The sequence below is a fragment of the Nipponia nippon genome, unplaced genomic scaffold (assembly GCF_047370975.1).
Source record: "Nipponia nippon isolate SJK-2023a ecotype South Korea unplaced genomic scaffold, ASM4737097v1 scaffold_4, whole genome shotgun sequence".
Lineage (NCBI taxonomy): Eukaryota > Metazoa > Chordata > Aves > Pelecaniformes > Threskiornithidae > Nipponia > Nipponia nippon.
In genome coordinates, this window is record NW_028262358.1 from 7,267,702 (window position 1) to 7,544,716 (window position 277,015).

General features: G+C 41.4%; 2 protein-coding genes across 10 annotated transcripts; both read left to right on the top strand.

The window, feature by feature from the left end:
- Positions 1 to 25,295: 25,295 nt before the first annotated feature.
- SPTLC3 (serine palmitoyltransferase long chain base subunit 3) lies at positions 25,296 to 192,700 on the top strand. 8 transcript variants are annotated; one of them, XM_087775387.1, is made up of 19 exons: positions 25,296 to 25,543; positions 79,672 to 79,710; positions 82,074 to 82,217; positions 88,449 to 88,683; positions 93,667 to 93,782; positions 94,786 to 95,002; positions 95,812 to 96,069; positions 106,794 to 106,959; positions 136,918 to 137,109; positions 138,677 to 138,831; positions 139,763 to 139,911; positions 150,832 to 150,956; positions 152,689 to 152,782; positions 162,718 to 162,823; positions 170,328 to 170,547; positions 172,703 to 172,829; positions 187,325 to 187,460; positions 188,452 to 188,581; positions 190,977 to 192,700. In XM_087775387.1, exons 8-19 carry the CDS (start codon positions 106,846 to 106,848, stop codon positions 191,088 to 191,090), a joined length of 1,662 nt encoding a protein of 553 aa, XP_087631513.1. In that variant the 5' UTR covers positions 25,296 to 25,543; positions 79,672 to 79,710; positions 82,074 to 82,217; positions 88,449 to 88,683; positions 93,667 to 93,782; positions 94,786 to 95,002; positions 95,812 to 96,069; positions 106,794 to 106,845; the 3' UTR covers positions 191,091 to 192,700. The 8 variants fall into 8 exon arrangements, with proteins under 8 accessions (XP_087631513.1, XP_087631511.1, XP_087631510.1 ...); XM_087775385.1 differs by lacking the exon at positions 79,672 to 79,710 and adding an exon at positions 83,172 to 83,216; XM_087775384.1 differs by lacking the exon at positions 79,672 to 79,710.
- A 32,068-nt stretch (positions 192,701 to 224,768) lies between these two features.
- ISM1 (isthmin 1) lies at positions 224,769 to 265,363 on the top strand. Of its 2 annotated transcripts, XM_087776351.1 has the most exons (6): positions 224,769 to 224,950; positions 246,323 to 246,559; positions 254,835 to 255,102; positions 258,188 to 258,331; positions 261,098 to 261,187; positions 262,893 to 265,363. In XM_087776351.1, the coding sequence occupies exons 1-6, from the start codon at positions 224,822 to 224,824 to the stop codon at positions 263,408 to 263,410; spliced, it is 1,386 nt and encodes a 461-aa protein (XP_087632477.1). In that variant the 5' UTR covers positions 224,769 to 224,821; the 3' UTR covers positions 263,411 to 265,363. The 2 variants fall into 2 exon arrangements, with proteins under 2 accessions (XP_087632477.1, XP_087632478.1); XM_087776352.1 differs by lacking the exon at positions 246,323 to 246,559 and having other exon boundaries at positions 224,787 to 224,950.
- Positions 265,364 to 277,015: the final 11,652 nt, after the last annotated feature.

The window sequence follows — 277,015 nt, forward strand, 5'->3', positions numbered from 1 at the left end:
AGCTTTGGGAACGTGATGGCATTAAGAGAGATTTTCTCTCCTTGAAGAAACTGATAGATGTTGACCTTCTATTTTGCCCTGAAGTAAGGCAAACAACGATGAAAACGATGAGTTTTTGCAAAGGCAAAACCCACTTTGTTTTCAATTTATTGTAGCTTTTTTTACTCCATTAGGTTGTTTTGATATTAAGATTAAAGCGACTCTAATAAAATAAATTCCACAATTATTTCCCAGAGGTTATTTCTCTTGAGTGCTCTTTTTCAGAGGAGGAACCCATATGACTGGGAAACTTCGCACTAGATCTAGAGACCACCAGGTTATCTGTGTTGGGAAGGGCAATAAGGCCCCAGCACTGTCTCGTGGTGCCTTGATCCCCGTGGCTGCCCTTACAGCAAGGCCTGGCAGCGTTCCTACGCAGCCATGAGCTCCGGTCGGCTGAGTGTTGGGACAGTGAGGACAACTGACCAGCAGGAACTAGGAATCTCTCCCCTTTACTATTTCAAAGACTAAATGCTTGGGTATTGTTAGGAGATTTTTGCGCATTTTTACCAATGTGCCCTTTCTTGTGCAAAACAAAAGGATTTCTGTACAAAATCCGCTCTGGGGAAGAGAAAAAAAAAAAAAACAACTGGATCTTTGAGTAACACTGCTGAGTTTCCTGAGGTGTAACCCTTTCTCAAACAATTCTTTTCTAAAATACAGTCCCTGGGTTTATAGATTTGGTGAGGAGATAAAAGTACTGCAGATGGCTGCTTTACATGCTCTGCCCTTTCTACACCCAACATGAATGCTGTGCTTTTCCTGAAATTGTCTCCAATCCTGTTCAAATTCTATGGAGAACTCGTTTTAATAATAACTTGTCTAAAGAAACAAATTTCATTATCTAGGAACAAAAGGGACCCTGGCTTTTAAAATATACAACCTGCCTGTATGACACACAGATGTACTCTTTGAGCAGGAAGGGTATGAATCCTTTAGCTCCTGACTTGAAGGTGTTTGAGAAAGACCTTGGCCTTTAATGCTGTTCAAATACTGGTATTAAAAGCCCTCCCTTGATGGTCCCGGCTTAGCAAAATTCTTTGTTGCTGTTGTGGAGGGAGGTGTTGCTCATCACCTTGTCAGGTGTATCTGGGGAGTTATTAGCAGTTTTCATTAAACCAGAATTTAGGATAAGCAAGTTGCACTGGTCGAAGCATAAATATCAAACAGAGGTTGTTTGAGAGCTGATATCGTATTTTTTGGTTGGATAGCTGCAATAATTTCATTTCTGAAAGGACTGTGTTGTAACTTGATAGAAACTCAATGCACAAACCAGCATGGATGAATGGTGCTTTTTGACTGAATTAGTAAAGTCCTTCAACTGTCTGCAGATGAAACCCATAAAAGAAGCCTGTCTCGGTAAAGCCCTTAATTTCCATTGTTATGCAGAAGAACATCGGGGGACCAAAGGCATATATCTGTCTTGGCCTGCTCTCTACTATAAATAGAAAGGTTGTATCTGCAGCATGCTCTGTCCTTCAACAAATGTCAAGACTTTCTCTCCCTTTGGGGAAAGAAGGTAGCTGGCCTTGTGAATGAAGGTGACTTCTCCCAGGCTGTCACTCACCTAGTGCTGAGGCTCCCCGGCCTGTTTTTTCTTCTTCTTTTTATGGGATACTGAAAATACAAAATCCAAACTTTTCACTAAACTAGGTCGTGGTTTGATATGTGTGAATCTGGTTACACTGAGGACTTTTCCCTGTAAGTTTATCTGGATTTTTTTTCGAACACTCTTATATGGACATGTGTGTTTGGGTTTTGTTTTGTTTTGTTTTTTTCTCTCGAGTACCTAAATTTAGATGAGGATGATGATGTGCTTTCACCATTTCCCGTGTGAATGGGCTCCTAACAGCTTTACAGAGTTAATGATAGTGGATACGCTCAGAGCAGCACAGAAGGAGACCAATTGAAGAGGGAAGAAAAGCTGAGAGCTGCAGTTCTGCAAAATAGGTTCTCCCTTTACATTGGACCCAATTTTCTTCTTCGGGCAAAGCTTTTCACTTGCTACAGACACAAACCTCGACTAATTCTTGCTGCTGTGCTACCAATTTTATTGCAGCAGCAGTACTGATGGAATTGCTCAGCAGTAGGGCACACAGCTTCCCACCGGCCTCTCTGCCTCAGCCATAAAATACACTTTCCCCTTCCTCCTACCGAGCCTTGAGCCACTTTACAAGGGTCTAAAAGAAACTCGCGTGGTGCTGAGCTTTAATAGCACCAAGGCTGCTGTTCCTACCCAGTCTTTCCCTTGTGCAAGCAAAAGCTGTTTGTGACTGTGGAGGAAGGGCAACAAATTTTAGTCTGTCGTTCCTAGTTTTAGCCTTTATGTCAGAGTTTTAGGAATATCCATACCTTCCTGGCAAGAGTCTGCTGTCCATAGCCTGTTGTGTGATGCTCTCATGTCCACGCAGCTTCAGGTGGCTGAACCCACCCTGGTTTGGCGGTCTTGCTCCAGAGAATGTCTCGGCTTTAACTGTGGCTCATTAATAGGTTTGGGGGTTAAAATATTCCACCAAACTTATTCTACAGCTCCTTAGAAACTTAGAGTTGAGTGCTTTTTACTAAGCCTTATTGCAATGCCCCCTGTACATAGATCAAAGCTGCTTGGCCCCTGGTTAAGTCTTGCCAGAGAAGTGTTCGATCAATGAGAAAAGTGGTTGGTGTCAGGGATGCTGACAGGTAAAGGCATCACGCTGTCATCCAATTTTTGACTAAGGAAAGACCCTTGCTAGGAGAGCTCTCGGAAAGCACTTAGACCCTCATTGCCCACTGTCAAGAAGCCAGCTTCTGGATTAAGGAGGCGACAAAAAGCCAATTGAAAATCACTGCAGGGCTGGCCTGCGGCAGGGGAGTTGGATGGCGTTTGCTCAGTGCAGCGGCGCTGCGCCTTCAGCATGCAAGGGGGAAAAAGGCATTTGCTCTTGCCTTCACAGCAGTCTCTTTCTGAGTGTGGCAAAGCTCATTGTCTGTGGTAATTAATGTATCGTTAGCTTGTCATTATTCTGGTCATCTAAATGTCGGTGCTTCTACCCTCTCTGGGCTTTTCCATTTAGAGAAGTGTGGAGAATGTGAAAATGAAACTTAGAGATGGATTACAGTAAAAAATCTCAAGTCTGGGAGGAAGCTGGGCGTTTATTTGAGGTGTGTGTAGAAATGAGGGTTGGTTGTTCTCCCTAGGGAAATGTATGCTCAGATCTGCTTCAGAAGAGGCAAATAGGAATGCTTAACGTTGGTCGGCGCTCTCAGACATTTCTGGCCTCGCTAAAGATAACGTGGCTTCATGAGGCAGACGGTTGTTCGCAGGTCGTGTGGCAAAATGAGTAGGCAGAGGAGAGGAGGGGACTCCATCCAATCTGGCAGAGAAAGCAAAGCGACTCAACGCCAGGGCACACAGAGGAAGCCTGCGCGTTTTGCACAGCTGCAAAAGCTTGGGTGTTGGGATCATGGGAACACACAGCTTTGGCTCTATTTGTTTATAGAGGCAGCAGCAAGAAGCGTGTGAATTCTGCATGCTTCGGTGGCCAGCATAATAGAAATCCATGATAAAATATAAATTAACAGAGGGAAAGTGGTCCTTCTTGTTCTGTCTGAGGTGTTTGCTTCAATTTTATTATCTAAGATGATTGTGAAGGGTGGTCCTGTCACTTGAATGTCCCTCCCTAATACCAAGTGCAGGGAGAGACCCCAGTATCGCTGATCCTGATAAACTGAAACCTCTGATGTTGAGGCCAAAAAAATGTTTCTGAAAGAGGAGGATGGTTTTAATAATTCATGTATGTGTATATATATATATTTTTTTTTAAGGAAATAGTGATAATTGTTTTCACAGAACATGCAAAATTGCTCTGACAAATGGCATACAATATCTGCCTGGTTTTGCTTGTAATTAAGGAGCCCAGTGCTGTTAATTGGACAGATAAGCGGGAGGCCCTGATTTGACCGTGCACTTGTGAATCCCAGTGTGTGAGAAGTTCCCGTGAAGCCACAAAGAGGATGTTCCCTTGAGTACAGAGGGATATACTTAAGTGCTTTTCTGGAGAGAGGCCATCAGGAGGCAGATGTAAGGACTCACAGAAGCAAAGCTATTAGAGCAGTAAAGCTCCTTTAGCTAATGGTCTTACAGAATGGGATCCTAATTTCATGAATAAAGATAAGAATTGGGAGCAGGATGCTTGCGGCCAAAGGAACATGGCTCTGCGTGTTTCTCAGCAGAGACACAGGCCCAGGGTGATGGCATGGGTTTTCTGTAATTAAATTTTTTTTAGTTCGCTACATGTCTTAATCTTATGGGATAAAACGGTCTTGCTTGGCTTGCTGCTGGTGGGTTCTGCGGGAGAGGTGAGAATTAAGCCTGTCCCAGGTTATTTACTGGAACAACAGAAATTTGTATTCTGTTGTTCAAGCAGTTGTTGTCTTGTTATGAGGCTGAGGGAGGCTGTGAGCAGCATTCAAGAAACAGGCTCTAAAGAGGGCTGTCTAATTTTATTGGTCCCGTTTGAAAAATTACATTTCCTCATCTCCTCCAAAAAAGAGCTGTGATCTCCGTCTCCTCCTACTTGTCATTTGCAATACAGCCAGCTTTGTACAGCTTATAATCACAATACCAGAGCAATAATATTTCATCCAGACTTGCAAGGGGCCTTCAGCTCCCCAGAAAAGCAAGGAAACTGCAGTCAGAGTTTTTTCCACCTTCAGCAACACGCAAAGACACAGCTATGCAGGCTCTCTGGGGCTCGGGGATTTCAGCTCGTCTGCTGAAATAAAGGGACTTCCAAGGACTTTTTTTTTTTTTAACCCTGCAGGCTGGAAGAAATGGCATCCACAGCTAGTTATCCCGGGGGGGTGGAGAGGAAGAAAGCTGAAAAATAGAGACAGGCATATGTGTCACTAAATTCATGTACCTGCTCTGCTGTGGGATAGTCACATCAGTGTCGCTGCTGTCATCTGGCACCACCACGGGCGTTAAGTGAGAACGAGTCTGTCACACTTCATTTACCAGCCTTTGATGATGGATTTGGTGAAATCATTGCCTGGGATGACAGACTCTTCTCTCGTCCTGGGATGACAGACTCTTCTCTTGTATAAATGACACGGGAGCAGGTGATGGATCCCGGTGGCGTCAGTGTAGTGGTGCAAAGGGGGCAGCTGTAATCGCTGGGCGAGAAGCAGATCTGGGCAGGGATCCCGGCCATGGCCAGGGAGGGCTATGGAAAGTCTGCAAGCTTCTACGGCAGCCTGGTACAATGTCTGGGTATTCCCCCATGGGAGTAAACTCCAGTTACTAAAGGTCTGGTTTGAGATAAGTGCAGAGAAGCCCAGAGCCCCAGCAGTGCATCTCAGGGGGCTTCACGTTAACTTCCTAACTCATGGATGGACCTCACTGCTTCCAGGAAGGAAGCATGGGCTTTAAAATAGAGAGATACTAAACATCCAGAGAAGGTGTAAATAATGTCTGCTGTTGATATGCAGGAGAGAACCTGACAGATAGGATCCTGCAAAATCACAAAGCATGTACAGAGGGATGGGGAAGCTGTGGGCCATCTCTTCTGTTTCTTCAGTGAAGACTTCCTATGGGTAGACCGGTATGAGAAGTCCCATGCTTACCACAATGACAGCACTTCGTAATCTGAAGTCAAAAGTCAGCTAGCCTGTAGCCCTTGGAAACTCAGTGAGCGATTCAATGGGGTTGGGCTGAACAACTAGACTTTGATGCATTTGGATTCCCAGCTTCCCTGGAAATTGATGTCAAATGTACCCTTTGGCATCTGAAATACTTTTAAAATCTGGCCCTAAATGTATTTATCCTGCACGAAGTGTCTGACTTGCAATCAGAATGTGGAATTTATGACAAACTCTGCCCTGTGGCAAAGCATTAATGTTACTGACCCTGAAATTAACAGCGGATGCAACACCAGTTATACTGCAGAGAGAACTGGGAAAAAAGATATATTAAGAGATACTTTTTTTCTGAATAAGATAGCTAAGTATCCCAATCTTCATAGAAAGCCTTTCTGGACTATGTTGACAGTAGAATTGTATGGGCTCAAATAATCAATAATCTCTAATTGTTTCGAGAAGCAGCATTTGGTTAGCGCCCGTGCGTGGTGGGGCACAGCTATGTCTGTCTGCGCACCTGTTGTCCTGGTTGCTCATTATTTAATTTTCACCCACAGCACCATGAGTTTTGCCTGAGATTCAAGACAAGCTTTGCATCATGCCCCACACTGGGACAGGCAGAGAGGGGCTGGCTTAGCAATGCCCTGGGTGTTGTCTTGCAAAACCTTCTGGTGGGCAGCAGCTCCCTGTTTTGGGTGCCCTTTCACACCCTTCTTGCACCCCCTCTGGGGCGGTGCTGGCCTCTGGAGCAGCTCCCCATGAGAACTGTTCACGTCTCCAGCCTCTCTCCGTCAAGGAGTAGGACCCGCTTCTTCACCTTATTTTTGGTGCGGTGCCAGCAAAAGCAGTGCTATTAAAACTAATTAGATAAATATATATGTATTTCATAATCAGGCAGTTAATTATGGCTTAGGGAGCAGATGGCAGTCCCTGGCATTTACTCTACCTATTCATAGCTGTTTTAAAGTGAAGTATATATATTGCAGCTAATTATGACTCAATATAAAATATGTAGGTAATTGTGAACTTAGCCCTTGTCTCATCGCATGTTATTTGTCTGAAGAGTGCAAGTTGCTTGGGGAGACCTGTAGGTAGGGTCCCTGCGGTAACACCTCTCTCCTCCCCTCTCCACGCTTTAGATGGCAGTGCCTCTGACTTGTTACTAGTGCTGTTTCACAGGAGAGCTCAGGCTATCATTTACTTTTTTCTTTAAAAGATTATAAAATGTTTAACTCGGTCTTCTTAAAATCCAGATGGGTGGTACAGAAATAATAAGAGCCCTACCGCTGCTGGAAAAATGTTGAGATAGGAACTCTTCAAAACATCTAAGAAATATTTGGTTTCTTTCCAGTGTCATCTGTAAAATTATTTTACTGACACCTGTGAAATGTTCTATCATCTTTTCACACACACCCCCAAGCTGGAGTTTCTGTTGGGGAAAAAATATTTGCAGAAATATAGATGAGGAAAAGTTTGAAAACCAATATGGAAAATGAGGAGGCTGAGTTTTGGCTTCCAGCACCCAGTGCACCCTCCATAGGCTTTTTAGGGCCTTTTCCTCAGCAGGAGAGGGCCAGCCTGAGCCTGGAGCATTTGCGCTCACTTCAGTGTCAGACTAGGAGATCATCAGGTCTAATTTAATTTGAGAGCATGAAGGGTGCTGATTTCACAAAGGGAGAACAAGGGAGGTATGAATGAACTGTCAGAGGGATATCAGCCTTCATGCCTGATAAGCTATGGTGTTTTTTTTCTTCTTAACTTCTAAGGCATTTTGTTCCTGCTCAAATTACATTTTCAGAAGGGAAGAAGGAAGCCCAGCATTGCATCCTGAGGAATATCATGGTTTCTGGCCTTGGTCACAGAGCTTGAAAAGACTAGAATAAATCCATAGGTGCTTACCAGACCAAAACCTCGGCCACAGCATAAAGCTGCGTTTAAGGAAGGAAGAAGATAGATTGGAGGCCGCTGGTGTCTTCAGCTGGTGTGATAAGACCTAAAATGATGTGATCTAAATTTTTTGAGCTTTTTTTTAACCGAGTTCAAGGCTGAAAGTGTATATGTGAGTAAGTCTGCCTATAGATGTTGCAGGTGAAATCCCTTAAGCCTTGTAGATCATGACACTGAACAGCTAAAAGGATCTATTGCAGAAACGGTTCATGAAGTTCATACTGGTTTTTTGATGAAATTATTCAGTCTATACATTCCCAGATCAATGGTATTTCTGCGTCCTGTTGCTCACTATATGTATGAAATGCTTTATTTATCTAAAAAGCCTTAGAAATTTTATAACAGCTTACATAAAATTCTGAGAAAGAAAGGTGATGACTCTCTTCCATTCTTATATTGTGACTAAATAAGCAGAATATTTGGGAACATGTAGTCCTTATACATACAGTTGATTAGGTCCATGTGGATATATTCATATTCTGATGACAGGCTGTCATATAAATAAGAAGAAAAATGGTATTTTGTCCCATGTACAGTAAATGCTGAGATCTAAACAGTGAAACAACATGATTTAGAAGAGCAAGATGTGTTTGGCTTGTTTTTTGTGGTTGGTTCCCCCCCCAAAGAGCAGTAGTATTAAAATGCTTTATTTCAAAGCCTGAACTTAAAAATGCTATTTTTCATTTAGCTTCTCCTGATAGAAAAATAAAAATAATCAAAAGCAGTGTTTTCCCCATAGCTTGAAATTTTCTCGTGAACCCATTAGTTCTGATGGTAAAATTATGTTAAAGAAAATGTTCATTGTTTCCAGTAAAGAAGGTAAAAATAGAAGGATCCTGGGGTCACGCAAGAGCTCTTTGTAGTTCAGGAGCATCTAATGGTGAGTAAAATAAGAAACTGGTTCCTGAAGAAGTCCACTACGCATGGTGTCAATTAAATGATAAAAATAAATAAGTACAGGGAATTACCATTGTGATAACTGGGCGAAGACTGCAAGACTGAAAGCATGTTCCTTTGGCATTACTGTTGCCAGAGTTTTAGGAAGACAGATCTTTGCAGCCCCCAGCCTCCAGGTCCCCCTGCGTACAAGCATCCTCTATTAACTCAAGCCTCTCCCCGTTCCTAGAGCTTTCAGAGCTCTACCAGAAGGGTGCTGCTCTCTTTCATTTTGCCCAGCTTTGTCCCTTGTAACCTTCTCGGAAGCATAGAGAAAATCAATTGAATTATACTTGTTTTGGGGGGATTGGAGAATAATGGAAGCAGCTGTTATGGATGTGACACAAAGGCTGCATCCATTCAACCCCGAGGCACGATGAATGGAGGTGCGAATTGATTTTGACTACGCTACCTCGAGAGCCGGGACTTCAGCAGGAACCTTACAAAATAAGACAAATTGCATTTTGCATTGTATAGAATTACATCCTTTGTTCTTTAAACACGTCTTATGCTGAATAACATCTAGGGAAGTTATGTGTTTAGAGAACTCCTTGGGAATCCTGGTAGTTTCTGATGGTCTGGAAGGGCATCAGGGAAACGTAGCCTGATGCATGCCATCAAACTTGCCTGCTGGGTGGTTTAGCAACGAGTCCAATGAGGTCAGCCTTTTTAATTTGCTGACTGTGTTGTGTAATGTTTCTTTGTGATTTATCTTTATTTTTAATTATTTTTCTTAAATCATAATTTAATTTTCGTTTTATTAAACCAGAACACTTCTGCCATCACATACAAAACCAAAACTGGCATAAGCATTACTGTGTAACCACGCAATTATGCTGCGGGCTAGTAGGCACTTTACTTGTACAGGGATGCTCTAAATTCACCCGCAACGATCAGTTACTTCACATCTTTCTAACTTTGTGATTGACTGTTGTGTACATATTGAAAATACTAGACTAATTTGTCTGAAGTTTTTGGCTGGTTGCCATCAATCATTTTATACTCTACAGCCTTTCTCTTTTGTCTCAGAGTTTTATAAACATCGTAAGTACATAAATATGTATCGAATTGACTTTTATATTGAATGCGTATCCCACTTACAGTATTTGTTGTTCTCATTTTTTCAAACAGATTAAAAAACAGCTGGGTTAAAATATCCAGTATTCCCCAAACTATATGATACCAGAAAGTGGGGAGAAAAAACAAATCTAGAATAATGTTAATCAGCTCCTAGTATAGCACATCAGTTTATTGGCAAGTCTATGTGATTTTCTATTAAACTATTTAATGAAAGAATGATGAACAACAAAAACTTATTTTTAAAAGCAAAGACCTATGTTTCATCCATAAATTGATGTGGTGCAACTTTTAAGTCCTTTAAGTGACACTTACAGTGTAGCAGTGAGTGCTGAGAGTTGTTGTAACCGTGGGTGATTAGAGCTGGTGAAACAATTCACCCAGAATACGTGTATTCTGTATACATTAAAAAAAAATAAAATTCAAGGCAATAGAAATAGGAGCTAAGGCCCCAAATTCAAGTCCTGAGAGCACATGCAGGCTTCCAGCTCCTAGAAACACATCCCCTTGAGCCTTCTTTCTCTACAACTGAAATTTGGTCCTGCTAATCTAGCAGTGGACCTTGTAGTTTGTTCTTCATTCATAACTGGAAGTTAATTGCTATCACAGTACAAATAATAATAAAATTATTATACTGCAATGATCATGTCGTAAACTCCAGGAGAAGGAAGCACTTAGGAAGGAAGAGCTCTGTACGACCTCACTCTAATCAAAATTGCTGTTGAATTTAGTGCTTCTGTGGCATTGTTAATAATAATAAATGCAAAACGATGTATCCTGCTCCAGCAGGTAATTATACTTGACCGGGTTGGATTGATTTGCTTTGTGTTCAGTTGAGCTGAACTGACATACAAGTGACATCTCGTAAGTTTATGGCACCTGTCACTCATCCCGAATAAATGACCTCTTCAGAGATACAGAATTAATTTTCTGTTCAAAGTGAAATGCTTCTGATATGGAAGGAAACTACCGTATTCACATTAGCTTAGGAAATACAGAATTTGTTGCCTCGATTAGAAGGCTCAAGGAATGAATAAATAATATTTAATATATATTATATATTGAAAATTTGAATGGTTTCATGAATTTTGAAGAAAGCCTATCCTTATAATTGTGATTTGTGAGATACTTTTATTCTTCCTTATCTTTGATATGGAATTGCCCAGTACTTGAGAATGCTTCCCGAAAGGGCTCTCTGATTTGTATCAGCTCGCAAAAATTTAAAAACGCAGGCTTGTAGCTATGATGTGTCTAAACATCCCTTTTATCGCCATCAGCCTCCGGCTGGGAAGGTGGTGCTCCCTTTAGTGGCAATCTGCTCCACTCGTTTTCTACCCAAGTGCAGTCAGAGTTCGCTCTTAGTTTAAAGATGGCTATTGCAAGAGTCAATCATTTGCCAGTCATTTCAGGTAGCTTAATTGTATTCACCCAGGTAATTTCTCTGCTCCTCATTTAGTGAATACTTTTTAAAGTTATCCTGTAAGGTTCCAGGGTGTTAGCTGCTCTAGAGGATGTCAATCTATCCTTGCTCTGTATGCGGATGCTTTGTGCTGTAACCTTCCCCTAATAAGAAAACCAATATTTTAAGTCCCATCCTGTTACGGTGTTCATATTCACTCTGTTTAGATGTAAATTTTTTTTTAATCTTCTCTGGAACTAAAAGCAAAGGAAGAAACCTTAGCAATTCTGCAAATGGATTTAGATCTTGAAGGATGTGACTTACAGGACAACACATCTTGCCTCTTACATTTAATGCTGAAAAAATATATACACAATACCCTGTTTGGTATGGAGGTGACACAGGCAGCAAGGACGGACTGTCACAAAGCCTGGTCCCATCTTCTCAGTGTCATAAGTGGACAGGGAAGGAGATGGTCCCTTTGGACTTTCTGTAACAATGTGGTTTGCTGCTGCAACGTGGTTTGCTTTCTGCACGGAAGAAATCGATAGACAGCGAGGAAGGACAGTGGAAACTATTTGGGTGGCTGTAGTAGGCATTGATTCGTGCAGCTTGTTTCGTCACGGCAGCCTAAAGATAGAACTTAATTGTTTCTAACTGTTCACTCTTGGTGCCAGAGCTCTCCGGATGGTGGATCACAGTCCCGTTGCAAGGAGTGTAGCACTGAGATATTGCCCTCCCGTTTTCTGCCTTCCTCCTCCTCACGCCACTGTTATGGTCCATGTGGAGTGAGGAGACTCTATGGGCTGATTCTGGCACTGCAAGGACTGACATAATTTTTTTTTTCCCCATTATGAAAAAATTAAAGGAGGAGGGAAAAAAAAAGCGATGCTGGAATGCGTTATGTTTCCCTGGGGAGAGAAACCGGGTAGACCAAGGTGTAGGGCACAAAGCTCAGAAAAGCGTGAGCTACAGGCACACCTTCTGCTTTACGACATAGCTGTTCTGGGACGGTAGCGCTATTCTACCAAAATCCATCCTGTCCCGACCCGGCTGTATGAATTGAGGTACTTGGTACAAGCCTCCCTCTCCTATCTGTGACTCCAGAGAAGGTGTTAAAAGCTTCGCTAGCAAAGGGCAGTGCTGCCAGGTAGCTGTCCATCACTTGCTTATTCCTGTTCCCCAACCAGAATGAGTTTTCTCCAGACACCAGCAGAGACTGTCAGTAATTTAAATAGGTTTTGCTGGTGAACCACGCTCCCATCGAAGCATTGTTGCTCAGACCCTGTCCCTTAGCCTGCCGCGTGTCCCTTGGGAAGCTTGGGGTGGACTTTGCGTTTGCTGTAGTGTACCTCTCCTGAAGCGGTGTGGGCAGAGGGATGCGACCCTGAATGTGGTTTGAATTACGAGATGGGTTCCCTCCTCTGCCACTGTTTGCAAAGGGGAGATGACAATACTTCTCCCTTTCTTCAAATGCTTTCAGCATTTTTGAGCATGATTTTGAAAATCCTGATGGTAGACTTCATGAAAATATAACTTTTTGTGTGTAGTTGAAAATGCAGTGTTAATGCATCATTAAGAACCATGTAATATATTGACTACTCCATAAGTCTCCAAGCTTATGTCTTCTTCCAGATAGTTCTTGATGCTATAAGCTATATAATTAATAACCTATTGTCATATACTGTGTCAGCCATCTATTTTAAGATTAGTTGAAATTTTCTCAAGGGAGCAATTCAAATAATACTACAAAAAAATCACCCCTCAGCCTTCCCAGTCTTTTAAATTGATATTTAATACAAAATAACCTTGGCTACATGATTTAACCCTTTTGGGGAAGGAGGCCTGAAAAAACATTTCAGATAAAACACCTTTGGGTGAGTCCCATATCACCCAAAAGTGTCGTCATATCTGTACACCCTCACTAATCTGAGCAGTGCAGAGAAGAAAAGGCCCTGGGACAATTCTTTCTATCAGCGTTAGGCTTCTGAATCACGAGCGTGAACTAGATAATAATTGGGAGGAAACTAATTTAGTAGCAATTTCTGTGAAGCCAGTAGTCCCTGCCTCAATGCCCATTTAACTTAACACAGTAGGGAGCCTGAAAATATAGACAGTAAAATTCTCCTTTCATAATGGATGAATTAATTTAGCCAGCCTAGTTAATTCAAATGCAAATTATGTGTTGAAAGTGTCCATTATTTATTGCTTCATCTAAGACTGTTTCTCTGTTTCTCTCCTTAATTTCTGAAGTGCAGCAGAGAAGTGCTGAGCTACCAAACGCTCTCTTAGCACCAGCCAATTTTAGTACACTTTCAAATGATGTTTGATTTTTATTCTCCGGTTTAAACCTAATTTGGGGATTGCTTATTTGCTTTGACTTGTTCGTGGTTTCCAGCTGTGGAGCGTTTCCTCTGCCAAGCAGTTTGTTTCCAAGCAAGTGGTTGGGTACCAGCAGGAAGAACACCTCATCCCAGCTGGATGACCACTGCCCCTTGCACACTGTATTTTCCTTCAGGTCAGGTTGGAAAGCAACTGTGTGGTCCTTCTCTGCGTGTGTTTGCACACGTACTCGCATATACGTGTACACACACGTGTACTCGCATGCGTAGGAGTCCTCTTGGATGTTTTCCTCTGGGCAATAGTATGTGGTGTTCTTCCCCCCCACCAATTAATTTCATAATGTGGGAACCTTTTGTGGCTGTATTTTGAGGAAGGATGACCACCACCTGAGACTTCCTAGCTTCACAGGAGGATGATATCCTTTCCTGGAGGTACAGCAACTCACTTGGAGGTCCAGCAGTCCTGCGGTGCCGGGGCCAGTGCCTCTCGTTCCCCCAGGCACTGTCTGTACAAGACCATCCAGAGTAATAAAGTTCTTATTTGAGAAAAGTGTAAGAAAATGAAGGAAAGGACAGAACAAAAGAAAAGAATGGGATATACAAAGGAAGTTGTCTTGTTGTGGTATTTCTAGGGCTTTTTTTATTTCTGTTGTGTATCCCTCTCTACTTCCTTGGGAATATTGCACCATAATAACTGAATAGAGGGCAGCTCTTTTTTACCAGTGTCCTCTCCAGAACAGAGGTTTCCATTTGTGTCTTAGGAAGGTGGCATCGTTTGAACCATCAGCTGGTTGCTCAGGGGAAATCCATTGCGGACCTCTAACAAAAAATGCTGGAGGACTCCCACTAAAAAGAGATGGCAGCCAAGTAGGAATCAGGCTGCAGTTTCGTGAGGGAAGATGATGATTAAAGTGTTTTGTATTTAACAGCAAGGAAAGTCAATGTCCATTCATACTACAATCGTCATTTTCTTTTCCACGTATAAAGGGAAAAATGCTATGTTATTTTCACCTGGCCAGACAGGTGAAGCAGAATGGCCAGACACCCTTGCAAGGAATGCCAAATTATTTCACATGAAGAACATTTTTTGCTAGACATGGCTCTCCATTTACCATTTTCCTTCAACATTCTCCAAAATCTATGCTTAAAATGAATGAGGGAAGTGCTGTGATCCCTTCCCTCGCACGGGTAATAAATGATTCTTCATTTAATATCCTGAATAAAACTTCCAATCTCACTGGCTTTCCCAGCTGGAGATGCCAAAAACTTAGGGGCCCACCTGGAGCTATGCTCTGTGAGCCCTCTACAAAACAATCTGGAGAAGAGCACCTGAAATACCATTTATTTTTCCCCACTTAGGTTCCTTTAAGTGGGTACAGCCTTCCCTTTTAAACAGCATCTTTATCCCTTGTGCACATCATCCAGATTAGACGATGAGGGTCAAGCTGTGCATGTTACATTGCTGGGCTCCATGTCTTCTCCAGCCCTTGTCTTGGATATGTTTCCCCAGCACTGATGTTGTTCAGCTGCTATTTCTATTCTGCTTGCAAGCATTAGGAAAGCGTTCAATCTTAAACACACGGCTGGGAGATCAGGATATGAAAGGAAGGAAGGCTGAGAACATTTTTGTGCTCGTCAGGTACTGTGACATTTCCAAATGCCTTGGATATTGTGGGCTCTTTGAATTTAATTGCAAAAACACCCTTGATGGTAATAGGAATTTGTTATATTCCCTAGTGTTCATTTTCCAGCCATTTCTTAAACTGGTTGATAATTGTATTCCTACAATGCACATAAAGAAAAATGATTCCAAATGTTCACAGTCTTTTTTCTCTATTCTGAACTTTCTTGTTTATAAAATATTAAAAAAATACTTTATTTTTCTTAGGAAGGTTTTCATCTAGGTTTAAGTTTTCTTATTTAGGATTTATACTGTAACAGCAGCCTTGCAGAAACACTACAGGTCCTTAAAAATTTAATAACTATAACCTATATCAATTTAGCTCAGCACATTTTTCACAAAAATATATCATCTGTTGCTTGCAGCTTTAGCTCAGCTGGTGAGGCACAATGCAGAGAGAAGCATACAGAAAGGAAGGCTGCTGTCGTTCTGCCATCTGAAGGCTCGTCTGTGCACAGGGATGCTTAGCCAGAGGTATCCCTGAACCATTTCCTATGCAGACATCTCTTAGTTCAGGACAAGGCAAAGAAGCAATGGCTCTATGTTTCAATTTGATCCAGGTTCAAAGGCACTCCTATTCCAAAATATGTATCTTAACTTAGGTGGAATAGCTGCTGCAATTTAAATTTATATGCTACCTCAAACCGAATTAATTTTCAAGTGTAGACAAGTTTTAAGCACTTGGAGGCTGACTTTTAATTAGTATGGCTGACAGCACCACCACAGAACTGGTTTATCTTAATGACAGAAGCTAAACTTCATTAAGTTTTCCAAGCAGCATAAGAAAATGCAAATAAGACAGAGTCCCTTAAAGGGCTTGTGACTATCCCTGTCATTTTTATTACTGATGCAATTTTCAGTCATAATCCTATCGGCTTCCCCTTGTTATTGCGTGTGTCAGCTGCGTTCCCAACTTGGAACCGTACCCAAATATTTGAGTGGTACGGCAGTGCCTTTCTGCAAGGATGGCAGAAGGTGACACTACTGTTGGGAACGATGTACAGCCACAGCCTCGAGCAATCCTGTAGGTTTTTGCACCATGTCTATGCAAAATGGTACAGGCAGAGGAGAGTCTCGCTTTCTGAGACGCGGACCGTGCTGTGCAGCCATACATCAAGAAGCAGAGTAGCTGCAGCTGGCATGGCCCCATCCCTCAAAACCCATGTATTTCTCAAAGATAAGTATGTTACCTTGGAGGATTTGTGTTATGTTAACACGTCATCTTCCTTCAGCTAGGAAAATGAGTAAAATAAGCTTGTCTCTGCCTACTAATGGCAATGAGGTCTCAGACGTCTTTCTTTTCTGTGTTAATCGGCAACCAGGAGCCGGTTTATTCAGCAGCCTGAAAACCAGAGTGGCTGCAGTGACCCAAGGAAGTACAAGGTTGCGGAGCACTCGCAGCTGCAGCAAAAGCAGGGCAGCACCCCAGCCTAGAGATTAAAAGCTGCTGGCCACTTTCTGCAGCTTGGAGACAGAGCTTTTCGCTTTAATTCCTTATCTTGATCTGGACGGTGACTTATTTCTCTTCTGCTCATAGGCAACAGTTGTTGGGTAAAAAAAGCCATCAAGAAATATAGTGCCAAATATTTTTTGATTTAGTTAGAAGCAGCAGATTCTTACTGACATTTCCCCACCTCCCCTGTATTCCGTTTCACTCTCAGGACTGCCATAAAAGCCAGCATCAAACTTCTGGAGCTGGCCCAGCTCCAGGGAATAGCAGGGCCAGAAGAAAAATCTGTTTTGGGGGTGAGAAGGAGAGAGATGTAGAGGAAATAAAGTCAGTTTGCTATTAAAAAAAGGGGGGGGGGGGAAGGTAGAAGGGGATAATGTGCTTATGTTTAACAATGATTTTATTACATATGTGATGTACGGTGACAGTATGTTAAAATTCCTAGTCAACAGGGGACAATACAGAACAATTTGTGGCAAAAGGAAACAGATGCAATTCTGTCTGCAGCTTCACACATCTGCTCTGCAAGTCAGCGCTCCTCCTGTAATTCTCTAGGAGGGATCCAATAAAAATGATATAAAATTATATTGTGTTAGTGGCACTAGTTATTAGAGTGAGGAGCCAGAAAGCTTACCCAGAGGCTGAACTTTTCCTGTCTTTTAGTGCAGAGTAAATGACGAGGCTGTTGCTGCTAACAGTGCTGCTACAGTGGGGAAAAAGGTAGAAATCATTTTGGAGCGCTTAGCATGCTGGAGTGGGTGGCTCAAAGTCAGAGTGGGAAAGCTCATAAAAGATCAATAGGCAAAGATGCATCGAGAAGGATGGAAATTAAATGTTGAGATGGTATTTAAAATAAAATTTAAAAAAGAAAGGAAAATCCTATAGTTATAGAAGTCTGTGGGATGTATCTGCCCCTGCCCCATTGTTTGATGCTGTCAATTATAACTTGCCATATAGACTTTTATTCTGATTTTAAATGGCTATAGCTTGGAAAGTGAAGCAGAGTGAAATGAGGTAAAATAAATAATACCAGCTTTCATTCTGGATCGGAACATCTACAAAAGGACTGAAATGCAGTCCAACTGATCTCCCTTAAAATCAAAACTTTGGCTCTTTCGGATTAAATCCCCCGAGTGTCCCTTTGCAGGCAGGCTCTATGCGGCACTGTCGGGTATCCTTGCAGTCGCAGGGCACTGCATTGCTCCTGGAAAAGCCATAGACGATACAGGGAAGCGAGAGGTTTCCCTGTATAACAGGAATTCTGGGCCCGACTGGCTGTTTCTGTTTCATCATGAGCCGTAACCCCAGATTATTTCCACAAAACGCTATCTACAGATGGCAGTCCAGCCCAAAGAGGGAGAAAAAGGATTTATTTCCTGGTAGAAACGCAGCACGGCAATTTGCAGGAGGGGTACAGATATATACTTCATTTCTACAAAATTTTATTCTTGCGATTGCCTGACTTTCAAAGCCCCTGATTCAAGACTGTGTTTATAAAGCCATTTCTTCAGAGCGTAGCTGCTCTGCACTTTCCAGGGTGCCCTGGGTCAGATGGCTGAAACCGAGAGCTCGCAACATCCTCGCCCTCTTTTAAAGCCTTCGCCTTCACGTTGCAGGCTCTGAGGCAAGGGAATCCATTTAAACCAAGGCCAGCTCCCCTGAGTGCCGAGCAGTGACCCGGTGCTTCTCCTCAGCACACAGTCGCCCCTCGTGGGGGCCATGTCCTCAGCCCGGGAGGAGGTTTTTGCCAGCTCTCTGAGGTGTTTTGCCGCCTGCCATCAACTCCAGGGTGACAGAGATGAGAGGGGGGTGGAAACAGGGACAGCAGAGGGAGGGAAAGGGGGAGCTGCCATGCCGGGGAGTTGAGAAGACCTTGCTGTGAAGGGCTGCTGGGCTGGCAGAAAATGGCCGCCACCTTCTCCCCTCATGTCACCTCACGTTGCCTCGCCCTCTCCAGAGCCATCACCACTTGTTTTGAGTCATATCCTCACATGCTAAGGCTGCAGGTTTTGCTATTTTTGTGTCTTATGGCTTTTCCGAGTGTTTAATAACTAAGAAATCCCAGGTGATGGCACCTGCTTTTATTGAGGTGTTTGGTGTGGCAGGCTTGGGAGTGACCAGTGTTATTCCCGCTCTCCTGCATTCTCTGGGTGTTTACATAATAATAAAAAATAAAACAATAAAAAATTCTTGGGCAGCCTAAGCACAGGCCTTAACTGTGTCTTTGAATATGTTATTTTTATTAGCAGGTCCTTTATCTGCTGAAAAGGAAGTTCAAACCGCTGACTGCACAACCCCTCTCACCTCAGTAAGGACATGCAGTAAGAACAACACGTTTTCCTTTCTAGTCACGTATCCTTCATGAAACGTAAATAAATACCAGACTATGAAGCATGTGCTTTTGCAGAATACAATGTTATTTAGAAATTGAAAGACTTGCAGGTAAAACAATGGGCAGATTTGTTTTTTCTCTAGCAACAAAACACTGCACTTAATCCCATCAGGGTTGTTAAAGCAGCGTGAATACATATTAGAGACAGTCAAACCAGTATACCTTATGTTTAAGATAGTTTAGTTTACTGGGTTATGATAAACAGATTCAGATGCTAGAAATCCTAAAATATTAGAATTTATTTTACTGTGGAAGATTATTGCATTTGAAAATAAATCCATACTAAAACATGACAAATGTTAAATCCAGACTTTTAAACTTAAATCCAGACTTTTAAACTTAAATCCAGAACCAGAGTTCAAAAAATCTTCAGATGGGAATGTCCAAATACTATCTTTCAGGACTTTAACCTGAAGTGAAGTAACTTAATGTTTTTCAAATAAAAATTAATTTCTGTCTGCAGAACCACACTGAAACCTTTTATCCTGGCTTACGTTACTGAATTGTTGCAGTAACCTGTGGGAAGTGTAGTTCCTCTCTGCAAGCTGAGATGTTTTGCCAGACAGTTGCATGTTAGTACTATAACGATACTAATATTTTGACTCTGTCTCACAAACCAAATATTGCAATACCAGTTTACTTAACCTGAGGCAAAATATTTTGATCTCGCTTCCTAAATGAAATCCAAACACTTTTGAAAGAGCACAGCTTTTCATTCAAAGAATCTCTTTTCCAGTGTATTTCAGTGGAACACTCCTGAGCCACTTCAACTTCCAGCCACAATTTCAAAAAGCACAATCTTTTACAGCCTCACTTGCTAGATAAGACCAAATCTTTCTGCATGTTTTCTGAATAAACAAACCATTAGTTAGAGCTGGTTAAAGCAAACCTTTCAACGCTGATCTTTTACTGGCCAGTTAGAAAATATTTGAGGAAATTTTTTGCCAGGTAAATACATTATTGATTATTTTAGAATAAAATGAGCCAAGAGGATAACTAGGTAAATAAAATGGGTCAATATTTAAGAACAGTTTTATGAGTTCTGTAGAACTGCACAGGAAAAAGCCAATGGCAACGAGATTGTGGTGGCAAATATGCTTAACAAATGTAGTGTTTCTGACGCTGTTGTGACCCATTCCCTTATCTTCTCAGCATATTGTACAATAAGGTAAGATAAACTGCTGGCATGGCCCCTGGAAACCAGCTCGCTTGACAGGCTACCTGAAGAAACACAGAACTTCCATGAGAATGAAAGAGTAAGGGGCCAAATACCTTACTGCTTAAGGTTTTGAGCCTTAAAACAGCAAAAAATTGGGCCATTAGAATCCTAAATTTCTAAAGTTTGCACTCCAGCTCAACATTTCAGACAACTCGTGTTTAGCAACACTGTGACCTGAGACTGAGGTTTGGCCTGCTCTGACAAAGGGTCTACTTGCTAATTGTTGAGGGTGATCCAACTGGAGCATTTGGATGCCCTCAGCACACCAGGGTACACAGCCTATTCAGAAACCTGGAATAGATTTCTGGAAGGCTACAGATACAGATAAACATAACAGGCATAATTTTCAGCTAGCATAAACTTCTGTAACCCTATTTAAGTGAGAATAACTGAGTCCACAGATTTATATGAGGTGATGATTATTTATTTTCACTTTGTGTTAAAAATTAAGCTGAAAAATTGGGTTAATAATTCTGAACAGGTCTTTTTTCCCCTTCAGCTCCCATTCATTCATTTCTGGCTGAGCAAATGTTTTCCTTGATTAAAGGACTGCAGACAGCATCAAAACAAAATGCACTTTTTGCATATTTGCTTTACCTATGATGCTGAAATCACTCTTGTGTCAGTTTTCTGGTATTTTTCATGGTTCAAAGACCTCCCTCGAAAATACTTGAAGGGGGCATCTTGTAGAAATCCTGTTAGCGGAAAGCAATGTAATGAACAAGCCTGTTTTGGAAACCATGAAGAGCTATCATCCATAAGAATAATCCTGAATAAACTGTCTGATAGCCTGAAGCCCAGAGTGTTCTTTGTGGACTTGTGGGTAATTGCCATAGTGAAGAACATGCATATATTAAATTAAAGGTATGATTTTTAAATTTTTTTCTTTTTACTCAGTTAAATGCATTAAATCTCTTACTTTCTTCACTTACTGTCAGCATAAGGCTTCAGGCATCCTTGTAATGTAATAACCAACGGAGTTATACACATAGCCATTGTTATGTGGCAGGTGACAACACAGCTTTGCATTAATATTATTATTAATAACACTAATATATTCACTTGTAGAGATGGTGCATCTTACAAAAGGGTTATTATTTTTGAATTGTATAGTCTGGCTGTTTCCTACACTTCATTGAGTAATGCCACATTTGGAAACAACTGGCCATGGGTGTGTCACTTGTAAAAACAAACATCTTATGACTGTATTAAGTTCAACCCTTGTTTTCCTCTGCTTGGGTTCTGAACCATGGCTGCTACCACAAGACCGATTAATAACTGTGGGATTAACAGCAAATATATTGTGCACGTGTGCTGCAGATGATATGGCTGATCTTTAGGAGATGACGAAATAAACTCATTTATGCTTCAAGAGTAGCAAAATGGCTTCATAGACCAGCAAAACTTTCCATCCTATTTCATGGAATCATGCTGTAATCAGTAAGCACGTTAAATTATATTATCTGTAATATCAGGTCATATTGCAGGAGCCTGGTGGCTTATGTGAACCACAGATCACTGCCCCAGCAAAACGGCTTTGCAAAGAGAGACCATAAAAGTCACCCAAACTGAGAGAAGCAATGGAGAAGGCTATGCTTTAAATATAGAGTAGCTCGTATCACAAGCCAGCTGGCTGAGAATAAATAGTTTACAATTTTAAATCAGTGGTTATTTCTAGGTGATATTTCTCCCTGTATCATGCAGTCGCTATAAGACAGAGAGCATTAATTCCCAGAATATTTATACACTAATGTTTTACACGAAGTATACTAAGGACAGGAAGGAGGGTTTTCAAAAGCAGCAGACTGACTTGAGCTGAGACAACTCATGATCACAAGCCTTTTTAAGAACATTTGAAAAACCACAGCCAAAGGGTTCTGGTTTGTTTTACTCTAAGCACAGGCAGGAGCGTGGACCTGCTGGGGTGTGTAGGAGGTGTCTCCTGAGCACATAATGGGAGTAGATCTCGGAGGTGGCCATGATGGCTGTCTGGTTCTGGTGCCAGGGTGTCCTACCCTGCCGAGGGATGCAGCTTCTGGTCACCTTGTGTGACCTGGGAGCAGCCCCAAGCCTGCCCCCCCTGCCCCATCTCTGGATTTGGTTCCCAGTCAGTACACTTATGGTTATTAGTGTCCACCAGGATGGGCGCTGATATAGGAAACCAGAGAGACAGCCGCGTATTTTGAGCAGCACGCTGGAGAATGAGACACAAGTGGTAAGCCTGGCAGTTCTGGGGGCGTGTGGTTTAGAGACAGGACATTTAGTTCCTACAAATGATTTTCCAAATGTTTCTTATAAATCTCCTATCTAAAATTGCAAGATCTGTCAAAGTTCCCTGGGATTTATAGCAGCCTAATAACCATAATAAATGACTGTATTAGCACAGAGAGGACATGCATGGGGTGATTAATAGATTTTTCTCAAAGTCATAGATAAAAATGAACAGCAGAGGAAAAGAAAACCTTCATATTAACTCTGTGGGAGCTCCTGTATTAATTGGCACATAATCAGGTACAGCTGCTAATAATCATGCAGCTTTTTAAACCAACACACACAGCACTGCCAATACAGCCTTAAGAGCTAGAGATTAGAGAATATGCAAATATTCTTTGAAAATCAGGTTGCTGGATGAAAGCCACATTTTCTTACAACCTTACAGATCGCTGGTCCTGGGTTCTGCTTATGTCAAGATGTGACAATGTGGGATTCCCTCATGTCATAAACCATCTCTTCCCCTACTTGCAGGTCACTGAATAGTATCTGTCAGAAGATACTTCTTTCTGTGTCCCGTATCTTGATAATGCCAGTCTTCAGAGCGCCCAGGCTTCTTGATGGGACATTCTGCAGATTCTTTGTGGGATCTCCTTTTACTGGATATTGTTGTCTTCTGGAGAAACTACGTATCTCAGCTTGCCAGAGCCACCACCGGGTCACACAACACCAGGCAAGTTCAAATAAGAAAGTAAACTTAAGAAAGTAAATTGATTGTATAGCAACAAAGGATTGGGCTCTTGATTACAACCTTGGAAGCAGTTACAGACACAGCAAAAAAAAAAAACCCAAACATTTAAGAAACCTACGGTGACTCTAACAACAACCTCTTGTTCTAGCTGTCACTTAGCGTTTTTCCTCTCGGCTATCAAAGTCAAGGGGCCAATTCAGCAGAATTCCCCCACCATAGGGCTGGCTTTCTGAGTAGGCTATCATCCTGGGGTTTTTGTTAACTGTAATACTCAAGGGTTTTCTTGTGGCTATTGAATACAAACAAAGCTTCAAAGCCCTCTCTCAAGGACCTCTCCGTTTCTTTACTCACTTAGGGTCTCTTGCCCTCCTGCAGTCTTGGCGCAGCTGTTACATGTTCACATAAGCATTAATGAGGTATCTTTAACATGAAGCATGACAGCTCTGAATTGTGGATAGGGTCGCTGGAGTGCTGAGCTTTTCCTGTTCTCTTTAGAAGGTCAGCTGAATTGCATTTAGTAGTGTTTATGTAATGTGTTGTTAATCCCATAAGTCTGCTTGGGCAACATTTATGTCCTTTGGCTTCATGGCACTTTTACAGTGACCACGCAAGCCATTTTGCTACATGCTAATTATTTTAGGGTTTGTTCTACCAGGCAAAGATATCCCAGGGTTTGTATTATGTTGCTTTAAGAATGGCTTTTGGGACACATGAAATGCCATTTCTTGCAATCAGTCAAAGCTGTGACAGTTTTCATGTGTGTCTTTACAAAGCTAATCAGCAGCTGCATTTGTTCCTTCTCTCCAAAAAGCCATTCTCTGGCTTGGCCTAGACGTTCCTCTTATGAATATTCATAAATGTGATATGAATTAAGTGTGAGAGAGGTGCTCTCTTCTCTTATTTGAGGTGCTTCCTTCTGTTTGTGTCTGCAGCACGCTGACTTTATGATCTCCCCCCCCCCCCCCCCCCCCCAAAAAAAAGGGAAAGGATAAATGAGTAAATACAGACACTAGTGTAGAAGCTAGTGCTGGGTGTTGCCTGGCGACTAATAGCTGTCAGAGCCAAATTAGCTAAGCTGCTCTGGAGACACAAGTGATTAGCAAATAGAGACCTCAGAAACAGGAAAAAGCATGAAAGGGAGATTAACTGAGTTCAGAAGAGGAAGCAAAGGTGAAACAGTTAGTGAGGTGTGGGCTAAAGTCCTTGAGGTAATCTTAATCGGTGTTATTTGTTGCTGCCTTTTTTGTCATGATGATGACAGAGTTTCATTCCTTTCTTTTTTTAAATGCCCTTGTTTTCTTCTTGGGCTGACCCTATGGTTTGCTTTTTCTGATAGAAGTGTGAAGGGTTTGGATGCAGGTTTTGTAATTTTGTTCCAAATGTGTTATTTTCTTGAGTAGAGCTTGTCCTATTTTGTGCACTTCAAAGGCACAAGCACAATAAAGAGTGCAGAGTGAAATCAAAAGTGGTATGAGGTAGGTCTTGCAGAACGTCATGCTAATGTTGCCTATCAGCTATGGTGGTTGTTTTGTGGTTTGTTACAAGCTCATTCAGAGCAAACAGGTACTGGACAAATCCCTACTCCTTGAAAAATATGCCTGGAAATCTCTTCTGCTTTTACCAGAAGTGATGTGTACACTTGATTCTGTTTTTCAATGTGCTGAATATGCAATTTCCTCTTTAAAATATGCAGCAGTTTCTTATCTGTCTGTATAGTGATTCTGCAGATATATATTTTTTTTTAATTTTCAAAGAAGAAAACAGGAAAGTGGCTTTTTATTGGAAGGAAAAATAAATATGAGGAAAAGAATACAAAGCTGGGAAAACTTGGGTAGAATGGCAATAGGATGTAAGAGAGTTATTGAAAACTCCGAAGAAAGGAGCGTGTGTGGGAAACTGTCCTAAATTTGTGATTACGCTTTAAACTACGCCCCAACAGTTCCTTGTATTTTGTAAAACGTCTTTGCCTAGGTTGTATTTTAAGCTTATAGAATTTATGCTTATTTTTCAGTTTTGAAAAGTGCTGTGCTAAAGAAATACGAACTACCAAAAATAGGGCACAAATCAACTCTGTGTTACTGCCAGTGATCTCATTTACAGTAAAGCGAAGCACTGGGCTGTTTTAGATATATCCCTTGTGTATCTCCCTCTTTATTTAGTGTGTAGTCAGCATCAAAGACAACCTTTCACCATATGTGAAGAACGTGAAGTGATCGATACAAAGCCAGGCTACCTGCCAAGGAGGGGGGGGTTGGGGGTTTTGGTTTGTTTTTTTTTTTAAAGATCAGAAACATAATAGTATTGTTCCTTCATGGTTTTATTTTTAAAAACTTTATTCTGTGTTGTTTGGGGGGAAAAAATATCCCTAAATATTGCTTCTTTTTGCTATTTTAGAATTAGCAAGGACTTAAAGCCCGACTGCTTTGGGAGGTTTTGGATACTTCTGAAGACATACAGTAGGAGCTGTCATGCCTTTTCTGAAGGTAAGAATAGTTACAGTGCTTTCTTTGGGGTAGAGGGAGAAGCAGTGAGCTTTAGCTGACACTAAGAGGTTTCCCTGAGTCTGTGGTTTCTGTGCAACCAAATTTTTTTGTACAGAAAAGGGCTGTAATCGCTCATAAGATCAGATTTAGTGTCGTCCTGAAGAAAAGAGGCCTTTTTACCTCCTTGAACTGCAAGAGGAGTTTTGAAAGTATCTTAATATTACTGTGATGAAATATACTGCAATTGAAATAGAACCATTTCAGCTAAGAATGAAAGGGTTTTTTCCCAATACCTTAATATACTTTTACTTGCTAAAGGTATTGGCCATATTTAAGATATAGACAATGCTATGAAGAGATGAGGAGCTTGGTGCATTTAAGACCTTCATAATTCATATCTCTCAGGAGTACACTCAGAAATACAAAGCCTACTGAGGGCAGTTAATTTCAGTCCTGTCATAGGATCTTGGAATAGCAATATTGAACATTAAAGCAATAGATATGAAATAAACCCCAAACTTCATTGGAAGCAACTGAAACAGACACTTTTGTTCAGCGTGTTTTTCCTATCAGATATTATAACAACTCCCCTGTTGAAACGTGTGTGTCTGTGGGTCGGACCCTCGGGTAACTCTGACAGAGATCCTTGGTATTTCTGGTATCCTCAGGTTCTGGGACTCCAGTAAGTTGGAAGCATAGCTGTTGTGTCTATTCATCAGCAGCTTGGCTGTTTCAGACTTCCCCTATGCTTGCAAGGGAAGATTTGAAATATAAGACTAGAGATTTTCTCTGACTGATACTGCAGGGTGGTTATTATTTTCCTTTAATTTTAAGTCTCATTACCCTCTTCCTGCTATGGCTTTCCATCCAAAAGGAGCCTTGAAATGAGTTCGTGTTCTAGATGCACTTCTCTGTAAACTATGAAAAAGGAACCTTTCCGTTTGCTCTGTCCTCATCTTGCTACCCAGAAACTGTATTTGTGATTGATTAAGTTTTAAATCTTCATAAGAGAGATATAAATGATACCATTCTTATGCCTGTCCATGAAAACCTTGGTATAAATTCACCTGGTAGGGCAGGGGGTGGGGGGAGAAGAAAGTCTTGTCTCCATTGCTGCAGGTGCTGGGTGTGAGACGAAGCAGACAAGGTTAGCTGTTGCTTGCCATCCTGGAGCCTTTTCCTTGCGTATGTCCTTCTACTAAGTCAAGCTTAGTCACGCAGAGATGCATGAGTGAACGGGGAACTTGGGAGGGGCCCTCAGGTGTCACAGGGAAACTTTAAGCTGGACTCTGGGCTCACCTCGGATGAGAAGCAGAATGAAATGTCTAACGCTGGATGACCTTATTCTGGGAATGAGGTTGTGAAGTGAGAAGAATGCTGCATGCCACGTATTGAAAGGAAAGCTCTTTGCATCTGCAGCTTCAGCCTGGGAATGATGAAATGATGGTGATAAATGTACAGCTCATGGGGAGGCACAAATACAAAGCCTGCAAGCTGAAATTATAGACTGCTGGTCAGCTACCTATGGCATATAAAATAAGCATTTATGGTTTTATAAGAGTTTCTGAAAGATGTGCTGAACTGAGAGATGTTCTCAATGGTAGGAAAATGGCAAAGCAACTTTATTCTCTTTGCTTCTGCTTTCTTCTTTTTGTCTTGGTTCCATTTAATCTAACACTTTCCTTTTGTTAATCACTCGGACAGCACCGTTTTCCTAGCACCTACCAACCTGTAAGTCTCTCTCTCTCTCTCTCTGTCTCTTTCCACCTGCTTCCTTAAAGATTAGTTTCATGTTATGATCCACCAAAGTAACCCATCTAACACCTAGCTGCAGAGATTGCAGTAGCAGTTTCACATCGCCGACAAAATCCCATCAAAGCCGGAAATTGTTTTCTTTATGTGAGTGGCAAGGCAATTACCAAGCTGAGTGACATGGATAGAGGAGTGCATTTACACTAGAAGCTATTGCTACGGCAGAAACTTCTGGCAGGAACGCAGTGACTGACTGACATTCTTTGGCTTATTATTATGGGCCTTGTGTAAATGAAGTAGAAGCAATGACTGTTACTGCGTTTCTAATCAACAAAGTGTTATGCCAGTAATTAGGTTTCAACTGACTCGCATCTCCTTCCTAGGCATTAATTGGAGGAAGATATGCAGATTGCTGGTTAATAATAGAACAGTTATAGTTCTATAATCACTTTCTTCATGTTCATCAATTTGTTTGATTGCTTGTATGGCAAACATTTGATCCTGCATGTGTCTATTTAGCCATCAGACTGTTTTATAAACCTCATTGTTTATCAAGTTAGTGATATCTTAAAGTGCTGCAACTTGCAGAGCCTAATAGCAGCAAATGTAGAACTTTATTTTGCAAAACAGGCAGAGCGAGGCCTTTCAAAGAAAGCTCCAGATTGTCCAAACCACATATGGATGTCAGAGATGGGAACAGTGTGAGCTGTATGCTGAACCTATTTTAAACTCCCACTCATGATTTCCAAATGCAGCACTCTGACAGAGAGCAGGCATCAAGAATTTTGGGAACTATAGCGCTCGTGTAAATAAAGGCTCCAGAAATCTGGCTTAGCAGAAGTGTTAATAATTATTATATTACCTGTTTATGGTGGCACAACTAAAACTGGAACCTAATGGATAGGTGCAATTAGATTGTGGCTAACTGCAGAACATATGTATAATATTTACTGCCCAAAGAGGCCAAGAAGTTTGCAAAGGTATTTTCATTGTTTTGTAAATGGTGATATAGAGCTCTGGGAGGGGAGGAAATACCCATGTATTACATAGTGGCAGATGCATGCTTCATCCAATGACCCCCATGGGCTAATGCGAATGAATTTTCCCATAGCTTTCAGTAGCTGTTGCTTACATGAGATCAGCTCTGCACTAGTGCAGGTTTCAGTCTGTTCCACACCCATTCATTTGCAGCTGTCTGGAATATACCATCTGCCCATATATTAACAAATTGTCAAGTCTGTTATTGAACTAAGAACCAAACATTCATCCTCTGTGCCTGGGCTTTAGTCGGTGTATCAGCCCTCCACAGATGCAGTCCTGTCCTCAGGATTTCTCTAAAGTTCTGTTCCCTCTTTTCTAGTAGACCAAAGATAAAGTATTTGGGCAGAGAGAGAGAGTGAGTCAACCAATCTTTTTATAAAATAAACTGTGTTATTAGGCTTAGCTAAGCTACTTTCTTACACCTCCTGGGGGAAGAGAAAACTGCTTGGGAACAATCATAGCATAAGGGTGTGAACAAAGAATTCAGCAGCAATCCAGATGCATGTTTTATTTATACTAAAGTGAAATACTGCTTCTTATAACAGCTGATTTCAGGTTTATACCTGAGGCCTGTAGACAATTCTTTATTCCTATGATTGCATAGGATTGCCGAGTGCTGCCCTCCAGCCTCTTTATCTAGCAGGAAAAAAAGGAACTTACTTAATTCTGTTTTTCCTCATGTTACGTCTTTATACAAATGACTCTCCATAAAGTTGCAGCTTGTTTTTAATCAGTTCCTTGCAATATTGCTTTGAAAAAAACATCAAGTAGCTCTGGAGAGAAAGCTGGCCTTGAAGTAAAAAGCCTTGATGCTGTGTTGGTGTCTGCTTTTGCCTACTCCCTATTTCTTTGACTTTTCAGCAAGTAGATTAATTTTATATTAGAATTGCAGCTGGAATTCGCACCATTGGGGAAAGTCTGGATATACCACATTAGGCGATGGCTTGGGAGTGGCTTCAGAGAGGAGTCTCTTCCTTGAAGGCCCGCTGCTTGCCAGTGGCTCACAGTCAAACTTGCAGCCAACGTAAGCGCTTGCCGACACCTCTTCTTCCTTTTGGAGGTACTCCGTGTAGATGGGATGCAAAATTAAAATCTGACAACCTGACATAAGGGAGAATTCCTTGTGCAAGTTGTGCATTTATAAGCCAGCAGTAACACCTTTCAAAAGCTGAAGTCCATTCCCATGTCCTTTTGCATCCACAGTCTTGGGTACCTGCTTCTGCATACGCACGTAGCACCTCCATGTGCTCAGCTAGACATCAGAGGCTGTGGGTGGTTACAGAGGTACGTGTGTTTTGTGCATGTATTGCTCTCTGTAAACACTTGTTGAATGTGATGCAAGAAAGCAGATGTATAGAAAACGTTTGAACTACAAACAACATCTTAGGCTCCCAAAGAGGAATGTATATGCAGGAAATGCTGTCAACTATCCGTCAAATACTTGATATAGACTTGAGAGAGGTGATTTGATTTTTTTTTTTCAATCTTATTTTATTTTTTCTTGAATTAAGGAATAGAACCTCCAAACTACCTTTGAAAAGGCTTCCCAGTATAGCATGCTGCTTACTGAAACTTGGTTTGAAATTACTTCTTGCTCTCTCTGAAAAACCGATTTCTCGGTATACTTACAGGACATGTAGGTTTGCATTTGTAACTCTTTCTGAAATTACATCTGTGTTACATTAATAAAAATACTTTTGGTAAAATAGAAAAACTAACATACTAAAGGATTTATGTACTTTTATAGTGTTTAATAGTGGAAGAATGTGTTTCTGAATGAGTTGATAGCAGGAATGTGCGTCTTGGACTCCGGAAAGGAAGGTGACAGCCAAGGAGCTAACGTTGCTTTACTGCCCTTAACACTGCAAGTCTTTCCAAAGTCTGCTTTGAATCTTCTCTGCTGTAATTCAAGACTCTTCTTTCTTCTCTGATCCACCAATCTGGACTCCTCCTTTTGGCAGGTGTCCTTTAAATACTTGAAGAGTACTGCCAGGTTCTCCCTTGATTTTTTTTTTTTTTCTTCTTCTTCTTGAGGTTCATCACATCCAGTTCTGTAGCTCATGTTTTCTAGGTCTCTGATTATTTTCCTAACTCTTCTTGGCACACTCTTCATTTGAGCTATATACATTTCCAAATAAACAAACCCAGAACTGTGATATTTGAAATTGAAGCTGCCAAGACACCTTAAGAGACTGGTTGCAAAAATCTTTAAATGAAGATTCTATACAGAGATTTAAATCATTGCGTAGGTAAAACTGGTGCGTTTGTCTAACAGCTTTCAGTCAAAAGGATCTACATTTTTTCCAGAGCAGTCCTACTCAAAAGTTCTCCAAATGAGTCAAATAGCATATTTGCAATTAAGCACAAAACTAGGTACATTTCATGTCGATTTAGATGATACTGAATGATGCTTATAAGGCTTGTTTCACCACCATCATCGTTCCTGTAAGACCACGGTGTCCGAATGTGTTGTGATCTCTAAAGTAATACACTCCAAGGTAGGGAAGTACTATTATACCCTTGGAGGTGAAGCTTCAGCTTCTCGTTTAACTTTAAAGATGCCAAAGTCAGTTCCCGGTATTGTCAGGGGGGAGACCACTACCTTAGGAAGACAGTTCAGCCTGCTCTCTCTTGCATATAAAATGAGCCTTGAAGAATTATAGACCTAGCTGAAGTATGCCTGTTATCTTAAAGAAAAATGAAGATAAATGAGGGCCCCAGACTCTCAATACCTCATTTATACAGAAAAGCTGCAGCCCAAGTCACTGGACTATCTTTCTCACGCTAAATCAAAGCGAACTGTGATTTAAGCAATAATCTTTGTACATAGCGATGCTCCATAAAATGACTATAAAAATGAAAGGAATCCAGTCTAATGCTGAAAGACAAGAAAATGAGTGGTGTGGTAGTTCTGCTGGGTATTGCAGAGCCTGTTAACCTCAGTGGAGACTTGTGTTTTAGGAGAGAAGTTAACACTCTCTGGCCAGGACTGGGAATTTTCACTATAATTAAAGGCACTGTACTGAAAGGACTGGGGATTTAAGGCTCTTATTCTCTGCATGCAGAATTGCAGAAAATTTAAAGATAGACAAATAAATAAAGGTTGACTGGTAACAGCTGGCTGTAACTTTTTGAGCCAACAGGCCTGAGCATCTTCTCTCTGTTTCTTCTTCATCCTTGCCTGTAGCTGATAACATAAAATCTATTTGTTGTGGAGCCAACCCAGCCTACCATATGCTTAAAATGTCTTTTCCCACTTATCTCTCTGGCGCAAGCACAAGCTGCTTGCGCCATGTTCTGGTAGAGGTAGGAAACACCCTCAGGAAATGTATGTGCAAAGACAGAACACACTGTTGATTAAAATGCCAGCATTGACTTCAAAATGTTGGCCTAGATATTTCTGGTATATCCAGACTATGCCAAAGCACCTTCACGTCCCTCCAGATGTAACATGCTCTGTTAATATTAACTATGTGATTTCTTAAAAACTAATTAAAAGTTGTCCTTCCCTTTCTCTCATCTCCAGGCTTTCTACTTTCTTCTTGCTTATCTGTATTGCTTCCCTCTGTCCCCTGAGACAGTTGTTTGGTATCATGTAACTTCCTTGAAGTTCAAAAGGAAGAAGATGGGTAATTCAAATATTAAGATTTCTGCTGAGACCAGATAATATTTTAGCTAGAACAGCAATATGAAGATGTTATCTTCATTGAGACCTATTTTAATAGTAGATTTTTTTTAAAGAAAATAAGCTTTCTTCTTCTGCTGTGAACAATACCTCAGAACTAAGGGAAAAAAACAACCCATGTTTTCCCCAGATCTTCGCCCTCCTTTGCCCTTTGGTGTGCTGAGCTGGTGACACAAATAGATGTGTGATTATGTGTCAGTTATTCCTTTTTCTGAAAGGACATCTTGTTTTAGCAGATAATTGTGGTCTTCTGTTGTGTACCGTTAGGTATGTGCATATTGTCCTGTCACACTCCTCAGGTATCCTGGGTATGGTTTTCACGGATGATGTATTTTGGTCCAAACTTTCACTTTCATTGAAACTGTAATTCTGATTTATACTGGCTGCTGAGCATCCCAGAAGTAAAATTTTCTGACTTTTGGTCATCTAAGTAATTTTGAGGGTTTAGCGGCCTATAGGACTGGTGCAGTGTCTCTGCACAGGTACAAACAGATTCACAGGAAGTGATTTTGTAGGCAAGAGGGCATTACAAAGGTACTATATCATAGGTTGGATATAATACTTTCTTACTCTCTGCTGGAGTATCTGTTGAATGTTTCATGTCTGTTTGATGTTTCGTATCTTCAGATCTCTGGACAAAAAACTGAAATCTCTAGCCATTTCCCTAGAAAGTAACTTCACTTTTCATATATTCTGAGGAGTTTCCTTAGGCTGCAGTTCAGCAGGAACCTGCTTTTCAACCTCAAGACAGCTACAGATGCCAGGGATGGTGGAGAAGTGAAATATTTCTTGAAAGCAAAGGAGAGAAGTTTATTTGCTGGTCAGACTTCTGTCCTCTGGTCATTCCCTGTATCTCCTCAACAAGAAACCACAAAACTGAATAATTTTCCTGATACCAAGGGAAAATGCGGTGTCAAAGAGCATTAATTTGTGTTTTTCTATTGTTACTTAAGTATAAAAATACAGATTGGGATGGAAGGTGCTCAGAAGAGAAGATTCCCTGTCCATAGCTCCAAGTAATCAGTCTTAGGTACTGACAGACTATGTGAATTTTGTTGAAATGATTGAACTGTATCTGTTCTGAATCAAAGAAGTTTAATCCCTTTTGCAAAAGGATGCTCCCCAGCCTACTCAGTGTCTTCAGGACCTCTGAGGATGAGGCATCTTTCTTTTTGAGGTCACATAAGTTAATCAAGGAAACTTGCTATAGCAACTTGTTTTTGTGAAGGTTTTCGTTCCTGTTGTAACAAAATGTACTGAAACAGTTTCCTCTTTAGTCTATTTTTCCCGTACATCCTTAAATAACTCTGTCATTCGCATTGGAGCTTTGCAAATTCGGTAACTTTTTGAACTTTTGCTATTCTGCATTGAGAGAGGACAAAGGTTTCATTCAGCAGAAGCTTAGTGTTACCACCACAGAAAGACATATTAACTTCTAGCTGGCAATTAGTCTTTTTTTATAATAAAAAATATTTTTTTCTTGTATATGAGATATGTCAATGCTTTGATAACCCCCATGTTCTGGATAATTCAGGTTTGGATTCTAGTGGGTGTATGAGAAGGAAGTGTGTATATGTCTAGAGTCTACAGTCCAAGAGGACGGTTTCCATTGACATCAGTAGGCATTACAATCATTAATTTTGCTTTCCGTTGAAGCTTTCGTCCCAGAAGGCTGTATGACCTTCTGTGCACTGTTAAACAGCTGCATTTCAGTGCTGTGTGGCAGGTCTCCTTTCCTTGAGATGGACTAGTTGTGCCCTCAGTTTCAATGGAGTGATGTGTCTGTCTGTTATGGGTGTTGCATACCATTGTAATACAGCAACGCCCGCAAGGCATCCTAAACTTTGTCAATATAAAGGGAAAAGAGGAAGGAGAAATTGGGCACCTCTAGATGGAACTAAATTGCAAAAGGATAGATGCGTGCTCTTTTACAGTGTTTCTATGTTACTCTTAACATTCTCTGTGTCTAAAGTACCTTCCTGTACTTTAAAATAATAAAAAAAAAAAAAAAATAGTAGTTTACCTGGATTATTTTTCCAGGTAACAGACTTATAAATCTCATTACAATTACTTCACTGTCTTTTCTGTCCCATTTGATTTCCCCATGACTTCCAGACCATATTTTTAGCTTGTACTTGATCTCACATTGTTGTCTCTAGGTGAATTAACTGATTAAATTCTGGCATTCAGAATAAATATTTGTTTTAGGCTTAACTTTTTTTTAACTTTTCCCTTTCTGCCTGTTTCTCCAAACAAGTGTAGCCTGTGTTCTACTAGCCAAAGAAGGTAATTCCAAAAGAAAAAATGAGAATGGAAAATAAATTATACCTCCATTAAAAAAAAAAATATTTTCTGAAGTTCTAGGTATCGTTTTGTATGCGTATATGCAGTGTGTTTGAATGGTAGGAAAACCCAGGATCTGTATATTAACTGCCACCCATTGCTTACACCAGCAAAGCTGCTTTGCGGTGAGTGTGCTGGTCCTTCGCTGTCTGGAGGTAAAAAAGAGATGAAGACTGCCTTGTTTCCCTCTAGAATGAATCCTGTGCTGCTCACCACTTCTAAGTCCTCGTCATTCCCACAAGCCTTGGTGGTGGGACCGTGTTCAAGAACAGGCTCAGCTGGCTTCATGGGGTGCACATCAACTCTAAATCCGATGCATTGAAATGTCTTATGCAGAATTTGACATAAAGGAGGGCAGGTTTTGCCCTTTATGACTGTAATACTAGATGTAGTTTATAAACCCAGCTTTTTATGTGGTGTGAACTATAACATAACTAATGAAAAAAAACACTGAATGCAGCTGAAATGTATGGAAGATCTTATCACATTAAGTAAATGGTAGTGAAGTGCAAAAATGTTATGTAGCACCTTGTTTGCCAGTACAGGATATCTGAAGGACAAGCAAGGAATGTCCCTTTTTCTTTCCTTCTCTGCTCCCTCATTCATACTAGGGGTTGTAGAGTCTCAATTAACTCTTCATAAACTTGTTAACTGTGCCTAGATAAAAGGAAGTGGCTAGGCAGTCATCAGTCAGGTGGGGAGGGAATGACCTCTGTTCCTCTTTGGAACAGAGATTCTTGATGATGTGCTGTCAACTTCCAAGTCTCTTTTTGGTGTGGTGGTTTGTTTTTTGGTGTGGTTTTGGTTTGGGGTTTTTTTGTTGGTTTGTTTGTTTGTTGTTTTTTTGTTTTTTTTTCCCTGCAGGGCTTTATGCATTTTCATGTTGGTGGCTTTTTTCTCTGAAGTCCTTGAGCTTCTAACTCTCCTATCTCAACAATTTTACCTTTGCCTACAATTTTACTTTTCTTATTTTGGATGGCTCTACTCTATTTGTTTTTCACAGCTCATTCTCACAACTTAGCAATTTTCTCAGAAGTTTGAGTCAAGGTTACACAGCTGTGCTGTATCAGCTGGCCTTGGATCACAGACAGCTGAACCCTTGAGATTATGACCAGCAAAATGAAGACAAGAAGTTAATTCAGCTGTCTTAGTTCTAATAAAAAACAAATTGCTTGGGAGGAAGCAGTAGATTGCTTCTTTCCTAGTCATGTAGCACCAAAGTTCTAGTCTGAATAAGTCTAGGTCACTTGAGCAAGGATCTTTTAATTAGGTTAATTAGTCCTGAGAAGCAAAAATAGGTCTGAGGTAATAGCTGTCTGATCCTTATTCTAGCCCTTCTGTTGGTGATGCTTGAAAAGGGGTTCTAGCCCAGCCTTGCTCAGAGCTGCTAAGGGGGGGTGCCTCTAGTGGCACACAGAAGTGATGATCATGGAGTTGGGAAGATCCCGTTGATTTTGTCCCAGTGTCATGGTTGTTTTCTCTGGGCACAACATCTCTTTAAAGAACTGAAAAGGGAAAATCTATTCTTTTTGCCACTGAAGCTGTTTGGTAAGTCTGGGCTAAGATACAGAGGGACCTGCAGCAATATGTAGACAGAGCCACATCCTCAGATTAATTTACAGAATGTAGCTAATTATAATGACAGCTTTTTTGCTTGCTTTTTTCCTGTAGCTTCTGTTTGCAGAATTCTATGGCTAATATAACTGTCAATTTTCTTTTACTTCAATAAAAGGTCACCCCCCGACAACAGCCCTGTGCCTTCTAACAGCTAGTGCCTTTATTAATATTTAAAATGTACACAGTGATATTTCCAAAAGGTCAGACTTTTAAAAGACAGAAAATGTCATCCCTAATTCTTCTACCTCCCAGCCTTTTTCTTTGCCTTCTCTTCCCCATCCACCATTTAAAATGTTCCACTTTAGATACAGTATTTAGCATGGCTTGTGTTAAATCAGGTAAACATCAAGTGTTTCCCTGTTGCACTACTAGAGAGGCAAAGGATAAATTTGTCACCGATTCACAGTCCCACAACCTGTGTACGTAGTTTCCAATTCTGACTGCACCATAGATTCCCTTGAGTTAAATGAGTCATTTCTTCTCCAGCTTCCTGATTCAAGAATGCATTTAAGCCAGTGAAGTGCCTAACTTTAGGCAGGCAGGGTCAAGAGGATATTGAGGCTTCAGCTGTAAATAAGAGCTTAAAATTTTTCCTCCCTAAGGCTTCTGTTCTTTACATCTAACAGCCAGTCTACAAAATGGAGAAGGTAATACTTCCTTCCTCCTACCCTCAGCCCTCTCTAGATGGCAAACTCTGTATAAAGGGACAGTTTCTCCAACTATATTTATCTAAAGCAGCAGCCTTCTCTGCCTGAAAGAGAAATGAGAAGGGAAAGCATGTATATTCTTCCTTTGTCTACTGGTCAGGTCAGAAAATGGTCACTTTTGCCATAGGAAATATTATCATTAGGGCCACAGAAGGTCATTTGATCCATCCTCTGCCCAAAGACAGGATTAAACAAGTGTCTTATTCCTGACAGAAGCTTCTTCATCATGTTCTTAAAAACCTCTGGGCAGGATCACGTAGCCTTCCCTGGCACAAGCTGAAGTTACAAACTGAATGTTGTGTGATGGTTGTTCACTCTATCCTGTAGATGTTACTTTCCTTTTTTTTATTTCTTTTTTTTTTATTTGCTCAAAGGGCAAAGATTGCTTATATGATATATAAGCAACACCTAGGCTCAGAGGAGCCCAGATGAATGAGTTACTGGATTATTTCTGAAGTGTCTTCACAGAAATCTGAGATACAACTGGACAATCCTGATTAGATGGTGGTCCCTATTTTTTATCAAGGTTCTGTTGTCACACAGCCTTTCATCTTCTAGACTGTGACTGGTTATAACATCCATCTGAAAGCATTCAAAACAAACTTCATTTTCAGAACAAGATGAAACATTGAGGAGCTCTTGTTTGCCATTAGGTTAACCCCTCTGCTCTTTTCCACATGTTCTGGTAGCATGTGAAGATGCTTTGAGAGCTGGTCCTTGACCAGGTCCTTCACATTAATCATTGTATCTCTCTCGCTCATTCTATCACAAATCCACTTTCTTGTCATGAGGGTTTTGTATAGTTGGTTATTTTGTGATAATTAACACTGTCCTGGACCAGACAATCCAAAAATAGAAGTGAAGGACTGCTATAAAGCCATTAGTTTCCAATAATAAATTACCCAGTGAAGATCTGTCAATGCACACACTGGGGAAAAATGTCCGATGGACAGAGTTCAAGCACAGGGAGGAGTAGCTGCTGCTGTCATTAACGCCCACGACTGATTGACAGCAGATTGTTATTCAAGTCCTTCCTTCTTTCAAAGAATATGGTTATTTATTCATGACAATATGAGAAAAGTAATTTCTGTGCTGAGAAGGATTAATGGCTAGTATCCATCAGTCTAATTTTCTATAAGGTAATTTCAAATCCAGCTGAGAGTCAGAAAGAAGATTTTATAGATCTGCAATTTGTTTTTTTGTTTGTTTGTTTTAAAGGATTAAGGTGATCCAAAAAAAAGTGTATTGGTCATGATAGTGCACTTTAGGTAGAAACATGATTTCCTGCTCTGGTTTATAACTAAATTGTAGTCGAAATTGTAAAAATCTACAGGCAGCGTGACCAGGTTAAACATCTTGCATTCCAACTAGTTTGATAGTCACAAAGTTAGTTGTCTCTCCGCCCCAGTAAGATGAAGGTGGAATTGGCTGGAACTGTGGGGTGCTGACAGCACTGATTTCCTTACAGGGGCAAAGGCTGTTGGTGTTTCCTTAAAAAAAAAAAAAAAAGGGGGGGGGGGGGGGGAATGTAAAGGACAGGTCACCCACCTTGTGTGTAACATCAGATCAGTCTATTTGTTGATCATGAAGTAGGAGGCCCGGTTCAATAGCCTCTTCAGCTGAAAGAGAGTCAGACTTGCATTTCTCAGTTCCCAAGGGAAAGCCCCATTTCAGCTTACAACTAGGTGATCAGTGTCACCTGGAGATGTGGAGATGGAAGGAGTAGGAGTAAACACAGCATTTCTCTCAAAACCTGAGCGCAGCATAGTAAGTGTTGCTTAAAAGAGGAAAATGTCTGTCTGGAGCAGTTAAGTGCAACAAGGGTCTGTGGGACCCAGTCCAACACACACATCTGCTTCAGGCTACATGGAAGTGTACCAGGGCTGGGGTGCAGGGAGCACAGTGCCATTGAATTTTAAACATTCATTTCTTTTTTGATTATTAGATGGCTTAGGCAGCCACCTGCAACCTTTTCCTCCTCCAGTGTGCTGACTTATTAATCCATTTAATTAACCATTAGGTGCTAAACTCTCCCTGCGCTTTGTACAGGGTTATTAGACACCTAGCTTGAATTGTGTTTTCTTGGGTGTCCCTCATGAATCTGAGCCAAAGCACTCATGCAGTAGTTCTTATGTTTCACTTAAGGATAGGTGTGGTGAAGTGTACTTTGGAAGCAATATAGAAAATATATGTTCATGATCTAGCATATCAGGAAGTGACATTAAGTGATAAGAAGCGCTGGAGCTTTGACAACTTCTTGTGTTGTTCAATAATGTATTAACGGGATAATATGTAGGAAGAAATGCTTCATCCAAATGGGTTTTGGCCTTACAGTGCTCAGGATTCAGTATTAGGGAACTGTTCTCCTTAGTACTCCTTATTGATTTTATAAATACCAGTGTAAGAATTTCAGTCCTGAAAAATCTTCAAAGAAAGGAACCAGTGATGAATAGTGAGTAATGAGCACAGCTGGAACAGGACTGTTTGAAATCAGGAGCACAGTGATGTTTGATTGTGATTTTACTGAATGTAGTCTACTATTTGTGAGCTTTCCAATTTTAACTCCCTTGGGTTTTATAGCTCTACTGATTTATCTTTAACTACTTTGCTAGTAGTACAGTTGAAAATGTATCTGTAGTGATGCTGGTATAATATGTTCCTAATGAAAGCATAAATACCTGAGTGAATGTAGCTGGCATGTTCCAGGACGCAGGAGTTTCTGTACAGCCCAGCGAAAGGTATCAGTGACTAGAACAAAGCAAATCCATGATCAGGGATTTTTTTTTATCAGAACTTCTTGAAGTGACTAATCTGGTGACAGTAGTGCTTCTGACAAATGTAATTGTTATCCCACTGGCCTCTTTATTTTAGGGAAGGAAGCAAGGAAAAAAAATTATGGAAATGGTCTAAATAGTTTGTGCTTTATTTTTTGTTCTAAAACTAATGCTTGGGTTTCTTTTAGCTGAACTAGCTTTTTTGAAGATTTTCTTTAACAAAGGGAGGAGTTTAGAATTGTAATGAAGTGCTCCATCTAGAACTAATATTTAATTAAATCTAATTTTTCAAATGTTAGTTTTGCTTATCACTGTAAGGTTTTTCCTTTGTGTTGGGTAAACCAGATTTCTTCTCCCCTCCCAAAGCACAGTAAACTAAAGTATTAATTGCTTTTTTTGGACAAATCAAGTAATTCCTCATTACAAAACTCTACCCAGCTGCTGTTTGAGACCCCAAACATTTTGTCAGGTAAGCTTATCACATCAATACTGCAGAACCATTCAAAATTAATAATTAGCTGTGATTAACTGTGTAATCACTGTAGCCCGGATGTGACAAACATATTCATGACACTTCACAGCCTGATCCCAAGTTACAACATGGCTCTCCTTTGTCTCAGCTAAATATTTTTTGTACCAAAGTAGATGGCCTTTGAGTTTAGCCTAATTGTCTGTCTTTTCTGAGTTGTTCTTCCTGGCAATGAACATTTACACCATCATTTGCACTAAAGGCTTGCCTAAGCAGAAGTTAATGACAGCTCTGGTGTAGGTTCTCTCTCTGCACATGCAGGCTGTATCTTCTGTCTCTTTTCTTAGTCTTCAGGAGGTCTTTCATTCATAATGTGTGGGACAGAAGACTAAAACAATGAGTAGCATCAGAAAACAGGCAGCTGCTTCCTTTTCAATTCATGGAAGAGAAATATCTATATAGACATCATTTTCTTACTTGTGTTTTTTTTTTTCCCAATGCTGCTTCTAAAGAAACACGTGGATAACCACAACAGAAATGCACCATCTTTCAATTAAATCTGCTGAGTGATAACCCATCTTGAATGATGTGGGGGTTTTTTGTGGAAATGAAGTTTACTGAAAGCTAAGGCCATCTGTCTGAACCGAATATCTGAGGCCACTCTACCTACAGACAGATATGGTCCTCCCCTTACTATAGACCTCAGTACTGTATTTACTAGCTTGCTTGCAAAGCAAATTTATCTTGCAACTACAGTCGTTGCTACATAATCAAAATTAACATAAGCAAATATAATTACTGCAGGACTCTAACAAAGGAAGGGCATGCTCTTTCCCGTTTTCCACTTTTTAATTACTACTATTTTATTAAAGATAAACAGAACTCCTGTCAGCAAAAGCTTTTTTTTTTTTTTGTGAGTAGTAAGAGAGGGAACTAAGATAAGCAGACCTCAATCAATAGAACTGAAAGGTTACTGAAAGCACACATGCTCCTGTTTTTGCAAGCTAAGTCAAAACTTATTTTAGCCAATCCATCTCACTTGGTGTCTCCTTTCTTTAGAGATTAATTTACTACTAGAAGGGAGTCAGTTCATTTCCCTCTGTTCTTTTATTCTGCTCAGCCATGTTTCTTATAAGAAACCGTGAACAGCAGAACAGCCAAGGGCAAACATAGGGGAGAAAGATCCAATCGTGATGCATTGATCAAGGGCTGAGGAAACAGTATTTTGGCAGGGGAAGAAGCAAAGCCAGGGAATAATTCTGCAGCGTTGGTCCCCTCCCTGGCTTACACAGAACTGGAACTCCAAAAGTCTCTGTTATTGCCAAGTTGTAATAACCTGACTGAAGGGACCCTAGAGCCAATTTGAAGCTTCTCCAGAGAAAAATTCCCTCCCTGCTCTAGTGAAACCTTCTGTGCTGTAAAGGGTATCTGAGGAAGGAGCTTGCCTCTGTTGGCAAAGTGCTATATCATAGACTCTGGTAACTTAGGGCAGTTTACGATGGGAAGATCAGAGTGAGAGGAGTTTAAAGATTGCTCATCTAAACAGCATATGCCTCTGTTTTGATTTTCTTCATATCACTTGCCTGAGAACTGATCTAAACGTAAAATATCTTAAGTAATGGTCAGATGTATAATGTATTTTTTTTACTTTTGGTGCTTTTTACTTTTTCCTATATTTCCAGATTTTCAAGGTGCTGGAAACTTGTGTTTGACAGCGGATTGTGGTTTTATTTATGTGACTAATATGGCAACTCTCTAGGACTAATTCTGCTGTTCTGAAATTGATGGGTTCAGCTAGGTAGAGCTGTAGTGTGATCCTACAGAGCTCTTTGGTGAAAGAGACCCTTTATGGCATCTTGCTGCGGCATTTTCCCCATTTGTAATGCTTCAGTTTAGTCTTTAGCTAATGGGTCTTATCATCGGTGATTCAATCTAAACTTCATTGGTAAGAATTACAATGCAATTACTAGATTGGGATGCACTTCACAATAAAGGTAATTACATTACTGTTACAGTATAGTTCTGGTTCTGTTATATATTTTGCGTTTGTTAGTATGGGTAAATCTTAGTTACTATAGCATCTTCTGTTTTATTGCTGTTCTGCCTCACATTTTTTTATTTCATGTGTTTATTTTATACGCAACAGTTTAGTTATATGCCTGTAATGTTGCCAATAGTTCCCAGATTTTTGTTTTTTATCCCTTGATATAACAATATACTTATTTTCTTGGAAGGAGTTCAGCTTCACTCCTCAGTGTATCAGGCAAAATCACTGTGAAAGAATATGATGTTTTGGTGAAATTTATCTGGTCTACATACTAAGTAGGATAACAAGAAGCTCAGCTCCTCTTAACTTCAAAACCAGTTCACTTTCTTTCTCTTAAATGTGGTGAACTTGCATATCCATGTTGTTGAATGACAGAACCTAAAACACAGATTAGACTCACTTGTAGGTCATTTATCATAGATCTCTGTTCCAGGTCAATTACAAATTTCTTCCACTAGCCATTAGATAACCATAGAGCTAGAGTGAGGAAAGTAAATGGGATCCCTAATTGCCTTTGATGCTGGCCATTGGAGACCATAGTATATAGAAAAGGGTTCTTTAACAATTTTCTGTCTAGAGACTCTGTGAGCTGCCCTTAGCCTGCCCACTGATGGTTTGCTGATCTCTGTGTTATTCCAGCAGCTGGGAGTTAGCATTTCAGTAGTTATGAGGGAAAGAATCTGTGTGGAGACTCAGTTTTAGTTATATAAACAATCCAAACCAAAAGAAAAAGTACAGAACCACGTGTATTGTTGGAAAGAGATATAAATAATGAACAACTACATCATGGGTAGAAAAATATGGATCCTTTTCCTTTTTAGTCTTGCATTAATACTGTGTAATGGCAACAGGACCCATATGAATAGATGATGCAAAATAAACCTCAGATGCAATAAAATGATGCGACATTAGGAATTAATTTGTCTTGCTGAAAAGACAGTATGCCCCAAGATGCTTGATGGAATTTGGACAATCTAAGTTTAATTATGAGTTCTGTCACAACCTTAAAATGTTACTCTCTCTACTGCATTTTCTTCCTTTCCTGCATTGCCCACCTGACTTTCCTCAAAAAAACTTTTTGTGGAAATAACTGTAGGTTTTAGTTTACGCATAGTGTTGAAAGCTGGAAGAAATTGTTCAGTCTCAAAATTCACAGTGCTTTGCATTTTTAAGAGAACCTAAATGTTAACAGGAGGATTGCTATCTATTTGAGGATGACTAAAACAATTTGTTCTCTCAAAAAAAGCTACTAGGTTTTTAAATTATAAGAAGTTTCAAAATATTACAAGTCAAAACACTGAAAAGGTTTTTCTTTCATGACTTTTTTTGACATTCTTACTCATCTCATGTAGAAATAGCAAGGTGCTTCAGATTCCCCAGAATTTTTTTCCCAGCTAAAAAAAAAAAAAATTCCCATTCAAAAAACACCAAAGAAATCACATATTTTTGTCTACTTTCTTGCTGTTGCCCAGTGCCATGACCCATCTTGCATGATTTACCATGCGACTGGTACATTATAAATAAATGAGGGTTTTATGGTGGAGGACTTTGGCAAGTAAGAGTGAGCTTGATGGGTATTCTTGCTCATTTTCTTTGTTTTCAATTACACATTTTTAATAGTTTATCCAAATGCAGCACTCAGAAATGTAGTTGGTCATCAATTTATGCTGGAAGCTGGCAATGTTGAAAAGAGTTGTTTAAGTATCTGCATGTACCTCTGGTAGGGCACTTCAAGGCTGACCTATGAAAACTTTTTCTTCTACCCTGACCTTTTCCAAACAGATGATATTGGCACACCTAAATAACAAACTGTGCAGATTAGCTTGGTTTTTCTTGAATAGACTGAGAGCAGCAAGTCTAGTGAGTGGTACATTGAATCTTGATTTGAAACTGAAGCCCCAGGAGAGCGAAGGTTATCTGACTGCTTCAAACCCACTGAAATGCCAGCCTCCTCAAGAAGATTAATTTGATGGGAGGGGGGAATCAAGAGCCTGCTATTATAGCTTGAATACTGAACTGAGACAGGCCTTGTCATCTGTAGCTGGCCAGGTTTGTTTCACGTTTGGATTTCACTACTTGAAAATGCTGAATTAGTCCATCTGTTCGCATTTAACTTTTCCTCTCTGCTGGGACTTCAGTTGGTCTTCTTGCGTGTCACTCTGGCACATTTTCAAAGCATCTACATGTAAAGTATTCATTGCTTTCTCCTGAAAGCGCAAAAAATGATGCCTGTTACTTTTAGCCTCAGAGAATACTTGGTAGTACAGGGAACATCTGTCCCCAGAATGTGTGCATGCTTCAGCTGTGCCATGCCTTTCGTTGTGTTAGATGAATATTTTCCTAAGGAATTAACTGTAAACTCTGTGCTGGGTAGTGTTGCTACCCCAAATTGTTTTAGCTACAATTAAAACATACACACTTTGAGTAATATTTCATTTGGATGAAGAGCAACAAGGATAATCAAGTGGAGCTTGCATACACTTTAAATTAGAAGAAATTTTAAGTGGCTTATAGGGGATTGGATAAACCATTTAAAAAAGAAAAAAAAAACAAAAACAAAACCCACAAGCACTTTACGAGTATGATTTACAAGTTTTTTAATTTATATCCACTAGATTCTATAACTCAGGGAGTGTTTGTTTAAAATTCTGTTAATTTGCTGACCCATGAGACATTTCCCTTAACATAGAGGATGACTGAGATGTCCAGCAGCTGTGCCCATGATCTGAGGTCCTCTCACCACTTCAAGTGATTGTAGCTGTTAATTTCCTGGCAAAGTACAGTCTATATGAGGAGTATGAAAACATAGTGTGATATTCATTTTACCTAGTTTTAGCAGCCCTAAAGTCAGGAGTTAGTTTAAACTGATTTACGCAGGGAGGTAAATGCTCCCAGAGAAGAATGCGCTCCACCCTAACATAGGATAAAATCCCCTCTGAAAGCGCTCACCTCTCTCCTATTATTACAAAGGGTCCTCAGATGATAAGGTTGTGCTTGACCACTAGCATAATCAAATACAGTAAAGCTGAATCCATTTTTTCCCTGACACTTGTAACAAGCTTTAAAAACAAGGGCTAAAACCGAGTTGCTTTACCTCACTGCTGTCACAGGCATTATAGGAAACAGAGGTTTTGGCCAGGATTTTTTTATTGCATGTTAAATACACACTGGTTGCCCCCACAGCAATTACAGTAGCCAGCTAGAAGTTGGCTTTGGCCCCTGTCTCAAGTTAAAGTCAACTTCTACCCCCTTGCCAAGAATAAGGTTGGAGCTTGTCATGCATGTAGGCATAAAAGTGAACATTTGAATTATCTGTAATCTCAAAAGCTTCTTTATATAGCATTCCTTATTTTAATAATGAGTAATTCAAAACCTTGCAAAACAATACAAGAAACCAATAGAAACACAGAAAACTATTTCACCAAAATGGCCTCTGTTAGCTTCAAGATAAGGCATGATTAGCAGTAGTGTTTAAAATCAATATGAAAGAACTAGCTTTGTTCCTCAAAGCAGTCACTGTTTCAAATTGTGGGCTAGGAAGTCACTGCTTCTGGGACATAACACTGTCGGGCATTGAACTTTTCTAGCTGCCACCTGAAAGTTTCTTCTGTGAATATGATGGTCTCTGCAGTAAAGGCCAAGAAAGTTCAGCAACAGCCTGTTTCCCAATTCTTGGAAAGAGCATAGAATTGGTGGCAGTAGGATACAGCACAAACAGGTTCTTTAAAACATAGGTTGATATTTGACAGCATTAAAAAAAAATAAATCAAAGTACCTGAATAGCCTGATAGCCATGAAATTGCTTCTGACTCTTGAGTATACATTGCTCTCCACTGTTTTGATGCCTCTGCTTGACAAGAGCGTTTGGTTAAGTCCCTAAAGTCACACATAGTAAAGCAGATCTCTTGCAACAGATAGGTTATGGTGGCACATACACTGTGTGTCTTAGTGCTCTGAAAGAGGTACATGAGCACATTTATGTGAGGCAGACTTGAGCGTTCAAAGTTTTATATACGTGTATAGGCTGATGCACCCATTGGCACACGCTCTGCTTCTATGAGAGATCAATCAGAATTTGACCTTGTGCACACGTACACTGTGAAAAGCAACACGCAAGTATCTCATTCCTTTAGCCTTATGGGCTGTTAAATAAACTCTTAATTTCTTTATCTTTTATTCTGTCTTTCCTGTGCTCTCCACTCCCTACAAAATTCAGTCCAATGCTTCTTCCAGCCAGAAAGTGGATACTTTACAGAGATCGCAGAGAAGGAGTCAGGCAATTGTGTAATTGCTTAAATTATCCAATAACCCCTGATTCCTGTCATTACTATGGGCTTTTTCTTTCAATGGGTGGGAACATGAACCTATTTCTTCCTTGCTAGCTCCATCTCTCCTTTAGAGCGGTATTCCTTCTACAAAGTTTGTTTGGCTACAGCACACTGAAAACTTGCAGAGCTAGAGACTAGTTATCCTTTCCACAACCTGTTTCTTTGTGCTGATTAACTATGATGCTGCTGTTTTTAGATAACTGGAGATTAGTAGCTATGAAGACTATTGCTGTGTTAAGAGGTAGCAACAGATCGCCAGGTCCAACGCCTCTTCCCAGCTGCCTGCTGGGTGACCTGAGCTGCTTCTCAGGGTAACCCAGTTAAGCAACTCCAGCAACTGCCTTGGCTGCTTTTCCTCAGAGCTAGTTCTGCCTGTGGTCTGGTGCTGGCAAAACCCCCAAGCTTTTTGGGGCCTCAGTTGAATTCTCAGCTCCTAACTTGGCTTCAAGGAATAGCTCAGTTGTGGAGTAAGAACTACTCATTCCCCTATGTTTTCAGCATATAGATTCATATCGTTCGGCAGTGTGTGCTTCTGGCTCCCCACCAATTGCTGTGTACCTAGTGTATCCTATTTACAAGCAGGGACTTCTAACATTTTGGTGACTGTTAGGAATTCTACCCTATAGCTGCCTGCCTTGCTGGGATGACTCAGTTACTTGTGTGGCAACTGCTGAACTGCTTTGCATCGGTATCTGGTACACAGAGAGAAAGTAAAGCAGTGCTCTTCACCTTGGTGAGAGAGTTATGAGCTGCAGCAGCTGAGCTCAGCAGCAGCAGGGAGCTTGGAGAGATGGGAGGGGGCAGGAATGAGTACCTCAGTACCAAGATAAGCCATCTCCACTTGCAAATCACACTGCCAAGGTGTCTAGGCCAGGTGTTGCCACAGTCCTGCCTTCTCTTCCTTGGGCTACTTCCAACCTGTTTGCAAAACTGGTTTTCTATTCACATGATCCCTTTGCTCTTAGAGTATTTTACCATGTGCTACTCTAAGGATCCCTAGGTATGCTGTGGGTAACTCTGTACCGTCTGTCATCTGTATGCTTTACATCTAGCCTCCCCAGGAGCAAGTAGACAGCTTCAGTAAGCTAAAACTGTGTGCTGGTTTGGGCTGGGATAGAGTGAATTTTCTTCAGAGTAGCTAGTATGGGTCTATGTTTTGGATTTGTGCTGGAAACAGTGTTGATAACACAGGGATGTTCTGGTTACTGCTGAGCAGTGCTTACACAGAGTCAAGGCCTTTTCTGCTTCTCACCCCACCCCACCAGCGAGCAGCTGGGGGTGCACAAGGAGCGGGGAGGGGACACAGCTGTGACAGGTGACCCCAACTGACCAAAGGGATATCCCATACCATATGATGTCATTCTCAGCATATAGAGCTGGGGGAAGAAGAAGGAAGGCGGGGAGGAGTTTGGAATTACAACGTTTTGTCCCCCTAAGTAACCATTACGCATGATGGAGTGCTGCTTTCCTGGAGATGGCTGAACACCTACCTGCCAGTGGCAAGTAGTGAATGAATTTCTTGGTTTGCTTTGCTTGCGTGCATGGCTTTTTTTTTTTTTTTTTTTTTTTTAACCTATTAAACTGTTTTTACCTCAATGCATGAGTTTTCTCACTTTTACTCTTCCGATTCTCTCCCCCATCCCACCGGGGGGAGTGCATGAGTGGCTGGGTAGTGCTTAGTTGCTGGCTGGGGTTAAACCACGACAAACTGACATGCATTTGACCAGGGGTTCTTCTGCACTTCATGATAAGTGCGGACATTGAGAACTGTGTGTATGTATACCTTGGCACAGAATTATTTTGCTATCAGATATGCTTCCATGACAGAGTGACAAGGCATGTATGTTGTTCACTAGGTTAACAAAAGAAGGCTAGGTTCTCTGTTTGCTTAAACAACTGCACCATTAACTGATCCATGATAATTTTCACCATTTCAGGATCTGATTGCATCCTGGTTGTCAATATAATACCAGTTTCTGTGACTGGGAATCATCTATGTATGCTACTTCATTCTTGGTAATTGGAACGACCCCTTGATAGAGGAATTGCTCTTTTTCTGCTTCTTCTTTCTGTGCTCACACAGAATCTCAAAGCCTAGGCCTCACAGGGACAGTCACCCATGTTTTCGGAGCTGTGCCATCAGAAGGCTCTGTGGTGTGCAGTCTCCTGTGCAGCCTGACTGCCTCTTGGCACTGAACCAAGACCCTCCAGAACTGACAGCTATAATAGATGATGATGTATTACACCTACTAATTTCTGGATTATTGCACAGCAGTTTACCTATTTAAATTCTTCTATGGGATTGGGGACTGCCATGGATTTCAAACAGCTGTTTCCAAGCATTGACACTTTCAGAAGTTAATAAAGCTAACTGCAAATTGACCATTGAATAGCAGGAGGAAAAAAAGGCAAAAAATCAGCTGTAACTATTGAACAGAACATAGCCCTGCATCCCCTGCCTTTAAGTGTAAAGTAACAGAAGTTTGGGGATTTTTTTCTCTTTTCAGTGGGTCTGAATTTCTAAATTTCTCATGGGTGCTGTAAACTATAAATTGAATTTGAACTTCTTAACTCCAGATCTTCAAAGTATGCAAAGCAGAGAAGTAGTCTTCTAGGCATAGAATTCTTCTAGGCCAGTTCTTTCCTGGCACAAAGCACTATTTAATAAGTTATGACAAGGATGGGGAACCATTTTTTTTTCTTAAAACCAGAAAAGTACTCGCTAACTGGGCTTTAGCTGTGTATTGCTTCCCACTTCCGTTGCCATGGAAAAAACAGGTCATTAGGTTTCTTTCTGCCTCTTTTCTTCTTTCTCCTGGGAAATTTTTCACCTCTCATTCTGCTTTTTTCCTTACATGACACTAAACGAAGATGTTCATACCTTTTCTTCCTCATATAACAATGAGGAAAGCTGCATTTTGTGTACCTTTTTATATATTTTGGATAGACCTCATCCTGCTCATAGAAATTGCGTCACTGTTTTGTTGTAGCTTTTGACAACTTCATTAGTTTGTTACCACTAGCAATTAATTGCAAACCTCACAAGAAAAACAACCCAAATATCCCTGTGTTGGTACACCGCTGAGAGCCAGGCAAAGTAACTGTGAAGAAACTAAGCTTCTTGTTGGTTATTTTTCCTTAGTAGGAATTAAAGAGAGAATGGAAAAGGTAATACAGGAAATTGAAGAACATATGTATCTTCTGTTCATCCTAGTTTTATACGTGAATTTTAGGTGAATCAGTGCATCCATTCCTTGAAGACTGCAGGATCTTGTGGTCTACAAGAATAGTATTTCACTACAGACACAAGTTTGCTTTGCAACTTCTCCCTTTTGTGGGAAAAAGAGAAACAAGACTTGAGCTATATCTTTTAACAGTGTTGCTGTTTTAAAAGCCAGTCCTTGAGGAAGTCTTGTCAATACGATGAATGAGAGTTTAGAAAACAACTATGTGTTAATCAAACAAGAGCATGAGGTGGAAAAGTGTTTATTTTTGCCAGAAATTGTAAGCAAAATATCCAGTTAGGACTTACTGGATTGAAAATTTGATGAGGGATAAAGGCCTAACTGCTGTGCCAAAGTGTTTTGTTTTTTTTTTTTTATCTGAGTTCAGTGGTCTGACATATTTTTTGACAATCTAGCCTAATACTTGCAGGGTGTTTGCAGGGCCATGAGGGAGAAGGTACAAAAGCAAATTTTAACCTTCTAAAGGTTACATGCCCAAGGCAGTCCCTCCAGTCAGTGTAGAGAGATGCTCAAAATTCTCAAAGTTAGGCTCTGTAGAGAATAATGCAGGACAAGCGTCTGCCTCCCTCTCTGCTCTCTCCCTTCCTCCCTCCCCTGGATAATAGATGAAGCTTAAAGAGATTAGCCTTCTTAGTCTAAAGCAGAGCACGGCAGAGTCCTCAGAATATCAAACTGACAGAATTTGGAAAAAACATGAAATCTCCATAATTAACCATGAAAAAGGTGTACTGATAATAAAGGCTTAATGCTTGCAAGTCTGATGGTTGCCTTCAGCCCTAATGTGAAAGATAATTTGCAGAAGCTAATTTTCCAGCTCCTTTTCCAAAAAGGCCCGTAAAAGCACCAATTGGTTTTGCTGCTAATCTGTCAAACTGCAACTGGACTGAAATCATTATTGTATTTCACACAGGCGGTCAAATAGTTTTTTCCACATTAATTCTCAGTCACCAGTGACTCTGGTTACATCTGAATCGGTGACCTGGAAAAGCTCTGAAAGTTGCTGCCAATTCCCCAGAGCCATCCAGGTTCCCAGTGAGAGACAACTGCATGGGAGACCAATTAAAATAGCATCTGTGAATTAAATAAATCTATAAAAAGAATCTATTTTCCCTGCAACAAGCAGCAATGTACATGGAAATTAGCAGAGCGTTTTTTTAAATAAATGCCTGATGAACAAATAAGCCTCCTCAGGGAGGAGGGTAGGAGATAAACTTTATCCTGCGTAAGCTTGAAATAATGAAAGAGCAAACGAAGTCAAACAGTGCTTCACGCAGGTAGGAGCCCTGTGCATCAGCAAGGTCTCTGCTCCTACCTTCTGCGCTGCTGCAGCTGTAACACTGCCACTGTGTAAATGAAGAACAGACCTCAACAGTACAGAGCAAAGGGAAATCTGCCATTAACTGTTTTCTTCTACTTTACGGGCTTTGTTGCAGGTTGGCAGTGGTAGAAATGGGAATGGGCAGGGACTGGCTATGTCTTGATGAGGTGAAGAAACGTGATTTGTGTGAGGCTCTCAAGGCAGAAGGGGATTGCAGATTCGTAAGCAGTAGGTACTTCTACCCTCTGTGAAACCTGGGGTACTTTATCTACAATTTGCTGGCAGTCCTAAAAAATTACTCCCCCATCAGGGAAACGCTGAGGGAGTAATTTTATTGAAATTCTATCCAAAGCAAAATGCATTTCAAAATTTTGCAAGATTTTTTTAGGAAGAAAGAAGGAGACATTTTTTAAAGCCCTGGTTTATCACATACTTGTATTTTTCCAAATTAAATATTTTGATTTGTTTACTGCTTATAATTTTATTGTTGATGTTGCTATTTGTTCTGATTTGAGATTTTTGTATCCTAGCTTCATTTTGCCTGTGACTTTTTTTACATAGCAAAAGAAAAAAAAGTTAAAATAGCCTGAATGCCTGAAGAGCTAAAACAACTTATTTAAATGTCCCCTTTTGATACTTTTCACATAATTTTGGTATTTTTCTCTCCAATTTGGACTGAAGCCACATTCCAAATCTCTGTATCTTTTGAGGAACAAAAATTCCTGTTTCCCACACAGCACCAGAGATCTTGTCATTACTTCCAGTCAAAAGAATGATTAATGGTGTCACTACTGTTTGATAGTAGTCTAGGATGGATTAACCTCCAGTACTAAATCAAAATTGTACAGACAGCTTAGGATACACAGAGTTTTTCTGTTTCTTTTTCTGTGGTGATGCCTTTTTATTTCTCCTTAGACTATGAGGACTTCTATGCATTTCCTACTTTTTATGTAAACTCATAAATGCATATTTTTGATCATTTAGCATAACTTTTGTGCTGCCTTATTCATTGTCAAAAGCCTTGGTGTTTATAGGTTTGATCAACTGATGGTATCCCAAAAGTAGATTTTAAGTATTTTCTACCCAAAATGGATTGGCACAGAAAAAAGAGAGCTGTGGTAGGAAAACTAAGCCTGTTTATATTCTTTTTTTTTTTTTTTAACTAAAACAGGCCTATTTTTTACATGAAGCTGTACAATTTGACTATTTTTTTGTAGCTCATATCAGTAATAATACAACAAATGCTCAATATATCAAAGAATAAACTTTGTGTATTCTGATGTAGAACTGCAGGCATGGAAATGGACAGTTTATAATGATTGGGAAGACAGTTGGTGAACACAGGTGTTTCTGAAGCTCCTGCCTCTCTATAGTTATTTGTCTTGCAACAGGCATTTGCCAATAAGTCCATTTTGATGGTGCTCCTTGTGACCTCTAATTTTCTTCCCTGTTTTTTCACCATTTGCCAAAGATGCTTAGCCACTGCTTGCCAAGATAGAACAACCCCCCGCAATATGGCCATGTGCGTTATCCACCTAGAGCTAAGGCCCAAGCAGGTCTGTAGCAGATTGTCCTGCTGCTTTTGGGGACCTCCAGAGCCTGCTGGGTGACAGATTTTCTAGAAGTTTGTCAGTGAACAGATTTGCCACCCACAAAAGTACAGACTGCCTCATGCATGTCAGGTTACTTGATGTCAGATTTTTCGCTAGACAAGATAAAGGATAAATTAATGGGTTTACCTTAAAAACATAACTTCGCCAACGTGGAAAAAAATATTTTTAAAATAACAACATGCATATTTTTTAATGTTAGATTGCAATTGCTCTAGAGGCTCTTTTGGTTTAAGCAGCTAATTGCACTGTACAGCTCTTCTGGCTTTATTGGTAAAGGCAAAACTGGAAAGTTCCAAGACATGGCACAGGCAACCTATCCCTTTTCAAGCTCTTGTTTAATTAACTCTTCTTTGCCATTGTTGGATACTGGTTCTGGTGGTATTATTTGCCAGAAAATGTCATTGAAGCTTATAGATGTTGTTACGTACTTAGACTATTGTGTGGCCATTAATCTGCTAATGCTTATCCTTCTGGCATAGTGTAATTTTATCTCTGTTTTGTTGCTGCCACAGCCCAGACTCTGTGCTTCCATCAAGCTCTTTATTGTGCTCTGTAACAAATTCTTAACTTTAACAGACTCTGGGTCTTTTTTGTGCATCAGAACCCAAAATCTTGGTACCTATTTAAATACTGAACCGCACTCTTGGAAAGTTTTGCTCAAGTTGAGCATACCAAGCTTCTTACAGCCTGGCATTGGCAGTGCTCTCTAGAGGTGTATGTTGGACTCTAAAGGCTGGCAGTGAAGATAGGGTACGCTGTTGTGTTGCTCTCGTGGACCTGGATGTGCAAACTTGACACCTTCTGTGTGATACGTTGCATCTCTCTCATTCTATCCACCTTGGATGGAATTATCCATGAAAAATACAAAAATTGGATGCCTTTTTGGCAGAAGATGATGATGCTTCTGACACAGTTGGGGTTAAATACAGAAGCAAAATTGTAAAAGCAGCTCTTTGCTTGCTGAAGATCTGGCTTGGGTCGAAATCACTACAACCCTGTGACTCCAGTGAGTTCTGGATCAGGCTCTGTATTGTTTTCCTTGTGTATATGTACGTGGATACTACTAGTATCAGCTGCTTGATTATTCTTAATTTTTTCCACAAGTTGCAGAGCACTGGAAATGTTCCAGTGCCTTCCACCAAACAGTAACACATTTAACCAACCTCTTACTTGAACAGATTGTATCTCTGGGGTTTATTTGCTTTTTGCAGACATACTGTCAATTCTTTCCAGGTCTTATTAGCTATCATTTGAGAGAGGGGAAAAAAAATGAAACACATTTTGATTACATGTATTGATCTTCTACTTTAATCTTTGTTGCTCAGATACAGGTATGTCTTGTATAAGCCTTGACGGTTACTGAAGATTTATGGAGCTTGAAAGGATTAACTCTGAATTCAAGCTCATGGTATTTTTTTTTTCTTTTCTCCTCATTTAGGGTTTACTTTATTATTCAATGGATGGACTAAAACTAGCTCCTTCAAATAGGTTCTTAAAAGCACATGTATAGAAATATATCTACTATCCTATTTACTCAGGGGTGAAATCATATTAACATTAATACTTCAAAAGCAAAAACATATTCTGTGCATAGATGATATGTTGATGCCCTGAATGAAAGGTAATTTTTTTTCTCCAGGTCTCAGAGCAAATTAAAGCTTGTCCGTACTAACTGTTTCTGACTGATAGGAAGCTTATGATTTGTGCCCCCCCCTCCGCCGCCCCCAATAAATAAACAGATATTTTTACAGTATTTCCAAAAGAGTTCTTCATAAAGTATTATATATTCTGTAGGGGTTTACTATTTATCTTGCAGTATTGCTTGTTATTCCTGACACTTCCTCCACCGTATCATCTGCTCCTGTAGAGGAAAGGAGAAAACGGCTTGTTTTCTGGAGAGCAGTGAGCCAGCCATGGGTGGGCAGGAAGAGGGGAAACATGCATTCATTTTGGCCCTCTTACTCAGCCCTGCCTTTGTCCAGTCCCCCTGCATCTTTGGGATCCATAGCAAGGTTCCTTGGGTCAGAGATATCACAAGGCTACCTTTCTAGAGTCTCTAAATAGATTACATTCATGGTGTGTCATTGTTTGAGCAAGAAGGATGGCGTGGTAATGCAAATGACTCCTGTGCATCAAACTGCTATCGCCCCGGGAGTGACTCTTTGCCTTCAATTTATTCCTAGTTCTTCTCATGGGACACAGGGATCACTCAGAATGTTCAAATAATCCATGCACAAAGTTAAAATCTAGGCAGATAGATACCAGTATGGATTCAAATCTCCAGTGACACAAATACCCATGTATAGGTGCTTCCAGTAGAATTTCCTGAATAGACTGTTTTCATAGAACAACCTTCCTTCCACCCATCCTTCATGGATCAACCAACCTCCATTCCTTCTGCCAGTAGACCCTCCATTTCTGTCCTCGAGTGCCCATTTTCAGGTTCTGACTAATATCAGTAGAGGTGATAAGTCCGTGTCTCAGCTGACCACAGAGAGCAGTGGATTTCTGACTGGAATACTTTTCTGGCTGCTTCTTCGTGATTGCTTGGACTTAGATGAAGCAGTCTTAAAGGAAACCTGATCCCAACTGTTCTGAGTCTTGATGCATACTTGGATATTTCCTAGAGGCCTCTGAAGGTCTCCGTGTCAGAGGGGAGTGGTGATATTTGCTCAACAAACCTCATACCTTTGTCTTTATAGCTAGATTTCAAATATCCCTTGCTGTCCTGTGCGAACATGGCGCTAAATATGTTTAGCAACAGCTCTTGGGTTACATGACTAAGATGTAGACGGCAAGAGAAAAGCCAGACAGAATCAAAGAAAGAGTAAGGTAAACCCTCAGGTACCATGATAACAAATACATTATGAGAGCCTGAATAGAATCACCAATTTCATGACATTTTCCCATTTTGGCTTCCCCTTTTTGGCCTTCTAAAAGGAACTCAGATTTAACTGAACACCCATACCCATGAACGTGCACTGCACTTGATCACCATCAGTTGCTGTTCACTCTATCTTCTAGCTAAGCTGAAAGTAATGCTAGATTAAGGTAAACTCAGTCACCTCCATCCCTTCTGTGATGCTGTAATGCCACTAGATTGCTTATGCTATTGCACTAGATTGGTCTTGAGTACTATTTTTTACCCTCAGTACAGTGCTGCTCAGATTTCCTCTCTAATAGCCCCACTGAAAATCCTGTATGCCGAACAGGGAAGGGAACAATCCTAACTAACCCCTGCCAGAAAAAGAAAAACATGCATAACAGCCCAAAAGGAATGAAGGCTACAGCTAGTAAGTCTTTGCTGTTCCAGTCACCTGGCCAGCATTTCCAAAGACTGCATTCCTAGTCTTTGTGAAATATGCAATCAACCTGGCCATGGATTTTGAATAGAAATTAAGCTTTGGGAAATCTTAAAAAAAAAAAAAAAAAAGGTGATCTGTCACAGTCTTTACTACACTTCTTCCCTAAATATTAGGTTCTTGGGCATTAATCAAGCAGTATTAAGCAAAATCCATTGTAGGTGACTTGCTGAGCTAAACCTATACACTGTTGTTTTCCATAATAGTCAGCACTGTGCTTCCAGAAGCTGGCACCAATTATTATCCAATGGACAATATAATACACTTACCATATTAATCTTCCTAAGGCAGCAAAGATAAGGCTTTCATTTTGATGTATTAAAAATACACAGACTTACCGAAATTCAGTGCCAAATAAAAACCTGACCAAGCAGAAAATGGCCACGTGGCTTGGGCCCTTCTTACTTAAGGGACTGGCTGTTCTGAGGTGATTTCATGGCAGCTGTGATTATCAAAGTGTTCATCAGAATAAATCATCTTAAATTAGAGCCATTTTCTTGTAAAAGCCATCAGCAAGAAGTGTCCCTAAGTCTTGATTTCTTTCCTAACTTGGACCATAAAATTTCCCCTCTAGAAGGACTGCTGCATGGACTGGAGTCCTCAGGTGCTTGATGTAGAGCATTATCAAGTATTCATTTACATTAATAGTTCTCTTATGTAGTGGGCATCCTAGTGTAGGAGAAAATCAGTGATGCCTCTGATGTGAATGAAAACTGTGCCCTTTGGAAAGGGGAAGGATGCTCACTGGTGCAGATGCTCCCCAAAAAGGCATGAGAACTTCTGTCCTGTGCTGCCACAGTAGGATTCAGGATTACCTCCGCTCTCGTTCAACTGGTGGAAAATGCATGAACACAGATACTGGTACTATTAAAACAGTGATTTCCCCCTGAACCTGCATCAGCATTCTAGCACAACTCTCCCTCTGTTTACTGTTTATTAGCTCTATCTACTATTGCTTGAATAGTTCTCTTGGCTATGCATCCACTCCTTCACAGCTTTCTTGTGGTAGTGACACTATTGCAGAGCCTTTTATGTGTTTAGGAATTTAAACAAATGTGACTCGTATCAATGGACTTTCTAATTTAGCAGAAGCCTTGTTAGTTTGGCTTTTCAGTTCTCATTAGCTGATCCAGCAAGGGAGCTTGGTTCCACATGGCCTCTGTTGGGCACAATGGCCCAGCCATGGTCAGAAAAGTCCTTTTCATGTAGAGAAGTAGGTTAAGATATGCACTTGTTGATGGACAGCTATGGGGCTTGATTAATTAGTTTCCATACCATCCTCTATCTCGCCTTCCAGAAATAAATGTGACAACATAAGCTAAAATACTCCAAAATAACAGAGGAAACACTGAAAAATGGGCGAAAGAGAAAATCTTTTGCTCTCAAAATTTGTGCTGTGTCAGGTGGACTGTTGTGAGAAATGTATGTGCCAATTAAGAAATACTGGAATGTTCTACTGCCCAAAGAAAAATGTTTTTAATTAGCATTTTTCTCCCGTATATTTTGAAAAGGGCATATTTGAATATTCCAAAACATTCATATAGCTAAGTGCCTAGAGCCCTGACATGTTTAGAACTGATACTATAATCACATACAATTTAATCTTTCATTCCAAGTTATCATTAAGGGATGTCAAGCTTGTAAAGCCAGCAAAGTATATGCCTGCTGTGGCCTGGCAGGGGTGTGGAAAGAAAAAAATTTATAAATTTCATATATATATATATTTTTATATTATATTATTATATATGTATATGAAAGAAATACATAAAAGATTTCGCAGGAACAATAGGAAGCTGACAGTCACCCAGATGTCGTGAAAGTAAAAGATACTAATCTTGTTTGCCAGAGGTTGGAGTTACAATAATGGATGTGGGTATCTTAGCAGCAGTTAGAAAATTCCAGATTTGATGCCATGTACTCCTGTTGAAATTGTTGGAAGATATGGGTTTGTGTGCTAATAACATTTTTAATCTTTGTGGTTCCTTGTTAGTTTGGAACTTCCAATCGGTAATCGCTTTTCTCTAATTCTGTTTTTCAGCATCTGTTTTTTTAATTAAAATCCCTGCATGATTTACAGCTTATTCCTCATCAGCTTGTCCTCAGAACTGGCATAAAACCCAGTTAATTTGTTGTTCTGTCTAAATAAGTAAAAGGGAAGAAAAAAATATATAAAGCTTCCTTAATATTGTTTGGTACGAGCAGATTTTAAAACAAAACAAAACAACCCTATCAAACTACAAACACTATTAATACTGTCTCATTGCTTTTGATGGCTCTACATCTCAATCCCTTAGTTGCTCTTCTAAGCACTTTACCGTGTAAGCTTAATTTCCATGTACAATCTGTAGCATTAACCTGAAAAATCTTAAAATCTTTCTTGCAAAATGATGTTTGTGTGATCGTGCCGGTCACCAGAAACCCCACCTCCCATTTTGCTTCACTCCATTTCTTCTTCTCCACACCTTTGTGATAGTTTTGGGTAGCACAGGTTTTCTGTCCAGGACACAGCCTAGTGTAGAGGTAGATGTCCGTACTCTAAAATCACAAATGTTTTTGTAACAAAAAAATGTACTTCTAGGTAGAATTGAATATATACAAATATACAGAGAGATGCTCTGCTTTCCAGCACAAAGGCATTTCATCTATTTGCCTTCTTTAATAGAAATGCTGTGCCGAGGCAAGATAATTTCTGTGTGTGTTTGTTTAACTTGTGGCTGTTGCCAGGGATTTTTTTCAATATCCATTATGTTTGTGTTCAGATTGTATAATATTTCTTTTTGCATTAGACTGTTCAATTACGGCAGGCACACAACAGCAATACAGGGTAACAGTGAAGAGGCTTTTACAATGTGGGTAAAATATATGAAAAGAAATATTATTTTTCTTTTTAGCAGCCTTGTATTATGCCAGAAGTTTGCTCCAGGGAATAGACAAAGAGATCCTCACAGTCTATTGCATTGTGTATTAGTTGGTTTGGTTCATCATTCATTTTGCACTGGCGGTGGATGCAAATTGAAACCCTTCCAAAGGGCCTGGAATCTTTCAAGCCTCCCAAGACCTGAGCCTCCATCTGCAACTAATTTTGCAGATGATTCATCTCTTGTCTTCAAAGAAGATATGGGTGCAAATTATAATTGTACTAAGACATCTCAAACTTTCGAGATGTTCAGCTGAATGCAAATTTGCATCTGTTTTCCTTACAACAGACTGAACCAAAACTTTAGCACTTAATCCCCTGAGCTTTTAGAGCACTGGGTGCTCTGCAGTTGTGAGAATCAGGCCAGTCATTTCTGTGCTTATCCATGACTTTTGGTGTCTATACTGAGTGCCAAGTCAGTCACAGTCAGAATTTGTCAAAGGATATAGCATTTTCTAACAGAGTGACATGCCAAGTGTCACGAGCCCCACAATTGAGTTGTACGTTACAATGCAAAAGAGCATTTCAACAGATGCCCAAATTATAGCAAGGACTGCAACTCGGCCTGGCTGAATAATGCTGACCCTACCCTCTATGGGCTAGATAGTAAATCTTTATCTCACGCTGGGGAAGAGCTGGCTGCTCACCTGGACCCAGAGAAAGTTCCTTTCCTATAAGGAGGAAAAACGTGTTTGCAGCCTGGTCTGTGGTACACTGGCTTTCCTAAGCCTGCCTTTCTACCACCTTTACTGTTTCCCCTTTGGTAGCTAGTGTAAATGCCGCCCCTTTCTCACGTGTGCTCTCAGACATAGGCTAGACAAGAATACCAGAATAAGACTAACACATTTTTAATGCCAAGGTTGGGGTCTATGTCTGCACTCTTAAGCAGAGTGAATCTCCACTGATTTACTTCAATGTCAAGAGTACCTGGTCAGACCTTTAAAAATGTCATTTTGGTTTTCAGTCTTTATTTGTATCTCTTTCTTGTGTCAACACTGTTACACACCAGAGAAGGTCTGAACTCTTACCTCTTCCTTTCATTGCTGCTTCTTGCAGCTGCTTTTCTCTGCTTTGGAGCTGCTGCTCTTTCCCACAAACTCTGTCCTCTCCGCTAAGATTTGTCGTGGACTGGCTCCTGGGGGACGGGTTCACATGGGTCACCACTCCAGCCTCCACCAGGACATGGCCTTGTGCAATTGGCATCTCTTTCTGATCCTGGTAAAGAGAAGTTGATGGTGGATCAATTTTTATATGGCTCTGTTGAGAAACTTTGAGATGTTTAGTTTCTGTTGCAGGATAGCTTTGACCCTGCGTGTTAGCCTTACAGGAGCTGAAGGTTCTCAGTTTTGTTCTGATGCTATGTAGTCTTAATTTTACACACTGTTCTTTTTAGAAAATGCTGTGGATTCCTTCTCTATCTTACATGTCACTTCTGGTTTAGTCACCCTTGAGTAAAATACAGCAGACACTACCTACTTTCTTGATGTTTGGTTTTGCTTTCTATGTGATGGTAGTGCCTATGTTGCAGAGTCTCACTTGCCTAGGTTGATTGTGCCTGTGTTTTGGGTGATAACGCAGTAACTACTATGAAAAAACCCCAACATAAGTATTTTTTATACTTATGTGAAAAGCATAAGGTCAGAAAAAAACTTTATGCCAGCGGTACTCAAAAAAATCCGCAGTCCAAGCACAATGCTTGCTGTGATGGGTGTTAAATCGGAGCACAAGAAAGCACATGTTGGTGTGGACAGACCTCAGTTCTCTGGTGCACGTGCTTAAGAACCACTGCTCTAGAGCTACAAGCATTCGCTGCCCAGTAATGCTAGGATTTGTGTGGCTTATTCACTTTACCATTTTGTCTATGCTTGGAAGTACAAAGGAATAATTCAGCCTTGCCCACGCTGTGCCACTGTTTTCCGTTCATTTCCCTTAAGGGAGCAGCCACGTGGCCACTGGCTGTACTAAGTCCACACTAAGTAGTGAGGCAGCCAAGCAGGGCTGGGATGTGCAGAGCGAAACAGCTGAGAATGCTCCCTCGACATGTGTGTTGCATTGGAGTTGGGTTGTTTTTTACTGGTGTTAGCATGGCTCTGTGAACTGGCTGTTGCCATCAGCTGGAGTGTATTGGGCACATTCTTGGACATCATCTTCCAGTCCAGTACATCCAAAAGGAATCCAGTTCATGCACTTTGAGACAACCCTGTGTCACGAAGGAAAGTAAAGCACGTAAGGACAATTGGGAGATTTGTTTCAAAGCAGTGCACTAGATCCCAACCGAAGAACTTAATGAGGACTGACTCAGGAATCCCCAGAAATGAGGGACTTCCCGTAAGGGTGTGTGCAGCCTGCCATGTATCTTTAAAACTGTGGAAATAAGAAAGAAGGACACATGCTGCTCTGTGAATTCCTGTCCTGTGATGTCCCATAGTGGGACTGTCTGGTCTGTGCAGGACATTTGGCCCTTCTAAATAAGACAGTTCCCTTCTGCTGCAGGCCTAGGAAGTACATGGATTCCTAGCTTTTTTTCTTCCCCATCGCCCCCTTCCTTCTGAGCTTTTCAACTGCTGAAGACTTCCTTCACTTCAGTGTTGCAGGCAGCAAGATCCCCTTTAGGGGTCGTCAGAGAAAGTTTCTGTTTCCATTAGTTAGGGATAGGCACCTTATCAAACCGCCCTGTTGGTTTTGTTACCACATTGATACCAAGTTCTTTGGGCGTTTAGTTTGTAAAGTTATCGCTTTGACATTTTTCAGCTGTAGAGCTGGTGCCTCACATCTTGAGTGAGCCATTTTTATGCCAGGTTGTTCATTTACAGTAAATCATCAGAAGGTGGTTGGAAAGGAACAGATTTGCATGGAAACTATATGATCCAACTCTGAAATTAACCTTTTCTGTACAATCAGCCACATAACTGGCATACTGGTACTACCTCAGCCTTGCCACCTCATAAACTTCAGCTTCAAATGATCCAAAGGCCTTTGAATTTCCGTTGTATTAGTGTATATTTTTGTTTTCATGTATATAAATGTTCTACACCTTATATATAAGTTAGAATGCACCAGAATAATTGCTTCTTTTCAAATAATATCATATATGCAGTATGGAAAAATACTGATCTCGGATACCTTTGTAGTTCTCTATAAAGCTTACAGCCTGAAAGCACAGGTATATAACAGTGAAATACAAATGCAGAACAGAAATATTTTGCATTAACTTGTAGATTACATTGGTTGCATAGCAAATGTATTGCTGAGCTCTATGCGTATTTGTGTTTCTGAAGTACAATATAACTTCTTAATTCACCGTGCCCCTGAGTAACTGTGGGATGCTTCGTACTATAGGAAAAACAGAGCACTGGGTAGTCTTGAATCTGGTGTTATGCCCAGGCTTTACTGAGCACAGTTCTATACCTTTCCAGTAAGATTTCTGCTCTCCATTGCAGTGGCTCAGGACATTGCATATTTTGTTAGGTTATGTGATAAAGGCTCATTGTTTCATGAAGGAGCACAGAGGTACCATAGCATTTGGGGGACCCCAATATCCAAGTCAGAGACCAGAAACCCAGACCCTACTGAGGCTGGCCCAGGGGAGCCTCAGCCTCAAGGGCTTGGAGTGTCACCGGCACTGTGGGTCAAGGGGAAATGGTCTCCAGAGCACCTTACAGATGAGGGGAAATTACCACCTGAGGTGCGGGTCTCATTATGGAGTGTAAGGGGGAACATCTTGGGATGCTTAGATGTATTGCCTTAGGGGAGGAGCCAAAGGCAGGGAAAAGAGAGAGGGATCAAGGTGGTTTGGAAAGGAACAAGCATGGAAAAATAGAAAGGGGGTAAAAGGGACCGGTCTCCTGATCGCCGCAGTTTGTCCTGTGTTCTCAGTAAGCTCCATTTCTGTCTTGCTGGGTGAGGGACACTCTGTTCTGAGTGCATTTGTGTGTGTATGGGGGTCTCACTGCCAGTAACTGGAGTTGGACCATGGGTCATAGGGGTTAACGTGCCTGTGGTACCAGCAAAAGGAGCGAGCAACAGTGTGTACATCAGTGTGCGATTGCTAGCAAGTACAAAATTGGCCTACCAGTGAGTAGAATAAGAGGCCAGGGAGCCAGGTACCAAGGCAAATGCGAGTCTGGGCCAGATACCAGAGAGACCAGAGAGTCTGCAAGTTGGCTACGGTAGGGACCCAGAAGTCCAAGACGGCTGCTAGGGAGACCATAAAATCTGTAAGTCTGTGGGGGTCGACTGAGTGTGATCCATTTCCATGTGCATGTCTCTGCATGAGGCAAATAGAGATGAGAGGATCCAGGGCCAGTTTCTGGATAGGCTGAGTGCTTAAGACCGGTTCTGGAGGGGTATGTAGTGTGCATGCAAGAGCATTTGTGGACCAGCAGCTGGAGTGGGGCTGCTGGTTTTGAGATGCCTGCAGCTGGGGAGAGCAAGGAGTGAGGACAAGCTATTGGATAGACTGTCTGAGGCTAGTTACTTAGGGCATCTGTGTTGTGTGTGTAGATATATATGTTTATAAATGTGTGTGTGTATGTATATTTTCCACTAACAGGCTTTTATCCTGCTCAGCCCGAGAGCAAAACAACAGGAGGCTGTTGGTGCTGTTTGTTTGTGTGAGTGCTTAGTGTTTCTGTCTGCAATGAGCCATGTAGCTGGCCATGTGTCTACGTATATATTTGTTGTATACCTGTGTTTGTGTGGGTACCTATTGGGAAGAGATGCTCAGCCTCACTACTCGCTGGACCTGGGAATATGGCGCTGCAGCAGCCTCGCCCCTATCTGGCTACTGCATTTGGCAACTCCTAACATGTTTGTTGCAAACTCTATGAATGCTAAAAAGCAATAAGGTATTCAGTATATATTTTTCTATTATGACTGCTGAGAAATAACAGAAAGTCTTCATGAGCAAAATATTGCATAAATTGCTTCAGACCTCCTGCAGCAATAATTTGCTACTCTGTTTGGTGATCACTGAAAGGTTAAGCCAGAGAGCAATATTCTGTTCTGTACAGACAAGAGCAGACTGGATTTTTGGTATGTCATAACATCCATTCTGTAACAGGCTGGAAAAAGCTGCTGGAAAAAAATTCTGATGAGAAAGAAAAGTTAGTTGGCTGAAAAAATTTTACAGAACAAATGCACACTCCATTTCTAAGCAGCTTCTTGTGCAGATGATATACTGCCCTCAATTGGTACACTTCTGATGGAAGTCCTGCTGCAGCTTGCTTGTAAACATAGTGACAGAAGGCTCAGAAGAGTCTTCTGTGTTAACCCTAGCGAGGATGTGATGAAACCCCACCAAATCAGTGTGGTGTCATTTGATCTGCATTCTCTATTCATCTGTACCTTGGTTCAAACAGAGCTTATTTGAGGGAAATGCTTCCAAACCTCTTACAAAAACCTAGACAACGGCTCTTGAAATATGGCTGTGAATGTTCTTCACAGGGCTCTATTCCATTCATTGGATTATTTTGGGATCTTTTTGTTTGGTTCCCTTCTGAGTAAAAAGAACGAAGACTGTGATATTTCCAAACAAGCAAGAGGTTTAGTCACAAAAAAAATAAATAAAACATTACCCTTCACAAGATAAACATCTCACAGAGCTCGCTTCAGGACTCGTTACCTTGACACCTTCTAGACAAGCAGTTGAAACCTATGAGATGAGCTACTGTTTATGCCAGATCTGAAGCTCCTCCTCCTACCTGCTGTCAGTCTGTTCAAGCATGAGTAAAGTTACCATCAGGTGTCTCCTGCAGGTGGGTGGAGGGTAAGTAAATTGGCTCTTCTTGTACTGGAATACATTTAGTTATGATCTGTTTTGAGTCTTAGTCATTTTCTGGGAATGGGTCATGTGTAGTCATAGGTTAGGTAATAATTTGCTGACAGACTGGCTGTCAGAATAGTCCATAATTGTGTTTTTCTTGGCCTGATTCTGATATCTCAGCAGCTACTGTCAAGACCAGCCTTAGGTAGACAAATCACTGCTGTTGCGCCATTGAAACCAGTTCAAGTAATACCAGTATCACACCCACAGCCTCCACATGATGATACACTCGTATGGCTGAGTAGGGAATTTGCATTCAGGAGCTTTTTGTTGCTGCTTTTGAGGAGGGTCCATGGCTATACAGATCCAGACTCTTCCTCAGGCTTAAATTCAACATGACCACATTGAAATGTTCATTTAGCCACATTTCAGTGGCTGGATAACAGCAGCTGGGTTTCTCTTCTACATTTCCAGTGTGTTTTCTCATCTGACATTTCTCAGAAAAATCTTTTTCACTCATCCAAATCAAGTCTAGAACTAAAGGGAATCCCCACCTGTCATAACCTCAAATCCCAGTGTAGGCTCCCCACTCCCACCATCGCAGAGTGGGAAGAGTTACCTTACGCATATAGCTGACTGTTGTTCCAGATATCCCCATCATTCCCAACATAAGAGCTTATGGCAGACAAACCCAAGAGCTCTTCTCATGTTGGAAACGACTTGGTTGCCTGCAGTCATGCAGGAAAGCGAGGTTCGGGGGGAAGAGATCATAATTTATTTTGCTGTGGGCCACTTCAAGAGGGGCAAGGAGAACTGCTGTTCAGCTGGGCCATCAGCCTTGGCAGGAGAGAAATGAGTTCCCCTCTTGGTAGCCTCTATAATGCAGAGGAACACTACATAAACCAAGATTTACAGCAATGGAGAAAACAACTTTAACATACTGTCTTAAAAAAGACAGACTATGCATCCACATTACACTTTTAATATTTTTACTTAGTACAAAATTGGCAGGCTTATACCACTACTGTGCTTTCGTCTGTTACTGAGAAAACACAGATATTAATTGTGATCAGTCAATGGTGGTTATTTCAGTGTGGAAACCTGATCCTTAGCCTCTGAGCAAATTGCTGTAAAAGAAGTCTACAACTTTTTTTTTTTTTTTCTTTGCTCAACACTAGCCTTTCAGGTAAAGTCTTGTTCTGATCTGATGGCTGTAATCAGCAATGATGTATAAGCTGGTGTGTACATAATCTTCCCATTTTGCAGCATAGGTCTGTCATCTTCTTTCAGTGTGTTTTCTCATCTGACATTTCTCAGAAATGTCTCTTTCACTCATCTAAATCCAGTCTGGAGCTATTATATGATAGACAGATTACAGCGTCCATGTGCTCCCATACTGAACCAAGCTGCAAATGAAAAATAAATCTGACCTGATCTTGACATTTGGTAGAAATATAACTATTTCCAACTGTCTTAAGCAACAACTTTTGCTTGTTTTAAGTGTGATTTCTCTATCCCGTTTATAACTTTCTACACTGTTTGTCTCCAAAACTTCAAGAAGGAAGTGACAATAAGAATGAAATTTGTAAGGCTTTCGACTGGGCTTGCGCAGCTAACTGCAGTGCAGGGCTGTGAGCAAGAACTCCCAGCCAGACCCCTCAACAATTTGTTATTGCTGTGATGCTCTGGACCTGTGTCATGTTACATTCACAAATCTAAAGTTGGACCTCGCACTTCTCAATCTTTTCTTCTGTTGTCCAAAGTGTGTTATTTTGATTTTTGCAGTAGCGTTTAATAATCCCCAACAAGGATTAGAGCTGTGTTGTGTGGCACAGCACACAAAGACAATGTCTGTCCTTGAAACCCTACAGTCTAGGATAATAAACAGTATATACCAGAGGAGAAAAACGGTCAATGGGCATAAAAAAATGACAGGTGTCCATTCATAATCACAGTAGAAAGTGAAGGCAAATGTTTGACCTTATAATCTGTCTTCTACTGATCTGTGTCACCCCCACGATAGTGGGAGAAATCAGGTTATGGAACCAAGGAGCCATTCCTTAACAGGGTGATACTTACCAAGACTGACAGTAAGGTGACAGGATAAGGGTGTTACCAATTCTCGGATGCAGCTCTGTACCCCAGCACCATGAGAAAACTTTTGCCCACACCCCCTATTCCATGGCTGGGCTGGAACAGCATCAGATGCAACAGTTATCACAATTAATGAAGTATACTTTGATGAAGATTCATACTAAAGCTGCTTTATGCCACTTCAGCATTATAACAGGTATTTAAAAATGCATGACTAATTTGCACCCACTATCTGTGGATAGAAGTCTGTAAGTTGGCCTCAGTGTCTGTGAGAAGCCTGCTGTTAATAAAAAGTTAATAATAATTATTATAAATATTATTCTTCTCAAATTCAAGAAAGTGGACATATTTAAATCCAGACAGTTCTGAGCAAAATAATAGCTGGTCTCAATTCACATGTTAATAGGACGGTTTCAGCGTGACACAAGCACCCTATCAACACGAGTGGTATCAGCCAAGGAAAGGGAGCGCAAACACGCACTGGGAGAAGCACCAAGCTCCTCATTCCCAGCATGAGCCCTCCAAAACTGTGTCAGGGTATGCTTGTGGTCAGTGCAGGAAAGTTTGCCCAGATACCACTAGAGATCCAACCGTTTTGTGACAAAGAATATTCCCCTTGCTTGAGCTGTCCCTTCAGACTGTGATTTATTATTATTATTCTAACATCTATGGGCCTGATTGTGTGAGGTATTGTACTAACATCAGAAGTGACAGCTCTCACCCTTCAAATCTGCTGTCAGAGACAAGGTATAACAAGTAGGCAGGAAAAACAAAAGGCAGGGGTTGAGAAGGGATGGAGTAGTAAAAATGAGGCATTTGAATATGCACTACTTGGCTGTTTATTCCCTAAGCTTCAATAGCTTTAATAACATTGCATATATGTTGATATGTAGGAGTGCTTAGAGAAAAGGAAATTTACACAATTATTAATTATATGTATACATTTCTTCTGATATTTAAGAACTGTAAGGATTTTCTAGGGATTGATCAGTATTGCCTGGATTTTTTCCACTGGTGGTGTCTCAGATAGCAAAGTGCAAACTGACTTTTATCATTACATTAGTATATTTCAGATCAGCTGTATTTTTGAGGCTGCTGTTAATCTGATTGTAAAAAAAAGTGAGTGGCATTGCTCACTTCTAAAATTAGTTTTAAGCTTTCCAAATGCTTGGATCGTGAATGTTCCTTATCTAATTACCTGATGCCCTCTTTCAGTGTGTCATTGTATTGCTTTTTTTCCTCTTTTTAATATTATGGAAACGTAAAATAACTTGACCTTGAATAGATACCTTGTGGGGATTCCTTTAATATATGCAGTGAATTATATGAATGCCCCTTGACAGTTAAAAGGATTTTACCTCTTCTATTTCGTAACAGAGCTTTGCACTTCAGAAGCAGCAAAGTTTCTGGTCCGAAAAATCATTTGGATTTGCTCATTCATTGTATTTTTTTTTTAATTTGTGATATGTCAAATGAATAAGCAATCTCTCTCACTTCTGCTGATTAGAAAGTTCTATTAAGAACCTAGATGATAAATATATATGGTATGAAATGAACTGTTATAAATCCAAAATGGAGACATAATGTAATAAAAGACCTTTTCCTCAATATCCTACTCCATTTTTCTAATGTGTAGCCACCTATTGTCACCTTAATTATTTTAAGGTAAGATCAACCTTAATTAATCAAAGTAAAGTAAGACTGGCTTTGTAATATTAAAAAAAAAAGGCAAAATGGACATATGCACGGTTAATACAGTACACATAAATTAAGATATAAGAACATAAGAGGATATACTAATATACTGGGTCATAGTAACCAATGATACAGTCAGAGTTAATACTTCATTGACACAAATAGGGACAACTTGCTGTCTTCATCTCAGAAATAAGCATCATTGTGTCAGCTGTCAGATGCACCAAGCAGAAAGCCTAGTGTAATGACTGGTGTGCTACGCAGACAGAGGAGAGGGATGCACCCTAAACTTTAAGAAAAATGAGCAGATGTCAAGCTTATTGCCAATTTTTTGAGTTATCTAATCTCTATAAAATGCCTCTAAAATCATCAGCTAAACCCAGCCATTGTGTTCATCAGTTTAAGCAAGCAGGATCAGGGCATTAGAAGAAATCTTAAGTTTGTTTTTAAATAGCTCAGGTTTTATGTGTGGTGGTTTTGGTTTTTTTCTTTAATGGATTCAAACTATGGTTATCTAAGGTCTGTTTTCTGCAAGTGAGGGCTTTTAGGAAATCACTATTAAGCTACAAGCTGAGTTTCATTCCTTCCTATACAAGCATACTGGCTGCTGCTTCAGCTTTTGCGAGTCTTCCATTGAGATCTGTGGTGTTGCAACGTCTGCAAAGGGGATGCTAGGGTCTGGCAGGCCCATAGTACTGACTCTGCTCGCACCTCATTAGCTCCAATGTGTGACAGCATTTGGGACATCAGGTAAGGACTGGCAATGTCATCTTCGTGTCCGCCCCCTGACTCAAGGGGAGTGTGCTTATATAATGACCTTGAAAATTACATTCCAGATCTAGAAACAAATCAGTTTAAAATCCAGGATTGGTGGGAAATCTCTCTCATTTTCCCTTTCTCATTGTGTGCCCGTATATTTGGGGAAAAGGGGTGGGAAAAAGAAGAGAGTAAATTCAGAACCAAACGTGGTGGGGCTCATCAGGTTGCTCGTGTTGTTCATATGTCGGTGGTGCAGCCCCACTTTACTCTCACTGCAAATCTGGCTGATTGGCTTTTCCTCAGAGTGAAGCTTGATTTTTTTTTTTTTTTTTTTCTTCACATAGCTTTAGTGCAGTGTTTTTGTGGCAATTATGTAAATTATATGTCACACCACTGCATATTTTCCACATCATTTGATTTGACCTTTAAAACTAATAAGGGAATTATCATTTTTACGGGTAATTTGTGTTTCATGGTATGAGACAGCAGGACAGGGACTGATGGGGGAACATCAGAACACAGAAGTCACGTGGCAGGATAGTGCTAGAGGCCCATAAGTAGGTATCCTGCATGCAACATTGGCTGATGTGAGCTCCTGAAGAGTAAATTAGAAGATACATTGTGGAACAAACTTCCCAGAGGGGGAATTTTCTTTCTAATAACCATCGGTGAGGTCTGGGCTAGCCATTGTTCTTTTGGTTCATAATTGTTTCTAATACATGCATTGATATCTCATTATAATCTATACATATATATGGGTATATATTTCAGGTAATATAATAAAGGATATTACTCTCTCCATACAAACATTGATAGGTTATACCTCATGATACATATACATGTTTAATCCCACTTAATCACACCAAACCTCTAGCTACATTATCAGTTAATTAATTAATCAGTTCTGTTGGTTAAGCATACACTGTATAATTTTTCAGTTATTTTTGACTAATTTTAAAGCTGCTGTAATGAACTTCTCTATGCATCCACCTGTTAAACTACTATGAAAGGCAAAATGTTAAAAACAAACAATTATCTATATATTTTCTTCCCCAAATTGCACAGAGCAAGCATTATTGTTAACAGGTTCATCAACAGCACTGTAATACTTCTCTTTCAGCCTCCTTCTGCCTCAAAAAGACCTCTGGAAAGTTCAAAGTGTCAAGAAAATTGCTGCAGAATTGCGATAAGACATGACGTTCGAGCAGCAAAGACTTCCATAACACTAGCTAAATGCCTTATTAATCTTACATGTGTCAGATAAGATTTTTCCGTGTGTTTAGGATGACGCCTGGCAGGAGCGTAGGATGTTCTGTGTGGGCTGTGGTTAGGGGAGGGCGAGAACAGAGTCTTATTCTTCTGACTGAAACTTAATATTTCATATGCATTTAGCAGTAATGGGAACGACCCATATATGGAGCCCTAGGAAGTGATGGGAAAGATTCCCAAATGGAATAACATACACTAGTATTTTGGCCACACTTACCACTTCCCAGCTTCCCTCACGGCCAATTTTTATCTGGTATTTTCTTCTCTTTATTGTTGGATTACTCACCAATAATTTTGTTTGGCTTTTGTTGCCTTTTTCTCTTTCCCTGTTCTTCAGTTCCTCTCTAGGTTTCTTTCCAACAGATGTCTGCTGTGCTTGTACAGTCCACGTTTCTGGTGGGTAGTTCTCTGTCCCACCGCAGCAGAGCCACATGGCAGTTCAAGGACTTGAACAGGAGGTTCTGATATAGGCTTATCATGCAGTGGAAATGTACCTTACAGATCAGTGTTAGGCCAGCGGAGCTAAGGCATCCTGCTCAAACAGAAGCAGGAGACTCGTTATTCTTTCTTCAGTCTTTTTTGGTGGTGTTGCTGATGGCATAGTTCATTCTCTCTTAACTTGCTTGTACAGCTCTTCGCCCTTGCACTTTCTTGTACCCATTTTGTGTCCGCAGTTAAAATACATGAAGCCGATACTTCCCTCAGTGTGCTGATTTGATCTTTATGGAGTCCATTGAATGAGCACACTGAAACCCAGGGATCCGAGTCAAGCTTTTGCCCTGTACAAAAGGCTAGCATTGAACTAAATCATCATTGTAAGATCTCAAACCAAAAGAAAGTAAAAATCCCAAGGCCTTTTTTGCATAGCCTGATTAATTTTGCGGTTACATAAGACCTGTGAGTATCCCGTAAATGCTCTTCTCACCTTGAAAAGAAGTTTGCACCTGTTTCTCCTCAACTTGCAATGCATTTGAGTTTTTTCCCACCTTCTGCTTCTTTCTTCAACCAAGCACACTTTCCTTTTCCTTGACACAGCATATCTTCAGGCTTTTCTTCACACAGAAAAAAAAATCTACAGAAATGTAACAAAAAATATGAAAACCATCTGACTTGAAGATAGAGGCACCCAAAAACTTCATGCCAAGTTCCAGCTTTTTCAAGACAAATTCCAAAAATGCTAAAAGCTTAGTAACTATAGCAGCACAAACAACACCACTACAATATGCCGCAACAGATTGTTCATATGTCACTATTTTTCCAAAGTTCCTTGGCAAACATTTCCATCAGTAAACAAGTCAAGTGAGAGAATTGTAAAATGGCCAGCAAAAAGCCTCAGTCTTCCCTGGCTAATGAAATCCCATTCTGGTACTTATCACTATTATTCTGTTCTTCAGCCCCTCTTATTTCACCTGTGCTGACAGACTACAGTTGTCTCTGTTTCTGCCTTCACAATGAGGCTTTTGCCTGTTACGCCACCATCCTCTTTATATTGCAAGTTTATCAAAGCAATGTCATATCTAAATATTGGGTCAGATTCTCACCTGGGGGGAAAACTTACATAGATCCGTTACCTTTGTCAGAAAGATGGCAAATTACATGAGCTGGGGAGCTGGCACTGCGTGTTGCTTGCAGCATGGAGCCCATCAATGGAACTGAAAAAAACATTAATAATGCCAGTCCACTAACACTTAGAGACAGATTGATACTTCTTTTTTTTTTTTTTTTCTATTGTCTATTCTGCTTTGCTGCTAAATATGTCAGTATCATCAGAATTTATTGTTGAATAAAATGTCTGGGGAATAGGCCAATCCGTGCTATAAGTTAATGATGGGCAAGTGCTACAAGTTTAGGAGTTCTTACTTGATTATTACTGGAATAATCTCTTGAAGCTGCAAAATACATATTCCTACTGTACCAGTACATACAGCATCTGTAAAATTGGAATTGGAAAGTTGCTGTCTTTGTGGAAAAAAAGAACCTGATTGACCAACATTTGAAACCATCCTTCTGGGTGAGAAACTGACGGGGTTTTTCCTGATGTTTATAATTACCTGTAATCTCAATGTTCCTTAAAGTTAAGTAAAATTAAGGTAGATTAAATTGTAACATTTGTCTCTTCTTATATTGAAATAACTGGGACAAGTCTTACTTTTGCTGAAGCCAGTGGAAGCTTTGCCATGAGCTTCAGTATGGAAGGAATTTAACTCACAACGTTTAATGCTTTTGCTTTGCACAAGAAAGGATGTTCTGGCTGTGCTTTGACTTTGGTATTGGCTGCAGTTCCAAGTTGAAGGGATGGGTGAAAAAAATAGCATGAGGAAAAGAAATATTTAATCAAACACCCAATCTGATGAAAACAATGCAGAGCTAACTGTAAATTTATCTTTTACTAGTGAAAAAAAGGAGATATAACTGGCCACAGACCTAAAATGTTGTGAGCATATCCATAGCATGTATTTTTAATAATGAGGGAAAAAAAAAAAATCAAGATTCTGGGGGTCATACAGAAGAAAGGAAGAAGGAATATTTTTTTCTGGGCAATTCAGAAGGTGAGAAAAGTCCTAGATGCTTAGCTACATTCAATCAAAATGCATCCCTCTCCCTCCCCATCCCAAGGAGGGCATTGAGTTTGTGTTCCATTCCTCAGCCAAGTGCAGCAGTTTTATGTGTGTACTGCAGTGTTAAAGAAATGGGCAATGTTGCTGAGAAACAGATTTCATTGTAAAGCCCAGCCGTAGTTTTTAAAGGGCATGGGGAACTGGACATTCTCCTGAGCCGTAATGTATATCAAGTCGTGTTAAAATGCATTTTATTTTATTTTCCTTTCTTAAAAACAATGTTCCTTACTCCAGAGTTTGCTTCAGCTCTCTCCTCTCCTTTGGCTGCGTTGCGGCTGGATTAAAAAAGGGAGGGGGTTCGCAGCATTTATTCTGTTGTTTCCACGTGGCCAGCCACAGTGTTATATCATAGCAGTAGCATAATCAAAAGAAATCATTAAGTTAAAGTCACTTTTCTTAGGCTGTCCCCCTGTTCCACTTTTTAGCAATTTAACACATTCATCACTTGCTTTTACGCCACCCATCCTTGACTTACCAAGCATGATGGACTGCACAGCCAGGCCTTTTTATCAGAGCTTTCAGAAAGCTACATCCATACATCGCCTTCCCTGTTTATTTCTCTAAGTGCCCTTTCGCAGTGCTTGTTTCTCTCCATGCAACATAGCAATAGCTATGGTAGTTAAGTTTAACTATAGCTTAACTGGTATCATGAATTGAGACTCCTGCCGTCACTAGCCTGAGTTAATTATGACAATATTAGCAACGGGACTTTAAGATTAACTTTTGTTCAAAGAACCTACACAATTCACGTGATGAAATAGTGTTCAACAGCATGGTTGGCCTTCTTTCCAGCATTTATTCCTGTATAGCAAAGCAGTGAGCTCCCAACAGGCTTAAAAAGACAAGCATACGATACAAAGCCATTTGTGACCTTCCTGTTGATTTATTCTCAACAGCCAACAGGTGCCTCATACAGAATTCAAACTAATAAATGCAGAAAGACAAAACCAACAACCTTACAATGAAATATGTCAGGGACAACCTCTAATCCTCTCTGTTTTCATAGCACTGCTTGTTTTGAAAAGATGAGAAGAAAAAAAAGAAAGGAAAAAAAAAAGGGGGGGGGTGGCGCACGATGACATGAGATGTGACAAAGAGGAAAATCCTGAAAGAGTTAGTGCCCCAGAGAGCTGCATAATGATTAACGATTCTTTTTTCAAATGCTAAGCATTTCCTTCTCAGTACTGGGTGACAACAGAATCATGACTTCATCAAAAATACTTTGAATAGTCTCATTAATGACACATGGTCTTGGTTTGTCCCTGCCTCAAAGTCCGATAATATTTTCATACCCACTATTGAATGTGTGTTTAGCTTTGTCCTCCTCACTTGTGCAATACGTTCATACATATCAGATCATCTGCTTTTGTACTTGGATGTTCAACAATTCAATAAAAGGTTAACAGCAAAAGGGAGGGAGAGGATAAGATGAAAGTTTATTTTCAGTACAAGCTAACTAAACAATGGGAAGGAAAGCGTATTATATCATCTGTACAAAGCAGCCTACTCCATCCAGTTCTAGCCACAGAGGATATTTAGAAAGCACAGGCCCTAAATAAGATTTATTGTAGTACAGTCTTGCCTTCATTGTATAGAGCAGAGGCATTTTCTTCTAAAATAGCTGATTAACAGAAGCAGCTCCCTTAAGAATGGCTGCACGGAGTGTTTCTGTCAAGCCTCTACCTTGTATAAATATTTTTAATTAATAGATGTGTTCATCAAATATAAGAAAAAATTAAGCATTAATGCTCACCAGAGACCCTGCTATTAGAGTGATTATCTTAGATTTAATTTAATTTGCAGACGCCATTAATTTATTTTTAATACATCTCTAATTTAGTTTTATCTATTTCTTGTTCGGTTTTTGCAGATATTAGCAGGCTGCACTTCCTTCAAAGCCCACCAGCTTTCCCCTCCCACCTCCTTCAGGCTCTCTGCTCTCCACAGAGCATATTTGTGTGCAAATTAGCTGGACCACTGCAGGCTAAGATACCGATTAATCTTCAAATGTGCCACAATATAGAAGTTAACGTTCTAGCTGAGGGACTTAAAGCAGGAAACAGTGTTACCGCTGCAAGTCATCTGTTCTGTTTGGCAAAGTAGTAGTTGTGTCCCATAGGAGCAGGCTGCCCTTGAAGTATCTTCTCTTCGAGTGAGTGGCAGTGGGTATTGTTGCACAGTATATAAACCGCCTTTTGTCAGCTTTCATTAACCACAGAATTGACTTGTAAGACATTTGTACTTGGAGAGAGAGAGATGAATGATGTCCTGCCTTTAACAAAGGATATGTCAGTGCAGCAGCACTGAAGGGAGATACTGGAGTTGGTTTCTTGGAAAACTACATCAGTGTGTTCAAAGTTTTCTGCTGTCACAGCTCAGTTGCTTCTGCTTCATAGGTGTTTAAATTGGGGGTCTTTGTGCAACTGTATGGAATGAGATGACTCCCAGACCAACACATCTGATAGCTGCCCTGTTAGCATGAGCTCAAGCAGCCCTTTACTTAGTATTGGTCTCAATAGTTTTAGGCTTGTGCACATGGGGTTCAGTGCATACAAGAGCACTTCATGATTGCGCTACGTTCCTGCAAGCATGGTGTTCAGGAAGGTAGGAGGTAGGGATAAATCTTCTTTACCCCATTTAGACCAAGACAAGAAGTCAAGGGATGGAAGGCTGCTTTGCTCTTTTTTTGGTCTGGCAACTCTGATACAGAGGGATGGCATGACTTTTTTTTCAGTCACACAGGAACTTTAAGGTAGAGCTAGGAGATTAATCTAGACCTTCTGTGTACTAGTCCAGGTCTGAGCTGTAAAACTGTCCTTTGTTGTTTTATTATGTATGAGTGGTATTTGCTAAAGAGCTGTGCTGCAGTCCAGTTAGCTCTGCTCTGTTGTAGTCAATATGTACTTTATCACTGACTTTAGAAGAAGTAGAGTACACACTCAACCATTAGAAGCCAAGAAACTGACAATTTTATATTGATCTAGAGAATAAGCTTCCCCAGCAGTATGTCTCAGCTTCTAGCTGGGGATATTGCTAGAATTTAGATCTCTTCTAAAAGGGATTAAAGGGTGGCAATTGTGGTGAGGAGCATTTCTACCTCCTGGAAACATTTTTTTACCTCAGCAAGTTCAATTAGTATGAACAGTGCTTCTATGGGGATAATTTTGACTCTTACCATTCTTAGGCTGAATATGAACGAGCACCTCACAGATTCAAGGACCCATGTTTCCTTGTCAGCCTCCTTACTCAGTCAGGAAACTGAGAATGTTCATTCATAAACTTTTCCAGTAAGTGGCTGAATGGAGAAAGATATTCATAGTATTTTTTTTAAAGATGCTTGCTGTTCTTTATTTCTATGATTTTGTCTTTTGTCCATATCCTGACCTCAGCATCCAAGGCTGTAAGTAGGGAAGATAAAATCATTTTAATAACACAGTGCTACCATCCCTCATTGTCCTTTTATTGTCTAGCTTAATAACAATGGCATCAACAAACCTAAAACTATCCTAGTCCCTAGGCTGAAACTAGTCTGGAGGTTGTTTTATCAAGTTAAGCCTGATAAAAATCACAGCAGGCCTGGGAATAAGGAGATGCTACATTTGCAGGAACAAAATCCATGAGAGAACATGGCTTACACGAGAGAATATTTTTAGAAACTAGTGTATGTGGAAGTGAACTGAATGGTAGGAGAGCAGGCTTCCATCTGATCAGCTGCGTACATGCATGCTCTGTTAGAAGGCTGGAAATAATTAACGTTTACAATGAGTCTGGCATGGCAATGAAGCATGTACCTCCTACGATCGCAGTCAAGTTCTTATTGTTCACAGCCTTACGTGAGAGAACCTCTAGTAAGGCTTTAATGCTCACTTCACCTACTCATTTATGAGACAATCCTCAGAGAAGGGGATGGCCCACAGGCTCGTTGTATGTGCTGTTCAGATTTGGGTGGTTAGTAAGTGCATGGTGGTCAAGAAATACAAATATTAATGCAAAGGATGGAGGAAATTGACAACGATGATTATTGCTACCTACCTCAACGTAATAGTAGAATTTTATCTGTCTGGTTTGTGTGTGTGATTTTGTTGGTTTTGTTCCATACCATTTTTCTTCCCCCTCTTTTTTTCCCCCAGTGTGTGAAAGTTAGTGTTTTATATCAACACCATTCTATAAGGTATGACTTGCTGAAAAATATTTTTATGAACATATTCCAGTTAAAGTATTTACAGTTGTTACTTCTGTTGCCTAGTGGTTCCTGCAGGGTAAATCTTTTCCTTTCTAGAAGAGTATGGAGGGAGAGATCCAGAATTATTCCCCTGTTTAAGGAAGGATAAGGGTTTTATGAAGCTAACCTAATTGGGTGTACATCTATGTGATCTTCCTGTACCCCTACAGAAAGATAACTACTTCTTTCCTGTGACAACAGTCACTAGAATATATCAGACAGACAGACCTTCTTTGCTACCCAGTTTATGAAATAACCCATGCAATCTTCACCCGTTTAGGTATTGCTGAAGACCTACTGGGTTGTGGGCTCCATGAGAATCTTCCAGAACTTCCAAGACTTCCAAGATCTTCCTTGTGTATAGGAATGGGATTCTTGTGGTTTGCCAGTTAATCTGAAATATATGAGCATAAGTACATGTAAAGTAGAGAAAAATCTATTCATAGCAACCTAATATTATCAACACTCTTAAAATGAGCATAGAGATAAGTGTGCAGACATGTAGGCAAATCATAATTGCCTCTCTTGCACATTTTAAATCAGCTCCAGTGACAATAGTCTGCTGAAGCTGCTACATCCTGACGAGGAGGTCAAGGAATGCAGTCTGCGTATCATCCCCAACATCAAAAACTGAAGAATTTCCTAATAGGAAAGCTAATTCCTGGGCAGGGCTGTGAGTCACTGCAGAAACTCAAGAGCTGGGAGTGAGGAGAGCTCTCTTGAAGACTTTGCCATAGCATGAGATGTTCTGTCCATATCTAGAAATGCAGTGCTAGTGTGTTCGCTTTCCAGATCAGCAGGTCTCACTAGCTTCAACTCAGAAACGTAGAAAGTTTAAAATATTCTGAAACAGGAGGGAATTTGGTAAAAGAAGGGATGGAGACTGCAGGGGAAAATCCCAAGTTTTAGCCAAACTGATGTGAAAGAAAATTGAAGTAACAATAAAAGGTTTGATAGCTCCATTATGAATGCATTAGCTGTAAATATGAAATGCAGCCTGCTTAGAAGGAGCTATTGTCTGCCAAAAGTGGAATGAATAAGTGCTCATATTGATTCCTTTTGTTGGCCACAAAAGATAGGGGTCCTGGCAACATCCCATAGTGCCCCTCTCCATTGTGCCTTCTTCAATGCACTTACAGGGAAGACTTGCAGAATGTCACTCTTCTCCACAGCCAATGCCAGAAGTTATTTTTGACTGCTAGGGATTTTAAGTGTCATCTAGATGCCAAGGTAACCTTGGAGTATGTTAAGGATACCTGGCTGTGATCCTTCACCTGTGGGTGATAGACTGCCTGTGATGAGAGAATGACTATCAGTCGCTGTATCGGCCAGACACAGAGTTAAGTGTCTGCGAAGAGGTCATGCAGCTTCAGCAGAAACCAGCAGTCAGGACAATTCTCAGCATCTTGGCACTAGAAAACAGTCTTCTGATTAATAAATAAATAAATAAGTCAAGTCATACAAGAAGGAAGCCTGCTGTATCAAGAAAATGAGACCATGGATTTTAAGAGTTGCTGAGAGCCTGAAGAGAGATTGGTTCTCAGCAAGGATTGTGCTGGTATTTGCTTTGTGAGTGCCCACTGTGCAAGGACTTATGTAAACCATAAAACTTTCCCGTAGACTACGAGCTGTGTCAACTGCTGGACCAGGAACAATTTACCTCTGGTTGTTTCACTTCACAAATATACTGTCTTTTGATATATTCTGCTGTGATGTAAATGTGGGCTAGATATTTTTCCAGTAGAAACTTGGTCATTGATTTCTTTTTAGTGCTACACAAAAATATTTGGCCATTGACTATTGCAGATGAAAAACCTGCTGTGCAGTATATGCTTTCAAAAAACACACACGGGCATCACAGTAAAGGCAAGACTGTCTTCTCTCCATTTGCAGAAGAAATAAGTTCCATTCAGGCAGCGTGAGGTTATAAAAATAGCTATGCTGGTTCAACCCAGGGGCTCGTTATTCACTCTTCTGTTTCCAAATGCTTCAGGATGAAGTGTCAGGGTGCATGGAACAAAGGGACCTCAGGGATATCATGACTGCAATCAGTGGCACATCCCTGGTCTTCTGCCTGTTCTTGGTCACCAGCATGTGAATGTATTGCAAGCAGCAGACTTCCTCTGAGTGACTGACCATCCTGGTGGGCTGTTGAGGTCCACGCTCTTCATCATCTTTCTCACAATCTTTGGCAACTTGGGGAGACTGGACTCTGGTGAAAGACTCCAGGCAGAGACATTCTGCAAAATTATCACCTGCCTCTTCCTCTCTGATTCTGGCCTCATCCGCTGGCCTCATGTTCATGTTTGGCCTCTACAATGTCAAAAACAATCCCCTACCAAAAGAGAGGGAAAAGGCAAGATGAGGAATTGATACCATGTGAACTGTCCTCAGAGTAAGCAACTGTAGATATTTCTTTCTGCTATGACAGAAAAAAATCAAGCCTTTTACGTATTGCTTTATCGTCATCATTCTCCTTCGTCTCATAGCACAGTTTTGTAAGCCCAGCAACTGCATACTGAAGAATGGTAAGTAAGTAACAGCAGAAATTGTATCTGATAAATTTTATTTTTCCTTTCTGTTTTGAAATTAGCAGTGTTTTTTTTCCCAAACATATTTGTTGTTCAGAATGATTACCTGAGTAACTTGGAGCTATAAATTCCTTTGGACATCTGCTCAGAGGAGGTAATAGTTTATTTGATCTGACATGTTAGTCATGTGGTAGTGTTTCTGTTCTCTTAATGGCTGAGCCATAAAAATGTTAATCAGGATTCTAGTTTTTATCCTAGAACAGTGAATTTGAAACTATTTTTCTATGTGGATTGGTTGTGTTGTTTTCCACAAGAAATACTTATTTAGAAAAGAATTTTAATCTAGACAGTCTATTTTCTGACAAAGAGTAAGTTTGTGTAAAAAATCATAAATAATTGAAAATGGAATTACAAACCCTAACTGGTTTTCAGCTTTGGTCGAGTAATCTGGCCAAAACTATAAGCATTTTAATGACAAAATGCTATCATGTTGTCCTACCTTTGCCCTTGTTTTTCTCCATGGGTTCTCTTCCTAAAGTCTACATTTCATATTGCTTTACATGTATTTCCTCAGAGGCGAAAGCATGCTATTTTTTGACCCCAGCATGTAAAGGAGTGCAGATTCCGTGAAGCACCAAGAATGTGCTTCAAATCCAAAATATTATTGCTTTTGGCTAAAGCATTTAGAATGGGGCAGGGAGGATTCTTCCACAAAGTTTTCTGTGGGCAGAGGGCGATGAAGAAAAAATGTTGATATGTTTTCAAGTGACCACTACAGAAATATTTGCTGGTGTATGTCTGATATGCATGTTTTCTGTGGAATGCCAACTGCAAATGTGAATACAGGCAACATTGAATTAAAACTGGTATCCATGCAAATATCTGTAAGCAGTATGTTTCAGCTTGTCTTTAGCTCTTTTGTCCACTAATCTGAACTAAATACTCTTTCAAGTTGTGTTTATTATGTCTATTGAACAATGGAGTTTTTCAGAATGCAGTCTAATTTATTTTAAATCCTAAAGAACAGGGGATTTTACTCTGACAATGGTGATTAACTGTAAATCTTTAAGTCCATTATGGACTAGAAGTGTTCAAAATTATTCTTGATGAACTATTGAACTGATTAATCTTTTTTTGCTTTTGTCCTGTTTCTGAACTGATCAGGTTTGCTATGAATGTGTTAATGGCTCAGAAATTCTTCTAACTCTTGCCAATTAAAAAAAAATATATATAATATTACAAAGGGTTTTTATGAACTAACCCCTGCTACTGTTTCTTTAAGAATCTGATATTTTTTCAGACATTTGATTTGTCTGCTTAGGCAAGTCTTCTGTTTCTACACTATGGTTAGATAATTTAGTCTGTTAAAATGAGAAAATAGCCAAAAACATCTAACCCATAATGACTTGCAATATTACTTTTCGGCTTGGATAATTATTCACTGACTATTTGTGAAGTATTTAGGATTCATAAACATCTTCAGGGCTAAAAACATTTGTCATGCAGATATGCATATGCAGTTAATGATAATAAGCCACAAATAATAACTGAATGAGCCAACAGTGCTCATGACAAAATTATTCACTATTTTTTTGTGGTATTTAGCCAAGTCTGCTTAGGATCTATAAATAGCTGCTGACTTACAGATTCTGAAGGCCAGGTAGAACTGTTGGATCATTTTTCTGATTTCTTAGGTAGTGTAGACCAGGTACTCTTAGCTAGTTATGCTGGATGGTGATTGTATCTGTGTGCATTTATTGTTTTAATTCTGCTGAGTGTAGATAGACTGAAAAGGTTTCAATAAAAGTAGAAAAAAATCCGATATAGTAATTGATGAGGCCTGATGAGGAAAAAAAGAATGTTTAGTATAGCAGTCTCATATTTAAACAGTGCAGCAGTCATGTCATAATTAAAATTTCCATATACAAGGTGGCAGGGTTTAGGGAATTTCTTATTCCTTCTTTTTGCAAAATCGCACAGAATCATGATGGGAAATAGATTCCAGAGAACAGTGACAGTTGTTTCTCTGTAGCAAATGTGCTTGTTAATGGAAAGAAATGCAAGACAGCCATCTGTTGGATTGCGGAGCAACATGTTTGGTTTCCAGGTCCCAGTGTGGACTGCCGGTAGCCCAGAAAGGAACAAGTACAGCACTCATTGCAAGGGCAGATGGTGTTTGTGGACAGTCTAAATTCAAGCTGAGCATAAGTCCACTAAAAAGGAAATTCATGCATGTGAAAATGGGTCCTAGGAGTGCTGCAGACATCTGGGATGCAGGCAAGGCTTTGTCATCAGCATGTTACTGGTTGTACAGTGGTACAGTTCTGCATCTTTTCACAAGTAACAATTCTATACTGCAGGACTATGTGGCCAGCAGCCATCAAAAATGATGGATTCAGCACTGATCCACTGCTTGGGGAGAGCAAACGCGCAGCTGATCTCAACATGCCTGTCAGCATGGAACAGAAGACTAGCTTGTCCCTGGACTTGTATGACACCTTCAGGTATATATTATAAAGAACATGCTAGGGAAGATTGCAATCATTTATCTTTAAAAAGTTGGGTTTAGTGCAAGGTTTAGATTAGGTATCTTGGATCTTTATATTTTGTATGTTACTTGCTTTTAATTAAAAATATTTTCCATCATATAGATCATTAAGTGATACAGTCAATAATCGGGTCTTTGGTTGTCCCAGATCTACTGATCCAGATTTACGATTTGATTACGATTTTAGTCTAGTTGCATGTCATTGCCATTCATGCTGAGGGTCTGAGCCAGTATATTTTCTTTCCCGTTTGAGATACTCTGCCAGACTTCTGTTTTGAACTGATTTTCTTAGGTCTGGGGCCATTTAGATAGGCTTAGTTCCCACTACAAAGGAGGTAACTTCACTCTGCTGTTTCTCTCCAGATCTTTTTAGCAGATAGAGACAAACTAGTGGATGTACTGGCTCCCCCTCTTACCGCAGTCTTCACTGTAATGCTTGAGCACATGTTAACTCTCTTCCAGGTGACAATAGCACAAAGGAGAACTCTTGATATGGTACCATGGTGCTGGGTGTTTGGGCAGGGATTTTGTAAGCCTCTCGCAAATTGCTGCTGTCACTAGCCATTACAGCTGCATGCTGGTACTCAGGACTAAGCTCCAACCCACAGGGAATTCAATGGAAATATTATCAGTGGTTTTGTCTGGCACAAACTGTGCAATTTTCGAGAGCTCCCTGGCTTGCCTATTTTTTTGTCCCCGATGAGGCCAATTACACTTAAAGCTAGAAAAAATTGAGCTAGTGTTGAAAATCACACCCTACGTGTTCCTCTGAGTACACATAGATTGAATTTCAATTAAAAATTAGAGCAAAGTAAAAGGTTACTTGTTAATTGTAATGTAATTTAAAATGGGTGTAAATTAATTTTGTTTCTTTCTCTGTCTTTAAGTTCTGTCACATGTTCTTTTGTAGGTCAGTAAAATCTCAAGACTGGGTAACAGCCAGTGGTTGTAAAAGGTAAAGGGGAGAGGGGCAAGGGTGTCTGAACCATAAGAAAATTTTCCAAATAACTGGTTATGCTAAATAACGGAGCAGAAGGCTATATCGGTTGATCTGCACTAATGATTTGCTTGCCGCATTTTGTGGCAGACATCCATTGTGAATATTTGACACATGTGATTGCTTTGGTGGAGATATTCAAATTGTTTGTAAACACCGAGGATCTGACCACTGCATTCGATGTGATAATCATAAGTCTCATATTCTGAATTCCTATGCTGTGGGTTTTTTCTCAGTAATTTGGTTTAGACTGTGACAGCTTCTGATTGTGATGTGTTTATCCCATATGTTACTATCAGCAGATTAATATTATGTTCTAAATAAGGTTCAGCTGATACAGCTGGAAGGACAAGGGTACCAGCTGGGGTAGGCCAGCTTGTTAACATCCCTACAGATCTTACTGTGATCTGAATGCCTGCCACTCAGCTTGTAACTTTCTGAGAGTTTTAAAATTACACAGGCAGAATTTATTAATTATAAATTCTATAGCCCCTAGCAGAGGATCAGAATTACTCTTTGATATGACCATGTACCCTTGATAAGCAAAAATGTTTGCAGTATGTATAGGAGATAAATCTTGTGGTCTCTGTCCAAACTCAATGAATGATTCCGTTGGAAAGGCATTCCAGTCTCAGGATATGCAACTATAAGAACAGGAGTAATCCTCATGTCACACTTGCTAATAAAGAGTCTTTTTAGCTGAACACAAGGCCCCTAAAAAGATAGAAGAAAAAGGTTATACAGTTTCAGGGGAGATGCCTGACAGATTGTATGCTGTTTTTCAGAGAAGCGCTCCTTTCTGCTATGTAAGGTTTTATTCTTGCTTAGTCAGCAAATTGTAACAGAAAAGGTCTAGTCTGATTCTGATTTTATGTTATATTTAATATGAATTTCATGACTTTGCCTCCATTTTAATCTATAAAGCCTGGATTTTTCCCTTTAATTTAAATGGCCCGGTTTTGAAATTGCTGACTGCTGCTGTTTGGGGAGATACACTTCCAGAAGCTCCTGGGAAAGAGGGACTGATCCCTAACCTCAGAGGAAGGTACAAGTTGTATCCTGCATAAATAATGTCATTCTCAGAAGCAATCTGGAGTGGGAGATGTAAATGGGAATTGATGTATCAGTTTGTGTTGAAGGCAAGGGAAAGGTAAAACAGCTTGAAAAGAAGAAGATAATAGCTACATTATGTTTACTGAAAGCAAAAGAAAAACCCTTGTAAATTTGGGAGGAAATAAACCCCAATTTTTTTAATAGAACAAAACGGTTTCCCAGCAATTCCGAATATGTTTGATTCTGTTAATAGCCTTCTCCAAGCTTTGCCTTTGACCTCAAAACCAAAATAGAAGAAGGTTTTGCCTTCGTTGCTCAAGACAGATGAGTTTGTTTGAGCAAGATAACAAATGTGGATTATGTCACTACAAATACTGAAGGGGAAGGTGGCACTTCAGGTAGTTGCCTCGGGCTAAGTATGTAAGGGCAATGCTATATTCTTATCTAGGCACAACCTTTCTGCTTACCTTACAATAAATTAAACTGACTACTAGTCTTCACTATGGCTGAAGCAGCTTTTATTTTTTTTTTTTCTTTTAACCGCAGGGTAACTAATACACCTTAGCTTTCCTGAGGTAAAACATAGCGAAGGCGAGACACTTCAGTTTACAAGATCAGTGCTATACATCTGCCTAAGGTTGACTTAGCTAAATTTATCTCACAGTAAAACTGAAGTGTTCTGACATTGCTGTCTTTTTTTGTCTTTTTTTTTTTTTTTATTTTTAAACCTCACACAACCTTGCGTGTGCTAATTACCCCAGCTAAAACACAGCACATCTTGAGCAATGAATGAATTGTTTTAACTGCAGCATTCCTAGGTTATGCTAGTATGGAGATCACAATGCTGATGGTACAATACTTATCTTGGAAGCAATTTATCTCTTCCCATAGGCAAGCAATCTTCCTCCTTCTCCTGGTTCATTACTCAATTGTATATTTCAATGTGATTCACTGGTGTGTGGTGCTCTGCTGTTCTCCTTACCAGGCGTACCTGCTCAGATTTAGCTACTTCTAAAGTGCTTATCCAGCTGTGGGCTTCCTGTGCCACTGTCATCTGCTCTCCACTGAAGCAGGTGTAATTAACATAGGAACAGTATCTGATATCTCTGCACAATTTATCCTTCCACCCCAGAGTGGCAGCCTGAGATTTTCTGGCTTTTCTGCACTTAAATAGACAAACTCGATTTCCTATTATTCTTATTTAATTGTTTCTAGTCTCTGTCAAATGTGAATTAATAGGTCAGGATCCTGACCCTATTCCTGTGCCACTCGACTTCTTCAATTCACTGTGTAATAGCAAAAAAAGTCTGTATAACATTGTAAATAAAAAAAATTTTTTTCTTCCATTCCCATTGCACCCAGAATTTCCTGACTATACTGTTAAAGAAGTTATACTGGGTTATTTTAGGTGCTAACACTGACTGATATTTATTAGTGTATTGTGCTTCCCTAACTTGGAAACATCTCTCACCTGTTTTCCTAAAAGTTCATCTCTCTACCCATTCCTCTCTTGAAATATCTCCCAACAACACACATTCCAGTTAAGTTGCATTAAGTGCCCTGAAGAGAGCCATAGTATTATAAAGAACTTTTTAGCACATAGTCTCACTTTATAATAGCACAAAGGTTGACCGTAATTTTGAGGTCAACAAAGCACTTGAGGTGTTCCAGCTCAAATACTCTAGAAAATATATTGCTAGCAAGATTTTTCTGTCTGCTACAGAGGGTGAAGAAGTTGATGAGTGTCCAATCCTTTTCAATATGGATTAGAAAAGCCTACTGCCTCACCAATCTGAAAAATCTTCTATTAAGTGTGAATTTAGTTTTATTTTCTCCACGTAATGGTAAAACAAAACTTACCATCTTCTTTCAAAAAGTTTTAGGTATAGATTTGACCAGAGCCACTATTGCAATGGCATTCATCTGTGCTAACAGTGGCAGTTCAGAAACCAAAATTCAAGTAAGCGGAAGCTGGATTTAGCATAATGCTCACAAACATAATCAATTTTTTGATAAGTTGGCCAATTTTCCTGCTAATTGTGTGATTATCCCAGAAAATGAACTGTGACTTGTAGATTCTGTAATACATTTGTGACACTTTGCTGTAAAAGTCATTTGAACAGGCGATCACTTGACCCAAGATGTTTATTAATTTTTTAGATTGTACAAATCATTTTCAGTATTAAGGACACTCCAGTAATTGAAGACATACGTTTGCATTTCTAGTCCTAAATCACGATGCTCCACATTAAGCCACCATCCAACTGGCACAATCAATCCAAGCAAGGCAGAAATTAAAACCAACACAGATGATGTATATGTGTGCATGTGTATATGTGCTGTCTTTTAATTTTAAAGTATGTAGAGAGGTAAATATATTACCCACTGTATTCTCAGAACATTCTAACGCGCCATTATTATTAAAGAAAGAAATGAAATGGGTATATTTTTGGATGTTGAAATGTATCTATGTGAGAGCAGGCTATAGTTCAAAGGCTTGATAGCCACCAATGTTTGCTGTCTGTGCAGCAGCAGGTCTGCAGGTGCCACCCAGTCGCCACTTTCCAACAGTTCTCTGCCAGAAGGAATTGTGCCTGGAGTCACTCGGGATATTCTGTTTCTTCACCTGCAAATGAGTACTTTTCCTGTTGATTTTAGACTTCACCCAAGTGCTGTGCTGTACTAAGCCAGCTGTGTTTTCTCACTCAGTTTATAGCACATAATATTGACCGGCCTCTCAAAAATCTAAGTAGTGTAAGCTGAGAGCGTGTTCTTTCATGACCACTTTACTCTGTCCTTTCTTACATAGAATCACACCTGCTTCTATTTAAAGCTCACAAGTACTGCCATTTCAGCATGCTACAAAAGTCTCTGATACATCAGACAAGCAAGGTTCTTGCTTTTGCCAAAGCCCACTTCTCTGGCAGCATAAAAAGCCTTGAAGAAGGTGGAAATAGGTGCAGAGAGGGTGCTGTGACTTTGCTGGGGGGTTTCCCTCCAAAGCTCGTCTTTTTTTTTTTCTCAATGATCACTGTAGGCTTAAGGTGCTGTTGAGTAAAAGCACTTTATTCAGTATCAGGTTCCAGCTAGCTGTGACTGGCAAGAGCTTTTCAGAAGGATTCAGGTCCTGTCTGGCAAATTCAACCTTTCAAGTCCCTGTCTTCATATGCAGGCAGATTGTGCAGTAATGAGGCTCCTCTAATTTAAATGAAACACTGACATTAAGAGACTGTTGTCTCTTAATGGCCTTGCTTTTTGAACAAGAAGTTGGCATAAAACCCTCCTTGCCCCTTCCCTGCAGAGGAACTGAACCTCTGTAATTCAGGAAAGGCTTTAGGCAACGTCTATGGTATCAGGATTGCTGTGCCAAAACTGCTCATCAAAATAATAATTTTTTGCAGGACTATTTCCATCCCAACTGTACCGTTGACAGATATGTTCATAAATGTTTCCAAAAAAAATCAATGAATTGATTTTTTTGCATTTTCTGATTTACTTTTGACTTTCTCATTGCCTTTTCTTTTGGCAGAATATTATGCTATATTTTCAGGTTTAATATCAAATTATTAAAGGCATTTCAGAATTGCCAGTCTGTTTAGCATTTCAAGATTACTAATTTTTCTCCAAAGTTAGGACAAAATAAAATTTTGAAAAGTCAGACTATCCAACAAGATGGAAATTCTGTAGCTGGTTTCATGCTCCCATCTCTGTTTTTGACCTCCAAGGACCTGATTCAGTGCCCACCAAAACAAATAGGAAACTTTCTCTTGAATTGAATGACTTTGGACTCAACTTTAAGACCAAAGAATTTTCAAACTGATTATAGAGTCCAAGAGGTTTATTTTCTTTCTCTTTTAATTTTAAATATTCCTGGTGCTGTCTTCTATGGAAACCAACTGGCAGGAGGAAATGAGCACTGAGCATTCACAGTTAACTCAACATGAGAAAGTGAGAGGGTTCTACGCTGAATCCCAACGGTGCCAGAGGATTACTTTAGTGGAACCAGCTATGAACCATTACTTGGCTCCAAGGCCATATTACTGGATCTCTGCTAACACCATGATGTTGAATGTTCAGGAACAATGTTTTATAAATATTCAAGATGTTGATATAAATCGCTTCTTTTCTTTTTTTTAGGGATCGAACAGATTTCTTGGGACAGCCACTATGTATTGGGGTATTGAATATGCAGTGGAGATGGAGCACAGAAGTGACACTGGTCACATGTCACTATTCAAGTATGCTGCTTCAACTGGTTCACTGTTGGTTCTGAGCACTCTAACAAGCTCTTGATGCCACTGGAAGTACTTCAGGACAAGAGGCCAGATCACCTCCTCTATTACACCTGCATGAACTTCTCTGTCTATTCAAGGTAACACAGGTAGAAGTTGTAAGAAATTACCATATACGAAGTGCTTCTCTCATGACCATCCTTGTGCCCCAACCTGTGCTGTAACAGGGGGCCTGGTGTTTCCTCAGCTCTGCCTTGCTCTATGCAACATGGTGAACCAACTGGAAATAAAGCCTCTCACTCCTCAGCCATTCAAGCTAAGCACAGAGCATCAAGCCTCACTTTCTAATTTATCTCATGTCACCCAAGTCAGCAAATGTGACTCTGGACATATAGAGGGAGCAGATGGCACTTTTACAGAGCAGTTTTTTTGAAAGGAACCATATGCTGGTGACGGGCTGATTTTCTTGAAAACTTAGTGGTACGTTGTTGAAAAAGGCACGAGAAATGGTGATGATATACACTGTGTTCCACTTCTGCAATTGCACTTCTGTGAGATGTGATTCTTTTGGACTTATTTAAAATATAGGGGGTTTCTTTTCTACAATCTTTGGTAGATACTCAAGCAGTTGTTTGGTTTGCAGCTTCTTCCTGCAGATAGGGAACCTAAACACTTGTTTCTTTCATTCCTAAAGCTTTTTTAGGAGGCTTTTGGGGCTCATTTAGGCTATCTTCGCCAGACCCGTGTGTTGGGTTTGGTTTTGTTTGGTTGTTTTTTTTAAATAAAGAGTGATATTTCCACTTGAGAGGCTGAAAGTTGCTGCTAATAAGACTCCTGGATAAAGCTCTAGAAATTCTCAGGGTTTGCCTCAGGGACAAACCCTTGGGAGAAAATCTTGCCAGAATGAAGGTGGCATCTCTCCCCCTCCCTGCCAACATTTTTGGTTGCCCAGGTGGGCCCATTCCGAAGATCAGAAGACATTTTCTACCATACTGACGGTGATTTAAGTTCATGTGCCCCTCCCAGTTTAGAAGTGCTAGGTCTTTTTAAGTAGCGTATTTTGTACTCAGCAGCCATGAAAATTTTGGCAGCAGTTTTTTTCATGTTTCGTGTGTTTTCTGCCCTCTGATCAGAAAGATAATCTCATTTATAAAGAAAGAATAAGGTGGACAGGTGACTTAATGAAACCTTTTCTTGAAATTTCCAAACAGCTGAAAGATAGAAAAACAGGCTTTCCATTGGAAATAACTGTTTTTGCGAGCACTTGACTTGTATATGTTTTCACCATGCCTTCAAAAGAAAATGATGGTGCAAAGCAAAAATAATCCCAGGACTCCCTTATAAATCATTTGTGTTCCATCTCAAAAGAGCTTTTTTTTGGCGTGTCAACATTATTTTAAATAGAGCACTGAAGCTCCTAAGGAAGCACAAATCGTTGCAGGACTGTGTACGATACATGTTCACAGCCATCAGAGGTCAGCACAAGCTCATTCATCTGAGCAGTTTTAAAGCCCTTTATTCCTCCAGTTTTACATAACAGTTTTTTGATAAAGATGAAAATGAGCCTTCATGTCCGTGACATCTTACTAGATAAGAAGATTCTTGGGAACTGTAAAAAGCTAATGAACACAAAATATATGCGTGTGCCAATATCTTGATGCCATATAGTGTGCCAGAAAAAGTTCCACTTCGTATTTGTTCTAGTTTTGGGAGCACTGCTCAGCAGTTGCCAAAGGACTGGAATGAGTGGAATAGCTATACCAAGTGCTCTTCCAGATTTTGGTTAATGCTTGTGCCTCGTTGAGTTCTGTTTGACATTAATCCTGCTGGTTATGAAGCTTAAGCTGAGTGAGCTTAACCTGAGTGAGCACCAGGATAGCTACAGTAAAGAGCCTACGCCTTGCAATGTACTATTCCAGTGGCTCTTTTGAGCCCAATATTAATACACCACAGTGAAGTGCCCTCTAAATAAAAACATCTAAATAGTCTTCAGTTAAAGAGAATGAAGCTTTGAAGGCTACATTCTGTGGATTTATAACTAATTTTACAATATGTTATATTTGTTTCAAAAAAAACATGGTATAAACTGCTAAAAATGGAAAGCATAACAAAACTCTGAGGAACAGAAGGTTCAGGAAGTTCTGAACTTATTTTCCCAGACCAGTATCTTACTTCTGTATCCTTCTGCATCTATTTCACTGAAAAATTGTCCTTAGAGGAATGTGAATAGAATTTTATTTGGCTACAGTGTGGGAGAGTGAAAGACAGACAGTGAATCTAGTGGTTTAAGTCCCTGCTGCACAAAAGGACTGAGAATCTCTGTTATGAATCTGGCAGAGAATGAATTTGAACTTCTGTCTTCCACTATAAAAATGGTCTATCAGTTATGGGATCTTCTCCCTCTAGAGACACATTCAAAAGGTAAACAAAAAAATGGTAACTAGCATGGGTTTAACCGTTTGTTTAGGAAAAAACTTTCTAAACAATTTTGGTTTTGACCCAAAAGAAATATTGAAACATAGAAAAATTCTGTGAAATATGATTTTAGTTCCCTGGACAGCAGAAACAGTAATGTGAAATAAGCTATGAAAATAAAATTCAAGTGTAGGAGGTCAGTTGAAAATTAAAAATGCAATTTATTAACTTGGGTTTATTGGAAGATACACTGAAACTCGGTCTCGGAGGATAATAAATATTACAAAATGCTGCATAATCAGAATTGCCAAGGCTTCAGGTTCAACATGGATCTCACTACACTGGTTGTTTATCTTGAAGCCTAGTTCCCACAGCCATTTATCATCTGAAAATCTTAGCTTTCATTAAGACACAATGTTGTTGCTTTTGTGCCTGTAAAGGAACACATGAAAATACAAAAAGCACGAACTCAAGTGTTCCTCTGCTTGTCGTAAAAAAAAAAAAAGAAAAAGTATAAAGCTAATCTCACAAAGTCCCATTGTTCCAGGAGCTAGGGCTTCATTAAATACAAAAAAATAAATACAAAAAAATAAATACAAAACATTAAATGCCATTAGACTGTTCATAAAACTGTGGCAGTTGGCAAGGCTGAGTGTTGGAAGAGAATTCTCTCACAGTATCTAGCTGAAATGTGAGTCCAGTAAATACGTATTAAGAGTACCAACTTTGAACTGACTAGAAAGCCTTTATATTCCTGGCGAATGATTCAGGAAATCCCAGTATCTGATAAAACACACCCTCCATCAGGATCAAACATCATCACATACAGCCTGAGGTCTGAACAAAGACTAAACAAGGCAGTATCCTGACTTCTGTTGCCACACCAGCTAGTGTTAACCCAAAAGTCTTTACTTTTTACTGGTGTTAACTCAGTAATAATTAGCTATCTCATACCGTTACAAGATAGCAAAACAACTTGGATTTTATTGAAGGTGATGCTGAAGGACAGAGGTATGCTGTAAGGTCTTAGAAAGGCCATGACAACCCTGGAAAGAAAATTCACTAGAATCCAAACTGTAACCACATTTAATAATCATGATTTGAGAAACATTATAAGAATGGTCAGGAATTTTGCTGTATTTTATAAACAATTATTCTCAGCCTTACCTTTACACTGTGAGCAACTGTATTGATTTGATCGGAAATATTCAAAGTATGTATGTAACTGTAGGAAGGCAGGGATGTTTGCAAGAAAAGCTGTGTCTGGTATTCTGGGAGTGACTAGTTAGATAAAAAGAATTAATTCAAAGGTGTTCTGTGCTATCAAAAGGTCATGATAGTGAGCAGTGGTTTGAGTTCTTGTAAAGGCCACTGACAATTCTAATTAAGCATATATGGAAAAGAGGAAATATGTGGATGATTTGCTTGCTGTTCCATACTATATATGAAATCTGGGATTTATCTTTAATTGTACTGCTTCCTCAAGTTAATTAAAGTATTGTCCTAAGCATCATGTGGAAGGTGGGTTTGGTCTGAAACTTTTCATGCTTGATGTTAGTGGGGATATCTAATTTTCTTGTCAAGTTTCAGTAAGACACAGTGAATTAAGCTAGTAAGAATACAAGCAATCTTAAACTAGGCCTAGATAGACTCTGGTCTGAGTCTATCTGGGTGTAAATCTGAATCTGGACAGAGTGCCTAGAGTCAACAGAGTTCTGTAGAGGCACATGTATCTTCTTAGGGAGCGGGCCATGACTCACTGCAATTATCACAGGATTTTCGCCCCCAACTCCCACCCCAGATTTTGTTTTTACATGGAACTACTGATTTAATCTGTGTACTAGAGTCTTTGTCTCAAACATCAAAATCTGGACGTGGATAATCCTGAACATATTGCTAAAGTATTACATTTTCAATTGTTGAGGAATTCTGGTTAAATCAGAGAATTTTCTTGAGAGATCCTTTGGTCAAACCCAGATCACTAACAGAGCACCAGGCTATGGGCTAGGAGAGCACTAAACTGTCTGAGTAAAATTGTACTAATCTTGAATCTAATGATCTAATGGTTCAAGATTAGTGGTGTCTCCTGGCCTCAGAAATCTAGTGATAAAGATGTTCACCCTGTTGTAAAAGGGTTAAAAACAGTATTAGAATTCTCAAATTCTTACATTACAAGGAGTAGCACATACTCTACTAATGCTGTTGATGTAGGTCAGTTGGTTCATTGGGCTACAGAAAATGGCGTCCAAAAACAAGTGCTTCTGCCAGATCTGTTTAATGACTGCCTTAAGTATAATGTAAAAGAGACAGTCACCTAGGACAGCTGGCAGCTAGGGCAGTAAAATGGCCATGGCTCAGCTGTCTCCATTACCAGGACTAGAAATCTTAGGAGCTAAACTGGCTGCTAGAGCTGACAAGGGAAAGGTTGGAGTTTGAAGCATGGCAGTTGCTGTGGGAAGGAAAGAAGGAGTAAGGCCTTTTTCCTCATATTTCATTCAGAGAAGTATGATAGTAAACCTCAAGCTCCAGAATTTCTCCCTAACAGTTGTCAGTCCCTGCTCCACCCCTTTCTTCTATACACCTGTTTTCAATGAAAAGAGTCTACTAAGCTCCCCCCCTGCCCCGCTCAGTTCTCTCCTTTGCTGCTGAGTATTCAGGGTTTTTCTGTCCCAGTCAGAAGTCTTGAGTCACTTCTGTTTTGTTTTTAGCATGTTTTCCTCCAGCAAAGAAAATGAAGAGAAGGAAACCTTGTGCAAAGGAACTGCATTAATGCTGCAGTAGATCTATGACATCAGCTGCTGTTTGCCAGCGTAGTGAATAGCAGGTGAGGAAAAGAACTACTTAAGGTAAAAGACTGTTTTAGATGTCTGTTAGCTACGGTGAAAGTGTTGGAACTGAAGGATATGCACTAGTCTCAGAGCAAGTTGTAGCTGATCACTTAATAGCTTGAAATTTTAGCAGCATTGAAAAAGCAGTACAAGACCTCTATCCTGGGTTACAGTCTCAGGGATAGGACAGGTTGCTTTGAAATCCACTGCAAGCAGTAGGCTGCTAAATACAGCTGGAATAGTCACCTCCCAGGCTAAGGGATGAATGCACGTAGCTGGAGAGTGGAATGAGGCCTGCCTAAAAGTACTCTAAGGCCTGACTTGCCTAGCCTTTCTCCAGTGATATAAAATATGCTGCTTTGTTTGACATAGGGATTTGTTTCAAAAGAGAGCTATAGAGACTGGAGAAAAGCAACCCTTGATTCCAGTTCTTTACTGAGGTCTGTCAAACTTACCTTGCATAATATTAAAATTAGAGATTACATGGAATATAAAAACGAATGAACACCATAGGAAAGAAGCTTTAGTTTTCCAGTGTCTTGGCATGACAGTTAAAAGACTCCAATTATAAACTAGCTTCCTGTAAGAATATGAGTGCGTTTAATGAAAATCTTGTGACTGAAACTAATGTATTAAAGTAGAACCTGCTGTTCTGGGAAACCTTCAGATGATTTTGTTCTCTGGTATACGTACCAGCTTTGAGCTGAACTCTTGGAGTCCTGGCTCCTGAAACATGGCAGTGTTTTTGGAATACCAGAGTGTGTTCCTAAAGCTTCTGTAATAGATGCAGGGTGTTTCAGACTTGTATGCTACACCTTGAATACAAATAACCCCAAGTACAGAACAACATTTTATTGTGTTGACAAAATTATATAGTACGATTAAATATAAGGCTTAAACCAACTTCAAAAAATAACTGTCACAGAACTTTGTGGATTTTAAAAATTCTTGGGATAGTTTTGTAATGTTGTCCTTCCTGCATTTGGGACCAATTTCTAGGATGAATTTTTAAATTCTCACTCACCCTTTCATCCTCGCATCTGACCCTTGGTACCTCTTCAGAGCTCCATTGACTTCAGCGAGGCATGAAATTGAGAAAGAATTGCAGCTAAGTCTGCAAAGCCGTAGATGGAGCAAAACTCTCAAAAGTCAAAAGAAACTCTGCACAAGTGAAAATAGAAAAAAATGGATATGGAAAACCTTTTGAAAATTTACGGTAAGTAGGTAAAGTGAACAATAATTTGGTTTCTTCCGTCTGTTTGACAGTGTAGGGTAAAAATATCTAATGTCAACCATAGTAAAGTATCATGAGGCAACTGAATGAAAAATTTTCAGTTTTTATAAGGCAACCTAGCTACCAGCTTTTTACCGTAATAACTGTTAATAAACACAGATTTCTTTTTTTTGTTCTCTCTTAACCTATATTTTCCTCAGAGATAGGATGGGCAGAACTGAAATGATGAATAACAAAACTATAGCCAATGACAACAGGAAATGAGACTATAGATAGCCCATGTATGGAGTCGCATTTAACACAATAATCTAATTCTGTGTCGTGTCTCGAAATGATTTGTTCACTGGCAATGGGGAAGGCAGTAATCTACTGTATCATGTCGCTAAGTTTAGCGATGCTAATAAAAAGGTGTTGAAGCATAACTGCTACTTGGATGAGTAGCGCTATTGACCTCACTGGGTCTAATCCCATGAAGTGCTTCATTGAATGAGTAAGAATTGCAAAATGGAGCCACTTGTTGTTAGTTTTAAAAATGTATTTTGGGTAGCATTACTAGGTCTCATCTGGGCCTGTATAAATCTCATGCTTCTGGAAGCACTGAACAATTACATTACAAGAACAATGAGCAATAACCTTTAAGCTTTGTGTGAAATCACTTCTTAATTTTCTGTTCAGAGACTGAAATTTCATCATTAAACATAGGTTAAAGCTATGTCTTTTGGTTCAGTTTTATTACTAATACCAAGGAGATTTGTCTTCCCACTTAAGTATCAATTGTCTTAATGTTCCAGATGTTTGTAGCTAAGAATGGCTTGTCTGAATTGATGTGGTGATGACACAGAGAAGGAACAGATGGCACAGAGCTGTCCCTGCTCCATTCATCACGTCAACGGCTGGAAACAATGACAATACCACACTGGCTCGTTCCAAATTATGGAGCCCAGCAAACAAATTAGCCTGACTGGCAGGAGGTTTCGGAAAAGTAGACTGAAATCTGCCTTGGACAGCTAGAGGTTATATGGCTATGGATCACATCGCTGGTGAAAGAGGTCAGTATAAAAATGTCGCAAGACAGAGGTTTTGCCTCTATTTGGTGCTTGTAAAGTTCTTTCAGCCTTTGACTTGGGTGAGTAGTTTTATTGACTTCACCGGGTCTAGCTACATGAAGAAGTTTTTCATTTAAGGAGTAAGAATTGCAGGTTCACCTTTACGATCTAGGTAAGGATGTCATAGTGGCATGGTACTTAGAAGCTAGAGCAAAAGGGTATACTAGGCTTACTTGTGCTTACTGATGTATTTTTGCAGCAGGCTCTTAGTTACTGTACTGTTATTCTTTTTGTCTAGGTCCGATTTTCTGTATTACTGTTGGTTTTGCCTGACCATGAGATTTTAGTCAAGTATTTTTTATTTTTGTATTATAAGATAGGGACAGAACCTGATCAGCTGTGCAATGTATAAAGTCTTAATCCTTGCAAGGAGATTAAAGTGTCAGGTACCACAAATGTCCTGAGGCTGAGTACAGATTCCTAACCAGATATCTGTACCATATATCAAAAATTCCAACAAATTCCTAATGTTATGACTGCTCACAGCTGATTGACATCTGGATATACTCAGAAAACCAGTTCTGGTAATATTGCTTAAGAAACCAGGGGGACAGTATATTTATATGTTTATAGCTTGCAACCATTTTCCTGTCTTATTGTACATCATGAAAGAACAAGGAGATGCAGGATTTGTAACTAAAGAAAAGCAAATGTTGTTGTTCCACAAAAAAGGAAACTTGTTGGGCTTTTTCTACTCAGGCCTGCAGTACAGGTTGTTATAGAACACCAAATACAAGGTTTTGGTATAAGATATTTATTGGTATGAGTCTTTGTGAAGTTTCTTCTGTGCCTTGATGAATACATTGTTTTTGTCAGGGACATACTGATAATTTGGAAGGAATAGGAGTATTCACAATGGTGTACTTAAAACAAACAAACAAACAAACAAAAAAAAAACAAACAAAAAAACCCCCAGACACTAAAAATGAGTAAAATTACTTGCTTGGTAAATAAAAAGTGAATGAAATTAACTGTTTTATCCAGATTGGAAAGTGATAGGTGGATACGCTTGGATCTCCCCCTTTACAAGCGATAAACTGTTTACCTGTTTTACTCTTGACTGCTCTAGCAGTGTTGAGGTTCTCTGCCAGAAAACTGTTTTGTATAGTGAATGGAAAAAGGTAAACTTGTAATTCTTGTGCTAAGGGTGTGAATAGGTCCCCAAACTTTCATGTTTGGGGATTCAAACCCAAGGTAATTTCTGATACTTTGTCCCTACAGGCAGAGTAGCTTGTTCTGTGTTTCCTTTTATTACCTGACGTGAGTCCTGTATGTCCATCTGAAAAAATATTAGAAAAATGTTTGCACCAGTTTCTCTCTGCACTTTAGAGTTAGCAGAATTCTTTGAAATGAAAAAGTTGGAAAAATGCCCTCTCCCCTGCAAACCCTACAGTAACGCTTTGAGAATATTGGAGCAAAGCCTGTGTTTCTAACTATGGTGATTTGGGGCTGTTAGAACTTAACTTTCTGTCAGCAGAGATTCCCAGCTTTCAATAACAACAAAAGATTTTGCATTAGTACTTGAAAATATGACTCAAATGTATCCAAAAGTTTTGGAAGGGAAAAAGGTGTCAAATACTTATTATTTTAAACTTGGTTTATGATATTTCAATAGCTGATATTGGCTGTATCCAGTAAATCATGAAAACAATTATAAAATAATTTTGTAATCTACAGAATGACCAAAAATGAGTGAGTAGGTATGTTCAGAGGACAGCACAACCGTCACTGAATTTCCAGTAGATCAGGTTATGATAATGGCAGACTGTTAATACACAGTACAGGTGGTTTGAGGATTTAAGTTCTATACTAAAATAAACAAAAGGGAAAGAAAGAAGGATTTAGAAGCCTCATTTCTCAAGAGAAATATCCAAAATCAGTGGGTACATGCAAACTTTTTAGACTACACAAAGGATATATTAATTTTCAGCTTATGGACACTAAAAAAACCAAAAGGGACTATGAAAATAATGGTAGCGACAGCAAAACAACAGAGGACCTTTCCCTAAGTTTTAATAGATCTAAATGGTTCAGACAAGTACAGCCGTACGATATCAATTGACCTCCAAAAATATCTATGCCAAGAAGACACCCCAAACTACTAATCACGGTAACCGAGTTATCCTGAACCACAGTGCTTTTCCTTCGTAACATAATACATCTGATTAACTAGTAGAAACTTGGCTACCTGGAAGCCTAGTGGTGTTTTTTCTGCTCAAAACTTACAGCCTCCGTTATTTACATAACTGAGATAATGCAGACTTGGGATATTTAAGTTGTGTACTTCTGATTATAAACAGGAAAAAAAGCAGAGAATAGTTTATTAATTTTATCTGAACCATGGCCTGAATAGTAGATTTCATCATTAATGACTCTGGAATATAAACTGAAGGTCTGAAATGTGTGGTTTCCTTATATAGTTCAAGAATAACACCGAAAGTGATGTGCGCATGCTGATACATGAAGCTTAGGTCTGGTTATAATATGCCAGTCTGTCATCTTTTTACTAGTCTATAATAAATGATCTATGGATTTAATAATCTAAAGTGTTTTTTAGAAGTCCACCAAAACTTATGCTAGTTGCTGACACAAAGTTGACAAAAGTTAGGATTAAAAAATCGTTAGAAATTGAAGATGTCTGCCACAACTGGTAACTTATTCACACTGCTGTTATATTGACTTATATTGACTTAAATAATGTATTATTATAGTGCAAGGGTAGAATGAGACTTCAACCCTAATCGAGGAGGGAATGACATCCGTGGGTAGCAAGAAATATGTTGTATTTGTCTTTTTAACAGCTACGTATTAAAGTGGTAAAAGCAAAAATGACAGAAACAAGACACCTAAGCAAAGATCTTGCTATCCAGCAATCAGATGATCTGGCATTCAGACATACAATAGTGTCCTGCATAACTCAAATTAGTGAAACAGCTGCACTTTGTTCATTCATCTTCTTTTAGCCACTGTTTTTGCTCAGAGAAATGTACATTAATGTCTCAATACCCCTCCCTGTAGCACTGGAACATTAACACTAAGTGCATCCAGGGAGCGTTTAATCGAATGCAACATTAAAATGAGAAATGTTATGCATATCATGTTTAGTTTGGGGTTTTCAGATGTGTTCACTGTGATTGAGGGATACTTGGGTTATCAGTGATGGTCTGGCAATTTATGCGGTGCTGCCTGCTTTGAATTAACTTCACCGGTGCACACAACTAGTCCTGCTAGCACTGATACCAAACAGCAAAATTCTCTGCTGTAGTTTATTCTGCTCTTCAAGAAAAGATAATTGATTTCCAGTGTTATATAAGCACTTGGAGGTGTGATTGGAGCTTCATTACATTCGTTACGTAAAATGACAGCCTTATTCTGAAGAGCCAACAACAAATTTGAAACAAAAGACATAGAGCGAGTGGGAAGCCAAATTCAGAACATGTTCTGCACCAGGAGTGTGCAAGCAGCATAAACAGAGCATCTGCACTAGTCAGCAATGTTTGAGCTTCCCTTTGAAAACGCATACTTTCATGTAGGTGTGAGGAAACTTTCTCTCCTTTCTCCTCAAAGTGAACAATTAGTAGAAACATATCTTCATGTGAATTCCTAGCACTGTATCCCTGTCTTGGCAGTGGTTTTGTCAAAAATGCTTTTCTTTCACTGGCACTTCCCTTCAGTCCCTTAAGCCAACAGTTTCTGAGATAAGAAGGGTCATTTGTTTTTAAAACATTTTCTGATCCCTTCATGAACATAGCTAGTGTAATCAAGTTGTTAAACTGAATTCACCCCTCTCTTCATAGGATTTACAAGCCTGAAGGAAAATTATTGAAAGCGTATGGAACTGCCAGCCTGGGTGGTCTAACAAGTGTTCATACAAGGCGCGTAGTTCTCCACATCTTTTCAATGGCTGTATTGATTTATGCCTGTGTATGGTAGTTTTCACGCTCTGACTGGTTCAGTGACTTTACTCACATCAAAGTAAACCTTTGATTCCCAATAAACACTCATATATACCACTGCTTTGCTGCTAGCCTATGATCATAACTGGAAATCTCTTCCCTTCCTTATACCCATGCAAGCATTTTTTATTAGTGCTTTCCACCATGAATTCTCAAAATTTTCGGTGGCTACTCTGTGTTTGTTTGTGTTTGTTTCCTGAGCCCGCTGATGACTTTGTGGGCAAGCAGGATGGATGAAGGCCAAAAGCTCTTTGTGCATTACTGAGAGCCTGTCCACAAAAATCTGTTGAAAGGAAGGGAAGAGAGAAACAAAGATTGCGATGATAAAGCAATACAGATGAAATTCAGATGGAAAATGTAAAAGATCAAGTCTCTGCCTGCTTCATGCTGTTTCCCAAGAGCTCTCCTTGGGCCATCCATCAAAGAAAGAACTGGAGAGGATTCATGAGGTGTGTCAAGTTTCAAAGGTGACACCTGTTCTGGACTGCCCAGAGCTGGATTTTGGGGAGCTTTATAGACTTTTTTTTGCCTTTTAGAGACAGGGTATCAGATGAGGGGGAGGGGGTGGAAAATGCCATCTGCTTGAAAAAAATGTGGAATTTTATATTTTCTTTGTGGAAGTGCTCTCTTCATGCCCCTGCGTGCATGTGACTTCCCACAGAATCATGTTATTGTGCTACTCCTTGAAGTACGAGCCTGAAAGTAGGTTAGTAATGTCCCACCTCTGTGATTAAAAATCAACAAATCCATCTGTTATTTTTTTCAATGCAAGACAGTTGCATGGCATGCCATAGCTTCATAGTGTACCAAACGATATTTTCGATCTTTTTTGTATACCCCTCAAATGTGTGAATCCATGTGTCAAGACTAAGTTTGCACAATAGGCTTTCTTTCCTTAGGTACCTGTATCCGTGATCCCCAAGAAGTTCTTGCACCCTGGTAGTTTGCAAGCCAGAGTGAATTTTCTAAAAATGTCTGTTAGGGAAAACCAATGCAGTTCGGAAGCCTGGAGTCACATTTCAAGCTATGAAGCAACACTTCTCCATCCACTAGCCCTTAAAGAGGTCTCCATCCTTTTTAAAATTTAGTTGCAGTCCGAGGTGTGGAGGAGGCACCTCTGCCAGCACAATGGCAACCTCTATGTCCCTTAGAACAGGAGCAATGTTGAGGAAAACGCATCAAGACTTGATACACGCTTGTAGAACAAAAGTTAAAGAAGTTTACGTAAGTAGGAAAAAAAAAAAAAGTGGCTTCCTAGCACATAGTAGACATTTGTACATGCTGACAGGATAAAATTGCTAAACTGGTACGCTTGCTTCACCCAGAAAGGTTTTTACAATGAGCAGTCAAATGACTGTATAAGTCTAATCTGTCTGTTCAACAATTGGGTCCAACAACAGGCTGCGGTGGAGCAGCTTGTAAGCACGTCAGACAGCACCCTCCAAGGCCTTGTGTGCTCCCCTGGCTCTCGGTTCCCAGGGCTTGCTCGGTTTTCACAGCTTCTTTCACCTGTGCCCACACCTCTGGCTGTGCTTTTCCGACCAGAGTGTGAGCATTTTGCAGTGAATTCAAGGAAATTTACTTTTTAAGTGGTGCAAGACTACCTTGTTGGCAGGACTTTCCTGTTCTGGAGATCTCACAGCCTCTCTTCTAGAATCTCATACAACCCAGCAAAGCTGTAAAATGTGCAAATTTTCCCCGTGGTTGATCTTCCCAGCCGCTAATATCTGATGTAACTCAAAGCAGAGTATATAGCCCCCTCTACCTCACCCCGGGGGAGCCTGTTTGTGCCCTTCTCTCCCTTCCAGCTCCCAGACTGCACAGGTGAAAAAAGGCAGCCATGCCAGCCCCAGGGCTCTGCAGATGATGCATGGACCTGCCAGAGTTGGAGGAGCCCTGCCTGTTGTACCATGTCCTCTCTGTTGCAATGCTGGTTGCGAACACCCGGCTTTGCCATGGGTCTTGGTTCTGAGATGCTCTAGGATTATTTCCTGACCAGTTTCAAAGTATTTTGTATATCCTTCAAGGGGCAGTTGTGCAAGGGCACTTGAGGGGATCCATCAGCATTGGTGTGCAGTTTTACACACAGGTGGGTAGGGTGATATCCCTACTCATTCCCACATATGTATTGGCTAGATAGAGCTTAAAGCAGCAAATGTGGATTAGGGTTCTTCCATGTGAACGTGTAGGAAATTTAGCCTACAGCCAGTGCTGGTGAAGTCTGGATGAATCTGGAAAGACACCTAGGGAGATGACTGGCCAGCTGATACCTGGTACTCGCTGTTGCTTATGTTGCTTTGTTGTTATGGTGTCTCCTAGATTGTTCATTTATTTCAGCCTCACTGGTGTTGCTATATCGTAAGTCATTTACATATCCAAGGGAGGAATTGTCTCCAGTATCTGTGTGTCCACAGGTATCAAACATACTGGGATCGTAATCAGAGAATAAGTCATCAGTGGTACACAGAATTTATAAGGTGGACTTCTGTTGTAAGAAAAGTGATTGGGAGAGCAAGAAGGCTTTGTAACTGTGTACTCCACTTCTGGGGCACGCTCTGCAGCTAATTTAAATGTTATTAGAACCGTTACTTTTAACAAAGAAATAGAGTTAGGCTCCCAGTTTTTTCAGCTCCTGTTTGACATTAGTGTCTGTCCAGTGAAAATAAGCACAAAGCTAGTAGACGTCTTTGTGTAGATCCTTATTGTTTCATGTGACATGTAAATTTGCATTTATCATGAACTGAAATTATCAAAGTCTTGCAACTAGATTGCAAGACCATTTCACAACTATGCCATAACTAACTGTTCTCTGGGATAAGCAGGAATCCTGTGGAAATCCTTCTGGCTTATGGCACTACAGTTTTCTGGGGATCAGCTCTCACACTTTCTTGCAACTTGTACTTTTTTTATTGGTAGGTAACTGGCAGTAGTGCTATTATAACTGGGGACCCTGTGGCCACTCTAATGACACTAAATGGTCTGACCAGGCCAAAAGTCTAATGACAGGTTAAATGGTTTTGTCCGCATTTCTTGAGAGCATCAGCAGAGGTCAACCTTTTAACCTATCCTGTGTAACAATGGTAGTGCATAGCAGAAAAGTGACTTTCTTCAAATACTGAGAGACTGCTTAGACAGAGCTCTACCCCTCCCTTTTCTCTCTGATCTGTTGTTAAACTTCAGCTAATTAACTGTATATATTTTACTTTACTTTTGCACCACACTCCTCAGCAATTTGTCTCAGAGCATTTACAAAGGCTTTAAACACTTTTATCCTGATTTCAAGAGGTGAGTCAGCAAAGACCCAATGGCATTAACATGATAATGACAAAGCAAGGAGTAAAACCTAGATCCTGGGAATTCATTGGTGGTTTTCCTACAGATTTATAGTAATTGTAGCCACGTCTTACAAACTTTACAGGCATCTATGTAGAACATGGTGTGTGGTCTGCTAGTAACCTTAGAAATTCATCATCTTTTTGCTAATGTACAAAGGGAAACTTTGTTACTTCTGACCAGTACCCAAGCCACTAACGTGAAGCGCGCATATAATCTTAGTAGGATTGGGGTCCCCTGCAGTTAAATACACACAGTTCTTGTACAGTCAGCAGAGTAAATTTTTTCCTCCTGCTTCCCAGAATGGTAAAAAGAGACAGGGTGGTGTTGGTGGTGGTGGTTTTGGTGTTGCAAAGTACACAGTTATTGGGTCCTTGCTCCAGTGTCCAGGCAGCATAGACTTTCATATTTTTGAGTAATAGATTTAGATGCAGCTAATTGGTAGCATGGTAGATATGGATATAGAAGCCTGAGTAACAGATGGCTTTGAGTAAGATGGAGTTCTGAAGGGCACAATTCAACATTTTTTTTTTTCTGCAGGAGAAATACCACATCCTGTTTACAGATCATCTGTGTGTATTTGGCCAGACTCATCCCTTCTATAAATCATTTGCTCTGAACGGAATCAGGGCAGGAATTTTACTCAGCCCCTAGTGGTATTTGTTTTGTGAGCTCTGGCTTTTAGAGCATGGTTAAAAGAAATCCAAAAGGACAGCTGCTTCTGAGGTTTTTAAAATTGCTCATTTAAATTCAGACTTAAACGTAGTCTCTTTTTTTTAAGTGCTGTTTGTTTGTGATCTTAAATGTTAGAGACAGTGAAACCTAAAATTAATATAGCATATTTAATTCACTATTTTATTCATATAAGGGCACTGGTATTTCATGGGCCTTGAAATAGATAACAAGTGTAGACTTACAGCCTGGGACTAGAGACAGCATTTGCATCATCTGAACTGTTATCTAATCAGAGATTCCACTCCCCCATAAACCTAATTGGAAAAAAAAAAGAATAAGACACACATGAAATGTTAATTATATCACTTTGTGCCCTGGAAGATGCTGAGTCTGTTGGGAAGTGTACCTGGCAGAGGTGCTAGCTGAGACACTGGAAGCTGTTAAGGGGAAGAACGCTACTCTGGCAAGTTGGTGGGGTTTTTTTTGTCTTACCTTTATCACAACAAGGTCAAGATGATCAGTAACTGATTGAGCGGATGGCATGTTTTACAGATGTTTGATTTGCTGTGATAATCGAAGAAACAATTCCCAAATGAAGAATGTTTCTTGGTGGGAGGGGGTTGCCAGGTGCAGAGAGCATGCTCTACATTCTCTTGTTCCATTTATCACCGTACCAGAGGTGATAGATATGCAGGGAAGTATTACTGACCATTCTTTCCGCCTGCTTCTGGTTTGTCCTCATCTCAGTCTTTTCCCTGCAAATATGAACTCCTAGCCACTTGTCATGACCAGCAATTTATCTTCTTCCTACATATTCACAATTAATCTGTAATTGAGTTATCCATACAGGTGCCTTAATGAAGCCTAAAAAAGACTGATTCATACAGAAATGAGGCATTCTTGCCTAGGAAAAACACCAAAAAGACAAAACCTAGGAAACCTGAGTTCTGATGGTGAATCTGGTGTAATCGTGAAGCAAAACATTTTGGTGTTTTACTGTTTCTGTGTCATTTTAGTCAGTTAAGGGGATATTTTCTTGACCAAAACTACTAGTGTCTTATTAATTGGAATATAAATATATATATTGGAATAAATATATTGGAATATATTGGAATAAAAGGCTTCTTTCCAAGGATATAAAAATCAAACCTAGTTAGAGATGGACTGCTTTTTCAGTTGTGCTACTCTACAGTGTATCATGGAGGTTTTCTATACAACTTAATGGAAGCCTCTGCAGACCACTGGGTGGTATGAAATGAGGTGAAGTGCAGAAGGAAAGATGCACAGATATTTCTTTCAAACACAGTTCAGTTCAGGTCTCTTTTAGGTCAGGACCAAAAGTTTTCCAACACATTGAAGGCATCCCACTTTGCAAATCACTTCAAAGGAGAAAACACATTTTAGCAATTCAATTTGTGTCTAAGACAAGTTTTCAAAACGAATGCAATGTGTTTCCCTGCCTACTTCCACAGTGGTTCATTTAACATTTAATCTCCTGCGTTCCACATACTCAAGTTGTAGGCTGATTTTTCTGTATATCGCTTACATTTCATTGCCAAGGTGACATACTAATTTTTTCTAATTAAAACACTCCAAGTATTTTTATTCTCCCAGCCTTTCATCCTTACTGTTTTCCAAAATGGATATTATAATGCAGCTTTCCTTTAATCTGTCTCCATACTAATTTTAATTATTTTGGGAGGAAGGGATTCTATCAAATGCTGCCAGAGATGCTTATACTTTTATGTTTTGCCACTAAAATCTGAAATATGAGAATTTGGTTAAGCAAAGACAATATATGTGAGTATTTCCACAATCAATAAACTCTTGTCTTAAAAGCAAGGATGTATGTTAGTTCTGCTTAGTAGTTTCACATGTGATTAAAGCCTGACTTGTTTTAAAACTAAATTAATCAACTTTATAAAAGTCCATTTCTCATTAATTATAACAACATGCCATTTATCCCATTACTGGCCAAACTGAGTTTAAAGGGCCAGTTCACTCTAGTAAACACCTGTGCACACATCTGCAGGATAGGGCCAAATATATTGTTTCTAGCTGTAGATAAAATTTCATTTTAATACTAAAATGTTTTACATTTCCTTGCAGGGTTGGTTAATGTTGTGTCTGTCATGCTCCCTATATATGAAGAGATTAAAAAAAAAGGAAAAAAAAAAAAAAAGTTGCTCTCTTCTACTCAGTGAAATACTACTTTTTTCAGCCAATATACTCTTAGCAAGATTAACCATGTAATTTTAAAGATTACTCTGTTTAAATTTTCAAAACATTTTATTACTCTAAACAGAGTAATGTAGCTCTACGTTGAGTGTAATCAGGAGAAAAAAATGTAATGTTCCTCGCTGGGAGATATTTAAGAGGTAATATATCTTTAAGTGTCTCCGCCTCTGAATCCACCCACTTCTTGATAGCTGCAGCAGTCTTGTTGACTCATAGAAGCTGTGTTCATACAATAGCCAGCAACGAGCAGTATTTTTCAGAGATTTTAAGAGTACACCTCCTGCTATGTATTTCGCGTTCTAGCTTGCTGGGGCTGAAGGTGTATGAAAGAAACAGTTTTAAGTTTCTAAGATATTGCAAAAGACAGTTCCTCCTCTCATCCCGGAAAATCCTGACAGACCAGTTGGATACCTTTCAGGCCTTAACCAAGAACTTTATCTGCTCGTCCCACTGTCTTTTTTACAGTAGAAAGACCTGGGACACCCTTAAGAACTGAGAATCTGACTAATTTAAACAGATGGCTAACCCCAGTGCTGTCTGCAATGGACATCTACATCATCATCATCAGAAACAGAATAACCTCTTAAAAAGTGGAATCTATAAGAAAAATGGAATTACTAATGGAATGAAGGTAAGGTTTAATTGTTTACCCTAATTGCCTCATATTGAAAACAAATAGGTAGTTGCAACATTACTTATTAAGCTAGTTTTCTGGCGGTCTTAGCCTCCATTGAACAGGTTGTATGGATTAGGCTTGTGCGTTAATTTTTATAATCTTGGGACCTGAAGCTGCTTTTTCTCTGTCATCCTAAAGTGCAGTGAGAGTTGTGAATGCTCATACAATATACTGTTGGTCTCGTGGACTAACTAGCCTCTAGTTCATATCAAACACAACAAATAGATGCATGCTGAAATGTAGTAGTTTCCTTCTAAAGCTTAACTGATGGTGGAGTTGACTTCATGATGTATTAATTGCTAGTGGAGAAGCTGTTTTATCAACTTAAAGTGTCTGTGGAGTGGCTGTTAAGGTGTGATTTATTGCTGTACAAGTATAAACAAAAAAATATAGGCAGGGGAAGCTGTCTTTTCTTGATGTTTACATTACTGCAAGGTTGTTTTCACTGATGCCTGCACTTCACTGATGCCGGCTCTCCAGCCTTGTACTGCTTAAAATCCAAGTCAGTTTATTTACTATTTTCTCAAGCTGTTGTCTTTGAAACCAGTGCCTCTCCTTTATGTGAGCATTTTGTAGAACAGTTGGCACGTAGAACCACAAAACCAAAGGTATGCTTTTGCCAGAAGAGCCCAAATCGTAAATGTTGTCTGGCTGCTATACCTGTTCTGACTGGGATCATACTGTCTTGAAGTGTCCTAATTCTGGATCTTGATGTGATCATTAGCAGAAAGTCTTGTAGTGACTAGAAAAAAGCTGGCTTTACGGCATGGTGTGATGGTGAGAGGGGGATGGAGAAGGTTGCTTTTGGAGCCTAAGCGCCTACCTGACCATCCTTGTTGAAAGCTTTAGGCGACAGCAGCAAGGGCTCCGCTGTTTTATAGATAAACTGCTATCTTATATCTTTCTCTCATGCACTTAGCACTCTGCAGGGCTCTCACGCACCTAACACTCTAATGAAGGCACGCCCAGTGTCATGCTTAATGATTGTCTGCTTTAGGTGTCTCCCTTGGTATGGGTGTTTCCCAATCATTGGCTTGTGTAGGATGAGGAAAGCAAAAAAGCTTGTGCAATGATTGAAAAGGCCTTTCTTGGGATTTGCTTCCAGAAACCTAATATAGCATCCTTTTATATATCACATGTATCTCCTCATCATTTTATATATTAGCTATTTGCCAAAATGATGTCTGAAACCTTTGCTTTCAGTTTGAATGGCAAATTTCAAGGACTAAGTCTTACCATTCAGTTATCTTTAACCTGCTGTATATGAGCAGTTTTGAAAACAGACTCTCAGGAGGGGAGTAATTAGGATTTCCTCCTTAACAGAAAAGACATGGCTAGAGAAGTAAAGTAGAATATTATTGAGGGTGAGCAAAAAGGAAATAGATTGGCCTGAAAGGTGTGGCAAAGAAATGAAGGAAATGTTAGTAGATGTACCTCATAGATTAGCAAAGTCTTACAAACACTGTACGGTTGGAGGAGAAGGGGTTTTACCCTGCCGTGCGACATGTGAAAGAAGCGCTGAACAGCTGGTAAATGCCATCCATGGCTGAGGAAGTGGTGAGGAAGTGAAGCCTTAGAAAGTTCAGGAGGCTTATCAAAGGCAGATTTGGTAAGTCCGGGTCTAGCACCATGTTCCGAATTACATACCATTTCCCCTCTCTTCCTGCTTCAAACACAGATTGGGAAAGAAGGAAACAGTAACAGACAAGAGTCCTGTATGAACCAGGAATCTCATTCCTGGTAGGAATCTCCCCATTCCTGTCTGGTCTGTTTCCCCGCCCCAGCTGCCTCACCCTGTTCGGTACTTATGCTTTATCCTATTTTACAGGAACAGATACTGTTCCTTCCTATCTGATCTGTTTACATAGTTTACTGCTATAGGTGTGTAACTTCACACAGTCTTCCAGCGTGTTTATATTCGCAAAACCTCCCTGAGGTGTGCTTCCCACTTTACAGCTGGGATCTGAGGAGCAGGGAATATGGCAGCTGGGTGCACAAGGAAGCCTGTGCAGGAACCAGACCCAGGTTTGTTGTGATTCCAGTCATCCTCCTCCCTTCCTCCTTTTTTTCTCTTTCTCCACCTTGCCCCCATTTCCCCTAACACTCTGACACATACACACATGTATATGTACTTCACTGTAAATTAATTCACCATTAAACACCTTATATAGGAGGGGAAATACAGTGCTAGGATATTCAGGAGACATGGCTGATGATGCTGGTTCTAGCATTTGAGACTTGTGGCAGTTCTGAAACTCTGGGTGTTAGTTACAGCTGTGTTACTTTTGCAAGGAGGGGAAGAGGGAGACGAGTTCTGGTTTGTGAGAGGCAGCTGATGGTACAGAGGCTGCAGCAAGGGCATGGCACAGTGAAGGCTTCTAAGCCAGGAATATGTAGCAATAGTTGCACACAATTGACTGACTGGAACATCAGGCTTTGCAGAAATCAGCTCCATAAACCCTTTTTTTCTAGGGAGCCCACAGGAAGCGCTGGCTTCAGGAAATGTTGGCTTTGGAAACACTGCATTTGAAAACACTGGCTCAGGAACTGTTTTTTGCATCTTAATGATGTAAGAACATTTTGTGTGTCTGTGTGTGCATGACAGAAATAGAGAAGCAATTCTGATACAGCAAAACCCCCAGGTTTCCAAAGAAAGGATTTTGTTTAATAGGTTGGGGAAGGTAATTAGGGATGGTCAAATGTGAGGGAGTAGGAAGGCTTTCTTTGCTTCTAGCAATCTGTGGCATACCAAGGACAGGAAAGGAGGTAGCTGAGTGACAAAGAAGCAGTGAAGCACCCTACCAGAAGAGCAGCTGTTACTTTTGGGGAAGAGATATACCACTCTGGGGTGGGACTGCTTGTTTGAATAGCTTCTGTGATTGCTTTAAGTCTGACTCACTCAATTCTAGCTGATAGCACAGACTCCCATGTAGTAATGGACACCAGGCCTAACCACATCCCCACAACCATGCTGCATCCTTGCATTCATGGGAAGTTGGGCCACAGTAAGACCTAAGCTTTGGGAGGTGGACCGTGGGCCACATCTTCCACTTCATTAGTGCTTGTAACACAGGCAGATGCTTTGTGTTCTTCCAGAACCTGTAGCCTGGACTTGCCTTTATCCAAAGCACAATTCAATAGCTAACCTATTTGTTTATGTAACTGTAGTAGGTAGCCAGGAGAAGGTATTTTCCTAGCGATGGTTTCTTTTGCTGGTATATTGCCAGCGTGTTTCACCTGCAGCACCTAAGCCTTTTGGACCTGTTCCATTGTGCATGTATTAGTGGAAAGTGCAATCCCCGTAAGCCCTCTGGGTTTCATAGCTGTAGTGACAACAGGAAGATATTGAGAACTGGTTTCCAGTTACTACACCTGTTGCTTCAGCTGCACCACATACATCACATCCTTATCCTCAGTTCCTGCCTTCTCTTCTCCTTGGTTTCGAGCCCTAGAAATTCGTCGCTTTGCACCAGCACTCTCAGCTAATCACAGGTCTCAGATCCACACCCTTGTTTCTGTCATCTACCTTGCTATGTGATGAGCTCAATGCATTGGAAGCAGGAAATGTTGAAGATGTCTTTCTGCAAACTGAGATGTGACCAGTGTGTAGGCACATGTAACAGCCAACGACTCATGTGGTAATGCTTTAAGTGTGTTGCATGAGACTTTACATGCAAGGCTTGAGATTTTTCACATGGCACAGTAAGTAAGCTTCCAGTAGGGCTGGAGTCACTACCCTGTTAACACCTGGTGTGCTGGTTTGGGCTGGGGTAGAGTTAATTTTCATCAGAGTAGCTAGTATGAGGCTACGTTTTGGATTTGTGCTGGAAACAGTGTTGATAACACAGGGATGTTTTAGTTACTGCTGAGCAGTGCTTGCACAGAGTCAAGGCCTTTTCTGCTTCTCACCCCACCCTACCAGCGAGTAGCTGGGAGGGGGGACACAGCCGTGATGTCTGACCCCAACTGACCAAACAGCTATGCCATATCATATGATGTCATGCTTGGCATATAAAGCTGGGGGAAGAAGAAGGAAGGGGGAGGATGTTCGGAGTGATGGCGTTTGTCTTCCCAAGTAACTGTTAGGCGTGATGGAGCCCTGCTTTCCTGGAGATGGCTGAACACCTGCCTGCCGATGGGAAGTAACAAACAAATTCCTTGTTTTGCTTTGCTTGTGTGCGCGGCTTTTGCTTTACCTCTCCCCCATCCCACCAGGGGGGAGCGAGCGAGCGGCTGTGTGGTGGTTAGTTGCTGGCTGGGGTTAAACCATTACATCTGGAAATCTCTAAGTTCAGGTAATTAAATTTTGGAAGTTTAAGCCCTGACAAAAATAGCATGTATTGATTTGCTCTGGCTTGAATGTCAGGTCTTTAAGGACAACCTCCTCTTAGCACAAGAACAGCTCATCCTTGTACTTGTAAAAACAAGTAAATGTACCAGGACACTGGCTTAGCTGACCAGATAACCCATGATTGAGCTCCAGTGCAAAAAAAGCAGTATACAAGAAGTAGAAGCAGGAATGAGCTATGAAAGAGGAATTTTGAAACATTGCAGGGGCTTGTAGGGATGGTGTTAGGAAAGCCAAAGCTCACTTGGAGTTGGCATTTGCAAGGGACATCAAGGGAAGCAAGAAGAGCTTTAACTGCTACATTAGTAGTAAATGAATAAACACGGAAAATGTGGCCCATTGCTGAATGGGGTGAGTGACTTAGTGACTGCAGACGCAGGTAAGGCTGAGGTGCTCCATGCTTTCTTTGCCTCAGTTTTCACCAACAATGTCTTCTAAGCCTCTGTGTCATCAAACTACCAGTAGTGGAAGAAGACTGAGTCACAAATCTCTTGAGAAATCTCAACCCATACAAGTGCACAGCGCCAGAAGAGAAGCATCCAAGTGTGCTGGCTGATGTCATAGTGATATCACACACTATCACCTTTGAAAGGTCATGGATATCAAAGAAGATCCCTGATAACTTAAGAAAGGCAAACGTTCCACCTGTCTTCAAAAGACGGATTGTTTCTAGCAAAGGTTGTTTCTGGGTGCACAGAGAAGAAGGTGATTGAGAATAGCAAGCATGAATGTACCAAAGATAAATGATGTTTGACTGTCTGATTGTCTTCTATGACAAAGTGACTAGATCTGTGAATGAGGGGTGTCCTGGTTTCGGCTGGGATAGAATTAATTTTCTTCCTAGTAGCTGGTGTAGTGCTGTGTTTTGGATTTAGTATGAGAATAATGTTGATAACACACTGATGTTTTGGTTGTTGGTAAGTAGTGCTTACACCAGTCAAGGACTTTTCAGCTTCCCATGCTCTGCCAGGTGCCCAAGAAGCTGGGAGGGAGCACAGCTGGGACAGCTGACCCAGACTGGCCAAAGGGCTATTCCATACCATACGACATCATCCTCAGTACATCAGCTGCGGGGGAGTTGGCCGGGGGCAGCGGTTGCTGCTCGGGGACGGGCTGGGCATTGGTCAGCGGGTGGTGAGCAATTGCATTGTTCATCACTTGTTTTGTATGTTTTTTTGTCATTATTGTTGTCGTTATTATTTTATCTTCCTCTACTGTCCTATTAACTGTCTTTATCTCAACCCACAGGTTTTACTCTTTTTTTTTTTTTTTTTTTTTTCCGATTCACTCCCCCATCCCACGGAGGGGGGGAGGGTGAGCAAGCGGCTGTGTGGTGCTTAGTTGCCAATTAGCATTAAACCACAACAGGGGATAGTGATGGACGTCTTCTACCTTGACGTTAGCAATACTGTCCTCATGTGCTACTTGGGACATTATGGTCTCAATGGGTAGACTACTGTATGGGTTAATAACTGGCTGGATCATTAGGCTCAAAGGGTAGTGGTTAATGGTTTATACTTTGCCTGGAGGCTGGAGAGGTTTCATATATTGAGGGGGGCGGAATCAAGATGCAGATAACAGCACTGGGACATGTTGCTCTGGAGCCTCCATCATGGAGGCTTTCAAGACCCAGCTGGGCAAAACCCCAAGCACCCTGCTGGGAATTTGGTGTTGACCTGCCTTTGAACACAAGGATGAACCAGAGACCAGCTGAGGGCCCATCCAGTCTAAGTGAGTCTGTGACCCTTTGGTGTAAGGAGGCAGCATTTCTCTGGTGCGAGTCAGCTGCAGTGATCTAAAAATGGACAGAACTGTTGCAGAACCCCAGTGGGGCTTCTGTGGGTAATTACCTGGCAAGCAGCTTATTCTTATTCAGTAGAAATAATTAGTAAAAGAACGCCATGAAGTGGCTAGTCCCATTGCCTGTCTACTTATGTCCCTTCAGCATGAGAATTAATTACCTTTGCAAGCTGTAAGTGGCAATCTAGCTTTCAGAAATAAGTAAGGTAATACGCATTTTCTACCTGCTATGTCGGCAAGGGATGTAGCTGGCTGTGTTCCATTGAAGAAGCAAGTTCATTAATATAATGGGCAGAATGATAAGATAATGGCTGCTTAGGGACTGTCTGGGTCTCTGTGTGAGCTGGCACAGGCAGGACACAGGAACAACCACAAAACCACAGATGAAATGCAAAGAGTAAATTTAATTTTTGTTACCTCGCCAACCACGGGATCCCTGAAGCAGCACCCGGGCAGAGGCACACAAGCTGGGATGCAGGCACCGTGGAGCTTAGTCCATGCTAGAGGATCACCAAACCTGCTGGTTTCCCCTGTATTTCAGGGATTTGCTCAGGTGTAGTTTACCACTGTGCTTTGATCTTGCCCCCACAGCAGGACAGGAATCTCAAGCACGTTCAATGGATGCCTCTAAGTCTATCACAGGCCTATGTTATAGAAACACAGATGTTCTACTTGACCAACACACAAGGCTAAATAACAATTAGTATGATATGCGTATTTTTCTACACCTCAGCTGCAGGTCACTTGAGCGTGTTTATAATCCTCCTCGCCAATCTTCCGTTATTTTCCCACAGTCTCTATAAAACCTGACTTTTCAGCAGAATACTGGTTAACATCAGGCTGCCTCTCACAGCTTGCTGTTTGCAAGTGTGCAGTGATGATTCAAATCCTGTTTTATAGGGTACTGGACAACCATAAAGAGCCCTTAATTTATCGTGATATGCAGGTCTATTCCTGCTGCCAACAGACGTATGAACTCTCTCATGGATTATTATTTTTTAATTTATTTTTAAAGAAAATTAACTTTTGTTGTGGCTAGGACCTCGGCATTAACCAGCAAAACAGGAAATTAAATTTCCCTACAATGACCAGTGGCTCAGCCAGAGAATTCCTGCCATCCCTGGCAGCTAATTTTTCCACAGAAAACACTTTTAGAAAGCAACCAAGCCAGAAGTTTTGTGAGGCTATTGTCTGAGAGAGTTGTCATTGTGGGATGGATGTTGAACTGGGAAGAAAAATGTCATTTAAGGAGAAGAGCAGGCAGTAGGAACAAGCAATATTGTGTGCCAGACTGAAGAGGAGCTGGAGTGTTTCGTACTTTAGGATATATTAATTCAGCTAAATGCTAAAGCATTGTCCTGGTTTCAGCTGGGGTGGAGTTAATTTTCTTCCTAGTAGCTGGTATAGTGCTGTGTTTTGGATTTAGCATGAGAATAATGTGATAACACACTGATGTTTTAGCTGTTGCTAATCAGCGTTTATACAAAGTCAAGCACTTTTCAGTTTCCCATACCTTACCAGCGAGGAGGTGCACAAGAAGCTGGGAGGGAGCACAGCCAGGACAGCTGACCCAAACTGGCCAAAGGGCTGTTCCATACCATATGACGTCATTCTCAGTACATCAGCTGGGGGGCAGTGATCACTGCTTGGGGACAGGCTGGGTGCCGGTCAATGGGTGGTGAGCAGTTGCATCACTTGTTTTGCCTCAGTTTTATTTCTCTCTCTTTTTGTTATTTTCATTTTCATTACAGTTTATTATTATTATTATATTTTATTTCAAGTATTAAACTGTCTTTATCTCAACCCATAAGTGTTCTCACTTTTACTCTACCAATTCTCTACCCCATCCCACTGGGCAGGGGGAGGTGAGCTAGCGGCTGTGTGGTGTTTAGTTGCCGGCTGGGGTTAAACCACAAGAATTCAGCGAGATAGTTTTAGTATAAAACTATGAGGTGAAGGGCTGAATTTCCAGGGCAGATACCATCTATGTGCACCCATGTCTTCAGCACAAAGTAATGTTTAACCTGTTCTGGCCAGGTGACTTTCTCCCTCCTGAAGTATTTTGAATTTCTGGGAGAACATCCAGTGTAGATATAACACAGCAAAGCCTTGTCTGTTCTTCTGATCTTCTCAGTCTTTTTGGAAATTATTCAGCTGTATCCTTTCCTTTGTTCATTTGGTCAAGCACAGGCTTTGGCATGTGCCCTGTCATTTCCCCCTCTTCCAAAAAATCTGTTTTTCCCCCTCAGCCTACCAAGAAGTAAGGATTTATTCACTTAGCAACAGGAACATGGAAAGACAAATTCACGGTGAGGAGCTGAGACTCGTAGCCATTTCAGCTGACATCATGCCGCACTCTGCTTCCTCCAGGAACTTCCATTTGAGTTTTCGCTTCCCTGTCGCTGCTGATGATTCATGTGGTGTGAAGAGCTGCCTTACATCCCTCTCTGTGACTCACATATGGCTATCTGAGACTTCAACCTGGCTAATCTTCTCACAGTCACAAAGCTGTCAGCCTACACAGCGGCCATTTGTATGTTCTTGAGCTTCTTGGGTCTGTTCTGCAAGACAGTGTCTCAGTCTGTCCCTGTATTTCCATTTCCAGTCCATTCCTTGTGTCTCTACAAAACTTTGTGTTTGTCTTCTGAAAGGAACGTTTCTCCCTCTGTGGTCCCCAGGTTGCACTTCCTGAAGGTAAAGGTAGCTGCGATCAGGTGTTTGTGCACGCTGTCGTGGGGGAGATCTGTAAAGATCACCGAAGCCACTGCCTGGGGAGGGCAGGATACAGATATTTCCATCCAGTCCTAGCAGCCATGTGTCAGTGACTGCAGTGATTTAGATGGGAAACTTGGAGTCCAGGCTATATAACTTGAGAAATAAATTTAAGACCACCTGTGCTTGTCACATTGTATTTCATTGTCAGCTGTTCCCTGAAAGAATCCCAGCGCTGCGATCTGATCAAATATATCCCCTACTCGGGCCACCTGCTGATCAGCCTCAAAGTTTCAGGTACTACACAGATACCAACACCAAAAGATGAAATAATTCAAAGCAAACGAGCTTTTGTTGAAGGCATTTCATGGTCCAAGAAAGCATTTGAAAAATCAATGTATTTTCCCAACTTTTTAAGATCATATTCATCTAAGTTCAAGAGTTTCAGCTTTTGAACTTCCAGCAATCTCTTGATGTCCGACATGCTCAAAGGGAACATTTTACCTTGTCTCTGGCACAAAAATGTGTGTCTGCACAGCTCTTGATGTTGTATCTTCTTTATATAAGGCCTTGTTCTCCTGTGCAATTTCTTTCCTTGCATCATTGTTATATAAAGAACTTTTTTGTTTGCATATGTGGGTGGTAAGGTAGTTGGGGAGGTTCTAGCAGGTACCAGGGTGTGTTAATCCCAAAGGGGGAAATCTTTTTGTTGTTTTGTTTTGATCACAGGAAACAAACCCTATTCAAACGCTTTTGATGCAATCTCCACCCCTTTTCCTCTCTACTAATCACAATCATCCTTTACCTATGGGCCATCATCCTCGGTTTCTTTTCACTTGCCTTAGGTTATAAAAGAACCAATAGTGAGGTTTTTATAAGCCTTTAACTATTGGATTGGTGCACCTGTGGATGAATATATAAGGGGTGTTACAAAGCAGATTCTGCTTTCTGTATATGTACAGTCCGGTTTCAACCCACGTTAAGAAACGCAAAACTACTTCATCAAATAATCTAGGAAGAATCCCACATGGGTGGAACTTGTCTATTAGTAATTTTTGGCTTTCAATACATTTCCTAACAGTGTCTCTTCAAGGTGAACTCAGAACCTTTGTTTCTAAAATCTAATTCTTACCAATAACAAAACAGGAACAAGTACAGATTCCAAAACAAAAATGTGTGTTTGCCAAAATCTACACCTTTTAAAGAAAGAAGTTAAAATTTTTGTCTTTCATTCTGTGACAAGTATGCTGTTGATATATGCTAAGTCTAATTGCTTGTTCTTAAAATCTACACGTTTTCAAGGGATAGAAAGCTTATCAATTCTGTAATCTGTCTTTATTTTCAGATGTATATTAATGGAGCTGGTATGTTGATGTGCAGTAGTAGTGCGAGATGTTGGATATGCTGTGCGCACTAGTAAGACTTGGCAAAACAGCTCTGAGTAAGTTTGTGTCCTGACACAGGAGAAGTGCTTTGGGAACTGAGGAGTAACTTTAATAAAATTCAGTTTCACCTTGGGTGAAACCTTTTGTCCCAGGAGAGGTGTAATTTATTGCATTCCTGAAAAGGAATTAATTGGCCTCCTCACATCTCTTGCTCATCACTGAAAGCTAAAGAAATAAAATTCCGCAAAAGATGACTGTCTTTAATCAGAGATATACAGGATCAAGAAGGGTTGCAAGGAGGTTGTCCTTTTTTCATTTGCCTATTGTAAGGATGGATAACCGAGCAGGCTGGCCCCAAAGCGCTGGCCATTGGGCATTGGTGCTCAGCGTAGAAACCTAGCAGAGGACTTACTGTTACAGCAGCAGTTTTCAGTGTAAAGTAATGTCTACAACATCCTTCCATCTCCTTCCATGCACAATGTCTTCCCAAGCATACAGGTTCACCTGTCCATTTCCAACAAGATTTTCTCTGCACTTCATTAGCTTCTTGGGTCTTCCTAAATTTCTGTTGTGACGAGAGAAATCTCTTCTCTTTATTGCCTTGCTATAGAAAGGGAGTCCTGTCATCACCTCTGATTTGGTAAAGAAATCACCGTGACTTTTGCATTAGAGATACATCTCTGGGGGTTACGCAAGAGTGAAAGTCAACAGACTCTGCTAGTAATGAACAAGACGGTGTTATCAAGCATGACAGATCAAAAATGGAGCTTTGTCGGCTTCCATCTCACCCCCAACCCAAAGTATCAATTAATTGATGCTTTTGAAAGTGTTGGCATGAACTTCTTTATGCTTTAAGCACAGCATAATTAAATCAAGCAAATCAGAAGGAAAAAATCAGCTTTACCCATCAGTAGTGGAAAATTTTTTTTTAAATCTGCAGAGATAAGGTACTATCAGTAGTTTTTTATATCTGTGATTCACTATAACTGGAGACCTTTTGAAAACTTCTCACATATGGGTGAGAATTCACGCGTTTTTATAAGTGAAGTGAAGCATGTTTTTATTTGATTTTGTCAGTATTATTATCAGAGACTTTGCCTTTTTTGACAGTTTCAGTATGTACTCAATAAAAAATAAAGCATTGTGATCCTGTGATTTTGTTATAAAGATGTTAACATTTACAGGAAACAAAATATCGTTCAATGACAAGCTATGCAGATTCTTAAAGCATCAGGTAGGCATGCTTATTTTTATTCCCTGCTTGAACCCTTTATAGGTGTCAAAAATGTATGTAGTTGAGGAAGGGGAGTGTTGTATGAGGGGGAAAAAAAAACACCTACATAGTTTGTTCTTTCAGGATGGTAGCATTATACAATCTCTGTTGGTTTCGACCTCATTTCCTATAGAAACAAGACTTATTTAGTGATACTTCTGTCTGTCAACTCCTTAACAACTTGAGAACTAGTTAGCCATTTTCACTCAGATTTGACAAAGGCATATCATTCACTCTTTCCTTAAAGTAGGCAGCTGGGCACAGGAGAAAGGCCCTGCATATTCCCTGTTGAAAAAGAAGCGGCAGTGTGAACTCATTCCTCCAGTACCCTGGAGAATCTGCAGTACAAAGGAGATTTGATCTATGTCCCAAATAAGAAGGAAGTTTCTGTCAGTGTGTTGCTTTATTTGACACCAAAGTCAGTCAACATGAGACACATGTAGAAACCCAGAATTTATTATTCCCAGAGTTCACAGTGCTCTCTTTACTTCTGCTCTAACTCATTTCTGCATGGTGCATATCTTACCATTGCGTTTTTCCGGAATGTATTTAGTCTGTAAACTTTCTGAGATAAAGACTTTTTCTGTCCTCTTCTTGTAAAATGCTTGGTACACATAGGAGCAGTATCTATTAAGTGTACTTGCATTCACAGGGGTTTTCATCAGTCTTCCCACTTTTTCAAGTATCAGTGATTTGTTATCAGTATTGTATAAAGCAATTGACCTGTCTCCTGTTCTAGTTGCTGCTAGTAAGTCAGGATAGACCAAGTGTATCTTGGTCTCATTTCTCATAGGACATTTCTCCTCTACCAGTTTATCTACAGATGAAACCTGAGTTCAAGTTGAATGGTATACTTATTGTTTTGCAGTAATTCCATTCTAATTCAGTCATGCATCAGTTTTTTATCTTTAGAGGAGACTGGTCCAAAGCTGAGCAGATTCAAACTCCTCATTGTCATCTGGCTGGTGTTTATCCATTTCACAAAGGCTGCATGATTTCAATTCACCTCCTGTTGATCAAGTATCTCACCTATTCAGCAACGGCATTCTGGTAGGAGCTATATATTGGGACATCAGCATAAAGACAGAAGTGGAATGGATGCAAACCTCTCACTCTGTGACAGGTAGTTTCTTTAAGCTTGGGCTGAAGGTTAGACATCTTAGACAGCTTTGACTTCTTCCTTGAGATTTAGGCGATCATAATTAGAATATTTTATTTTTCAGGGCTACCTATAGAATAGCTTGAATAATGTGGAAAGCGTGTTAAAGAGCTTTTAACCAGATATCCAAGAAAGGCTTCTACCTTAAAGATGTAGTCTAAAAGACTAGCAGAGGACAGTTTGAGGGTTCTTTAGCTTTCTTGTTATTTTGAGTGCTGTTTTGCTGGGGAAGCTAATCAAAATACCTCCGCACCCTGCCACTTCTCAGTAAGTAACCACCATGGTTGAGTGACAATAATTTATTTGCAGACTTCACTGTTTGCAGCTTATTCCTATCTTCCTTTTTTCCAGCCCCGTACATCTTCCTGACTTATGGCTAACATTTCAAGGCTCCATTTAGTCACTATTACACAGTGTGTTGCATTCTTAGCTGTGCTACCTGCCCACTTAGCTGTGTGGCCAAAAAAACCAGCCATTTTCCACAGGACTATGCTATTGGACAAAGAACTTTTTTCTTCACTTGAAACAACTGCTGGAGTCTTGTTTCTTTATTAGTCTCATTTAGCCATGATTAAAACAAGCAGACACACCTGCGCTTTATCTATTCACATTGTAAAACTGAGCAGGAGTTTGTGATTTTTGGAAAGTTTTTTCAGCCCAAATTGTTCAACATGTAAGATTTAGCAGAGCTCATAAACAACACCATTTTGACAACTGAGTAGGTAAGAACATAGCCATGACTTTGAAACATTCTGTGTTTTGAAAAGAGAATTAATTTGGGAAAAAAAAAATCAAAACTGCACACACATGCAATGCAAGACATTGGAAGTGAAGGATATCCCAAAAGCTGCCAGAAATAGGTCCTTATGTATGGATGCTGGTTACTTTTGGAATAGGAAAATTAATTCTCGAGCTGCATAATATCTAATTTATCTAATATTAGTTAGTTTCACGTATTCAGATTACTCATCAGCTAGATACAAAGCCATGTATGTCATAAGCCAAGCAGGCTGCAATTATAAATAAACAGTCGGGTTTAGGTCGCACTTTCACACCTGTTCTGAGAAAAGCATACTTGTGAATAAGACATACCTGTCTGGCACAATTTCTAATTATTCAAGTGGCAATATCAGGGACAAGGAATCATAGCTGAACTTCTGTAACTCTGTCTCTCTCTCAAGTCAAGGTCAGTAAAATCTGTATTAGTCAATGGAAGGGACAAAGAGCTCTCTCACAAGTGACAATTTGCCAGTCAGGGTGGAAATGGGGCAATGAGATAAAGCAGTGGTTAAACTGGAGAGTCTGGCTTGCTTGGTTGTCCGGAGGAGCGAGCTGCGTTCAGCAGTGTGGTAGTGCTTGGGTGGAGTGAGGTGGAGCTGCCTGAGGGAACAAAATGCACTGTGAGAACTATGTCAGGGGAGTGCTGAGCTCGCTGGGGTTGCTGGTGTAGCCGTGGGCTAGAGAGAGAAAGCCAGGAGGAGGTGAAAGGTGGATGGGTTGAGTCTGTGGCAGGTGATCTCAGCCAGGATGAACGCAAGGAACCGAGGGGAAGGAATGGCGCAAGGAGGGGAAGATGTAGATCTGTAAGCAGCTGCAGTCTCAAAGGGAGGGATTTGATTTTTTTTTTTCCTTCCTTTTTTTGCAAATAGCAAAGAAATAGGACTGGCAAGAGAATGGCCACAGAAACATGAATTATTTCACAGCTAGCATGTGTATTGACTAACACATAGTACTCTGAAATGAAATACTTTAGCGTTGACTGAACATTTAGTTAAAACAAAAGCAGCAGTGCTTGCCGTGGCTGCTACTGCCAGCTTTTTACCATACTCCCAATTACGAGAATCCTAGCATAACCTTTTTTGTAACTATTTGCAACACCCTGTTCTGTTTTTCTGAGCTAGTAAGAGTGCTTTAATCTGTTTTCTCATACATTCTTCAAGAATATACTTAAATTTTACAATTTTCTTTCCAAATCCAAAATTGGGCTGTAGTATTTCTGGGGAAATGCGGTCTCCTCTGCAGTATGTCTTTCTGCAGACACCAGAAGCAGATTTGAGGGCTGTGTGGGACTGAGATGGATCTTAGAAAATGAGGATAGAATTGCAGTTTTTCATGTAGGAATGCAAGCCCTCCACATTATTCTACTGAGGTTTGTAATAAGGAAAATGTTGGTAACACTTAGCTTTCATTCACTACAGAGTCACAGAGACATATATGGAATTTCAAAATAATTCAGCTCTGCTTTGCAAACTAAGCGGTCAGATTTTTGGAATGGCTCCTTCAGAAAATAAAAATCTTTCAAAATTCTGTGGTCTGTGATCCTTTCTCCTGGCAGCGCAGGAACGCCCATGTCAAATATTTTCCATTCTTGGCATGAATTTACTCCCCCAGAGGTTATGTTCTGTTTAATGCAAATAATCTACATGGTGTGATGCACCTGAGTGAGGGTACTTTAAAGATTTGACATTCCATTCCAGTCAAGATGTAAGTGATAATCTGAACTTAAGCACAATTATATTTTTATTTTCTATGCCTTCCTGTATATCTTCATTTACCACTGCACTGCCTGACAGTTGCATTTTCAGTTCTCTAGGCATGGTGTAGGACCGAATCTTACTACATGGCTGTTCTCAAGCAATTTTGGCATACAGGGGACAAATCTAGCCGAGCTTACTTTTTTGGGCAATGTGTCTATGGTGGAATCCCAGTTTGGATACTCTTCCATTGTTCAGGGTTTTTTTTTTTCCAAAAAAACATCTGATCTATTTTGCTCATTAACAAATAAGAGAGGATACTGGATTTTACCCCCATGCTTTGGCTTATAGTGATTCTGTGAGAATGAAGCAGCAATGCGTTTGATAAGGCAAACCTGTAAGTAAACTACCTGAACACAGAATTTATGTTTTTGAGTATTTGACATGAAATGATATAAACTCTCTGCACACTTTTCTCTGACTCTTCTGAAATGGGCATAACTTTTTGTTGGTACCTTTCAAGGTCCCTCAGGGAAGCCAGTGCATTTCACTGTACATTTCTATATCATTTCTACACAACAGCTCCAATGGATGTGGCTATACTGAGCACTTAGCTTAGTCTGAACTGCCTTAACCCTCCTTTCATCCAAGAGGAGAAACCTCTCATTTATTTCTCTTTTAAGTTGACTTAAAGCTAGAGCTCAGAGTACACTTCAGGGATTAGACTCCAGAACTGCATGGGGATATGAACTGCCATCTTTTTCTGTGTGGATGTAGGCAAGATTCAAGCCAGACCACTGCTCCGATTGAGCTGAGTCCAGTTCCAGAGCCACTACCTCTTGCAGAGGGAAGGTACTGACAAGGTATCTTGCTTTTGTAAAACTCGGCATCAGGAAGCAGTTGGCAAGCCTGCCAGCTCCTGTACAAGCTGTGAGCCAGGAGCTCCTGCATGTCGCTGAGGCAAGACCTTGCCTTCAGGCATTGCAGAAATCACCTGCCACATGGACTGACTGACTGCAAAATAAGGAGTGTAGCTTCCCAGCGGAGGGCATTATATGTGATCTGCCAGCCTAGAGTGGAAGCACTGCTGGTTAAAGAGAAGAGTAAGAGACACCGTTGGAAACATCAGGTCCTCCCATAATTCAAGTGATTATTTAAGCAGGTAACTCAAGCTAATTACAGCTTTGCAGCTGACAGTTCTGTTTTTCTGGAAGCAAGATTTATCTTTTTCAGAAGTTTCTCTAGGGCCTTGTGCTGGTGCCCATAGCTGTGTTTCCTGAGTACCAAGTTGTGCTTTTTGTGGAGCTCACAGTGCCTTAGCCATATTCCCCCACTGATAGACCCTGGATTCTGCCTCATGACTCCCTGCTGTTGGGCAGCTCTAAGAGCTTCTACTTTCTTCCTTCTGAGCAGAATGCAGAAAAAAAGTTAAGATGTAGGAACTACATATAGTGTTTTACTATACTTTTTATCTTCCAGCAGCTGCTATGCTCTAAGAGATTAGGTTTGATCCATGAAAATGAAAATAAAAGGGGAGAAGAGACAACCGTACTATCTGGTATGAATTTGGTCCCCAAAGGGGGATATTCTTGAATTATGATGGTTATTCTGCATGTCCCTCTTGTCATTGTTGACTTTGTATCAGCTGTTTTTTTACACAGGCTAAAGTTACTCCATTCCATTAGTCCATAAGGGAGCTGTCAGGATGGGCACATAAAATTTCTTAAGTCAGTTTAGAATGATTAATTTCCTATATGAGAATGAGGGGAATGCAGAGCTTCCTTCCCTGTGGAACGGGAAAGAATGTAAAACAAGGCATTATCAGAGTATTCTGGTATTGTTTCAGAATTCACTGCGAAGCATTATGTCTGAAAGATCTAAATATTTACCTTCAGGAGTGTCTCCTTAGACAGATTTTGTGAGCAGTTTATGGGCATGAAACCTCAGGTAGTTTGTTCCCCGTGCCCCTCCCCTCCCCGCCCCCACCCCCCACCCCGCCCCCGTAAATGAGCTTTATTAATTCTTTATCAACTGATTTGTACCATCAGACATGGTAGTGAGATCATATTACTTTGCACGTGTGGACATTCCTCAGAAGTAAATGATGTTTTTCGCTGGATGGTAGGATGTAAGTATGTAGTTCAGCTTCTCAGAGTAGTTACTGGATGAACTAAAGTTGTCAGAATAAATTTGAGACCTCTCTCCACTGCAGTTGAGAGAGACACCTGCAGCTTTTGTCGTTGCTTGTTATTTGCCTCATTGCACAAATATATTTGTAGCATCCATTATAGAAGGGCACAACATTAATCTTATGTTCAGGTTTGTAGTTTTTTCTTTTTTTTTCGGATGTGGAAGGGTAGGGGTGAAACACGAGGTCTTCTGAAAAAAAGTTTATCTTCTATGCGAAGTTTTACTGTGACTTGCTTATCATGTATAATTTTAAACAACTATTTTTTTCAGAAATATGAAACTATTTGTTTTACTAGTACTTTCAAATCTTTACATTTTAATGGGCTTTAAAACTGTGTTCCTTTCTGAGAGAGAGTGTGAGCCTTCCTTTTGGGTTTTGTTGACAATGGTCATATTTGAGAAATAAGATTGGTGTATAGGCATCTTCTGTCACTCCTGAAATGTGTCAGGTAGCTCAGGAAGGGTGTATGGTGGATCAGAGCTTCTGCACATCCCTTCTAGCTGGTCCTGCCTAGTCTTTGCTTTGCCAACTACTGTTGGTCTATCTCGGTACTTCCCAAATTTAGGAGCACAGGCACAGATGTGTGAACGGAAGTATTATCCTAATGGAAAAGTCAGAGAAACATTATCATATCTCTCAGAGGATTGGTATACTAGAATGGTGCTATGTAAAGATGTTAATGAGATAGATAATGGGGTTTTGTTTGTCTACAAAGTGGGGGGGGGGGGTGTGGGTGTGGTGGGGTGTCTCTACAGTCTCTGTTAGCCAGAACTTTGTGCACTGATTTGTAAAGTGTGCTGAACAGATTTAAGTTCTCCAAATACGGACAGTTACCAAAAGCCAGAGTCATGTTAATTTTATTTTAAACAGAAACTCTATATATCTACTTGCTCTTCCAGCATCCGTGGTTTAGACATTCTCTCTATCTGCTTGCATTTCACTCTGTGCAAAATGTGTATCGGCTGTTTTCGGAGTGCTCCGTCTTTTCTGTTCCACGTTTCATGTCATGGTGAGTTTTCTGAATGTAGGGTAAATGGGAAAATAGGTATATAAGGCTTAGAAGTATTTTGAGATGTCATCTAGTCCATTTCTATACAACAAGGCAGACTCAGTTTTATCCAGGGCTAGTTTTATGCTAGAATATCTAGATGTTCCTGGCAGAGGTTTGTTTATATCCATCTCAAACACCTCCATTTCTCTAGCTTCATGTTTAACTGCTTTTATCAATAGAAAGTTCTTTCTAATGTCTGATTTATATCACCTTGGCTGTGATTTAAGCATGTTGATACTTTCCAGAGCATAGATTATTCTCTTCCTCTTGCAGTTACCTTTTACATGTTTGAAGACTCTTAGGCTGCTAGTCATTAGGGTTTTCTCTTCTCTTTAGACTAGGCAATTCAAATTCTTTCATTCTTTCCTCATAACTCACTTGACCAGACTTTATGCTTTTCTTCCCAGCTCTCTCATTTGGTTCACCTGTTCTTTCTCAAAAAGCATTGCCCAAAGCTGGATGGAGTACTTCAGCCAAGACCTGCATACTGCTTAGTAGCACTAGAGTGGTTTGTCTTTTTGCCCTTAACATTATTTTCTTGAGAGATGGCTGGGTTTTTTTCTAGCTCCTTTTAGCTTTAATGTTGCTTCCTATAGAGTTGCCTGTTATTTCTGAGTAAAGTTGTGCTCTCCTGAAATCTGTTATTCTGCTGTTCCATTTCCTGCTTCTCCTAAGTCCTTTGATTTCTACCATTTTATGATCAGCATAAATGAAAACTTTGAGTTAAGATACCCTAATGCCTACTTAAACTACTTCCAGGGTGCAGCAATGTTTTGAGCATTGCTTTTTAATTTGCCCCACAGCAATATGGGAAGAAATAATACTGGAGGTAAGACAAAGGCTTGCAAAATGTCCACAACTGTTTTTTCCATTAGCAACGGGTCTAATGAAGCCTGGTTTCATCTTGTTTTGTGTCCAGCATCTTCTACCACCCCAGAACATCCCAGCTTGCCTACCACGTCCTTGCTTTCCAGATGGGCAAGAGACAGAATGTGCTGAACCTTGTTCAGAGCTATGAAGATGCTGGCTCGTGGGTCATTGCACTTGTGCTTGTGTAATTCACTCCAAGAATGGCTAAAGAGCCAAGTTATTGCTGTCTTTTCTTCAGCACATGGATTTGGATCTCTTTGCATTATCAAGGTCAGATTTTCCTGAAGCTTTCAGGAAAGTTCATATCTTGAAGACCTCTATTCTTCCGTCAGATTTGATTGAAATTTGTCTATGAGCTCAAAAGCTACTAGAGGGGTACTTGCGGACAGAGGGGCATAAGCCATTGCTTTCTTAGAAAACAGGTTTAAATTGTTCAAATCCGAAGGCTAATTCAACTGACATTTTGCTTCTTGCTATGCATTTGAAAAGGGTTCTTCCTTTGCTGAACCAACAAAACATGCTTCAGTCACCCCTTTCCCTCAGTGTTCTTGCACCTGATTTCTGTCTCTCAAACTTCTGGTGTGCTTCTTTTTCCTAATCCTTGTCTTTTCAGCCAAGAACCACAGCCTCTAGGTGTTTGCCTCTAGGGAGATGTGGATCTACTGATGAAAATTAGTACATGGTGGGGTGAGGACTTTCCTTTTTGTCTATATCTAGACTGCTATAAAACCTGAGGAGAGCATTTATTTAAGGGTGATTTCTGCAAACCTGATGGTTACAGAAGGTTCAGATGAGAGAAAGCCAGCCATTTTAATCTTCAGTGTTTTGACTTACATAATTACTGGAGCAACTTATAAAGAATATTTTAATGTATGTTGTATTAAAAAAAAAAAAGTAACAATTTATTTCTAGATTCTTTCTCATTAATCTTCAAGCAATTGAAGTAGAATACAATTATTTTGTTTTTGAGACTGAATTAGCCAATTCAATAATGGTTAATGAATATCATTACAATTAAATAGACACTAAGAAGTCATCAAGGCCCAGATCATCTTTTCCAATTGTACAAGGCAGAAATTGAAATCAGTGGGAAGAGACAGCCTCTTGCAGAACTGTTGTACCACCTCTGGGATCCTGGAGGAGTCTACCTGTGAGTTCCTCATAGGTATAGAGGTGAGCATTACTTAATCATAACAGGTAGAAACCACCTTTTCTTGATATTTTGCAAACAAAAAAAGCTAGAGAAGGATGTTACTGTTTCTGTAGAGTTTTAGGTGGAAAAAAAATCTAAAGTAAGTAATTAGTTGTCATCTGTTAAAATATACAGCTTTTCTGCATTAGGGCACAAGTTGGTGAATCCAGGTTACTCTGTAAACTTTCTGGCATTGAGGATAGGTGGGATGTTAAATTAGTTATGTTACGTTAAATTAAATAGTGCACTGATTTGATCACATATGCCAGTTCTGGTGCAGGCTTTGGTATAGTCCATCTGACTTCAATTATGCCATGGGCACTGCTGCCAAGTTGTCTAACTACTGTTTAAATGAATTCCTGTCGTCTTGCTTAAGACAGCTTCTCTTGTGTTTGAAGGTGTTAAGCTATTCATTTTCTGAACTTTGTTCCCACTGTGATGTTCACTGAGACTATTGGCATGTTTATAGGATGGCTGTCTCCCTCATCTTCCTTGAATTCTTCTGTCGTAAAAACCTATGTGCTATACAAGAAGTGAGTGTATTCTGAATGGGTTTTTTTTTCCCTAGGGCTCTTTTTTTGATGCCTAAGTCCTATCCTAGCTCAGAGAAGCATCTTGTCTACCCAGATGGTCATCTTCCTACTGAGTTTTTAATTCCCCTACCTGTAAAACTAGCAACACGAATCCTGATTGCCTCTTCCCCAACCGTTCTTGAGAAATTCTGCTTTTCCTATCACTAAATTGCTAATTTTTTTATTATGGTATTTCATCTCTCTCTTTTTCCTCTCCATCCGTGGTATGCCAAGAGATCTGTATTTAAATATCATTTAAAAGCAGTTAATTACCTTGGAAGAGATAGCATAAATCCAACTAAGACTCTGATTGTATTAACAATCAGATTTTCTCTGTTATCACCTTTCTGAAATAGGATACCTTACTCCTTGCAATAATAGGAATGTCTTGGAGGGCACACTGTTTCAACTTAACCTGTGCATAACTCTCAGAATAATTAGAATAATGTGCAAATTATTCTAATGATATGCAGCTTTCAGGTAGGAAGTGTGAATGCTGTAAATTACGTTTGTGATCCTTTAATAAGGGACCTAATGTATTATGCCTTCCAGAAGTCTTCATCAAAACTGGTGCTGTCATCTTGGGAACCGATGATGGCCTGAGACTGTTTCTGAAGTTTTAACACGTTAAGACTGAAGCTTGTGATGTATTTGGCGTGATCCAGGAAAGTCCAGGAAGACAGCCATTCTGAGAAGGGACATGTGTCTCATTATTGAACTGTTTCCATTTGTCATCTGTGCAAAATCCTGGCCCTCTTTGAAGCTCTTCTACTATATAAAGGGAAAAGCTCTGGGATCCAGTGATGATTCAGTTATGCAAGTCAGTGCATAAGATCTGTCTGTTCACCTATAGCACTTTCTTCACATGGGAATTTTGCAGGGAGAGCAATTTGATGCTAGTTAAAACATTTTCTGGTGTTCTTTGCAAAGTCACTGTGTGGGAAATCGAGTTGGTGGATTGCTTCATGTGGATTTGAGCTGAGAATCCACACTGGGCAAAATCACTAACAGTCTGGTTAGATCATCTCAAGTGTCTTTCCATTCAGTTACAGTCTTGATCCCAAAAAATATTAGTTTCTTATCAAAAATGTATATGAGATGCATAGAATGAATTTCTAAATGCTAAAACACGTCTGGAAGAAATTTCCTGTATTGGTAGATCATCGCCAGTGACCACTTCATCATCATCTTTTTGTTTTTTTGTTTATTCTTAAAGCCAAAGCCATAGGATTTGAATGATCAGGAGATATTCTGATGTGGCCAGGCAGTGCGAATCTTGTAGCTTACTATAAGCTTTGGAAATAATAGCAAACACTTGCTGCAACTTGACACCACGAACTATGTCAGGATTGCTGTAACCTAGGCATTTCATCCAGTTCTTTTGGCTGATTCAACGTGCCTGGCTTTTTACTCTGTAATGGCTGTAAGGCTAGGAAATACCTTCTGGTGTTTGTAAGTATCTCTCTGGGTAGTGAACTTCATTGTTTTGTCTCTAATAATTTGAAATTATTAAGCTCTGTCTTTGCCCTCATGCCTTCCTAGTTATTTTGAGTTGAGTCCTCTTTGAATTTTCTGGGAGTAATGGCAAACAGAGCAATAGCTGTATCAGGCATACATACTCCTTTTTCCTTCTAGTGTTTCTTGCTATTGCTTGCAATGTTCAGATGTAAAGCCATTGGGAGAAGTTTACTATGCAATTTTTTTTATCTACCATGTACTGTTTGATGTAAGTGCCTTAGTTAGTTGGTATTGGATAGTATCTGTTATGATTTAAATTGCAAATTCTGAAACCTACAGTTCAACATAGTGTTTTAGGTTTTTGTCCCCATCATCATGTTGCATTTTCATGGTTTGCCACTGGCATTTGTCCTGAGCCTGTGTGCATGACTCTAAGCTTCTGTGCTGTAAAGAGGTGTATGTGGCTTTTCTTTGGACAGACCCTGTAGTATGACCATTCTGCAATGTGCAGTTCTACTTGCTGGACTAAAGTCATACCAGATGAAAACATATGCTGATCTATAGGTACTGCAAAAATTGCCTACAGTAGGTAGTTTACTTAATAGTTGCAAATAAACATTCATTGATGCCAGAATGCACATTGCTTGTAGTGTGTGCAGGGCTAGAAATTCATATCCTGACATATCAGGCTAAGAGACTTCTTGAATGAACATAAATATCTGCATTAAAACTTACAAAACTAAGACCGTGAAACGTGCACCTTCCAAGTTCATCCTTGTTCTAGTTTGGACCTCTTGCCACTGCTGTCACTAGACTTTTACCAACTTTTTTTCTTCCTGGACATTATTTGTGAGTAAGTCTTCTGCATCCCTCCAACCTCTTATGTTGCACTCAAAAGTATCATTGTAGCATCAGAGTAAAGTGTTAGTCTGAAAATTATATAGTAAGAGTATTGTTTTCCTAATTATATAACAAAGTTTTCTATTTAATGGTATGTTTCTAATGTGTCTGTCATTCACATCTGTATTTTCATAGTATTCATAGTCGGCACTGCAGGACTTGATTATTTGGTGCTGAAAGAATTTACTATAAGGTGAATACGGTGGTTTCACTTGTGCTCGACTGAAAAAATGATGCAAGTCCGGAAGGTGAAGGTCCTGTCTTTTCATACCTTTGTTGGTATTTGCCTGTAGTATGCTGTCATGAATTTGTACAGAGAGGATGCAAGTTATTAGTCAGTAATTAGATGACAGTTGATTTAACAAATCAAAAGCCATTTCCTGGTGCTTGTGAAAAGTATGATAAAAGAACCCAATCTTCATACAAACCTCAAGTAGCAGAACAGAACAAGCAGAAGTTAATACTGTTTGCAGGGAGCAAACTTTTCAGAGTTCCCAAGCTGTTAAATTCTAAATCTCTGGCAAGCTCAATAGCACATGGATTCTGAAGGTGTCTTATATTTTCTAAACCTTCTGGACAGTCTTGGAAATTTTACTCTTAGTCCTTATCGATTGCCTTACTCCCAGATATATAGGTATATATTTTTTTTCTTGAAACTTCAGCAGAAATCAATAATCAGTCTAAACAAGGATTCTGCAGACACGCAGTAATAAGAACTGAAGTTTTTTTTGGCTTGGATGCTATTTATAGTTTGTATTGTGTGAAGATTATACTTTCTTATGGCTTTGTCGCATTGCAAGAGGCTGCGACCTTCATTTTAGCACCTTCTAGACACATAAGTTTCACAACTATTTTTAATTTAAGTCTTGTCTGTATAGCTCAGTAAGCTATGAATTCCCCATGTAGCCATTTTTAGTTTACGTTTTAGAAACTTGAGCCTGTAAGATCTGAAATGTGTTGTAACAGAAAAGAAACCACATAAAGTAAAGGATATCATTGCCAGTAACTGAAGAGATTTGTGAAGTAATCTCAATTTGCATCAATAGTATATTCACTATAGGAAACTTCTGATTTTCATAATTTCAATTTCCATTTTTCTTTTCCTGGGGACTGCATACAATCATTAAGAATTCCCCACTGTCTAATGGATGCCTAGGTATGGTGGTTTTGGGAAAACGTAATAATTTTGGCAGTCAATCTGGTGGGTTTGCATAGAACCTGACAGTTTTATTCTCTGAGACCCAGCCTTCTGGTGACAATGATCCATAGGGGACAGAATTGCACACCAGCCACTTCAAACTGTGACTATCCAGTGGCAAGCTCTGAGTGGGATTCAGCTGGACCGTACCCTTCTCACGGCTAAAATGGGACCCTGTAGTACCCCATCTTCAGCTTCTGCTCCAGAAGGGCACAGGCCTCTATAGGTCCTGTCATCCCCACGTGGCTGTCTCACACATCCTAGGACATCTAAAATCACCTACATTTAGGGTCTCATCCCAGATGCCTTTCTTCTAATGTTAGGGAGGAAACATCTGTGTAGAACCAAACCATCTGCAAGCAATCAGATGTTGCATCGGTGTTTGTCGGTCTGTTCTCCTGTCAGTTTTTAGCTGTAGCAATGCACTGTCCTAATTTGCTCGAGATTTCAATGTTGTCTTGAAATCTGGCAGATATTGAGCAAATATGGCTATCACTTGGTTCACAGTTTTCAACACCTATCCCTTCGTATACGTACCTGCCTTGGAAGCATTATGTAGATCAGTCAGCTTGCATTGCTTTTTTAATAGGTTGTATGCAACAACATGATAAAATCTGATCCAGAAACAGATGAAACTTTCTTCTTAAACTGAGAGTAAAATAAAGTTTGATCCGCTTCTGGATCAGATTTTATTCCTAGCAGGGAACTTATATTTAAAGACAAAGACTTTATTATTCTCCCTGTAGTTTTATTTCAAGGATATAGCTGTCTGCACCTACTGCTGCTGTATTGGAAGTGGCCATAATAGCTCAAAAAATATTTAATTAAGGAGAGGTTTCAAAAAGCAGATTAGGATTTGTGGGTTTCTTTCGAATTTATGTTATCTCTACAGAACAGACTTGCGTGAAAGATGAGTTCTTGGGTCTCAGTTTCCTTGATGCAACTTCACTCACACAGGTTTACTCCTAACTTACGCCAGCAAAAGCGGTTACCTCTTTGCTAGTAAATTAATTGGGGTCAGCACACAGGTTTAGTACTGTGATGTTATGTCCATGCTGTTCAATTCTTAGCTCTTCCCTTGGTACAAATCTGGCTCATGCTGACTACCACTATTCCAGGATCTAAATGCAAGGAAAATTTCTCTCCTCACTTTAAGGGTAGTATGAACAAATATTTAAGCATTATTCATGCTACTGCATAGCTATCTTTTATTTTTCTTTGCTAATCCAAATATCATGGTTTTTAACTGTTCCTTACACAGGTGTTGCCAGGAGCGTGCTCAATAGACTTCAAGGTTAGTTTACATTATTATTAGAGCAAGCTATTTTGATTAAGATTATGTGCCCATTATATTCAGTATTTATACTGATGCCCATTCTAATAGCACTGTTAGATTTGTTGTTAGTGTTAGTGATAATTTCTCCATTTTAAAAACTGAAGGCATTTAGGAGGGGATTCTTCCATAGGAGAGAGTTTCAAAATACTTTTAATAATGACAGAATATGGGGATCTAAGTAGTATTGCACTTAAAGCTGACTTTACTGCATTGGCATCACTCCTGTTGATGTCCTTGGCATCAAAATCTTGCCCAGTAATTCTCTTGCTGTGAGTGTCTGACTGGAAATGAATTTGCAGCTGTGGTTTAAAGCCACTGCCAAATCTGTTGACATAGATTGTCTATAACTATGTGCTACAGAGTTGTGAGGCTGAGCTGCCAGCGTGGCCTTTGGTATCAAGAGAGTATAAGACAGCATGATCTAATAAGCTAAGCAGACTCAGCACACACAAGTTGCATATCCTGATTGTGCTTTTGGTTTCCGAGAAGTCAATGAAATCCTAGATTTGTCAAACTCCATGGCAAAATATCCATTCATTTTTCATTTCATCCATGGCCTTTCTGCATTGGGTGTCTTTACATTGCATAAGTAGCTTCCTTGCATTTGTACCTAGAAAGTATTCTCACTCTGTGGCAGACTACTGAGAAACTATTTTGATTTGGAATGCCAGCAGAATTTTTAAAACAAGCCAATAAAATGTGGATTAGCCTATCACAAAGATTTTTAAAGGAAGCCAAACATTAAATTACTGAGTAACTCTGGGCTGCTGCTTAAGTTGGCCTTTTTGCCAGAGAAATGGAGCGTTACAAATAAGATACCATTTTTGAAAAGGTGACCAGGGAGACGCGGGGAATGGAGTCCCCTAGGGATCCCTTATTGGACCTGTGCGCACTCACATTTTCAGCAATAGTTTGGAAAAAGGAGCAAAGAGAAATAGGTGGCAATATGTGTTGACAATACCAAATTCTTCAGGGTAGTGAAAAATTAGCTCTTGACAACAAACATTGCAGAAAGTTCTCATTGGTATTGTGTAATGCTAATGAAACTGTAGACAAAATTGCAGGTCACTAAATAAAAAACAATGAATGAATTGGAGGGAGAAATGATCCTAAGAATGCACAAATAGCAGTGTGCTCTAGATTAGGTATTTATTGCAACTGAGAAAGGATATATTGTCATCATAAGATATATTTCTGAAACTGTGAACTGTGGCAAGAAGGCAAACAGAATTTTAACAGTCTTTTAAAAAAGCAACAGAAAACAAAACAAAGCATCATTTGCAGATGTATAAATCCATACTGTGCCCTCAAGTGTTGTATGCAATTTTAATTCCCTTCCCCTGCCTCTCAAAAAGGTATTATTGAATTTTGCAGAGTGAAGAGGAAGTTGAGCATTAAAATATAGATCTTTATTATTATTATTAATTTTTAATCTGTGTAAGGACAAGGACACTAGACTAGACTAGAATTAAATAGATTAAGATTCTTCAGCTTGGGAAGAGACAAGTGGAGAAGCAGAAGTCATTTAAGTACAGAAAATTGAGTCGTGTAATTGGTTGAGTAGGAAAGCTGAACAGACAACAATGGTCAAAGTAAATTGTCAAATGAAATCATCAGGCAATTTTATAATAAAAAAAGGAAATACTTTTTTTACAGATTAAATCAATTATGAAAATTCACAATTCATTTCCACAGTATTTGTAGGTTCAAAAATGATGAGCAAATTTGTAGTTATCCCCTGATGACTATTAAATCTGGTAACACAGTCTCAGGCTCATGAAATCTCAAAGCCACCAATTGCCAGAAGTTGGGAGAATATACTGAGGAAAGTATCATTCTATTTTTTTTTTTTTTTTTTTTTAGAATCTTTGCCTAATCATCTGCTACTTAGGATTGCTACAGTTGAGGTATGGAGCTAGAAAATGTATTGTCTACTACAGGTGTTATTACAGATAATAGTATACTTGTGAGTGTACAATTCAGCAGAGCACCCAGTGTGTAACTAGTGTAACCAGTGATCTCTGAATCATTTCAGACCTTTGTAGGAGATCTGCTGTACTTGATTTTGGTGCCAGCATCAGCTTAATTACATCTATCTTCACTGTCTAGGTGCTTTAAATGCAGTCTCCAGTTCCGCCTTTTTCTTCTCAAATAAAACTTTATGATAACATGTAAAAAGTCAACAGTAATGTAATGCAAAATGGCAACTAACCATTCATCCACTGACTGTTTAGGTTGGCTGAAGTTGTTGAACTTCCTTGTGACAGTCAATCAGTCACCCGTACCCCAATGCCTGGATTTGAAGTGCTGCACAAAAGCGTCCACATTACTGTTCTCCAGAAGCAGCAAATCCACTTGTTTTGGTTATTCCAAACCTGAGACTCTTTCTCTACTTTTTTATGGGACTCTAGGGATGGATGAAATGCTCTTTGTCTTCCTCAGTTCAGTTTTTAGACAAGACATAACTGTATTTTTTTGAATTTGTTCTCCCAGCCTTGTACTAACCTTGGGCTATTTGAAGATTCTTTGTTTTCATCACTCGTAGACTGGAGAATATGGGTCACAGTCTGACTCCACATTCTTAGTACTTTACTACTATTGATGCCATTTACTACTAGCTGTTTGTATTAAGGATAGTAAGTGACAGTGGTTGCATGTTTAAATACATATGTCATACTGACTGCATAAAACAGCAGCAGCTGAAATGAGTTCCACAACAGAAGAGTTTTATTGTGGAAGAAGAGTTTTGCAATGCAGGAGTCTGATATAAGCTTCCCTATTCCTTTACCAATAAGATGGATAACAACAAAGCGTTTCTTAATAAAATTGATAAAGAGAATCATTGTGTGAATTCTCTCCTCCGGGCTCACATGCATTATTACATCATCGCAGCTTGACAAGCTACAGTGTCAAATGAATTGCCATAGATGACCATAAGTATGCTCTTAGCCCATGGCAAATGTAAGGTAATGTAGCTGAGCTTAATCCTTGATTAAATACTGTACCTTGTCACTGTGTGCATGCAGCTCTTGTGGCTCATGTGAAATATGACTTGACCATGTATGCAACTCATCCTCATAAAATGTTTTTCATGGTAAATAGGTTGCCCTAAAAGAGCAATTAGCTTGAGGTAGGAGTGCATGTGTAGCATTGCTTCAAAGGTCTACCCTCACATGGTGAGAGCCAGCCCTGCAGGGCAATAAGTCTTTCCAAAGTTTAAATGTGTTTCTGCTCAGCCCTACCAGCAATTTTTTCCTTTTTGGGTTTCCTTCAAAATCTTTATATTCTATCTTATGCCCAGCACCTTTTTTCTTTTTTTTTTTTTTTCCTCCTCCCCACCCCTTTTTTTTTTTAAAGTACCCTTAGAAGTATGGAAGGGGTCACTGAAAATATGATTAAAAGCATTTGTGAAATCAGAACAGAAATAGAAGGTTGGGATCATAGCTGTTTTGGATACTTCCTCAGATCTGAAGAACATCGTGGTAAAGGTGCCCTATTTTAGACAGGATTTGTTGTATATAGGTTAGTTGCTGCAATGGGTTACACAAGACTTCTAGAAGCAGTCAGGCGCAGTGTAGGTGAGTTTTTAAAGCCGCCCTTCCCTTTTTATAGCTCTGTCTTGCAAGAACAGAGTCCTGTGGTTTCCATTCAATCACCTTTGAAATAATTGTCCGATTACACAATAATATGTTGCCAATCTTTCATTAAGTTTCACATGTTTCAAAATAGACAAGGGAGTGGTGTTGAAGACACCTGCAATTGAGGACATGGTGGAGAGGAGAGAAAATGGAAGATACTTGTAGTGGTCAGTAACAACTGCAGTGTTAAAGGTCCTCCTCTTCAGGTATAGGTTGCATCAGCTGATACAGCGTGAGGTCTAAATGTCTCTCCTAATTTGTGGCACATTAAAGAAAAAGATTTGCCTCGAGGTCTAAGGTCTAAGCTTTGATGAGATGAAATGTATTAATCACAAGTTTCTGTTCTATATTTTCAGAAGAATGGCATATCAAATGGAACTGTCTACAAAAAAACATTTATTGAGCACTTTGAACAGGCACCAATGTATGTTGCTGTTCTTACTTTCCTGGGTTTTGGAGTGGGAACAATATTTGGCTACCTGCGAGATTTTATGAGAGCCTGGGGACTAGAAAAACGTAACATTGCTGCAGAGAGAGAACAACAAAAAGTATGTATGAAAAAGACATTATGTATCCACAGCTGAGTTTTCCCCTGCTTCCATGTACAATAACCTACCGAAGTAACAAGGCAGACAACTTTCATCTTAGCAAACATTGCATAGGGATGAGAGGAATGACACACACTGCAGCGTAGTTAAACACGTGTATGAATATGTACCTATATATATGTAAAACCCGGAGAGTTTTCACCTGGAGAGATGTTTGTGTTGTTCTAAGAATGTCAGAATACTGTCAGCAAAATAGAATCTCAGTGTATTAGTAAATCCACAGAAAAAGAAAAGTCAGAAATGCCTTATTGTTAAATATATCATCTCTCCAAATCTCTTAAACCCCAATTTTTCTTTGTCCTTCATAGCGATAGGCAGCGCTAACATCTTTGTAATTGCTGACTTATGTTTGCTGAGCTGCTGGTTAGGTTACAGAGCAGTCAGGAATCATTGTCCCAGCACAAAGTGAATGTAGCTTGAATTCTTGCAAGTCCTGACTTAGAAATGTTTTCATCCTGCATAATTCTAAGTGAAACTTGCACCTTAGCAAGCTCAATTACCTTCTAACTTTGTTTAGATTTTTTTGTTGCTCCTCCTTCTCTGTGCAGTTTGAGCTATCATTTACAATAACACCTGGGATAATGGAGGAAAAATGTGAATAGTGTTACTGTTCAATAAAATTCCCGAAATTGCTTCCTGTTTTGGCTTTCCAAAGATGCACGCACTACTTAAAAAGACTGCACCATGATATTTCATTATCAGCATTCTCACAGAATATCTTTCTCAATTCACTTCATGATTTGGCCGTTTGTTGAGCTATTTTGATTCCAGATGTGCCAGTTAAATCTTTTTGCCATCCACCATGGATTATGGGTTCATTTAATTCTCCAGTCTCCCATATATGTAACTACATGCCATGTTATTTTATCAGTTTATTGTATCCGGTATCTAACATGGCTATATTGCTGTTTCATATAAAACTTTGTTTAGGTTCCATACCTTTCTTTTCATCTAATTTCCGAGTAAAATCCATAGATAGAAATTAATTGTCAACCAAACTAATTGTCTTAACTGGCTGTTTGCATGGCCAGTCTAGGCCAATAATGCCCAGATCAATTATAACGGACTAGCTTTAAACTAATGTATCCAGCATTTCAGGAAATGTAGTGAGTTGCTTATCCTGGTTTTGCAATCTGCTCCACACATAGCAAAATGCTCAATTTGAAGCATTTGTTTTCTCCAAGTGAAAGAACCGTGAGTTCCATTTCCAACTTTCCAAATATTGGACTGGAGAATGACGCCAACTTCTTGACCGTTAAAAAAAAAAACAAAAAAAAACAAAAAAAAAACCCACAACAACAAAAAACTCCCACCCCCTAAAAAAAGCCAACACTATTTTAAGGGAATTAAAGAAAGATATTTGCTGATTGGAGTTGTCTGTGATATAGGAACATGTGGCTGTTACAGCTCTGTGTTTACTAATAAATCAGTTTTTCCTTTTTAATGGGAATGATTTGGGTGCAGACATTTTCCTAGCAACATAACGCTCTGCGTGTTTTCAAACCAGGATTTTGTGCCACTTTATCAAGATTTTGAGAACTTTTACACCAGAAACCTCTATATGAGAATACGGGATAACTGGAATCGTCCAATTTGCAGTGTCCCAGGGCCACAGTTTGACCTCATGGAACGCGTTACAGATGATTACAACTGGACATTTAGGTGAGTCAGCTTACACTCTGCAGCTGTCAGCTTCATAAAAATACTCCTGATATATCTGCAAAGCACAGAAAGCTCCATCTAGACCCTTGACTAATATACATCAGCATATTTTTTTCTGCAATCAGTAACGTGCTGACAATCTGTCCCCTTTCTTCTGAATGTTGTTTGGAAATACAGTATGGAAGGGACTGAAGTCTATCATAAATGGGTTTTGTTTGGCTGTGTCAGCACAAGTAAGACTGCTTACTTCATTTATAACGACAGACCTTTAGTCAGAATATGACAACGAAATTTGTTGTATCCCTTGGTTAGGATTTAAATCCTAATTTCTTGCATTGCTTAAATGTGGCTTCTTACTTACATAGTGAGTCTTTGGCAGTGAGTTTTAAGCAGTTTACAGCTTGAAGATTTCAGTGTATCGCAACTGTTACTGAATTAAATAGATATGGAAATTCACCGCATAGACAACATGTAGGTTGACTGTATTTCAGCTTACTGAGAATGTATCATAGTGTTTCCCACCATATTTTCCTTGTGTTTAATTTCTGTGTGTGTGTGAACACTGATGACTTTGTGGAAGCTGTTGACATTTTGCTTGAAAAAATAGTGTCTATAAGTTGTTTCTTAAATAAAGTCCTAGGTTGGTTTGTTTATTTAAATCCATAAAAGCACCCTTTCACCTAATACCAGTATATTGCCGTCTACGGCTTGGAATCTGGAAAACATTCTAAGGAAGAAGCAGTATTTAGTCAGGAAAAGAGAAAGGCTGGAAAAACTTTTGGGACACTACAGTATGAGGACTGTAAATTCCCAAATAGGAATTTGAGAGTGGAACAAAATTTGGTGGGAAAATTTTTGGGTTTTTTCTTTTCTTTTTGTTTGGGGTTGGAGGGAAAGTTGCACTATTCTTTAAAATTTGCTTTAATTATAGGTTTACAGGAAGGACTATCAAGAATGTAATCAATATGGGTTCTTATAACTACCTCGGCTTTGCAGAAACGGATGTTAATGCTTTGAAAACCGTGACCATAGAGTTACAAAAATATGGGACAGGAATCTGCAGTACCAGACAGGAAATGGGTGAGTAAACAGCTAGATGGCCACCAAAGTTTCTGTAACTATACACTTTTTCTTACAGATATCTCGAAGGAATTAGATACTTGGAGAATTTTAGTCACATCGACAATTACTTGCTTCACTATTAAAAGTGATGCTGTGTTTTATGCATTATCGCATAAGGATTTTTTTAAAAGGAAAAGTGCTATTGAGTTTTGGAAAAGCAAAACCAAATGTGTCATATAGTGGCCTGCGATTTTTAATGATGGAAGTAACAGGTTTACTTTTAAAAGAAGTAAAATAAACATTGAGACTTCAAGAATTGTTCTAGGGCAAACTTAATTGCATCACAGATTTATATCAGTTACCACATATAGAGTGTTCTGATTAGTAAAATGAGCTTTACATAATTGGGTTTTTTTAATCCCATATTCTAAGAATATATTGTAATGTTTTATGAGACATTAATGGGCACAACAGAGAAATTTCTAGTGTGCCTCTAAGGAATAAATTCAGGAAGGCCCCATCTGACTTTTTTGGTTTATAGGTCCTTTATGATTTGCCTGCTTTTTTGGTTTGTAGGCTGCATGTAGTGTTATCTTCAATTGTATATTTTTACACAAAGCCTTGCATTCCTAATGGTGCAATCAGCCTGCATTTCAGAGAAAACAATTTCAAGACATAGAAAAGCAAGAGGAGGTTTCTCTTCAGGCTTTATCTTTCTTGAGAGCTATCAAAACAAAAAAAGGTAGGCTTCTCAGCATGGAGAAGTCTTTTATAGACTTTTCCCCCCCCCCCCCTAATCCAGCAACCTGAAAAATTTTCATTTTATATCTTTCAAAGCAAACTCTTTTCCTCCAGAAATCTTATGGAAAAAATATTGTATTTCATTTGGTTTTTCATTTAAAGTCTCATTTCCAGACAGACAAAATAATGCAAACCTTGTCACCTGCTTCTTATCTTGTCATCATGGTTTGATTTGCCAGTAATAAATGTCAGTGACGCTGCTCAGAAAGGGTTTACAGATTGACCCTACTTTCCTTTTGTAGGTGACCTATCTGGTGACTGCAATATATTGTTTAACCTGAATTGCATGCTTGAAAGCGGTCACCATTACTAGTCATCTAAGGTATTGAAGGAACATTACTCTGTGTCTTTTTCTCTTGGGTTCTATTTTGTCTGAGAACATTTCAAGTTGTTTTCAGTACGTCAAAGAATAAGCCTGGTGTTCTTCGTTCTTTATCTTTTGTGGAATTTTTTATATGGAAGACTTGCATAACTTTGACTTATTCTCACTATAGCCCCTTATGAAAAGATTGATTCTGTCTTCAAATATTAAATATCTTATTAGTTAACTTCATCGAGTCTGTTTTGAGAGCCAATATATACAGATCTCTAGGACTTTCTCTTCAGCTGAACTCCTGTGCAGTACTCAAAGTTATCTTAACAGATTGAGCAAAGTTTTAGATTTATTCTAGTTGCTTTCACAACAAATAGTCCCATGAACTTCATTCAGACTATGCACAATGCAGGAATGGGCTACAAATAAAGAATATTGTACAAGTCTTGTCAATAGCAGTCTTTTAGGGAGTGAATTTCAGAGAGCAGCTTGGACATCAAGACTTATTAAAATAGGAAAGCAGAGTGTTAAGACCTGGCTTAGATGGTGTAGATGAGCAGTCATAGCATTTTGTCCTAGGCAGCTAACAGAGGGCCTGCGCTTGTGTATTCAGTAGAGAGAGAAGTTGCTCCCAGAGCAATTCTGAGCAACGGTTACTTCACTGGCCCTGGCTCTGTTGGAGCCTGTCTACCACCAAGAACTGTATAAACAACCTAAGGAAAATAGCTTCTTATCGGTAGTGTGGATACCCTCTTTTCTTTTTCCTTTACCCTCTTGTGCTGTTTCAGGTCTATTCTGGTTCACAGTTGAGCAGATTTGAAAAATTCTATCTGACTTAAGTATATGTACACATATACTTTCAAGAGAGAGGTAAGGAAGGGTCTGTATGAAAGGTCTTACCTTTTTTATCATTTGCCATCTTCATCTTAGAAAAATAGAACAGAATGGTTTCGTTCCTGGGCAGATAACATTTCAAAACTTTTGTTGCTATTATGTGGCTGAGCTAAAGTGGTTTAAAGTAAAAATGCAGTGAGCTGTAGGAGCCAAGGCTATAAATTGCCTGTGGGGTCCTAATCCAAGAGAGCACTTGAACATATTTATAATTTCAAGCTAATTGACTTTGAAAGTACTGTTCTGCTTATGTGCATTTAAGTCTCTCTCATGTTCGGAGTTTTACCAAGATCTTTCTTAAAGCAGTGATAGATCTCTGTTTTTGAGAAGGATCATTCCACTACTTTGAGAAGATTTCGGAGAGAGGCCAAAACAAAGAAGAAACAAATAAAATTAATGTGAGTGATGTTTGAAAGAATGCGTGATGGTAAAACTGTCTTTTGTGGTCTTCTGCCTAAACTTCTCCTCTTGTAACTGTGCAGACTGTGGTGTGGGTATAAAATGCTGTCATATCAGAATGTTGTTGCAGGTAGTTTGCTCTCAGAATAAGTTAATATGGATGTTTTAACATGGTGGTTTGTATCTTTACAATACTGTGTTTTATTAAGGAAACTTAGTGAAGCTAAACCTTGCTAAATGTAAAACAGTTATTCTACATTCTCAGAAAAGTAACTTAAGCGTGTGTGTGTAAACGTAGTTCAGAAATTAACACCACTGAGAGCTGTGAAGCCCTGCTCATGCTTTCTCTAAAACAATAATGCACATGCCACTTGAACAGCCATTCCTGTTTAAGCACAAAAGCATAGGAAACTGATAAAAACAGTGGCTGGCCATCTTAGATTTGTCCTCCATAAAAAGATTCAAGGCTTTTCACTCCATTTTTAATTCCATGCTCTTTTTAAATTATAATAATAATAAATCACTTTCTTAGCATAACAGCGTGATTTAAGGCACCTTCCTGAGCCTTTTATGGGCCTTTCAATCTGAAAGAAAAGTATTTTCCTTTTTTTAAGACCAAACTAACTATTATCCCTTAGGAGCAAGATCTAGGGGTTACAAGTGGTAGTCCTGTGAAAGTATTAGCTTATTGTTCAGTGGTCAGAAAGCAAATCAAGTACTAGAAATTATTAGGAAGTGAACAGAAAAGCAACCGTAGAACCTCAGTATGCCACTGCATAAAGCTCTGGTTTGCTGTCATCTTGAGTATCTCTGCAGTTCTGGTCAAAAACATTCAGCAGAACTGGAAAGTGTCAGAGAAGGGCAACAAGGATCATCAAAGGCCTCAAACATCTTCTGGATGAAGAACTATTGAGCTAGCTGTCTTCAGCTGTCAGAAATGCCTGTCATCTGGCTTGAAAAGAGCCCAAAGGGGGAAATCATAGGAATCTTCAAAATTTTGTGTGGCATGGAAAGAGTGGTCAGGGTTGGCTGTTCATTGTCTCTTCCACTACAAGATCTACAGGACACTGTATGAAGTTGGTAGAAGGTTTCCATCTAAATACAGCAGGCAGCTCTTCACACTGGAGGCTGGCAGACCTGAGTAACTCATTGCAAAGAAGGCTGCAGATGCTAAAACTTTACACTCTCTTGCACTCTAGGGGACACTGGCCATATACAGAGGAGAGATCATTGATAGTTTCTAGAAATACCAAAGCTGTTACCCGATTCAGGATGTCCTTATGCTGAAATTAGCTAGAAGCTGGGATACTACTATATATATGTTTGTCCTGCTTTCATTCTTCCCCAGACATCGATACAAGACCACTGTCAGATGAAGGATTATGGGCAAAAGGGACCTTTTGTGTGGCGTGGTGCATCTAATACTAGTTGTTTAACATTATTTTATGTAATTAGTTGTTTAGTATTAACTTGTATTATTACTTACATGCTTATGGCCATTGCTGTACAATCATTAATACTGGACTGGTGGACTAGCAAATCACCGTACAAATTTGGCTTGAATCAGGAACATGCACATACTCGTATTTGTATAAAGTTGGGCAGTATTTACAATAGAGGTAGCACATAAGGAACTAATGAAGCAGTAACCTGGCTGTTTTTGGTGTTTCTGAGGACATTAAGATTAAGAAGACATTAAGGGAAGACACTTAAAAGAGATCAACAAGAAAGAGTTGCACATATGCTTGGGGCATACCTTCTAAGAGCAGTAGCTTGGGTGAATGTGTGAAAGTGGTTGCTTGCAGGTGGTAGGCAGAAAGCAAAAAATGCTGATATCATGGTCTGCTTAGAGGTGAAAGACTTTTTGGTTCTGTGTGGTATATGGGATGGAAGTAGTCCCTGAAGGACCTGGGTAGCGAATATTTAAGCATAAGATACTTCAGAAAATTTTGGAGCAGCTGGAGATGTAGAATGAGGACCTTCTTGGTCAGAGGGACAGGCTGGGAGGAACGATAGGACCATTCACCTAGAATGGTAAGGGCACATCTGAGAATGGCAAGGTTAAACTTACTGAAGCCAGAAGAAAAGATGCTGCATTAACTGTGTGAGGTGTCAAGGGAGGATGCAGAGAGATCTGCACCTGCCATATCTGACAAAAGTGACCATGGGTGTAATTTAAATTAAAACAGCTTTTGTCAGCAACAATCTCTCCTGCAGGTGCAGAAAAAGTCAGTTTTTTAAATTTCTTTGGCTAGTCCATTATAAGTCAAGAAAGCAATCAGGGTATGAAAAAGCAGGAAGTTTTGTTTTCCAGGAATAAATGTTGGATCTGAGACAATAACTCTTAAAAGTCAAAGGATTTAAGTAACTGGAAACCAGTTATTCAAGTGACTGGAGTACTCTGAACATTAGGGTAGACTACCCCCAAAAAATCTCTATACTATGTTTTATTTGTGTTTTACTTATTTTAATCTTCCTCTCAAAAGTGTTATTTTTTAGCTTAATAAAAATGCTAACAAATAGGAATCTAAATAAATATGAAATAGCATGTATTCCCTCTATATAGTGAAGAGAATGACAACTTCAATGTGAAGTCCTTTTTTCCCCATGCAAATCAATGTATTTTAATGGCTAGAGTGGGAGCTGGCCACTATTGGAGGCAGGCTTACAAGCCTTTTGTCTGAGCCCATCCTGTCACATTCATAGTCAGCCTTTTCTAAGCCACATAACTTAAAATTATTAAGGGAGAAATATGCAAATGATTATTTACCACTGTCGCCTGCTTGCTGATTGCAATGATAATAAAATCAGTAATGTTACACTTTTTTTAAAATAAAGCAGTTTATTATGCCCTGAATGCTCCTAGGTTTAGCGCCAGGGCGGTGACGGGGCTCTCGCATGAGCAGCTCGTAGTTCCAATGCTCTATTCTAACTCACCATTATTCCTTATGGAGATGATATACATGAGTAAGAGGAGCAAATGTATCATTAGTGCTCTTTAAGCAGCCAAGCAGGATTCCTGCATTTTGAAATCCTTCTCCTGTGATTATGCCTTGGACCAAAAGACAAGATGGAGCCTGCACAGAACACTTGCAGGGTGATTCATCCTGGAGGGCATGGTTAGGAGATTACTTTTTAATGCCTAGCTTGCACTCAGTTGTAGGGCTTTTTGTTTGTTTGAGGATTTTTTTTATATTTGATTGTGATCTGATTTCTAAAAAGCAGATCTGAAAACCTGTGCCAACATTCAAACTACAAAAGTAGGCCCATCCCTTTCACTTCCTTCCATTAAGTTTCGAGGCCTAATATGAATTTGTAGCAGCATTTCAAGAAGGTAAAAATAGTTATTTGGACGCTCTGTCTTTTATACCACTTCAAAGCTTTGATTAGGGCCAGGGTTCATTTTAAACTCAGTACTATACAAACACGGAAATAAATGGTCTATTTGTCAGTCAGGAGAAAGAGATAAAGAACTAAAGTTCCCATAATTTACGGTTTCCAAGTAGGAGCTTAAGAAGAAATACAGCCACATAAATGAGAATTAGTGTGTACACATATATATTTTTGTCATAATCTTGGCTACTTTCTGATAAGGTACAGTATAAATTAGGAAACAGTTCACGAGAGAAATTTTCCTTCTTTGTCATCTCCTACTGACGTTCTTTTCCTTTTTATGCCTACCCTCTCATAAATAACTGATCCAACTTATGATCAAAGTGTCAAGTTTGCTCCTGGTATTTCACCATTGCAAAAGTATGCTTTCCAAAGCATCATTAAGCTCTGGACAGTTCATCTTCTGGCAGGTGGAACTGAAGGCATCAGGAGTAACTAAGGGTTGTGTGACATGTTTAAAACCTAAAATATCTCCAATATATAATGTTATCTATGTACATGCAATTATTTAGGCACTTAAGACACTGCCATCCAGGCTTTTACATGAAAAGGCTGAACTTCAACTGTAAATTTTAGCCTTGTGTTTTTATAAAGGAAAAAGGCAAACAAAACTGGAAGATCTAAATTAAACTGGAAGTTTTGTTAAAATGAATCTCCTCTTTTCGGAGAATCAGTAGATTACACAGGTACGTTATTATATCTGTGACACCTGCAGCATCTTTGTGGTATGAAAGCCCTATCAGCTGGTAGCAGCACTAAGAAAGCTTGAGCATTCCCTTTCTTTCATGTTTCCTCAAAAACCACTTCTTTTGGGGCTCTTTTATGCACGTGCAGTGTTAAATGAGGCAACTACATAAAGTTTTTGTGTGCTTCTCTCCCTCTCGCTTGCCAATACGTATTGTTCTACAAGTTTAGGCTTTGCTCTTGTAGTGGGCTCTGTAGGACAGTGATGCCATCTGTATCATCTGCTCTTGTAGAATGACGTAAATAAATAATACGCTTTCTATGTCTTCTGTTTCTTCATCCTTCCAGTAATAACTCATCCAATCTTGCTTTTGTAAAAGCGTGTATGTGTTTCAGTAATATTTTTCCATCTCTGACAAATACCTTACCAGAGTGAGTTTGTGACCTTAAGTTTCAAATGTGGCAGGGAAGTTTAGGTGTTTTGTTCTGTTCCCCGCCCTCCAAAGGATACCTCTGACAAATCGTCATAGAGTAATGGTTCTTACTCACCTTGATGAGTCACATCAGTAATCCATAGGATTCCCCGTTGTTGTTCATAGGTGGAAGTGGCTTTTATGGGAATCTGTTCTTGTTCTTTCAATGACTTGTTGCTTATATCAGTTTACTCCTCCAGCTTTTGTTTAACTTGAAGCGAGCAGATATTTTCCTGTCTTCTTTGGGCCTCAGAATTCCAAACAAAAAATTCTGTTGAAGGATACTGTTGTCAGTGTTGGCAGTTTAGCCGGTACATGTCATTAGCACACAAAAACCTGAAAGACTGTATTGGGCAGACGAACCAGTGGCATAAACCACCTTGTCCAAGCTGAAAGTGCCAAAGCTGAATAACAAATTGTGTGGATCATGGGAAGTGCATTTTCAAGCTTTATCTGTCTAGTAGACTGACAATGAGTTTCAACCCAAGAGCATGGGTGAGCCTATAAAAGCCTGCCAAAGCACAGTGTACTTCACATTCCCTGTCCCAAGAGAGCAGTGGCAAGTTAATGGAGGGAACTGGGTCATCAGATTTTGAAAAGGAGGGGATTTGCTTTGAATAGTGTGGGAATCTGTGGAGGTGGCTAACATTGTGAAAGTCCACCTTTGATAAGGTCTTCGATTTTGCTTTCCATAACACCTACATAATCTTGAAACACAGTAACACCTGCTGTACTCTATTGCATACAACTGTCCAGCAGGGAGGAATAACTCAAAAGAAAGTATTCCATTTTGTCTCTTAAAGATGCAGGTAGCTTTCTCTTTTACTTTTTGTCTTAAATCTTTCCCGGTAAGATGGCATACATTATTTAGTTGTATCCTCATTTCTTAGATTAAACCAAGCAGTAGTCAGCGTAAAAGTCAGAGCAGGTAGAGTATGGGCAAAAATTCTCATGTCTATGTATAGGACAAGTATAGAAGGAATCTGTGTATACAGCATATTGATAAAAATATATCTAGTATATCACTAAAAATATATCTAGTATATCACTTTCCATTCACCAGATCATGATTCTTGTCTGAATCCAGCACAATACAAGACATTTTAAGGGCCGTGATAACCTGACTTGACACTGCTAAGGTTGTACTTAATGAAGACAAGTGTAATTACTGCCTTTCTTATGTAGCTTGAGATGTAGCATCTTGTGCCAGTGGAAGTTCCTTTGGATCAAGTTTGCATCTGTATGGTAGTGTTGTTTATGCTTGTTGGGGTGGTTGCTGTGACCAGCTGGGAAAGCTAGGGGACAAGCCTCATTCCAGCAGAGCGTATCTGACCCTTTGTTTCCTCCAGTGGAGAGAAGTGATATATCTGGTGCAGTTTATATGGTGTCCAAGGATTGGCCAATACTGGAGAAATCTGCTGATATGATTAAATAATTGCATGATTTATTAAATAAATAGCCCTTTTACTTTAAACCTGGGAAAATGCAAGCTGATATGCTTTATCAGCTCTACTCAATGTATATCACTGTCACGAACCTCCCACTGTCAGTACTGCTGTGTATTGTATTGCTTCTGCAACACCTCACCTACCACCTAAAATATTGCCATTATAATTAATTCAAAACTAGGGCTCATTTTGCAAATCTTTGTCATTCAGGTTTTGGTTTTGCAAATGGAACCCCCATTGATTCCAATTTGTATTCCAGGATTTGTAGGCAATAGCAATATACATATGCATTCACTGTTAGGATTAGTAAATAGTAAGTAGGAATCTGTTGCTTTCAGAATGTCTCACTCTTCACCATCACAAAATCAATAAAAATAGGTCAAAAATGCGCTGTTCCTTTGTGGTTCATCTAGTAGACGCTTGAACAGAATAATCTGTTCACACTGCTTGTTTCTCATGCTTTCACAAACTTCCTTCTAATTCAAGCTGTGTGGTTGGCTTCAAGCTTCCATTTCAGACTTCATCTTCTCTTTGCGTGCCGATAGCCCTCGAGCGACAAAATAACATCTGCAGGGAACACTAGGGCAGCTGACCATGCTGGAACCCTCGGTTGTCAAAGAATGCTGTAACCAGGTTGAAGACTAACTGGGCCCAAAATGCAAAAAATATAGAACTAACCATAGAAATACACCCTAAGACCCACTGGGCTTACAAGTTAAGACATATATTCTCAAACACATCTCCAGTGAGCATCTCAACTCTGAAACACTATGTGGTTTTGTAGTTCGTGGAGCTTGGCTACTAAGTGGTGGCTGTGTGCAGAGCCAGTACATATCCTTGTGTATCTCGGGATCTACAAATGCAAAAAGTAGCCATGCTCAAAGACCTTCCTGCAGAGTCAGCTCACATCTACTGGAGGTTCTGCAGAGTCAAATTTTCTGCATCGTGTTACCTAACTTATCAGAGTACAGAGCCAGGGACACCGCAGCTCAATGTACATCCAATATGATACAATGAGTGCAGAGACACTCTTGAAGCTCTGCCAGAGTCAGCAGAACCCAGGCAGGCTCTGTGCAAAATCATGGCACCACTGTTCTTTACTGTCCATGCAATCCAGGTTTTTGCAGAAGCCTCATGATCCTTGCTCCTTCTGTCCCTGGCTATTGGAGAGTTAACTGCCTGCGTAATAATTTTCACATTATGTTTCCAAGTGAATGCCGTTCTTACTTTGGATATTTAATGAGAAAAAATAATGAAAACACTACCTCATTGTAACCAGCTGAGTTAGTGCTGTTGCTGAAACTGTACTGCTGACATTTTTATTTGATTTTTTTTTAATGAGCTTTCCTCCATGATGAAGGTAAGATCATCTTCCTGACTCATCATTCTTGTCAAGACACTCTAGCCAAGCTTCTGCTTTCCTCCATTCATCTGCCCTTTGTCCATCACAGTGAACACAGATTTCTTGTTCCCATCAATTGCAATTCACTTTGCCTATATTATTATAACAGCAATTTGTACAGCACAAGTGAGGTGAGATGTTCCCTTCCCTAATTTTTTTCTTCTGTTCCCTGCTTACAGCCTTATTCATAGGGGAAATGCTCTGTCAGAATCCACAGGCCACTCTCTTTTCTTCCCCACAGATCATCCTGTAAGAGTTCCTTCTGCCTTGGTACCTGCAATGCACAGCCAGGCAACCAAAGACTAGAAAGCTGGCAAGTTGAGATGATTCATTACTGTTCAAAGTTATTTGTTATCTCAGTCTCTTAACGCCACTCTTTCATTTGTTGCCTTTTGTATTTTGTCATCCTCTATTGTGAGTTGGGCGGGAAAGATATTGCTTTCATTGGATACTTGGAGCACCTTATTTGTTTGGAGACTGCAGGCACTAATATTAGATAAGTAATGTGCAATAAAGAAGGCTCTTTAGTGTGGCCTTATCATTTATGTTTGACTGTTGAGAGGGAGGAAAGAGGAGAGTTTTCATCAGTTATGGAAAGTGGCATATCTTTTACCTTCCAAAGTAGAAAAAGATGGAGAACACTTTTGTTTGTCTATCCATATAAAATCACATACATAGGCACCCAAGAAAAAATGGAAAATTTTATTGTCATCAGTTTTTGCTTTCACATCCAGAGAGAACTCAAGAATGCCTAAGATGTTTGTTCCACATTTCCTATAAAAAGGAGGTGGTCTTGTCCTCATTGCAGGGGGAGAAAAGGCAAAAAGTTACTCTTCAGAATAAACTACGTCAAAAGTTTTTGTATGGAAAAAGGAAACTTTTTCCCAAAGCAACTGCTTTGCTACCTTGACAGCAATGGTATTCATTAGCATTAGTTATAGTTGGTTTGCATCCTTGCTTTTTCTTGCGTTATCCCACATGCACAAGATACAAATGGAAAACCTTCATTAGAACTTAATGTCATATAGCTTAATGACACACTTCTAGCCTGTGCTTTTGTATGTTTTATGTCTTTAGAATTAATAACTTTCACAGTTTAATGAGATTTAAGATTCCCTGTGCTTATTTCTGCAGGCACCCTAGACAAACATGTAGAACTAGAGAAACTTGTGGCCAGCTTCCTTGGTGTGGAAGATGCTATGGTGTTTGGCATGGGCTTTGCAACTAACTCGATGAATATTCCAGCCCTTGTTGGGAAGGTGAGTGCCTCCTTAAGGAACACATAGAACAATCATTTATTAATTGTTTTAACAACTGTTGCAGTATTCTGGGCACAAATTAAGTGGAAAGACTTGATTGAGGAACAAAGCTTGGTATCAGGAATGCATGGGTCATAAGGCTAATGACCTCGTGACCTTAAATATGCTCCTTCATCATTTTTTCTATCTCTGGGTGTTGCTATCACACATACCAAACATCTGTTTAAGGATGAGTGATATTGTTGTTTAGCTTCTCTTAACGAAGTTGCTTCTCCCTAAAAAGTAAGCAAGTGTTGCATCCTGTGTCTCAGGCATTGTATTTGGGCTACTTGCAGGATATTGCCCAGCTGCCTGTGGTGAAAGATGATGATTAGGATATTTTTTACAACACTTTCAGAAAAGAGAAAGCACAGTGTTTAGCATTCCTGATGAACAGATCTCCAGCCAGCCCTGCAAAGAAAGCTGGCAGCAAATGCAAGTCTAACGTTGTGACCATATGACAAAAGTTGGGTTCTTTTTTGGTGTTGAAGGGACTTCATCTCCAATTTGGGGCACCTAACACAAAGGCATGAAAATCTATCATCCTGTCAATTACAACTCCTGACATAACAAGGAGATATACTGTGCTGCATAGCTGGGAAAGTGGGTAGCTCCTCTTCAGTTCATGCAAGTGTGAAACAGTATTTCCCTCTTGGTGGAGATGGAATGAACTCACTGTGTGGTGAATGATCACCACATAATATAGTGTATATTATTATATAATATTATAATATATTATATATTACAGATATTATGTAATTGCCCTATATTGGGGAGATTTATTCCTAAATTTTCCTCTATAATTAAGCCTAGCAGCTACATTTTCTTCTCAAGATGCATATACTCTTACTGTTAGTTTTGCATACCAGTCTTTAGGCAGATTTGTGAGTGTATCTCAACCTAGGCATAATCTGTGTTTCCAAAGTAAGTATTTTATTAATGTTGTATTGCCCTTTGGGTAATGAAACCACTAATAGAAAGCAGAGCTAAATTATGGTTCCAGCTTGAATTTCAACTGTGAATCCTGGCTCCTGTTAGTACAATATACAAAGTTATTTCTCCTGCATTTCTATTTTGGTTTCTAAAAAGAAAATGAGTTTTCAACTGAGTTAGTTAATGAAAAATATACTACAGGTGAACTGTATATGCATTTACCAGAGAAAAACTCTGCCTGGTGCCTAGGCTCCACTCACATCTTAATGGAAGTGGGATTTACGAGGCATCGACCTGTCCTGATCTCATTGCTGCAGCCCAAAATGCTGATGTCAGCCCAGCCTCAGTATTACTCCTCCTTCCATTACTGTCGTGCAGTCTTTATATATGGGGTGGTGACTGCATTTTCCTTGCAACACAAGATAGACTGGAGACAGGTGATAGAAGCAGCAATATCACTTGATACCTAAAGCAGGTAATCTCTACTAGGGTGATTCACTACTTTCCAGTTACAGGAAATATTTGGCCCCTTTGCACCCCCTGGGAATGCCTGAGAATCTGACCCCACCGTTTCTGCCTGCCTTTGCAATGGGTCCTGGCACCTTCAGAAAAGTGGCAGAAAATCCGGTTTATGTTTAACACTTACAGCTTAATTGGTGCAATGCTATATCATAGACACACGTGTATGCTGACACTCACATGCGCGCATGTCAACAGCCTCCCAATTCATGCAGGTGCTTATTGTACTCCTTCTCCACAGGGCTGCCTCATTTTAAGTGATGAGTTGAACCACACTTCTCTCGTTCTTGGTGCGAGGCTTTCGGGTGCTACTATTAGAATCTTCAAGCATAATAGTGAGTATTGAAGTTGGAAATATTTAGAGACAGAGCTGTTCACACCTCAAAGGCAAGAATGCTTCCTTTCAATGCTTGCTTTGCTGTCAGTTCCCAGTAATACTTTTGTCCAGGCAGAAGGATTAACTGTTCAATATTATGAGTGATTTCTGATCGGGAAAAATTAATAGTATAATATTATAATTGCTATTGTGCATGATTTGGGTCACCAGGTTGGACCTTAATTTCAAAATCCAGAGTCTTAATCTCGTTGCTGTCTTTTTGACATGCTGGATGACTGTGTGCTGTTGTAAAGGTTTTATTGTTATTGTCACTATAGCCAAAATAGTACAAACATACTTACCAAAACATACTCCATATTTCCTGCCTCTGTTTACAGCAGGTTCAGTGCAACCAGAGTTACATTAACGTGGCATTACTTTGAAATGGTTACCCTGAATTCCCAGGGGGCTATACCAAAGATGCAGATGGTTATATCGAAAGCATCATCCCAAATATTCTTTGAAGTATAATTTTAGTATAGAAATCACACATTAACTTTGCAATCATGTAATTACCTTCTAAAATACTCATGCTTTTTAATTTTTATTTAGTTAATGCTGCTGTGGTCACTGTCAGAGACATTGTGATTGCTTTGATGACAAAAGCTTGTTCTTTTCCCTTATTCCCCATTGCAATTCCCCTTTTGATCCCCATTGCTGCCACCGGGCAGTTATTGCAACAGAGGCTAAGAAGCTAGAGAAGTGGTGAGGAATGAGAAAAGAGGTTTGATCACCTTTGTTAATAGCTAATACAGTCCCTTCTCTTAATATATTGAGTGTTGTGTTCAGCCCTGAGGTGAGCAAAAATGAATTATGCATATGCTGTAAAAGGCCTAAGGATCTGTTGGAATGAAAAGCACACTATAATTATAATATAAGGTGTTGTTATCATTAATGTCTATTCATAATTTGGGCAAGAAGCAATTTCTGAAGATCATTCAGGAATTAAAGATTATCTGAACCCGAATGTTTTTACAGAAGTAATTATTCATAGACAGCCTGTAGCATACCCCAACTTGGTTCACTTCCACAAATCTGGATGTGCTAGGCATGGTTGCTATACCAGTCTTTTCTCAACTCTTCCTTAGTTTGTTCAGTGCCTTATCCCATTCAAACGGTTTTGCATTACATCTTGCGGGGTGACCCCTCACTACCCAAATCCAAATGTTCTCAGCCTCTCCACCCATTTATGCTACGTGCAGCCCAGCTGGCTTGTGTCGCTTGCCACAGCATTTCAAAGAACATTCCAGTTTGAGGAGTGTATTACTCTCAACTGCTGGGGAAGCAGTGAAGGCATCACTTTGAGCTGTCATTCTTGCTTTAAGGAATTCAGTCTCTGACCATCCTCCAATATTTCATTGTGCTCCCGAGAAGCTGATACCTAACCAGCCTCTGCTTGCGCCTGTGCTAAAATAAAGCTGATGTTCTTTTGTGAATAATGTATGAACATAAAAATAATAGTGACTTGTCCCAAAAAGCACTAATCCAGCACTGGAAAATGTAGACAGTCTCTTTAAGGGTTTTGGAAAACATCAGTGGAAGCCCATCCAGGTTGCTTTGGAAAAACTCATTGCTTTCTAGATTAGAGATCCGATTTGCCAAAGTCAGACTTGTATGCCATTTCTGAGACATCACCTTAACTTATTTTCAAAATGAAACTGTGAAAACTTATGCAAATACTGTTTGGAATTTGAGTGTCAGCTTTGGTCATCGCAATTCTGTAGGCCTTGAATCTTAACCTGAGTTGCATTTAGAGAGCACTTCATGTGAAGCAGCTTCACACATTCATGCTCTCTCTCTCTCAGTCCACTGAGAGTGTCTCAGTATGTTAGTTCCATGGTTAGAAAGTTCTTTTCTTTTGAATATTTCCTTAATCATACCTATGAGTTACACATCACCAACAGCTTTTAAAATCACATGTGCAGAAATGTACGTATGTGCCTTTTGCTTTGGAGAATATAGGATGTGTATTGGGGAAGGACAGCAGTGGAAAGAGTAATCCAGCAGGACTGCCTTTGTAGGGTGCAGTTTCACCCAAAATGAAGTAGACAGCCTTGTTCTTTGTGGATCTGCCAGGGAGTAGTGTAATACGAGTCAGTACAGCAAATTAATTAAGGACACGCATAACCAAGATTTCCAGCTTGTGTTGGGAGGGTTCTTTTCAGTTAGGCTGGTGCTTGTTTGTTTTGTTAGATCAGAGCTGTGCTGCTTATGCTCCCAGATTATCCTTCTTGCTAATGTGTAGATGTATAGCATATATACAGGCATGCACACACATGCCCAAATTGTCAGAGTGTGTTAGTGCTGTTATTGTCATGCTTATGAACAGGGGAATTAAGCCATTATCTGTGTCATACTGCTTGATGAAAAGAAAGGTTCCTTAAGCTGCATTGGCCCTGTGGATGAATAGAAAACTTTGCACCTTGAGTTGCCACTTGAGTTAGCACTTTAAGATCTTTAAAAAGCATTAATTTCAGCATCAGGTAGTAATGTGTTTTGTCTTACTTTTAAAAATCCTCCTCTGTATTCTAGTAGAAGAAAGCAATACCCTCTGCCTCTTCTTTCCAAGGACAGGGGATTGATGTGTGTCATTTTATATAAGGAAATCAATGACCCTTTACAGAGATTGGCCCTGGGCATCAACTGGAGGATGTTGCTGTGTCAAAGGCTGGGCGAGGGCCCTTTGATGAGCAGCTGGAACAATTCTCCAGCAAGGTGCAGGAACAAAGAATAAATCCGAGTCCTATCCCAAAGAGGATTAGGGCTTAATGTGCATTTCATTCTTTCTTGTACGTACGAAGCCATGAGTTGGCTCGTTTCCTCTGGAGCTGTGCCAAGTTACACACACATACTGTTTGACCCAGTTATTGCCCTACACTAAAGACAATAAAAGAAATGCCAAGCAGTACCACCACTAGTGCCTGAGAGATGCTTTCTGTGCGGGAGAATCAGAAATAAATTCAAATCAGGCAGCAGATTTTGAAGTTACCTTAGAATACAGCTTGAGAAAGCAAACTCTTTTCCATGCTCATTGTTGCTCACATCAGCCTCTTTTGAAATGCTGTGTAATACCCTCGATAAAACAGCCTGGAACATATTTACTCTGGCTCCGACTTCCTTGGTTGCACATGTGTAGAAGAGACACTGGGAGAAGGGTGAGGTGTGAACGTTTGTTGCAGTGATTATGAATGGTTATCAAAACGAGGAGGAATAATTATGTAACAATTTAGTGAAGCAATGTTATATTTTCTGAACCAACTACTTCCTGAATATTATACAAAAAACATGCACAGGTGTGTGCTAGTAACCTCCCTTTCTAACAAGCTTGGCATTGTAAATCTCTCTCCCCTCCCTTTTTTCCCCCTGTTATGGAAAAACTATTTTTAAAAGAAAATTTATGGGAAACTTTGTTCTATGATAAAAATATTTCACAGAAAAGAGAGTAAAACCTGCCATTTTAAACTTGCTACTGAAGCACGTTCATCTTTCAAAGGCTGTGCTGTAGCTATGTCTGTAAAATTGTGTTATTTTCACAAAAAATCTTAATAGTTTTTCTAGAACAGACTAAATTGTTAGATCTCTGTTCTTCTCCGAAGTAAAATAAAAGGCATCTGGATGTTTCTCCTTTTTGACAAAAACATTGCACAGGTGTATGAGAAGGTTTTCAAGCCTTAAGGTGAATAATAGAACAAAAATGTGCTGCGGACCTATAAGTCCATTTTTATTTGGACATAGGAATGTGCCCTGCATCCTGCCTGCCAGTGAACAATCCCTTCCTTGTAAACAGACAGGAATTTATGGGCCTGGGCTGAGAGAAATGCACAGGCACACACCTACAGATCATCTATGTGAGAGAAATTTAGGAGAACACTCCATTTCAGCCCTATAACTAAAAACTAGTGAGCAAGGCATTCCCTTCCCATGGACTCTCATTAGCAGTATTGCTAGTCTTCACCCTGCCAGGGTCACACTGGTATGCCACAGGGTATCTGGCCTTTAAGGGACTTTTTCTGTTCCAGGGACTTGTGAGTTTTTGTGGATGCTAGCAGCAAAGCTCAGCTCCCTGGAGCCCCTGCTCTGAGGAATGGGTGCAGGGGGATTTTTATTTATTTATTTATTTATCTGTTTATTTATCTGTTTATCTGTTTGTTTGTTTATTTATTTATTTATTTATTTATTTATTTATTTATTTATTTATTTATTTATTTTAGGAGCTGAGCAGTCCTAAATTTATGCAGTAGTGTTTTTTAGTGGGCTACAATCATTCTGACCTGCCCATAAAGCATCTGCCTTTTGTCTCCCCTGCTGTGGTGTGGGCACCATTCAAGTTATCATTTCCCAGGCAGTGATTTGTTTAGGAAGCTAGAAAAGAGCTGCATTTCTACACTTGAAGTGCAGCCAGCAGCACGATCCAACAATGAGGAGGAAGGTTCATGCTAAAACATCTCACCTCTCTGGCAGTAGTGGACTGGCCTTGGTTAGTTTTGTGCCAGAAGGTGTCTGATGTTACCCTTACCAGGCCTGGGCTCCAGGGAGCCTCTCCAACCCTGCCCAAGCGACCTGCACGGGGGCCCTTCAGCTATATGGGAGCTACACACTTGGATGTTTTTATTTCCTGGCCCAGGGAGAGACTGACTTATCACCTGCTCTTTTTTATTTCTAAGTCAATCTTTTATTAATGTCATATATTTTAAAACAGTTTTTCAGAACCTCTGACCTTTATCTTTGTTAAATATTAGCCAAAATCCCTTGACTCTTCCAATAAAACTTGAAAAGCAAAACCAAATAGCTAACCATTAATCAGCTTGTGATTTTTATCAAGGGTTTTCTGTCACAGCAATTCTCGGTCTTATTGCTATTAGGTGCAGCAGTCTGGGGTCTTGTACTGGTATCAGGTGAGAGCCTGTCTTTGTTCATTTGGTGGACAGATGAGCATGTTACTGACTAACTACATCCAAGTGAATTCTGTTCATATCAGCCTGTATAATAAGGTGCTGTACAAGGCTTAGGATTTGTTTATTCTTTCTAATTCTACTACATTTTCCCCATATAGCATCAAGCAACTCAATTGCAGTCACATTTTCAGGTTTAGATTTGCAATTGCATGAGCAGTCTGTGGGAATATCGTGACTACGCACAGAAATCAGGCCATATGGAAAAAAAATTCCAGTTCTCTTCGTTGCAAGGGCACTTCAACATGCAATCAGAACAAGTGATACTACGAGGAGGGCAGGCAATTGCAAGGCACAACCAAGCACCTTGGTTAGATGAAAATCTGGCCTCTAATCTGGTGCTTGAATCCACATCTGAAATGGGAATCGCAGTAGTACGTTCCTAGCTCCTCCTTCTGCACCTTTTCAGAGTGTTGGGAAAGTAGTAAGGGGTTTTTTGGGTTCTCACAAATGAGGTGGTTGATGACAGAAGTGTGTCATGCAGGCGTGAGCTGTTCAGGTTTCCATACAAAATATAGTTTCCTGCTTGGACAACAGCTGTGAATATGTTAATCCATTTTGTCAGTCAGAGCTTTCTCAATCTGCTCAGTCAAATTAATGCTTTGGGGTTCAGATATGTGTACCATGAGGACAGCTTAAAGAGAAAACACAGCTACCTGGAGGAGTTGTAGTTAACACGGAAAGAACTTCTAGGCAGCAGAAGGCCCTCACCTTTCAGTGCAAATATATTCTCTAGCAAAAAAGAAGGAATGAAGAGAAAAAAGAAGTGGAAAACTATAAGCGCATGCCTTCAAGCAAGCAAGCAAGCAAATAAAATAGGGGGGAAAGGAAAGAGATAAATGAACAGGTAAAAATGAGCAAAAAATCTCTTTGGTTGCAAAAACCAAAGAGTTTGCAGTGGCTGAGTACAAAATGGTTCTTTAATTTATTTATTTTTCTCCAAAGGTGTAAGTGGCCCTTGAATTTAAGAAGGGAGGGCAGTGTTATAGCTTTTACAGAGCAGGATGAAAGGCACATTACCCACTAAGGTTTTGCCCTCCTTGAAGCCTCTGGCCACTATCAGAGACAAGATTATTGCACCAGATAGGTGGACCGCAGCCTAATCCGGTTTGGCATGTATTTCCCTGTGACACATACAGACGCTGCCACAGAGAGAAGGCTGGTATATCCTGCTCCTAGCATGCTGTGTCTGCATTTGCCCTCTCTGATTTGAGAAAGCCATGTCTGACTTGCCAAGTGTGAACAGGAAGCTTTCCTGAGCGAGTGCTCTTCACTTTCACAGAGATATATATCTATTGAGGGGCAGGGAGGGGAGTCTCAGGCTGTTGCTGTGGCTGCAGTAATTGCCACTCCCACCACCCTGTTCCAAACGAAGATATTCAAAGCTGTGATTTCAGGGAAATTACTCTAAAGATGCTTTTGCTGTTCAGAACTGTGCCAGCAGTCAAAGACTTTTCAAAGACTAGTTTTCACTAGGATGAAAACCACCTTCTACAGTCCTACAGTTACTGTTTAGATCAACAAAACCCTTGCGGTGGTTTCCTTCTGTTGCTTTAGGGATCTGCAAGGAGGGACTGCATTGGAGCTAGCCACCTGAGTCACCTACGAAAGGACAGTGACCAGGAAAGATACCAGCGGGGGGAGAGCAAAAGAGGAGGAGGGGGATGCCGCAGCAGATGCACTGCAGCGGGGGAGAGGTGGTTGCATGGGAGACTGAGAAGGGACAGGTAGCCACAGAGTCTGTGTGAACTTGCATGAGAATGCAAAATGGGAGAAACTGAAAACAAGAGTGGCAAACACAAGGCGAAGGAAAGAAGAATGTGATAAGGGTAGTAGTAGCCTGTTTATTTTAATTAAAAATGATTCAGCTGACAGCACGCAGGAGATTTCCAGCCCTCGCAGAGGAATGGTGATGACATCCCCAGCATTGCGATGTAAGGATGAGGGGTGGAGACGCCGTGTCTCCCTGCGAGGAGGTGCGGAGCGTGCCTGGGAGAGGGCAGGGGCCCCTCCAGGAGCCTGCAGTCCCACCTGCACTGGAGGCAGCATGACACACGGCTGCGCGCCCAGGTCCAGGCTTGCTTCGACCCACTGGCACTTGTGTGGTTGGTATTTCTGTTGAAGTAACTCTGAAGGATCCCAAACAAGGATTATGCAAGTCTGTATTAAATTCTAAAAAACCTAAGAGATCCAATGTCCCTGCTTAGGAAACTTTATCCTCCATATCTAGACAATATGCCATAGGGAGAAGGAGGAAACTGAGACAAGGATAGATTTGGTTGTGCTTTGACTAATTAATCAAGTGAAATTCTTAACACCACCTCCTGGGCTGGTGAATGGTTGCTAGCCACTGCCACTGAAAAGCCTGGGCTGGTGATGGTCAAATGAGGAAGGACAGTTATTTTCCCCATAACTGGTTATTCAAGATGGACTCGTGCAACTCATCATCTCAATGTCCCAGTGTTTCACAGTCTGACTATATTTAATGGGCAAATAATTTGATATCTAAAAGCCACCTGGGGTTGCACTGTTGTTTCTCCTGGCGTTCAGTATATCCCACTTTCTGGGAAGTCTAAGCATAAGGGCATAGAGACCATTGCATTTCACTTTGAATAACAGAAGCAGTGTTCTGGGGGAAGATTAAAGGTAAAATATTTTCTAGTCCTCCCAGTTTCCCCTTTCCAAATGAGGCACTACAAGCACAGAGTAAAAAGGTCAGTAAAATTCATTTGCACCTAAAGAAATCACGTGTTGACTGTTACAGGCCTAAGAAAGGGTCACATGTACATGTTTTGCAGAATGAGACATCAAACACAAAGTGAGATAGCCTGGATCCTGCAGACAGATATGTCCCTATCCTGTACTCCAGCAGGACAGTGTAAAGTCAGGCAAGCTCATCCCTCAGAGATGTTCTTCCCTATCTGCAGTCTCATGTTCCACACTAGTTTGCACAGAGGAGCTATTCACATCCATGTAGTTTTTAAACAGGTCTATTAAAAAGTTATATACATTTCACTTCTCTCTATCCTCTCTTCTTTTCTTTCTTTCTTTTCACGCAGATGTATGTTAAAACAGCTGAATCTTCAAGCCATGCATTTAGCTCAGAGGGCTGGGAAAACTGACTTTCCTGAAGTCTAGAACCAATCTGGACTGACACACAGAGAAAATACTGAACTGAAAGACCTTGTGTGATTCAGAGGAGGGTTTCAAAGGTCCCGAACAGATTTAGGTGACGATTGACATCAGTAGAGAAATAATTCAGTGGAGAAAAGGGGGCACCCAAATTTTACTTTGAGTGAGTGAGTGAGCTTTCTGTCATCCTGGGGAGTCCTTTAATGCTCAAAACTCAAAAGGATTTCTGAATATTATCTACTCAAAACAAAAGCAGCTCTCTCCTGTGAAATATGCACGTATTGCAAATGCTCAGCTGGGTTATAAATTCCCCTTTTAAAGCACCAAGGAACTTTTATTTCCTTGATTGCCATCTAGTGGAAACTGTTTGCATTGCATTATTCATAACAGGATTTCCATCTCGGAGCTCATTAAGCTGTGCAGATGATTGCACCACTGAAATAAGGGACAATTTATTATGCATGTGTTGTGCTTTGTAAGTTATAGCAAGGTCTTGCTAGGTCAAAACATTACACGGTAAAGTGCAGAGTGACACAGGTGTTTCTGAGAAATTTATCTTCTACCGAGAGGTGAGGTACCAGAGTGGAAGGGTTCACGTCATAACCTGGCCATCTCTCAGGTCACAGGTTATTCATGATGGACAGTTACTGTGCCAATGGCCCGGTTCCAGTCAGGTGGAAAACAAGCTATAGGTCAGTGTTAATATAGCTAAGGTGTATTTTCTTCAGTTGGGACAATTGTATTTTAAAAGTTAGCCCTGTACTATTTTAGAAGGTTATAATAACTGCATTAAGATGTGTTGCTGAAAAAGTGGGGTTATATCATGAAAAAATGCCATTAATTTTCTCAACTCACAATCTGAGCTCATTTGTAGTGTTCCTGGGGGTATTACGAGTCTCTGTAAGATGTTCTTTGAAAACATTTTGAAATGTCAATCCAGATTCCTGAAAAGTACCAGAATAATTTATTTTGGTGAGCATTCATTCATGTGCAGATACCAGAATGCTGGTTAGATTTCAGCTCTGCATTGAGTGTCATATTTGTTCTGACCCTTATTCCTGTGATGCTTTTTCTTGCTTCTTCCATGTTTTTCAAAACTTCAGTGGCTTTTCTTCAAGAATTTTATTAGATTATCCACGCTCAGCCCTTGAGAAAGCAGCTGAGTTTCTAACATTGTTCTAGGCCCCCTTATATCATAGTCCTACCAGTGCCAAGCATTTTGGCACCAAATTAGTGTATCCATGCTATGTGCTTGTATCCACTTGTCTCTCTCTCTCTCATCAGCAATCTTTCATTCACTTTCCTTCTAGAGAAGGAAAAAGATTTCTCTTGCTGCCATCCTGATGTGCTTCGCGCAGCCTCATACAAACTTCTGCTGAAGCGGTGCGTGTTATTCATGAGCCCGTGGTAATGCTGGAAAGCAACTAAAAACTCACTATTCCGAAGCCTTGAGGCATGAATATCAGCAACCCATACAGAACTGCTGGCAATTAGCCTCAGTTCTTAAGCAAAGTGGTTCCCTTTTGCCTTTAAATAAAAACGTATGCCAAGAATTTCTAGAAGTTTCCCAGATAAGGTGCATAACTGGAAGCTTTTTATAACTCTCCTTGTCACTACATTGCATGCAGGCAAATTAAATCAATCGTTAGGTCTTGCCTACTAATAAAGGAAGTTTATATTCAGGACACTTTTTTTTAATGTTGTCTTTTTCTGTATAGGAAAAAATAGTGCCCAAAAGAAAATTGGAAGTTCTTTAGAAAAAGCTTTGTTAATGTTTTTCTTTCCTCCTTTTTCTTATGTTTAAATAAAGACATGCAGAGCCTTGAGAAGTTGCTGAGGGATGCAGTAATATATGGGCAGCCTCGAAGCCGCAGAGCATGGAGAAAAATTATCATCCTCGTGGAGGGCATTTACAGGTATGTTTGTGTTTTAGAAACGTGAGTACTCTTTATCATTTCTGAGGACAGAATGATGTATTGAGTGAAGCGAACATTGACTCTAGGTATCTGAGAGAAATCTTAATGAGAGTGGAGGTTACAATAACATTCTGTGCTCTTATAAATATGTTGATTTCCATTACATCAGCCTGAGCCCTGGTGTAACTTGCTCCAGTTAGATCCTGTGCATTCTTCTGAATGTTGATTTAGCAAATCACAGTGGAGTAGAAGATGTCCTGTGAGAGCAAGACAGATCATCAGCTGGTGTATGTTGTCACAGATGTGATAAAATTTGTGGAGCTATAGTAGGTGAGGAGTTTTGCTAAGTAAGCTGTGTTTTCTAGAGTTGTTTGTTATGCACAGGCAGATCAAAAGACAACTATACAGAACTAATTAGGTTCTGCATGCCCAGTTCTTACCCAGCTGTTGGAATCTAAAAACTCAAGCTAAACATAGGCCAAGTGATATCAGCACCTTTCTAGTAATTAGTGCTGGATCTAATGGACTCACACTTTAACAGGAAAAACAATTAAAAAACTGACTTTCAAAGAATTATATAGTGGTATTTCATGTAGCCCCAGTCCCTGAAGGAATCTGAATGAGACAAGTGCCTTTGAGAATCCATCAGATAGTATCAGCATCAATAATACCACGTAATTATAGAGCATCCTAGTCAGATAGCTCCGGTTCAGTAGTGTGGTGCATCTTACACACAACCAGAAGGACAAACAATCACTAGAGTTGAGCAGCAGAGCAAAGGCACCAGCCAGGTTCACCATCCTGGGCTTCATCCTGGCAACCACTCAAGTCAGGAGAAGGTTACTGGGGAGGCAGCCATGGGGCTGGTGGATGGCATGGAGGGGGAGCCACTGGTGGGCAAGGAGCTGGAGCAAGGAAAGGTAGAGATCATGAAGAGGAGGGAAAGGCTGAAGAAGCAGGGATCTGGACAGTAAGAGGGTTTGTGGGGATCTAGGCAAGGCTACTGTGGCAATGATGGGAGAAGGGGGGAGTAGGAGAAGGATAGGTTTGGGAGTAGTGACACTTGCACCAGAGAGAAGGGAACCAGAACCACTCGTTCACAAGATGTGACATGGTTTATGAAAGCAACATTAAACTTTGTACATAGGGATCATATCATGTGTTGCTGACATGCAGCCAGTCTGGATGGGCAGTCGTTTATGCCATTTTATTGAAAACTGCTAGTGCAGTTGAGCTGATTAGCTTTTTTCATAAGGAATCTTTTACGATCTCATGTCATCACAACTTCATAGTTGTCAGGGCTTTCTTTTTACCTAACATTTTCCATCTGCAAAGAGAACAAATCAGTCCTTATCTAAACACCTGTCACTCAGAGCTGAAACAGGTCGGCAGCAGATCAGCTGATCCCAAGCAGGCTGAACATCTCCTTTCAACCAGAATAAACAGAGCATAACTGCAAATAAACATAGCTTGGCATTACTAAAAGAAAGCTCAGATTTAAGGACTTTGATCATGCAGAAATTAAGTGGACCACCAACATTTTACTGACAAATATTCCCATCGGTCACATGGCCTGCAGAAAATGCTACAGCTGCTGAGCTTTTTTCACTTTTAAATCCTTTACCCTGGATATTGGCGACTAGGGAGCAAGAAGGTAGACTGGTGACACAGAAGTATAGATCAGTCCGAGCAGTGGGACAAACCCACTGTCAGATATTTGCAACTATAACAACTATATTTCCAGATGCATATTTGATATAGAGTTTTCTTTTCATCTAGTTTTGCAGTTCATTTTCAAAGGAGATTTTGTTCTCAAAAGTTCGAAGAACCTTCTGTTGGAATGAAAAAAAAAAACAAAAACAACATGTTAAACCTCAGAGAACCTCACTACAAAGGAACCATAACATTCCTTCAGCCTAAACAATGGGCTAAATAATGTTAAGACCACTCATGCCCTGAGTTTCTATGCTTGTGAAAGGCATAAAGTAAAAGAAAAACAAAGCTCAGCTCTCTAATAGTCTCTCATTGGAAACTAGCCTTAGCAGTAGCTAGGTTGGTTGGTTAGTTGTTTTCATAGTCTTAAGCAGATCAGAAATTGAAGCTTGCGATTTGGTTGCAAAGCAAGTCTGCTCTGACTTGAGGGAGAATACCACCACACCCCACGGTGTTGTATCCTTGCCATCACTGCCAACCCAAGAGGCACGCAGCTGATCTGTCCTTACAGCACTGCTGGGAACAGACTGACAGGCCATGTAGTCTAATCCAGTAAGTAGCTAATAACATTTCATATGCAAAAGAAAAGCTGGAGAAAGACATATTAGAAATACTCTTACTTTTCTTGTGTGCATGTTCTTTCCTTCCTTGGCCCGTGATTTTTGAAAGAGACTAAAATTTTCCAACCCCATATTGCCTAATGTTAGTTTTCTTGAAGATTTGCCAGATGCCAAATTAACATTCATCTAGAGGGTTTAAGAGGAGGTAGAGTGTTGTTAATGTATTCTTCTTACAATTGTTAATACTGCTTTTTTTTTCCTTAAAGGAGTTAAGGTATGCTTGAGGGACGACCAATACAGAATTTAAATAACTTGGTTAAAGCCATTCTCCAAGTTAAGATATCTTGACTTGCAAGTTTGGCTTGGCAAATTTGTACAGAAATCCTTTTTCCAGAGATGCAAAAGAAACACTAAGCTTTCCTTCTTTAAAAAAATATTGTTATATGGGACACCATAGTCTTAGTATGAAGTTGATGGCATGGAAAAAAAATTGCCTTCTGTTTCCATTAGGAGTATGTTAAAGTGTTTACACTGTGCATAAGCCTGGACTTACCAGCTGGCAAAATCTGAAAAGGGTCATTGTTAGCCAACACTAGCATTTCTGGAAATCAGACTTGTGTTTGAAACCATAAGCCGCAGATTTTGCTTGGTTATAACTGAAGGCAGAATTGGCCTCGTGACTTGGGGAGCACTCAAGCTACATGTCAAATAAATAGCAATAAGTATATGTTTGTTTGCTTTTTAATGTCTCTATTATTTTAAAAAGAAAAAAAATCATCAGAAGTAAATGTAACTACTAGTGAAAGCTCGTTCTTAATTTGGACTAGCCTAGGAGCAAATATGTTCCATTTGCATTCCAAACTGAAAGAGACCATCTAGCCATCAATCTTCAGTACAAAAAGCATGAACAAGTTTTGGCAGTGTCCAGGGCACAAGTTAAACTGACTTGCTAAATCATATTTCTATTATTTAAATTCCAGCTAATGTTTTCCTTGGCTTCTACCATTTCCAGTTCAGGATTACACAGTTACTGTGTTCTTAGATGGTTTGTGGTAGGCTTCTGCTCTCTCACACACATATTTACCTACGAGTCAGATAGGCCAAGGCCCAGGGCAGGAGTTATGGGGCACCAGAAACTGATCAGAACAGGTTGTTTTTCATTTGTTTTTTCCCTGCTTTTAATTTAATTTGGGTATTTTCCCTTCCAGCTCAGAAAGTTGCTCTCTGATCAGTTAGATGTTGTCCAGGGCCTTTTCATGTGCATTCAAAGTTCCTTGGGATTCTATGCCAGTACCGTAGGAAATTTATCAGGGTTATTTTTTATTTCCTGAAATTAAGTGACTGGACTTCCAGAAAAGAATGGGGTAATGTTTAACCTCTTTGGCCAGGGACCAGCACTAAACATTTCTATCATTTCAGTGTATGGGGTTATATTTGAGGCCAGGGTTGGAAGGTTTCCTTAAAACTATTGCTCTGAACTACAAAACAGATTGTTGTACGAATGTGCAAGGTTTATGTAAGAAAACAATACCTAAAGTAAACATTCAAGTGGAATGCATATGTCTTGGGAGTAACAGGTCAGGAAAGGAGGGATTTTCCCAATTACAAACTAGCCTGAAAGGGGAACAGATAAAGTTTTCAAATGTTGAAAGGATATTGGTACTACAGGGCATGTTTAGAGACGTTGAGTGATGCAATTATGAAGAAGATAATAGGTCGAATATCAGTAAATTAATTTTACTAACAAAAAAAAATTGAAACTGTGGTACCATAGTAGGATGTAGAAAACTCTTTTCCTGAGAAGTTCCAAAATAAACTGGACAAAAACTTTCAATATCCAGTCAAGAGCAAGCCTGTGTTCCAAGTGAAGTGACCAGCACAAGCGCACACCTCCTGTCTCTCAAAGCACCTGGCTCCACAATTCATCAGCTGCATCAGGAAGAATCTCAGTGGTTTGGTAGCGATTGAATCAAGTGTCAAAACTCAGACATCCCAAAACTTTGGATTATCTCCTCACATCTGGAAGTAGATTCAAACTGAACGTGTACTGAAGCAAGCTTTTTGTGCCCGTCCGCCGAACAAGGGAGATGAGGGTCAGCTGCAATCTAGAAGCTTTACCCCCCTACCACGAAGCTAATAATTTTTGCTATAAGACAGGATGTAATACAACGTAATGAGAACGTCTGGCCTGGGCAGCGCCAGCTTATGTTCATCTGCATCCAGCTTTTTCAATGTGCCCTGTGTGCTTGAGCAGATCTGGAAACAGATCAATAGCTTTGTAAAAGGGACACAATCAGACTGAGACAGAATGATTACAGTTCACTTCTGGCTCCCTGGTTTAAACTCAGTCGACATCAATATTTACTGAAGGATTCAGTAAACTTTCCATTTGGGCTACCCAAGGGGTTATGTGAAGTGAGCTTTATCTTCGAGCAATTCTAAACAGAGCGGTGTTTATATCACAAACCATCTCTCAGGGTCAAAAGATAGACCAAGAACAGAGTAGGCAGCAAAACATCTCTCCCCTCTGCCATCAGGAGGGCTGAGCTCTGTTTGAATGGCAGCACAGAAAACGTACACGAAACCAGCAGTGCTTTATCTCCTCCATGGGCATTTCAAGGCCACGTTAGGATCTCTGTCAACTATTGTAACATTTATGTCAACCAGCGTCTTTCAAGAGCAGTAAATCAACACTGAAATTGAATACAAGTGCTTTGTTTTGCTAAGCAGCTTAGCGTTCAAAGAGAAATCTCCTACTCATACTAGTAAGAAAAGTTTTCATTAAATCCTCTTAATGGTTAAATCATGCAACAGCCCTGTACCAGCTCCGTGTATTCTGGGATTCAGCAACAACTTTGCTTCCATTCCACAAATATGTAGCAAATCAAGCTCTGTATTTTTAATTTACCATTTTTACTCTTGTCTTTTTGAAGATAAATGCTGTCTCTCCCATCTGAACCTCCATGAGCCACTAAGCCTAATGATGCCCATGTAAATGTGGAAAAAATACTATTGTCCTTCTCTGCCTAGCTGGTCTGCCCAAGTATTGCTGGAAGCCAGAGGGTGGGATACCTATTCGCTTCCCTCTGCAGAGGTGCTCCTTGGCACCACTCTCACTCTCTGACCATACAGCCAGCCAGCAGGCCGACCAGACGCAGCCGAAAGCTGCCATCCCCAACACGTACGATGCTGCATGCCCAAGCACACTCAGTGGCTCAGTCTAATTTTTAGCTGACTAATGCTTTGACTCTGGGCTACGTGAGGACTGCAGGCTCAGGCCTTGTGTTCATTAGGAAAAGAGCTGAGGTTTTTCAAGTTGCTTCTCCCCCAGCTGCCAAGTGCCATTGGGGAAAAGTGAGAAAGCCCAGCCTTCAGGAGCTTGCAGTACAAGCCCACCCTTCTTTGCTGCAAGAGAGTGGTGCTGATACACAGCCCCACAGCTGCCTGTTCTATCGCCGGGCAAGACAGAAGGGCAAGGTTTGCCAGCAGTCACCTGACAGCCAAAAATATGCCTCCAGGCGCACACACCCAGGCTCTCCAAACCTCCCAGTACGAACAGCGCAGGCAACCCTTGTCCATGGCTGCTCCCCCGTGCTGGTCTTTCAAACTAATGGAGAGTTGCCTATGGGCAGGTCTCCTTCAAAACTGGAGACCAAGCTGTTTCCAGGCTTACTCAGGAGACCAAAGGATGAAATTGTCAAAAATCTCCCAAGTGCTAAAAGCACATCCTGTCCTTTTGTGGTACCAAACTTCCAGCTGCATAGTGCAGCTAGAGTGGCAATAAAACCACCTGTGAAAGCCGCTGCTCCAGGATCTAAAAATTGCCAAGAAGCTCTGTTGATTGCACAGCTCTTTTGTACATGCTATTTGGGAAAAAATTCAACGTTTCTGCTTACCTGAAATTCTTGTAGCATTTGCAGTCAGATACACCGTAGCCATGGAGCACTGGTTTTCTGGGCATACAGCACACTCACCTTGTTTTTGATAGGAAGTATTTAGCATTTAAAGACCTGCTCACTAGAGCTAGCATAACAGAAGACGTTTAACTCATTACAAAATTAATACCGAGTGCATCAAAGCATATCCAAGCATAGCTGTAACCATCTCACAAAGGTTTTCAAGACATAATAATCTTCACAGCAGTCTTCACACTATCGATACTTCATCTTTATGGAATTAGAGTGCATTTTTTATTTGTCTCCCTGGGCTTTCATTTTGCTGTACAGCTCCTCTGTGCCTTCTCTAGGCATTAGAACAGGCTGCCCAGGGAAGTGGTTGAGTCTCCATCACTGGAGGTATTTAAAAGACGGGTAGACGTGGTGCTTGAGAACATGGTTTAGTGATGGACTTGGCAGCAATAGGTTAACAGTTGGACTCGATGATCTTAAGGGTCTTTTCCAACCTTCATGATTCTATAATTCTCTGATTCTATGATTCTAACTTACTGATGTGATTACCAACAATACAAAAGAATTATCATCTCTTCTTATTTCTACAAATCTCAGTACACCAGTAGTGCAAGTTCAGAATATTTCCTTTTCCTGCATGGCTGTAAGAAAGTAAAAAGAAAAAGAATGGAAACTTTTTTTCTTTTTAAGTACTAGGTATCAGGCTGCATTTCCTGAAAAGTACACATTGGGAGAAACAATTGGCAAGAGAGGATTTGAGCTCCCTTTTCTAATCCCTGATTCTGTCCACTCTGAAGACTGGGGCTGTTTTGAGTTATGGCACCGTCTGTGCATTTCAGGTGGCTCATCTCCTGTGTATCTTAGACCCAACTACTTTGCACCAGGGTAATTTGCTCGAGAGCTGTTACCCCCAAATATTACTGCAGTAGCTGACGATGAAGTAAGCAAGAACCAGACTGAATTACAGTGGTTCCTTATAATTCATTACAATATTTGTTTCATAGTGAATTGTAATGTGCTGCTTTGGGTGAGTATCTCCTCCTCACTTTATACCTTGCCTTCTCTTTCCTGGCTTGTTGAAAATTTGCAAGTGTTCCAAGACTTTTTGACAGGTTTTGATTGAATTCTAAAACTGTTTGACTGTTTTGTACTCACCTGCAGATGGGAAAGGGTTGCAATTTTTCTTTGAACTGTAAATACAAATTAAGCTTCCAGAAGATCTCTCATGGAATCAGGTAATTAATACCTGTAATTTCTGGCAGTATCTTACAGAGAAAGAGAGTATAGGATTTGTTGTTCATCCATGATTCTCTCCATCTGCAGCATGGAAGGGTCCATCGTGCGCCTGCCAGAAATAGTCTCCTTGAAGAAGAAATACAAAGCCTACCTCTACTTGGATGAAGCTCACAGCATCGGTGCGGTGGGTGCAACAGGCCGAGGAGTTGTGGAATACTTCGGTATGAGTCCTGATGATGTTGATGTATTAATGGGAACATTCACAAAGAGCTTTGGCGCAGCTGGAGGATACATAGCTGGCAAAAAGGTAAAAAGAAAACACAAACATTTTAACATTGGGGGGGGAGTACCTTCTTATTAGGTATGATATATTTCATTATCTTTTCGCATAGCTGCTTTGCAGGAGCACTATTATAAAGTTAATACCATTTTTGTCTGGATCCCAAATGCACATCGAGCAGTCAGACTTTCTTATTTTTGTCTCGTGTTCATATTATGTAATTTGCTTGGATTGGGTATTTCTGTGCCACGCTGATGATTGTTGTTTGTCTTGGAAACATTTAGACATGCTGTGGTTGGCTAAATATACTTCACTACATTAATTTGCATGCAGATTGCTCATTACTTTGTTTCACATTTGTAAACAGTGTGTGGAGCAATATTGAGAGATTAAAGCCGCAGTTTCATCCACTGATAATAAAATTCCTAAACAGTTGTGGATTGTCACAGCTGCATTTTTTAGGAGGATGTAGAAAGAGGGTTATTGAGGGCCTTTTGCAATAGTGACATCCGTGTCCTCAGTTGCTCTGCGTATGTTAACAAAACAACCTCTTTCCAACAACAGATGTCAACAAAAAGTAGAGCTGAGCTTGCTTTAATTGGGGGTGTAGAAGAAGAGAAAGCATAATCAGCACCATTGTGAAATGTCATCGGTTTTGTTGCTTGACAGAGATATCAAGTAGTTGCTGATTATTTACCCTTTTCGTACCCTGCTGAATGTGTTTCTTAAGTAGTTTGCTGAATGAGTAGGAAGCATGTTTAGACAACCCATATGGTTGTTGTCAGGATAACATTAATAAGGGTAGCACTTGAGTAGAATAAAAGGGCTATAAGAAAGTATAAAGTGTATATTTCTTACTGTCTTTTTTTGTTTCGCCCCTGGAGATCTTAAAACAGGCTACCATTATGCATCAAGAATCAGTTTTCTTTGTCTCCTTTGCTTCCTGAATTTGCATCTGAAGGTTTAACTCTTACCAAAGACAATGTGGCTAATATAGCTAGAAATTATAGGAAGCCTAGACCTGTGAAAAGCAGTGTAAAGTAATTCATCATCTAATCCTTGGAAGTTTTCTTAAATTAAAGTGGGTCGCTCTTTTCACGCCTGTATGTATCACTAAGCTTTGCCTCAAGCTTCCGAGCCCTGGTGGCAGCTGCTCACCCAACACACTTTGCACACTTACATTCATTTCTGCAGCCAAAAATTTATGGTGGCACTGTTTGTTCTGTATCAGCTAGAGCAGAGAAGCCTTCTCAGCTATTTGACCAAACCCTTAGGGTTACAATTGCAATATAGCAATGCATAACCTGTATAAGGTTAGGTAAATCTTTATCCTTAGCATTGGAGTTACCACATAGACTCACACAGCTTTTTTTGGCAATAATTTGTGTTACTCTCTTTGGGGTTTTATTTGGTAGTATTTTTAATCAAAGGCAGTTTTCAAGCAGGTCTCATCCCTTTCTCACTAACATGCATTCTGCTTTTAGTGTGGTAATTGTTACTCTGATATTTTGCCCTAGGAAATATAAGCTGTCATAACAATGATGGTCTTAATCAAGTGCTGAATTCCTACAGTGTCCCTGGATTCAGGAATGTTACGGGTGCTTTAGACATGCCTATAGTACATCAATGCTTTTTCTAGGAGCACAGGTTGTGCTCTTAGTTATACAAGGAAATGTTAAAGCAATTATACCAACTCTAACGTGACTGTCCTTGCCACACTGATGGAAAGTTTCAGTTGAAAGAAAATTATATGCTAATAGCCAAAGATAGATCCCACTAAGGTTGCTTTTCCTGGGTTAGATCTTGTGGCAGAGGAACTATACTGATGTCATGTAGGCTTTGCTTCATTCCCAGAGAGGAACTGAGCAGTATTTTAAGTGCAGCTGTTCATTGGTCTTTAAATGATTTTGGCTCCTTTATAATAAGTCTTAGCACAGAAGTAAACATTATTCCATTCCAGATTTTTGTTTCAGCTGTAATTGCCCCACTTATATGGTAAAGTACTTGCACCTGCCTGATGTTTCTTCAGGCCATGTATTAACAGTCACAGCCAAGAAAGCAAACCAATAACTGGTGAAACATCCTCTTACTTTTGCACGTTCTTGCTCCTGCAGTAGTTAAGAGGGAGATCTGCTGTTTGGCCAGCTCAAAGCTCATTCATGCTTTGTTTTGCTTGTGTAAGGACCTTGTGGACTTTTTACGAACTCATTCTCACAGTGCTGTGTACGCCACATCTATGTGTCCACCCGTTGCAGAGCAAATCATCAGGGCAATGAAATGTCTCATGGGACTAGACGGGACAACACAAGGTAAGCCACTGTCTTTAACTTCACTTATTTCAATTACTACCAGAGCACCTACTGTGTACAGGCACACGCAAAATGTCATCCAGCAGCAAAGTAGTATGGTAGTGCAATGACAAGGAAATAATTTTACTGTAAAATTAATATCCAAATAATCATATTTCTAAGTACTATCAACTCTATTTCTTTTTCCACACTCATCCACATGCAGCAGGGATGGAAATATTCCAGAATTCTGGCTCTATAGTTGCCAGCTCACTCTGCTTTGCAGCAACAAATAGGAGTACATGAATTGCCCTTTGAGTAGGTTGTCTGACTTTGTAGGAGGGGTTCATAAGGACATGCCTTCATTTATGGGCTAGATGCTGTCAGCTTAGCTTCTTTGTAAGTGTGAACCTTCAAAATGGCAAGCAGCTCAAGCATGGTGCAGAATTTCAAAACAGGTATTGTATGTTAAATCATAGTATGAGAAGATGATTATAATAATTCTACCTTACTCAGGCACTAATTATAGTGTCCTGAAGCTAGTTTTGAAGCACATTCTGTCCCAAAAGAATTGACTACTTGATGTCTTTATGAAAAATTAGGTTTCTTTATATTCCTCTCCCGAAGTTGCAGATGCAGCTACCGTTCAACCCTCTGTGTAACAGGCTTTCTATGCAGCAAGCAACAAAACAACTGTGTGACATATCCATCTGCTACTGTCTCAAAGCGATGCTGATATGTATTCAGTGTTCTAGAACTTAAATGCCAACTCAGAGAAAAGCTGGTGGGTTTTGAATTTGTATAGTTTTTGTCAGGAATGCCTGAGAATCATGTTATTGTGTAACATGCAGCTGAAGATACAGATTCTACTCTGAATTGCGATCTCTCTTATACTGGTCCAGCAGCACCGTGCTGTGCTGTTTTCTCTTACCTTGTGTAGGACTAACAGAGTAATTCTGTATTAGTCCTCCCTGAGAGATATGATCGGGGTAAGGTGGGAATGGAAAGGAAAAAGGGTATATGAGAGCAGGTAGGATACCGCTCTGCACTATTCTGTTGCAGTGCCCTAGAGGGCGGTTTCAAACCATGATAGACACGAGGCTATTAAGACATTTATCGCAGCCCTTCAATGAGGGCTGTGTACAAAAGGAGGGATAGAGAATCCACTCCCAGTGCCAAATTCTGCTGAGTGCAATAACAAAGCACAGCAAAACTCCAATGCAAGGTGTAGACAATGAGGAAATGATGCTTTTGTCATTTTGGCAGAGAAGTCAGAGCGTAACAACTGTTTCCAACTTGAAATTTGAAAGGTCAAGGTTGCGTATGCAGATGCCTACATCCTGTTCCATGTAAGAGACCGGCTCTGACGTGTGTCTTTGCCGTGGTTTAACCCCAGCCAGCAACTAAGCACCACACAGCTGCTCGCTCAGTCCCCCCACCCCAACGAGATGGGGGAGAGAATTGGAAGGGTGAAAGTCAGAAAACTCGTGGGTTGAGATAAGAACAGTTTAATAATTGAAGTAAAATGAACTAGAATAGTAGTAATAGTAATAATAATAATATAATAATATACAAAGCAAGTGATGAACTATATAATTGGCTCACCACCTGCCGACCAATGCCTAGCCTGTTCCCGAGCAGCGATCGCTGTCCCCCGGCCAACTCGCCCCAGTTTATATACTGAGCATGACGCCATAAGTTATGGAATAGCCCTTTGGCCAGACTGGGTCAGCTGTCCCGGCTGTGCCCCCTCCCAGCTTCTTGTGTACCAGGCCGAGCATGGGCAGCTGAAAAATCCTTGACTGGTGTAAGCACTACTTAGCAACAACTAAACCATCAGCGTGTTATCAACATTATTCTCATACTAAATCCAAAACACAGCACTACACCAGCTACTAGGAAGAAAAATCAACGCTATCCCAGCTGAAACCAGGACAGTTTCTTCGGGCGTGGGGACTGTGCCTGCAGCCGGTCCTGCCGCGCTGCTGCCGGCGCTAGCGGTGGGAAATGCTTGCCGTCAGAGGGCGGCCTTACACCGAGCCTTCCCAGGAGTTACACGCTTAAGGCTCTCGCAGATGCCGCGTGTAAAATATTAAACATGCAGAGCATTTCCGAACCTTCAAAGCCTCTTAAAAATGATCTTCAGCTAGCGTGATTCTGCACGCAGTTCAGTGCAGGCTAACAGGGGAACTTGGTTCAAGACAGAGTCTTTTAAGATGTGCGTGTCTGACTGTCTTAGGGCTAAGAGTTTGCAGCGTTTTCTCTTCCCGAAGCAGTACTGTTTAATGACACAATGTTTGTATTTCTGCACAAAGTAAGTGCTTATTAAGTCTTCTGCAAATCCTTTATGAAATAAATTAGTGTTCTGTCAGTTTTTTTAAATTTGATTTGTCTTGTAATATGAAATGCAAATGAATAGAAAAACAAATTAATAAATCATATATCACAACTTAGAGTATTGCACAAAGGCTAGCAAACTGGCTATGATGTGTAAAAATGTTTCTCGTCCTTCTGAGCCAGACTCATTATTTTATTCTATTGGTTTTTCTTTCATGTGGGCCTCCCTTCATTAGGCTGTCTTGTGACTACAAAAAAAAAAAAAAAAAAGAAAGAAAAAAACCCAAAACACAGGAAAAAATGTTATGCTGGACCACACTACAATGCTGCTTTGGCATCAGAGAGAGAAAGGTGGTGGCTTAGAAAGGAGATGAGAACAGAAGGGAGAAAGTATTATCTTTTCTTAGATATTGTTGTTTCCATGGACGACAGTGGCCTTGGCTGAGTTCTTTTGGTCTGCTGTCATAGAAAATGATGAATCCTGCGTGTGAGCCATCCTTGTGAGAGCATGAGCCGAGGCACCTGGCAGAGAAGTTGCAAGTGAACCAGAGTTGCCACAGGGTGATATGGACCCTTTGGTCTCTGGAAGCCTGTTGAATCGATAAAAGGACTTTATTTTGCAATTTATTTGAAATGGCATTCCCTTCCCACAGGATGATTTGAGGAATCCTTTCCAAGGAGATACACACTGGTGGCTTGTCCTCCGGAGGGCATTTCTGTAGGGGAGAGAGCCTTGCAAGAAATAGTGACAATGTTTTGGTAAAGAATGAAATTAGAGTTTGCTAAAAAGTTCCACATTAACTAAAGGGTGCTTCTTGAAAAGAGTATGAAATAATGGGATGACAAATGTGTTAACCCAGCTTGTTCTTACATCCAAACTTCATGACTGACTGCTCAGTAGATTAATAGAAAACTAAGAGAAGGAAGACTGATTTTTATCATTTAAATTGCTGCTCTGAAAACTCTTTATTCTATATTTTTTAGTACTTCACACAGTCGTCTTTTATATTTTCCCAGATAGTGTGCTTTTACATTCTCTTCAATTTCTTGCTAGTTATTTTCCACTGATTTGTTAAGCAGCTGATGTAAAAAAGAGTAGCGTAGGTGGAATTATATAGTGGGTAATGCCAGAGGCCAGAAATGCAGCGATGCTGCTTGTGTTTATCCTGGTGTGTATCCAAATGATTGATCTCCCATATTTTCTTCCTTTATTATCAATTAGTAAGAATATGGTTGTTTGGAAAAGGAATCAGGGTGTGCATTTCCAGGACAGGATCAGTACACTGGATGCATGACTGCAGGATATGAATAGATGTGTATGGGCACAGGGGGCACAGCCTAATTACAAGGAAGTAACAGGTTAGCACTTTAAAAATAATTCTATGAAACCTAAACCGCTTAGCTGGAAATTATTGACAGCAGGTGTCTCTTTCAGGCTACAGTTTTTTCATATCAACAAAAAAGAATCAGTCCTTCCTCAGAAGAAGGCTAGATACATGTATGGGTGTTTGATGATCTAGGAAAAAAAAAACAGAGGGATTTTTAAAGAAAACCTTTTTCCTCTGAAGATCTTCAGTTTCTCCAGGCTTTGGGATGAAGATTTGGCTTGTGATAGACAAGTTTATAATTTTTGCCATGTCTATGAAATACCAGCTGAGTCTTGTGATGTTACAAATCTGTAAAAACTCTCTACTTGAAATGGACATTGACAAATCTTAAGATCCCACTGAGTGAAGGAGCATCTTCCAGCTGGGGGGCCTGAACAGAGCATCCCCCACCTGGAGCCTGGGCAGAGGACGGGGGCCCCAAGCACCTATGTCCATCTGGCACTGTCAGGCACTTAGGGAGGTGAGCCAGGAAGATTAAAGAGAGAAGAGACTCTGACAAGCAAAGGAGACACAACAGTGAACAGATAACAAATGGGTGATAAGGATGGAAACTAGGACCAAAATGAAATGCTGAGAAGACGGGCTGGAAAGGCTGTGAACAAGAAGGGCCTGATGTGGGGAACGAGAGGAAGAGGGACAAATGTGTCTGCAAGAAACTACAGTAAACACACAACCCTCCAAACCAATGCTGGTACCTCAGACACTCCTTGTTCTTCTCTGGTCAGCAAACTGCTGTGGAAGTGTGCTAGCAAGATGTGTGCTTACCTTTCTTTGCAGCAGGAGACTCCAATTTGGATCGGGAAGTTCTCATTTTAAAAGCCTTGCACTGACATAAGTAAAATGATATAGAAAAGACACAGTATCTCCCACAGAAACCATCTATAAATGTGTGGGTATGTCCCATATCAATATTTGTAGTAGTTGTGAGACATTAATGTCATGGTAATGTGACTGGGAGGATACTGCAGAGCCCACAGCCAGCTATTACAGTTTCCTTGTTTTGCCATGTTTTCTGCTGTGACTTGAGAAAATGAAGCACAAGAAATGCTCAGTTAGGAGAAGACAGTAGTTCCGTCAAAACTGATATGCATTGTTATTCCTGCGTGGAGGAGAAGGGTAGGTTGGGGTCACTAGGACCAAGTCCGTTGTTTCTTGAGTGACTTGTATCAGAAGAGTCAGAGAATGACAACAAAAATTGCAAATGTATTTCCATTTCCATGTAAAATTATTTCTTTAGTAGAGTACAAGTCCTGGCGTTTTTCAATGCCATGTTTTACAGGACTCTCTGAAAATTGACGGCTTGTAGAACAAGACTCGTTTATTCTTGGTAACATAATGTCATAGATACTATCATAGTTCCTATAATAGAGTTGTTCAAAAACGTATGAACTTCTGGCAGCTGTATTTCCTTTAGTAATGTCGTAAGGCAGCAAGTTCCACAGTTCAGTTCATATAGTCTATAAAAAAAAAAATCATTTTATCCCTCTTAAGCCTTTGTGGCCTTTTCATCTCAAATGTGTCTCTCCTCATTTATTAGGAGATATGGGAAGCAGAAGTTCCCATGGCATTTACTCTTTATAATTCATAATATATTCTTTATATGTTCTCCTCGTGGCTTCTCGTTACACCACTGGAGATACCTCAGGAAACTCAGCAGCTGCCTTAGTGGTTTTATCCCCATGATGAGACTGTAGTTGACTCAGAGTGTTTGGACCCTGAGCAAATTTTCAAGTACACTTACTTGCATGCAACACAGCCCCTGCAGCTGTGACCTCGGACCTTTTTTTTTTTTTCCCTTTCTGCCTGAGAATACCAAAAGCATATTTTTACCCTTAAATGTGATAAGTAAAAAATAGAACCACTAGGCAGACAGAGTTAAGACTGCTAGAAAACCTAAAGCAATTTTCTTCATGACTAATAATAAATTATAGTGGTGTAGAAAGCAAATTGCAGTATTTGCAAAGGCATCAGTTCTCTGTTTAATGCATGGCAAACAATAATTCACCAACAGCAATAGACATTTTTCATATGTTTTTATGGGATGCTGAAAAATTTAAAACCCTATCCTCAGGAATCTACTGTCCTTGTTATGTTAAGAAATAATTCCTGAGGTTGTTTAGATAGAAAGTGTTTAAATTAATCTAAAAAATGTTAATTTACTTTGCCATTTGTGCTGATTGGTCTATCTTTTGCAACTACTAGTTTTCATTTTTGTTTTTAGCAGACTTTGAGTTATTGCATTTGAGCTCATTCAGATTGCGAGAAGCTGCAGAACGCTGCTTTCTGTTTTGGCTTGGCATTAAAAAGATCTGTTTTTAAAAGGTTCCTTTTTAAAACATTTCCGTCTGCCTTAGATTTTTGTATAACTGGAGGACCAGCTTCTTCAAATGCTCAGTTTCCAACATTTTCCACTGCTATCTGTGCTCAGCAATCTTTTGAAAACATTAGCTTTGCCTGTCAGGGTCCTCTGCAAATTCAGAAACCTTAGCTTCACATCACTACAACCTGGCATAAACCAGCACTGGTGCCAGGAAGGGCAGTCTTGCCCTCCTTTTTGCCTTCCACCCCCTGCCTATTCCCTTATTCGTGCCCCTTATCCTCACGCCAGCATTAGTGTTCGTGCAGCCATGCAATGAACTGAATCAGAGAACTGATCTAGCTGAAAAATAACCAACCCTCCCACAAATGGTTAGCCTACAGCCAAACCGGTTCCCTGAGCCAATCTACCATGTGGCTACATGAATCCCAGTGCCAGGACTTGAGCAGCTGGAGCCGAGAGGAACGATCCCTTTTGCAGCAAAATAAATCTGTGCCAGACTGAACTGATCATGAAACTATAGCTGTAAGCTTTAATACTGCAAGCTACTTAGCGATGGACCCCTCGAACCTGCTTGAAACAGCTTACAGAATTAGTCATACTGAAGTACAGCTTTTTAATGTTCCCTCTCAAATTCTCATTTTGCTGCTTTGCTCTGAGATGATTGCTTCTCTCGGGTCCTCATCAAGCAGAATGCTTGAACCCTGGCTTAATTTTAAGTTACTAGTCCCAGTAAGTATGTGCTTACATTTAAAGCGCTTAAGCGAATTTATTCCCTGTTTGCACAGCATTGGCTCCATGACTAGAGCCCCCAGTCACTATGACGGTGAAGATGCGCATGTTGATAATATGCTGTCACAATTATTATTTGTCTGAGCTGAACACCACAGATGTTCTCCCAGCAGTGGATGATGAAACAGAGCTAAATTCTGCCATCTTTACTCAAAATGTGTGAGATGCGCTGTTCCAGTGGAGCCACCTGCCACACGGTCCACCTCCTGAAGGAAGCCAAACATATCCATGGAGGGCCAGTTGACCTGAACAAGCAGGGGCTTTGGAGTAATAGCGCTTGCAGTGATTTGCAAGAGCTCTGAGGATTGACCAAATTCTACCTCATATGAAGTCACTTTTTCCATGTTCAAAGTTAAACCAGTGCTGTAATCCTCTAGCAGACCCTACCCATGGATAGGTGTCCCCTGTATTCACAAATAAGTATTAACTGCAGGCAGAGGAGGGATGTGATCAGACTTGGATGTGACTCCTAGCCTGTCCCCCAGCAAAGCAAGCTACGCTTTCCCCAGGGATAGCAACATGCAGCTCCATGACACAGTCACCTTTAAAGGGTGTCTTTGCTGCCGGGATAGAGCGTGAGGATCCCTCCTCCGTTCCAGATGCTGCTTGCTGCTGCCCAAGGAATCCAGTGCTGTTATCAGCCTGAGGAGCACAAAGGAGAGAAGTGCTTTTCCTAACGGCATTTAGATCACTGGCATTTCAGAAACACCTAATGTGATACAGATGGAGCGCGTTGTGCACTGGCTGGCTTTCAGCAGGGGGACTGATGTGCTTTGTGATTAATCACCTGTGCTGGGAGTAAATAAGGCTCAGCCAAGGCTGGCTGCTCTGTCCCGGCTTTTGTGCGGGACACTGAACGCTTACATTATATATCTGAATATAGATAAGGCGCTGGGTAGGCATAGCTGACTCATTCGAGAAATAAGGTAAAAATGTCAGAACTTGTACAATTTCTCTCCTTTCTGCTTCAGCTGAAATTGCCACTTTTTCTGCCCTTAATCTGCTCTGGAAAGTGTTTTGCAGCAGTTCACAGTTAAAATTGGACTGACTAAATAAGTCCTTAAGGGCTTATTTAGCAGCTGAATTAAGTTGAAATTACTAGGTTTCTCGCTGGCATTAGGTTGTAGAAGAAAATGTCTTCACTTCTCCCCAATTCATAGCAAAGTTAGTTTTTGATAAAGATTTTTTATCTGAGAACATATTTCCTTTAGGCACCCCGGTTTTATAGCATTCTATTTGTGATTTAATGCACATGGAGGTACATGTGTGTTACTCTTATAATGGAACCAGAGGAAAAAAAGAAAATCTGTCCATCTGCAACAGTTTAGTGGGGAAGAGCTATTGTTTTCCAAATTTTTTTTCAGCCTATGAAAGTTCGCTTTTTACTATCTAGTTGTTAGTAGAGGAGAGCAGGGAGTAGAGTTCTCCATCCAAGGAACACAGATTGAAGAGACACACTGACACCGGTATGTAAAAGTTTGATTGTGCAACTAATTATCTAGAAAGATCCTATGAAACAACAGCTGGAGAAGATTAAAGCAGGTGGATTTGTGTCTTGAAGAGTCCACCGCATGCCAAAAAAAAAGTACAGCGTGGGATTATCTTTCCTGGAATGGGTTCAGGAAAAATAGCTCTCCTTCAATTAAAATACACCTGAGATCTTGATATGAAAGGCTACAGGTTGCTTATTCCTGTTTTCAATATACTGAGTCAGAATTTCCAAGGGTAGAAGCCTACAGGAAGAGTTCAAAGGTAGAATGTTTGTGCAGGAATTGAACACAGCCAGCTTCCCTGCTTATTAAAATCTTGCAGGAGTGAAAAGCAGACAACTCTGGAAGAGGAAAACAAACTTTTGTTTCAGAGAGCTGATAGTTTTACTACCTCTTTTGGTGCCAGGGTAAGGTCCTCAGCTGGCATAAATAGGAAAGCTCTACTGAAGTGTGTGGAGCTGTGCCAGGTAACACCTGCCTGAGCCCAGGCCCTCAGACATGTAGTCAGGATGCCCTCCTGCTGTCAAACTCCAGAGCAGCTCCTCACTGAAAGCAGGTCTGAAGCCATAGCCTGGCACGTGACAAAGCATCTACCAAGTCTGTTACTCCAAGTGGCTCTCTTAAAAAGGTTGTTGCTTCAAAGAAATTATGAGCAAGCCACTATCTTTTATCATTTCTCTCTCTCTTGCCTTCTCTTTGTATTTTTCCTTAAACTAAACCATATTAATTTTGAGCTATAAAGCCTTCTAAAAGCCTACAGAGATTAATGAGCTAAAACTGGCAATATGCAATAATGTGTGTCAAATAAAAATATAATCAGCATTTTTCCCAGAATTGCCAACATCTTAGAACTTTGCAGTAAAACAAATATTTTTAAAACGGTGCAAGAAATGTAAACTCTAAATTTGCCAGCAGTAGGTGGATTGCAGATGCAGTAAATCTGTTTTTGTTGTACTATCCAGGTAATTAATACTGTATTTCAAAAAATCCCAGTAAGCTGGCTCTGTATCACTCTCTGTTCCAAGCAGCGTGAAGATAACTTGTGAAATTTAAGAATCCTTTATCATTCAGTTTTCTCTCTTTCTCGCCCTTCTTAATTCAGCTCATAAAAAGAAGTAGAGCTCTTAATAATGTCATGCTCAACCTCAGCTGAAAACTCTGGAGCATTAGTGGGCCTAGTTTTAATTAGCTAAGGGTCAGTTTTCCCTGTCCAGGCTGCTGTCTCTGAACATATGCTGTGTCGTGGTTCACATGTTTTATGGAATATAAATATCTGGATGTCCTGCATGCTGTGCTATAAGCTATTTGCATGGACTGTAAATCCTCAAGAATTTTTCAAACTAAGAATTCCTGAACAAATATATTTACTGTCTAAGGACCTGATCCTCTAATTAGTGCCGTACAGGTAAATTCTTACACTCAAATAGATGTCGCTATATCGTTTTAGCTCAAGGGTCCGACTCTGCAGATTTTCACTCAATAAATAATAAAGGATGCAAGATCACAGCCTCAAGAATCAAAGAAAATAGTTTTTAAATGCGATGTCTTTGGTTAAACATCCTACAGTGAATTTGGACTAAGATCTGATTCTAAACTGAATTCATCACTCTTACACTGATTTAATCTGCACTGTGGGGGGAAAATTGGGCCAATGAGACCAAAATAAATATTTTGCTCAGATCTGCCTCCTTATCTGACGTTGGAGGGTCCCATAAAGGAACGAAAGAGAGTGTTGAAATACAATTACAAACATTAAGGTTTTTATTGCTCTTATCGGGACAGCATATAAGATGGCTGTGTGTATGATGTGTGTATGTGGTCTTTGACCACAAAACTTAACATGAGAAAGGAAAGTGTTGACACTTGGTAAAGAAATAGGTTCCTCCCAGCCACCCACCCACAAATACAGTGTGTGTAGCAATTGTCTCCTAACGTGCTTTTTTTCCCTCCAGATATATGTGAGTGCTCTGATCTTTTATTTGGCTCTTTAATGCATCCCTGCAAATGAAATTACTATTCTGGGATGTTGCTAAAACATTAAAGTGGTTCCTTTGCCTCAGCACTGGCTGGCTTGAAATGCGTTCCACAGGGAGTTCCGAAAGGGAATCCATCCCATCACAAACTGGTCGAGGATATAGATTTAGCAAGGGAAGACTGGAAAAGAAAGAGGCATTTGACTTTTGAGGGGTTGCCTGAAACTCCTCTTTCAGCTCTAATGTTTCCCTTGCTGGATTCCCCCTCTTGCTTTGGAGTCTAAATTTCCGGTACCTAAAATAAGGAGAGGCAAACTGATCAACTCTGGGCCATGCGCATATGGTTTGATAAATACTGAACGGCCTGGAATCTTGCATGGCTGACACTCTGTTTCCAGCTTTGTGGTAAACAGCTGAATAGAAAGGAGAAGGCAGCAAGCCTTAAACTGCAGTCGCCAAGAACATCTGCATTTATGAAAACTTTCCCTAATTGAAAATCTAGTAGTTTCAAATGCTGTAGACTGAGAGTTTGGAAACTAGCTCAGAGCCTGCTAAGATAGCAAGAAGCAGCAGTGGTTTTGAGCCCCGAGTTCAGGTTACTCCCCCACCCTCCTCCTTGTAATTTAGGCATTCAGGAGGTGCTAATAACATCTTTACAAATTCTAACAAGGGAAAAAGTCTCTCTTTAGACTTCAGACACATTATTCTGCGGTTCTTCTCTAACTCCCTTTCCTTGCCATCTCCCCTGCCCCCATTTCTCCTCCTCCTCAATATTTCCTCCTGGTTGTTTGAGATCTACTACACCAAAAATATTTTTGGAAATACCACAGACTATTGTTTTTATTAGTGACTGGAAAGCTTTGTAGTAGGATGCTTTTGTGTTTCATTTGTTTTCCTTGCTCTGGCACAGCTGTTTTTGTTTTAGCAGCATTAGAGAGATGGTTAAACTATTTGTGGCCTTTTCTAATGCAGCAGATCTCTTCCACTGAATGCTTTAAACTGAATGACTGCAACTGTAACTAACAGGTTGTCTGCGTGGGCAGTTTTGTGCATAAAGTTACAAATGCACTGGTTTTATGAGATCTTTTAATTTGTTCAGCAAAACACTGATCACTGTGAAGCAAGTCCCAGTTTCCTTATAAATTTCCCAGCCAGAACATTGACAGAACCTTGACTCAGAAGATACAGAACAGATGAAGCAGTAGATCTTGTTCAAACTTACGCACGCTCAGAAATGATTAATGGAAAAGAGGTTTAGGTAGGTGTGGTGATCCCCACCTTAGACAAGAGGGAATAGGAAGAAAAGCCACAGCAGGTGGTGGGGCAGAACGTGGTCTGAAGACAAATCTGCCGAAGGTGGTATGTAGCAGCTACAAATGCCTAACAGGCCACTGTGGGTACAAGGAGGAAGATGGGAAATTAGGAAACAAGCATCTAGTCAGAGAAGGGTGACAGCAAAAAGTAGTAAATGAAGAATGAAGTGAACAAAAAGTAAAGTAAAATGAAAAAGCAAATGGAGAGTGAAAACGTAATACATCTGTGCAAAGGCACCTCAAAAGCAAAGGGAAAAAAAGGAAATGAGTTGTACTGGAGGCTTCAGTGTTCATGTCTGGTGACATAATGTAAGTGATATTGAAAGTATGGGCTGATGAACGGCAGGAAAATGAAAGTTAAGAGTGTAGCTGAGATGTGTCCCACTAAATCCCAGTCTTACCGCATGTTCCTTCACACGTACTCTTCGCTGAGTAAAAAACTGGCTGGATGGGCGGGCCCAAAGAGTTGTGGTGAATGGAGTTAAATGCAGTTAGTGGCCGGTCACAATTATACTGAGCCCCCAGGGCTCAGTACTGGGACCAGTACTGTTTAATATCTCTATCAGTGGCCTGAATAAGGGGATTGAGTGCACCCTCAATAAGTTTGCGGATGACAACAAGTTGGGTGGGAGTGTTGACCTGCTTGAGGGTAGGAAGGCTCCACAGAGGGATCTGGACAGGCTGGATCAATGGGCCAAGGGCAATTGTATGATGTTCAACAAGGCTCCATGCTGGGTCCTGCACTTGGGTCACAACAACCCCATGCAATGCTACAGGCTTGGGGAAAAGTGGCTGGAGAGCTGCCCAGCGGAAAAGGACCTGAGGGTATTGGTCGACAGCCCGCTGAATATGAGCCAGCAGCGTGCCCAGGTGGCCAAGAAGGCCAATGGCATCCTGGCTTGTATCAGGAATAGTGTGGCCAGCAGCACCAGGGAAGTGATCGTTCTCCTGTGCTCAGCACTGGTGAGGCCGCACCTCGAGTACTGTGTTCAGTTTTGGGCCCTTCACTACAAGAAAGACATTGAGGTGCTGGAGGGTGTCCAGAGAAGAGCAAGGAAGCTGGTGAAGGGTCTAGAGCACAAGTCTTATGAGGAGCAGCTGAGGGAGCTGGGGTTGTTTAGCCTGGAGAAAAGGAGGCTGAGCGGAGACCTGAAAGGAGGTTGTAGCAAGGTGGGGATCGGTCTCTTCTTCCAAGTAACAAGCGATAGGACAAGAAGAAATGACCTCAAGTTGCACCAGGGGAGGTTTAGATTGGATATTAGGAAAAAATTTCTTCACTGAAAGGGTTGTCAGACACTGGAACAGGCTGCCCAGGGAAGTGGTGGAGTTCCTATCCCTGGAGGTATTTAAAAGCTGTGTAGGTGTGTAGGGACATGGTTTAGTGGTGGACTTGGCAGTTGGACAAGTTGGCAGTTAAGAGTTGGACTTGATGATCTTAAAGGTCTTTTCCAACCTAAACAATTCTATGATTCCCACCACCTCTGCTGGGCAGGCACAAGCAGCTGCACAGCAATTAGGTTTAGAGAATCCATCTGTTTGACATTGGTTTGGCAGTTTTCTTTCTGGCAAAGTCAGGCAGATGATGGACCTGGCTTGATTCATTGTGTGGCTGTGTGAACCTAGAACTGGTACTGGGGAGGCAGTGGGGAAGAGCAGCATGTGGGCATGGAGTAGGTGGCACCATCCATGTCAGCACCTTACAGCATTGGAAGAGCAGCACATGTATCAGCTCGCTGATGAAATATAATGCAGGTCGAGTAGGGAAAGGACATACTATATGTATGTAAGCTACTGTACACTATACAGTAATGTTGAGTGTGGCTCTTCCCTTTTGTATGCAATGGGTGGGGAAGCAACTGCACTTGTCGGAAACCACCTCCTTAGTGACACTGCAAGAGAAAAGGCTGAGTTGACTTTTCAAGCACATTTTTTCTCTGCTGTTTTTTTGTCTTTTGCCTTTGTTAAAAGTAATTGTTTTCAACTCTCCTGTCTGTTTTGCTGGGGGACACATCAGTGGATTTGTGACTGAATGAGGCCAGGGACAATGCAGAGAACAAAACTTGTGTCTGAAAGTCTTGAATGACTAAAGTCTGTTTTCAGCTGATGATATTGAGGTAATAATAGCAAGATAAGAGGACAGAGAAATTGAGCAGAACTCACCAAGGGATTACATATGTAGATGCATAGTAGAGTAACTGGAGTTATGCTGAATGTTGGTAACAAACTGCTCAAGATCAGACCTTGTGTAATAACAAAGTTTATCGTGTGCTTTTCCTCGGTCTAAAAAATTGCAAAAAAAGCATCAGTTTGAGCTGACCCAAAATGCAGTATTTTCTACTTTAAGCTTTATTACAGTCACAGAATTGAAAAAAAAAAAAGAAAAACAAACATGTATGCACAGAACTAGCTAAGATATAAGAGGACCTCTGTGGAATATTGTTAATGCAAAAAGATATGCATATACTGACAGCTGTATCAACATCTGTAGATATTGGTTGTTTCCCTTTATAGTGAATTATGTTGAAAAAGAATGTACTCTATTTACATGTCCTGTATCCACAGAGACATACAACTACTTCTCTATAGGTATGTGTCATTCAGTAGGCTTTATTCAGCACAGTACACTAAAGGGAATTGTTTACCTATCTATCCCTAGAAGATATACTGTTTCTGCCAGTGGAAAGCACCTCACAAGTCCAGGAGTATAAGTCATCTGTCCTACAATGACATAATAATCAATGTAGTTGCATTTAGGTCATTCCATGTTTTTCTTCGGAATCAAATAGCAACACACACGTTTCAGCCAAACTTTTTTGAACTGTTAACCCACAGCCCTGTTTCTTCCCTGTTACTAGACTCCAGTTACGATCTTTGCACTGACTGTTCTCCTGACTGACTCATTTCAGGGCTCCAAAGAGTGCGCCAGCTGGGGAAAAACACAAGATACTTCAGACGAAGGCTGCATGAAATGGGCTTCATCATTTATGGCAATGATGATTCTCCTGTTGTCCCCTTACTCCTTTATATGCCTGGTAAGATAGGGTAAGTACTGAAAAAACACTGTTGACAGAACAAATGCTATTCATGTTCATACGTTATTTGGTATACGCTGTGAAAACTGTCGTTATATATGGTAGATGCTTCACAAGAGAAACATACACTGTTAGGTGAATTCACCATTTAGTTATGCTCTATTTTAAATTTGGCCCTAGACTTAATTTTGAGCTGTTCCAGTATTCAGAGTTTTTAAAGTTTCTCTTATCCTTTTTTAACTTGCTCTGGAATAATACTTTTCATAGCATTTTGAATTTGGATTATTTTTTTTAATTTGTAATCATTAAAAGAGATACATTGCCTTTGACGTATGAATTGTTTTGGATGGATGTTCTTTTTCCCCATCTGATCTTTGAACAGTCTTTGCATGTTTTACCATTCAGTAAAGTGCTATCAGGCAGCACTTGTGCATTGACTTGGACATGCAGACCAGAAGCCAGTAGTAGCAAAATGTAAGGGTTGAGCTGTAGGGAGTATTTGCAAGTAGCATAGGGTGGCTATGTGCTCTAGATCTAGTACATACCACACAAAATGTTCCTAAACTGGTAGAGTAATTGTGAGAGCAAAGAAAACATCAGATTGTTTTATTCCTGTTGATGTGCAGGAATCCAGCTCTCACACCTTCCAGAAGCCCAACTTCTTCCGTGTTTAGGGACTGTGAATGCCCACACATTCTGATTTGCACTCAAAGCCTTTCATTGACATAAATGAATCATGTCTGTTCTACAGTGCTCTCTCTGCCATCGCGCTTCTAGTATTTGACACCCACTTGGCTTCATGAGCTGTTAAGCGGCAAAGAATCTCAGTCCTACTGGTAAAATTCTGGCTCTTATTGAATTCAATGGGAATATTATACCATCCACTTCAATTGAAGACAGGATTTTACCCATTGCTTTATTATACTTGAATGTTTTCTCTCTGTGGTCAGTTTATTGCAGATAATTTACTTTTGTTTTTTTCCTTGTTCTTCTCTCCTTAGGGCTTTTGCAAGACGCATGTTAGAAAAAAATATCGGGGTGGTTGTGGTTGGGTTTCCAGCTACTCCTATCACAGAATCCAGGGCTCGGTTTTGTGTGTCAGCCGCACATACACGGGAGATGTTAGACACGGTAAGCACAGCAGATGTCCTGCTGAAATTAGCTTCAGATGCAAAGGAGGTTGGGGAAGCTGTGTGTCTGTTACATTGAATCTCAATAATTCATTTTTACATTTGTTTTTCTGGCCTTGTCACTTGATCTTTAAAGGCATTTTAGCCTTATATGTTTTATTTTTCAAAATAAATTACGGGACAGTTAACTTGTTATGTTCTTCTGTTTCTAATAGTGACCAAATCTGTCATCGCTAATAAAGACCTACATGAAGAGCACAGCAAGACAAAAGTTAAATGCTAGGTCAAAACTATCAGAGTAGGAAACCTGAAACGATATGGAAATAATTGAAAATCAAGTTTTCCATACCCTTATTTTCATTCCATATTTCCACGTGTTTCTTGAATTGCAGAAGTATATGGGACAGCCTTGGGGGCACAGGTGGAAATTGCAAACAGTATTTGGAACTGTTTGAACCTAATGAAGTTTAATTGGTGCTGTCTGGCCTGTCTCAGTTCTTTGTCTTTCTCTGATATCAGAAATACTGTTAAGAGTACGTTGAGACTTCCATCACAAACCTCTGTTCCAACGCAGTCAGAAATGTGTTTAAAATAAACTCTTTGAAATTTTCCATCTCCCTTTCTTGCCGAAGGTGTTTTTGGCCTGGCTTAATATACGTTCTTTCATGCTCAGAATAAGCCGACTTAGAGGCATGAAACACAGAGGCTTAACAGTAAATTTCAGGCTTGCTTTCTCCTCTCTTTGCACAAGTATAATGGTCAAATCAAAAAATCCGTGAACACGGAAGGCATTTGAGTTAAAGGTGCTGCTCCTTCATGCAGACGAGCACCTGTGCCTGCAGAGAGCCCCTGGTTCTCCATTTGCATCCTGAGATTCACGTGGAGCTTGAGGCCAGGACCCTGCCCGGCTGACCAGCTCCCACACCAGTGTAGATCCCTTTCAAACAACATGGAAAAATCTGCCTTGCATGTGTGCAGTGTAAAATTCCTGCTGCTCTTAAAGGTGCAGTGGTTGTTTACAAGGTATAATACCATGAAGATAACATTGCATGGAACAGGGCATAGCTACATACTTGCGTTGGTCATTGTCAGCTTTTGCTGTTTGACTGGGTAGATTTTGGCTTATGTAACTAATAATAGGCGATGAAGCTGATCTGAAGATCAATCTCTTGAGGTTGCTGCTTTGACTTTCTTCCTCTCCCTCCACCCCCAAATGTCAAGCCCATTACATTTTGGGGCCATCGTTGCATGTTAACTCCCTGCTACCTGCACACTGCTGCTTCCTGGTACCAGTGAAGGTACACTCCCCAGCCATCATTCTTGAACGTGCTGTATTTTTGCCTTTGAAAGCGGGATCATTGCCGTAGTACTTGTGGCGTTCTTTAAATGTCCTTACAGTTTAGGGGAGTGGAAATGCCCTGAGTTTAATTACTTGCAGATGGAAAGTTTTTAGGACAAACACTTTGTGAATATGCCTAAAACCAGGGTAACAACAGGTAACAAGCACAATGAACACTTTTCCCTTTGGCAAAATTTGTTTTGAATCTCAGCCTGGAACTAAAAAGAGGAAAGATCCATGAAAGGGCAAGCTCCCAAGAACAACTTCCTTAATGACCTTGAAGCTATCTCGCTGCATAAACCATTACTAAATTACTCCTTTCTGTCCTTGAGCTCATTTTAGTGGCTTAAGAGAAACAGGCTCAAAATCAAAATTGCTGCTTTCTTCTTTGATGCCAAAAGGTTGGCTGCTATTGAATGTGGATCAGATGCTGCAAAACACTGAGATGCTTCTCTATGGTATAGAGTTCCCTGGCTACCTTCTGGATCTACTGAGAGCTGGGGACACAGCTCAGCAAATTGCATTACAATATTAATGCATTATTAATCATGCCTGTGATATTAATACAAGAAGATAACGGAATGCACTAAAAACATCTGAAACTTTTCACGCTATTTATAATGACTCTGATCAGCACAGTGGGCTGAGTGAGTCCCATCTAAGAAAATGCAGTGGCAAGTCCAGTCTTTGGGATCTATAGGGAAATACTGAAAGTATTTCCTTACACATCCTTGTTGCACAAAGATAACTTTTTATCTGGATTGTTATCTCCCTGTGTTTTTAGAGAAAGGTAATTTTTTCCATCTGTGCTCAATTAATGTACTTACTAAGAAACCATAACCTACTGAAGGATTAACTTCTGGTCTCATAGACCCTATTGTACATCTACGACTGCATTGACGTTTACTACAGGAGAATGAAAGCAAAATTTGCCTGTTTGCCCTTTAAACTTTCTTTAATTGATGCTTTTATGATCATCTTGTTCTGCTATAAAGTAGAGGTTACTAGAACTTCATTTCTTTTCCAAGAGAATTGACACAGTATAATGGTCTTACAGGTTTTGAATGCTCTGGATGAATTGGGTGATTTTCTACATCTGAAATATTCCCGATATTCCAAGTCATCTCATCCCGAATTGTATGAAGAATCTAGGCTTGAACTTGAAGATTAAGTTTTCCACCCATGAAGAGAACATTATGATGCTATGAAAGGGGGAAAACCCGAAAACTAAAAAATAAGAATGCATTTCTTCCCTTCGAAGGACAATTTTTGTTTCTCAGTTAATTGAAAGGAGGGGAAGCTTGGGTGTTGCATTTTATTGTATCGAATTTCTGTATTCAAGAGACTGAAATATTGATACAGATTTGCCTCCCCAGGAGATCTGTCCTTCTTAAGGTATTTTTGATGCAGAATGAATGCATCCATTGATTGAGTTGCTAACGTACAGCTTTTGTTACGGCCCCTTTTTATGAAGAGGCTTCAGATAGTCTTAATTGTGACTGCAATAATAAAGTTCAAAAACTGAATGTATTCCAGTGTAGTATGGTAACATAGCTGAGCTTCACCAGTGAGATTGACTTTTATCTGTTAAAGAGCGTAAATCAAGACATTGCTGTGGACTGCTATAGAGGAATGACCAGAAAGTAACCCCTTTAACTAAGTTGCCCTATCATGTATTTCTCCAAGGATAGAAAATGTTAGAAGGTGGCTAATGCTGAGAACAAGGGAAGTAGCCTGATCAGATCATACATTTCTGACAGCAGATTATGGGAAAGGGAAAATGCCTCCTCCCCTCCACAGACCCTTTCTCAGCCACTTAGATACACTATAACCTTCGTAATGTACAAAAATTTGGGCTTAGACATAAACAGAAATGCTTTTCTGCTAACACATTTGACCTACAGCCTTTCACATCTTACCGCAAAGTAAGTTCTTCAGCAGGCTTGCTCCCTTTTCGTGTAGCAGTAGTAAATAATTTTAATAACCATTTAACTTTCCCGTAAAAACCTTGATCAAAACAGTCAGATACTTCCAGTTCACAAACTGCAGATGACATTTATAGGCCCATTCCTAAGTTTCTTGAACTACTTATGGGCTTAATAAATTCACTAACAAGTACATAATGCTGAAGCTGTTAGTTATACAGAATGTGAAGTTCAAGATACCATAAGCAGTTCTGCCACCTGTTAAATTGAAAACTCCGCCGTTTCTAAATGTGCTAAAGTCATCCACTTCGTAACATTTCTTGAAACATTCTTGTCTGTTTTATGCATGTCAAGGGTTGTTTTACTTGTCTAGTTGCAGACTTTTTTGAGCGGTTTGTTTTTCAAATAATTGATTATGTCATCTGAGTGGGAAGATGTCCTTGTCCCCTTTTCCACTGCCCGAGTGACAAATGCTCAAAGATACTTGAAGGAATTGTTAGAGCCGGCAGTTTCCCTGCAACGCCCGCAGCAGCATTGTCATCAGGCTTATGTGGGCTGAGTTGTTTGAAGGAGATTGGAGGCTTTTTCCCTTTTTTGCAGGGTTGAAAAGCGGTTCTGCAGCTTTAAGAATGAACTCCAAACCATTCCACGCTATCAAATGTCATTGTAAACACATCAGATGAGAGATGTTTAGCTTTCTGTTGCACAGATGTACCACACTTTCATGTTCTCTTGAAAGCTGTGGTGTAAACTTAACCCACAGCTGCAATATTAGATTTAAGAACAGAACAATTAAATTGCGGAGTACCAATTACACTATATTACTCCCTGCTTGTTAAAGCAGCTTTCAGGATATAACAAGGCTGATTGGTTATGAGGGCCCATTTTTTGTTGGATTTTTGTTGTTGTTGTTGTGCAAGTTAATAAAAATCCAGTGGTGCTATAACTTTAAGAATTGATTACAACACATTCCATAATATCAAATGTCGGCTTTAGGAAACATATATCAAGGGCTGGGGGAGGACTAAATGGTGTCATATGATTCTTCACTTTGGTAGACAGACTTGAAAAACATTGCAAAAGTTCAAGGGAGCTGTGTTGGTGGATAAGAGCAAACTCACTGTATAAATATTAAACTACTCAAGCACAGGACAGAGAAATTAGGAAACGTGAACTTTGTCTTTGCGTAACCTGGCAATTTGCAATGTACAGCTTTGCTACATGCAGGGTGAGTGCACTTTCTCTGAAGGAGATGGGTTGAGAAATGTCTGCAACCTGTTCCTCGAGGAAAAGTACTGAATTTGATATATTGCGTTTTGATCTCCATTGCCGAACATCTGCGGCCAGATCCTCAGTTGACTTCTGACCTTCCATCTTGGGGTATACAGCCGTAGTTTATATTTCAGCAAACATTATTACACGTGCTGTTGCAGGCAACACGCTATTTCCCTCAAAGAGAGGCCTGAGATTGATTAAGCTACAGAATGATCACTTTTTGTCCCCCTATAGGGGAATGTTTTCTGTCTAAAGCCGAATTCCTCCTGCTCTCAGAACATTACTCTCTCTCCTATAGAGGAGACGGGACAGCTATTTTTCAGAGACTGTCAGTTGATTTATTGTATGCTCTCTTCTGATTTCTTCCATCCCTTACACATTAGAGAAAGTACAGGCTGACTATCCCTGGGCTTGGGGAGCAGTTAGGGAGAAATCCCTGCTCCACTGGTGCAATAATAAAACTCCCAGGAACTTCAGACTTTTAGATTTCCCCCATGAGGCTTAGTTATGGTCTGGCACTGGCTTTTCCATCAGCATAATTTCAGTGGAGTTCTTCCAGATTTACATCAATTTTAATAGATTTAGAGATGATCGGCACTTGGAGAGTCTATTTTAGCTAGCTTAAGAAAAAAAAAATGATGGAGTACTTATTAGGGAATTAGCACATCTAGCATAAGGATCACATATTTCCTAGAGTATACTCCATCTTCAGGCATGCATGTTCTCAGGAGATATAGTTCTCTGTAATTGTTTTAGAAGGCTTTGAAGAAGAACTGCCTTCAATAAATAAACATTGCTCAAGTTGTCATATTTTAATCCAGTGGAAGTGTGAGTATGAATACACTAACTTTTTGTTGGCAAGCTGCAGTTCCAGCATCTTGTTATCTTACATAAAATCTTGATTGACCTTCACGCTATGGGAAGACTCGAGAGCTGTCTGTTTGACAGAGTATCTGAATTGTTTGCCCTTTCCTGTACCTTTATCCCACCTCATCTTTTAGAAAGCCTTCATTTCCTGAGCTTATCTAACTTGTCAAGGTGGTTCCCCCATCCACTTCTCCTGCCTCTTTATATTGCTCTCTCTGTTCTGCTAGCTTCTGTCCTCTGGGTCTAGGGGAAAGCACGCTGGCAGCTGCAGAGGACTTGAAGTGTAACAGTTGGCTTTTTAGGCATTGCCTCACTCTGCCTGCCTTTCCTGGTATCCTCATCAGCTCCTGCAGACTTTAATCTTTCCTTTTCAAATAAAAGTTTCCTACTGATGGTGCTAAGTTTCTAAGCTGAACCGAATCTGAACTGCCCAAGCTGTTGAATGGGCTTGATCTATCACTCATGCAAGTGTAGATCAGGTTAAATCTCGCTTTGAAGTCAATACTGTTGGTTTAAAACTAGTGCAAACATGAGAGCAACCTGTCAGTGTGAGGTGAGCTGCCTGCATTTATTTCAGAGGGGTTTGAACGCTGACATCTTTGGACTATTTCACAGCCGCTGCTCTTCACAGGGGACCAAGATATGGGAGTGGATTTATTTAAGGTAGGATTTCAATTTTCTTGGTTTTTTTTCTTTTTTTTCCCCCCAAAGTGTGTTTGGTTGAAGGTGCGTCACGTATTTCCCTGTCCCGCTGAGACAGGGAACAAAATAATGATGTAAGAAAAGCAATCCACACTAAAGGTGTTTATGTACTTTCTAGCCTGCTTAGAAATCCAATAGAGATTCTCTAATATATGATCTGCTTTATATTTGTGCATAAAGTTTAATTGTTCTTCAAATTAAAACACAGATCAGGACCAAATTTTAAAGAAACCACACCACCAGCTGAGAAATGGCAGATATCATTCCAATATTGGCAGCTGACCATTTGAGCCTCCAGATGCCTTCAAAAAAAGTATCTAGGTGTTTCCCTCGTTTACTCACACATCCAGTGTTGTTTGTGCTCGCTGCAGACCAGTCACAAGATAATGAGAATCTCATTCTATCCATTAGCGAGACAGAACTTCAGACCTGTCAGGATGGTCCCAAAACCACCACCCAAGTGACCACATGAAATAATAATTCAGCACCATCAGAATGGGAGTCTGGGGTCAGAATCAGACTGGTTGCTCAGCAATTACCTAGGAGATGAGTGTGTTTCTTTGCACATATGTAGTATGTCACTGAGAAGTGACATAAGGGAGCAGTGATAAATCCATTTATATCACATGCTAGTCAAATGAAAAGGGCAATGTAGAGGCACAGGATCTGGAGACACATGATGGATCTGGAGACTTAGACTAGATCCAGTTGTGTGCAAAGAAGTTTTTCAAGCAAGCGTTACAGGAGTTGTTAAATCTTTTTAACCAGCTAGGTGGAAAACTTGGTCTTTAATATCAAAATAGTGACTGCAAAGCAGGCAAAGAGAGATACTGCACCCCGTGTGTTACTCCAGTCTGTTTATGCAGAGAAGGCAGGGGAGATAGGGTGCCATAGCAGATGTCCCTGATACTTGGTACTCTATTACGTTTCGTAGATCCTTTTTGGAGAGTCAGTTCTGCCAGATGCTGTGCCAAGGCCAACAAGTATTAACTGTTATCAATATACCTGAGCTCAACAGCTTGTGCTGCAGGGGTAACCAGGTTTGCATTAATGCTTGAACCACCACGTACAGAGAACAGTGCTGAGGCTGAAAATTGTTCAGAGACCATTCTAGTGACAACCATGCACAGCATCGCTGATGATTGTGATGCCCTCATTGGGCACCATTGCCGGGATGCCAGCGCTGGGAGTAGCTGTGGTATGGTGACAACTGCCTGTGCTGCTCTGCCAGGTGTAACTGATGTGGCTCCAGGACAGGCATGACAGTCTATCCTTTTCTTTGCAGATACAGAAGGACATGGCCTGTAGGTCACTCCAGCAGATGAGTTTCTTTCTGGCAAATCATCTCAACCAGAAGATGTAGCCATGAAAGCAGGAGGCTGTAAGAAGTCTAGAAAATCAATTCTCACAAGTAAGTCAAGTACTTGCAGTAACAGACAAAGAAATTTCGATATGTGTGACATGGAGCGATGGTGCCAGATGTGATGGTTGAAGCTTGCTTTTCTATCATCCCCATTGAAATTGTCTCAAAGAATTTGCTATGAACGTGAGCTGACTCTAGTATCATGTGAATGGGACAAGGTATATGTATCCTCCAGTTCCTGGAGCATAGAACTGCTCTCCCATGCCATGAAGTATGAAGTACCATCATGTTTGTTGCCCTTTTGTTCAGTAGCTCCATTTCCACTCCCAGCACAGCAAGCAGCAGGTCTATCTTACCAGTTCAGAGCACAGCATAAAGTGGACAGCTAAGCCTATTCAGGTCCAATATGACCCTATATCATCTACGGCACTGCAGTGAGTAAATGTTTCTTGGCACAGGCTGGCTTTTGCTGTGCTGCAGATAAGCCTCTTGTCTCAAGCACGTTCCTCACCTGCTGACCTCTCCAGCAGCTGTTCTGGAATAGCACAGAAGTGATGAAATCAGTGGGGATGTTTCAAAAGCATAGCTTCCCCCGTATGTTTCCTGGAGCTTGCTCTGACACAAGTATCCTGTGTGTGTCCTCCTCTCCCCTTGTTGTTACCACACAAACCTCGTGATGACTTGGCGCTCTGCACTGCACAGAAACTGGTTTGCGCATTGCTGGGGATCCTACTTTCATGTGGGAGCTGCTTTTCCAAAAACCCTAACTCCAAGGATGCAGCTACTCTCAGCCAGAGTGGTCAGAAGAGGCATGATATTTTTCATAGTTCCTGGACCATCTATTTACACTTTGGCATTTCCCAGTGTGCAGAACATCCTGATACAAACTCTCTGACTCCCAGTGCACACTCCAATACTCATATTTTAAAAATTGCTCAGCAAACCACTCTAACCTATGGGCCAGAGCTCTAAATTAGATGCAAGAGACCCAGTTCTGATCTGTCTCTGCTCTGCTAAGTAATTGCAGATGAGACACATTATCGTTCCTTGCCTCATTTTTATCCCTCTGTAAAACTGATAGTGATCCTGGTTTATTTGTAAAACACTCAGTTGAACTGATGAGAAGAGCTATGAAAGAGCTAAGTGTTGTTATTATCTGAATGATCTTTTAATTTCTACATCTTAGAACTTCTCCATTAATCCTGTAAAAGTCACGAGTACTCTGTTTACCAGACCTAGTGTACAAGACAGTACAATGATGAAGACTAATTATAAATCATAGAAAAAATTTCTGGAAAACAAATTCTTTTAGTATTTCCATTCTGTGCAGGCTTTGTCAGTGTTTTACTACAATGATGCCAGTTGGATTAGGTAGCTTTTTAAAATGTGAATTTATCTTTTCAAAGATTTGTAGCCAGCCTTTCCAGTTTGTTAAAATGTAATTAGTGTCTGCTTGTTAATATGATGTTCATTGATTTTTAAAGTACACAGACTTCAAAGCTAAAAATAAATAAATAAAAAGAGAGATAATTCAAACCAGAGTGGAACAGCTCGGACAGTTTTACTCTTTTGCCAGGATCCCAAAGCTGTTGTGTTCAAACAATGCCACAGTTTGAGTGGAAATGTGAAGATTAAATCCAAACCCTGCATGTCAGCTTTTTTGCAAATGACTATCCAGGATTTCAATAATATGTCCAACCACAACAGATCATGTTGCAGGGATTTTTATTGCTTAACAGCTTGTGATAGTCTCCTGTTTCTCTAGCATGTATTATAAACCAACGCACCTAGTGCCTAGTAAGTATGAGTGGCATTTTGGTACCTAACTCTGCTAGGCTTTTTTGAAGAATAATTTGAAATGGACAAAAAAGAAAAGGGTTCACAAAGATGGTGGATGGTTGCAGAGGCTCCCAGTTGAACATCAGTGCAGTGTGGCACATGATGGAAGGTACATAAGTATGAAATGTAATTTGATCACAGTCATGGAGGAAACAATGCAAGCACTAAAGAGGCAAGTGGAAGTAACTCAAAATTCAGACAGGAGTTCAAAGATGTGATCGAGGAATATCCTGAGGAGACAGCAGAAGCAACACTAGAGCACAACACCTGAAGAAGGAGGAGGCCTGGAGAGCAGAAAGGTGGGAAGGGAGTGCAAGAGAGCAGATGAAATGAGCCAGTGCAGGAGAGGTGAAGCTAGGCAACAAATTTGTTCAACTGGAGAAGGAAAACTATTCAGAGGCAAAGAAGAAAGGAAGGGAAACTACCCCCCAAAGACAAAATGACAAGACAGTGGAGACAGCCAGGGTTGAGACTCCACAGGGGAGAATGAGGAGGCAAAGAAAAGACAGATCGATTTTCAGACAAGCAGGAGAGAAGAGGAGATCCCACCACACCAGTATGACATGGGTGTCCATGACAGCAGACAGGTCCCTTGATTGTTTAGAGCAAGGGAGGAACAATGTGGAGCCAAAAAGCAGAGAGATTCCTTGTTCTTCCATAACTAGGAATGTTAGATGTGAACCAGTGGCAAATAAAATAAGGAAAGATGATGGAAACAAAGATTGTCTTCTGTTCAGGACAAGTGATACTGTGGAAACAGGTCAAAAACAACTCCCAACGGAGACAGAACAATGATTTAAGATACAGATGCTCCAGTAGTTTTTCCACAGAACTCTTCCAGTCCCAATGGAAAATGATAAGGTAATAAAAAGTTATATATTTCCTCAGAACTAGCTCTGTGAAGGAAACTTGGGCATGTTTGATCACTGAGCGGCAAACAGCTAAAGTAGATTCTTCTCTGAGGGTGGTCTCCATTTGGCCACTTGTGATACTAGCCTTACAGGACTAAAATTGGCAACAGTGAGTAAAGCCACTTTTCAAGTGTAAAATAGGGAGAAAAGGGCACAAGAGCCCTGTCTGATTTTCATGCTGGGTTTTAACAGATGGGAAAAGAAATATCTTGGTAGCGAATATGGTAGGGAACAATGGACCTCAAAAGAATAAAGGCACAGTGACAGCAAAGTATTCATTCTGCGCTGGTCCCGATATAAGAAGATATTACTTTCTAAAGGTTTTGAAATTGCCATTCACTTTATATTTGCAGATTTACTGTGTGATGCCATCCATGGTGAGCACAGAAGGAGGTCAGCTGTGTGATAACATCTAAGCTTTGATTTCTGTATTATATACAATATAAGTGTTCTGGTCTCTTTCTGTTCTTTGAAAATCAAGGGGCCACCTAAGTTTTAAAACCACTTCATAGTCATGCCAGACAGTACTGACAGGAGATGTAGTCAGTGAAAACACTTTGCCAAGTGGTAAAAAAAAAAGTGGAAAAGGATGGAGAGAAATCATTGAGTTCAGGATTGCCTAGTTGCTTTAGAAACTGCTGTTTGTAAGAGTCTCCCAGTCTGAGTCTTGTCAAGTCATCACATGAGGCTGTAGACATGGTTTGATTTAAGCTGTTTCAGTAGTAAGTCTTCATTACCTTGGTTCGCTTTGCCTTAACCAAGAGCATAGATAAAAGCATCTCTGTAGACAGACAGAAGATCGTAAATAGAAGCAAAGTTTAGGCGATGGTAACTTTCAGAACAGGGATGATGCTGATGACCACGAGGGAGCAACAACTGCTTTCTTTGATACTTCTGAAGCCAGCAGGGATATTTGTCCATGGATTTGTCCATGGATGCACCACACTGAATGCATTTAAGTCCCCTACGTAAGTTTAAATCACCAGCAGCCAAAATAACAGTCAGTGAAGAGTGAGGAGCTCAGAAGTTTTGAATGTGGAGTCCGGATCTTCTCTAAGTCAAATTTGATTTTAAATATTGTCTTAGGGATTTGCATTTCAGTGGCGTCACTGGAGGGAGTCCTTGGGAAGGGGAGTTGGTAGGGAGAATGCTCTCGATGCAACTGGTTAAGTAATCCTCTCAATTTGGTAGAACAAGTAAGGTAGAAGTATCCTGTAGGTACAGGACAAGTGGCAAAGAAAAGCAATGCTGTGGTAAGAAAGCAGAGGCATAAAGTGAGAACCGTGAAATGTCAACCTGAGAGAAATGGTGCAAAGGTAATGAAAGCAAATCGTAATGGGTCTCTTAGCCATAAAAAGGGAAGCAAAGAATTGAGCTATGATGTAGTGAAGTTGGGGAATTTACTGCATATGGCAGTGGCAAAAAAAGTCAAAGATTTGGCTATGAATGTTCCCTGAGGAGCCCAACATGGTGGCAGAGGTGTGATGCAGCATTGGCTGAGCTGCCCTTGAAATAGAACCTGCAGCACTGACATGTATAGAGCAAATGAGCGAAGAATCAAGAAAAGCAAAAGGCAATGTTGGAAAGACTTAAAATAATTAAGGGAAGAGGAGGTAGCATGGATCCAAACACCCTAAAAATCATTGATACAGGGGAACTGAAGACCTATAAGGGTGATCAAGAGCTTGCTTAGGCAACGCACAATGAAAACTTGCCCATGGAAGAGAAGTTGTAAGGTGGGTCACAATCAGTCAGCAAAGGATTAGATAACACATTCAAGGGAAGAACGCAGGGATAAAGTGATGCTAGGTGTAGGGGATTGGATTTGAGGACTCACGAGGCCCTGTCCAGCTTAATCATCTACGATTCCATGGAGGCAGCAATGAAAGACCTGCATTGTCTCCCTGAGAACTAATTTCGTTAGGTATGGGCTTAGGTCACGTATTACAAATAGGTCTCTTTTATGTAGGATTCTAGTTTGGAGTTTGCAGTGATTGATGGATTCATTAAAACGTCATCACTGAAATGGACAAGAATTTTCTGTTTAAAAATAAATAAATGACGACAGAAACAGCAAAAGAGCCTTCTGCTTTTCTTGTTCATTCTCCCTGCAGCTTAATATGGTTGAGGAGACTGCTTGGTGGGAGAGAGAGGAGACAGGATAAGAAAGGATTAGCAAGGGATATCACTATTTCATTTAGATCTTTGGCTACCTGGTTGCTCTTAAATTCTGCCTCCCGGTATCTTTGTTTTTCTGAACGTCACATAAGCGTCATTCTGGTGCTGAATAATATTTATACTGTGATCTCCCATTTGGTCTGGAAAAGGCACTTGGCCAGATTCTCAGGTACTTATAACTGAGCTTTACTGTACAGATGTAAGCAGAGTTGCACTTGAAGACCCAGCCCACTGGATTACTGCTTGTACAGCTGTGCTGTCTTTTTAAAGACAGATTTGTCGGTATAGAAAGATTTTCTCCACAGAATTTGGCTGTCATCCTTATGACAGTATGTTACATCTTCAAGTAGCTCCCAGGGGCCAAATTAATTGTAGCATTCTACTGATGTCAGTGATGTTACCCCAAGTGTGAATTTGGCCCCATTGTTCTAAGGCTAATAGAGGGGTTTATTTAATGAAAGTGGATCATAAAATATTCTCAGATTTTCATCTGGTTTTACTTATAGTAATTATCCTTTCCTGGAGCTGAGTAGTAAAGAAAATATTCATATTCTCCAGTGTCTGGTATAAGTTGCAGTGCTTGTTTGCTGCAGCCCAAGTCACAAGCTACAGACAGAAATGGATGCATTTGTCCATGTCTGTACGGAAAGAGTTAGCCACTTTCTCCACGTGAGAAGCAACACGGCAAAGGCTTTTAAAGTTCTCTAGTATCAGTGCTGTATCAATGAAACACGTTGATTTTCAGCAGCTTTTTATACTTTAGAAGGAAACTCTTCTGGCAACAAATGCATCGAGATAACATTGAATTCCACCCTTTGTTATTAACGGAGACAAAAGACATGTTCTTTTTAATAGGTTTCCATTTTTTTGAAGTAATATCTGTAAGGCTTGCAGAATTAATACTGCGAGAGGGAGCTGGCATATTTTTGCTGACAGCTTGCACCCAGTTAGGTTAGAGAAGACATGGGATGTGATTACGGTAAAATTAGCTGAACCAGGCAGTTATTACAGGTGGTTCCTACTCCTGATCTGAATAACACACCTGAGGGAAAGCACAGTTGGGACTCCACGGCTATAATTTTGGAAAGAGAGGCTGGCTGTCTCTGCCTGGCCACGGGTGGACTGCACTTGCTGTGTACAACAGCTAGTGCTCCCAAATTTGTGTTGGGTGAAGTCTTTGCAGAAATGTGAAGAACCAGAGGGGGTCTGGTTGAACTATTGTGTCACTCACTGTTCAGCGCAATCTTTCCACTACAAATTCGAGAAACGTCAATGAAAAAGCTTAAGTGGATATAAGACATCTCCTGAAATGCCATATAAGGAGTAGAAAGAACTTTACAGGGCATACATTTATTTATAGCAAACTTAAGGTGCAAAGTCTACAGCTGGAGCTCTCCATCCCTCTCTAAACCACTGGGACTCCTCACATACTCTTCTTAACCAAACCTTTTGGTCAATTTTATATTGCCATGGAATAGAATAGTCACCGAACAGGAGTGCTCTTGATTTAGAAAAGTCATCAAATAGTTCAAGACTTTGATCTCCTGAATAAAAGTTTAAAGAAACAGTCATGAAAATGAAGGCTGTGGAGCCTGGTACTGCCTCTCAAGCTTTAGGAATCTGTTTCTGCAGGTGCATTTCAAGCTTCATCTGGGGAAACCAACCTTCAGAGTCCACAAGAACTGAAAGAAACCATGGTGCAGAATGAGTTTTTTCTATCTGAGCTCAGTGGCCACTACGCTAATGCACTCCAGCATGTTATTTGGCCCTCTGGATGTTTAATAAAGAATAAAGACCAGTTCTACCTCTGTGGTAGTTGCGAGTGGGAGTTATTCTTGAAAGAGAAATGCTGATATTGGATCAGCCCTAAAAGTAGTGGTGAAAGCTATTCTGTTATTATGCAATTTTCTTTTCTTTCTGTTGTGAGTACGGGGTGGAAGAAAATGCACAGAGATTGACCCTGTGCCCATGCAAACAGTGGATCTGTGAAAACCGTACTTCCTGATGAAAGGAAAATGATGTCCTAAGCAAACAAATATGATGTACCCTAACAAAAAAGACAAGAGCAATCTCTAACTCTAGCTATCCCCCCCCCTTTTTTTTTTCCACAAGAATGAGGGAAAGCAGCTGAATCTACTGTATGTTTTCTGGAAATCTATGGGGAGTCTCTTAAATAATTAACCAAACCATTTGCTGGATTTCTCCTAATTCAATATCAATGTTTAAGTACCCTTTTTCCTCCAGAGTTAAGGATCTGATTTCAGATGGTTTTAGTGTCAAAGACAGGCAGAATTTTCAGCAGAATACATTTCTCTCCAGTGTATATAGGAGAAATGTCAATTAGGCATAGCTACATGTACTTCAGGGCATACTTCATGCTGTTTCTCATAGCTGTATCTACTGACTACTGCTCCTTGGTGTCTAGGAACTCTCTTTCTTTGCCATCTGTTTATCTGTCAGGCCTTCAGAGAGCACTCTGTGACTTCAGTGCAACTCTACTGTCCCATTTAAATGGCTCTGTGCATGCACAGCCTTAAAATATAGAAGTGTGAAGGTGGAGACAATTCATTCACTGTGGTAGGGAAAAGCCAAAGACCATCTCTCTCTGAGCCTTTAAAATTAGGTTGAGAAAAAAATTTACAAAAACATGTCTGCTGTCAAAGACAGTCTCCTAGTGATGTCTCCACACAGCGATGTTCTCCTGAAGGATGAATAGTTGTCTCCATTTTTAACAGGTGTGGTGACACCCTGTTACCCTTAAAAATGGTTGAAGCTGGAGCAAAGCTTTCCTAATGAAACTTGAAACCAGGTAAAACTGCCTACTTCAGGAGGTCTAATAAAATCCTGCAATTCGGGCCAGTTGTGCTGATATTTGCAAACTGGGGCGCAGTTTAGTGCAAACACAGGAAATTTACTGTAAGAGGTGGAAACCAGGCAGTGCTTGGTAATGCCACATCATGCTGCTGCTGGAGTCGGCGCAACTCGGTAATTTAACGGTGGAAATTTTAGATGGATGTAAATTGCAGAAGCTGAACGTAGTTCTAAGGGAGCTGAGTACATCAGAATCAAAACCAGGACAGGTTACTAATCCACAGAAACAAATACTATCCATTTCCATACTGATCTGGTTGAAACCAAGAGTTACAAAGTTGTTTCCAAGCCTCAAGGCCAAGATTTTTTTCTCTTGCTTATAGCAGTCTGTACTTTATATCAACATCTCTTGTGGACCTCCTTACTTCATAAGGTACTAGGGAAATTCCAGAGAGCTAGAAGTGAACAAATGTTTCATTGTTTTAGAAGTACGAAGGAGGTGATCCCCTTCTCCCAGCCTCCCCAAGGAAATATAGGCCAGTTAACCTGATGTCGGTTCTGAGATGACTGCAAGAAAATCAGATGTGCAAAATAGTCAACATCTAGTTAAAGAGATGGTGATATAAATAACACTAGTCAGTATAGTTTTGATAATAAAAATCACTGTACAAAACAGTTTTTAAATGTTATGACCCAAAACGTAGCACATATTAAATGAGTAAACTGATATGTCAGAACGGAAGGGTATCAGAAGGATGTTTTTATCAAGGTTCTGCAATGATTTGTTCTTGCCCCCAGGCTATTCATTATTGTTATCAAGGATTTGAAAGAAAAAATAAATAAATTAGCTGCTGGAAAAGTTGCAGATACGCCATAGTGGTAAATAAACAAGATGGGTCAAGTCTGCGAGGCAAACTGCAGCACTTGGTAAACTAGATTCCTCTGAACATGTGTTTTAAAACAGCAAAACGCAAGGTCATACATTTGAGAACAAAGACTACAGATGACAGTTCACATCCTGGAAGCAGGGACTGTGAAAGCCTTGGCCCAGATACAGGCTGTGGGCTTTGTCACTACATACATGCGGACAGATTAAATCCAATCCCAACCATTGTAAAATCTGCTTGTGTTAAATCTATATAATTGATCATTCTCAGTAGCCAGACCATTCAGTTCTCGGCCACTGTGCAGACTCTGGTGAAAGCTTGCCTGCTTGGGACAATTTTTCCCCATATTCCCAGTAGTTGGAAAAAGGCAGAGAGTACCTGATTTTGAACTTGAAACTTAGTTGGTTCTTCTCCCTCTGAAATGCCTTATCATCTGCAGTGAATATCCTGCAATTGCGAACATTGTCAGTTATCACACCAGTTACCTGATGAGGAGTCTACTTTTAGGGCAGCTCTGCCAATTGTAAGTGAAGAAACAAGGCTCTGTGGAAATCAGAGAGTTCAGAACATCACTAAAGATCTGTTGGATAAATGGTGATGTTGGATTGGGAAGATCACTCCGTATTCCTGGAGCTCATAAACGCTTCAAGATTGAGCAGATCAGATTGTTCTTCTTTTTATGTAAGAAAGAATTTGTCAAATGTTCAGATGGTAAGAAATGCCAGGATTAAGGTTATCTGTGCAAACTAAAGTAATTTTCCTTGTGAATAGGGATTAAGATAGCTTCTCATTGCATGACTGCTATTGATTTTTCCACAGGTCCCCTACCTTATTGATTTGCCATTTGTCTTATTTTTAATACAGGCTCCTGAGTTCTATCCGACTTCTGAAAATGCAATGTGAGCTGTGAATCACTGGGGTTCTCCTGGAAAACATCATCCCATTGAGTCATCACTGAGCAGGTAAGCTGCCAAAAATGAGCATCAGCCCCCCAGGTGGGGATATACCACAGGTAGGGAGCCAGAAGGGATTTCCTTACCCTCTTGGATTTCCCACCCACCATGGAGGTATTTCAAAGCCTGAGTAGGATGGAATGGAAAGAGAGAGGACTAGCAGTGATGGTGAGCAGAGCTTCTTGGCTGTGCTGCAGGGTGGGAATAGGCCACACTACAATGATGGGTGGTGGGAGGTTTGGTCTTCAGTCCATAAGCAGAGGGCTCAGCAGAAGCAGCCTGGCTGTTACAGTGCCCTTTGCTGACCGTTCCCATTAACTGTAGAAGAAGCTGCAACACTCTGCACTGGTAACAATCAGGCTATTTCTATGGAGGTGCTAACTTGTGACCCATGGGCACAAACTCTGGTACAAATATTGGAAAAATGTATTGTTAAGCTCTAGAAAGAGGTAGCACACACATACACACTTGCCTGTGTTCATCTGACTAGGAACACTCCAAGCTCACGTAATCTGGACATTCATCTGATTGATGGTGAAGTGGTCGCTCCCTCCCTCAGAGCAGGGCTGCAGTCTTTGCGTTATTCACTGGAAGTGGCATTTTTTCCTCTCTGGAAAAGGCCTGTGGCTGGTGATTTACACCGTTTGCCAGACCACTCTAGTTAAAGTTTCACGCCTTTCCAACACCAGTGAATAACATCCCTTTTCTGCACTTTTTGGTGAAGCTGGATTCCCTCTGTCACTGTAATGCTCCACATTCCTGCTGTACCCTTCCTTGCTTTCCATGAGCAATAGCCTGTCCTTCCTGCCAGCCTGATTAGCACCAGTTAGCTCAAACCCAAATAACAGCACAGCATTTTTACTGAAAGGACCTCAAAGATTAATCAAACCTCTCATAGCTCCTATGTATGGCAGTAAAGCAAAAACTGAGGTACAAACTGGCAAAGCAGCTTTTTTCTTTTTTCTGTTTTCTGTTTTGGACTTTTTGGACGACCTGTAATGTTAGGTGTTCTTTCAGAAGGCAGCATGTCACAGAGCCTGACTGCTCTTGCCTCTTCCTTGTTCTTCAAACTGCAACTTTCTAGAAGATCTGAGCTATCCTCTTCTAATCAGTGTCCTAGCATAAGAAGCGATTGGGGTTTTTTAATCAAAATGTCTCGAGGTGCTGGTTTTCTCAAGCAAGCGGATTTGGCTTTCTAACAAAATATGGCTGTGAGAGCCCTCCCCATACAAGCTTATTTGTCTTTTGCTGTCTCCCAAGCTGCTTTGCCCTGCTGCAACTCTTGTGTTGCAAAGGCAGGAAGGCTCCTGGATTTCCTGTCTTTACCCAATGAACATCACTTAGCATCCAGCCAGAAGACTTGGTCAGGATGAAAACAATATTGAATTTTGCAGGTCTCATTTATTTAAGAGAGTAAAACGCCTTTCTTTTCAAAGTGCTTCTCTTTAGCTTTCATTTCCTGTGCACAGAGTAGCTTTGTCTTGAGTACAATAATTAAGTTGTTGACCTTCCTTAGAGGTCAAACATAGCTTCCCTTTAGAGAAAGACAAAAACAAGCAATAATAGATACTTTGACTGCTCTAAGATACTTGGTCTGCATATCTGTGATGTTGTTGTAATTTTTGCTGGATGTTTTTACCAAGATAATTCAAGATGAGATGCTGTTGATCCATTTATTTTGGTAGGTACACGAGATTTACTGAAGTTGTCTTTCTCCCATTCTTTATGAGAAAAAAAAAAATATTCCATTGTAACTACATCTAAGAGTGTGAGGTAGGATGTGTATGCCCTAATGAGAATGTTTTATGTGATTCTTAACATGGCATTTTACTCTTTTGAATGATTTTTTTCTCTAATCTTCTGAGACTGATTTTTTTTCAAGATCAAAGGTAATAGTGGAGAAGCCCAGACGTCTTCATGCATTATACAATCCAAATTGCCATTCTTTTTATGTTGTTCTTCTTTTTGTGTGTAAACAAATTTATATTCTCCTCCTTTTAAAATTACCTGTTTCTGACATTTGTATTTGTTTAATTCTTGTTTACTTGTTTTTAAGTATGACTGCTAATTGATACTAGTGTTCCTAATAGGTCCACGTTACTTTCTACATAGTATATGAGATCATGTCAGCAATTCAATATCCAGTAGCTGTGCCTGTGTGAGTAAGCACGGCACATGGATTATCTGATCAGTCTCTATAAGTATTAGCAGTGAGTTTGACTTCTTTTATATAGAAGTTTGAGATCTTGCCCATGGCATGGAAGCTGGGTGGAACACGCTTTAGCATCCTTTAAAAACTGGGCAAGAAAAAGAAATCCTCGCAAGTGGAAGAAATCCATTAATTCCAGTGATTTGAGGCTTTATTGCTGATTTGTGCAAATGCCAATAGATGCTGGGATTGTACAGTATGCCGGAGGAAGGAAAAGCAAATATAGATACGTACTTCATCCCCCGTACTGGAATAGGCTGGGCCAGCCTTAATACTTCTGAATTATTAAACCTTCTGTTCTAAACCTTCATATTCCCTATACCCTTCTTATTTCTTCCAGAACCTCCAGGCTTTTAGAGTTCCTTTTTCTGGTGCAGACAGTTAATTTAAAGTCTGAAAGTGCAAGTATGTATATGGCCATATAAAAAAGCTCAAATGTACATGTACTCTTGGAAGCAAAAGAACTAAATCACATCACAGCTGAGACCAAGTATTCACTCCATCTCTTGCTGTTGTGGCATTAATACATGAGCAATCCCCTCCTCATTCACCAAAACCCTCACATTCATCCTACTGTCCCATCATGGTGAATTAAAGTTAAATATGCCTTAATGAAAGGGGGGCTAAGTGGAATAAGGCCTAAGCAAAGCATCTTTTTTGCTCAGAAGCAAAAGAGCAATGCTGGTATCTAATTTTGGACCCCTGGGAAATGCCTTGATACTGAAGTGGTCAGCACCATGTAAAAACTTAGTGAGGGACTGGTATTCTCCACTGCCAGCAGTCGTTCAGACTTGTGTGGGCACCCCTCAAAACCCCTAAGTAGAAGCTATGGTTGCAGTCCTTTCAGCCATTTTAGGACTTTGTAGGTAAATGTGGTCCAGCGGCAGCAAAAGGCAGTTCTGTTTTTAATAAAGATTAAAAAATATTTTTGAATGACCCTCCTTGTTCCTTACTATTATACGGTATTAAAATATAAGAGCACAGCCAAGGAGAATAGAAAACAAAGAGAAAAGCCTTTAAAAAAAATTCCACAATTTTATATCCTTTCCCTACTAACCCACCACAGAATTCAAGGGTGGGGGATTCGAGGGCTGAAAGAATCTTCATATGGTGCCAAAAATTCCCCACAGATCTCTCTGGTCCCTCCGTATTTGGCTATTTAAAGCAAACACATTGTGTTTTAGATGCTAGTTTAGATCCATTTTCCATATGAGGAGGTGGGATGTAATTAATTAGCTGTTCTTTTGATTTCTAAGTATCACATGTACATTTCATAAGGGCATGTACTTTTGACAGCTAGAAAAAGGAAACAAAAAACAAGCTGTACCGCTTAAGTCTTCTGCGTACAAATGATGGATCAGCAGGGGATTATCATGTGTATTTTATTGCTACCAATGCTGATTGAGTCACATGAGTGTTAATACAAACCTAGAAAAAAAATCTGGATGAAATCACAGTAACAGAGTTTAAAGTGTTTATTTTAGTCATAATTGCACTGTTTTTACATAACGTCTTTGATCCGTAGGTTGAAAAGAAGCAAAGCCAGTAGTCCACGGTAGAAGTAACCAAACTTCTCTGTAGAGTTTAAGAAAATCAAGTCCATAGTCAGAGATACAAACATGGACATATACAGCAGGGACGTGAAACCCAGACTCCAGCATGCCAAAAAATACAATTCATTGCCCCTTCAGCTAATGAATGCCCTTTTCTGGTTTTCATAGTGACTGCATTTATTTTAACCTTTCTGTGGATCACCTACTAGAGGAAATCCAATGTAACAAAGCAGTCATGTAAAATGAGGGAAAAACCTTTACACCTCCCATCCAGCATGACAAAAATAAATAATAAAGCTCCCAAACTTGGAAGGGCCAGCTAAGTCCTCCAGGCCCTTCATCAGCACGGAGGTCCAGCTGCACTTGCTCCACGGCCCTGTTGGCCACAGATGGTCCTGGAGACCCCTCAGCGTGTCCCCTCCAGACTGGGAGCCAAGTTCACCATTGCAACAGCAATTTGGTGCCCATGTCAACTTAACAAAATGACCAAAATGCCTCTGTCTTGCAGAAGCAGCAAAGTCCTGTGTGTCTGCTCTTCTACCAGGATTGAATTTGCTCATCAACCTGCAGACCTAGTGAGCTGCAGCACCCAAGCGGCTGGCCTGTGACCTCTTGGGTCAGGGAATGAACCAGAATAAACAAGCCCCATAGCACCATTTATCTCTCCCCCCCCCCTTTTTTTTCCTTTCCCCCCCCCCCCCCCCTAAAGCTAAGGAGCATCTCCTAACTGAAATGCTTGCAGACTGAGGACATAATGATACTGTGTAATTGCACAAGCCCTTTGTCATCTTTATCTCTACCCAGAGGAGAGAGGAGGTTTGTAGAGGAACTATTGCCTTTGTGCAAGATCTGCTGACGTAGCTGGGAAAACAGGCTAGATTTCTGTTGCACAAGTCCTTTCTCAGGTCCTTCTTCCACCAGAAGGCCAAACGTGTTTAGTGCATTCAGTGGGTCCCTCCCTTTATATTTTGTGAAAATGTATGAGCATTATTGCATAACTGTTCTGTTCTTTACTTTTTTTCTTGTGCACAGTCTTCCAAAACGATTCCTGGAGGGTTTCATGCAGGCTGACTCTCCCAAAGCCTTCTCTGAAAGAGCAGAGGAAAAGGCAGGTTCCTTTGTGGGGCGTTTCAGAGCCAGAGTCTACCACAGCTGCACCAAAATGCTCTGGTGAGTAATTCCCCTCTCACGTAGCTCCAGGGGGGGACCCGGGGATGCTAAGAGAGGCCCATTTGAATCCTCCCGTCAGTCTACTGCCCCATCCACTGTTGGTATATACATGCATGTTATTGCAAAAGTGAATCACACTTTTATGACAAATGTTTTAAAAACAAAGCTATAAAATTCTTAATTTAGTTATTAACTTTAAATGAATTGTTTAGGTTGTTTCCTTCCACACACCCCACCCCCATTAACTTATTCTTGAGGGGAATGTATTTATGGAGCCATGTGCTTCTCACATGGTTGAGGCTAAAAATAACTTTAGAAACTCATTCCAGCTAAAACTTAATTTAAAATCCAGTTTGTCAGCCTAACACAGACTATAACTGGTCTCTTAGCTTGGTTTCTTTATTTGTAACAATAGCCTTGACCAGTCTTTCGAGTGCTGATTATTTCTGGATTTCCTATACTCTACTTCTATTCAATAATATACACACACACACACACGTTCCTGAGCCTAAGGAAACCCCCAAATTACACACAAAATTTGTTTTCTCTGTATGGCCTGGACTTCCACTTGGGCAACAGGCAAACTTCCTTTCTCTCATAAATGCATGTCTATGCTGTGGAGACAGGCAGAATCAGACCAGGTTTCTTGCTTGGTTTGGGGGTTTTGTTGTTTTGTTGGGTTTTTTTATTTTTTGAGAGAAGCTTATCAGACATTGCAAGTATATTGTCTAAGTACTGAACTATTTTTCCCAGGTTCTTTTTGTCAGTGATCAGCAGATCAGATGCTTCAAAATGTCTGAACCCTCATGGGTCAAATCCTTCTTCCGTTTAATTCAATATGAGTTTTGTCACTCATTTTAAAGCCAAGACTGTAACCCATAATAGACAATTACACAATCCCTGGATGAAAGGGATGTTTTCTCCTTGCCCTAGATAATTAAGTCTAATGGAGAATCTTTCCATTCCCATCACTAGTTGTTTTTTTCTAATTGGTCTTGAGATGACAGTGTCCTGAGCTCCAAGGGTTGAAATCCTTTAGAAAGGAGATTTTCAGCCTGTAGCTTCTGAATCTGTGGGGCAGCAACAGGCAGCTAAGAAAAGCAAACATATTGACAGTAGGCTCAAGAACTGCACAGGGATCCATATGTCTACTGAAAAAAATGCAGCAGTCCACATTAAAAACTAGATGGAAGACCACTGATTTTGCTAATGTTATGCTATCTGTGGAAAAGATTTTTGTCTCATAAAAATGCTTAGATTTGTGGAGAAATTCTTTGTTTTTCTGGTTTCAACACTTTTCTGTCTGAATCCCACTACTCATTTCTACAGTGCTAGTCATTATTTATTAAAAAGCATACTCCTTTTTGCTTTCAGAAGTCATGTCATTTAATGATGCTGCATTCTCTCTGTCCAATAGTACAGAAGAGGTCGTTTCCCTTTGTGTAAACCAGTTGCTATTTTAACTAGACATTATTCTGTCCGCTGGTATGTCTGCTCCCTTCCTTCCTTTTGGTTCTTCTGGGTCCCTTCTCACATGGGAAAGTTCCCCTGACCCTGATTGTCACGTGGAATTTTTTGTCTACTGGTTTCTGGTTTTGAGGTAGAGTTATCACTTGAAACACTAACTGAAATGACAGCAAGAGAATATTTTCAGCATTATTTTCTCCCCACCCTTCACAGCTTTTTCTTCTGAGCGCTTCTCCCCAAGCAGCTGTGGATCGCCCACACTGGTACCCAGGTTAGTAGGCTTCCCTTACCATCAAGCAATGCACGAGAGTATTTTTGCAACATCATTTCTGCTACATTTTTCTACTCTGAATTTCTTCATTGTTGCATTGTCTATTTGAAATTGAGTTTGTTTCTCTTTTCCTTCAGCTTTGTTTAGATTTATTAGTTTTGCGTTATCTGCCAAATTTAGCACATCGCTTCTCACTTTCTTCCCCAAATCATTAATAGGTGTGGCAATCCCGAGCCTTGCTCCAAACTGAAGAGTAATCTATATATATAATATATATTTATATTATATTATTATGTTATATTAATGTACATGCACATATATTCGTGTGTATTATTCTTTTTTTTTTTTTTTTTAATTTTTACTGTTTAAATAATTTTCAGTCAGTGATAGAATTTTGTCCTTTCAACCATGATTGTTCAGTTCATTTAATAATCTCTAGTAAGAGTCTTTCTGCAAGGCCAAGTAGGCTTTGTCTGTTATTTTGCTGACACAGCCAAAGAATGCTAGTGGACTGGAGAGGTATCATATCTCTTTTCATGTTATGCTTACAAGTCCTCTATTTCTTTAACGATCATATCAACTATTTTAGTTGGTACTGATGTCTACAATAAGTAGATGCCATAATAGATATAACTGCTGCACTACATGAACCAGAACCGTTTGTAGTCTAACTGCTTCCAAGACGATTGCCGTGTGTTTTCTAGAGACAGAATTAAAGCTGCCATACTTAACTCATTTGAAAAGATATTGCAGCTTTGATGATCACAAGAAGGAGACAAAACAGAGCAATTTGAACATTTACACATTCATTTTCCCCCAAGATGCTAAATGCTGTCCAGTTTAAATTAGTTTATCAGGCAATCATATAAGTTTGTTTGGGACTCCTAGGGCGGGTTCAGGCTCAGCGCTCTTAACCATTGCTAACATTTTTGTCATCTAATGCACCAACAATCAGCAGCTTTTAGTTCCATACACATCCAGTTGATCTATTTAAGATCTGATACCTCAAATTCTATTATTAGCCAGGAGCGACTGTACCTTCCAGCCCTTTTATATCCCATACCCGTTTTACATCGAGATTTTTCTATCTGTTTCAGTTAGGGCGTATGATTTTTTTTATTCGAAACTGTTAAATTAGTGAAAGCCCTAATGAAGGAAAGGTTAACAGCAAAAGGTGCTTTATACTGGTATAGTTTATTCCTGCAGATTGGAACAGGCTTTGTGTTTGCATCGTCTCTACCTGCAGAGAGGGGGCAGTTGCACCACAGTATTTCAGTATCCCAGCTTCAAATCAGAAGAGTTAAACTGATAAAAAAAAAACTTGCGTCCTTTAGCCTCAAGGAACCACCATTAAAAGGGCAGAAATCAGATTTAAAGCATTTCAGTAAATACATGCTAAAAACTAGCATTGAACACAAAATTATTTGTTAATGGAATTTTAACATTCTTGGAGGGGGCGCGGTACTGGTTACAACAGGCAGGAAATTCCGAGTTAGCACTCCCCTGTGCACCATCGCCTCCTTCGCAGGTGTGCGTTGGAACTGGTGCTCTGTCACACGGGTTTTGGCCACGCACAGGTTGCCTACACAATCTACTTTCTGCAGCCTCATCTGGTGGCCTCCAAGCTATGGGTACTCAGCAGCGGCAAACACCACCGTGGGGAAGACTCTCAAACGGAGGTGTTAGGCCTCTTCAAGGCAGGCTCGCCAGCACTGCTGGCTGCAAGTGCTCAGAGCGAAGGAGCTGGGAGCTAAAATCTGCAGCTACTGGGGTTTGTCTTCTGCTTTGGAGCCTCTTTGACTTCATCGTTTCCTCTATATATGTCAGCGTTAGAAAAGCAAGCTTAAAAAATATCCCACTAATTTAACATACTCCGTAGCTTGAAGTTTGAAGGCTTTAAGAAAAAAAAAAAAGTGACTGCGAGATTAATCATAAGAGCAGAACAGTGGATAACAGCCCAGGCTCTAACTACCACAACCCTCCAGCGATTAAATACACAAGCTAAAGCTTATGTGTGGACCAAACTCAGTGCAACTCCAGGAGATTAGAGGCAGGTATCTGAGGCCAAAATCTGGCTTGCTGTTTGGCAGGGACAGGGATTTGGAAACCCCATCCACCACTGCATCCATGAAAAATCAAAGGACAGCAAGCAGTAGACAAAGTTCTGTTCTCTTCAAAACAAAGAGCTGCCAAAATGTTCATGTCAGGCTTTTTTTTTTTTTTTTTTTTTTTTCCTTTGGGCAGGCAGAGAGCTGGGTTGCGGCCGAGCTGCTCGTGGCCTCACCCGCGCCCAGGGAGGAGGACTGCTGGGCCCAACACGGAAAGCGCAAAGAGTTTATTAGGCATGCACGTGTTTAGGGGAGCCCTGTAACAACAGTTTGTGTGCAGGGGGGGTGTTGAAGCATATTGATGGAGTGTTTGCTTCAGCATCTCGTTATGTCCTTTAATGAAACTACTGGCAATGAGGCAGTAATCTTTTTCGTTTGGTTTGAATTTCTAAAAAGCATAATTTCAGCAATTTTTCTCTCTTCTCTCACACACAGAAATTGCTTTAGACAGGAAGAATTTTCTAAATTGAGTTAGACTTGAATCACATAAATGAAAACCCGTTTTTAAAAAGCACTGTGGTACTTTGCATTCTTAAAAAAATTCTTGTATTCCCAATTGTTTTTCACTAAACTTTCATCGATCTGTTTAAAGTTCTGCAAGTGTGAATATTCATATTTCAAACATCTGGCTTGCAAATCGAGCATTTCAGAAGTACTGTATCCTCGCTTACTACAGAATTGTCAGTAAAACTTCAGCAGCAACCAACTCGTTGCCTCGCCAAGGGCCAGTTCTGCATTATTCACACAAATAGACTTTTTTCCCATTGACTGGAATGGGAGCAGAATCCATCCTGAAATAGTGGCCCCCTGGTTTAATCCATGACAAGAGACAAACAAATAGACCCTTTGAAATGAGTTTCATCTTTTGTGTCCCGTTTGTTGTCTGAAGCAGGTGTCAATTGGATCTTTTCCTGTCTGTCTGTGCTCGAAAAGCAACATGTTGTAGTTAAACCCACTTGTAAATTGTAGTATTTTACAGACGAACTCCCCCAGGGTTCTACTGAAAAGCTACTTGAGGTTAAGTGCCAGAAGTCAAAAAAGGGTTAATTTGCCCCCCCCCTTTTCTCATTCTGTTTCAAGTTATTTCTTGTTTAAAAAAGATCTCTCTAGTGTCTCTATATACAGTAAAAAGACTCTTAATACACAAGGGTGGGATCCTGCCTGCACTGAAATTCATTTATTTGTAAATCATTGAAAAGAATTTCCTTTTATAGTGGGCCCAGCCACAAATTTCCTATTTTCTTGAGCCAATAATCTTATCAACCACCTGCTTTGTGGATCTAGCACTAGAAACAACCTCAGAGTTTTTAACCGTGTGAAGAGGTGACTCTGGAACTAAAACTGCAAAAGGCTGGCCCGAATGCCCTGCCATTTGATCAGACGGGTGGACTATCCAGAAAAAAAACACCACCAGCAGCTTCAATAGAAGCAATAAGCCCACACATCCCACGTTTTAAGAGAATGACATTACGTATAAGAAAATGCACTGGAAATGTATAAACTGTTACGTGATACAACTGCATAAAATGAACAATGGTTATAGCCAGCGTAATGGAAAGAAAGTCTGAGCTTGATCAGATGGGGCTGAGTTGTGCTCTTTTTTTGTACTGGTCTTTCTAAAGCTTCCCATGAGGGTTTGCGTGGGGTCGCACCACCTCCCGAAGACTACTCTCACTGCGCTGGGATGTTACGGATAAACAAAGAAGAAAAATCTCAGTTGCTGATTAGCAGCAAATAACTGTCTCAGGCAGCAAGGTGGAGCTCCAGGTATTGCTTTTTCCATGCTGTTTTGTTTCACACTTGCTGTTGTCTTCAAGGTACTGGAGAAGCGAAAATCTCCTACAGCCAGGTCAGCTGCCTTGAATAAACACGTACTTTGATCTTTAGTGATTTCCTCGGGAGTGTGTACCAGAGTGTTGCACGTTCACACTGTTCTGCCTCCCTCCCTCTCTCGCAAGTGCTGAGCACTGCTGTAAACCCACTGTAGCCGTGTAAAGGGGAGCCTGCAGCCAGCCCAGCCCTGCGTCTCCAGCCGACCAGAGCAATTTCTCCAAAACTTCTGCCTCTGGCAGGCCGAGGAAAGACATTCATGTCTTTTCCCCAGGCACTGGTGGGTGCTCTCTCCCCCCTCTTCACTGGCACGCACCAGGCGTCAGAGGCTCTCCCAGCACCTTCCTCCAGCTTCGCTCTGTGCTCTGACCATCTCCTGCAGATCCACCGCGACTTTTACCATCCGACTGCGGACAGCAGGTGAAGCTGTTGCTATTCAAACTGCGCTTGAGAGCACCAGCGATGCACGCATTTGTTTGCCAGATAGCACGCTTGAAGTTGGGTAGCAGAGAACGTTTTTCTTAGAATTAAATACTTTAGACGAGAGGCCCCAGGTTCTCTGGTTTTTTTCTCCATTACTTTCTTTGATATAATATCATCCTCCTTTAAAGGCACATGTCAAATGATTCCCGTCCACTACTGCCTGGGACATTCCCCAGGGACTCGATCACTATTTGCTATTACGATTATCATTGTAGGTGCTGGGGTATCACAAACATGGGCACTGCTATCTTAAAAGCTGCACTACGGGAGCACACAAAAACCATCCTGCACTTCAAGACTGGTGGAAGGAACATCTAATCCACCTGCCCATCCTCAGCCCAGCACAAATGAATTTGAGACCTCAGCAACTTAATAAAAACCATTAAGGGACATATGTGCTAGTTCAAATGATTTCTTCACGTGCAGTAATAACCATGAGCCTATTCCTGCTGTTCCCTTACAGCGTGCCAAATGGCTGCGTAAGAGATATGCCTTCACTGAGCACGTTGTCACAATCCCTACAGAAGAGAGATTTACTTCCCATAAGAGCTTTTTTCCTGCATCTTGGCAAACATACATGTTTTAAAAGACTGTTGCAGATCATTCAGACATCTCTGCCAGGAATACAGCATTTGTCATCCGGCTCAGATTTGGGGTACCTGACGGGCCTCAGAGAAAGAGGTGAACGGCAGGAAAAAAAACTGACCTTGCTCTCCATGTTTCTGTCACCTGTGTTGAACAAAGTCTCTCTGGAATGACAGGACTGTGGCATTTTTCCACTTGCTTCGGTATGTGGTGTGGAGTATTTATCTGGAAACATTCGCTGGAGACTCTGTTATGGAAAAGAAGAGGATATTTATCACTAACACTATTTAGCTCCTAAAGCATTGGCTCAAAACTGAGCTGAGAAACCTCAGTATGAATGCAACACTCGAGTATTACAGGCATTAGAATATGCAGGTTTCAAACCCAAATGTTTCACTGATGTGGCATAATTTTGACTTGACAAAGCACTACACAAAGATAATCCAGAGCATCAGCTATCAAGTAGAGGAACTGATTTAGTAAGGACAATAAAATAAAACCCCTGAAGCCCCTACCCAGGAGGCATAACTAGACTAGGGAGATCCTTACATGTGCCAGTGCAGCAACATGCTAGCAGGAGTCTGAGTCACCTTGCACAGGCTGTACTCCAGCCATGTTAAATCACTTAAGTGAAGCCAGGTGACACTTACCACCTGAAGCCATCAAGAAATCAGCTATATTTTCTTTACCTTTGCTGTGGGAATGAAAGCCTCCCTGCAATGGAGACAGCCCTTCATCTGACTCACTATCACAGCATTTGCTGTGAAATCCTCCTTTCCCTTCCCTACTGTAGAGCTGTCCTTCAGCCACTCGCCTGGCTTTCTGATTCTTTTTTTTTCTTTAATTAAGTTCCTGATCTCCAGAGTCACAAAAATAGTCTTGAAAAAAAGCCAATTGTAAGCCAGTAATGTGGTATTTTCCCTGGGGAAGTGAAGGGTTGAAAACCATAGGTGTGGAAGGTGTGAATTGCTCTGTTTATTTATTTTTTTAACTATCAGAAAGGCTGCTCATCTGCTACACTGTTGAACATAGGACAAGACTTGTCAGAAGTGATCAGCCAACTCAAGCCTCAGTCACACAACCCCTTACGGTGATTTACAACGTTTTTACCCATCAGCTGGGCCAGGGCCACCTCCTCACTCTGCTCTTAGCTCCCACCCGACACGTGTTTGTAAAGCTCCTTCTCTGCAGTACCCGCCGCCATGCACCCGCAGTCAGCCTGCGTAAGTACGCACAGGGTGAGCTGCCACATTATTCATTATTATCTGTAATAATTTAAATTTAATGATAAATTTGGCTGAGCCAATTTAATGGATGAGCTAATTTAATGGCTCGCTGCTGCCAAAACATGGGGCTGCCTCCCTGCTCCAGGCCAGGGGAGCAGCTCTGCCGCACGGCTGGCACCGCAGCCAGGAAAACCACCAGGAAAGCGCTCGCCTCAGCTGATGTGCTGCGACTCGCTGAACCAAGGTAACTCAATCAGGTGTCTGAGCCATTACTCCATTTGTAGCACTCCTCTCAGCTAATCCAACCCGGGCACTTCTGCAGTGATAGAATTGTGTTCAGAGGAAAGGGGTTTGCTGGTTTCGCTGTATTTCTCTAAAGAGGCAAAAATTGCCTTGTGGCAAGCTCTTGTGAAAGTCAGCAGAATTTAGGCTCTTTGGGCACTTTTGAAAAATGTTGTCCGGCGTGCTGATTCCCACAGTCCCGTACTGCCGCATCTTGGCAAATGCTACAGTGCAGTTGCACGTCATCAGTACAAAAATATGCAGCATATTGAAAAGTGAAAATGTGGGTGAGTGTAAAATAAACAGAACTTGGTATTAAAAAAAATAAATAACAGGCGGGAAGCTGGGCTGTTTTCTCCATTTCCATATTCCATAATTCAGACTACTCATTATACATTTCTGCTTTTGCTTCAATTTTTAATAAAGTGGCTGCTGAATTTCAGTCTGTCACACAAGGCGCTGCAGAATTCAGAAATCTTGACCCTGCCGTTAGGCCCAGCTGGTGGCAAAATATGTAGACGGTAAGGAAAGCACTGGTCTAGGAGAAGCAGGAAAATGGAGAAGTCTAAGCTAATCAGTTCTTTTAAAAAGAGGGTGGTTACTATTCAAGTTGTAATTTATTGAGATAAAGGAACCATGCATCACAGAAAGACTTAGGTTTCCTGCAGGGGAAGGTTATTCTTTTTTTCTTTCCTTTTTTTTTTTTTTTTTTAGAGAAGACCCTTGTGTGTGCATTTGCAGCTTACAGCTAAGAGGTTGGAGCTAGAAGCTAATCAGCCATTCTGTCTCCTATCTGCTGATCTGCTGGCGTTGGGGGAAGGGGAATGTGGGCAAACAGGCATTAAATTCCACCGGCAGGCGACGGGAAGGTATTCCTTGATAAGCAGCATCCAAGATGATGAGCCGTAAAGCAAAGCCCCTGTGAGGAAGCAGGGGAAGAGGCAGGGAAAGCTTTAGCCATCTGTCTTAACCCAGCCTTGCTCAATGCTCGGCAGAGCAGAGGTCACCACCAACAATAATAACCCTCAAGAAGCCAGACGTATGCTTTCCATTCACCAATAATCTACAAAGCGTCTTAGGGTGAAATCCTGGCTCCTCTGAAGTCAATGGGAGCTTTGCCAACGACTTCAGTGGAGCCAGGTTTTCATCCCAGATAATGTTAAAGCAACCCCCAGGCTTAAAGATAAAACAACGGCATCCTGGGAGTGGGCACAGGCAGGAGGGAGCTGAGGAGGGCGGACGGGGCTCTACCAGCCATGCTCCTCTGAAAAGCTATCAATCTTACAGACAGGATGCCGCCACAGTCCTGGGGCAATACCAGGGTTGACAATAAAGGGGTAAAGTGGACAAGCAGGTAAGCACCAATAGCTTCTAACTGCTGGGACAACTGGGGTGCAGGACCCAAGTGAGCCATGGTGCTCTGACACAAAACCCAGTGGCATTCACACCAGTTAATCTATTGCTCCCGCCTCTATGTCCTCACTTCTGACATAAAGCATGTACAGTGGCTTACGTGGTGTTATATTGTATCATACTGTGTTTTTTTCTCTACCCCTCCCTCTCCAGCAATTCTCACACTGGCCTTGAAGGATGTCACCTGGCGGCACTCCTCCAAAATTAGGATCTTTCACACTTGAGCAGGTACAATTGATGTACTATTCATTTCAGTCACTGGGACCACCCAGACTCTGCCAAGTGCTGTGTCTCAGTTAGGCAATGCTTTGTTTTTCAGGACTCATAACGCCAAGTGTAGGTGCCTGCATGGCAAGGTGGTGGGGTCGGTATGCAATGCGGTCAACCGAGATGGCCACAGGAGGAGACAGGAACACCACCATGGGCCTTTCACCTGGCAGCACCGCGACTGGAGCCAACAGATCCCTGAAACACCTCCCCAGGAGAGGGTCCTCACTGCCCGATGGAGGCTGCGACATGGACAGCTGCGACCGCCCTTTGAAGCTGTGCAATGCGGAAAGCGGGATCTGCAGGACTCAAGAGAGGCAGGACATCAGACGATGATCTGCCACGGCTTGCTGACTCCTCGTACATCAGCTGAGCTACACTACCTGACCGTGTACTGTGCTTGTCCTATCACAAATGCAGCATGAACCATGTGAATTCAACCCTCTTTTGAAGAGCTTGGGCTCAGCGTGTTTCCCCCGGCACTGCTGCGGGGCTGGGAGTGCACAGGAGCCTTTATCGTTGGTGGGAAGAGAAATAGAAGGTAAAAGCTGGGGGTGGAGGGGCGAGGTGTAAGCTGTGAACCTTCACAGGGAAGGAGCTATCAAAGGACCACACCTCCCTTGCCCCAGCACCACTGTCGGACCCACTTGCTGATTTACCTCCCTGCTGGCTGCCCATAACCACATCCCAGGAGCAGCATCCCCCTCAGGCTCCCGATGGACCTCCTTCCCCAAGCGAACCCCGGCTTCATTTTCCAGGGACGAGATGGTAGCTGCTGGAGCAAGTGTTCGCCCAGCCAGGAAAAGAGAGCTTTTCCCTTTGCTTTTAAGTTCATCTCCCCTACAGGTTGCAATTCAGCCGTCTGGATTCATCGATGGAGTCATCTGCTGATTTAACAGTGTTTGTGAATTTAAATTGGCATCCACGGCGCACGCGTGTGCACACTCTCCTCTCCGGTTGTCCCCAGTGCAGCCACGCAGGCAGTATCGCCGTACCCCAGCGCCGCTTTTACGCTGACTTTTTCAAGTGGGAAGAGGCTTTGGTTTCTCGCTGCCATCCGCTCGCTGCTAATAGTAGCATTGCTCTGTCCCTCACTGTCTTTGCACAACAGCTTAATACATAAAACTTAACGTCCCACAAGGAAACGCGCACCAGTATGGGCCCATCTCATCTGGATTAAAGATGTCTTTTGGTTCAGTCTCTTTCATAAGGCGAGGGAGAACTTACATTACCCAGAGCTCGGCGGCAGATCCATGTGTGTGTTTTTCACCAGGCTGTCACTTGGACTGTTTCGCATTACGAGCCTTCAGTCTCGCTCTGGCTGTCGATTTGTACTATTAAGCTCTGAAATACAGAACTCACGTGCCAAGTTTCCACTTTTCCTCAGCAGCCGGGATCCACTGACCGCCACTAGGTAGGGTCAGACTTTGGCAAACCTGGAGGACAGTTCTCCTGCCTCTTCGCTGCCCATCTCCCCGAGCTCACCTCCTTCACCGCCCCGGTTCGTCCTCGCTGCCACTGGCGTGCTGGCCTGGGGGCGCAGCCGCTGGTCGCCAAGATCACAGCAATGGCGTCAGGAGGAGAGCCCAGGCCGAGCGATGACAGCTGAAGTACATCAGTGTTTTTATCCTCTCAATATTTTGATTAGCCCAAGGAATGTTTGGGTTAAAAAAAAAAAACAACCCACATTTTTGAAAAACCACGTGATGGTCCCACAGGCTGTTATGGCTTTATGTAATATTGAATAGCTCTGTACGATTTGCCGCGTAACCAAGAGCATCGGTGCGATATCAGGTATTTATCAACGAGTGATTTCATGAGACGGAGGGGTTATACCTCACTCTAACGCACTCAGGGCAGCCCAGCACGATCATCTGCGCCAATCGTTCCTGCTGCAGTGCTAATACGGAATACGTTTGCGGATTAAAAATCCTTAAATCTGAAGGTTTTGGGTTTGTGGCTTTTGGTCACATCTTTAACGATACTCCAGTGCAATTATTTTAACCATATTCCTTGCCTGATGGTTAATCATTTACAGCAGTTATCACTGGAAGGGAAACTTATCTGACTGGAAGGGTACAAGACATCATTCCAACTCATTTTTGACCGCAGCCTTCAGATGCACCAAGACCTGCAAGAAACCTCCCACGAGCTCTGACTCTCCTCGCGCCCCGAATCTGCCAGCTTCCCGGGCCGCGCAGAGGCTCCCACGATGCGCCTCGGGCCCTGCTGCCACCGCGCGCTGGAAGCACGCCTCACCTTTACGTCGCAGGAACCCTGCTGAGGACGTTGGTCTCAGACTGAAAATGTTTCAGATGGGGAACGTTTTTCCCCAATTTGCCCATTTAGACATTTTGATACCAATTCAGCCTCCCCGCTGTCACACGCTCGCACAGGCCCTGATCGCTTGTATGCTCATTTTTACACATAACATTCCCAACTGTGGAAGAACGACAACAAAGATTCCAGCACTCTTGGTTTTAGTTAGGTGACTTTATGTTTCAAGTTTATTTGAGCTGTGTTTGTTCTCAGCACACTGAGCTGCATCTTCAGCACTCGGAAGGAGGTTTGGCTCCATCAGACTGGATGCAAAGATGATGCGATAATCCAACCCTCATTTTCAAATTCACGTTCATTTTAAATTTGGGGGCCTCCCATCCAAGAAAGTTTTTTCCACTGTACTTACGCAGTCAGCAACCAAGAGAAAGGGAAACGACAGCAAGGAGCGTAAAACCCCCGCGGCCCGAGTCCTCCCGTGCCTCACACTGGGGACGCGCAGCCCAGGACGCGACACGGACACTACGTGACGCTTTGGTGCGGCTCCGTCCCTGCCGAGCAGCAGTGGAAGTCATCACGCAAGGTGCGGCCGTGAGCGGGACGGGGTGCGGGTGCCGTGGCAGGGTGCCCTGGCAAAGCCGGGCTTGCAGAGGGGCAGGTCGGCACAAGGAGGAGGGGAGCAGGGCAGAGGGGGGGGCTATGCTAGGCTGCAGCAGGAGCTGTAGAGAGGGAGAAGGGAAAGGGGGGGAGCAAGGGGGGGGGGGGGGGGGGGAAGGACAGCAGGGGAGGGAGGCAGGGCAGTATAAAAGCATCCGACACGCACCTCTCCCGACACAGAGCGAGGGGGCGAGAAAGTTGGTCTGGAAGCGGCAGCAGCAGGAGCCAGGAGGAGAGCCCGCCGCTTGCAAACACGCACGCACGGTGGCAGGAGAGAGTGCGGAGCTGCCCCTGCCAGCCCTAGGGCCACTGGAGGGAAGAGACAGGAGAGATGGAGCCAGGTATCCAGCTCCGAAGGAGAGCAGGCAGCTAAAGCTTTTTGCAGCCCCCCGTCCCCCCCCCATTCCCTACGGCCGAGCCGGGGGGCAGAGAGGAAGAGGAGGAGGAAGGGAGGCAGGGGGGGAAGCAGCGATCGGCCCCTCTGCCCCCACGGGGAGCTGGCAGCCGCCCCGTCGAGGGCCGGGAGCCGGCGGGGGTCGCGGTGCGGCCCCGCTCCCTCACACCCCCGCCGCCCGGGGACGGGACGGGACCCGGCGGGGCGGGCAGGCCGGCCAGGGCGACGCCTCGACGGGCGTCGTGAGGGGAGGGAGGGGGGCCGCGGGACGGGCGAGGACACGGCGGCGGGGGGAAGCTGGTCCAGGGGCCACCCCCATCCCCTCGCGAGGAGGCAGGCGATAGCCCCGAGCTCTCTCCTCCCCTCGGAGCGTCCCGGCTTCCCCGCCATGTGAGAGTCGTCCCCGGCCCCCCCGCCTCTCCCGCTCTCCTCCCTCTCGCTCGCACACACGCTCCCGGCTCCCCCCCCGTCCTCGCAGCGTCTCCCCGTCGGCAGCCGAGCCGCGCTGCTCTCCGCCGGCCCGCGGCTCCCCGAGGCGGCGGGGGCTCGGCCCGCCCGCTCCCTCCCTCTCTCCCTCCCTCCGACGGCCCACGGTGACTCTGGGTTGCAGGGCTGCCCGCAGAGACGCCGCCGGTCCGCGGCCCCGTCGCGGCTACCTGCCGCCCCCCGCCGCAGCCGGGCAGCGCCGGGATTTTCGCCGCCGCCGCCGCGGCGTCCCGCCCCGAGGTGGCTCCGCCGTGGTGTGGCGGCCCCCGCTGCTGCTGCTGCTGCCGCCGCTGCCCCGCGCCCGCCGCCCGCCCCGCCGACGCCGAGAGCGGCGCGGTCCCCGCCGCCCGTCCTGCGCCTGCCGCGGCCGGCCCTGGGGCCGGGGACGCTCCGCCGGCGGCGGCGGCCCCGGCAGCGGCGGCGGCGGCGGCGGCCGCCGCGGCTCCTCCTCCTCCTCCGCCTCCTCCACGGCCGCCGCCGCCGCGGGGCCCTAAAGCCGCCCGGCTCAAGAGGATGGTGCGGCTGGCGGCCGAGCTGTTGCTGCTGCTGGGGCTGCTCCTGCTCACCTTGCACATCACCGTGCTGCGCGGCGGCGGCGAGCCCCACGCCCCCTCGGGCGCCGGCAACCACAGCCAGCGGCAGGTGAGTGCCGCCCCGCCTCCCCCCACCTCCCTCCCTCCCTCCCTCCGCGCCCCCCAGCCGTCTCCACCTGCCTCCCCCGAGGGCTGTGCGGCCAGCCCCCGGGACGGGGAGGACCGCGGCCGGCCGGGCTGGCGGCAGCCGGCGTCCTGCACCTGCCTCGGCCGCGGCTTCCCTCCGCCCGCCCGAGGGCTTTCCTTGCCTGGCGCCCGGGGCTGGCTTCTCCCGCCCTTGGTTTTACCCTCCTTCAGGGGACAGAGCGGGGGAAAAGGCAGAGCCGCGCCGCGTTTTGACGCCGTGTCGGAGGGCATGGCGGGCAGGTGGCGGCAGGCGACGGCCATCTCACCTGCGGAGCGCCTACAGCGGCAGGCGAGGGATGGAGGCAGCCCGGGCCGTGTCAGACACGGCGCGGCCCACCCAGGGCCTCCCGTGTGAGGATGCGGCGTTCCCCAGGGCCAGAGGGGACCGCGTAGGTGTATGGTGTTGGGACATAGGGGAACAAAACGCATAGCTTTCCTTGGAAAGCGTCAAGAGACAGGTGGAGGTACTCAGTCCTGAAATAGCCAAGAAACAGGGTGATAGATGCTTGTGACCATGAAGGACAGGGCTTGTGAGCCAGCCAGTCTGTTCCTGTCTTCAGATCCTACAAAACGGTTGGTGAATTATGTCCTGCAGAGGTAAAGGACTTTTTTGTTCTGTTTCCTTATTTTTGCAGGTGGTTCTTGGTTCTTTTTTATTCAGTATCATGTGTTGCCATTTATTTAAAATGGTTAGAGACAGTGCTAAAAGCTGCAGAATCATCAAAATCCCCAGGCAAAGCTTGTAAATCTCTGGTCAGTTGCATGTGCCCTGACCAACTCTTTTCCCCTGTATCCAAGTGTTAAAGGAAAATCAACTGCCAAATCATGTGAACTGGCAGAAAATGTGTAATTATTATCACCATGAATTTACATAAACCCCTTTATCATCTCAGAAAGAATCATAGTACCAGCAGAGCACATTTCTATAGAGCATGAGGAAAAATAAGGAGAGTGCAGGCTGTACCAATCCCTGTTTGCGTGGGATCCCCAGCTGGTGGTCGACAAAGTGAAACCGCTAGCCTCCGGAAGGAACCCAGATCTGCAGACTCAACATCCCAGTCACAAACTGGAGTCGGGTCCTCTTCACTCAGAAAACCTCCTGTTGAACTTGGTGGGAGTCCTGCTTGGGGGTGCTCGGCCGCGTGCTTTGGGTAAGGCCCCACGATGCTGTCTCTCTTTGAGCTGCAGTTTTATCACCGGCTTGACATTCCAGGATGGTTTTTTTTTAATATCTTCAAGATTTCTCGTAATAACATTTTATAAATGATGCTTTCTTTCCTCATGGGTACTTGAAATGCCTTTTAAAATGATGTTCCTTGGAAAAGTAAATTTGGAGAGGTTTTTTATGAGGTGTTTGCTATCATTAGAATAGCCCTGAATTTGCCTTGTCTTGACAGGCTTGTAACATAATGAGGGAAACATCTGGGCAAGTGGGAACTCTGGGTGATGCCATTTCCCCGAGGAGCTCTTTTTAGAGCACTGTTGTAAGGTTAGGGTGAAACAAGAGGAAAATCATCTTCAGACAATTATCCTAGAGTATTATCATTGTAGCTGGCTGTCTCGTGAAAATCTGTTGGTGGTTGACTTCAAGAATTTTTTCCGTCTGGTGATTCTTTACAGATAACTTAACGAAACTCTGTGCCTTTAACAATCGTGATAGCTTTAGCAGTTCATATTTTCATCGTGTTTTGCCATTTGTAGAATTGAAATTTTTATATACTTCCCAACTGAATTGATCCTGCAGTTATGTATGTGAGAGAGTGTGTCTGTACAAGACATTATGGGAGGAAAGTATATTGATTAGAGCAATCAGGTAAACAGATGGAAGTGTATCAGTTTTTTGGTTTTATAACTTTCGTGGATTCTATTGCTAGCTGGAAAACACTGTAACCTGCTTTAGAAAATTGCACTCTGACAGGCAGATGCTTCCATTCAGAGCATGACCGTGTAGGTCTCAACGGCAAGTTTGCACTGGGATCTTCAGCTTTTGGGGTTTCTTGGGCTGTCATCATGGCACATACTGAAGTGAAATGCAAAATCCTAGTGCATTGCGTTCCCAGGTAGAGAATCAACGTGGAAAGCAAAACCGCACAAAGCAGATTTGTTGCTATAAGGAGATAGAAATCTTTCAGGTTGCTATCGCTGATACTGAAAAAAACCCTATTGCTTTTTCTGTCTTGGTAGGTCTATGGACAGAAAAGACTGGGAGAAGTGATTAGGTCGGTGTTTCATTTGATGAAATTTCATTTGACAAAGTCTGTTGCGCACATTGTGGCAAATCCAGGAAAGAGTAACCTTTGCAGCAACTATTTATAGATGTATTTTGACGGGGCAAATTTGTATAAAAACAAACTGGCTATTATCAAATGCAGGGTATGGTATTTTAGGACTTAGGCGGTCTGTGTGCACAAATAAAGTGGTCGTAACTTGGTCTCGTGTGTCTGAAAGAGAATCTGAAGTGTTGGTCTTAGTTACAAAAAAAAAAAAACCAAACAAACCCCAGACCCCCAAAACTTCGCACATCCTTGAGCCTTTTTACATAAAATGTATTCAGGAGGAATCCTTAGTAATCTTAAAATATTGTTGGAGATTTAAATAGTCTAAAATACAGACTTGTATACATTTGAAATCTGATTCATTAAGGGAGGAGGAGCTTCTCTTTCTCCCATCCCTCGGTCCTTCAAATGAAGGAAGGATTTTGGAGGGTAGGTTTTGATTTCTTTTGGTCTTTCAATTATGTTAACCCCTGCAATTAATTAGACTGATATGTGAAAGAAATCCAGAAAAAACCTCCCATCCTAAAATTAAACAAGGTTTTTTTCCCCTCCCTCTTATTTTTACTTTTGGTGCCCTTCCCCATACCGTGCGTGTCTTTAGAGTTCCCAGATGTCTGGGATCACGTTGTGCCGCTGCGACTGGCTGTAATGAAGCATCAGCGGGGAGAAAATCCTGATGTGCTTTGCTGGTCCTCTTTGGGATGGGTGAGATATACGCACGGGTTTCCTCGGTCCACCGCTGCAGAAATCGGCACCGGACCTCTGCGTTGCTGCAGTTTCATGCTGCTGTTAGAATTGGTTTGTGGTAGTGTAAGCTAATGCAAAATGGGAAATCTGGATTGGAGTTGTAATAACTCGCAGTTTTGAGTTATTGAGAGGGAATCAGCCTTTTGTTTCTCAATCGGATTTTATTCCCTCCTCCCATCTCTACCACAGAAAAAAAGGAGAATTGGGGAGGGGGGAGATTTTGTTTTCACTGGTGAGAACTCTCTTCTTGGCTATAATTTAATTAGCATCCAGAAACTATTGTGGAGTATATTTTGGAAATAAATAAGTACAAACTTTTGCTTCTGAGTAAGAGCAAGTGATGCTATATTAAGAGGTGGAAAAATGCTGCTTGGGTATGTTTTTATCTTTTTACATAGCTCAAAAATGAGGGGAAGGCTTGAACATAAATTTTGAAGGATGTTTGTAATACTTTACGATGCTCTAAAATCTGTGCTTTCATTCTGAGAGAAAATATTTAATTGAGAAGTTTATTCCCATCACTTCTAATTTTTCCATAGCAGGCCTTGCACACCAAGAAAAACAGTGTTCCCACACCAAGAAAAATGACCTTGTAAAATGTAGTAACAGAGCCACCAACAATACACGCCATAGCACATGAAGTCAGATTCTCCACTGCGGTACTTGCAGCAGTATTACATTAGCGTGAAACTCCGTAGTCGTGCATAAAGCTGGAGCCATATAAGAGAACGTAATTTGAAAAGAAGCACAATGCTGTGAAGAGCTTTTTACTTTTAATCTCCTTGCTCCTGTCCTTGCCCCCCTCCTCAATAAGCATGTAAGCAATTACAGAAACGTTCTCTGAGCCCTGCCAGAAGTAACACATTCTGCTGCTTATGAACGCTTGCACAAGAGTCACTCCCCAAACCCTGTGAGGAGCCCTTTACAGGGCTGAGCTCTTAATTTTCTCCTAAGATCCACGGCTCGACACGATGAGAAGTTCAGAAATGATGTGCTGTCTGTTACCTTTGCTGAGGTGCATTGCAGTCTTTTTAAGGTCTGTGCGCTCCTGCTGCCCCTTGTACTGGATTCAGGCAAATTGCAGAATGATCTCCAGTCAGATACAGTGGCGTATTGCAGCTTTCTGCCTTTCTTGGTTTAAGTAGGACTCAAGCTGTTTACTTTGGGAGAGTTTTAGACTGCGTTTTTTAAAGCTTGTTCAAGCTCTGGAGCTCTACATTTGGTTAGTTCTAATAGGAACTGATTGTCTAAATCATGTTTGAAAAACTGTCAATTCAACATTTTGCATTCATGTTTTCCAGGCTGTCCTTAGCCTATATAAGATGCCAATATGTACATCATGTATTTAACACGAGCACTAAATCCTTCTCTGCCTCAAGAAGGCAGTTTGTACCTTACACAAATAACTTTCAGAGCAGGTGGCTCGTGAACGAAGCAGGGTGATTCTCTGAAAACCAAAATCTCTTTTGGTGGGGTTGTTACAGAGGATGCTGTTTGGTGCTTTTTGACAGTGACAGGAAAACCTGCCGGTTCTCAGCAGGCTTTGCTCTACAGGTTCTTAGCTAAAGCTCACCCTTACTATTAGCATATGTTCTTCCAGTTGTGCACTAAGCTTTACAAATGACTTATACCATGTGCAGTTCATTCTCTCATCTCCCAAGGGAGAGAATTATGTGTGCTCTTTAGTGGTTTTGCTAGTGGGCTGTGGCTTGTTCCAGGATCTAGGGGGAAGGACGGGCGATTAGCTTTACGTGTGCTGCTGCTGCGTGCGGGGAAGCAAAGGATAAAACGGGAAACGAGGGTGAAGGAGCGAGACTGCTGCTCTGGGCAGAGGAGCATTTGCTGTTGTCCGTTGCTCCCAGGAGAGGCTCTTCCACCTTCCAAACCTGGCTCCGGGAAAACTCCAGAAAATATTAATTAAGCTTCTCTTCATACCTATCACTTCGATTCATTTCCTAGCACACTAAAGCATCTCTGGTGTAAAAGAGCTACCACACCTGCAGGGTAGGATGTGGAAAGCTTTTTAGTATCTAAGACTACTGCAGTAATTTCGAACAGGGATCCAGGGTATGTTTAGTTATGGCTGCAAGGAGCAATGTTAGGCAGGTACAAATGTAACTTCCCACGGTAGATTTGACCAAGATGTTTGGATGAGGCGTATTTTGCTGAACTTCTCTTCAGTTCAACAGCTAATAATTACTGTACTGCTCATCTTGGATCATTGCTGATAAATACCTGGCATTAAATCACAGGGTGCCTCTCAATTTTGTCTCCGCAACCATAGCACGGAGCAGATTTCCTGTTGCCTTATATGGAAGGGTCTATTGGAATACTTTATTTCTGTTTTGAGCAAGATTTAGGCTCATTTTCCAGCTCTTTATACTACTGGGGTATTTGTATGAATAAAACAACAGTGTATGTAATCCTAAATTCATTCTGGGCCATCATGGTGGCCTCATGTCCATTCCCACGGGCCTGGAGGCAGACACAAATCACACTGACTACTACAGGGCAGAGGTCCCAGGGACATTCCCGCTTTTGCCTTTCTCTGCTCTCAGCCCAACCTTACCCGTGGGGCTGTGCGCCAGGGGAGAGCGGTCAAAGGGAAGCCTGCTAACATGTGGCTGTGAGCCCTGTGGTGGTCAGGCAGCTGACTTGTGGTAGCGAAGGAGTGGTAGGTTTGAGTCTGGCTCCTGAGAAGGTCCAGAGCTGTAATGATCACCCGTGGTGACAATGAGAGTAGAGAGACAAGGCATGGGTACGTAGAGATCCTGGAAGGAGCCAGGTTGGTACTTCTCCTGTTGATTCATCTAACTGGGACAATCAGCACTTGTTCTGGAGCAGCTTTTATTTTGTAGTCTTCATTGACGGTGTAAAGAGAAGTTTGTTCTACCCAGGAAGAGCACAGCTGGTCCATCACGGCTGTAACAGCAGCCTAACAGCGGTACAACCACACTGCTACTGACCCCTCGCTGTTACCTGGTTGGCACAAAAATCTTTCCTTCGCTCCTCCAGCTTCGGTTGTCAGCACTTAGGTTCAGTCTCATTTCCCTGCTCCGTCCTCTCGTAACGTCAGCTGTCCACAAAAACAGGAGGCCTGGAGTCGAAGGCTGGTCTTTGTGCCCCCAGCAATTTCATCGTCATTCTACTGTCTGGAGCTGGTCACTGTGTACTCCCTTGTGATTTTAACATACATGTTATGACCTGCTAATAGGTAACCCAGCCCTAGTGCTTACAGCTTCAGCATACTTAGCTTTTCGACACCTTGCTCTGCTGTGGAATTCTTTTGCTGGGGAGACATCTGTTTAACCAATCCAGGTTACGTTAAATGTAAATTGGGAACCATGTTTTGAATTCAGCAGTTGTTCTTTTGTCTTTACTCATATCTAGTACATCTGTATATTAATCATCAATGCCTTATTGTTCCAAAATGGTGGAAAGTGTCTTCAAAGAAAACAAAGAACAATTAAAGAATTAATTAGGTGAAAACTCCGGCTGTGTTGTGTCGCAGCATCTGAAAACTTTACAGAAAGTGAAGTGCAGAAGGCAGTAGTATTGCTAATGATGCAGACTATGCTATCTTTGCCTGCCAAACTAACACTTAAATGTACTAGTCCTGTTTGAAAAGCTTTATAAAATAATATGTGACAGCGATAGACACGACTTCTGAAAACCCAGTCGTCGCTATGTAAAAGTGTACAGAATGCAAGTAATGGAAGGAAATTATTTTGCCATACATTTTTTATGCTTACGTTCTTCTGAGTCATCATTTTAAAATCTTGAGATACTTAAAATATATATGCAGACAATTTAGATATTCCCTTACACAAACATAAACTAGAAAATTGAAGCAATGTCGTTTTTCTTTGTGCTTATACCCTGGAAGTATAGCGATAGACAAGGCTTAGCAGCTTTGGCGGGTTTAATTGTCTGAGTTGGTTGCTTTCCGCTCTTCTGTGTGTTTTGCCAGTCTTCCTTGCAAACAAATGTGGTAGTACCCAGTTGTGCCTCATTTGTTCCGTTCACGCTGTTGTTTAGGCTTGTTTGGTCTTCTTGTTATGATTCTTACCTTGCCGCCTGCTTTAAGACTACACTACTTAAAAGCTCTTTGAATTGCCTGAATGATAGTCTCCATAAAAGATTACTTTTCTAAAGCGTTATTTTTCAGTGGTAGCAGAGCTACGTCACTGATGCATTTTATTTTTTATTTTGTTTTTTAAATCTCAACCCAAGCTCTTTGAGGTTGAGATTCGTGTTGTGTTGCTGCTTGTGTACAGTGTCATAGGTCTCCAGGCCTCAATGGAGGCTGGAAGCACTGTCACAAATGAATAATGAAGTGATAACTTAGAGCAGAAAAATACAAAGTGCTTTAGTAAGTTGCAAAAGGAAGCATTAAATGATGCAGTGATTACTGTTGCACTTTAATACCATTGTGCCTCCAGGATACAGATTTTACAAGTTTTGAAGACAGAAAATGCCAGGCTAAATGAATAGTCCAAAGCATAGAGATGAATAACACTTCCAAGAAATAAGAGCAGTGAGCTCATTGATACATCAGTAAGAGCGGAATGTTTCCAGTGTTGGTATTTCCATGTACTTTCAATTTGAAATACCAGAAAAAGAAAGAAAACAAAGTAAAATGTAACTTATTATTGTAATAAGTGATGGCTTGCCACAGCGGTCAGCTGTGTGGCAGTACAATACGTGGTCAGAGGAGCTGGTGTGGGCGGTAAGCAGTTTCTTTATCCTTTTGCCCTTCTTTTTCAGTGCTTGGAGAAGTCCTAGCAGAGGGTCATATTTTTTTTATTCCTCCCTTTTAGCAGTCAGCAGGATGAAAGCAGGCCTGGAGTTGTTCACCTCTGAGCTCTTGTAGACTATTTGGGTGCTTTGAATCTTACAGAGGTGCTCATAAAGATGAGAAAGGAAAATCAGAGATTAAATCTTTCTCTCACCCATCTTGGTGGAGTCAGTCCGTGTTGAAAGGCAGGAGAAATTCAGCCGTCCTTGGCTTTTACACCTCGATGCTAGACCTACATTTTGAGTCTGTTTAAATTGACCTTGCTCCAATGACTCGTGTCGGCTGCAGATCCAGCTGTAGTTCCTCTTGGATTTGAACCTTTCACAGCTCAGTTTTTCTACAGAACTGATATGCACATAACACACATAATCAGGACCTCCATCCGTGAAGACAAGCTGGGCTTTGGCGTGTGACTTTATCCAGATTGCAGGAACTCGTTTCTACCCATTATGTTCCACTGGTAGTTTCATACGCACTGAAAAATCCTGGACTGCTTTGTTCCACAGTAGCTGTTCTTCCTCGGAAAGACTGGAATTTCCTCTTTGCCTGCATGGTCATTGAGATCAGTACTTGTGACAATACCGCTATGAGTACACTGTAAGTATCGATAAAAACCACCCAAATAATGTGCTCCATCTTTTTCCGCCACTGTTTACAGCACTGCTCTAAAAAAAGTGGATTGCTCCCTTTCTAAGGAACAGTTACTGAGTCAGTGTTGTCCATGGGCCAGCTTTAACTTCCAGAAAGCTTCCTTCAGGTGTCTTGCCTTTGCATTCCCAATGAGTTGGGTGTTCAGATATTGAAGAATTGAATGCTATCTTTTCTTGTACATGCTCAGGAAGGCCGAGTAGGAGGTGAGGTCTTTGCACCAGGTCTGCGCTGCCATGGAAAGAGGAGGTGACTGACAACAGAGTATGATGTAAGGGGAAGAGCAGCCAGCGATAAGACACCTATTTTTTGAAGCTAGTGCTTAAAAAATTAGTCACGTAGCTTTGGTATCTTTCTTGCCTTAGAAGTAACTCAGCAGCAGCAGATTTTGCCGTGAGGAAACCATAATTACTCCACTGGAACCAGCTGCTGAAGATTACTATAGGTCTAACAAAACCTAAATTTGCTTGGTTTTATCTGCCATATATATCAGTGCAGGATTTTAAAATCGATATGGACTCCATCTAGATATAACATTAGTAATCAGATATTTACTAATGTCTGTCTGCACAAGTTACCCAAAGAAACAAAAAGGATTAATAGATTAAATAGTTTAAAAAAAGACCTTCTCACGATATTGACGTATACTTTATTAAAAAATAAAACCCACAGCTACCTAGCATGGATTCTGTAACACCCCAATATATTCACCTCCTACATCATATCAGTTGCTTATACACTGTTTAATTTCATAGAAAGAAGTTATTTAGCATCTATTTAGCAACATAACAGCAATAAAACTGTCCCTGTCTTTAATGTCTATAGATCCAGCTCTCATCTGAAAGTGTCTCTTGAAATTACCTCAGTAATCAGACGGGAGTTGTTTAAGATGCAGTGTCCATATCGGCATTTTGTGCCGCTGATTTTCAGATTCTCTGGACTGAAGTCGTCTGTAAAGGTTCACTGCACAGAGCAGGCTATAACAAAGCAGTTAATGATTCTTGTGACATGAATGCTGCCATTTCAGTTTATCTGAATGACACTGGCATTCTGTCTTAAATATATCACTTTTTATTAGGTTAGTGTTTTGGGTGTTTTTTTTTAAACCAACTAGATATTAGGCATGGGTATGCATCTTAGCTAAACTATAACCTAGCCAGTCCATGCCTTTTGCACTGCAGAGTGCCCAGAGTTTTTCAAAACACGTAACCACAGTGATATTTTTATAAAGGAATGTTCACCTCATGGGATTTTTTAAGGTGTTCTATTTTTTTTTTCCAAGTTACAGCTTCACTTTATTGTACATGATGTCCAATAAAAAAGATATATGTCTGTGATTGGACTTTGAAAAAGGGCCATGGTGCCTATTCCATTTAAAGGGAATGAAGTCAAGCAGTAAATTTGCTGGTCGCCCTTTTCATATTGACTGTATCTCGGCCAGCAGTTGGTCTTTGATGTTGTAACAATAGAGCAAAGGCAGAGGAGGAGGAGGATTAGGACCTCCATAATATAAAAACAAGCCTGCATTCATCATGATTTTTATAGAGCACAGTCCATGACCATTGGAGGTTTGCAGTACAGACTCAATGGTCTGCAGAAGAGTGCAGCAATCTTAACATTTGCAGGTGGTTTACAATTCATCCATCATTACTACTACCATCTCTTCTTAATTCAGAGTTTGCTTAGGCATTCAGCATTTAACTTTTTCTGTCTTCTTATTCCTTCCTACAATAGGAAAACAGATGTATGTCAGGATAGAGCTTCTGGAGTACCATTTTCCCTTACAGGGGCTGATTGTCGTGTTATTTATGAAAGGCTTGCTGCAGCTGGCCAGTAGAATATCTATTCCTCATCTTGTGCTTTAGAGTCCAAGCTTTTATTAGGAAAGAATAGAGGGGTCGATATGTATATGTCTAACATTTGTGAAAATATATATCAAAAGGGAACCTAGGGCAGCCACACTATGCCTGTGTCTTCAGGCGTACTGGAACAATAGCGCCAAAGGTTTCAAATGAACCGTTTAGCCCGATAGAGTCCTGGAGCTGTTGATATGCATTTAAATGGTCACAGCGCTAGCTCTTGATCAAAACACGCAGAGGGTCGTCCATCTCACGAAAAGGTGTAAGGTACCAAGTTGCACTAACCGCTGGTGGGAGCAGGTAGACTTTGAATTGTGAGCAGGGCTTGGAAAGAGCTGAACAATCTGTAAAGCAGCGTTGTAGCTGTGTGCGTAGCGTAGGGGATGTGGAAGGCAGGATGAATGGTGCATTCCCAGGGACGTGCCGATGGCGGCAGCAGCAGCAGTGAGCCCGGTGCAAGTGGATCAGAAGCCCAAAGGCAGCTCTCAGGAGACCATCTGGGGATGCACCAGGTGAAATTGCTTTACTGCACCCAATTCCAGTGACTCTTGCTCAAGGCATGATCCTGCAGTGTCCCGACAAGTCAGAACACCTGGGAGCTTCTCTACCAGACTCCAAAGACACCTGACCCAAGGAAGGGAAGGGGGGTTGGGGAGAAAGATGCCAATCTGTAGTGCATTTGACAGTTCAGGACCTGATTTAGGGCTGGATCCTGTGCCTTCTGGGTGTTCAGATTAGACCTGTGGGTCCAAACTCATGAACAAGTCACCGCTTGCCAGCTGAGCTGTGGTTACCCCTTCGATATCTTATCCCACCTTCATCCCACAACAAAATACGAGGTGATTTTTATGTTTATCAGCAAGTCAGCGCTGAGCAAGCAAACCCTGCTGAGGGCTCTCACAAGTGGGACTGCGTTCTGTCCTTGGACAAAGCACTCCATGATATTGGTGGTCACCGAACGCACAGCTCTTCGGTGAGGAATCTGTCCTTTTATTTAACGTCTACCGTGATAGACGTTAAAAAGGCAACATCTGGTGCAGAAAATGCACAGATGCTATTTCTGCGCTCTGCTGTATGTCTCCTTCATCAGGCCCAGATACAGCAGTGTCTTAGCTGTCTCTGCTTTCCCCAGTATGCCAGCTGCTGAAAGCAAACTACGTGAGGCTTAGCCAGTATAGGGTGGGAGTTCTGGCTAGTTAGAGGCATCACCTAGTGTTTAAGAGTTTGCCCTTGAGGGATCAATACCTCTGAAAAAGCTGCTGAAATCCTTCAGTGGCAGTGAATTTGATTCTTGCTCTTCTTTGTTTGATCTAGCATTCATGGCTTTTTGAATAATGTAAATCAGAGGTGCCTTTCCCACCTAGCCATCCCTCTTTCTTCTTCTCCTGTCTCTCTCCTAAGAGGATCATTTTTTCATGTTCTTAGGAATATAGCTATGGCAGTCTTAACATCAAAATAAAAGGAAGTAACTATTTGCATAACATCAGAGTAAGGCCAGATTAATACCACCTCTCTGATTCTTTTTTTCCTTTATCCTATTGAAGTCTTCCCACAGTAAAACACAAGAGGCATTTGCAGCTGACATTGTGCGTTTGCACTAAGTGGGGGAAAAGAGCTGTGTATGCCAATTCCCCCATGCGCACTGCTGCCATTGATAAAAGGAGCCACAGTTACACTGCAATCAGGTTATAAACCCCATAATACTCCCCTGCCAATTATTGCAGTTTACTTGTAAGAGCCGTACGAAGAGCAAAGCTGTGTATTTATCTCTTTAGCACAGTTAAGTAGCTGGAAGGGAGTTCTGTGCCACAGCCTGCCAGGAAACGCTCCTCCAACCTGCTCCGCAGCGTCTCTGCTGCCCGCGCTTTGGAGTCGCTCTTTGTGCAGAAGCAGCTCTCCCTCTCTGGGCTCTGGCGTATCAGCCAGGGTCTCATCTCTGTTCCTCGACAGAGGAGGTTAGGATGTCTCAAACCTGAACTGCTTATCTTTCCTCTTCTACCTTGCCGCTGCGCCTGGCTGCTGGGACTAATCTAAAGATGCATTTGGCCTGCTCCATACAGTTCATTGTCAGTGGCGTCTGGGTGGCTTCGGGCGCATGCTAAGACTATAACAAGTCTGAAAAATAAAACCATTTATCCTAAAAATAGCTCAGAACTAACTAGTGATCATGGGGTGGAGGGGAGACAGAAATGAAGATATTTTCTTTTCACGTAAGTGTCAGATTCAAAAGCATCTGCCTTGTTCAGTGCATGTATGGTATTCATTTCCTGCCTGCAGTCGATTGGAATGCCCCCCGAGTCGTTTGAAATTGAAAATCGAGTCATGCTTCTTTAATCAGCTCTAGGAAATAGCCCCCCTCCCTTACTGCTCTAAGAAAATGTATCTATACATGCATAGAATTCATAGTACAAAAAGCCCACGCTTCTCTCCAGGGCAAATCCTTTCTCTCCCCGCTTTTAAACAGGGAAGGGTCTTCGCGTTGTCTTGTCACGGTGTACTGCGTATGTGCTCGCTTGCTCTTCTTCCCCATAAGGTCACTGGAGGGAGGCCTTTCTCTTGTGTATCTGCTTCCTCTTGTTTCTTTCTCTTCTTCTGTATTAGGGCAGTTCACAGAGATGTAGAGAGAGGGCATAATGTCCACTGCTGATGTCCTGATTCAAAAATAAGACAGTTATTGCACTGCGTGTACAGATGCCGTTTATACTAATGACTTCCAGTTGCTCGTGTATCAGTCTCCGCAGTTTTGTAAATGGAGAGGGTAAAACTGCACACTCGGGCTTGAAAGACTACTTCTCTGCAGGAGCAGAGGTGCGTGGTCCTGAGGCAGCCGCTCAGATTTCTGCTGCTGTTTTGCTGGAAACTCCTGGGTGTAGTAACAACTCCTTCCAGAGAGTGTTGTGAGGCATACAGTTGGTGCATAGATGTAAACAAACACTGCCTTTCCTCTGCCTTCACCCTCTCACTTCCATCAAAACAAAACCGAGTCTTGGCAGGGAAGGCAGCTATGGGAGGGTCAAGGAAATTATCTCGCAGCGATTCGATGGCGTGCGTGTTTTGAGCATCAAGACTCAAGTGATTTGCCTTTTTTCAGGCACAGAAGTAGTATTGCCAGAAGCACAGGAAACATCATGTTTTTGGAATATAACACTTGTCTGCTTTCTTGCTTTCCCGTTATTAGCTTTTGCTTATGTGATGAAGTCATCATGTAACTTTCAGTCCACAGGGACTAAACACTTTCTAGTCTCTAAAAACATCTGCCAGCTAACACAGCCAGAGTCATAGACACTTTTGAAAGCATAGGGTGGATATTCAGTGGCATATGAGAGGGAGACGCAGCGGCTGGGAATAGCTGTTTCTTGGAAACTAACAGCTGAAGGCAACTTTGAAAATTGAAAAGGTTTCAAGTAAGGTTACTCTTTCGGCTAGGGAGAGATGAAAACTTCGTTTATTAAAGCTGGTTCACCTAGTGAAATCCTAGCCGCAGTGATTTAGTGGAATAAACTTGCAAAAGGACCTAGTTTAAAACCCATGAAAATAATTTCAGATGTATGTTTGTTCTCTTTCATTTACACTGACTTTGTGTGTGCTCGCCTGCAAAGCCCGACTAAAAAGTTGTGGACAAAAAGGATTAATATTCTGGATTTCCTTTGCTTTTGTGGTTTTGATTGTGGCTTAAGGCCGATTTTCCCATTCTGTTGGAACCTGTAAGTTATGGTGCAGATTTCAAATAATGGGTGGTATTAGACTCGTTCAATTAAATTTAGCCATGGTATAAATGGATTCTATTTAAGCTTTATTATACTACTGGTTTTATGCAAGTGTTTAATAAAGCCTATAAAGAATCGGAACCTTCAAAGAATTTGCATTTTGGCACCACAGGTTATTGGAGTGGAATGGTTGAGCTGCTCTTCAGTTGTACACGTGCCTGTTCAACTGCTAAATCAATGCGTCCTGCGTGGAGAGCTCCAGCCAGGCAGTGATTACAGGGAAGATCTTCAGAGTTGTGAAGAACAACTCAATGTTTACCACCAGCTTAGGCAACTGAAAATATCTGTTAACTACAAGGAAAACTTGGCACTGAACATCTGTCAAAGCCCTACACAATTTTAATTCTGTGCACTTGGCTGTCCCACGGATGGCTGAGTGTCTGCTGAAGAGCAAAGCGCCAGTGTGTACTACGTTAGAAAATTTGCTGAAGGGTCTCTGCTTTTTCCAGCAGACATTGAGCTGTAATCACCACCAAGTCCTTTTTATTATCAAAGTGTTTACACAAACTGGCAGTTCTTTGCCTCCAAGCTGAACCATACCGTTTGTATTTTCCAGCTGAAGGAAAACACGAAGTACAAGCAAACAACAGAGCATAAAATATAGCTGTGCTGTGAAATGTGTGTCCACAACATGTAGCAAAAGGTTGCCAGATCCGAGTATAATACGGTTGGTTTTCTTCTTAAGCTCTGAGAAAAAAATACTGTCTGGCAGAGCAGTCCAGATGTAGACCCATTTATTAATGGTGTGGAAGAGACAGAGAGCTTGGCGAGAGAAACTCCCAACCAGAGACTGAATGAAGGATGGACCAAAGCTTGAAGACTGCAAGTGAGTAACAGGCTCAGTAGGGCAGAAATGGCTGTAGGGCTGCGCCAGCACTCAGGATCTATCGGTTCAGATGGTTCAATAAGGCTTCTTCTCCACTGCGGAGGGTTCTGTCGTAGTGTTGGCCACGGGCCTCGAAAAAGTGGTCTGGGACTTACTAGACCTTAGATGGGAAGGGGGCCTCAACGCTACCGCCCCAGGATCTCTGCAGTCATAGCATGAGTCCTGGCTACATGTTCAGTTCTCAAGATTTTCTGTGTAATTCTGAGGGCTAGAGGTGTTTAGTGTAAAAAAACCCTAAAATTCAAAAGCTGTAATTCTGAGATAAATGTGCCCAGATGCTTTGAGATTCCGCTTCTGCTGTACGCGGCTCCTGAGAGCTATTCCGGCGTGCACCAGCAAATCAGCTGCGGTGGGCTGGGTGTGCGCTTGGGTGTCCCAGGCACCCCGCTGCCTAACTGCGCTGCCACTGGCACCAACATTGAAGCTGTCTGCAGAAAACCTCCACTCCAACAGTGACTGTGGATGGACATGTCTACTCTGAATATCTGCTGTCCTAATTGCAACAGTATTTGCAACTCCATCCTATTCTCCACAGAAACAAAATCACTTCAAGAGCCGTAGAGCCCCTGAAGCTAATGTGTCCCACAGCAGTATCCCGGGGGGTGACTGGGTTTGGCCTTTGCAGAGCCACTTAGTCACACATGCAGATGTACTGCAAGTTAGAAAGAACAATGTCATTTTACTAATTTTGCCGGACTAAATAGAAAATTATTAAAAAGTAGACCCTGAGAAACAGAACTCTGGATTTTTTTGTTATTATAATTTTTTATTACCAACTGTAATCGGTGATTAATCTTCTATTTACACAGTGTTTAAAGCAGATGCTATATTTTGGAGCCCCTTAGTGAAAACAATTCTGTACATGCAAGCTGATGTAGTTTCTTTTAAATGATTTATGAACAGTGATTATCTAAACCATGCTATTTATTATCGCAACAATTAATTTGTGCGGCTTTCTAAAGGTAGGTAAGGCCTTTCACTTCGTTGATCTGTGTGAATGTGAGGGACAAGCACACTTTATGAAAAACTGAGCGTGTCTCAGTAGCTGAGTGGTTGACGTGACAGCCCTCTGGCCTGACTTCTGCTGGAGATACATCAGTGACTCCTTGGAGCGAGGCGGAGCGGTGGGGCTCAGTCCCACCGCATGCTTTCAGCTAGTCACACAGAGATTAAATATGAACCCAGGTCATTTGCCTGTTAAATGAGAAAGCCAAGACAGAGCTCAGAGCAGAACGAGGGTCTTCTGACTGCCTGGACTGTATGTGGCATTAATCGTAAAAGCTATTTTTCTCCGTGTATCTTCTTCGATAATGCTTTTCAGCTGTTATCTTCACTGTCTGCTTGCCTAACACTGTCCTCATACCTCTTCCTGCTAGGTCCTGCGCTGCTTATACTTGTGATAGACAAAAAAATAAATAACCCCCAGGAATGAGATCACCCAAGTTCCTTACAGATCTTGGATCTGCAGAGGTGAAAGTCTCCTGTAGTATCCCGGTGTGTTACTCAGCCTCCCCAGACCGGTTAATTTTAAAGTGATCATTTAGCACTAACCTGGAAACACACGACAGCCTTCAAAATCAAAACAATCTGTTTAGGCAGGTGGGAAATGAAACCAGTCCTAATGGCTATAATGGTTTTCAGTGAAGGCCCCAGGCCTCATTTTGTCTCTGATAGCAATATAATCTTTTATAGCGTCTGTGAAGTTTCCTAATAAATAAACGTTCCTTGTTCCTGGTGGTTGAAGATGCTGTACAGGTGCATCATGAAAGTGCATTGACAGACTGTCGGTTTTCAATTCAAGACCTCTTGTCAAGATCATTTTACAAGATATTTCAAAGGAGTATACAAGAAATAAAAAAAGCAATGTAGCTGCAGCAGGGATTTAGTAATAGATTCCCTTGCTGTCTGGGAGCTGTTAGGGATATAAGTTGCATCAGTTTTCTCAAATTCTTTCAACTCCATAATTAGCAGTGCTTGCAAATGTGCCCTTAGTTTGGCAAGTGGGGAGGGAATGAACGAAGGTAAGAAATATGAAGGACAGAGAAAGAGCAGCTGCTCCAGAATATTTTCTGTAGCTCCAGTCATTCCTCACTTATTCTCTGTCTTGGTTGTCTTTCCAGAACGGGAAATGGGATGAAAATAAAGAAGAGTTGGATTCCTCACTTGCTAAAAATGCAGAGAAATTCCCTTTTTCCCTAGTTTGGTATTTTTACAAGTTCCCAGTTCTGTTTAACTTCTCTGTGGGGAAGAGAAACGGTACGCTTCCCTGCAGCTAAGGTCCAGCGTGACAGAGGGAGAAGCAAAATAGGAAGGCAACGGAGGGAGTTAAAGTACCCATTTGATTATTGAAAAGTTAATGGCTATAATGGTTTTCTGTGAAGGCCCCAGGCCCATTTGATTATTAAAAAGTATCGGGTAGGAAATTTTTCCTGCAGGGTTGTCTCTTGGTGCCTTAAACCCTGCCGTGGTGCAAGTCCTGCCTGGATCACCAATGTTTAAATTTACCCTCACAAAATCTGTGTGAATTGCTCTTCTTCCCTGGTTTATAGACGGACACAAAGACATCGATGTGTACTGAAATATTGCCCTCCCTTTTTCAGCCATGGGTGCGGCAAGGTGTGTTAGTCTGTAATACAGACAATGTGGCAGATTCTCTCTCGGCTTTATTTCGTTGCCTTGTCAGACAGCTGTGAATAATGTGTTCCTGCCCTTATATACTGTCCACGCTTAGAACGCTCAGAAATCCAAAGTTGGTTTTGTATTAGGAACTTCTATAAATATCTGATCCCGAGGGGCAGCAGAACTGTAGCTGACAGCAAGCATGAGTAACCCTTTAAAATCATCTTAATGGAAAGTTTAAGAGTTGTGAATAATCCTATTAGAGGAAGGAAAAAAAGTGATTTATCTTAAAATATTTAGAGCAGATGCATCATTGGAGGAAGAAACCAGTGTGCCTGAATTAGAAATGTCATAACTTCAAACAAACTGAGTCAGTAGTTCAGAATGAAGTGACATAGCTTTTAAAGGAAGGCAAGCAACACTGCTTTCCCAAAAGCAATCGGGAATACAAATTGTGTACACCTAAAAATAAATAGTATGAAGTATAACCATGTGAAATAACATAGAAATAGGAAGAGAAGAATATCCCCCTCTGCGAAAAAATAAATTGAATTTCATCTGTTAGCTTTGGAACACAAACCCTGTTTTCTTCAGAAAGGATGCTGGCATTGCGGTGGGGACGCACTTTTTCCTGCTAGATTGGCCTTGCAAGATCCTTTCCCTGAGCCGCTGCAGAGTGAGCCCGTATTCTGCTCTTCACATGCAGTTCAAGCTCCCTTTTTATTGATGGCAGCCTCTTTTATCTTGTTACCAGAACGATACATTTCTAATAATACTGCGTATCGGCTTAGACGCTACACCGAGAATTATGTACCTAAAAAATAGGCATTCTATTCAGTTTAATATCTGGAAACAAATGGTCTTTCGCTCATGGTACTGCGAGCAGATACCTGAGCTGATGGTGCATATTGAGCCTTTCTGTTTGCTTCTGTTGCAGTATGACACAGAAGCCCCAAGGAGGCCTAGCGTGGGCTTGTCCTAGCATGAAAGGGACCGCCAGAGGTAGCACTGCTTTTAGGCAGAGGACACACCATGTAACCTGTGTCATTCCTGCCAGGCAGTAGTCAACCCTGCTCTTAAAGACAAGCTCCGCATTACCCCCCCAAAGTCTGCTCTCGAGCTTGGCTGTCACTGCCACTAGAAATGCGTACCTGACATTGAACTGGGGTCTTCTGATCGTGTCCGCCCTCAGCAAGCAGAGTGGCCTGTCCCCTTCCTCGCTGCAGCAGCCTTTGGTATAGGGCGGTTATCATGTCCCCCTCCGTTTTTCTTTTTAACGTTAAACAACCCCAACTCATTCCGTCTGTAATTAATGACAGTCCCTGCCCCGAGCAGCCTGGTAGTGGGCCCGATCAGCCTGATGTCATTACTTCACCATGACAATTTTCTAACTAACTCCATGTGATATTCCATCTGTCTGACACTATTAAAAACTTTTTATATAGCCCTTATTATTGTAGTTGCTGAGCTCCCCGCAAACATCACAGTGAGGAAGGGAAGTGCTGTTATCCCACCGAGGCACAGACAGACCATGACCTGCCAAGATCACACAGCGAGTCTTATCAGAGAATTAAACGTAGGTCTCTCAAGTCCTTGGCCAGCTCTAGCTGTATGGTATGTTAATGAGGAGAATCAAGATGCTCCTGAAGTGGTAGGCAGATAGGGAAAGTATGAAATTGTATGTGAGAATTTTATTGTTTTTTAATAAAATCTCACTTTATTTTTAATAAAGGTAAGATTACGGGCATGATACCCCAGAAAAAAGTAGTTAAGTACCACAGTTTTTCTGGTTCCTGTCTGAAGTAATTCAATAACAGCACACTTACACCTTGTTGTTAGTCAGACATAGCTGAGAAGCCATTTAATCCTCACGCGCCAAGACGTTTGCAGTTAAATTCTGTGTGATAAGTGTTAAGTTAAAGCACTACCACATGGGTAAGGAACCAAAAGTTAGATGAGTGGCCCTCAATTTTGTTTCCCAGAGCTTGCTGCTGTGTGATTTGCTTTCTACTTTATATTGAATAAGGGGCGTGATAATGGGTGGCCCACCAAAGGCATCTGAAAGCCCTACCTGGTCTTCAGCAAAGAGAAGCATTCTTGTTTTAGCCTTCAAGCAATACAGACTGCCAGGAGCACATACATTTTTAGCACTGCACACGTACGCTAATTCAGAACGAACCTTTTGCATCTGTGCAGTAGATAGATGTATGTAATACCTTTTTGGCACTTTCAGAGCATAACCGTTCTGATCGTGAAAATACCAAGACAACGTTAATACTGCTAAATCTGATTTTGCTCCTTACAAATGCAGTGCAGCAAGAAGGGGAGAGCAGAACCACCTTAGTTTTTGCTTGAGATGATTTCACTTAGTCCCAGATTAACTCTTCAATCTTGGTTTATTTAACTCACTGAATATTTTCCTGTAATGTGCACAGATTATATTGTAAAATCTCAGCAAAGGTCAGTTTAGAACCTTCTAAGCAAATAAACACAAAATAAAAGAAAAGGCATTGGAACTGCTATCTATCTGAGAGCTTAACAAAAGGTATGCTAGCTTAATTTGAGCCAGGGGAGCTGGATGGAGATTGCGTTTAACCAGAAATGCTGGCAAAAATATGCTTCAGTAGAGCCAGAACCATATGTGGCCATTCCACTTTAATTGTGCTTGTTTTAAAAGATAGGTCTTTAACATTTACCCTCTCCATGCTTGCTGTCTCTTTATGAACTGAAAATAAAAGCTCCCCAGGCAGTCATACGAAGACCTCAAGCCTAAACTTTTTCAGCTGAGTCAAAAGCAAAACCTGTGCTGAATCTGCCCGACGCATTTTTTGTAGCCATAAGAAGACTGGACTTCTCTGCTGTTTTTTTCCCCAAGTCCCCAGGCCAGTCCTAACCCAGGGAAGGAGTGTTTTGATATTAAATGTATCTCTTGGTGAGGTCAAAGGCAGTGGCAGCAGTGCTACTGGTTCGAAGGCAGCCTGCTGTAATATACTACAAAACCCAAAAGTACGCTCAACAATAACAAAAGCATTAACCGTTGACCCACAACTTGGTGAAATTCAATCCCACCATTAGGCAAACATGAAAATGAGATCCCAGAGGAAGGAAGGTTCAGATGTTCAAGACCAGAGAAACTGGGTGAGGAACACAGACGACGAGATGGAAGTTGTTGCAGACTGAGGAGAGAGAGGGGGAGGCTGCCAGTTCAGCGGTAGGATCTTTTAGTATCATAAATTTCAACATGCACTTGGCAGTCAGTGTTTTTGCTCCACCTTGGAACAAAGCAAACTAAACCGATTTGTAATAAAGATTTTAGGGACACATTTAATGTGGTATAATTTGATTTGCCAGGGCTTGCCTCAGAGCTTCGTATTTCCAGATTTGCGTTAAGTTAGATGCTTGTGTCAATGCGTAGGTGCTCACTGCAGGGCTGGAATGTTACAGGAACCAGAAAGAGCTAAGCACCCAAGTCCGACTCGGTTTTGTCTTGTGTCAGATGGTTACAGATTTGCACCGCTGTAACGAAGTATATTTCAGTGAGAGTCAGATGCCAAACTCAGGAGCACCCTAGAAAATACGAGTCATAAATCCTGTGTGTTTCAGTCGCGAGCCGTGGCAGAAAGCTGGAGACGGGGGCACTGGCCGGACTGCACGCTTTCTCAGTTGTTGTTATAGTGCGTTGCTTTTTTCCCCAGAACGCCCTCACTGCAGACGACCGTTCTCCTGAAGACAGCTTCACCCTGAACCCTGAGGACCGAAGAGAATACCCTGATCTCCAGGCTGCCCACCGGCCGTTCCCTAAGCAGCGATTCAGGCAGGAGAACGGGCATACGTCCTTGCAAAGAGATGGACCCAGATCTTTCCTCCTGGATCTCCCAAACTTTCCTGACCTGTCAAAAGCAGATATCAATGGGCAGAATCCCAACATTCAGGTACAAATTTATGTTAATGTGTGATTTTTTTATGAGCTGCACAAAATTATTTTACTGAACCAAGAGAACTTTCAGCCTGGTTTCCATGACATCCAGTCAGAACACCCTGTCTCTCTACCGATAGCACCAAAAGAGAATGTATATAATATCGTATAATATAGTATAATGTAATATATAAAATACATAATATACTTTTTGTATTAAGTGAATGCACGGATTTCATTTTTTTTCTGAATTTCTCTTTGGATATTGTTGATTGCGTAAGCGTGGGTATCAATATAGACCTATATTATGATACTAAAGCCATCTTTGCTATTGCCATTTTAGAACATAGTCTCTTTGTTGATATTAAATGGGTATTTTAAATCCTGTTTTCAATTCCCTGTTGCAAAATTTGTTTGTGAAGATTCTCTTTTGGTATGCTATTATAAAATGCAACCATCCCTGAAGAACAAGTCTTTAAGTTTCAGTTCCAAATGTGGTCCTCTGTATGGAACCAAGACTTAAAGTTAACTTCTGCAGCAGCTGCCTGGAGTAAAAAAAAGTTGTCTGCAAGAGACTTTGTTATATGTTATTCCTCAAACTGTTCTTGGGTTTGGAATGGCCTCTTAGAAGCCACTTGCATCTTGAAACTTCAAGGATTAGAAGGAGGAAAAAATGAGTGATTTGTTTTTAGTTCAGAGCCTTAAAGCAAAATTGGCATTAATAAGCAGTCTTTTTTAACCAAAACAATAAATCGAAATATTGTTCTGCCTAAGATGTGCTTATAAAAACAATATACTAATAGAACTGGTTTTCTGGTTAAATTAATTCCTGCCTTCTTGTAGTCCCCCAGCCCACAAAATTACCATCCTTTTGATATATCTAAGAAGTACGTACGTAAAGATATAATAGATCTGTTGGTGAGAGACCAACATGATCGGGCGAAAACAAGCTGTCTCCAAGTTGACACTCCATTACATCATAGATGGCTTGCAACCTTAAGAAGCCTAGCAGATTTGGATCAAGTGCGGGTCCAATATTTGACGGGCCAAGGTAGTAAACATGTTCAACATGTGGTGACTGTACGCGTCCCTCATGCTAGGAGAAGCCTTCCAGAAAGCCTTGGGAAGGGAAGGTAGGGAAGCTGTAGGGGCCCCACATTGTGGCATGAGGTAAATAGTGTAACATCATTGCTTGAACAGTATGTAAACCGCAGAGGACAGGAGGAAACAAAAGCCTTCTCTTGGTAACAGCATTTAATGTTTAGACCCAGGGAACAGATAAATGAGACGGAAACATTTCCCTGGCTGGTCTTTATAGTAACTGCTTCTGCTATGACCTCTTTTTCCACCACCTGATCTTGGAAATGTGTCAGCCAACTATGTCAGCAGTTTTGGTGGACTCTGAGAACTGAGAAGCCTAGTCCTGTAAACGGGAAAACATTGGGCAACATTAATCCCCGGGCTCTTGTGCACAAGGATCAGCTCTTTCAGAAACAGGCTCCCTAAGCCCGCATTATATTTAGTCTGCTTACTTAGGTGCATAAATAGGGATATACGAAGCTTCTGTAAGTTCCTGGTTGACAGTCCTGCAGCAGGTTAGGCCTCATGGAGATAAAACTCCCATTAATTCATTAGAGAGCCAATGGAAGTTTATTTCTTTGCCCGAAGGTTGTAAAAGGTTGCCTGCTCTTTTGGGAAAACCAGGATTATAGTGAATTCTTGCTTGTTACGCAGTACTGTACTGACCTGAATGGAAATAATGACGCTGTTGACTTGCAAATTTCTCATCAGCTGTGTGGCAGGTGAGAGCAGAATCGATACTCATTTTTCTTTTGGCACGATGGCTGCAGGCTCCGTAAGTCACAATCCTGGGGGTGTTCATTTAAAAGTCCTCGTAGGACAGTGAGGTTGGAAAGGAGAAAAAAGCCCGTGTGTGTTAATCTAGCATGATGGCCACATTTACTTCTCAGAGACCTACAACTTCTTTTCCCTTCTACTAGTACAAACCTGCATAGACCAAAAATAGCATTTTTAAGGGAAATTATGCATGGAAATTTAAAAAACCTAATAGAGAGACATAAAACTCAGCCTGAAAAAGCAGATCAAAAAGATACTCCAGTGAGTTCTCTTTACGGCCATTCCTTCTCTGGTTTCCTGTGAGACGGCAACTGCTGTATCGCGCCCTGGTTGTGTGCTCTTTCGGGGGGAAGCGGTGGATATCAGAACACCATCACAGGAATGCAGAGAATTAACATGTCCCCAGGTGCTGCTGTATTTATCAGGTGATACTCAAATATAAGTATAGTGGATTGTCTTCTAGAAAAACCTCAGAAACAACAGTCGGAGCTGCAGTGATCCAAACGCTATTTGACTCTTTGCATGCAAGACCAGGATGACACTTACTGGTCTTTCTGTGGCATTCTAGCCTTGTAAAATCTCCCGTCATTTCAGGGGGCATTTTATGCTTTAGCATTGCTTCCACGCTGGTTGTTCGAGAGTAACTGCAGTAGCTGCTGTTGAGCAAAGGCTGGCTGCTTGGTTTGCGGTATTTTGTTTTCTTCTTTTTTGTCAGTTTAATAATTCTGTCAATGCCTGGCAGACTTCTGGATGAGAAGGTGATTACAAAAACTGATCACACGTTTTCTTTGGATTTCCTTTCACAAGTGGAAGATCCCTTTTGTGTAGGTTTGCACTCACTTGACGAACTAGCCCAGGGATGCCGATGCAGACCTTGTAATTGGGCAGGGTTATTACATATAAGACGGAATTGTTCTTACCCCTGAGTAACAGAATGAAGTCACGTGGGAGGTGTATAGGAACCTGCTTCTTTTCCATTTCTGATGGGTTTTTCTCGTCTGTTCTAACCAGCCTTCTACAACCTCTCAGCTCTTCTCTGCAGATGCTTCCACTTGCAATTGAACTCTTGCTCTCGTCCCTCCCCGTTTCTTTTTACTCCTGGTTTCCCAGGCTTGCGTACTGTAACAGGTAGCGTGCTGCTCGCTGTTGTCCCACTGCTTTGCCGCTTTCCTAGCAGTGCTTGACACCACAACAAATGAGCAGAAAAGGGAAAACTCCTTATTGTTTGTTGGGCAAGGGCATTTTGTTGATATTAATGCTCTTCAGAGAAACTGAATCTTGATCAAGCTTCCCAACCAGTGTACCTGAAACACAGCTGAGTGAGTTCCAGTTGCGATGGATGTGTTAAACATTTCGGATGAGGTGGCAGGTTCCAAGTAGAAACTGTGCAGCGTTAGGTAGGATTCCTGTCCTAAAAACATGTTGATGTGCCCTGGAAAACTGAAGTAAATCAGTATATGATTAAATCTGTTGTGATTTTTCTCCTCGCTTTGAGTCACGGGATTGGTAATAATTGATAGGAGTCATTTTAAGCCAGAAGAAGTTAATGCTACCTGCTTGGTGATCTGTCATCTTTATCATTTTGTGTGAGGCCTGAGGGCCATATCCACCAGTCATGCCTCTCCAGTGCTGCTGTGTTATCTTTATTGATGCTCTTTGATATCTCTCCAGTTTCTGCCTTCTCTTGAAAAAACATCTACGCAGAACCACCCACTCCAGGAACATACACAACTACAGAGAAACAAGGCTGCATGATCTGCTTTTAGAAAAGAACTCTAGACTTCAAACCAGCTCTTCTCCGGGTTCATCCATGGCCATTTCCCTCACCTCCATCTATATCACATGTCACTTTTAACACATTTTATTAGATGTATTTTTTAGGTAGCATTTATATTTGTCATTTGAAGCCGATGGTTTCACTGCATTGGAAAGCAACACCCTCTTGGTATCGTCACAAAAGACTGTAATACTGTAATACTGTAATACTGAGCTCTGACCAGTGCATCTCATCCCTAACCTAGCACAGTAAGAACTGGAGGGCTCCAGGAGTGCTTATTTCTTGTAATGCCATTATGGCTTAATAGTTTAAGGTAGTAGCAAAGCAATTGTCCCTATCATTAAATTAAGACCCAGAAAAGCAGAGAGCATGTGTTCATTTTCTTGGTCCTTGGGCTGGGTCTGTACCGTGGAGTAGTCCCTGCTCCCAAGACCATCTCCCCAGTCAGCAGGCCTGCGTTGCTGTGCTAGCTGCAGCACTGGAAGCATGGTGTAGCCATGCGGGCAACTAGCTAGTCCTCTTAGCAAGGTGGAGAGACTGGTCTAGGCAGAGCGGGGTGCCAGAGGGCCCCGGTTAAACCACTTCCAGTACCAGGGCTGTTATTACCTCTGCACAGATTTCTTAATGTCGTGGTGTAACGAGAGCTCGCTGCAAAGTGTAAAATTCAGAGCGGGGTTTCGAACCAGATTTTTAATTCTGGGGTTCAGTTAGGCCCATCAGAGAGTGCAGCTAGGATTCATGACGTTAAATACAACTTTCTGTGTTTGAGTCACGTTGTCTTCTTTGCTCCCAGCAAATTTTGAGAGTCCTTTGCTTTTCTTTACATCACGTCCAGAAAACTGTTCTAAGTGAGCTGTCATGGCATAACCAGCAGTAAATCGGTGTCACTGCTGATATCATTTTAACTGAAGTTGTTATGTGGTGTGAACCTAAAGTTACCATTTCAATGTCTTATAATGCACTCATTTCTGTTCTGCTATTATAGTTACCTCACTGCTGACTTGCACATATCCACCTTTACGGAACAGCAAGCTCTGCATTGCAAATTTGCATCAGTTGCATGAAGGAAACAGAGGACAGAAATGTGGTAGAATCCACTGCTTGCACAATACTGCAAATGTACTTCTTCCTGAAACACAATCTTCCCGTTGCTTAGGGCAATGTTTACGCCATTACAATGAATTCAGAAACATCGTCTCAGTAAACAGGATGAAGTACACAGAACTTTTTGTGCACTCCAACAGGCAGGGAAAATATTTATCTTCTGTATATTTTTGGCCAGGAGAAAATTCGATGTTGGTGTCTCAAGACATCTGTGCTTGATACACTTGTTTCATTAGGAATTGACTGCAAATCTGTTGTTTTAATGTACCTATGCCAATTGTTTTTAACAATTTTTAGAGGAACATCCTTATTTATAGCTCACACAACCATAAAAGAAGTGGCTTCATTTTACGTTTGAATACTTCTGGAGATGATTTTGGATTTATACAAGAGCAATGTTACCACGGACATTTTGAGATGCTTGAGAAAAAAATAAATAATCTTTATAGTTTTGATAATCACTGGAAGAAGAAATCAGGGAAAATTAAGTCTTTAAAACAGTCCCCAAGATAGAAGTACTAAACTAAGTCTATTTTTTAATTTTTGAGAGAACATGTTTTTGTTGGAGTAGCTATACAGCGTGAAAGCTTTTCCAGAGCTGCTTTTAAATGCCCGTTTTTTAATTGCTCTAGTTCTAGATCTGATTTCTTTTTTCCTTTTTATAAACAACCCCCAGTACAGATACCAATCAAACAAGATACATGTTTGTGTATCATGTATATGTATACGTATAGTCATGGGCTAATGTTGTTAAGGCTATCTGTAAGAACTGGGAAGAATTCAGTGAATGCTAATTTTTCAAAATTTTAGACTGGGATAGGGGAGCAATTGCTCACCCGGAGCAGCAGCCGCTTCCCACACCTCTGCCCTAACTTTTGGGTCATACCACGGAGGGATTAGTGGGATTACTCACTGATTTCCTCCCTGCCTCTGGAAGGTCCATTAGAGTTAAATGGGGCTGGCAGAGCATAGCTGAGTCCCTGAAAACAAACAGAACTAGAGTCGATTGAAGCTGTTTTTTTTTTTAATTTCCAAGAGTGGCAGTTCAGACAATCCCAGGATTCGTTTATAGAATTTCTTTCATTCTATGTTTTCTGTGCCACATGTTAAGCAAACAACTTGGTAACCAAAGCTTAAAACAGCGGAGAGAGGAATATAGGTGTGTGTCAGACTACCGCATTGGATTTTGCTTTTATTATGTTCGGTTTTTAAATAGGCTGTGTGTTGGAAAAAACTCATTTGAAAGGCCTTTGTAATAAGGTAGTAAGCCCGAAGAGGGATGTCTGATTGCACAGGCATGTCTTGAAAGGAAGCCCGTGGCAGTGCTGTTGGAGGTCTGATGAGGTCTCACAAGCCTGAAGTTCATGCGTTAGGCCTGCCGCTCTTCCCCGGTGCAGCACATAGCTCAACAGAAGTTCCTCTGTCCCTACAAACCCTCTTTTGCTTAAACTGACTTAGCACCCTGAATACGTATTTTAAATCAGATCCCTGTGATTTCTTCAAACTGTACCTGGCTGAAATAACGTGAGTTCATTCTGACTCACTGTCATGTACCTACAGATTACCAAAGCAAATGGAATGATTATCAAGTGCTCCCTGTCTTTTTTTGATGAGATAGATTTTTTTTCCCCCCACTTTGCTGAGTCATTGCTTACAAAGTTAATGTGGTCTCAAAAATACTTGCCACCAAAGTACTAGAGTCATACTGTTTTTCACATGGGCAGTACCAAAGCCCTGCGACCGGCCAGCGGTGCACAGCGTTAGCCGCTCAGTAACACCATTTCCTTTCACTTATTGTGAAAACCCTGTTTTGCTTGGATAGCTGCAACAATTTTGAATCCCTGAACTAACCCTGGTGTTTTCAAACTTATGAAATCCATTTTAATTCTTGGTCTGTAGAAACTGAGGTTTAATGAAGTAATCGTTCCAATTCCATATTTAGTCTGGGAGTAAAATCTCTCTTGTGTAAAGATGCTATTAGGCTGACAACTGCACTTTCCCTCACTCTTGCTTTTTCTCCCAGTGGAGCTTCTTAGTAGCCTCAAAGTTGTTTCATTTCAATGGCTTGGTCTACGGTCAAATGCAAAGCATGAAATAGATGCACAATCTCCTTTCTCCAAAAAAGGATGCGTGGACAAAGTCTTGTCTGTGCGGCTGTGTCTGCAGCTACCAAGCCATGGCAGCAGTTCTGTTTTGTCACGATCCCCTGTGGATCGCAGGTAGCTGAAGAAACACGGACACTCTCTTCTTTCTTTTTCTTGTGTGTGTCTTGTGATTTTACTAATAACAATTGTATAAAACTAAACCTTTTATCCAAAAGGCAAATCCATAGAGCCATGTAAATGACTTTTAGCGTATTAGTACATTATTCTGGTTTTCCTGGTTTTACGCAAGCCAATTTTCATGGAGTACTGTCTTGAAAGACTGCTTTGTAAATCTATAAAACATGAAGAACACATCCGTACCTATTAAACATTATGGGTATATCTGATAGTCACTTCTGCATCATGGTTGTTTAGCCAGTCCAGTGTAATCACTGAACCACATTAGCATGAAGCATCAGAGCATTTTATGATTTATCTGTGGCCACGCTATACTTGCATGACTCATAGAGCCAAGGTTTCTGATGGCCAGTTCCTATTTCTACCTAAATAGGCACCGATATGCACACACAGTATTTATCCAAGAGTTTCAAAATTACACATTGTTCAGCACAGAAAAGGGGTAATCAAGGGTTGTTCCTACGTAGAATTATATTTACATTCATGATGTCTGAGGGAATTGGGCAGCAAACCTTGAATCTTGGCTCTGGGCTTCTGTAAAAACCGTAAACGGTTGTATGTCATTATACTCTCCAGCACAGAACGAGGACCTACTGCAGAGGGCTTCGTAGCAAGTGACTTAGCGAGGGCTGAATGAGCTGCTGGCTCTCATCACCGCGGAGTGCGGTTTCATGTAGCGATGACGGCCCACGCCGATGGGCGATGGCAACGCCGGTGCTGCGGGGCGGCCGTGCAAGGGGCTGGAATGAGCTGCCGCTAGAGGCCAAAGCAGATGCAAACCCGCAGAGACCCGGGGCTCCGCGTCTTCCACCTTGGTACTCGTGGACGTACTTAGCCCTGTCTTGAGTCAGTCCTTGGAACGGGCTTTGCACGCTTCATGCTTGCCTCAAATTCAGCCTCAGCATAATTAGCATAACAGATTTGGTTTTCTTTTTCCTGGTCATGTATGTTCGGGTTTAAACATCTTTTCCCCATAAGGCAGAATATTCTGCTGCGAAGGTTTTAGGCACAGCATGGGTTATTATTTTGTGCGGGATTTTTCCTAGCCTTTGTTCCAAGGTCTGATTCAGCAGAGGTAGCAGAAGGAATCACTCAGCTGCTGCTTATCTCCGGGCTCAGCAATCCGCATATGGTTTACAACATGCGAACCCTACAGTATTACACAGCCCCTTTGCAAGGCGACACCAGTCATTTGTCTTCGCTGTATAGAAAGTTTCCACTGACGAGGAGGAGATACTGACGGACAGGCTGGTCTGTTCTGAATCCCACAGGTTACCATTGAAGTGGTGGATGGCCCCGACACCGAGACAGACAAGGATCTGCAGAAAGAGAGCAGCAAGCCTAGCTGGCCAGTCCCGTCACCCGACTGGAGAAACTGGTGGCAGAGGTCCTCCACCTTGACTCGCATGAGCAGCGGCGACCAGGACTACAAGTATGACAGCACTACTGAGGACAGCAACTTCCTAAACCCTCTCGGTGGGTGGGATAGTCATGCACCCAGTCACCGGACATTTGAGTCCAAGGAGCAGCCAGAGTATGGTAAGTTTGCGTTCCAGGCCTCTTATGGGCATCCTGGGATTGTAAAAATGAGTTTGGGGGAAATGAGAATGGTGAGGCATCGCTGAAAGTAGGCCAAGCAAAATAGAATTTTTCAACATGTGGCTTTTGTTCATCAGCTTTTAAATACAAATCTGTGCAGATGCACAAGCTGTACTGTGGTAGCTGCATTCCACTAGTAAGACTATAATCTTGAAAATCATACCAGTTATCCCATAAGAGGACCTTTTTTTTAGTCCTAAGTGTACTTTTTTTAAAAGCAAAGGAAACAAGGTTTCATATTTATTTTTAGAGTAAGGATAAGTACAAATTTAGAATCGTGCGGTGGTTTGGGAACCAAAATATAATTATTGGATAAATAAGTAAGATCTAAAATGTGGTAGTATTTGGTGGATACACAAATAAGATGAATTATGTTGGTGCATGTGTGGGGAGTGGCATATGCAGCAGGAACATTGTGTATTTGCGTGTGTAATTCTCTTCCAGATGTGTCATGGCGAAAACAATTGTTTTCAGCTTGTTGTATGAAACAGTTGCAGAAACTAAAAACAGAGAGGAGCTACAGTTATTCACTGCCCCAACGGGCTGTAACTATCCACATGACGTGGGAATGACTCAAGGGAGGTGAACTAGTACCTGCTCAGAAGTAGCTCAGAGCCTCTTGGATTTAAGTTGTATGTAAATACAGAAGATTTTTAGGCAGGGCAGGGTTTCAGAGCCACCGTACTTTTACCCTGGCATTTCTGTTGCGTTCCCTAGATACTGCAGAGCGGCTGTCATGCACTGATTCAGTCTTATTTTTTTCCCTGTTTTCGTTAACTTTAAGTCCTCGAGCCTTAACAATTGAGAGAGACTTTTCGTGGAATGGCGTATTTAAACACATACATGTGTATTAAATTTTGTGGCCAGAAGATTAAAGTCTATCCCTTCTTTTTGCACCTGCCTTTATTTCTGGGCACACTTTATTGCCAAGATTTCATGTATTAGGTAGTTATTCATTTAGGTAAAATAAAATTGCTTTCACAAATAATTGTGGTAGAAAAAAAATAATGAGAGTTACAAATATAAAAATAGGAAGAACAGGTTGAGCTCCAGCTTAAAATCTAACACGGTGTATTTACCAGTAGATACTGTGTGTTTCATAATGCAGTATAAATACTAGGTAGGTAGACCTAAAAATTATTCTAGAGCTCCCTGCTGTACGCTAGAGCACCCTACTAATTGGAAAAGACTCCTGGCCTTCTGACTAACCTGAAATGTCGTGTGCCGTTGGCCTTGGCCAGGAGGATGTAGCAGCAGGTCCTGCCCGTGTGGGGCTTTTATGCTGGTTCCACCCATTGACCTGGTCACACGTTTCGTGGCTCTGTATCTCCCTTGTCCTGCCCCTGCCAAAAAGCACCGTGGGGCTGTGCCTGCCCTTGCTGGGCCTCCCAGGCTGGGCTCTGACAAGCATGGTGCCTGCTCACCCTCCCGCCTCCTTGCCAGCCACGGGGAGAAAAAAATTCAGAGTTGGAAAAGAGAAGGGAAGGAGAGCAGGGCCAGGGAGAGAGGGCGGATCGCGTTTTTCCTAAGACGTCTTACGCCTCTCCAGACTGCTGTAGTGCCCGCCTGTTGGCAAATCCCAGAATCGCGGGTCTTTGCAGACAGGCGGTAGCCATGTTCCCACCCACATCACACCGTGGACACCTGATTCAAGTGTGGTGGCTTCCCCATCGGTGGCAGTGTAAGAAAAGGAGGAAAAGCACATAAGGTCCCTGTCACGAGGAACTCGCATCTAGGCAGCTTGCGACGAGTAAGATATATAACCTTCCCATACTCCTGGCAATAAATGTTTAATAGCACCCCACAGAGTTGTCATCAGTCATTACATATGGTACAAATCAAGTTACGTGTTCTACTAACCAGCTCAGGAAGCCCACAGACAGCATGGCAGTGGTGGGGGAGCGGGAACCGCGTGTAGCACAGAGGCCAGCGCAGGCAGGGATCTGTCCCTGTGTCTTGCCTTGCATTCAGCCTATAGCTATAGAGCGGGGCTGGCTCAGAGTCACTAAACCTGATTTTGGTTTGCTACCAGTGCTGGTTTAAACCAAATGAGCAAAGACTGCAAGTTATGATCGCACGGTCAGTTAAACATCTCCTGTAGCTTGCAGAGAAATCCATTAAGCCAGACATTTCCTAGCAAGAGACAACGCTCACCTGGGGAGGCCAGTGGGAAGGCAAAAAAACTGGGATTGGTTGATGGACTCCAGTTGGTGGCCTTCACAAGGTGGGATGTGCGACAGTTAACTCAGCAAACAACGGAGACTGGTTCTAAGGGGTTTGAATACTCAGAGTGGCACCGAGCCACGGCGGGGCAGACTTGGTATCGTTTGCCCTTGGCTGTCTACCAGAAGAGAATAAAGTTCTGTTTCGTTTTCAGAAGGTTCCTGCTAGTAAAGAGTAAGATTTGATGTTATTTAATAATTCACATGAAACACTACAAATTGCATGTTGTTCTGGGTGCAAGATGCGTATGTGGTTCCCTATATTCGTGGCAGTATTCCTGTAATATCTGTTTCCCGTTCAAAGGACTGAAAAACAAAATTGCAATTTTCACACATGACCCTCAGCCTCCCGTAGTCCAACATTCATTGTGTCCTAAAAACTAATTGAGTATTGTTATGCTACCGCTGTGTGTTTTGAAAAGAAGAAAAAGAAAACTTCATTTATCCTGTGCCTGATTAGTCTGTGGTCAGAAAACGTATTCCTGTATACAGGGAAATTATGCGAATAGATGTGTACTGTTAGTTCATGACCCAGCTTTGCAGCTGAGGATTCTCAGCTGCCAAAAGGTCAAAAGAGAAAGGAAATATTTTTTCAAATAATGTTGCATGCATTTCCCCGAGGAGCATCAAGTGTGAAAACCATTTAAACAGCAGGCTTACGCCTGGCATTTAGCCCGAGCTTCAGGTAGAGACATCTGGATTCCATTCTTGTTTTGCCTTCTTAATAAAAAACACTACACAGTAGTTTTGGGTAGTCGGAGTTTTGTTTCTTCATTTCCTTCCTCATCTTTGTTCTTACGCAGATTATATTGATGGTGAGGGAGACTGGAGCCCGTGGTCCCTTTGTAGCGTCACCTGCGGGAGCGGCAATCAGAAGCGGACGAGGTCCTGCGGGTACGCCTGCACTGCCACTGAGTCGCGGACCTGCGACAGGCCCAACTGCCCAGGTGTGATCATGTTCACGTGAACTTCTGCTGTCGGAGGGGAGCGGGGAGAGGCGGTCGAGGGCGGGGAGGAGAGCCCTCCTGTACCCAAAGCCCGGGGCCCCTTTCTTCCCTGGCTAGGTAAGAGTTTCGGAGGGAAGAGGCATGCTGCTTTTCAAGGCCATTTATGAAATGGCAGGTTCTTTGCTAGTAATAATACGCTGCTAGATGCAGTCTGCTGTCCCCTGGGACTTAAACGACAAATACAGGCTTTTTTTAGGGTATGGCAGTCGCTTTTGTGCACAGTACGTTTTGTATTCCAAAGGGTGTAATCTACTCTCTTGAAACAAATTTGTGTTAATTTTAGAATTTCAAAACAGCTGTGCTGACTGTTACCTCAGTGAGCGCATGTTTTGCTGTGCAGTGAACGGGCATGCCTGCGTTGTGAACACATAGCTCCTCCCCCAGTTCTGTGGCTTTTAAGTTTTGTGCCTAATGTATACAGAGTTGCTTTAAGACCCCATGTGTATTAATACGAAAAAAATACTTCAAATAACTGCTTTGCGTTTCACTCCAGAGATTTTGAGTTCATTGGGCATTAAGCTACAAAATTTCCTGTCCTAAAAAGCGAATGCTAAGGTGGAAATGTCATCTCTGTTTCATTACACGTTGCTTGACAATTGGAGAATTATAAAACAGCAGGTTTGGTCCTGCAACAGCTGCACACAATGGGATGAAGGAACATATGGTTTTGGCTTGAATGTATTCAGAAAATATGGCCAAGGAGCCTGCCTTACCTTAGCTCCTACCCGGCTACAGTCATTGACATTTAAATGCCAGTAACGGAGATGTCCTTACCATCATGCAGTTTTCACTTTGGTGAAAGCAGGGCCGAGCACTCAAACCTACATCATAAAAATTTAAAGCTGCTGTGGAAAACTTTCCCATTATGTTCTTTAAATGCTGCTGTGTGTTTGGATTTAGGCAAGTTTGTAACGCAGTGATGCCGTAGTTGCCACAATGCATGGGATATGTGCAATTTCATTACTTGCCAAGGTCGGAGAGAAGTAAAAACACATGCCGTGGTGGTATGCATTTCACCGAGTTTACTTAATGACTCAGAAAGGCAGAAATCCTTAAACTGGAGGTCAGGTTTTTTTGATGGGAAGAAGTGAAATGTCAGCAGTGCTGGAGAGAAGACTTAGGAGCCTCAGTGAGCGAGTTGGAGAGAAGTTTCTCACTCGCAGATAGATGCGTGCATCCATGGCAAGGTAATGGCTGCTAGGCAGTTCAGGAGAAAAATGTTTCTGGATGCTCTCATACATCCTAAAACCTCAATAATAAGGGGTTAATTCCAGAAGAAAGCATGTAGCCCCCAGTTATATTCTCCAGTATTTATTACCAGCTAGCATCAAACAGTGGCAAACTTGAAAGAATATATTATGTCATATAACAGACCCCCAACGATCAGCAAGCAAAATATATTCACTCTTTGAGGCTGTGCTGACATTTTTAAAATTATAAGGGCAAAGCTCAGCTTCTGCTGTTTATAATTCCAGCAGTGAATTACTGCCTTGTAATGGGTACTTGGGTATCTATTATTCTGCAGCTACTGCTGGAGTTAAGGCAAAACCCTATGATAATTTTATTGAAAAGCTGCCTGAGGCTGTTTTGAAGCTTTGCAAGCCACTATTATGCCCCAGTTCAGGAGATCAGGAGAAAGTTCATTGGCAAGAAGATGGATGGTGAACAGACTTCATTATTAACCATATAGTTATCACGTATTAAAGAGCTTTCTGCTCTCTTTGAAGGTCTTTAATTCAATGGAGAGGAAAAAAAACACAAACCTGTTCAAATGCTTCTTTGAAGAGACATTTGTTTTCAGGCTACATCAGGGAACCATGAGGCTGGTAGGTAGGCCAAACTAAAGCAGCAATGAAAGGATGTTTACTTTGGCAAGATCAATTAATACATTTTCTGGCAATCCGTGTTTCTCTCTACTGATAGCAAACACTTAACTGGAGGTTGTTGGAAGATCCTGATATTTCAAGATTTTATTTGATTTTATTTGCTTGCTATAGGCGGTAGGGGATGGGACTGATTGGCGAGGTTATGTATCTCTCACCTACTCACGCCTTTCAACTCCCTAGCGCTGGGAGAGACCAGCAAGCACCAGTCTTCTTGTAACAACGGCATCATTCTTCCTTGTACTTCCTGAAAATGGCTGCCCACATACGAGGCACGTCACTCTGTTTTAGAAAGTGGCACCGAGGCTGTTTCCTTTAGACATCCCATTTTACCCGGGCCTTAGTGCTTCCGTTAGGACACTTGCTTTTATCCTGTCAGTCCCTTGTGATACATGCTCTGGAGAAGACACTGGTCACATAAAGCTGACCAGGTGGCTCCTGGTGAAGTGTGTGCAAAGCTCCTCCCTGAATTACTGGGAGATGCTGGCAAGCCTTCCATCAGGAAGAGGAGGAACAAAATTGGTTCCCTCGCTGCTGTCCCTGCGCTGGGTTCGTAACTGACCAGTTTGTTGCTTAAATATAATCTAAGCTCTAAAACTTAAAAACGTTTGACCTTTGGGCTAAGCTCTATCTTCCTAACACCACAGATTTCTTGGTCATTATACTTCTAAACGAACGCTCCCTCCGGGAGCAACTTCAGATTACTTCCCTGCCAAACAAAAGCACCTTGCAGAACTGGGGAAGGAGGGCACGGCAGGGAGGCAGCTGATTGCATTGTGTTTAATAGGAAAACACCACCACCCCTACCATGTGTTTGTCTTAGGGATCGAAGATACCTTCCGGACGGCTGCCACAGAAGTGAGCTTACTTGCAGGAAGTGAAGACTTCAACGCTACCAAACTGTTTGAAGTTGGTAAGCAGCCTCGTCAATCTTTCAGTAATAGATAAGGGACTTCCTTAGATTTTCCTATTTTGACTCTTGCTGTGGGCCCAAGATCTTGAGTTTACCATTTAAAATGTCAGTAATAAAGGCCATTTATTATCTTGCTTAAGTTTACAATCTGAACCTTACCTTGCTTCTGTCATAGAATCTTTCTCCTTTTAAGTCTTAGCAAATTTCTGTGCTTCTTTCATTATAAAATGGTGATTCTCTGTCCTGGTTCAGACAAGCACTGTAAGGCTCCACACTAATGGAGGGGAAAACAAATCAAATGCTGTTTAGCATTTTGCTGAAATAGCCTTGAAGGAAAGATACTATAAAAGCATTTTAGGTACAGCTGTCACATTAAAAAAAAAAAGAGACAACGGCTTTTATGAGCATGCATAGCTTTTTTAACTGTGTGTCCTGCAGTGGAGCTAGCCAAAGTAATTTTATAGGGCATGACTTGATACTGATCTAGCTAAAACTCAGCCCACCCTCTATAATGTTCTGATTTCATCCCTCCAACGAAATCATAGTGTGGCCACTCTTAGACACTGGATGCTGAACTAATTGGATAAATAATGTAATCCAGCACCTCCCTCCTATGGTGGTAGAGCACAATAGTTAATGACAGCCAGAATAGGACTCTTTAAGGAGATAGATAGAAAAACAGGACACAGATCACTAAGTAAATATTTTGCAAGAATGTTTGCTGTAGGAGTTTTAGGTCCCAGTCTTTGCCTTACTCCAGAGTCCTGTTAAGTAAGTAAGTAAGTGTGGAGCAAGATGTGCAGGTTTTTTTGAAAGCCCGTAGCATGATACAGGCACCTTAAATAATGTTTGAGGTAGGAGACGTTTAAACGGATTCTCCCAAGACTCTTGCAAAATAATAAAGCGGTGGTATTAAATACGCTACTAGTCTATAAATCTCTTCAATCCCAGCTGTAAGTCATGGCTCTGGTGCCATTAAATCCTCCTAATGTACAGACACTCTGATATTATGTCACATATACCCTTTTAGAATCTGAATCACTTTTGGCTGCATTTGCCAGCTAAGATGTCAGTCTCCACATTTGAACTACAGCTGCTTGAAATACCTCTTTGGGAAGATGAAGACCAAATAGAAAAAAGTTTTTGTTAGTTAAAAGAAAGACTGAATTAGGGCTTAATAATGAACTTCAGAAAAAGTAATCCAGGCCTTGCTTGCCATCTTGGTATTTCTAGCGTCATGAGAAACTTAATCCTTCAACATCTGAATCTGCTGTTCTTACAAGGTGAGTGTGTGGACTAGGGGTTTAAACTGGAGACAGGCATCAAATCACTGTGATTTCCCTATTTCAGTTCTGTCACTTGTAAACCCACGATAGTGTCTCCTGTGCTGCATGGGGATAGCGGCAGCTTAATTAGAATTTGCCAGGTAGAAGAAATGTCAGAGATTCTCACTGGCATGGTGCTGGACTGTAATTCAGACTAGCACTGCCTGAGGCCCTAAAGGCAGTCACACATGTGATTTGTTTATCTGACAAGACAGCACACGAACACATTGCAGGCAAGCAGGCAAGCTTTGAACACCCTTTCTTTCCTAAGCAAAGCACTGGTCCTGAACAGGTACGCTTTACTCATTTGTTATCACTGATCATATGAACTGGGATGCTGCATAATGTATCTGAAGTTTCCATTTCCTGCCCTTAAACAGATACTGATAGCTGCGAAAGATGGATGAGCTGCAAAAGCGAGTTCTTGAAGAAATATATGCACAAAGTGGTCAATGATCTTCCCAGCTGCCCATGCTCCTACCCCAGAGAAGTTGCCTACAGCACTGCCGAGATCTATGATCGAATTAAGAGGAAGAACTTTCGCTGGAAAGATGCAAGTGGTCCAAAGGAAAAACTGGAGATCTATAAGCCCACTGCACGATACTGCATCCGCTCCATGCTCTCTTTGGAAAGCACAACGCTTGCAGCGCAGCACTGCTGCTACGATGATAATATGCAGCTGATTACCAGAGGGAAAGGGGCAGGTACACCAAACCTGATCAGCATCGAATTCTCAGCAGAACTCCACTACAAAGTGGACATTCTGCCTTGGATTATATGCAAAGGTGACTGGAGCCGATACAATGAAGCACGGCCTCCAAACAATGGGCAGAAGTGTACAGAAAACCCTTCCGACGAAGACTACTACAAGCAATTTCAAGAAGCGAGGGAATACTGAGAAGATTTTCCTGCTCTTCAGACACAAAATAGCATTCGTTTCCTGGATGCCAAAGAACTGATAACGGCTGCTGCATTGTCTCCCTGACAGGGGTTGATCAGTTTCTTTCTAATGAATGTATATAGTTGTAATATAATACATAAGTATTTTTCATAGTGTGTGTAATTTATAAACACATAGCGCTCTATCTCACACACACCTATTTTTACATACAGACATACATAAAACTTGTCCTGGTAGGATTTTATACTGCAATAACGTTCATTTAATTATGTGCATTTCATTTTATTCCCCAACTGTAACGTAAGTGTGTGTGGGGGGGGGGGGGATGGCAGCTGCCATCACCATCAGGCCCCAAAGCCCCAGCTGAGAAGGGCACATATTTAAAAGTTGTTATAAACAATAGGATTGAAGAATGTACTCTTCCATATGGGAATGGTTTACAAGATTAATGCACCTACAGCATCAGTTTTCTCTATAATTGATTTCATGACTAGTCATATCCAAGAAAGGAAGAATTTTTTTTTGGAAGGGCAATAGTCAAAAGTGAATATAGACAGTTACTAGCAATTTTTCCTTGGAATTCCTCCTCTTAGCTCAGGTCTTTGCAGTCCTTCAGGGGTGGGCTTGCAGGGAGACGTAGCTGTGGTTTTCCTACGCAGCAGAAAAAGTCCCGGTGCAGTGGTTCTGCAGGAATTACAAACAGCCCATGCCTGGAGACATCTCAGATACGGAGCTACAGCTGTCAGGGCTTATGTCTTATGCTGGGGAGCAGATCTCCAGAGCAGCTACCTGTAAACTAAGCATGCCATAAGTCTTTGGAGGAGTGAGGCCAGAGAAGGAAACCATGTCAAAAGAAAAAAAAAATCAGTTCCCAATTTTTAATATGAAGAGTGTTTAGATCTGCTTGTTTCTTTCTTTTAAGAAAAGAAGGAAGTTGTTTATTTTTTTAAAGAGCAGGAAAAGTGGAATACACATTTCTAAGTTCCCTGAGATACAGCATGCAGCCAGCCCTTTTCCCCCATTTATCATATACTGCGTGCACAGTGTCCTACAGAAGAAGCTGTTCTTTAAGGAAGCTATTAAGGAACTATTGGTGAGTTAAAATGTCTTAATTTTTTTAAAAGCTAGCATTATTTTTGTAAAGTATTTATTGAATTGTAACAGTAACTCACATGCGGGATGTGTCTCTAACATGAAAGGCTTCTGTAGATGGAACTTGATTGCCATGAATAAGACTGTTGTTAGGCAAAGGTTTTACTTCCAAATTTTTATAAAGTGCAAGTTTACATACATAATCCTGTAATTAAGCAGCCGATACCTGCGTTCTTATGAAAGATTAAAAATTACACCATGGGTAAATAAATACTTAGAGTTCCATCCTGTAAAAGGCTGTCTTGCTGCAAGTCAATGTCTTCATTTGGAAAACGAAGGCTAAACGTTACTAGAGAAGTGCCTATTTCGGGTTATGTGGCCTGACACACATATGTGCACTGCATGCGGAACCTCACACAGCGGTAAAGCCCATCTTGCATCGCAGTCAGTCTTAGCTAAAAAATTCAAGACAGCCACGAAAGACAATTCCTTCTGCTAGACACATACACACATAAACGCTGTAGAGCTTTCCTCTAGCTCTGTTGGCCTTTCGGGTGCTGGTTGATGGTGACTTCCCGGACAGACGTGTGCACGGTCCCCCCCAGCATTAACATAGGCATAATCAGTCCACTGAGTCTGGGAAGTGTCAGGCTTGTGTTGGTCTGCCCAGGTGGTGCAGATCGGGGGATTAAAAAGCAGCCTGGGCCTTGGACACCCACTCTGACCCAACATCTGGTGCATACACTGCGAAGGCTCTCCCCAGATCTGCCAGAGCTAGTCTGACAGGCTGCAGAGCCTTAGCGCTGTACATACGCTCCAGGCTTCCAGAAACACAGCAGTCCAGGCAAAGCTCCTGCACATGTGCAACAGCAACTGACCTGCTGAGGTAACTTCAGTGGCTGGAAATCTGGGCCAAGTCATCGGATCTTCCCAGATGCAGGCTGAGTTGGAGGTGCGGGGGGGAGACGTGGCTATATTCTAGCGCTAGCTGGTAGTAACAAAACGTGGTTAGTTGAGCAAGAGGGTAAACATGGGGATCGCCTCTTAATTATTGACAGCAGATGGATGAACAGCATAAGCAACTCCAGATCAGTCAGTTAATAGGGAAGACAGGTATTTTCTGCAACATGGAGGAGAAAGCTCTGCTTTTTACTTCTCGTAGCAGTGTGGGGGGAACAACAGTCTCAGGTTTCTCTGGGAGGGTGATGAGATGGCAGTCACAATTCTTGAAATATAAAACACATCCCTGCAGTTCATGGATTAGTAAATCATGGTGCGATTGAGAAATGCTACTACACCATTAATACTGACCATAACAAATAAAGTGTCAGGGAAGAGGAAAAATTATTCTAATAAATGAAATGACACACAAAGTTTCAAGTGTTACCAGTCATAATTTGCCAAGCCTAGAAACTCCGAGGGAGCCCAATAACCACTGATAAGGACCTACCAGATTTTTCATAGGATGAGTCCTGGAGCACAGATCAAGAGAGTATTCACACTGCTGCAGTCTTAAGCAACGGTCTTCATTAAAAACAAAGTCAGTCCTGTTTTACAATAAACTATGATCAAGTCAGGGCTGGGCTGCTTTTTATCTTTTCTATTTTCTTTATCGCCTTTCCAGCAACTAAAATTGTACCTGGAGTGACTTTGTGTAGTAGTCCTTAGCAAGGTGCTGGAGTTGCCCATGGCCAAATTTGGCTCAGTCGCTTAAATATAGAGCTCTTCATATGAGAATAAGACCTGGGGAAGGGTTTGTGGTCTTGCATTCCTAGGCACAGGCCGGTAGTTAGAAGAAGCTGTTGTTATGTTTCTAAGTTACCCCAGAATGGGCATATTGGAAGACACAACCAAAGATACGAGGGGGATTAAAACAAGCAGAACTAAACAGGGCTCGTGGTCTCCACACTGAGAAATCCACAGAGTCCCCCACCGGTAGCCATCCTGCTCCCCAAAAGGAAACTTAAAATACAGACTTGGAAGCAACCTCTCCGTACTGGAGCTGGTCCGTTTACTTATTTCTCATCAGCAAAGCCAGAGGAGGGTGTTTTCACCTCCTGGCCTCTCATTCCTCCGCACTACCTTTCTCTTGGGCAAGCACAGCTGTTTTTGTGCAGCAAAAGGAACCAGTCAAGTCATCCAAGTTATTTTTAACCCCGATCAATCAACAGATACCGATTACCGCAGGGCTTTAGAGTCGAGTTGGCGGGAACGCCTTAAGCTGGCACCGCCGCTGAGAAAGATGTGTGGAGCAGTGCCCCGAGGCAGCCATACATGGCTTGAATGCGTACCTTTGATGGTTAAAAGGATGAGCAGGCCTGGCTTCACATTGCCCGGACAGCTGCTGAGCAGCAAAATTCCACTAACATAACCCACAGTGATGCATATGGGTTATAGGACAATATAGCGAAAAACAAAAACATACACACATTCACGAATCCCCGCAGTCCTGCATTAGTTACCAGCTGCATTTTTCTCCCCGCTGTGCAAAATGGTTAGCACTGTCAACACAACACATTCTTTCAAAAAATGTTAGTGAGTTCATAGGACTGCCTTTTCCATATATAGCATTTTCATTGAGATCGTAGGGTTGGGTGCAATGAACAACTGATGCACCTGACACTTTCAACTGCGTGGGGTTAGGCAAGTTGAAGGCAGGAGAGGGGGAAAAGTAACCGCTCCCAGTTGAAGACCTGCTGCTTCATGGGAGGGGACGGATGGCAGCGCATATGTGAGCCGCTTAGCAAGGGGATGCCCCTGCCAGTCCACGATGAGCCCTAACACCCCAGTCGCTCACCTGCGGTGGTCTCCCTGCTCTGCAGCAGCAGGAAGGCAGTGAGGGAGCTCCTGCACCTCGTGGTGGTGGCCCAGGGAGCTGCCTGAGGCTGAGGAACCCCCCGGGCTCCCCAGGCCTCTCCCCTTCTTGCTTGCTCCATCAAGGCAGCCCTGGAGCCGCCCAGCAGCCAGCGTGGCTCGCTGCAGTGAGTGCTGGCTGGGTGGCACTGCCCTGGCTTACGCTCCGCAGCACACAGTCACGCATTCATCCATCCTTGGAGAAAATTACTCACGTTCAGGCTGGACACACTACACAGAAACCTGGCGAGTGCCATTCCTAGCAGGGTCAAGAAGCTGGCAGGGCAGGGAGCCTGTTTATAACCCGCCCAGCCAAAGTTACGCTGCAGGCTCCGTACAGTCACCCGCACAATCATCTGACACCACATGAGGGGCAATGGCATGGCAAGGCGATCGCTTTTCAACGCAGGAAAGGAAGCCTGCAAAACAGATATGGACAAGCTCGGATCTCTTTGCGCTAGCTGCGTGCACCTGCACAGGCAGAAGCACGGCTGTGTCCCTCCCCTCCACACACAGGGAGCCCAGGGCGCTTAGGAGGGAGGGCATGAGCAGGAAGAAGAGCAGCAGTAAGCACCGGATTAAAGATGGTACTTTTTCAGGCAAACTGGTGTGAGTGTATGCTGCTGCCTGGCTGCATGGCATTTATGTGACAGCTGAGAGAGCATGTGTTTTTCTACCACCAGTTCCCCCCTCCCTTCCCTTTGTAACTTTTAATGGAAAAATGTGTGGGCAGTTTCCATTATGCCTGCACTGTTTCAGACAAATTAAGGGGTTGCCTAAGAAATCACTGGTTTCATATTTCATACAAAATACACACACACATGCATATATATTTATATATCTATGTAAATTAATTTAGGATATCCTCTAGTCATGCACTTTATAGCAGTACGTTGTCTGCAGGACCAGACCTGGAGAAGAGCACTTCCCTTCCGCCTGCACAAGGGGTGAGGCTATTTTTGCACTTGTAAGGGGGAGGAAGGGCCGGGAAGCTGAAATGGCAGCAGTCATTCTTCAGCTCTGCCTTTTAATTTCTGAGTGGCAGGTTTATTCATTTTTCCTTTTCAGTTGCATTGCTAAAGCCACATATGCCTTTTATGACTGTGCTAATTTTCTGTCAGTTTAGGGAGTTATAAATATTTTTCCTTGTTTGTTCTCTATCACAAGAAGGAGCTGGGGGGGGGGGGGGATCTTTAAACACACAGAGCAGCTTTCATTCAGTAAAATGCACAACTTATAAGGCATTCGGAATGTTATATTCTGGAAGTGATAGCACTATTACACAGGTCAAACCGGCCAAACCTAACAAAACTAAATGTGGGTGGCTCTAGCTTTCAGAGGAGTGCTTAGATAATATTTCCTTTTTAAAACTGGGCAAACAACATTACATGTGTTAAGTAAGTGTCAGAGTTTGCTGTTTATTACGGGCCTGACCGATGCTTCGCCTACAGTGGAACAGTGCTTCACTCTACGGATTTCAGGAGGGCTCTGGTATGACTCCGCGACATGCCTGAGGCAAGGGACAGCATCTGCACACCATGGTGGTAGACGCAGGATGTGAGTCAGAAAGTTTGGGGAGCAGAGAAGGTTTGGGAACCAGCTCCCACTCCAAGCACCGTCTTCCAGGCTGGCTCCTGCCTCTGCACAGCAATGCCTAACCCATCCGTTTGTCCCCAAAGCCAAGCTGCAGCCATTCCCCGCTTCCCCGTGTCCCAGGGCTCTTGAGGGGACATTGCTCAGCTGCAAAAAAAGAGCCAGGACACAGCTGGCCTTGGGAGAAGCCCAATCTGGCTGAGTAGGGCTCTCTGAGTCAGGTAAGAAGATGGAAAAGGTGCAAATGGACTTGACCATGCAGACAGAGGGATTCCTGTGTCCCACTGTCCTCAGCAGCCTTTACCATCAGGCATTCAATGGGGAGCACCTTCAAACCACAGCACAGCCTGGCTTCATACACCTCCCGCCTGCCAAAGAAGCGGGAGGACAAATCTCAAGCAGCTTACCAGCACTGCCACGGTCCCCGTCACCCCCAAAATGGATAGGGGATCCAGCCTGGCACGACGCCTCTGTCCAAAGCCAGCCTCCAACAGCAGGTAACCGGAATGGAAATTATTTCTGGCCAGTATGGAGAGGAAACAACAGTGCATTGAGTTACAAAAAGTGGCTTCATTAAGGGTCACCAAAATTTAAATCAGCATGTGGGTAATGATATCCTGAAGGAGAACGGCTTCAGAGAGGCGCAAGTCAGAAGCAAGAAAGCAAGTCCTGAAAAGGAGCCTAGCAAAGGAAATGCTGAAGCAGCGCCTATGTCCCCAGCAGGCTGAGGGCTTCCCTTGCCTGGCCACACACTCACAGACCCATTCCCCAACTATTTCACCACATGTTTAATCACCGCTAGGTGCACAATACCAGAAAAGCCAAATTAAAAGGTACAGCCAGTAGGTGTAAGGGGAGGAAAAGTTACTGAGCCTTTTTTCCTCAATAACAGCCCACATGGCCTCATGCTCACAGAGGCCGCAGCACAGCGGTAGCTGCACCACAGCTTTTAGCTGTCTGCGAGAGGTCGATGGTGGTGGTTAACCTTGACAAATAACTATGTTTTGCCCTTGCCCATAGTGGCACAGCCGTCGGTATTCCTGTAATTTAATGCGGCTTTTGCTCAAAAGGTCAACCCCCTTTCTCTCACGCCCGTATAAACCACCCAGGACAGTGGGTTTGCCCCCCTCCCGGCACCACCGGCTGCACAACGGAGCAGGGGCGGTGGCTTGGGTCACTTTGCAACCAGCCTCTTTCCTCACAAGGAAGGGGAGACCTGGCCTCATCTTCCTAGCACACAGGCAGGAGGCACGAAGTCACCAGAGATCCACAGGCTGGAGGTGGGAGAGGATGCTGACCCAACCTCAAACACAACCGCATCTATCATTGCTAGGTTGGGTGGCTTGGTTGGAAACACAGCATTGTTTTTGCAGCTGGTGGGACTGCCCTGTGGCTTCAGTCCGTGAGAAAAAAAGGACAGCAGCAGCGTGCTCTGTGTCTGACCGTCACCAGGACTGATGGGGAGCAGGAAGGTGGGAAGCCCCAAGAGCTATGCACTTCGGCATTGCAGCAGATGACAAGATCCAATGCTGCCAAGCTGAACCTCAGTCCTGAGATGGACACAGCACCCAGGCAGCCACGCCTCAACCCGCACCAAAGGGACACATGGAGAGAGAGCTGAGCTTTGGTGACTAAGTCACTGCCAGGGGGTCTTTGGCCTGCATTAGGAAGGATGAGACCAGATCACCTGGCTGTAGAAGAGGAGATCTGCAAGGCCATGGAGTCCCACGGGACTATGTCTGGTCCATCAGGACACCTCCAGGCTTGTAATTACACTGTGAGCTGCAAAAGTCGCTTTAACCACAGTTTAAGTAGGGAACAGCAAATCTGATAGAAACTGCGAGGTGTTTTTTTTTTTTTCCTCCCAAGAACATCCACCTGTTTCTCCCACAGATTGCCTTCTGCAAAATTTTCCACCGCTTTCAGCAGGCATATAGCTGCTCTCCAACCTCTTCAAAGCCAAAGCCCTCCAGAGAGGTTCATCGTCTGGCAACAAAACAAAGAAAAGGAACAGCAGCAGCTATCAACCCACACACAGCTAAATGACATCTACCACGTCATTGCACCCCCAAAAATGTCAAGAGCTGCTGAGCCCTTCTCTGCACCAGCACTCCCAGTTTTTCTACCCACTGGCTGAGTTTTTCAGGTAAAGCCAGGTGTGGACTTCAGTGGATACCACTGCAACCAGCTAGGACTGTTTGAAAGCCTCCTCTGACAGACACCATGCCAATACGATTGCTGCTTACCCTGGGGTGCAGGGGACAAGTGGCAGCACCCCTCCTACCGCTAACTTGCCCTGTATCGGGTTTGCAGGAACACGGTCGCACATGGCATGGCCATCGCTGCATCTCTGAGCTCTCGGGTCTGACAGCACAGCTCAGCACCACTGGCAATGGCCACTGCACTGCCCTGACTTATCCCAAGATACTTCTCATGCCAGATTTTTCTTTTTTTAATGGGAAGAGGCAAAACCAGACCTCCTGCATGAAGAAAATTTGTCTTTTCTGGACAAATTCCAGCATGAGGAGGGTACTTTATACATATGGGCTCCCTTTCATGTTTGATTGCTGGACTAAGATCACATTGTTGTCCAGCTCAAGGGGGAAAAAAAAAGAGCAAAAACCGCACAAATCAGGAAAGCATTAGGTAAACTTAGCTAAGAATACATCTTCTGACCAAATGGAGAGCGATGCTCTTTCATATAATTAGACCGTCTGCAGGAAGTCAAAAGGAACAAACTGTGATGCTTTCAGTGCTGTGGGAGACGTGCAATCCCCAGGAGACGGTCACGTCTCTCCCCAAAGCATTGGGTCAGCGTCCCTGGGCGGGTTGCAAAGGGAGAGTGCAGTTTAAAACACCCTCAGAAACTCTGTCATTGCATTGCAGTTCCAAATGCCATCCCTCATTCAATGACAAGACATGCATACATGAAAATAACATGTGAAAACAAACCCTGACAGATCAAAAAGTGTTTGAATACTGTCTTCAGATTTGCACAAGGTGAGAAAAATGCTGGTTTGGGCAGTTTTTAGCAAGGGACAGTGGCCCAGCCAACGCAGGAGGTCAGATGAATGGGACTGTATTGCACACTGGAGGGAAAGATCCTCTGTACCAACGCATAGTATCAAATGATAAATGATCCTGTCCTTCGTATAACGACTCTTTCCATACCAGCCTTCTCCTTAATGGGAGTGGCACAAATGAACATTGAAACACGCAGGCACAGCAACGGGCATGTGGGCCTGACACCCATGCTTCTGCTCAAAGCCACCTATGGTGAGCAGCAGGGATATGAAGAGCCAGATTCTTCACCCTCCAGAGTCAACAGCGAGGCTCAAATCATCTTTAGCCCAGTCTGTTGTTTCGGGAATGAACTTTTTACCAAAAAGAAACAAGTAAACATTTTCCATTCTCTTCTCTTCCTAGACATTGAGCAAGAGTAACTTGTAAATTGCTTCCAGCGACTTCGAGACAACAAGGGAAAAAACAACTATCAACAGGCATTACACTCATTGCTTCACACGAAAACAGTTATGAGACTGGAGGGATCCTGACAGGCAATCGGAAAGCATTCCTTTTAATGCTAATTTTATTGTATTTTAGACCAATTTTCCATGATTTAAAATGTGCAATGTAATAAAGAGCTGGAATGCCGCCTTTTGTCATAATACTTCACACCCAAGGCCTCAGAGCACTTTTGTGAATCAAACTCCGCACTAGTTTTGCAAAGCAAATGGATTAGGAAGCATAGAAGTGGAAATAGAGGGCGGTTTTCAGAGTTGTTGGTGGTCGTAGAGGAGCCTATAACAAAACCAAAGCAGCATCCCAATATCTGGCATCCCCAGTCCCGTGCCAGGACCACAGGCTCTTTCCCTCCTTGGGCAGACATCTGGTGTCAACCCACCGGTTCCCTTCACCTGGCGCTGGAGCTCCTCACCTCCACACCCACGCTGCACTGCGCCCCAGCAATGAAAGAAATTCAGAAAGAAAGGTGAGATGGTTTCATTGAGGAAGGAAGAAGTAGGAAATGGCCAAGGAAACATTGCACATTTTGCACTATTTCAGGTTCTCCCCAGGGAGTAACAGCATCAGCTATCTTGGCATCATTGCTAACCGGACCATAGCTAACTGGGACCATTTGACAGTCCCAGTTCAGTTCTCATGGACAAGCAGTCCCCGCTGCAAAAGCCAATTATAACTAGCGCTGTTAGACAAAGAGCTCAAAGCCTGAGCAAACATAAAGGCTGTGCTGCGTCTTGGAGATCCCACACAAACACATATGGGTGAGGCTTTTTTGTACTCCCATGCAAAAGAACTTGCCTATAACCATGGGCAATGGTAATGCAAACTTCATTAGATTATTGGCACATGGCTAAAGGGCTTCAGGGGACTACGAGCTGTTAGCTTAACTATACCCATATAGCAAAGCTCATATAACCCCTTCCTGAGAGCATTCCTCCACCACGACCAGACTTTCCAGACAAAACCAGGAAGAAGCTGGGGCCTTTCCACCAATACAGCCTTCCTCACATGAGCATTATGGTAAAAAAAAATCGATTGTCTGCCGATGCTTCTTATGAGCAATAATCAGCCCCTATTTAGCTGGGACAGGCAGGCTTAGGCAGCAAGACCACAACCATACCCAGTATGGTTTGCATTGCTCTCCATACTCAGTACGTTTCTATGCCACAACGCAAAACCTCTCCAAGTCCCTCTGAGGAGTCCCAGCTACTACAAATATTCATGAGCTAACTGTCCCCACAGCTTTAAAGTGTGAAAATCAATATTATCCTCATGATTTTTAGGGAAACTCATGGTGTCAAGAGAATTAACCTGGCCAAAGTCAGAGAAGAAGGGCTGTGGCAAAACTGGGAACTGACTGTAAATTGCTTTTCCCATAGATCTCCATCTTAGTTGTAAAGGTGTAAGCACTACTAGGGACGATCACTGGAACAGAAGTGGTTTTAATGCTGATATTTTCTAAGATTTTAGTGATCATGTCTCATTTCCACCACCAGTTTAGACAGAAACTGAGCAGCCACCAGGTTGTGCGAGGCAGAAGCCTGTGCCCATATTAAACACTCTCCACACCTTAAAGAAGCACACGTACGAATCCTCTGCGCCTCGAAGAGTATGAAACAGGGAGCATGCAGACAGTGCAGATGGCGCAGACGCTTGCTCTCGGCGGCTGTCAGGAATGTGCCGCTCACGGGGCGGCTCGATGATACACCGTCTCGCATCCAGGAGGGCTTTGTTCTCTGTGGGGTGAAACCTCAGCCTTCAGTTTATTAAATGCAATCGCAGAAGCCAAAAGGGTGAGTCACAAAGCCAGTTGTGTAAGCATGCATATGATGAAAGCAGAGGACATGCATTTTCTTCACAGAGGTTTGCCTGGGTCTGGTGAAGTCCTTCTGATGGGCATGGGCGAGCGGCTGGGGCATAGCCCCCATCCATCACCTCCCACCTGATGCCAGAGAGGGCTCAGGCAGCTGGCCTGGGCAGGTATTGGCCGCAAACCAGCCACAGAGCAACGAAGCAAGCAGCAGGTACAGACACAGTGGCGGGGATACACTGGCACGCAACCTCCCCTGCAACACCAGCTGTAAAGCTCTCTGTTGCTAGTCAGGATTTGGCCAAAAAAAGGGGAGCTGTGAGCCCTGTCTACCTGCCTTGGCTACAGTGCTGGCTCGCCCTGCCTTGCTGGCCACATCAGCTCCCAACCCACCTTCTCACTGCCCCTGTCCCCTAGCTCCTTTTAAAAGATAAATTAGGAAAAGGGAAGGGAGAGGAAGAGGGATGAGCACCCCTAAAGCTCCACCAACAGAAGCTGCTGGCACAGGACACCTTCACCAGCGAGCAGATTACAAACAGCACTGACTCTGGGATATAAAACATACAGAAGCAAGGGCTGCAGCATGTCCTGGCTCAAGCTGGGCAGCATTTTCCTGATCCCCCTCCCGGCTCAGCAGACTTCAAAGCCTTCGCCAGGACCAGACACCTGCCCAACCACAGGAGCCGCAGCGGAGCGGGCGGCCTTTCGGCAGGACTGGATCCTGCCTCTCCTCTGTATTGGGTCTGCGCAAGAGGCTTTTGCTTGGGAAAAACAGGGCTGCCTGTGGAGCAGCACCAGGGGAGAGGAAAGGGGGAGCAAACACCTGCGGGTGCTGCTGCTGCTGCTGCAGCAGAGATGTCTTGACCTCAGAGAGGGACCTGCTCATATCCCCACAGGGTCTGGAAGGAAAACAAAAGCTATGGCTTAAAATCAGCCCCGGGGACAGCTGTGCCTTTACTTTGCCATCGCTCACAAGTTTCCACCCCCCGGCTGTGAGCTCCTTTGGTGCTGTAGGGAGACCCTCGGAAAAGCAACCAGGGGTCGGATCGGCTTTGTTCTCCTCACCCAGACTGTCTCTTTTCCTTACCCCCTGCTTCCAGCCAGATGTGCTCACTGCCTCTCTCCTGCCAGCCCTTGCGTTCACCCTGGTGTTAATTCAGCAATTCAATTCAGGAAGCTGATCCAGCTGAAATCCTCAGCAAGAAAAAAAAAGAAGTTTCCAACCAGAATATAAGCACTGCCTTTGAACACAAAAACCTTCCTAATTTGTTTAAAAAAAAAAAGTAGAAAAAAGAAAAAGTGACTGAAGCGTCTTCATAAAAATCTCCTTTTAAGTTGAAGAAAAGTGCCATGAAAATACCGACCTCCTAACACTGTAAAGTGAGTTGAAGAGGAGATGGTGCCTTTACTGAAAGAGACATCAGGCTGTATGGAATTCATCACTGGTTTACTCTTCTAAAATAAATCAGCCGGCAAAGTTATGATGTGACCTACTTAATTTGTTGTCTTGAAACTTGACAAGCATTTAAGATTTGTTCCCAAAGCCTGGGAAAAGGGCGGGGGGAGGGAGGGAACGCAGGCACCATACCCAAATCCCTGCGTTGAGACACTGTCCTCTTTCAGATGCTACAAAAAGGCACCACGACAGCAATCAGTGGCTGCAACAGTGCTACTAATGAGAGGAAAATTGGGCTCCAGCGGCCCTCACAAGGAAGTCCAGTCCATTGTCCTTCCTTAAAGCAGGTCAAACACAGTGTTTCTACCAAAGATTTGTTCCATATATTTTGAGAAGTTTCTGCTGATGGAGGTTTTGCTCTGCACCTGAGCAAGCCATCTTCCTCACCAGTAAGTTTTTGCATAAGCCTCCTTCCTTTCTGCTTCAAAGGCCATGCACCCCTTTCTATGGCTAATGGACATGGAGAGCAACGCCTTTCCTTGCTCCTTGCAGCCATCCTCTACATAGCCAGAGGTTGTTACTGCACCAAACCCTTACTCTTGTCTCTCCTAGGCTTGCGCTTTCTCTCTTGCTCTCTTCTCATTTCCTCGTTTCTTCTCGTTTTCCACGAAATGTGGTGCCCAAACCTACGGGGGTTTCTCTGCAAGGGTACACTTCTATGTACACATTTTTGTCCCTGTGCACCCCAGCTCCAAAAAACTACTGCACTTGTTTCAATTTCATTGTATACTACAGAGTATACCTCCCTACTGCTAACCCACCCTTTTGAAAACTTTCCATAACTCATCCAGAATCCACGTTTTCCCCTGTTATTTTTTATTATTTTCATAACCTAAGATTATATAGGCTACTATATCCAAAACAAAAAATAGGTAATAACACTATACAGCTCCATCAAAAATCCAAAATCTCCTCACTCCTTCCCAAGTGAGACACCAAAAAAAAAAACCCTCACCGACACCACCAGAAGCACAGCACTGCACAAAAAATGTGGCCCAAGGGCTCCAGAAACCCAGAAGTTTGGCAAGTATACCTTAGTGCTTTAATTAAACATCCTTGATAGGTTTGACAGTGCTTGGGTGTTTTGCTTTTTTTTTTTTTTTGTAGGGGAGAGAAATTGATTATATCTACCTGGGTGTAATTATAGCAGCTTAATCTTCTTTGAGATTTCATATTTTCTCTGATTTGATAAGATTGTGGCCCTTTAATAAGTTGAAGTATTCAGATGCTTATGACAATCTGGCCCTCAAATTGTTTGCTTTAGCATTGCAGATTG

Excerpts from the sequence above, each read along its gene's own strand:
- SPTLC3 (XM_087775387.1), top strand. The coding sequence starts at position 106,846 with ATGGCTAACCCCAGTGCTGTCTGCAATGGACATCTACATCATCATCAT. Across the intron at positions 139,912-150,831 it reads CAGTACCAGACAGGAAATGG|GCACCCTAGACAAACATGTA; the intron begins GTGAGTAAACAG and ends TTATTTCTGCAG. Across the intron at positions 172,830-187,324 it reads ACTAGACGGGACAACACAAG|GGCTCCAAAGAGTGCGCCAG; the intron begins GTAAGCCACTGT and ends GACTCATTTCAG.
- ISM1 (XM_087776351.1), top strand. The coding sequence starts at position 224,822 with ATGGTGCGGCTGGCGGCCGAGCTGTTGCTGCTGCTGGGGCTGCTCCTG. Across the intron at positions 246,560-254,834 it reads GGCAGAATCCCAACATTCAG|GTTACCATTGAAGTGGTGGA; the intron begins GTACAAATTTAT and ends TGAATCCCACAG. Across the intron at positions 255,103-258,187 it reads CAAGGAGCAGCCAGAGTATG|ATTATATTGATGGTGAGGGA; the intron begins GTAAGTTTGCGT and ends GTTCTTACGCAG.